Raw genomic sequence first — 288358 nt, 5'->3', positions numbered from 1 at the left:
GCGAAGCATTAAACACTACAGGAAATTGGTTATCAGGTAGTATCGCAATCGGCAGCCGAAAAAGATGTGGTCGATGTCGTCCTCCGCGCCAGAATTACATAGGGATGAGTCAATCAGTTGTAGATGACAGCAGTGCAGTCGGATCATAGCCAAAACAGAGGTGGACATAACGACCAAAAACTTTCTGTGTAGCATACCAGGAGAGTACCACGGTCGTGCAGAGATGCTTGGTAGTGTGATTAATAATGTCCTCCCCTTTGTTGGTACGATAGGCGCCACCCATTGTTCCACAAGGTTCTGATCTGCCACCGCACGTCTTGCAGAAGGTCCGTATATGGAACATATTCGTACGTCTTCGCCCCATGGTGGATGCTCTCTTAGGGTGCGAGTTGACGGTTTCATTTCCTCTGATAGTATTGTGCCCCTTTGCCCAAAACAAGGGATTTTCTTGCTACGATGCTGTACTTCAGCAATCTGGCCTATAATTTAGTACACCAAGTAAGTGTTGGTATTATTGACAATATGATTCCAGATGAACAGCAGTGCTAATGGCGAGTATGTCAGAATAATGAGTGTAGTGACTAAGCCGTCAGCATACATCCAAGAATATTGGTACATGACTTACATTACGATCCACACAAGTTGTAGATCGTCCAGGAACTGAAATCCAACGATCACTTAATGTGACGACAATTATATGAACGAATGTATTTGTTAAAGATCTTAATGGACTTGAAAATAAATAAAATTTTCGTTGCTGGGAACCGGAAAATCCTATCATCTACACCAACGTCCATTGGAGTGCTCTGTCATCGTATGACATAATAGGATACTATTTTTTTAAGCCACTAAGTAGTAGAACAAACCGCGCCTCACCCCACTCTCCATTGTTGCCAAATTTATTCAAGATGGCGGATCCAAGATGGTGGCAGTAGATATGGCAACATCGCAATGACGCCATGGCGGGAAGTTCAAATTTTGGCGAGAAAATAGGTCAGTTGGGCTACCTCCACCAACCTAAACCCCTCCCTTCCCCTCCTCCCTCCCCTACCCCAGAAAATGGCGGAAGTTCAAATTTTGGTGGAAAAAAGGGCACTTAAGCTACCTTCAATAACCTATGGAAATGATGGGAAAATAGGTCACTTGGGCTACCTCCACTAACCTAAGTCATCCAATCGCCACCTCTTCCTTGGAATTGGTGAGGAAAGGACTTAGCCTGTGCTGGGCTGCTGGATAGGATGGACGTAAATCTTTATTTTGCAGGCAGTCTTTATTTAAACAATGTGAGGCAGTAGCTCCATCCAGTGTGTCCACCATGAGGTCCAAGTCCAACTGACCTAGTACAGAGTACTGCCATCAGAGTGTGCTGTGGTTCCTCCCATGATGTAACCCAAGATGGCAGTCTGGGAGAAAAATGGAGGGAAGCAACAGGAGCTCATTATCCAGTCATGTGTTAGACTTCAGCCAATAGGATGGTGATATCTGGTAATGTCATTGGAGGGGATATAGGGCCAGCTTAGCAGGTCTGGGACCTCAGTCTCGCTCAGTCAGCCAGCAGCAGTAGAAGAACCAAGAAGCATCAACAGCAGTCGCAATCCGAGACAGCCCTGCAGAACAGGAAGAAACGGAAAAGTAAGTACCGCCTATCACATCTTTGTCTGTGGTTAGCATTATTATTGGTTGTTTTCGCGTCCTGGTCCATATATAATGCTTCCTCACCTTTGTTCAGCAGTAGCTCTCGACACATCCAAGCCCACAGGGTCGAGCGCCAACATGTTGGTCTCTGCTGCGGCCAGACCTGGAGCAACCTTGGCTGCTATCTTGTTGAGACCTGCACCGACCTCTGGAGCTGCGGCAGCAACAACCTCCAGTATGTCTGAACCTGTAGCGACCACGTGGTACGCTGTAGTGCACATAGCCCACTTGCTGGAGCAGGACAAGGAGCTGTTGTTGTCTGTCCCACTCATCGATTTGTGTGATGAGGATGTGCGATGTGCTCCCAACACATTGAATGCTGCTGGAGGTCCTAAACAACAGCAAGATGGAGGACAGTACTAGTCAACAACATACGACCCATCCCAGCAGAACATCCCTGTGGTAGTGCAGGCACAGAGTGCAGATGCTGTGAATAAGAAGGCATCGAGTGTACCCATGCTTTTCATTCCTACATATAATTTAACTCTCAGTGGCACGAAACATGTAAACGTTAGTATAGAAGCACATCGTATCTGGGGCTTGCATGCGAAAATAGAAATTGAAAATGCATCGAAGGGTGTTAAAGTGCCAATTTCTGAGTTCGACTGGGATGCACTACATCAATCAGCAGACGACTACAGAGTGTTATCCAACTTGTTTTGCCCCAGACATTCGCCTTACTGCTGTGACACTATTACAGCAGTGTATGACGACTGAGCATTAAGTGTGAAATCATGTGACAAGTGTGTTTATCTAAGGCATGCCTCAGTTATATGCTTATACGATCTGGATACTGCGCAATGTCTTGCATTGGAGAGATTGAACCGTTGGTTGCCGAGCATAGATTCTGCATACAATGATGTCGTGAAGTTCCTACATGTGCATAGTGAACATGTTGATGATTTGAAGCAGTACATTTGTTTTCACATGAACGCCGAACCAAAAGTGAAACAGATTAACTGTGTGTGTGAAAAACCCAAGTACTGTGAGGCATTCATTGGCTTGAGGGGGATACGCGCGGAATTTATTGTATATCAAAAAGTTTTGTTTGGAAAATACTGTAAAAGTGCGCAGAAGAAGATAAAGAAAGAGACTAATGATTTTTTTGAAATACTGCATCCTATATACGATATTTAAATAAATAATGTATGTAAATTTAATCTCAAACCGTGTTTGTGTTTTATTTCATACCTCTCTCATTATAGTCAAAGTATTACTCTTGTTAATATCATTATTTTTCAATGATGCAGCAGCAGACAATTACCCCAAACATCGCATCACCAAAATGAATGATAAAGTTACTCTTCATGGGTAAAATATATATAGCTGATTTCTCTGTGTAGCCAATATAGCTCAGTCGGTTAAGTTATGGAGTTATAGCGGCTACACACACTATTACTGTCCCTTCAAGTGTACCTTTCTACATATACCAGCTACTTGTCAGTACCTGGCGTAGTTAGTATCATGGCAGGATGGATGAAACATCCTCATCACAAGGACTTTGTTGTCGGTGACTGGTCCTGTGGAGATGGAAAAGAATACCTGAAGAAGAAGAAGAACGGAATTCTCTTTCCTGATAATATACGAGCAATTATTGTAGGTCCACCCAATTGTGGCAAGACTAGTGTCCTCACGACGCTGCTAACGCATGTAGATGGAGTCCGATTTGAACATGTTTGTGTATTCTCAAAAACACTGTTTCAGCCCAAGTATCAGCTATTACAGAAGATATTGGGCGGCGTAGATGGTGTTAAATACACGACATTCAGTGAAAGCGGTAATATCCCCCCCCCCCCCCAACTGAAAAAGCAAAGCCAAACACTGTCTTCATATTTGACGATGTTGCTGTGGAAAACCAAGACCAAATTCGAAAATATATCTGTTTCGGTCGTCATATGGGTACTGATGTATTTTATCTAAGCCAAACATATTTCAGAATCCCAAAACAGTTGGTTAGGGATAATTCAAATCTCATTATAGCCTTCAAACAAAACGATCTGAATTTAAAACACGTTTACCAGGCACATGCAGGAACTGACAAGTCGTTCAATGATTTTGTAAAGATATGTTCTGGTTTCTAGAATCATTCACAGTATGGGTTACTCGTTATTGATAAAACAAGAAAACTGAGTGATGGTAGGTACAGGCGAAACTTTCAAGAGTTTCTGCATATATAGCCTGGTAAGAGAGGTTAGTACATCAGTATTCGCTGCACCATGGACAAATTCGCGCTCATGTCTAGCTCTGAACCCGAGAGCACGGGTGTACGCAAACAGAACAACCGCCTGTACATGGATGCGAACATTCAGGCTGTTGTGCATAAAGTTGGAGATATGCGCAGGGAACTAGAGACGTATTACCAGACTCTTCTGAGAATGATCAATGCGTTAAATGAGTTAGTTAACGAAACCGGTAAGAAAGTAACCGACTTAACTGAAAAGGTCGAGTCTATTGATGGGAAATTAGATGTAGAGTTCTTTGTTACTGAGAACGGGGAGCAGGCACATAGCAAGGGGCAGAAGAAGGGCGGATATATAAAGCCTCACGCTGCGGAGACGTCTGATTAGAATACACCGAGATGTCAAGGAAGCAGAAAGTCATTCAAACGTGGAGAATGGTTCGAGAGAAATTAAGGTTGCTAAGGTTAGGGCATATGGATCGACAGCAAACGCTAAGAGAGACCTTTAAGCCAGTTACTGAACCTCTCAGGCAGCTTCCAGCAAAAAACAAAGCCACACGATAACGATGGTGTAGCCATTGACGACATCATTATCCCTCACGCTACTGGTCAGATAGATAGAACATTCGGCGTTAGCAGGGGGAGACCGTACATGTTAGGCATGCATCCTATAAATGTAACTGATGACATAATACAGATTGGTGAGAGAACATCTGGCTTAATGAACCTTATTTTCCTAAGACCTACCATAAAACCTATAAACTATTCAGTCAATGATAGGGAAATGTACCGTGAAATACTGTATTTAACTGATGTACATTAGACTGCAAAAAGCCTGAGCAACAAGAAATATAAAACCATTATAAAACCAATACTTGATGGAGAAAACAACAACATCAACGGCAGCAGCAGCGGTGAGGATCGTCTGAACAGAACAATAAAAGGTCGAATGTAGATGCGTTTCAACCTTCGTGGCCCATACAAACGGACAGATATCCTCTCAGAAATAATTACTCATTATAATCAAACCAAACATAGCACAATAAAAATGAGACCAATCGACGTTGGTGATAATGCACTCATGGAAACGGTGTACTGTCGCATTAAAATGCTGGATCCACGCAGACAGAAATTTAATGTAGGTGATTTGGTACGTATCTCAAAACACAAGACAGCATTTGAGAAATCGTACCTACCGAACTGGCAAACAGAGATATTTACAGTTTCTAAGGTGCAAAGAACGAATCCTAGAACTTATATATTGAAGGATAGTAAAGGTGAAGAAATTGCCTGCTGCTTCTACACCGAGGAGTTGCAGAAAAGCTTGGAACCAGATGTGTTTCTCGTGGAGAGAGTCATAAGACGTCAGGAAAATGGAGCACTAGTCAAGTAGCATGGTTTTCCTGCAGCACAAAACAGTTGGATTGATGCTAACGAGCCGGCCGCTGTGACCGATCGGTTATAGGAGCTTCAGCCCAGAACCGCGCTGCTGCTCCGGTCGCAGGTTCGTATCCTGCCTCGGGTATTGATGTGTGTGATGTCCTTAGGTTAGTTAGGTTTAAGTAGTTCTAAGTCTAGAGGACTGATGACCTCAGATGTTAAGTTCCATAGTGCTCAGAGCCATTTGAATTTGATGCTAACAATTTGCTATACAGGGTGTTACAAAAAGGTACGGCCAAACGTTCAGGAAACATTCCTCACACACAAAGAAAGAAAATATGTTATGTGGACATGTGTCCGGAAACGCTTACTTTCCATGTTAGAGCTCATTGTATTACTTCTCTTCAAATCACATTAATCATGGAATGGAAACACACAACAACAGAACGTACCAGCGTGACTTCAAACAGTTTGTTACAGGAAATGTTCAAAATGTCCTCCGTTAGCGAGGATACATGCATCCACCCTCCGTCGCATGGAATCCCTGATGCGCTGATGCAGCCCTGGAGAATGGCGTATTGTATCACAGCCGTCCACAATACGAGCACGAAGAGTCTCTACATTTGGTACTGGGGTTGCGTAGACAAGAGCTTTCAAATGTCCCCATAAATGAAACTCAAGGGGGTTGAGGTCAGGAGAGCGTGGAGGCCATGGAATTGGTCCGCCTCTACCAATCCATCGGTCACCGAATCTGTTGTTGAGAAGCGTACGAACACTTCGACTGAAATGTGCAGGAGCTTCATCGTGCATGAACCACATGTAGTGTCGTACTTGTAAAGGCACATGTTCTAGTAGCACAGGTAGAGTATCCCGTATGAGATCATGATAACGTGCTCCATTGAGCGTAGGTGGAAGACACACTGACGAAACTAAAATGAGCTCTAACATGGAAATTAAGCGTTTCCGGACACATGTCCACATAATATCTTTTCTTTATTTGTGTGTGAGGAATGTTCCCTGAAAGTTTGGCCATACCTTTTTGTAACACCCTGTATAATGGGGACGCACAGTCCACAACCACCGCAGTAGCATAACATGCGTGCTAGGAGACGCATTAGAGGAGGTGGTGGTATTCTAGACAAACTGCCAGTGGTATTACACATTGTGGGGTATAACTACTGTGAACCTGAAACAAAGCTTCAGAAACTCTTGGCACGAGGTGATAAGGGGGTTAATCTGCTTGACGAAGCATGTATGGAACATGGCATGGCATTGCATATGCTGCAAATAAAGATCTCCCAAGTTTTCACATTGCAGATTGGATTTTAGCTGATAAGGCTAACGCGATACGGAGAAGAAAGGATATTGGTATAGGTCAACGCATCCTCATGCGAGGAACAATTATGTTGGATTTAGGGATGATGAATTTCAAGGGAGTTATGAATGCTGCACGTTGTGCACTAAACAAGAAGGAGGACAAGGGCGGGAAGCAGAGCTGTTTGAAGAACTGTGTCCTGACAGCGATGTATGCAGCTAAAAACGCACTGAAGGAGAAAGGTACGGGAAGAAGAAGAAGAAAAGGATCGGTTAAAGCACCTCGTGTTCTACCAATACCCAAGACACCTGGTCGTTTTCTTCCATTTCTCATCACAGCGCTCTCCACGCCCTCGGTGGTAGGGTCCCTCGCAGCTATTGCTCGAACGGTCAAGAACGCATAAAAATCCCAAGTGCAGTTAGACGAGGCAAGAAGACATAACTACAGAATGGAAGCCGGAGCCATCGGAAAAGGACTATACTTGAAGCCATACAGGAAAGAGCTTGGTCTATTCATAAATTTTAAAAAAATTTCATTAGCTGTCCTACCAGATCGACCACTCACAAATACCGATCTTCTTAAGTTTGTCAGAAAAAAATTCAACATTCCAAGATTCCGTGGTGTGTTTGTGCGGGATACATTATCGCAGACTATGTGGAAAACTGGTGAATGTGGTCTTGTGAATTTAGATGTTGCTGGAGGTCCCGTCACCCACTGGGTATCATATGTTATGAAAAATACGGATGCCGTCTACTATTTCGAATCCTTTGATGAAATGCAACCGCCAGAAGAATTAAAACGATACTTCACTTAAAGAAGACGTGTGTTCTACAATTTTCGGTGCTATCAGGACTTTAATACACACCTCTGCGGACATCTATGCATCATGTTTCTCTTGACGTTTACAAAGAAGAAGAAGCAGACTATATAAGGAGGAATTTTAAACATTCCTTCATTAGTTGAGGTTCAGATGCAACGTCGTACACTTTGACGTTAAAAGAACGATCATCTGTAGTGCGTGCGAGTTACTTCCCGCTAATTGATTTGAGCATTGGTGAATGGAGTATTGCATTGATAGGACTGGACACGAACAACAGCATCCCAAATATCACCGAGACTAACAACAAACTGCACCTGGATATTAACGATGAAAAAGACATTGTGGGAATAGAACCGGGTGTATACGATATCGACGATTTAAAGTAAGTCTTAAAACAGTCAGGAAAAGGTATTGAGCTATGTGCAAACATCAATACACTTAAATCTGAAATAAGAACTGTAAATGCAACGATTGACTTTAACCAGAAAGGTTCAATAGGGCGCCTACTGGGTTTCACAAAAGGGCAGGTTTTGAAGAAGGATCCTATTAAATTTTACAAGTCAGATCACACTGTGGACATACTGCCCATCAGCACAATCCGAGTCGAGCGTAACATTGCAACGAACTCCTATCTCAATGACAGTCTGATTCACACTATTTAAGGATTCTTCCCCTCAGTTGCAACAATGCAATATAACTTCCAGTGACAGCTCAGACTTTGGACTATTTGGTGCTGTGAGTTGTGGACCAAAATAACCAACTTATTGACTTTCGTGGTGTACGATTACATGTAAGGAAGGATGGGCGTAAGGTATAAAACCAGTGTACGTAATCCACAGCACATCACTTCGCTGCCGAATCGCAAAGTGATAAAACGTGCGAACTACGAGTTTCTTAAATCAGTTGGCTTGAAGTCTTGCAATCACGTCCTCACTCAATATAACCAGTCCAGCGGACTATGAGGAGAGAATTACACGCCAGGAATACTCCTGGCATAAACCTTACGCTTTAACCACATCTAACAAGAACGATGGAATTAGGACTGTCATCCAGCACCAAGACGCACTGATGCTTCCATGCAAGAGTTCCATATACCTAGAGGGGTCATCCAGGAAAACCGGCGGCAGTGGTACAGTGGGATCTAAGCTTACACGTAACTCTTTAGCATTCCTGCTATAGCAAATGATTCCACCATGTTCGACAACTGCAAGTTAACTAATGCCAAAGTCTACCTGAATTCAGAATGCTACCCATATGACAAGTTACACCGGCAGCGGCATGAAAATGTGTACAGTCTATCATATGACATGTATGCAAGGTTTCGCGCTTCTTACTATGAAAGTGCTGAAGAAGAAGGAGGAGGGTGTCTACTCAGTCCACGGAAGTTCAAGGAGCTATCACCGATCATTGTAATAGACCACTCGAAACAGAACAAGATAATTAAGTCTGGGCCTATAGATGTGCGAATTGAATTTGAATCTTCAACAAATTTCCCAGAACACACTGCCATGCATGCTTTAGTTCTACATGGCCGTGTAATCAACTACTGCCCACTCACCAGTGTTGTGCAACGAGCTATATAAATGAAAAGGTACTGCGCCATACGTAGAGCATTCCACAATGGCATCTCAAGACGTGAACATCATTGCAGACGTTCAGGATTTCTATGATGGTGAGCATAAACAGTTCATATTTAAAGATGTTGCGTTCGTAGCGTACACGGAAGATGCAGGAATAATAGAGACATTCTCAGCAAACATAGCATCACCGAGGTCTTTCAAGTATGTGAAGTGTGCTAAGACATAGAAGAGTGCAAAATGGTTAACACATTTATACCATGGAATTCATTGGAATGATCCTGGCATACCCTATAAAGATATGGTGATGATGCTGAAATTATTCGACCACACGGATACCATCATCTACGTGAAGGGAAAGGAGAAGGTCTCATGGATGTGTCGCATCTTTAAGTTTGCTGCCAGAACCATTCTATATGTTTTGTTATCTTCCATCTTAAACTTCACCTCCTTGATAGCACTCATCTTCAGCAAAACTAATGTCTTTTATGACCTGCACAGCCTTTATATACATATACTTACATAATGCGATAGGGGATAGGGCTTTTGTAAATAACAACAAAGACGTATGGTTGTCTCTTCAACACCAGAATCGATTTTGGGTGGGTGTGAAAATTCGATGCAAAGCACCGCACTGCATTTAATGGCAGGATACTGCAGACATTGAATACCTTGAAGAGCTTCTTTTCCACGACAGGACGGCACCCCTTAGAATACCAACAGGGTCATGGTACCCTCCTGCCGCGTTCTCAATCCTTGTGAACTAGAATCACTCCTCAAAGGCGTCTGCAATCACCGAGTATTCTAAGTGCAGTATGGTATCACTGACCTGATGTTCTTGTCTAAAAGGACGGTAGAGAGAACTGTCACTAACCACAGGATCTTCTCTATTACTATTAATGCTATTCTGAGCCCACTCCATTGATGATAGTGTTGGGGAGGAGCAAATCAGTATGCGCCGAAGCACACATACCTTGTGTTTACACCAATTCTTACGAGGCTGATATGATGTTGATGATGACGGAGGGGGATGTTGTGGTGCTAACGGGTCAGAGCAATAGGAGCAGATGGGCTGCGGTGATGGTTTCTGACGCTGTTGTTGCTGCTGCTGCTGCTGCTGCTGCAAACCCGACCCGGTAACTTGAGGGATAGTGGTTCTTTGCTCAGCCCACGGACTCCAAGCGGCGGTGACAGTACGGCGGTGGCAGCAGCTTCCCGTGCAGCCACTAGCAGCGCCCTTATAGGCGATGCGTGCCTTACTAGGCGTCACATTAGGGAGGAAGAAGGTTTAGCCGCCACCGGTATGCGCATCACACTGTGTTGCGACTGCAGAGACTCGGCCGTTGTAGAAGAAGAGATAAAATAAATAGTAGTTAAGTACATTCCTTACTGCTGCTGGCGCAGTGAAAGAAAGAATTCTGATGATAACAAGGTTATAAGCAGAGTTAGTAATTACCTTTCTCGCTCTGGCTCCAAGGCATTAACACTTCATTGGGCTAATCCACCACACCCTCCAAAAAGTAATCATCATGATCATCTAATAGGGCCAGATCAAAGCGCCTTTCCTCCTCTAATTTAGTGGCCCTTTGTCTAACCCATTCAGGCATGTCATTGTCCCCGTCAGAATCGACATCTGGCAATTGGTCTGTGGCGACAATAACAACAACAACAGCAAACAAGATATATAAACTGAAAAACAGTATGAAATAAAAAACTTTTAAATCGCTACCATACAAGAACAAATTACAATGAAAATTATACTCACATGGCAATTCTGGCTGTCAACCCACTACAGGAGGTTGGGCTATGAGAGTCTGCCATGGTCCAGCCCCCTAATGTCTCTCCTCACACTCAAAGACTATATCCTGGAGTTGTACTACAACAAGGAGACGGAGTTAATAAGGCGAATTTAACATGCACACGAAAATTTACATTCAAAATAGAGATTATTTACTCACCTCGTAATCCTGTCTTTACACCTCTTGCTGATACACTCTGAAGTGTTGCTGCAGCGACCTCTCTTCATCTTGGGGAGAGAAAACAACAACTACACACGTAGATGACGGAACGCACAGCAAGGTGGACAGCAGCAGACTGAGGACAATGGAGGCTGGTTGTGGGCTTATATATAGACTGCGGCGACCAATGAGAGAGCTTCATTTGAATGAACAGCCTATGAGGAGCTTTTATGAAACATCACTCATTGTGGAAGGGCTTGATGCGAGCATCGTCTCTCTCACCAAATAACAAGAATGCATTTATGATGAACGGTTTTTTTCACAAGCATGCACATAGATGATGCAGACTTTTAGTGGTGAGAAGTTTACCATTTCTGAGACGTATGTTGAAAGTAGGACATTACGATTTCCAGGAAGCGTAACATGTGATGCCTCATTAGGAGCATCAGAAAGAATCCAGTAGGTGTTATTCTGGGCTATTTTCACGAACAGGTCCTGTTAGGACAACAATTTCCATGCAGACAAGCTAAGACATCATGAAAGCTCCAACAAAAGCGATGGTTAACTATTTCTGCAGCACTTTACTACTTCTGAGTGGTGGACTTGGCTCTTATTTAAATAGACTTGTGACATCAGTATTACATTGAGAACCTTTTAGCTACACCTGTGCAGGTGAGTTGCTACATGAACATTTTGCCGTGATGCATCAGCCACGCTGGGCAAGTAAACACATGCACATGGCTGATGCATCTCATGTGTCCCATTATGATCGCTAGAAACAATGTGCCCTGTGCTATTCTGGATAGCATTTGACAGATTTCTATAGCGTTTTCAGAGAGAGAGTTGGCTGTTATTCACATAAGCATATGAGGTCAGTATAACACCAAGAACCTTTTAGATGCATCTGCTAGGGTGGGCCGTTATGCAAACATCTCTCTCGGCTCTGGACACCTCAGCCACAGTGGTTAGGTGAACACATGCATGTCCAGAGGTCGACTTGGCTCTTATTTACATAGACTTGTGAAATCAGTATAGCACTCAAAGCATTCTAACTGTGTACCTGAAAATAGACGCGACTTTCATCTGCTGGCTGTAGGCAGTAGTGGCCTGAGAACAATGGCTTGCACCCCTTCGTTTGACTGTCTGGCGGTGGCTTGCGGCGACGTCGGCATGTGCGTAGGCTATAGCCTCTGTTATGTTGCGGTTGATGATACACTCCTGGAAATGGAAAAAAGAACACATTGACACCGGTGTGTCAGACCCACCATACTTGCTCCGGACACTGCGAGAGGGCTGTACAAGCAATGATCACACGCACGGCACAGCGGACACACCAGGAACCGCGGTGTTGGCCGTCGAATGGCGCTAGCTGCGCAGCATTTGTGCACCGCCGCCGTCAGTGTCAGCCAGTTTGCCGTGGCATACGGAGCTCCATCGCAGTCTTTAACACTGGTAGCATGCCGCGACAGCGTGGACGTGAACCGTATGTGCAGTTGACGGACTTTGAGCGAGGGCGTATAGTGGGCATGCGGGAGGCCGGGTGGACGTACCGCCGAATTGCTCAACACGTGGGGCGTGAGGTCTCCACAGTACATCGATGTTGTCGCCAGTGGTCGGCGGAAGGTGCACGTGCCCGTCGACCTAGGACCGGACCGCAGCGACGCACGGATGCACGCCAAGACCGTAGGATCCTACGCAGTGCCGTAGGGGACCGCACCGCCACTTCCCAGCAAATTAGGGACGCTGTTGCTCCTGGGGTATCGGCGAGGACCATTCGCAACCGTCTCCATGAAGCTGGGCTACGGTCCCGCACACCGTTAGGCCGTATTCCGCTCACGCCCCAACATCGTGCAGCCCGCCTCCAGTGGTGTCGCGACAGGCGTGAATGGAGGGACGAATGGAGACGTGTCGTCTTCAGCGATGAGAGTCGCTTCTGCCTTGGTGCCAATGATGGTCGTATGCGTGTTTGGCGCCGTGCAGGTGAGCGCCACAATCAGGACTGCATACGACCGAGGCACACAGGGCCAACACCTGGCATCATGATGTGGGGAGCAATCTCCTACACTGGCCGTACACCACTGGTGATCGTCGAGGGGACACTGAATAGTGCACGGTACATCCAAACCGTCATCGAACCCATCGTTCTATCATTCCTAGACCGGCAAGGGAACTTGCTGTTCCAACAGGACAATGCACGTCCGCATGTATCCCGTGCCACCCAACGTGCTCTAGAAGGTGTAAGTCAACTACCGTGGCCAGCAAGATCTCCGGATCTGTCCCCCATTGAGCATGTTTGGGACTGGATGAAGCGTCGTCTCACGCGGTCTGCACGTCCAGCACGAACGCTGGTCCAACTGAGGCGCCAGGTGGAAATGGCATGGCAAGCCGTTCCACAGGACTACATCCAGCATCTCTACGATCGTCTCCATGGGAGAATAGCAGCCTGCATTGCTGCGAAAGGTGGATATACACTGTACTAGTGCCGACATTGTGCATGCTCTGTTGCCTGTGTCTATGTGCCTGTGGTTCTGTCAGTGTGATCATGTGATGTATCTGACCCCAGGAATGTGTCAATAAAGTTTCCCCTTCCTGGGACAATGAATTCACGGTGTTCTTATTTCAATTTCCAGGAGTGTAGTTCGAAAGCTTTTTTTAAGTGCAATGAGTGTGTGTACATTGCATTATTTTTGGCTGATTAAGTGTTGTGAGCCTGTTTGCAGGACCTTTACATGCATTATTTTGTGAGCAGGTGTGTAGGCTGTGTATTGTGAGCCCCAAGAACGTCAGAGTCAGTGTTTTGTATCAGTGTAATAAATGAACTATGTGAAATCTGTGTCTAAATAAATTGCACCAAAATAAATAAAGTACACTCCTTCCTCTCTCCAGCAGTCCAGAACAGGCTGAGTCGTTTTCCCGCCATTTTCCCCCAGACCGTCACCTTCGATTACATCACAGGAGGGATGACAGAGCCCTCTGGTGGCAGTACTGTGTACCAGATCAGTTGGACTCCAGACCTCATGGTGGACACACTGGATAGAGCTACTGCCTCAAATTGTTTAAATAAAGACTGCCTGCAAAATAGTAACTTACATCCAGCCTGTGCAGCAGCCCAGCACAGGCTGAGTCCTTTCCCCACCAATTCCAAGGAAGAGATGGTGGTCGGATGTCTTAGGTTGTGGAGGTAGCCCAATTGACCTATTTCCCCACCAAAATTTGAACTTCCCACCATGGCGTCATTGCGACATTGCCATATCTACCGCGCCATCTCGGATCCGCCATCTTCAATAAATTTGGCAACAATGCCAAATGGGGTGACGTGCAGGTCGTCTTACTACTGCCATATATGGCCATGTGACTACAGTCACATCGAATCGGTACATCCTCATGCTCGAAACCTTTGTTGAGCAAAAACTAGAGGCATTTCCACAAATTACTTGACAACAGCTGGTTTCAACAGCACGAATATCAATGGCTGCCGTATGCCAGTGGTTTGCCAAGCGTATAATTTCGAGGAACAGTGACATCCAATGGCCTCCCAGATCATCTAATATGACAGCGCGCGATTTCTTCTTGTCTCGTTACCTTACAACGAAATTGCATCGTACTACATTGAATTGAAAGCTATGATCCGAGAAGCAATTGCCTAAATTGATGTGGAAATGTTATTTCAAACTATGAACAATTCATATAAGAGACTGCGGGGATGTTTGCGCTGAACTGGAGCTCACCGCGAGATGTCAAAAAATGGTTCAAATGGCTCTGAGCACTATGGGACTCAACATCTTAGGTCATAAGTCCCCTAGAACTTAGAACTACTTAAACCTAACTAACCTAAGGACATCACACACACCCATGCCCGAGGCAGGATTCGAACCTGCCACCGTAGCAGTCCCGCGGTTTCGGACTGCAGCGCCAGAACCGCACGGCCACCGCGGCCGGCCGCGAGATGTCATTTCCAAGAAATAAATCTACTTCATGTATTCATGAAGTGCAAATTTTTTAACTGTTAGATGGCATAAATAGATTTATTGACTACATTTTTTTCAAAACAGTGTTTTTTTTCAATTTCTCGTTTGTCTGAATCAGTTCGAACTTCATCAAAATTATACACTGCATTCAAGTACCCCATTTACACATTAGGGAACATGTTAACAGGTCAGAAGACTTGCTCCTCACATGTTTAACACTCAGCAAGAAGTGTTTCATGATTACAGTATCATACGCTCCTCAGATCAATTGAGAGAAAAAGTAAAACATGTCCCGCACGTGCAGTTATTGTAATATGAACGCTGTTAAATGTGTTAGCACATGAGTGCGAATATTGGTAGCCCATTTACGGAGAAACATCTTATCGTGTAGCATCAAGCTACACTGATATCATTGAGCTCTGAATAGCTCTTACAACTGGGCTGAAGCCCCGCAAACCATTCGACTAACCCTGATATAAATGTACCACGCTTTCGAGATAGATACAGTCATTCTTGTACAAATCAAGTAAGTTTACCGTTCATAATTGCCTCATTACTGACGCAATATTAAAAAATACAAATTTCACTGTTTCCTGAATGACCGCTTCACTTTGTTGAATTGTAATGAAATTTACTGAGAATACATACACACACACACACACACACACACACACACACACACACACACACACACACACAGTGTACGTGTTTTACGAGATCTCTAACCCAGCCTCTCGCTATAATTTGTCACTGTTATTGTTATAATACACACCAAGTAGCAGAACACAAGATTCATACTGGAAATAAAAACCACAGACGTGGCTGTGTCATTCTCTGATACATCTAAGCACCGATTCCTTAAAGAACGAAACTACACTGTATAAAACAGCTTCACAGGTCTGATCGCAAAAAAGTTAAAGTGTTAAATATCTGACAATAAGCAAGTAAGCGAGAAAAAGTTTAGAAAAAAGTTTGAAATTAGCTTAAAGTTTGTTGGAAGTCACTAAGTTCTCTAATTATGAAACACTGTCCTAGATGTACGTAGTGTGGGTAATTTGCGCTCAATTTCACACAAAAGGTAGTTTTTCACGCTTCTCAATGTTTATGACGTCATATCTCCCGAACGATGTGTCGTACAGTAATATAATTTTACAGACACGTTCAGGGACACATGCAGATACTGTCTTCTAAGTGTGTTGCTGGCCGAGTTAATCGTAAAGCCTATGCCTATTGCTGAAGTTCTATTGCACGCCATTTTAAGCAGAAGCTAGTTTTTCACACATTTACATGTCTATGACGTAATATTTCCTGAACCATGAGGCGAACAATGATATAATTTTGCAGAAACATTCAGTGGTATATGTGGAAAGTGTATGAAAACTGCATTGCGAATAGAGTCAATAGTAAAGAAGCAATAAGTTAAAACGTCAAGTCTGATGCTGAAGTTTTACTGGACGCACAGCGAAAACGTAGTAGGTAAAAAACTTTTTTCCTTTAATCATTTTGTGTGTTGCAGGGGGGGGGGGGTGTTCGAAATTACGTGTAAAGTTATTTGGAGGGCGATAAGTGCGGTCATTCTCAAATGTTGGATGGGTAAAGCCATGTATTTGCGCGCTGTCAGTTACGCTGTCCCAAGGCAAACACACAGCTCCTAACTGTAATATTTATCTTACTCTGTTAAACTTTTAGCGTAAGATTGTACCTATTAATGAGTAGATTATGACAGAATTTTAAAATTTTAAATTCGGTCAATAATTGAGCAAAACATTGAAAATAACATTTTTGTTGCCCCTTGAAGCCGTTAGATAAGCCGCGTCCACCGGGTTCCGGTTTCCGGAGTAGTCGCTTAGTAATTTCAGTGTGTCCCCGAAGAAATGGTCAGTATTCAGAGATATGACAGACACGATCATTTGAAGCAAAAAATTCTGTTAAACGCGGGCTCTAAAATGGATACGATAAGAGCTATGAGCACTTTTGGCAAGCACGCGGTCCGCTAAAGGTAAGTGACTTTGTCGAGTTCTGCTGTGGTACACAATTTTAATCTACCTGCAAGATTCACCGGTGTGTTACCTTCGAAAATTTACGGAGTAAAAGTATGATCAGATGCCTTGACGTTCGTCCTGCTAATTCGAGTAGCATACTGTACAACAGATGGAATGTCAAATGCTAACGTCACTTGGCCTTGCTAGAACAATGTTTCTTCTAGCTGCTGCAGGGGAGATGTCTCGTCTGCTAATTGCCGGCTGTTCTCTCCTCGCCACGGAAGCACCTCGCGTGCTGCAACGCTCTGCCTCCCCTGCTGGCCTGGTCACTGTCCTAAGCAGAAGCCGGTTGTGAATGTGGCTACCTAAGGGGTTCACTGCCTTCAGGTGAACTCTTAATCTTGAAAATAACCGTCAAAGAGAATTAAAAGAAAATAACATCCATCAGCCACAACTTAGTGTTTTACACTTTTATGTGCTGAAAAGCCACCGCCATGCCATTTATTTATGTTAACAGATTACACTAACTCATCCTTAGACAGTTTTCAAAGTATGTGACGAATTTACTCAGTTTTTCTATTGTTAGACTTCGAATAATTGTCGTGCGTATTTCAAGTTTATGCAAAAAAATTAAAGTGGTCTTTGGAGAAAAGAGAAGAATCTGTATGAGAATTAAGAACTCAGATCGGAGGAGTATAATAAAGGGTCTATGCAAGGGAAGCGAACTTGAAGACAATTTTATAGTAAGGGAAGAGGAGGAAGATGAAAACTGGACAGCGTATGCGACGGGAATTCAAAACGTAGATAACACATAATTCTGAAAAGCCAAGTAATTTTTACCGGATGCTGCACTACACTTCATATTCACACAGATACGTTACCCTATTATTCAAGATACTCATCAAGTCTCTGTAAGCAACGGCCGGAAAGTTCTATGAATCTTTTGTTCTTTGGGGCCCGCAGTGCAAAATATGTCTTCTAATGACATGATTATTATGAATGTCAGCCAGCTGCACTGCTCTTTAATGGTTTTTATTTTATAAGTCATTCACAATGAGCTCATTCCGGCATATTGCCATCATCAGGTGCTCTATAAATACCTCAGTAAGCTATGGTCTTAATATAATAGTCTGTAACTATGATCAGAAAAGTTATAATACATCGTTAAGTGTGTTATAACCTTTCTGATTATAGTTACAGACCATTATATGAAGACCATCGCCCACTTATGTATTTACGGAGCACCTCATGATGGCAATATGCCGAAATGGGTTCACTGTGAATGATTTATAAAACAAAAACCATTTAAAGAGCAGTGTAGCTGGGTGACATTCGTAATAAGATCTACCAATCATTCAATTCTTCGATGATAGAAATCCATTCCTTGGTCACGGAGCCATTCTAGCACCGCTGTGTAAACACCCTTTTCGCTGGAAAATCTCTCTCCCTCCAAATGTTTATGAAACCCCAGAGTTAACAGAAACAATCTGTGTCCGAGTTAACTGCGGGACAGATCCACCCTTAAGAATCAGCGCTGGATTAAATGTGCACAACGGATTAAATTAACTCTTTAGAAGGTTGCGGCCCTAGCAGTGAAACTTAAGTTCTAGTATTCAAAAATCTTTTATTCAGAAACACAGATCATGATAGAGTGTTTGCTAACTATGTTAATCATAAGCATGATTTGCATGACTCTGAATGTATAACGAAAGTTTAATTGAACAAAAAATGAAAAAAAAAATTACGTAAAATCACGTGGTGCACAATTAAACAGTGATTACTATGAAACTGAGATAATTTAAATAATAGTTAGCAAAAGTTAATTAGTGGGTAATTGGATTTACTACACACCATCTCCCTTTCCTGATGAATTTACCACAACCTGCCTGTGCATTAATAACAGATCCTCAAGTTATCCATATAACTGTCACAGGAGTGTCGAACGTGGGAAGGCTAAACCGAATATGATGTTAAATCCTCAAGTTCCGTTCATCGTAATGTGCTGCAAGTTACTCTCACCATACTTGTTGAAGTAACGTGAGCAGACCACTGATGGCGTGGCTGGCTGCCATCAAATGCACACCTGCTCTGAGCTTGAACTTGGAATCCTCCAGTCTCCACTGTGGAGGAGAGGTGTCATTGAAATTTGCTGTCCCAGTTAGCAGCGCCAATCGTCTACCACCGCCTTACAAGCCTATCTTGTTCTGCGACCCTCATTTTTAGAAGTTTGTACAAAGACTGTCTGCATTTCGCACCTAGAAAATTTCTTCTACCAGTCCTTACCAAGTTAAATTTTCTCCGCCAGTGGGGTAATTGTTTTGCTGTTAAAAACCTCCTACCAGAAACTGGCAAAAACGTCAAGTCCAATAAGGTCACCTTTCACCCCTCTATACTCAAAAAAATTAACTCAAACGCTAAGTCATACTGCTTTCACTCTACAGCCTTTAGTCAGTGGTCTTCTTAGTTGCTTCTGCAGTTTCCTCTAGACATGTGACAAAGGTAGGAGAAAAAAGTAGCTTCGTTTCCTTGTGACAGCTTGCCAGCCACCTGCAAGCTATTGTCTTTCGTAGAGTCCTGTTTCCAAGTATTTTAGAACGGCTAAGAGATGTCTTTCTCTTAGGCAGGCCAGACCGCCATACCTTCTTCGCCAAATACCACACCGCATAACCAATAATTTTGGGCATCTTTCTCTAGCCGCGCGGAGTGGCCGCGCGGTTTGGGGCGTGGTGTCACGGACTGCGCGGCGCCTCTCGCCGTAGGTTCGACTCCTCCCTCGGGCATGGGTGTATGTGTCGTTCTTAGCATAAGTTAGTTTAAGTAGTGTGTAAGACTAGGGACCGATGATCTCAGCAGTCTCGTCCCTTAGGAATTCACACACATTTGAACATTTTCGCACCTTTCTCTAACAGGTCACAGGCCGAAAAAAGCACCTTTCCCCAGCCGGACTTAGCCTTTTTAGAGTGGCACCTTGGCTGATATTGTTCTAGTCACCAGCTCCGCCACGTTGGCACCGCTGGACTTGTGACTGGTCTCCCAATTTCACACAGACAATGCAAGTGACTCCAGCCATCTTTACCTGAACTGACCACTTGACAATTCTCAGAACACATTGTACCTTATCTGCGAAGTTCCGTTTCACTATGAATGTCCTGTCCCACAAACTGCAGCACGCTACATCTTGAAAGTCCACCCAGACAAATCATTATAAGAGTATGCCCTATGTTAATTGTAGTACAGGAAGGAAAAGGGAATGAAATCGCCCCTTACAATCACTGTTATAGGTTTTATCCAAAACAAAAAAGTGTTTGCACCATCTCCACGCGTTTAATTGCGTTAAATCGAATCTACATATCAAGGTGAATGAAAAGTGTCTAGCCGAAACGACTTGACGCATTTCATGTTCACCTAGCTTGCCGAAAAGCCTAAAATCGCATGGTGCAAAATGTTGACTTTTTAATCAGCATTACCCACGTCTGTGCGACGTCGGTCAAATTTTTGGCACCATTTGACAACGGCTGTACGTGACATTCCATTTGATCCATACACCGACACTACTTCACAGTGAATATGTATGGAAATTAGATGCTCTGAACCGTACTGTCCCGTGTTTCATGGACGTTTCCAGCTGCCAATTCATTTCAACGCACGCTGTGAAGCGCCCGTTAGGCGTATCTGTACCACAGCAGAATTGTGTCTACAGAGAACCCGGAACATATACTCGTCTCTGACAATGTGCTACTGTTGTTGTGCAGTTTTCTTAGCACGGGACAACATACTTTTTCAAGTCCCTACGTATGATACTGCGACAAGAATTTGACAAAGCACTGAAAGACATCAGTTGAATCAGGGCCAGTGGAGTGGAACACAGGCCCTCAGAATTACTGAGGTCCTTGATGTGCAAGAGTTAAGAATTTAATAACTTCAACCCCAATGCACTATTCATCCAAAAGTTGAATGATTCATGGTTGCAAAATACTGACGCGAATTAACCAAGCTTGGGGAAGATCAATTTGGGTTCCTGAGAAATGTACAGTTGTTAAAAAGCGAAGGAGCACTGACTCTGCGACAAATCTCAGAAGATAGGCCGAAGAAAGGTAAGCGTACATTTATAGCGTTTGTAAATGTAGTGAAAGCTTTTGACAAAGTGGATAGGAATACACTCTTTTAAATTATGAAGAGGAGCGAAAGATTTTCTACACCTTGTACAGAAACCAGATTGAAGTTGTAAGAGCTGAAGGTCATGGAAGGGAAGCTGTAGTTAAGAAAGGAGTGAGATAAAGTGGTGGCTTATCCCCTATGTTATTCAGTTTGGACCTTATGTAATTGATGAAGGAACCAAAGAGAAATTTCGAAAGGGAATTAAAGTTCAGAAATAAAAACAAACATAAAAAAGGTTTGCCTATGCATTGTAATTCTATCAGAGGCTGCAAAGGACTTGGAAGAGCAGTTTTAACGGAGTGGATAGTGTCTTGAAAAGAAATTATAAGATGAACATCAATGAAAGTAAAACAAGCGTAATGGAACATAGTCAAAGTATGCTGAGGGTATTAGGTTAAGAAATGAGGCACTAAAAGTAATGGATGTCTTTTGCTATTTGGGCAACAAAATAACTGCTGATAGTCGAAGTAGGGAAGATGTTGACTGCAGAGTGGCAATATCGAGAAAGAATTTCTGAAAAAAAGGGAACATGGGAACTTTGGGTATAAATTTAAATGTTACGTAGTATTTTCTGAAGGTAGTTGTCTGAGTTATAGCCTTGTATGGAAGTGAAACATGGACGATGAACACTTCAGATACAAGGAGAATATGAACTTATGAAATATGGTGCTACAGAAGAATTCTAAAAATTGTTTTGATAGAATGGTTAAGTGATAAAGAGGCACTTATTTTAATTGTGGAGAAAAGATATTTATGACACAACTGGACTAAAAGAAGAGGGTCTGTTGGCAAGATATATCCTGAGGCAGCAAAGAATCATCAGCTTGATGATAGAGGAAAGGGTGTTCCTGGGGAGGGGGTTAAAGTAGTGCAGGTAAGCAGCAGGGCAACAAGGACGTGACCCCACTCTCCATTGTTGCTAGATGTATCCAAGATGGCAGCGATGACGTCATCCAAGATGGCTGCATGCAGACTTGGCAACAGTGCACGAGATCATCCAGGATGGCGGCCATGACGTTATCCAAGATGGCGGATTTTGGCGGGAACTTCGAATTTTGGCAGGAAGAAGGTCAATTGGGTTACCTTCACTAACCTAACCCCCTCTTCCCTAGAAAATGGCGGGAAGTTCAAATTCCAATGGGACACTGCAACACACCTCTACTAACATAACAAAATGATGGGAAAAAAGGACAATTGTGCTATGCTCACTAACCTAACCCCCTTCCCCTCCCGTCACCCACAAAAATGGTAGGAAGTTCAAATTTCAACAGGATAATGCATCACACTACGGTTATCTCTACTCACCTAAGAAAATCGTAGGAAGATCGGTCACTTGGGCAACCTCCACTAACCTGAGTCATCCAACCACCACCTCTTCCTGGGAACTGCAGCCAAGTTTGAATTTTGCTGGCAAAGAAAGGTAAATTGGGCTATCTCTACAAAGCTAAGAAAACGGCGCGAAAGAAAGCACATTTGGAGTAACTTAAGTCCCCCGACTGCCACCTCTTCCTAGGGATTGGTGGGAAAAGGACTCAGCCTGCACTGGGCTGCTGGAGAGAGGAAGGAGTGTATTTATTTTGGAACAATTTATCTAGGGGTGGATTTTCAAAGATAGTATATTTATCACAGTGATACAGAACACACGCTCTTACACACAGTGTACAGACATGCAAACTACTCCTAAATAACTCATGTATAATGCTCTACACATATATTTGCTAACTGTAAACTGTCAAAATAGTGCATTGCACAGCCTACAGACACGCAAACCACTCATAAATAATGCAAGACATTTATGTCCAGGGACCCAAACAACTCGTAAATTGTCAAAATAATAATCCTTCTAAACGACTCAGCGAACATGCTTGCTAATCATCAACTGTCGAAATCATACACCAGTCTTTATTTAAACAATTAGAGGCAGCACCACCATCCAGTGTGTTTGCCATGTGGTCCACACTCCAACTGACCTAGTACACAGTACCACCATGAGAGGGCACTGTCGTCCATTCCTTGACGTAATCCAAGATGGCAGCCATAACGTCAGCTGATGACGCAAGTACCATTATCCAAGATGGTGGCAAACAGTGTGTTCACCACGAGGTCTGGACCAAGTACACAGTACCACCTCCAGACAGCGCTGTCATCCATTTCGTGATGTAATCTAAGATGGTGGAGCGAAATGGCGGGAAAACGACTCTGCCTGTGCCGGACATAAGTTTTTATTTTGCATAAAATGTCTCCACCACGAGATCTAGACTCCAACTGACCTAATACGCAATACTGCCACCAGAGGATGCTGTCATCCATCCTGTGAGGTAATCCAAGATGGTGGTCTGGTGTGGACGAAAATGGTGCGAAAACGACTCAGGCTGCACTGGGCTGGTGGAGAGAGTAAGGAAGGAGTGTACTTTATTTATTTTGGAACAATTTATTTAGGGATGGAGTATATTTATTAAACAGATGCGCAGACACGAAATCAACTCGTGAACTGTCCAAATAGCCCATAGTTCTGCCAACAGGCTCGCTTGCAAAATAATGCAACAGACGCGCAATCAACATGCGCAGGCACCACCCCCAACCCCCTGTCCACTGGACCGCACAACAGGCTAGCAGCAGCCCCCGTGTAGTGACGCAGCCGTCAGCTGTCAAACTAAAAACAGGTGCCCTCAAGCATGAGGCGGTGACATCTCTTTCATACTTGATACCTGAGAAATTCCTCTCGAAATACGTATTGACCTAGGCACCGCTGCTGACGCGACTGAGCGGGAGTGCAGATGCTCCAGGGGCGTGTGTCCTGTCACAGCTGCAAGCTGCTGCCGGACGTAGGTGAAAGTTGTTTCTATTTTCGATTATACAGTCAGTGCTATACTGACGTCACAGAACTCCAAGGCACACTCACGTCAGTTTCATACACAAGACACCTCTGGGCAGCACGTGTCTTTGCCATTGATGACAGAGTAGCACAGGGCGCACAGTTCCTAGTGTGACATGAAAGCCGTGTCTACCCCTGCTTATCTGCCCAGCATGACTGACACAATGCCGCGAATAGTGAGTGTGTAGCTACAAACCATTGCAAGTGCATCTAACAAGGCTGTCAATCTTATACTGATGTCACATGACTATGTAAAAAATAAGAACTGAGTCGACCTCGACGAAATTGTATAGTGTCCCAGAAGTAGATAACGTTCGCTTTCTTGATGTCTCAGCTTGTATGCATGGAAATTCTTGCCCTAACAGAACCTGTTTACGAAAATAGCGCAGAAAAACGTCGAATGCAGTCTTCCTCATGGACCTAACGTGGTACCCAGTGCATCATGTGTTACCCTTCCTGCTTTCAACACACACAAACGTTCCCTCCGCTATGCAGAGACTCCTATATCCCAGCACAAAGAATGTGAATTAATCGAGCATTATGATTGGCTCTTATCGAATTTACCCGCCGAATTAATGTTGCTGCCGGTATCGAAGCACCTTCCACCTTTTTTCCTTCTGCAGACGAGGCTTTCAGTGGTTATTTTACACAGATCGCCATATTGTACTGACAATTAAATCTTACAAACTACTATAGAAATCGTCAAATACAGAAAGACTCTTACTCATTTACACTTCTCTCCCACTGAGGACAGGAGTTTGAATACTAGAACGTGAAACTGACCTGCGACCTATCAATATATCACCGAGTACCCTACATAACATCAAATATGGGAAGACTCCTTCCGGCCGGGGTGGCCGAGCGGTTCTAGGCGCTACAGTCTGGAACTACGCGACCGCTATGGTCGCAGCTTCGAATCCTGCCTCGGGCATGGATGTGTGTGATGTCCTTAGGTTAGTTAGGTTTAAGTAGTTCTCAGTTCTAGGAGACTGATGACCTCAGCAGTTAAGTCCCATAGTGCTCAGAGCCATTGCACCATTTTTGGAAGACTCCAACTCAATTAAATTGCTCTCCCACCAAGGACAGGAGCTTGAATATTAGTGAACGAAACCGATCTCCAAACCAGCAATATATCACCATGTACTGTGTCGATGTAGTAAACATACAATCAGCATCCTGTGCCAAACAAAATCATCCCCTTTACATCAGAAAGCCGTCAGTGGATCAAAGTCACTCTCAGAACTGTTGTGCAAAGACTAGATCGTCCCCCCCCCCCCCAGCCCCCTCAGAACAAATGTGTTACTGTTTCCGGTCAGAACCTGCTTCCTTGCTTGCTCACTTTTTTACATGAATCTCCAGACTTCTGGATTACAACAATACCCGTATTTTTGCATGGTTCACCATAACATTATACCATTTTCCCGATACTTCTCGACTTCAAGCACTAGGCAGCATCCTATCGATTGCTAGCACAACATAATTCCCAAGATATAGACTGGAAATTATTTCTCTACAAACCCGAAACTTTAGCTAGTTGGGGCGTGCTGTAAACCACTGACTAACTAGAAACTTGTCACGTATGCAAAGACATTTACTTGGCAACTCGAAACAAATAGAGGAAACTGATATTTCCACTCTCGAATACCAATGTTGGTGATGTAGTAGGTTACAAATCATCCCTATAATTTACAGGGCCATCTAAAGTGTTTCTCATGTCTAGCGAACCGGCAAACATGTCTTCCACACACCACAATCGATCTTCTCTCAATTAAATAAAGGCACAAAATGTGCAGACGCAGTCAACTGAGCAAATTACATTGGAGAAAACAACGATCTAGCACAAATGCACCTTCACATTCAGTCTTCTCAAATTTCCACGCAATCACGAAAGATAGTCAACACATACTAAGTATTAGTTCGCTATCCATCGTCTAGATGACAACATGGTTAATTCATCTACATTCCTACACTGCAAAAGGCATCTCCAGTCTGACAGCTCCTACCATTAACGGGAAACGTTAACCACCCCTGCATAGGTCACCGACGCTGCAGGCTGAGCACGCACAGGTAGACTGTCTATCCTAAGAAATCGGTCACATATATATTTTACCCCTGTACTTACCTCCCCCCATGAACCATGGACCTTGCCGTTGGTGGGGAGGATTGCGTGCCTCACCAATATAGATGGCCGTACCGGAGGTGCAACCACAACGGAGGGGTATCTGTTGAGAGGTCAGACAAATGTGTGGTTCCTGAAGAGGGGCAGCAGCCTTTTTAGTAGTTGGAGGGGCAACAGTCTGGATGATTGACTGATCTGGCCTTGTAACACTAACCAAAACGGCCTTGCTGTGCTGGTACTGTGAACGGCTGAAAGCAAGGGGAAACTACAGCCGTAATTTTTCCCGAGGGCATGCAGCTTTACTGTATGAGAGAGCTGCATCAAACCGGTCTCAGGACTGAAGACCACAACAACAACAAATAACAACTTGTAACTAAATGTTATGATCGCAGTCTCAGTTGAACGACGTTTGAGAATGAGTGAAGTATCAGAAACACACTCTGTTGATGGTTGTGACTCTGGAAATAGAAATATCAGTATCACTCTTGTGACTTGACATACTCTTACCATGCCATTACAGTACTTTGCGTGAAATCCATACCTTCCTTATGACTGGACATAGTCATTTCCTTTTCACAAACACATACTGGGTGATCAAAAAGTCAGTATAAATTTGAAAACTGAATAAATCATCGAATACTGTAGATAGAAAGGTAGAAATTGACACACATGCTTGGAATGACATGGGGTTTTATTAGAACCAAAAAAATACAAAGTTCAAAAAATGTCTGGCAGATGGCGCTTCATCTGATCACAATAGCAATAATGAGCATAACAAAGTAAGACAAAGCAAAGATGATGTTCTTTACAGGAAATGCTCAATATGTTCACCATCATTCCTCAACAATAGCTTAGCTGTAGTCAAGGAATAATGTTGTGGACAGCACCGTAAAGCATGTCCGGAGTTATGGTGAGGCATTGGCGTCAGATGTTGTCTTTCACCATCCCTAGAGATGTCGGTCGATTATGATACACTTGCGACTTCAGGTAACCCCAAAGCCAGTAATCGCACGGACTGAGGTCTAGCGACCTGGGAGGCCAAGCATGACGAAAGTGGTGGCTGAGCACACGATCATCACCAAACGACATGCGCAAGAGATCTTTCACACATCTAGCAATATGGGAGCGCCATCCTGCATAAACATCGTACATTCCAGCAGGTGTTTATCAGCCAGGCTGGGGATGATGCGATTCTGTAACATATCGTCGTACCTCTCACCCGTCATGGTAGAAGTTACAAAACCAGAATCACGCATTTCCTCGAAGAAGAAAGGCCCAATAATGGTAGATGTGGTAAATCCAACACATACCGTGACTTTCTCGTCGTGCAATGGATTTTCCACGACAGTTCTAGTATTTGGGTAGCCCAAATTCTGCAGTTGTGGGCGTTGACAGACCCTCGGAGCGTGAAATGAGCTTCATCGGTCCAGAACACGTTACTCAACCAATCGTCATTTTCCGCCATCTTTTGAAACGCCCACACCGCAAATGCCCTCCGATTCACTAAATCGCCAGGTATCAGTTCATGATGCCGATGGATTTTGTATGGATAACATCGGAGGGTACGCCTAAGTGCCAACCAAAGAGTAATGTATGGAATGCCGGTGCGACGTGCGACTGCACGAGCGCCGATTTCCCCATGCATAGACGAACCCGCTACAGTCTCCATTTCGTACTGAACTATCTCAGCAGCATTACGCCTTGTGCTCGGTCGGCCACTACGGGGTCTATCGTCCAAACAACCCGTGGCTTCGAACTTCGAAATCATTCTCGCCACAGCTGCATTTGTCAACGGACCTTTACCCATTCGAATCCCCTTCCTATGGTGATAGGATCGTAACGCTGAACTAGCACATTCCCCATTCTGATAATACAGCTTCACTAAAAGCGCCTTTTCAGGTAACGTCAACATGCTGCGACTGCTGGTGCATCTGATTCTCTCTCTTTTTTTTTTTTCTTTATTGTATTTCAATTCCCAATTGGGGCGGGCTGGCAGCAACATATGCGCTGCTCTTCAGCCGAAAGACATAGAACAATCAACAGAAGATATTTAGAAAGAACAAGGAGAGAATATGGTGAACATAGATATAAAAAAGGAGGAACATCATGGAAGGCAATAGACAAAAAACGGGGTGACTGTAAAATGGAGATTGAAAAAAACTGTTAAAACTGTTTAAAAGTAGCACACACAAAAGGCCACACACTGTGACAATTAAAAAAACACAAGGCACAGTATGACTGGAGCATAAAAGGTATCGACGGATGGTGTAGCACATAACAAACACCGACGGCGAACCTCAAGGCAGTACACAATTAAAATCACACTTCTTGACGCACAGGAGAAACAGCACTGAACACAACACTGATGTGGCACACTGACGATGATCAAAACAGAGGATCTGCCAGGCGCAAGGAGATGAGGGAGACTGGAAGAAGGGAGGGAGGGGAAAAGATGGGGGAGATGATCGGGGGGCGCACTGAAGAGGGCCAGGTAGGGAGGGATGTGGGAAGGAAAGGGGCAAGTATGGCGTGCAGGGTCTCAGGGGAGGGGGGGAGGTGAAGGAGGCAAATCCGCTCTGGGAGAAGGAGGGAAGAGGAAAAAAGGGGGCCCTGGGTAGGGGGTGGGAACAAGGCCAGGTTATAGTTGGAAGGAAGGGTAGATGTCACGGCGAAGTTCGTCATCCGGGAGGGGGAGGCGTTGGAAATTGCCCTGATGAAGGAGATGGAGGGTGTGGAGGTGGAGAGAGGGAGGGATACAGCAATAGAAGCGCGGCAACGGGTGGGGGGTGGAGAGGATGGAGGAAACCAGAGGGTGGGAGGGATCAAACCTGCGGACAATGAAAAGGATGCAGAGACGTTGGAGGAACAGGAGGAGGTGGGGGAAGAGGATCAGTTCATACAGGAGCCGTGTGGGGGAAGGAAGGCGGATACGGAAGGCAAGGCGGAGTGCATGGCGTTCAAGGATTTGGAGGGCCTTGTAAAAGCAGGTGGGGGCGGAGATCCAGGCAACGCTGGCATAACAGAGGATAGGACGGATGAGGGATTTGTAGGTGTGGAGGATGGTAGAAGGATGCAAACCCCATGTTCGGCCAGACAGGAGTTTCAGAAGGTGGAGGTGGGAATGGGCTTTCTGCTGTATGGTCTGGAGATGAGGGGTCCAGGTGAGGTGTCGGTCGAGGGTGAGGCCAAGGTATTTCAGGGTGGGGGTGAGCTGGATGGGATGACCATAAAGGGTGAGGTAGAAATCATGGAGGCGAAAGGAGCGACTGATTCTCTCTGTCATTACAGCTCCTTTTATACATGATTGTCATGTGCAGTCACTGACATTTTGATGTCCAGCGCCATCTGTCGGACATTTGTGACCTTTGTTTTTTTTTGGTTCTAATAAAATCCCATGTCATTCCAAGCATGTGTGTCAATTTTTACCTCTCTATCTACATTATTCTGTAGTTTATTAAGTTTTCAAATTTATACTGACTTTTTGATCACCCTGTACTTTATAAGCGTGATGCTCAACACGAACCTATCATACACTCCCTCCTACTAAGTATAATACTTCGTCAATAACTGATCGCTGGCGATACCAAATAATACTGAGAGAAAATCAACCACAGGTGGACATGTCTCATAAGTTTTTCTTGCGAGTGCCACCACCGTGGCCTAGAAAGAGAGATGTAATCGCCCAGATGTTAAAAAACTCGATCTCAACAACTACTGTGTGTTACTGTCGCAAGCGGTCATGGTTCTACAGGTGCACACAAGTATCCATGTTAAAAGCTATACTGACTTTATAAATCGAGGTGCGACATTACCTCTGAATGAGGTGGTGTTTCTATCTGGACAAATACTGAGACAGTGATCTCTGGAGTGTATATTATCAGACCAGCAGCGCGCTTACATGTAGCCCAGGACGCAACCTCGTGATAAAATCGCTGAATTTTCAAAGTTATTCGGCTAAGGAATGTAGTATGAAACAGGTATTTTCGACACCCTCTCGCCACTAGATATTTATCCAGTATGTGTAACGTATTCTGTCTCGATACCATGTCAGAGGCTGTTCCCATTTCTACAGATTTGCACATGTGATCATTCCATTTTAAGTCAGAACTGAGCAGAAGTTGGAGAAAACCATATCCACCACCTTCTGCAACCCGTGTAGAAACAGAGCGACCTGAGTTAGTGCGACAGGAGCATGTTTTGACCATTCAGTGGAAATGCGCGAATTGTGGTGCGTCCAAAACTACATACAAGTACTAAAGATCCGTGTCCATTCAAATCTATCAGCCCAACATGTAATCATCGTTATTCTCTATTCTTTAACAGAGAAAAATTAAGAACTATAGAAGCTCCACTAACTTCATCCGCTATAGAACTTACCTAGGCACCATTGCTTGCACAATGATGCAAAGCTGTGGTGGGGCTCCAGCGAGGAGAGGAAGATTTCGCAATGCTTCCCAGAATAGCACAGCGTGCAGCCCTCCAAGCATTCCTAATGGTCTACCCCGTCCCTCACCTCAAACTGCTGCCTGTGTGGCACGATCCTGTTAAACATACAGGCACTGCAGAGGCCACTTTAAAGTCTGATCACCTATACTCTAGGCGAATGATCGTACCCCACAGACTACTAAGTCACAAAAGACGCTCCCTCTGGTCCTGCTTAGTTGTTTGAAACACTGTTTTCTAACACGCTTTTGTACAATGCCAAACATTTCGTTTTTCTGCCACGACTTCGAGGCCTGTGGCAGGTTCTAAACTGCCATTAAGAAGTCCTGATCGACGGCCTTTCGCAGGAAACTACGTTGCACGGTGTAAATCATGTTCTTATGGTGGATACCATAACACACCACACATCGGCTGATTTTAAATAAAGGACAGTTACAACATAAGGAAACCACAAAGAGTTTGCTCACGTTGTTTAGAGTCTCCAAGCTACAGTCCGAAGGTGATTCACGGCCTCTACATTTAGACTCGTCTCTCACACTGATGGGATAGCTGACAACTCTATGTTCCATTTAGACTGATTCCTCATATTGCAGTCATGTATACGGTCACTGTTTCAGTACTATCCACCCCAGAAGGTATAGCCCAGTCGCCAAAATTCTCTCTTCAACTCAAACAAGCGATGTCAGTCAATCATTATGTGGTAACCAATAGCGCACCAATGCACAGAGGGGATGGAAAAGACAGCATCGATGTACTCAAATAATAAACATCACAGCTGATAGTGCGAACAATTTTAGCAATTTTGCACTAACTTCAACACCAAACAATGATGTGACAGCATGTTTCCTCAGTTTCAATATCATAGCTAAACCACCTCTTCTCTACTTTGCGAGTATCATTGCGAATGTAGATAGATGACTGCTCAGTACATCCATTCAGCATTAATTCTCGAACACATAAATCATCAAAGTATACCAGACAGCACTCTACATATTTCTAACACCTCGAGAATAGTGCTTAATTTACGATCTATCTCTCTGCGCATGAGGGTCACAGAGCATTCTCGCTGTCTTAGGGTAAAATTAGAGAGTGAAAGACCCTCTTCACACTGTCATTGACCAACCCGCCCTGCAACACCATTACCAAATTAATCTGCAACTGATCAGAAGTAGACCGCTACACTCCATGGCCCGTGAATGAATGGAGCTTTCCAAGTCCTAACCCATCCAAGTGCACGAGATTTCTCGAGATATGCCCATGGCGAGGAGCTTAGCACCCCTCATCGATGTATAGTAACAGATTTCAAAGTGTCGTGATGTAACAGCAGATGGTTAAGAAGAACAGGAAACGAATGATTTTTATGCATGATGGAGCTCCAAACGGATGGAGTTCGACGCATTAGTATGTAAACCAACCAAGCTATAAACTCTAAAGCATTGTTCTAGAGTCTAGGATCGATACCTGGAAGGTACTGGTAAGAGAGAACATAAACACATGCACTCCTAAGGCTACAACGTTCTGCACTTAAAACGGGCTACGATGTTAGATCGCCTGCGTTTCCAACCTATCAGCGGTATGGAATGGAGCGCTGTTAATATTCCAATGTAATAAATATATTCCAAGTGCATGGCCTACATCCGTCTTCCCAGTTTCTCTACGATAAACTATGTTATAAAACCGTAAAACGAAAAAACTACTTCCATAAAACATTTGCTCTGCGTGATAGGAGCACAATATAGCTTTCCGGAGACATATAGTGTCCACCATTCACATCCGATCATGGTTCAGAAAAAATACGATGCTTGCATCAGGCCTATATAAATTGATCATTAGTAGTGGGGGATACATCCTACAAGCAAACAGATAAACGCATAGCAGCAGCGTCAGACATATGAAAATTACAATGCATTCCGTCACTAACTCTGTAAACAGCACATCTGTCAGGCAGATGTGTACACAGGGATTGCAGGGCCTCACAAGCGCCTATCGCTAACTTAGTTATGACTCTGAAGTCTCGATTTTACATCCAAGATACGACAGGGGGGATGGAGTACATCGCATAAATCAAAGTTCGTTTAGAGGAATGTGTCAAGTTTCATCACACATGAGATGGAAGTCCTTTGATGACCGACAGGTTTACCGTTAACGATCGCAAGTAGACAGTGCTTTAAACCACATACAGAACACGTGGCTGTGTATGAGTCGAACGCAAGCTATATCACGCGACTGTTGCATCTCGACAGAACAGTGTAAAAATTGACCTGTAGCAACTTCCCCTTCTCTAGAATGCATCCATTGTGTGGTACAACAGTGGAGACAAATCATTAGTGGCCGTTTAAACACCCATCTTGACCCGACCCAGCAGGTCTGCCGCGGATTGCCCCACTACCTGCTCAGTCATCGCCTGTGCTGCCCGATGTCTTCGGGTAGCCATATTTGGAAAGGACTGCTGTTTCCCCACGTCCACAACATGGCTTTGGTTTAGCGACGGCGTCCCTTGCTTCCGCTATTCTCTGCAGCTGTACTGTTATCCTCCCGTTCCACCGGGTGAGGTGGCGCAGTGGTTAGCACACTGGACTCGCATTCAGGAGGACAACGGTTCAATCCCGTGTCCGGTCATGCTGATTTAGGTTTTCCGTGATTTTCGTAACTCGCTCCAAGCAAATGCTGGGATGGTTCCTTCGAAAGGACACGGCCGACTTCCTTGCCCATCCTTCCCTAATCCGATGAGACCGATGACCTTGCTATTTGGTCTCTTCCCCCAAACAACCCAACCCAACCCTCAAATTCCATCCGCACACATGTTGTTGCTTCCAGTGTGTCTCAAAAGAATTTCTTTTTGTGACATCTGTGCCCACTAATATATACAGTTATTTTCCGATTTACACAAATACTATACAACACATAACACAAAATCATTGACATGTTTCGGTTATTAAATATAAATTTTTAAGATGCATTCACTAGTGAGGTCGTTTATCTTTACATTTATTGTTGTTCTAGTCTTACAATCAGCCAAGATGGTCACTTATTTACTCTCATTACCCTGATCAAAACTTCATTTACAAAGTTAATGTTAATTATAAAAGAACATATTCCTTAACCTCTCTAATTTAATTATTAAATATCTGCCGGCATCTGTATATCTACAAAAAATACATGTTCATTAGTCATCCATACAACAGTAAAATTATAATCATCACCAGATTCCAATGTTAATAATTGCAAATACTACTTATCAAACTACTGGCCGCCGCGGGGGATTAGCCGAGCGGTCTGAGGCGCTGCAGTCATGGACTGTGCAGCTGGTCCCGGCAGAAGTTCGAGTCCTCCCTCGGGCATGGGTGTGTGTTGTCCTTAGGGTAATTTAGGTTAAGTAGTGTGTAAGCTTAGGGACTGATGACCTTAGCAGTTAAGTCCCATAAGATTACACACACATTTGAACATTTTTTGAACAAACTACAGGTCAGTAGAGTGTTTATACTAGTCTAACTACAACCCTATTCATAGTACTACACTGTCTTTGGGTATCACAAGATCGTCCAGTCTCATGGCTCTCGTTTCGTCGTGGAAGTTGTCCTGAACATCTGTGAACAAGAAAGTGCACATCTGCACAAACAAACACAAATAAATGATTAGGTGGGTCTTTCCTCCATTTCATGCTTCAGCTTGCTTCCTGTGGACAATCATAAACTACATACCAAGTTCAGAACAAAATTACTGATAGTTTCTTTAATCACACTGTCACGTTCTTTCTGTCATGTTTTTACTGACAAGGGAACCTCCCCATCGCACCTCCCCCAGATTTAGTTATAAGTTTGCACAGTGCATAGGCCGTGAAAAACTGAACACAGATCAATCGAGAAAACAGGAAGAAACTGAGTAGTCCAATGCGCAACATAGGTAACATAAAGGAGAGTCTGAGCTCAGGAGCGCCGTGGTCCCGTGGTTAGCGTGAGCAGCTGCGAAATGAGAGATACTTGGTTCAAGTCTTGCCTCGAGTGAGAAGTTTAACATTTTTATTTTCAGACAATTATTATCTGTCCATCCGTCCGTCCGATGCGACTGTGAAACTTTTGCATTCATTTGTTGCAGTTTATGTGACAAACTCTTATGTTTTAATCACCTTTTTGGGAGTGATTATGACATCCACAAGAAAACCTAAATCGGGTAAGGTAGAAGAATCTTTTTACCCATTCGCCAAGTGTACAAGTTAGGTTGATCGACAACATATTCGTGTCATGTGACGCACATGCCGTCACCAGTGTCGTATAGAATATATCAGACATGTTTTCCTGTGGAGGAATCGGTTGACCTTACGACCAAATGTTTTCGGTGTCCATTGGAGACACACGTCCTTTCGTCTACTAATCGCACGGTTTTGCGGTGCGGTCGCAAAACACAGACACTAAACTTATTACAGTGAACAGAGACGTCAATCAACGAACGGATAGATCATAACTTTGCGAAAATAAAGAAACAAAACTTTTCACTCGAGGGAAGACTTGAACCAAGGTCCTTTCGTTTCGTAACTGCACACGCTAACCACGGGACCACGGCGCTGCTGATCTCACACTCTCCCTGATGTTTCATATCATGCGCATGGACTACTCAGTTTGTATATTTTGCTTATTTTTTTCATAGTTCCACACAACTTCTTCCTGTTTTCTCGATTGATCTGTGTTCAGTTTTTCAAGGCCTATCCACTGTGCCAACTTATAACTAAATCTGAGGGGGCTGCGATGGGGAGGTTCCCTTGTGAGTGATACCTTCTCTGTCGCTGTTCTTCCTCCGGCGCTGCTGGTATTACCTTCATCTATCGTTAACTCTTCCTTTTAGGTTACTATAGATACATTTCACTTTACTAGTCGTACATGCAAATATAAAGATTTTAGTACATTATATAAAATCACTACTCATCGAAACGAGTGCCATGCCCTTATGTATTACCCATGATGTCACGTGCCTTGAACGAATAGAATTTCTTACTTACAGAGTTGGCAGACCTCACATCCTACAATTTCTTACTTTACTTTATTAATTTTTAAATGTCTATATTCTCTTGTTACACTTCCATTTACTGTCGCTTAACACTCAAACAATATTTCGATGCGTTCATATGTATTCCGCAGAGCTGGTCACCATGTACACAACTATTCCATCTCTCTGAACAGCATAAATACAACGTTTCCATATACAAATAATGGTGCTCTCTCGCGTAGCCACGTGGAGCAGGCCACCTAGTGAACTCTCGGTCCTCTGAATGGAGACAAATCATACCTGGACGATACACCTGCGTGTCACCGCCAATCACTACTAGCAAGTCACTCATTTGTTATCCCATTGCTGAACATGGAAAATAGACACTCATTTCATGAAGTATTTCAATTTTTTTTTCAGAATGTTGACGTTCTCTTCTAATACGTTCTACATCAATTGGGTAACAGACTTACCTATTCACACATCTTTACAACATTTTTGCAGTACCATACATTTCTCATTTTTACTTTATTCCTTCATGAACAAATAGCACATCTTAAAACCCAAACACCTTTTAAATTGTAGTATCATCTTGCTGTGCACATAGTTATAGCCTACAAAAAGAAACATACCCTAATTTTCTCACTCTCGGCATCATGCCCATTTTTATGCACTGTAGTACCTATTTTAACATGATAATAGCACAAAAAATATTGATAAATTTACATATCCCCTCAGTGTAATAACTTAACTTAATTGCTAACTATAGACATTATACTTTACTTTTGCCATACAAGTTCACTTCATTCTTCCTACTTATTCTATGTGATTTTGGCATACTCTTCCAGGGTTAGGTGGTCTAATTTAAATTCACTGTTTCCGATTCCTGTTGTTTTTCATTCCACCCCTTCCTTGGTCAGATCGTTAACGAGTTTCTCTATTGTCGCCCCATGATGCGCCATTATTTTGTGGCTCCCATCTGCGTTCATTTTACCTATATTCTCTGCCGTAGTTCTTCCACTGTACATTGTTCCCACTACTATATCTATGGTCCATGTTTTGGTGAGGCGGACGATTTACGTTGTTTTGCCAGTTATGGCCTCTGTTATTCCCTCCGTTGTTCTCCCTTCTTTCGCTTTGCACGTCTCTCTGCCTACGTTCTTCTCGCACCTGCTGCTCCTTGAAAGCGAACTCCAACTCTCTTAAGATACTCTTGAATCCTACATCACTTCCACATCGACCGACGAGTGTTTGCTGGTAGGAAATTGGCAACTTCATGTAGCACAATCTAATGATCTCAGATGGTGTGCATGGGTTTTCCAAATATTGATTTTTCTTGGTCAAGTTTTCGAAAGACTTCACCGGACTATGGAACCCTGAACTCTCTTAAGTCTCTGCTCATCATTATTTCCTGTCTGATACTATTCTGTGTCTCCTTGGACAAGTATTTGTTTAAAAATGCGTCACGAAACTCTTTGTATGATGTGCACGTTTTTGCATGTTCCGCATGCATTTGGCCGATGTTCCCTCGATATGTGAACATACGAAGTCCAGATTGTACATTAGAGACAAGTGAGGAGGTAATGATAAATCAAACTCTCCAATAAAAGTTTTTGGGTGTAAAATATTACCCTCGTCTTTGTAATGCTGAAATTTTCGTACAGAGATAAAATGCTTAAAATCGAAAATTTCATTAGAATTTCTTCCCTCTCGGCCTACACATTCTCACTTACCACTAACGTTCCCGATCTACCGTTACTTTTGGCATCCTCTCTTCTACTCCCTGTTACGTTTTTATCACTGGAAAAATGTCCCATGGTGCGCATTATCAGGTAACAACTATGCGTATGAAATACACTCCTGGAAATGGAAAAAAGAACACATTGACACCGGTGTGTCAGACCCACCATACTTGCTCCGGACACTGCGAGAGGGCTGTACAAGCAATGATCACACGCACGGCACAGCGGACACACCAGGAACCGCGGTGTTGGCCGTCGAATGGCGCTAGCTGCGCAGCATTTGTGCACCGCCGCCGTCAGTGTCAGCCAGTTTGCCGTGGCATACGGAGCTCCATCGCAGTCTTTAACACTGGTAGCATGCCGCGACAGCGTGGACGTGAACCGTATGTGCAGTTGACGGACTTTGAGCGAGGGCGTATAGTGGGCATGCGGGAGGCCGGGTGGACGTACCGCCGAATTGCTCAACACGTGGGGCGTGAGGTCTCCACAGTACATCGATGTTGTCGCCAGTGGTCGGCGGAAGGTGCACGTGCCCGTCGACCTGGGACCGGACCGCAGCGACGCACGGATGCACGCCAAGACCGTAGGATTCTACGCAGTGCCGTAGGGGACCGCACCGCCACTTCCCAGCAAATTAGGGACACTGTTGCTCCTGGGGTATCGGCGAGGACCATTCGCAACCGTCTCCATGAAGCTGGGCTACGGTCCCGCACACCGTTAGGCCATCTCCCGCTCACGCCCCAACATCGTGCAGCCCGCCTCCAGTGGTGTCGCGACAGGCGTGAATGGAGGGACGAATGGAGACGTGTCGTCTTCAGCGATGAGAGTCGCTTCTGCCTTGGTGCCAATGATGGTCGTATGCGTGTTTGGCGCCGTGCAGGTGAGTGCCACAATCAGGACTGCATACGACCGAGGCACACAGGGCCAACACCCGGCATCATGGTGTGGGGAGCGATCTCCTACACTGGCCGTACACCACTGGTGATCGTCGAGGGGACACTGAATAGTGCACGGTACATCCAAACCGTCATCGAACCCATCGTTCTACCATTCCTAGACCGGCAAGGTAACTCGCTGTTCCAACAGGACAATGCACGTCCGCATGTATCCCGTGCCACCCAACGTGCTCTAGAAGGTGTAAGTCAACTACCCTGGCCAGCAAGATCTCCGGATCTGTCCCCCATTGAGCATGTTTGGGACTGGATGAAGCGTCGTCTCACGCGGTCTGCACGTCCAGCACGAACGCTGGTCCAACTGAGGCGCCAGGTGGAAATGGCATGGCAAGCCGTTCCACAGGACTACATCCAGCATCTATACGATCGTCTCCATGGGAGAATAGCAGCCTGCATTGCTGCAAAAGGTGGATATACACTGTACTAGTGCCGACATTGTGCATGCTCTGTTGCCTGTGTCTATGTGCCTGTGGTTCTGTCAGTGTGATCATGTGATGTATCTGACCCCAGGAATGTGTCAATAAAGTTTCCCCTTCCTGGGACAATGAATTCACGGTGTTCTTATTTCAATTTCCAGGAGTGTATCTTATTGCCGTTCTCCTTATTCGCAATTTGCGACCCAGTCGTGCACTGTGTAGACGCGTGGGTCACCTCTCTAGCGATGTTGCTCTGCAGATACGCTTTCAGTCTGTAGTTGTCGAGCAACTCTTACATTCGAGCACATTCTAGTATCACCTGGGCTTGGACATGATTTTGCTGAGTTTGAACTGGCTTTTTCGGTTTCTGTTATTTAAAAATCGCCTAGTATTTCTTTTCTGAGATGTGATTTTTGACTAGGTTGCGACCTGACTTCCTGAGATAATTGTTTAATTTCGAATTCTATGTTTTGTTGAAATTGGGAGAGCTCCGCGGTCAATACCTTATTCGGTGCAATTTCTGTATTTTGCAGCTGCGTCGTGTTTTCTGTCTTCTCGAATGTTTCAAGAGCAATTCGCTTTGCGCCCCTCACTAGCAATCGCTCCTCGTTCGCAGTTCTTCTGACCTCCGCAATCTCTCGTTCTAGTTTTGTTCGGAGCGTCACTACCTCAAATTTCACTACCCTCGTTTCACGTTTTACTAACTGAATTTCGAATTTTGAATTTTACTTCCCATTTTGGCACTAACTTTTTGAATTTTACTTCCCATTTCAGAGCGTACTTCATCATTTCCCTTTTTTATTTTCTCTCCCAGTTCAGCGCTGACCTTTTGAATTTCATTTCCCATTTCTAAGCTGACCTTCTGAATTTTATTTCCCATTTCTGAGCTGACCTTCTGCATTTCAGCACTAACGTTTCGAATTTTACTTCCCATTTCACTTCCCATTGCTTTTAGGTATGCAAGGATGTCCAACACACTTGTCTTATCTAAATCTTCTCTCCTATTGTGACTTTCTCTTCCTCTACTCTTAGGTGATCTTCTCCCCTTTTCCTTTTCCATTTCTTGGTATTCAAGGAAGTCATCACCGCGCGCCCCTGATATGCTGCCTCGTGATGATGTTACTGACGGCGATCTTTAACGATTCTTAGTTGTTCTGCGTTCACTTGGACTCCCTACATTATAGTCCCGTATCTTTACGATTGCCTCAGTGTGTCTCTGTTTCTCATATTCGCTATCAGATTACCCAACACGGTCTTAACTGTGTCCATCATCTTGAAAAAATTCCCTTGGATTGGTATTCTCCACACCTGTGCCTTGTGCCCCTAACATAGCTAGCTCTTTTCATCCCATAGGCTTTCTTGACTACCCCGTGTCTCTGCCATTTCTGTATTGTTACAAGTAGTGATCTGTTGTGCTACTAAGTGCGCTTTTGCTCTAATTATCATGGATTGATCCCTGGTAACAGATGTCTTAAAAGTACACACAATTTACACTACGCACATTTATTATGCAACGGACATGTAACATAAAATATCTACAACAAACAAGATAAACTAATGGCAACGTGGTGAACGAGCAGTGTTGTTACAATAAAAACAAAATGCAACGACAATGATATAACATAAATATCAATAAATTGCAGCCAGTTGGCTGAAGCGCAACGTCTATGAAAAGAAATACAATAAAATACACAAATATAATTTTTAATGTTATCGCGTAACTTTACCAGTGATAAATATACACACAAGCGAGTGATCACTATCAATAACACTTAAATATTATAAATGGAAAAAATTTTTTTGAAAATTTCCGAGGTTTCAAACCACTTTATGGCTACTATCAGAAGGCTCTAAGTATGATCCTGGCAGGGTAAGCCATATCCAAGATGCTACTCCAGGCGGGAGTAAAATGAATGTACGCAACGGAAAAACTGAATTCTAAAATGAAGATTTGGCCCTGTCTGACTACCCCCTGAAGCAGATCTTAGAATCTCTTAATGGTGATATCTCCTCCTTCTTGCTATATAACATATAAATTACAACATAAATGAATGATTAAGGGAACTAGTAACTATAAGATGATACACGCTGCTTCTGCTTGTACATTTAATGTAGATTAAAACCACTTTATACATTACAAACGTTTACATATCAATGTCCAGTGGACATAAAGAGACAAAAATGAATTTCCTAACTAATATCAGTGAGGAATTGCCCAAATCTGCCCCTTTTTATTGCTACGTGATCTAATATAAATAACATGAGATGACTGTCATCATCTATTTACCAAACACTAGAAGACAGTACTTTCAAAGATGATCTACAGTGGCGTGCAACCTCAGTGGAAATAAAACCTACGTGATCACAGCTGTTTAGCCTTATAGCCCTAATAATCCGAAGCACTTAGCAATATCACTGTATGTACTGCGTCCGGTGCGTCGGAGTGACGGTTCTCGTACACGTCTGTGACGATGGAAGAATTCCAGCCACAAAATAAACTCTTTCGAACACTAGGACGGCAGAAGGCGGTACTCTGAGTAGTATACTCTAATACTGTCTTCTCCTCTCTGTATTCTACGGACGAGAAACGCGAACTCCCAGCCACAAGGACGGAGTTCAGGTAACGTCTCAATGTGAGTATAGGCAGAAGTGCTCTCAATCACTGAACGCTGCGTACTCAACGACGACTCCCTATCCGGAGGCGAAGTCCAGAATCGTAAGTTCACAACAGTACAGTGCCTAACTGTTGTAACTACAAAATCTCCTGAGAGCAAAGACAGCAAGTCCGTCTGTTCCAACAAAAGCTGATACTCAGCAACCGTCAACTTTGGGCGCTCAAAACGGAAGACCTGTAACCTCCCCCTCACTTATTGACCTTAATGACAGTGAAAAATTAAACCGCGTGCACCTAATGGAAATTTGGGAAAAGCAATCTTCACCGAAGTTAATTTGTCGGTAAAGAGGGAGGAAAGGGTTACATCTAAATGAAAGGAAAAATGCAAATGAAATTGGTGGAAATTAATTTTGAGATAAGGGTAAAATTAATAAAGAAAGTAAATGTGCGGTCGTTACGTTAACAATTAATTGGCGTTAATTAGATATTTGAGATTTGGGGAAAATTACGTTCGCCAGTCCTATGGACAACTACTACAGCAACTGAAAATGAAAGATTAATGCACATATAATTAGCACTAAAAGCGTGGCAACTGAAGGTTGACACGTGCTGTGTGAAAACTGAATGTTTGTCAGAAGTAATAAATTTCGCTACACTCTGACTTAATTTCGCAAAAGAATTAATAAAAGAGGAAAATTGAAAGTTAATTTAGTGACTGAAATTAATAGTGAACTTTGTTTCTGAAGCACTACGAAATTCAGTAAAATAAGGTTAGTCTTGGGCTACCTCAACAATCATTTCAAAAGCTACTTGAATCTACGCAATTTAGAAATAAGAGACTTAACTTTGAACTTGAATTAAATGATTCTGAACAATTACAATAGTAAAATTTAGAACGTACCAAGCTGAGCTGCAGTCACAGGTAAGCTAAAATATGGTAACAAAACTCGCACTATTAATTTCTGCTTGTATAATCTAAATATTGTAGCCAGCTATGAATACTTTAACTGAACTTTGAAATTAAAGCAGTGAAATGGAATGATATTACTTTAATGCTGGCGTATGAATTTCAACGACACTCGGGTTCATTCCAGAAAAGGAAGGGACCCTGCTTGGTAATGCAATTGGGACAATGAGCAACGAAGGTTCATGCTAAGTTGCTGTATTTTTGTGATGCAACAGTTTGAAAAGCTGAGGTCTGCCATACATTTCTAAAACTTTACGTGCTTTTAGTCTTCCTTGTTGGTTGATTGAAGGTTTGCAGTAGTCGATCGGGGAGGTGGCGACAGTCACTCATTGTCGGCCGTCGCTGTTGAAGAAGCTGGATGTTGGCGCGCCATCTTCTCGACACGCTCACCAGGCGAAACGGGCTCTTGATGAGCGCCAGCTAATGTTTCCCGTCCGCGACACCGTGTGAGAAACTATCATAGCAAGTCGAGCGCAATTACATGCTGCCAAACCCGAAAGTGCGGCAACTCGCGGGAGCGTCACACAACACACCTGCTCCACCGCCCTACTCCAGCCAGACCCCCTCTGCCCGCACTCCATGCGGCGGAGTTAACACTACCAAAGATCCTAAACACTTTGGTTCTCCACACGACCTATCGATGTTTTCGTTCGATAGCATAGTTTTCCCTAGGCCAGACTCAGCGTAAAAATACAAATAATATTTACAAAACAAACCAATTATACATCGACATAAATGTATATATATATATATATATATATATATATATATATATATATATATATATATATATATATATATATATATCCGTGTCTCTGCACTGCTGGCTTCCCAGCAAAGCTCGGCTCTCGGCTCCCCTCCCTCGTAACTCAGAAGGCAAATCATATTCTCGAAACCAAGGAATATTCTCCCTCTCTACAGATTCTTCCGAATGCCAACCAACCATATTTTAGTCTTTTGTCGTTAAGCGCGGAAAGTTCACGAGGAAATTCCTAATCTCATACAATGGTACGCTTCTCAGAGTAAAAATCCTCGGAAATAACCCAGCCTGCGTGATTTCCGAGGTGACGCTTCCTTGTTCCTCTCTGCTGTGTCCAAGATTTACAGAGTTTCCGAGGTATTATCCGGTTATCCTTCCGGCCCTACTACAACACCGACCGACCGCCGCTGTATTGTGTTTCCGCGATCAGGTGCCCAGACCGTCCGTCTTAGCACTTGCTTTGTGAGGCAGGACCAACACACCTGTGCGGGAATTTCCACCTAGGGCTTGAGTTACGCCTGCAGTTTCATTTCCACTGGCGTTCCAACCTCTACTAGTATAGGCAATCATTCATTACGCCATTTTGATAGTAAAGACACTTCGTCACCTTTCATTCAATAAGCGTTAACAACTATTTACATAGTGTACTTGACAATATCTGTCTTCTTTAAATATTCGTATATAAGATATACAACCTATCGAATGATACCTAATTGCAGTTGTAAGTAACGGCCAAGTATGTAGATGAGTGCAACTTCCTGGCAGATTAAAACTGTGTGCCGGACCGAGACTCGAACTCGGAACCTTTGCCTTTCGTGGGCAAGTGCTCTACCATCTGAGCTACACAAGCACGACTTACGCCCCGTCCTCACAGCTTCAGTTCTGCCTGTACCTCGTCTCCTACCTTCCAAACTTCACAGAAGCTCTTCTGCGAACCTTGAAGAAATAGCATCCTGGAAGAAAGGATATTGCGAAGACATGGCTTAGCCACAGCCTGGGGAATGTTTCCAGAATGAGATTTTCACTCTGCAGTGGAGGTGCGCTGTAGATGAGTGCTTGTAAGGTGCGAAATTATAGCCACCTTACAACAGTGCGAAAGACCAAGTGCCGGCATATGTTCACTTCCTTGATAATATACTAGTCTGCAGCGAAAATCCTGACAGTGTATAAAAGAGTATAAAATCATTTTTTCCCTAAATATCCTCAGGCAAACGGCTCGATGATTCTCTTTATAAGGTTATAACTGATTCCTCTCCTCCTTTAATGGCGTCACTGCAGATTGGCGACTTACACCAGTGCGCAAATGTGTTATCTAGAAACGAGAGTAAATTTCCTCAGCTGCATTTCGAAATGGTTACAGAATCAAGTAACTTCTAATAACAAAACATTTGGCACAGAAAAGTGTCCAAAAACTGTAGCTTGAAATGTCCTGAACTCAAAGAAACAAAATTCAGAAAAATGCGTGAAATTTGGACGTCTATGATTTTGCTGTGCGCATACACAAATTCTGAGTCTGAGATATTATTATCACGTGTAGTAGCGAGCGAACGGTTGTCGAGAGGAATGGGAAGTGGTCGGGAGCAGCGTGCGGTGGAGAGAGGTCGCTGCCTGCCGTGAGCGTGCTAGTAGCAGTGGATGAGACTTTGGTATTAAATGAGGATTTTTGGTAATATGCTTTTTTGCTGCACGTAGTTGTTGGTTGCTTGTGCACTGGAGGGATTTTGTAAGATTTGTGTATGCATACATTGAGAGTAGCCTAATATTCGTATCCTTGTTGTGGGCAGAAACATGTTTGTTGTGTACAGACATTTTGGAATAATTGAAATTTTATGTTAAGTTTGTCAGTGTTTAAATAATATATTGTAAACATAGGCTATGGACTTGACTGGTTTCTTTCATTTTTTTACACCGTTTAATTCTAGTTGACCAAACCACTCCTCATCATTCAATTTCTTTGTATACAAATATGCCAGTAATTGTTACAATCAGTACTTGCATGGCACTCCGCATGGATAGCAGTATTGCTTTTGAAGTATTTTAGCATGTTGCTGCTCATGCAGTTGCAGCGGCAAGACGAGGTAAGTTGTCTGTTGCGAGCAGAAGCATTGCAGAATAGTTTTTAGGAGACGTTAGAGAATATTTTTAAACTCGCAGTCAGATAGTTGGGAATTGATTTCTTTGTGATTTGCAGGGAGAGTAATTTTTTCAGTCTTTATTTTCGCTCTCATTCAGAATACTTTAATTGTCAGAGACGGAACATCACTCACATGTTTCCGTACGTCTTTCAAAATAATTACGAACGCGTGTCAAGCGAAACGGAAAGCATCTTCCACGGATATTTAAGTCTTAAACCTCACGCCTCCTCGTGTCAGATTCTCAGTGTCACCCCGTCAAAAGCGTCTAGCTGCAGTTGGCAAAATCATTACGACATTTAAAAGAAAGGTTAACGAATCGTGACAGTTTGAAATAGGTTCGATTCTGTCGAAAAGCGACTTCTCCCATACTTTATTTCACTCGAACCAGGCCCCACATAAGTTCAGAGGTTGTTTTCCTAACATCGAGGTCGCTCTGAGAATGTACACTATGTGATCAAAAGTATCCGGACACCTGGCTGAAAATGACTTCCAAGTTCGTGGCACCCTCCATCGGGAATGCTGGAATTCAATATGGTGCTGGCCCACCCTTAGCCTTGATGACAGCTTCTACTCTCGCAAGCATACTTTCAATCAGGCACTGGAAGGTTTCTTCGGGAATAGCAGCCCATTCTTCACGGAATGTTGCACTGAGGAGAGCATCGATGTCTGTCGGTGAGGCATGGCACGAAGTCCGCGTTCCAAAGCATCCCAAAGGTGTTCTATAGGATTCGGATCAGGACTCGGTGCAGGCCAGTCTATTACAGGGGTGTTATTGTCGTGTAACCACTCCGCCACAGGCCGTGCTTTATGAACAGGTGCTCGATCGCGTTGAAAGATGCAGTCACCATCCCCGAATTGCTCTCCAACAGCGGGAAGCAAGAAGATGCTTAAAACATCAATGTAGGTCTGTGCCGTAATAGTGTCACGCAAAACAACAAGGGGTGCAAGCCCCTTCCATGAAAAACACGGCCACACCATAACACCACTGCCTCCGAATTTTACTGTTGTCTCTACACACGCTGGCAGATGACGTTCACCCGGCATTCGCCATACCCACACCCGGCCATCGGATCGCCACATTGTGTACCGTGATTCGTCACTCCACACAACGTTTTTCCACTGTTCAATCGTCCAATGTTTACGCTCTATACACCAAGCGAGGTGTCGTTTGGCATTTACCGGTGTGATGTGTGGCTTATGACGAGCCTCTAGACAATGACATCCAATTTTACTCACCTCCCACCCAACTGTTATTGTACTTGCAGTGGATCCTTATGCAGTTTGGAATTCCTGTGTGATGGTCTGGATAGATGTCTGCCTATTACACATTACGACCCTTTTCAACTATCGGCGGTCTCTGTCAGTTAACAGACGAGGTCGGCCTGTACGCTTTTGTGCTGTACGTATCCCATCACGCTTCCACTTCACTATAATATCGGGAACAGTCGACCTAGGAATGTTTAGAAGTGTGGAAATCTCGCGTACAGCCGTATGACACAAGTGACACCCAATCACCTGACCGCGTTCGAAGTCCGTGAGTTCCGCGGAGCGCCCCATTCTGCTGTCTCACAATGTCTAATGACTAATGATGTCGCTGATATGGAGTAACTGGCAGTAGATGACAGCACAGTGCACATTATATGAAAAACGTATGTTTTTGGGGGTGTCCGGATACTTTTGATCACATAGTGTATCTATTGCCTACAATCGCAAACAGCAGTTGCAAAAGGTCATTTTCAGAACTGAAGAGGATCAAAAACGGGCTACGAGCCTTAGTGTTGGAAGACAAGCTCGACGATTCGGCATCATTCAGTATTGAAAGTGATATTTTAAAACAACTAAATTGGGAAGACAATAAAGTAGGCTCAGTAATATGAAGTGTAAATGCGAACTGGTTAGTCAATAAAATGATTTAAAACTTCCATATTAAGGCTATTATCTGGTAAAATATTGTACTTCAATTCAATGTAGGTGCTTCTTGATAAGTTTATTTTGCTGGTCTGAATTTGCCTAACAAACATGATTGATTACGGTTACAACTGGCGACCCGCCCCGGATTCGTCCAGGTAGGACTAAGTATCTACTATCGGACGACTTGTCTGACATAGCGCTAATAAATTATACGCACAAACCTTCCGCGTGAATCAGTCTATCTGTTAGGGAAAATCGTATCAAAATCCCTACAGTAATTCCTCAGATTATTCTTCACATACAGACAGAAAAACGTTGCGGGGGACTTTAGACATAATTCATCGTAGTTCAGCTAATTTGCACGAAATATTTATACTTTATATACAGAAACCTTAATTGGTAATCACTCTACTATTAGTGAAAGCCGTATCAAAATTCTGCAATAGTTTCTGAGATTAGCCATCACACAGAAACAGAAAAACGCAGCGGGGGACTTTTATAGTAAACAGTGATACATTATTTTTAAAATTGAAATACCGGTTTACATGGACGTGAATCCAATTTTTTTTCTTTTCTTAAGCGAAATTTAGGGTGTTTAAAAAAATGTGTCACATATTCCTACTGGAGGCGGTATTGGTCAAACTAGAAGAAAAGTTCCCATAATGATACGTTCGGAAACAAATACCTGTTCAGAGATGGACCATTGAAGATCCGCAGTTCACAGCCTTCATTTTATTTACATGTGAGACAGGATTCATAATGATAGTTTAGTAAATTACTAGAATATGCACATGTGGGTAGTTGCAAATCCTAGAGCAATCATGGAGGTGAGCCAGCAGGATCGCTTCAGTACCAGTGTATGGGCGGGAATTGTCGGTGACAGACTCACAGGGCCACAAACCTTACCAAACAGATTAACAGATGCTGTGTATCACGGATTTCTACGCGATACATTAGCAGCACTATTGCAGAACTTGACCCTTGCACAAAGACAACGACTCTGTTTTATGCACGAAGAGGCACCACTCAGATTTCTACGGATCGAGCGCCAGTACTTCACAGCCACGTTTCATTGGCGATCGATTGGCCGAAGAGTTCCGATAGCACGGCCTCTCTGTTCACCAGATCTGAATCCATTCGGTTTCTGGCTATGGGGATATTTAAAGGCATTTGTGTGTACGCTACCAATCGACAATGTGCAGACGTTACAAGAGCGTGCGAGTAATGCATGTTACGCGATCCGAATGGAGCCAGGTGCATTTGAAAGAGTACGTGATTCACTGCGAAGACGGGCCGAAAGATGTGTCAGGATATGTGGTAAACACATGCAGCACTACCTGTAGTGTCTTCTTCTACGTAACAAACAGACGGGAATGAGAGGACAGATTGATCCATGCCTCAATAGATATTGGCTTCCGGACATATCACTCTAGGAATTTTTTTCTAGTTTTGACCAGTAATACCTCCTGTAGGAACATGTGATACTTGTTCTAAACATCCTGTGCAGTTAGAATGATTTTCACTCTGCAGCGGAGTGTGCGCTGATATTAAACTTCCTGGCAGATTAAAACTGTGTGCCGGACCAAGCCACGAACTCGGGACTTTTGCCTTTCGCGGGCAAGTGCTCTACCAACTGAGCTACCCAAGCACGACTCACGCCCTGTCCTCACAGCTTTACTTCTGCCAGTACCTCGTCTCCTACCTTCCTGCGAGGTACTGGCAGAAGTAAAGCTTTGAGGACGGGGCGTGAGTCGTGCTTGGGTAGCTCAGTTGGTAGAGCACTTGCCCGCGAAAGGCCAAGGTTCCGAGTTAGAGTCACAGTTTTAATCCGCTAGGAAGTTTCATATCAGCGCACACTCCGCTGCAGAGTGAAAATTATTCTGGAAACATCCCCAGGCTGTGGCTAAGCCATGTCTCCGCAATATCCTTTCTTTCAGGAGTGCTAGTTCTGCAAGGTTCGCAGGAGAGCTTCTGTAAAGTTTGGAAGGTAGGAGACAAGGTACTGGCAGAAGTAAAGCTGTGAGGACGGGGCGTGAGTCGTGCTTGGGTAGCTCAGTTGGTAGAGCAAAGATCCCGAGTCCGAGTCTCCGTCCGGCACACAGTTTTAATCTGCCAGGAAATGTCATCCTGTGTAGTTGTTCATAACGATAAAGCGTGTTGTATATCTTAGTGATTCCAATTATTTCCATTTTCAATCTCATTGTAAATCGTATAGTAAAATTTTATACAATTAAAACATAAATCATAAATGCTACGATCTTGGCTTTAAATCCGAAAATCGCTCTAAAATGATTTCTTTAGGGCTTTTTTTCACGATATTGCCGCTAGAAGGATCCACACTACAGGTTCAGTTCTGTTGATGAGGATGGAATGGACAGAACCTGCTGCCAGCCGAACCTCACTTCTCTCGAGAGACACCAAGCTTGCTTCCGAGTTCTACGTTCCAGTTCGACGAATGGTCCACCATCAACAAGACCGTAAGCCTTCACTGCTTATGATGACGTCCATTTATCAATAAAATTCCCAAAACAACGATGAGTATGGTTCACAAAAATTGCTTATATCTGGGAACACAAATACCGTAGAAAACTTTTCAAGGATGTAGACGTTTATGGGAAACGTAAAGGATCATCTATTCCCAAGGAAGTGTGTTGTCTCTGACATCATCCAATAAAGTGAGGTGACAAAATTCATGGGATAGCGATACGCATATTTACAGATGGCGTCAGTATCGCGTACATAACGTATAAAAGGGCACTGCTTTAGCGAAATGGTTCAAATGGCTCTGAGCATCTATGGTCATCAGTCCCCTAGAACTTAGAACTACTTAAACCTAACTAACCTAAGGACAGCACACAACACCCAGCCATCACGAGGCAGAGAAAATCCCTGACCCCGCCGGGAATCGAACCCGGGAACCCGGGCGTGGGAAGCGAGAACGCTACCGCACGACCACGAGATGCAGGCAGTGCTTTAGCGGTGCTGTCATTTGTACTCAGGCGCTTCGTGTGAAAAGGTGTCCGACGTGATCGTGGCCGCACGACGGGAATCAATAGACTTTGAACGCGGAATGGGAGTTGGAACTAGAATCGTGGGGCATTCCATTTCGGAAATCGTTAAGGAATTCCATATTCTGCGATCCGCAGCGTCAAGAGTGTGGCGGGAATACGACATATAAGGTGTTACCTCTGACCACGAACAACGCAGTGGCCGACAGCCTTCACTTAACGAGAGCAGCGGCGTTTGCTTAGAGTTGTCAGTGGTTACAAACAAGCAACACTGCGTGAAATAACCGCAGAAATCGATGTGGGACGTACAGTGAACCATCCGTTAGGGCAATGAGGCGAAATTTTGCGTTAAAGGACTATGGCAGTAGGCGACCGACGCAAATGCATTTGCTAGCACCAAGACATCGTCTGCAGCGCATCTCCTGGGCTTGTAACCATATCGGATGGACCCTAGACGCCTGGGAAACCGTAGACTGGTCAGATGAGTCCCGATTTTAGTTGGTAAGAACTGTGGTAGGATTCGAGTGTGGCGCAGACCTCACGAAGCCATAGATCAGGGCTTAACAACTGGCCGGTTTTGAGCGCGAGTACTCGCGTCTGATCAGGCACGTGCTCGCGAGCAGCTGCAAGGTCGCTGAGTAGGGGGGAGGGAGGGAGGGGAAATGCGCGCGCACGTTTGAATAGGGCCGCAGCGTGCCTATTGAATTCGCGCCGACTGTGTAACGTTTAAAGTACTACGATCAGCTCTTAACAGTCACTTCGCTGGTTAAGAATCATGTGAAGTCGCCGTTGTGTAACCCCAACCATGCTTTCGCAGTTCAACCCCCATTGGGAGGAATTGTATCTGTTTACTGAAAAAGATGGCGTTGCAAAATGTTTAGTATGTCACAAAACGCTGAATTCTTTTACGAAATTTAATTTGCAGCGACATTATATGTCGTACCACGCGAAAGACTACGGACGTGGAAAATGTGATTGACCAGATCGTGCACAGGAAGTTATTAAACTTAAAAGGAAGCTATCCGAAGAAGATCAGGACAACGAATAAAAATCAAGTGAGGCAGGTCTCAGAGTGGGTTACCAAATTGCTTTGCTTTTAGGAAAATCCCTGCGCCCCTTAACTGATGGCGATTTAATAAAAGAATGTTTGGTAGTTGCAGCGGAACATTTGTGTCCATCTCAAGTTGAACAGTTTCGGATTGTGCCATTATCTAACATGGCCATTATGCGTCGCCTACAGGACATGGCAGACGACGTCCAGAGCCAGCTTGCAAATATCTGTAAAGATTTTATGGCGTATTCTCTAGCTCTGGACGAAAGTGTTGATATCACTGGAACAGCGTAGCTTTCCATATTGATTAGAGGTGTTAATAGAGATTTTCAGGTGAGGGAGGAGCTCCTCGATGTAGTAGCCATGAAGAACACTACAACCGGAGGTGATATTTTAAGTAGTGTTGAAGAAAGTGTTGAAAATATAGGATTGTCGTGGAATTCTTTAGTTTCAGTGTCTACAGATGGTAGAGGCATACACTAAGCTAATAAAATTATGTGGCACATGTACATTCTCCTTTATTTGTTTCATTTGTCGCAGTAATAATTCGTGAGTGATATCCCTGCAGGTGGCCGCGTATTTACATCGACTTGCGGCAGCTGTTGTGTACCCCACGTGTCTCTCCCCACTCTCCGCTCTGGTCCGGTAGTGGGGGTAGCGTGCTCGCGCTGCTCCGTGCTCGCGCCTTGCTGCTCACAGCTTGCTCCGGGAGCACGTATGTTGTGAAGCCCTCCCATAGATCCAAGCTGTCAACAAGGCATTGTGTAAGCTGGTGGTGGCTCCATAGTGATATGGGCTGTATTTACATGGATTTGACTGGGTCCTCTGGTCCAACTCAACCGATGACTAACTAGAAATGGTTATGTGCAGCTACTTGGAGACCATTTGCAGCCATTTTATGTTCCCAAACAACGGTGTAATTTTTATATATGATAATACACCATGTCACTGGGCCACAGTTGTTTGTGATTTGTTTGAAGAACATTCTTGACAATTCGAGATAATGATTTGGCCACCCAGACCTACCAACATGATTCTCATCGAACAATTATGGGACATAATCGAGGTCAGTTCGTGCACAAAACCCTGCACTGGCAACGCTTCCGCAATTATGGACGGCTATAGAGACAGCATTGCTCAATATTTCTGGAGGTGGCTTGCAACGACTTGTTGAGTCTATGCCACGTTGAGTTGCTGCACTATGCGGGGAAAAGGAGGTACGGCAGGATATTAGGAGATATCCCATGACTTTTGCCAACTCAGTGTGTTATCAGGAATGACTAGCACAGAACTGCAACATTTTGAATCATTTTGTATGCTGCTGATACTGAACTGGTACTCCAGAAAAACTGTTTTGAAGAATTATAAAGAGAACTTACCACAGTTTTGGATTCCAATCATTCTTCCAATTTAACAAGCTGCGACATTGTCGAGAATAAAACAGTGACCCATGTATACAATAAGTTTCCTTTAATTTACGTCCATGGTCACAAACTTTTTGTTAACAGATTACCGGTTCAAGTCTATAACGACCATCATCAGATCTGCATCAAAAATGGAAAAAAAACATAAATACACTCGCAGATTCTCTACAGCTTAGAATCAATAAAGAGACCATAATGAAAAGTACTACTGACAAACATATGCATTTGTGCGCATTAAGTATGAAGAGGCATGCCTGTTTATAAAATCAAAGTCCTAATGTACTGCAGCCATGGTGGCATCGTCGAATGTTAAAAGCAGAATCAACACCAGCATCGTCAAATATATATAAATAACATCATATGCACGAGTCATGTTGTCAGTAGCACTATGGTCTATTTATTGTTCTTAAGCTATGGACAATCTGCTAGTGTATTTATGTTTTTTCCCGTTTTTGCTGCAGATCTGATGATGGTTCAAATGGCTCTGAGCACTATGGGACTTAACTACTGAGGTCATCAGTCCCCTAGACCTTAGAACTACTTAAACCTAACTAACCTAAGGACATCACACACATCCATGCCCGGGGCAGGATTCGAACCTGCGACCGTAGCGGTCACGCAGTTCCAAACTGACGCGCTTAGAACCGCACGGCCACACCGGCCGGCGATCTGATGATGGTCATTCTAGACCGAAACCGGTAATCTGTTAACAAAAAGTTTGTGACCATAATCGTAAATTAAAGGAAACTTCCAATTTCGATCGCTCAATGCCAAAACCAAGAAAACTCCTAGTTTGGACTTTCGCTCCACGAAACTGACCGGCAAACCGGAAACTGGCAAGGCAGTGACTCGGATCAACGTTGTAAAGGAAAGTATATTTGCGTTAAATTAGCATTGTGCCTGCGCATATCAAACACCGTTCTCGGAGTATACTCGGGACTATGCTTGTCCTGCATGGTACATGTCGATTAATGCAGAGAATGTGGATGTGAACATTAATGTAATTTAATATCCCGGCAATGGATACCTTTCCTTAACACCTGTGGAAAAGCTGTATTTTCTGGTAGGCACTGCTCTTACGTGTACTTGCCAGAAGATAACTACAGCAGAATTTAAATAACAAAGACTGAAGGAAAAGAAGTGGAACTTCAACATAGCTATAAATCAGGAGCAAATAGATAACAGTCCAAATGTACTCACCTTATTTCATCGTCACAAATAAGTCAGCACACAATAAAAGAGAATAGCTTTGGACGGTGAGAACCACACATTGATGGCAGTGATTCAGACCTTCGGAGCTTCGAAGAATATATGTTGAAAATTAGTGGGGAGTCTCATTATGTGGGCACAGGCCAAAGAATAGTCACAGTGTGAATATGAAGACAAAGAGACCACGAAGCATCGGTGTTCTCCTGTGTCCAGCAGTAAGGACGAAGTGACCTGCACGAAAATTCTATGTGGAATGCATAACAGTGCAATATAAATTTGGGATGATAGAAGTTATCGAGGGGACATGACATAATTACTTTATTTGCGTTTTACGTTGTTTTCCCTGAATAATTCCAAACTTGTGTTGGAGTAGTTTACTAAAAACGTTGAAAATTCCTTAGTCAGTTAACAAAATTTTTCTTTTTTAATTTGGCCAATTCTCTAGGTGATACACAAGTTATCACAGGAGATTAAGGATAAAAAATACTTCCTTTTTTCTAATTTGTCTCAAATGCAAAAAGGACATGATATTCTATTAATGAAATGTGTTAGCTTTGCTGATTATAAATTGTATTTTCGAGAGCCAAAGTTGAAGCGATAGGCCAGACAAATTTAGGAAACAGCGTGACAACTTTTACTCCACGCCAACGTGCAATCGACTCTCGCAACTCAAATCGTATCGATCTTTGCTCTGTCGACAATAACCTTCAGTTCAATCCATACAAACAAATTTGATGGCCAAGTGGAGAATCTTGTAAGCAGCTGAACGGAAATACATATTTATTTTATAATATGATGAAGTTTATAGTGTGTGGAAAAAGATGATAGATGATTTAAGTCCCCGCTGAACTCGCAGAAACAATGAACGTACAGGAGAGTGGAGCGGCTCTCCTTCAGGCAGTCGAGATTTATATTTTTATGCCTTAGTTGTATGGTTCCTTTCAAAAAGACACGGCCCAATTCCTTCCCTACGTTTCCCCAAACTGAAGTTGAGCTCCATCTCTAAAGATTTCGTCGTCGACGGGATGGTAAACACTAAACTTCCTTCTATTTTTTCTCCTTCGGAAAGTGCAGTAATTCAGTGACTATGAAACCAAAAGGAAAGAAGTATGAGCTTCACTTGAAAGTAGTTTTAAAATTTCTTTTAACAGTACCACTAAGTAGAGTTACTAAACAAATTTTTCCGAAATTCCTTCACCAATGAAGATGAAGTAAATATTCCTGAATTCGAATCAAGAACAAGTGTCAACATGAGTAAATTGGAAGTAGAAATCCTTGGTGTAATGAAGCTGCTTAAATCACTTGCTAAAGGCAAGGCCTCCGGCCCAGATTGTGTACCAGTCGCGTTCCTTCCAGAATATACTGATACAATAGCCCCATACTTAGCAATCATATACAACCGCTCGCTCCTCGAAAGGTCCGTACCTAAAGACTGGGAAGCTACATATGTCACACCAATACCGAAGAAAGGAAATTGGAGTAATCCACTGAATTACAGACTCATATCGCTAGCGTCGATTTGCAGAAGGATTTCGGAACAGATACTGTGCTCGAACATTATGCGTTACCTCGGTTAGAACGATTTATTGACAAACAGCCAACACGGATTCAGAAAATATAGTTCTTGTGAAACTCAACTAGCTCTTTAATCAAACTGATGTCATAGTTTTAGATTTCTAGAAGGGTTTTGACACTGTTTCTCACAAGAAACTTGTAATCAGGTTGCTTGCCCATGGAGTATCGTCTCAGTTGTGCGACTGGGTTCATGAGTTCCTGTCAGAAAGGTTACAGATCGTAGTGACTGACGGAAAGTCATCGAGTAAAACCGAAGTAATATCTGACGTTCTCCGAGGAAGCGTTACAGGCCCTCTGCTTTTCCTGATCTACGTAAACGATTTAGGAGGTAATCTGAGCAGCCCTCTTAGGTTGTTTGCAGATGATAATTTCATTTACCGTCTTGCAAAGTCAACAGGTGTTCAAATCAAATTGCAAAACGATTTAGATAAGATATCTGTATGGTGCGGAAAAGTATGATGTAATCCACACGAGTACTAAAATGAATCCTCTAAATTTCGATTACACGATAAATCAGTCAAATTTAAAGGCTGTAAGTTCAACTAAATACTTAGGAATTACAATTACAAACACCTGAAACTGCAACGATCACATAGAAAATGTTGTGGGGAAAGCAATCCAAAGACTGCGATTTTTTGGCAGAGCACTTAGAAAATCCAACAGGTCTACTAATAAGACTGCTTACACTATGCTTGTCCGCCCTCTTCAGGGATATTACTGTGCGATGTGGAACCCACATCAGATAGAATCGACGGAGGATATCGGAAAGGTTCAGAGATCGGCAGCTAGTTTTGTATTGTCTTGAAACAGGGGAGAGAGTGCCACTGATATGATACACGAATTAGAGTGGCAATCTTTAGAGCACAGGCGATTTTCGCTGCAGGAGGATCTTCTCATGAAATTTCAGTCACCAGCTTTGTCCTCAGAGTGTGAAAATATTTTGTTAGCGCCCACGTACATTGGAAGGAATGATCATCATAATAAAATAAGAGGAATCATAGCTCGCAAAGAAAGATTAAAGTGTACGTTTTTCCCGCGCGCTGTTCGAGAGTGGAACGGTAAACAGGTAGCATGAAGGTGCTTCTATGAAACCTCTGCCACTCATTCAGTTATGAGTTGCAGACGGTCGCAGGTTCGAATCCTGCCTCGGGCATGGGTGTGTGTGATGTCCTTAGGTTAGTTAGGTTTAAGTAGTTCTAAGTTCTAGGGGACTTATGACCTAAGATGTTGAGTCCCATAATGCTCAGAGCCATTTGAACCATTTTTTTGAGTTGCAGAGTAATCATGTAGATATATATGTAGACGTAGAACTCCATCACTGACTGAAAGACTGTTGCCATTATTGTTAAAACGCAAAGAGAAAGCTATAGTTTATCAGCCTCTTCCTTACTGATCTGAAATTTCAATTCGAAAGACAGAAGAATGCGGCAGGGATACTATGAAGATATATCTGGAATCCAAACAGCCCTTGGGCATATTTTATGCATGTCACAAATAAGCATTTTTAGAAACCGATGGTCTGCTCCAACAAACCATTCTTTATCACAGTAAAGATTCTAGACAAGCATGAACGATAATAGTGCTCGTCAGGCTCGAAGAGTAAACGTCTTACATAATGAATGAACACGTATCAGCAAGCTCGTTGCTGACACAAGAACTCAGAGGTCATGGCCAAGGCTTCACAAGCAGCTGTGCGACGCTCAGTGGACAGGAGAGTCTGCCTGTCAGGCGAGTCTTAGGTGCTCGTCAAACGAAATATTATATTTACAAAGTCGTACAGTGGTTTTCTGGAGACGCAAGTTTCTGCATTCGGTTAATATGGTAAAGTATAAAGACGTCGTCTCGCGTTTGGGACTGTAAAATGCTGTTTCAGTCGAGGTGTAACACATTATTACTCGATTAGATGATTAATGGTAAGTTTCTTGTCTAGAAGGTTAATGCGCAGCCAGATTCACAGCACATTTCCGTCTCCGACCTTTCGCTTTCGTTACATGTAATTGCCCGAACAAAATGCAAACAGCAGATCAGTACTGCTGCACAAATATTCAGACCCACTTGGCACTTACGGATTTATGTCCCTTTCAAGGCCACCACTTTTAGGTTAGTTAAGGTGAAACTCCCACTAACTCTAATTTATTCACAGAAGGAACTACACTGTCTCTCTTTTTTTCCCTCCAACGGCGTACGTATGTCGTTGTCCGCTAGTATTGTCCGTTGCTGTGAACACAGTGGATGAATTGGTTTTGCTGTGGTAAAATGATCGCAAACGAATTCCTGGATCCTCGTTGATACATTGGCCACGGTGCCCTATTTCTAGGAAGTACGAGAATTGACTGAAAGTTACAAACGAAGGAATCTCAAACCATAAACATGTGGTAACCAGGGAATTACCGCTTCATGAATCACTTTTTCCCTGCCGTGCTATTCTTCTTGGCGCCAAACTCATACGGTCTGAGTGGGAAGCATGATGTAATGTTAACTGTGTAAATGATGATGTTCCCAACAATCAGGAGGTAAACGACGCAGTGCACGTACAATTGTGCCTCCTTATGCATGTAATAATTACCATAATTATAGTTACTTAACTGTGGCAGGGCATTGTATCTTGTCGACCCGGAATACTTGAAATTATGACATATCACAAATTCTGACGTGTCCCAGAAACCTTGTGTCGGGTAAATTTACGGATAGTTATAAACTTCTGTATACTTGTTAAATACTGAAGCGCCAAAGAAACTGGTATAGGCATGCGTATTCAAATACAAAGATATGTAAACAGGCAGAATACGGCGATGCGGTCGGCAACCCCTATATAAGACAAATGTCTGGCGCAGTTGTTAGATCGCTTACTGCTGCTACAGTGGAAGGTTATCAAAATTTAAGTGAATTAGAACGTGGTGTTATAGTCGGCGTACGAGCGATGGGACACAGCATATTCGATGCAGTGATGAAGTGGGGACTTTCCCGTACTACCATTTCACGAGTGTGCCGTGAATATCAGGAATCCGGTAAAACATCAAATCTCCGACATCGCTGCGGCCTGAAAAAGATCCTGCAAGAACGGGACTAACAACGGCTGAAGAAAATCGTTCGACGTGACAGAAGTGCTACCCTTCCGCAAATTGCTACGGATTTCAGTGCTGGGCTATCAGCAAATGTTAGCGTGCCAATCATTCAACGAAACATCATCGATATGGGCTTTCGGAGCCGAAGGCCCACTCGTGTACTCTTGATGACTGCACAACACAAAGCTTTACGTCCCGCCTGGGCCCGTCAATACCGACATTGGCCTGTTGATGACTGGAAACATGTTGACTGGTCGGACGAGTCTCGTTTCAAATTGTATCGAGCAGATGGACGTGTACGGGTATGGAGACAGCCTCGTGAATCCATGGACACTGCACGTCAGCAGGGAACTGTTCACGCTGGTGGAGCTTCTATAATGGTATGGGGCGTGTGCAGTTGGAGTGATATGGGACCTCTGATACGTCTACATACGACTCTGACAGGTGACAATTACGTAAGCATCCTGTCTGGTCACCTGCAGCCATTCATGTCCATTGTGCATTCCGACTGATTTGGGGTATTCCAGCAGGACAATGCGACACCCCATACGTCTAGAATTGCTACAGAGTGGCTACAGGAATACTCTTCTGAGTTTAAACACTTGCGCCTGAGCATATCTGGGATGCCTTGCAACGTGCTGTTCAGAAGAGATCTCCACCTCCTCGTACTCTTACGGATTTTTGGACCGTCTGCAGGATTCATGGTGTCAATTCTCTCCAACACTACTTCAGAGATTAGTCGAGTCCATGCCACGTCGTGCTGCGGCACTTCTGCGTACTCGCGAGGGCCCTAAACGATATTAGGCAAGTGTATCAGTTTCTTTGTCTTTCTGTTGCAGGTCTACTACAACATATTATGAATTACAATAAATTACCTAGATATAAAAAAAATTTCGTTCAGGAAACTAGCGTAGTCGCAGATATAAAGAAAAAGAGAGGATGTTCGGATCCCACGCCCCATCGATGACGACAAACGGAGCACAAGCTCCGATGCGTCAAGAATGGAGAAGGATATCCACCTTGGTCCTTTTGGGAGGAATAATATCACTATTCACCTTACGCGAGCTGCGGACATCACGTAAAGCCTAAATGTCAGTGGACGGACGGTTATTTACAGTCCACATTCTCGCGAGTACAGTGCCTTAATCATCACTCCTGGGCGTTCTGTGACAGAAAAAAAAGGTTCAAATGGCTCTGAGCACTATGGGACTTAACATCTTAGGTCATCAGTCCCCTAGAACTTAGAACTACTTAAACCTAACTAACCTAGGCACATCACACACATCCATGCCCGAGGCAGGATTCGAACCTGCGACCGTAGCAGTCACGCAGTTCCGGACTGAGCCATAAACATGAAGTGCGGTTTCCGCTTTTCCCACACGACATTACGCAAACCACACCCGGGTGGCTGACAGATCTCGTGCTCCTAATTTCCGATAACCACACAACACCGAATCCTAATACTGCTAGTACACGGAGTATCTACGGAAACATGTGATTAGAAAGACATACATCTAGATTTATATCCAACCGTATCAGCCAGTATGAAAATCTTTCAGAGATGTTCAGGTGGCTTATATGGATATTTTTGAAAGGAAGAAGACGTTATTTTCTCGAAACACTGTTGGGTATGTTTAATGAACCGTTATTTGAGATAGACGTAAAACGATTCTATTCCTTACACTGTATGTCCTGCGAAATGACCGTAAGACCAATATTAGCGAGCTTATAGAGAGTAAGGCAAACTGACCTGCTCGTACTACGTAACGCGCAGAGTGGTGGTTTGCGAAACAGGAAGGTGGGTCAGTCGAAACCGCGAGCCGGACTAACGATCGTGCTGATGCACCGTCCGGTTCAAATGGCTCTGAGCACTATGGGACTCAACATCTTAGGTCATAAGTCCCCTAGAACTTAGAACTACTTAAACCTAACTAACCTAAGGACATCACACACACCCATGCCCGAGGCAGGATTCGAACCTGCGACCGTAGCAGTCCCGCGGTTCCGGACTGCAGCGCCAGAACCGCACGGCCACCGCGGCCGCACCGTCCGGCCTGAGATTTGTTTTCAGGCGGTTACCAGCGCTCGTTCAGGCAAATGCTGGGCTCGTCCCCAATATCCGCTTCAGAAAGTAAGGTACACAAACAGTTAAAATGCGATCATGCACAGAGCAAAGTTCACACAATTCACGAACAGCTAGCGCACACGAGTTTAGTCTCTTAGGTAACTGACGACTATAGCGACAGGAAGGGCATATGGACACAGGTTTAACTAAAATAAATTTGCCAAATCATGAAGACAGTGGACCCCACGCTAAACGGTATTAACGCGACGAAGAAGAAATGACGTATATGGAAAAATACAGTAACTTTTCTCGCACTCCTTTTAAGTGTGTAACAGGAAAGGGAGTGACCAACAACAGTGATATTTTCCACCTTTTGTAAAACAGTGACTTATAGGCTATTTATATAGTTAATGGTCGGGTGATGCTGAGGGAATTAGATTAGGAAATGAGACACTTAAAGCAGTAAAGGAGTTCTGCTATTTGGGGAGCAAAATAACTGATGATGGTCGAAGTAGAGAGAATATGAAATGTAGACTGGCAATGGCAAGGAAAGCGTTTCTGAAGAAGAGAAATTTGTTAACATCGAGTATTGATTTAAGTGTCAGGAAGTCGTTTCTGAAAGTATTTGTATGGAGTGTAGCCATGTATGGAAGTGAAACATGGACGATAAATAGTTTAGACAAGAAGAGAATAGAAGCTTTCGAAATGTGGTGCTACAGAAGAATGCTGAAGATTAGATGGGTAGATCACATAACTAATGATGAGGTATTGAATAGAATTGGTGAGAAGAGAAGTTTGTGGCACAACTTGACTAGAAGAAGGGATCGGTTGGTAGGACATGTTCTGAGGCATCAAGGGATCACCTATTTAGTACTGGAGGGCAGTGTCGAGGGTAAAAATCGTAGAGGGAGACCAAGAGATGAATACACTAAGCAGATTCAGAAGGCTGCAGTAGGTACTGGGAGATGAAGAAGCTTGCACAGGATAAAGTAGCATGGAGAGCTGCATCAAACCAGTCTGCAGACTGAAGACCAAACATATAGTTAATGATAGAGGCATCGCTACGTTCGCAGGTTCGAATCCTGCCTCGGGCATGGATGTGTGTGACGTCCTTAGGTTAGTTAGGTTTAAGTAGTTCTAAGTTCTAGGGGACTGATGACCACAGCAGTTAAGTCCCATAGTGCTCAGAGCCATTTGAACAATTTATATATATATATAGAGTTGTTGGATGTTCTCCTGAGGGCTGTCGTGCGCAATTCTGTCCAGTTGGCGCTTCAGATGGTCAAACTCCCGACCTCGTTGGAGGCCCCTGCCCATAATGCTCCAAGCGTTCTCAGTTGGGGAGAGATCTAGCGACCTTGCTGGCCGAGGTGGGGTTTCGCAAGCACGAAGACAAGCGGTAGAAAATCTCCCGTGTGCGGGCGGCCATTATCTTGCTGTAATGTACGTCCTGGATGGCCTGCCATGAAGGCCAACAAAACGGGGCCTAGAATATCCCCGACGTCCCGCTGTACTGTAAGGATGCCGCCGATGACAACAAAAGTGGTCCTGCTATGAAATGAAATGCCGGCGCAGAACATTATTCCTGGTTGTCGCGCCGCATGGCGGGCAGTAGTCAAGGTGGTATACCACCACTGTCCTGGGTTTCTTCAGACACGTCTTCCTGGTCATCGGGGCTCACTTTGAAGTCGGACTCATCACTGAAGAAAATTCCAGTCAATGAAATTCCAGGCCGAATGTGCACGACGCCACTGCAAACAGGCTTGTTGGTGTACAGAGGTCAATGGTAGTCGTCACAAGGGGAGCCGTGAGATCAAACCCCTGTCTGTAAGTCACCCATTAATGGTCCTTGTGGTCACTGAAGCACCAGTTACACGTTGAATGAATCCGGTGCTCTGAATGCCTCTCTGACGATTGCTCGGTCCTCATGTTCTGTCGTCTTCCTTCTTGACGCCGTGTTCGACCATGGTTCACCTATCATCGTCGAATAGTGGCTTCGCTCCAATTCAAATGTCGAAAGATTCGCCGATTATTCCAGCTGGCTTCTTTGGTCCCAAATACGTGTCCTCTGTAAAATGTTAACAACCGCGTGTATTGTGCACGCGCCTGTCTGCGAATCTTAGTTACTGAGTACACCGAATGAAACTTGCAAGGAATTTACGCCCTGGTATCGACATGTGCAATGTTTACAATCTTTGCAATCTGCGTGGTGAAATTCACGCCACGCATTCATCCATCGGCAGCCAAAGTTTAGAATTTAGCATTTTACGTCGATACCTGTATGAATATCATTTTGTGACCGATTTGAACAACTCCTTCGTAGTTTTGCGTTCTTTTGTCTAAGAGTGTACGCATGCAAGGCCACATAACTTCCTAATTTTTTCCGGAATACTTCTAACAGTGTTACTATTGTAATTACCTCAGACAAAACATCATCTATGAGAATAAATTAAAGTGTTTTTGAGTAACAGCTGGTCACAAATCTGGAACACAAGCTTCTATCGTCAGAATATGCTCCAGGTAAAAATCTTTTCTTTTTTTCTTTTGACAGGTTGACATGCTTCGATTACAGTTGTCTTTCCAATCCTATACTTTCCACGAAAGCACTTATTTCTGTCACTCATACTTCTGCTTCCTCTGCCAAGTGGTCTAGATCAATTAGGCTTGCCATCTTCCACAGACAGTATCATCGTGTATCGTTCACATCCAAGTGGGCAGTTGACCATTCCTGATAATACATGGATAAGCATTGCCCTGCTATAATTCCAATTCAGTCCCTTCAGTTTTCCCAATGAGCCCTTCACTGAAGTGAATATCTGCAGTTAGGAGCTGTTGGGATCACCCGTAATACAGAGTGAAGCTCTCAGAAACTTGCACCAGCCATTCGTCTGGGGTGACACTGGATAACACACTTCGAGGAAATGCATTTGGATGTATTGTGAGTCATGTGTATTTGACATTTACTGTAGTCCAAAGTGAAGCAGCAAAACAGAAAAAAAGCCAATTGACAAGTACATCGTAGCTGGAGGCGTCCTTGATCTGGCTGGCGTCAGTCACATTGGGGCCAGGCAGTGGAACACCTCCTACCAATACTCCAAGGAGAAGATTGTGGTACAAGTCTCCATACGTCCATCCCACCGAGCGAGGTGGCGCAGTGGTTAGCATATTGGACTCGCATTCGGGAGGACGGCGGTTAAATCCCGCGTCCGGCCATCCTGATTTAGATTTTCCGCGATTTCTCTAAATCACTTCAGGCAAATACCGCGATGGTTCCTTTGAAAAACTGACTTGCACCCCCATCTTTCCCCTTTCTAACTTATACCTCGTCTCTAAAGTCCTCCTTGATGACAATACGTTAAATCCAGAATGAGATTTTCACTCTGCAGCGGAGTGTGCGCTGATATGAATACTCGGTCGGGCACACAGTTTTAATCTGCCAGGAAGTTTCAGTACGTTAAATCCTTAACTTCCCTGCTTACGTCTTATCACTTCCATGAGGACAAAGTGTCTTCGATCCTGTACAGCCATTAATTACATTTCATAGCCGACAGTCGAGATGAAGGCTTTTCCAGTTCTCTTGGAGACACAATTACGTACCCCGCCATTCCAAAAAGGTTCGAGGCTAGATTAACAAAAAACAGAAAATCGTTAAGGTGGTGAAATAGTGGTTTTAATGCTTCAGATATTCTACATTGTCTCCCCCCAATCGCGTACAGCGCACAGAACGCCCATACAATCATATGAAACTGTCAGAAAAATCCTTCTTGTGGATGTTGTTCAACTCGCGCGTCACATTGGCTTGAATGTCATTTATGTTGTCAAAGCGTTGGCCCTCCATGAGAATTTCTGTGCTTTGTTGTTCTATGGTAGGATGGTATTGATAGCGCCAAGTCTCGGCACCTATGACGATTTTCTTCCAGAAAAGAGTTATCTACGTTTATCATTTCAATCAAATCGTGGCAGAAACTTTTTCAAAACATTCTGGAAAATGCGTTGAACGCTTCATTTAGTGATGTCGCTTCATTGCGATTAGTGACACAACAAAATTCACACACTACGGCCGTGCGTCCAGTACTTAACACTGCCTAGTCACAACTGTTGTTTACAATTGTTAGTTTAAGCGTCCACTGTTGTTAGTGGGTTGACGTCGCTTGTACGCCAGGAATAAAATCAGTCTCGAAACCTTTTAGACGAACGGTGTACATTTGTGTAGTAGCAGTAGGCCCATAGAAGCTTTCACTTTAAAATGAGATACATCACATTCTGAAAGGTAGACTATTCATCACCATCGATGCTCCGTACTGTGGTTGCATGTGGTATTTTTTTAGCGAAATTATCTCGCCAGAACGTGTACTAATACAATTCTCTCGCTTTAAATCCATCCTCACGAACACAAAATAGCCCGGCAACACATTTCCAGTAAATATACGCCAACATACGGCCACTCTGTCTACTTACATCAGACTACATATTACAAGAAATTCATCGTTACGAGCGTTTTTGTGGCTTTCACTGCTATGTCCACACAAGATGTATGTTCGCTATCTGTAAATGTGGCATTAGTTTTTAAAGCAATATGCCCTTCCTACTACTACAGAGTTGTACTAACCAACTACATGCAAACTCTAATGACCCCGTCCTGTCTATTTACATATTTTAACAGGTTGTGGATTCAGGATGTGATGCGAAAATGGGACCCATACATCATTTTTGTGTGATGGTTGTGGAGAAGCGCTTAGAACACATATCCAGAACAGCAGATATGCACTGGTAAAAACCTTTAATCCTACCTCACAGCTCGACTTCGTCAATACATTCGGGAGTTTTTAGCCTCTAAATGTAGTTATCAATCGATACAATTCCCTTTTTTGGAAGAAACCTTTCAGTTGAAGAGTGTGTATGAGGAGAAATTTTGAAGGAACTGTCGATGCAATCTGTGAACAAGCCAGGAGAAATACGCATTTTCAGGCGTTACTGCTTCTTCAGCTCTCTGTAGTTTTTGAGAAGTTATAACAAAACTAAATTTTAATGCGTAGAAGCAATACCATAGAATTGTCCATAACTGTTTCTTCTGTCTTTTTCAGAACAAAATGGTCTTCCTGTAGTAATTCCTCAAGAATCTTCTTACTGAGCGTTAGCTACCCAAGGTACTTGGTTGTTTCTTTTTGTTTTATTGGTGTATATCTAGCCATTATTTTATATTTACAGTCGGATATTCTTCCTGTCGTCACGTTGATATCCTAACGGAAAACATAAGTGAAATTCGTTTTCCAGCTTTTTCGGATCTTAGCACATGTTTTTCTACGGTGATGCGACTGCGTTCCTCTTGGGTGAGGGATAGCATATTGGAAAAAAGGTAAGGTTCTTAGAATAAACACGTTCAAAATTTTGATGTGTTATTCAAAGATGGTTAACAAATATATATTATTAAAAATCAATATTATATAGAGATACCTGAGCTTGAAGCAAATCCCGCTGTTGACCGTCAGTTTCGTTTCTTTGTCAGTACATAGCTGAGTGCACTGAATGCTCTTTGGGCTAAATATGATGATACGAATGCAACGAATAACTTCTTTTCTGTAGGGCATAAAGCTGAATTAATAGTGAAATTTACCTTTGAAGCCAAAATTCTTGATATCCATTTTTTTTACTTCAATTTTACCTCTTCATTTGTCGAGAATTCTAAAAATTACTCGAGAAAGTGTTTGCGGTTTTGAAAAAGATTCTAGTATCATAATGGAATGAGCATGTTGAAGTGATCTTGAAATCTATGCCTGAAGTTAGCTTTTAGTGCTTCCTTGTGCTGGCAATATTTCAGAAACTCATCATAATTTGTTTCCCTAGAGGAAAAATTCGGGAAGTGATAGAATTCTCTCCAACTAAAATTTTGTTCGAACAAGGTAAGTTTTGCAGGAACGCATAAATAGCTGCTTTTGCTTTGATCAAATTCAAATCATCTCCTTGCAGCAGTAGGTTCATCTCCTTACATGTACTATATAAATCAGTTAAATGATCTATATCATTAAGAAATTTCAATAAATTCCTTCTTAACGAATCATTTTTGTTTTCAAAAAACTACACCTCCCAGTGAAAGAGATCATAACAGTCCCCGATGAGAATCGTTGGCCTAGAAAGATGTTGAAAATTGTGAAAAGCCACCCAAATGGACCCGTCTACGAGGTCCACAATACGGATGGCGGTTATCGCTGATACAATCGCTTTTCGGTTATGTAGATTTTTTCGACGGGCGTTTAACCTGACTGTTTAAACCACTGAAAACAGTCGGTTTCTGAAATAACCTATTTTCGGTTTTTTATTTCGTTTGTTTCGTATAATAAACGTAGAACACGAAAAATAATTGAAAAATTTTGACGCACACAGTTTCAAGATACATAGAATTAAAATATTAAATTGCATAGACAAATAAAAGAAAACTTAGTTTTTCCACCGTTCGCTGCTTTCTCGAAAAGTGATAAGTGGTTGAATACTACAAAAAATCATCAGTATCCCCCTACTGATCCTAATTTTTTGAAATGCTGCTCAAAAATCACGTTTTAATTGGATGTCATACCACTGTTTTAGTATTACGAATAGTCAGTGCTGAAGGGTGAAAACTGAGGTTGAAGAGCTCTATTTATCGTGTTAATTTTCTAAGAGCTACAAGCAAATAAAGGCATATTATGTAGACACACACAGCAGGTCAGTCACTTTCTATTTTCATTGTATACTATGAATGAACTGTTGTTAAGTTTTTAATTTATTTTTGTCGCCATAACTTCCTTCCTCTTTTCTTATTTCATAGAACTGGCAGACATATATTTAACCCGTTAAAGCAAATGAAGCATTGTACTTTATTGTTACGTAATATCATAAAAATATTTCCAGACTAGGATTGGTGCCATTATGCAATACAACAGACATCCGGCGACGACTGTGAGGAACTACCGCACAGACCAGGTGGGGGCGAGTGTTGCATACTACACATACTCACGTACCTTGAGCCACGACACACGGCAACGAGTCATTATTGTCTTAGCAATGATGTATTCAAATGGTTAAAATGGCCCTGAGGACTATGGGACTTAACTTCTGAGGCCATCAGTCCCCTAGAACTTAGAACTAGTTAAACCTAACTAATCTAAGGACATCACACACATCCATGCCCGAGGCAGGATTCGAACCTGCGACCGTAGCGGTCGCGCGGTTACAGTCTGTAGCGCATAGAACCTCTCGGCCACCCCGGCCGGCTCAGCAATGCTGTATGCCATATCTTTCTTACCTGTTTCGGTCGCAATGTTATTAAAATACCGCTGATCGCTTTTCTCATTTTCTATAATAAAGCAGTATCTCAAACTAACGCAGATTTTACGAATAAAATTTACTTTTCTTTAAAAAAAAAGATTTATTTAAAAATGAAAAAGTTTAGCACTGCTGCTATGGCTAATTAATATTTCGGTTTTTTCTCGCTTATTAGTAAAAAATAAAAATAAAAAACACTTGTTATAACCGAGACCAAACAGATATCGGTTATTCAGAATTAAAATACCGGTATTGATTTTTACTGGTTGGTTTTTCCCATCCCCAATCCGCAGTGTGCAGTGCACATATTCTATCCAAGACTGGTTTTTGCTGTCTCCAGTAGGTCAATGACGCTTCGGCTGCAGGATTTCACTTTCCGCGCTTTCCCACTGCTGTTGAGGCATAAAATGGAGTGCTCCACCAATTCTACATTTGCCACTGTCTTCACAAGCAGGGAAGATGAAGTCAACAGTGGTAAGTAATGCACACAATTTTCCCAACTTGAAGAATAAGTAGCTGAGTCTAAGTGTAGGTTGGGCTACAGATTAGTGACAGCTGAAGGTCTCGGGATTGTCAGCGCGTGCGCGACTACTAAGAGAGTATCAAAACAATAGGGAGAATGCGCTGACTTGTCAGTGGCCGGTGTGAAGGGTACTCTACGAAGGGGAACGCGCAAGAGGGTGCGACCCCATGCACTGCAGCTGGCAACCACCTGGCTCTCAGCGCCACCCCAGGCTACCCTCCCCACTACAGCCACGTCCCCTCTGTTTGCTCGCCTCTCCTGGGCCAGTCACCAAGCTCATCTGTGACGAGGAACGTCGCAACGCCGCTTTGAATTTTCTTATGCGTTTCATCAAAAGCAACCTTCCTAAGACATTTTTAATAAACTTCGCTCATGAATTCGTTTATAGTTGTATACCTCAACTGAATGTTTACCCAATAAACAACATTTTATGCGTATTTGTTGCAGATGAACTCTGTGACTGTTTTTACAAGTGAACGTTGTAAATTTATAGTAACTACTTATTTTTGCATACATTTAATGGTTGATACGAAAATAACAAAAGCTCCTGTAGACTGTGCCACCTGCTCTGCATGCTGCACATCGTGGCAGCATGTCAGTCTCCAAAATTCTGTGAGTTAGTGGCAAGAACACACACCATTAGAAAACGGTCGGTAGAGAGTAGAGAAGAGCACTGCATAGTCGTTTCTCAACACGGTCCTTGTCTCTAGGCTGTTCATTTCCGTTGCAAGAATCTTGGTCTACAATGACACTGACAAATGTTTCAGCATCTGACACTACTTGATAGCTCGCGTCATCACAATTGACCCACAATTGATCCAGTCTTAAATATTTTCCTGATCACATCCTTCAAATCCTGAAGATTCTTTAAACAGCCACGCAATTTCGGATACAAACTGTCTGTTTATTGACTCTTCACACACAGTCGTAAGTTCTTCTGGCTGAAGCAGCTTATTTCAAGATTTCTACAGTGTCTGAATCCAGGTGTTACTCGATTTTCATCTTTTTTTCTGTACAAGGTACCATCTTCACTGTCAAGTACACAAGCAAATTTTGTAATGACATCGGTGTTCTTTTAATCTCGGATATTGTTGCATTGCAAACTCCATATTCCCGAGCTAAGCATGATCCACTGGCACCTTCCTTCATCTGATGTATTATTTTAAGTGTGTGGAAAAAAATAAGAACAACGCGCTTTTGTATAGTCTCTACCGAAAACGGCACAACTACTCCGCGATGTGTGACATGCACAGGTTCAGATGTGAACACAGAACAACATCAATGACGGTTGACAGGGAGGATGTAATCATAGAAGTGACCAACCCACCGTCAGCTGAACTTCTGCTTGACGCAAACGCAAATTTGAATTTGCCGACTGGAACGTTTACGGATAACCGATGTTTCGGCTGAGCGGTATTCCAATAATCGATGCTCTTCCGTAATATTGCGTTCCTGGAAGAGTCAACCAATATATTGCGTCCTCCTACATATATCTCGTGAAAAGACCATGAAGATAAAATTAGAGAGATTCTAGCCAACACGGAAGCTTACCAGAAGACGTTTCTTCCGCGAACGATACGCGACTGTAACAGAAAAAGGGGGAAGTGAAAGTGGTTCACAGAGTACCCTCCGCCTTCGCCTGCGGCGAGGTTACAATCGATTCAGAAAAAATTTTTATATCAGAGTGTGTGCATCCTACTGAAAAAAAGAGGTAGCTTTGTGATACTTTGAGTACGAATTTGATGACTTTTTTTATTCTGCTATTACTAGACGAGGAAGGCTTATAGGCACTGTCTACTTAGCGTGAGCCAGTGGATCCCATGTTGAAGATGCCATCCCCTTAAGAGGACATCGTCTTCCAAGACAACATTTTCGCAGAAGACAAGCTCAGATTTGGGAAGGGTAGGGAAGGAAGTCGGCCCTGCCCTTTCTTATGTACCAGCCCAGCGTTCGCCTTAGTCTATTTAGAGAAATCATGGAAAACCTCAATCCGAATGGACAGATGGTGATTTAAACCGAAGTCCTCCAAAATATAAGTCTAACGCATTGACACTGCGCCACCTCTCACTGTCAGTGTTACAAAAGGTGATACTGCTAGTGCTGCACATGCGTAGTTTGACAAACAAGCAGATGAGCTACAGCACCACTATTGCGCAGCCGCATCATGTTTTCTCCTCCTTATTTTCGCAGTTTGTAGGGGTGTGCTTTTGACTGCACCTAGGACATCTGGTCTCGGAGATGTCCTCTGTGTAAATGCGAGAGGATATGTAGAGTGTAACGGTCCTCAACAGACTGCAGATAGAGTTTTCATGACTTGCTTCCCTGTCTACTTAGCCGGCCGGGGTGGCCAAGCGGTTCTAGGCGCTACAGTCTGGAACCGCGCGACCGCTACGGTCGCAGGTTTGAATCCTGCCTCGGGCATGGATGTGTGTGATGTCCTTAGGTTAGTTAGGTTTAAGTAGTTCTGAGTTCTAGGTGACTGATGACCTTAGAAGTTAAGTCCCATAGTGCTCAGAGCCATTTTTGAACCCTGTCTACTTCCATGTCGTCATTTGACGCGATACGAGATTTATAAAATCATTGCTTTGTGTTTTACCTGTTGACGACTTCTACGTTCTGTCATTCTATGCCCTCAATACAAATATAACCACCTCATAGATCGTCCCAACGGTCTAGTGTCTCCCATATCCATAGGTGTTTGGAAAGAGAAAGTTTCTGTGGAAGAGGAAGTAATTTAATTAAGAAATCATCTGCATAGCCAATCGATTCCATGTGTGTCCTGCTAATCATTGCTCACTCAACATCCTCCTACATCCTTAGGAACTCGTCCACAGAATACTAACATTAACCTATTCCCTCCCATCCTGTAACATCACATCTACCATCAGCACAACATCCTTATTTCCCCTGCACTTTAGCTATGCATCTGTGGTCCAACTTTTCTACTAAGAAGTTATCTTTTAGGAACACTATCAACCTTCATGCGAAATTGTTACAGCCTCAAGTCAAAAGCCAGCACGCCAGTCGGAAACAGGACAGCAGAGAGGGCTGTGAAGAAAACGTCAGCCATATGCACGCTGACTGACCCCTCTCCAGGACGACAACGCAACGGCAGCGGCATTTTTGTGAAGAGGACACAAGCACCGCGCCAACTGGTCGCTGCCGTGTTCTACAGAAACATCATGATTAGACACTTCAAGACCAGCGACTTAGGAAACGTATATACTGAAGAACATTGTTTATTTTGTCTGTCACACTTTGCTCGAGACACATCTGTTTAACACAAAGTTAAGTATTGTCATGACTTTTCGTAATAAATCATATTAATACGTTTTGCTTGAATTGTTGTCTAGCGATCCGAGAGAGCAGGTTTCCTAGACACCCTATATTCGATGACTAGGTATGGTTGAACAATAATACCCTCATTTTTCCTGCCCTATACTCATGTGTCTCTGGCATACTATTTCCGCTGAGAAGTCGTCTATGAGCAACGCTATCAACCTACTTTGTATCATTAATGATACTCATGGTGTCGGCAGTACTGACACCGATAAGAAGCCAGCTTCATTGTTAACTCATCCTATTTTACATTTTGCTATAAGATCGTCAAGTTTTAAATTTACAGGTATGTTTCGTTTATTCTTATTGTAAACATTTTACTATGAAATATTACCTTTGTAATTTCTCTTAGATAAAAAGACAAATTCGTAGCTCCCGACAACCCATTTCCAACTAGAGGAATGGACTAAAATCAAGGAAAAACTCTGACACAAAGTCTGAAAAGTCTCTGTTGGATTCCTTTCATGTTACTTTCTTAAAACTGTTATCATTTACGGCATACATTCCACTTCTAAATTTACTGTGGTGTTTCTGACTATCTGGGAGGAGACTGAGCAGTGGAACGTGTTACTTTCACACATAATCAAGAACGATCTGCCACACTACTACACTTCAAAACACAGTTTATATATAATTCATGTCACACAATTTCATACGGAACCTACATACGCTTCCTTTTATATACTGTTATCCCCCTTCCCTTCTGTGTAAAAGGATGAATCAGCAAATGTGTTTCTAGTTGCATGCTTGATGGTAGCAGACAAGCCTGTCTGCTAGAGAACAGTAGGACCAACGTCGGAACAGGTAGCTACGTTTTATAAAAGCAAAGAGGTTTCTATTCTTTGCATGGTCCTGTCCATCCCTTGTTATGTCAATATAGGAAGCTGCCTCTCTGGTCACTTCCGGTTGTATCTGTGAGGCACCCCTTAGAAGGGACCCACGCCAGTCAGTCCGCGGCGAGCGTCTGAAGTGGTAAGATCTCCGGCTAAGCGCGTCTCTGCGAAGTCCGTAGGACAATGGATTTCTTAAGTTCAGCCTAACTGAAAATTTAATCACCTTTATTTCAGGTTTATATCTAAAATATCTTATGTTGTCTTAAATTGCAACACAGTGTAATTCGAGTGTGAAGTTCACAATATCTTCCAGTAGTTGCTCTGTCACTACTTTGTGAGTAAAGTGGAACCACATGTTGAGGATCCGTAACTGTAACTAAGATCGTCTATCTTAAATGTGAATGTGTGTGAAATTATAACGTCTCGTCTTGACAATATTTTCCAATATAGCAACTTTTCTTTATGTTCAACCCACGTGGGGTGTACTTTGTGAGACCAGTACCACGTGCTTATACAATTGTTTGACCCATCAGGTTAATAGTAAGACGATGGTAACCAGTTCGAGGTTTTTCTATTGTAAATTGCGTTTCGATGTAATTTATTTTAATCATCAAAATTATTGTGGACTTACACTCTTTGTGTAAACCAAGTTGACCACGTGTAGCAGGTGGTGTAATCATCAAAGCAGCCCTCAGCTATTCTTTTCGGGAGGATTTCACAGAGAGTTAGTATGAATTTAGTATTCATGACGGACAGGATTGCGCTACAAACGTAACTTCTTTGGGTGAAAATTGAATCGATTGGTTGTGGTTAATTTCCTCTTGCATATGTTTCAACGTTCTTCGTGTGTTATTTTATGAATGCAGTGCTGTATGCAGTCTCCCAATCTTGGCTCCATATTTGATGTGTTCCCTAAGATTACAAACTCACATTTTCGCAGTCCTAAATAAGGTACCAGTTTAGTTATGAATCAAGTTTAGTATGCTGAAAATTTAACAGAACAATGATCAATGTTAAAACAAAAGTCTAAATATAAACTAATTTATTTATTTTTATTTAAATTCTATTTTTATATATATATCACTGGTTGTTTTATGATGACTATTAAAAGATTAAAATTAATGTTAGTCTGGTTGGCATTTTGGTAATCTAGACTGGATACCTGGTGAAACAGTGGCTCAGTAATGCAAGGTTAACTTCCCCAGATAGCTCACAGCTTGTAACCCGCTTTTATTGTCTTGAATATCAGCACTGCTTTCAGAAAATCTTAATGCATCAACATTACACATGGCGACCCTGTTCTGCGATTCCGCTAGACTCTGGAATCTCTGAAACGTTAGATTGCGAGCGTTGTATAATCTTAAATTTGTTCCCTGCAGCGCTTAAACAATTACTGCGTTGTTTCTGAGCAGACTTTCAAAAGAGTCACGGCGTTGTGTTGTTTCTCTTGTTGTTTTGTTTTCTATATTTGTGTATTTTATATGTGTGTGTTTTTTTTTTCTCGCTTGTAAATTGCACTGACTTCGATCAAAGATATAAATTTGTTTTGTGTGTGAAAAAGTGCATACTAGGTTGGGCACCTTTCGTGTAACTGTCGTAATTTTTGGGCGATACATTTATTGTGATTAGTGTGTTGCGTACCGGATATAAATTTGAACTAATGCAGACATGTAACCAAGCTAAAAGTAGGCGGTCCAACAACTTAAGCAAAATGGACCAAGGGGATAATTTGGTTTCGAATATTAACGAGTCCGACGGTTCAAAAATGCAATGGGGAATACTTCAGAGGAAATGCAAAACAGGATGAACGGTCTCACAGCAGAGCCAGAAATTAATTTGCCTCCAACTTACCAAATTGATTTGGCAGAACTCATAAAAGCCTTATTGCATCAAAATAAAGGAAACGCAGAGAAATCAGAAAAACCGTTCCGAGAACAAAAAGAATCATCCGAAAAGTCGATCCGAGAGCTAGGCGAACAAATGACGCGAAAATCTGAAAAATCAATCTGAGAGCTAGGCGAACAAATTATGCAGAAATCTGAAAACTCGATTCGCGAGCTAGGCGAACAAATGACGCAGAAATCTGAAAAATCAATCCGCGAGCTAGGCGAGCAAATGACGCAGAAATCTGAAAAATCGATCCGCGAGCTAGGTGAACAAATAGACGAAAAACTAATCCAGCAGACAAATAAAGTTGACAAGTTGATGCAGAGAGTGTCCGATGATATCTCACAAAGAATAAACAATCTGGCAAGTGAAATAAAAAGTGATATTATGAAAGAATTAGGCTGTACATTTGAACAAATCGATGATCGTCTGCAAGCCTTAGAACAGAGCAAGCGAGGTCGCGATGCGGAATCGAAAGAGAACGAGGAACAGCTACTTAGGAATTTCCAGGCGCTGACAGAAGAATGCCTAAGGGAACACGAGCATGTACTCTCCAGGGTCCAGGAGGCGGAAACGCATTGTCCCGTGTTCGTTAGCAACACAGTAGCGGACAACAGTCAAGCGATTCACGCACTCGAACAGCAAGTAGAAGAATTGAAGCAGACTGGGACGGAGGACAGCAGACAAATACATGATAAGATTGCGGCATTAGCGGACATCGTAGGCACGATGAAGGTGACGGAGAGCAATAACAATACCACACTGGTAGCGGTTGCAGAGACTGAAGAAGTGCGTTCGCTTCTTAGATTTCAGAAGGGACAGTTCAATGCGAACAGGCAGCACAGAACTGTAACAGGCGAATTACAAGATCGCGTGGCGCATCTGGAAGGCCGCATGGGGTGTGATTCCGAACTCGCCAATAGCACTAAAAAGAGCCGTACGAACAGTACAGAGAGGGACTCTGGCCACGATTTTGATGACAGGGAAGAATGTATTTTGAGGGGCAGACATGAGAAAAATAGAAACATTCAAGGGCCTCGCCGGGAGGAAATGCGGTGATTTGATTTCAAACATTTCCTTACGGTGAGAAAGTTTGAGATATTTCGAAATTCACAAAAAGGAATACATCCACGAGCATGGCTCGAGCAATTTGAATACTCTCTTCCCCCCGACTGGGCAAGTTCACATAAGATAGAATATATGTGTGGCTATTTGGAAGGCGAACCGGCGATTCGCATTAGATCGGCAGCGCGACACTGCAACTCCACTCGTGAGTTTCGTCAAGCCTTTCTGTCCGCCTATTGGTCGGAAGCGGCACAAGATAGGGTCAAGCATGGCATAATTATGCTGCCAAATTTGAACCAGTCTGGTTGGCAGCCCAGCACGCCAATTCGACCACATGCTGCAGGCGAATCAATTTCTATACGACCCATACAGGCCTGCAAAACTAATTAGGATATGCATCACCAAATTGCCGATGCACTTGCGCCACGACATTCTTGCGGGACGATGCAAAGAGGACGTGGAAACGTTTAAGACACTTCTCCAAGAGTTGGAATACAATACAGAAGACTGTCCGCCTAATCAGGCACAAAGTTATTGCGTGGCGCAGCAGCACGACCACAGTCGTGGCCGTAGTACTAATCAACGGGGTGACTGGTCGTCGCGACGCGAACGGAACAATAATCGGGACCGGCTGTATAGAAACTGGGGTAACAGTCACGAACACAGGTGGAACAACGGAAATGATCGAGGACGGGGACAAGATCGTGAAAGCAACAGGTACGGCAACCAGAATCGATACTACGATGAACACGGTGGGAATAGAATTGTAGGCGGAGCCCCACATGATGTTGAAATTAGGCCGGCCAACCCTAGACATAACCCAGCAAATGGAAATTAACAAAACAGGCAATGACAAATGATCACCGCAGAAGGCGCCCAATCGGAACAAATGAACAACATGGCAAATGAGTACATAGGGTATATAGAGAGGACAGTGAGGAGTAGAGAGGACGGTGAGGAGAAAGAATTGATTAGTTTACATTTGTGACATGTGCATTTTGAATAATATGTTGGTAAAAATAATGATAAAGATGTTTCTATGTGATTGATTGAAGTGATGCTTGTGGGTTTTTTTTTCCTTCCCTTGTGCAATTAGGATTTAGGTTGGTTCAAATGTGAAGATAAAGGGTTTCTTTGTGAACGAGAGAAATGCTGTTTATGTTTTTTTGTGTAAATTGAAAAGAGTCGCTCCTGAGAGAAGCAAGATCTTTGTTGAATTAATGCAAAACTCAGGGGAATATCCGATCTGTGGGTATTATGGGTCTGGATAACCCAGGTCCCCAGCTCTTGGTAGCCTTGTTTCCGGTTTTCTGCTTTCAGTGCTACTATCGATCTATTACTATTCTATATATGTCAGTATAAATGAGGATCTATTACTATAGTGTGCGTACTGTATGAATATTTTAAGATAGGAGAACTCTGAGAAAGGAATGAGTAAGTTTAGAATCTTGAAAACAGGATGCAATAATACGATTGTTTAACCATTGGCTTCCCAATATGCAATGATATGTTAATATTGATGATATATGTTTTTTTGTTCTTTGTAGCTGAGTATGTAAGGTGCTGTCTGTGGATTTCGTCAGTTTATTGATTCCCTTCGAGGTGAAAGAAGAATTGTGGTGTGTGATATACGTGGCCCTGAAATATTGTTGTGGTAGTCAAATACGAGCAGTTTTTCAGCAAATGGAGAGTGGAACAGAAATATGGATCCTTTCTGTAATCTTGATTGATGTTGAGCCAGAGCCTGAAAAATTATTCTGCATTAATACTTGTCCTAGAAAAGTGACGTTTATGTGTTTTGCTGATGCTGTGAGCATTACAGCTTACTGTTTTCGCTGGTGCGGGATGCACTGCAGCCTATATGAGCTGAACTGAAGAAATTTCCCTCTTGAAGGTAGAGGAAGATTAAATAATTTTGCTTATGGGACCGATGGAAAGCTTGGTTTAATGTAATAAGGATGAAGCAAAACATTTGTCATTTAAACTACGGGAGGATTCGGATCTTTTATGTCAGTTGTAAGTTCAATATGTTAAGATGAAACTGTTTTACAGAATAGAGGAGACCACAATTTTGCCATTCATGAGAAATGAATCCAGAATAACCACCACAGGCGAAATAACTGATTTGGAAGCGAAGGGTAACTTAAAGAAGGAACGAAATTGGAGCAAAATGGGTAAGAAAATGTAGTATAACCTGTATGATGAAAATATTTTTACCCTTCTCAGAGTCATCTGTGTGATTAATTCTTGTGATAACGTAGTTTTAGATGAAATTGTCTAGCTGTTTTATGTATAAACATATGAGTATGATAAATGTATAATTGCAAGTCTCTTATCAGGTGTGTCAACTGGTATAAATGTTTTGGCGTGTAAATAACCGTTGTTCTTTTTACTATGTATGTTTAAGGAAAGTTTCTCCATATTTATCATGTGACAAGACATATGCCGTGAGCGTCAAGAAGAGGACGAATTAGAACAATGTTGTCGTGGTATAATCACTGTGTTGAAGTAGCATTGAAGTAGCTTGTTGGATTAACTAGTAGTGGATTGAAGTAAAATTTTGAGTAATTCATGTTTATGGGTAGTTAGTTTGTAGAATAGACAACAGGTGTGCATGTGTGTGTAAATAACGTGAGCCCTATGCTGTCCTGATCTATACTTGCACAAGGCATAATCCTATTCATTTTAGTGAATTAATAGGTAGCGTTTGAATTGTTTAAATTTGAAGCATACCACATTAGTGATGTGGATTTAGATATTATATTGTCAGTTCATTTAACTTTTATTTTTATACTGTCAAGTCATGTCACTTTTTTTTATATTGACAAGTCATTTAACTTTTATTTTTATATTGTCGATTCATGTAACTTTTTTATTTAAAAAATTAAGTCTCACTTTTGTTCTTAAAAATTGTGAAAGACAATACTAAGTGGTATTATGTATGACATTTTGTAATCACATAACTATGATGAACAATTTCTGTGAATGCAGTTGAGAATGTGAAAGCGAACCAACTAAACTCTTACGAGACAGCGGGAGCAGCAAGGAGGGGGACTAATAAACAGGCGGGTTTCCCAGCAGGACACACCGTCAGTCGGGCCACTTCTGGAGCACACTCAACAACAAAAGAAGCGTGTGGGGCAAACACTTTCCCTTGCACCTGGAGCGAATGGGCGGCCGCACCAGTGCGACCCTTCGTGGAGGCGATGACCTGAGATGGCTGAGCAGTCCACCGCACGGAAATCTATGTGCTGGCAACGCACCACACACACGCAACTGTGACGAGACGGCTGCGGTGAAACGACAGAAGACAGGGGATAAAGAGGCGTGGAGCCTTTTGACAGGTACTGTCAATGACGCCTATCAACATTTCCTGGCGGAAGCCCATTGTCAAGGGACAGTAAATCATGGTTCGGTGTTCTTTGGTTGCTAAGGGTGGCACAAAGAAGAGCCACTAAGTATCATCCTTGCCCAGGAATATCAAACCAGCGAGTCAATTGAGGATAACTCAAGAATTTGACAACACAAGGGGTGTGGAGCCTTTTGACATATACTGTCCAGAGAAACTGGCAGACTTCAACGACGCCTATCAACATTTCCTGGCGGATGCCCACTGTCAAGCGACAGTAAATCATAGTTTGATGTTCTCTGGTCGCTAAGGGTGGCACAAAGAAGAGCCATTAAGTGTCATCCTTGCCCACGAATATCAACCTGGCGAGTCAAACGGGGATACCGCACGAATTTGACAACACAAACATGGAACCAAATCGAGATGTACGTGACACGGGCCACTAAGAGAAACTTCATGAGAGGGCAGAGACGGCGGGATTGCACACAACAGATGGACCAAAATCCCTACTGACAGCTGCGGCGACGAGCCCCCCCCCCCCCCTCTCTCTCTCTTATATTGTGCCACGGAACATTGGAACTACTGAGTGTGCCAGTGAACAGTGATTATACGGTTCTTAGTCCAATGCATATACGTGTGGTCTTTCAAAGAAACTTTGATCGTGTATTTTGCAGGGGTTCGATTTATTGGTGTTTTTTTTCATTAGACTGACTCATGTATTTTGCAGGTGTTCTATTTATTGTTTTCTTTTAGACTTTGACTCTTGTATTTTACAGGTGTTTTATTTATTGGTGTTTTTTTTAGACGTGACTATTGAACTTCCAGAGCTGTTTTATTTATCAATGTTTGTTTTTGTGTGATGTATTAGATTTGTGATATTTTGTTTCATAAATTCATTCCTGTGGCATTGCTTCGTTTATCAGTCAGATAGCTATTCATTCTCATTGGACTGTGGTTGATTAGCCTTTGCATGGGGCATATTTTATAGTGAGGAACCCCATAAGGGGAACAAACACGTAATTGATTGTAGTTTCAGTATAACAACACAGTGATCATTGTTTGCTAACTAACTGAAATATAGTAGAGTGATTAAATTAGTGCCACAAAGTTATTTTAATTCTACAATTTATTACTTTTATAAGATATAGAAATTTTTGCGATAACCACTTTGTAAAACATGTTTTTCCTCTTATTATTCTTTTTTGCTTTTGCGGATTATGCATTGTAATTTTCTGCTTTATAATACTGATATTATTTTCATGTTTTTTTTTAATTGCTTTGGCACCTTTGCTATTTTCATAAATTTTACTTGTTAATAAACAGTCATAAATTTTCCTGTGATCAGTTGGCTCTTGCAATGAGCAAATACTGGTGAACTCCATAAGGGTAACAACCAGAAATTGTTTTCATATCAATGACACAGGGACCATTGTTTTTGCTTGCTGACCTATCTTTTAAGTAGGTGTCACAGATTGTTTTTTTTTTCTCTTTGAAATTGGCAGATTCTAAAGATGTGTTGAAATTATTGTGTTTTAGCGAATAGCTGGTGACCTTTTGCTTTTTTTTTACATTTTTTTGGTTTAAGTTGGGTGTGAGAAACCTGCTTGGCAGTGTCCTAGGATGGCCAGAAAATTCCCTGCACAGCCTTTTCTCGGAGCGTTGGGGTTATGAAAGGATTCCTTTCATGTTAATTTCTTAAAACTGTTGTCATTTACGGCATACATTCCACTCCTAAATTTGCTGTGGTGTTTCTGACTATCTGGGAGGAGACTGAGCAGTGGAATGTGTTACTTTCACACATAATCAAGAATGATCTGCCACACTACCACACTTTAAAACACAGTTTATATGTAGTTCATGTCACACAATCTCATACGGAACCCACATCCGCTTCCTTTTATATACTGTTATCCCCCTTCCCTTCTGTGTGAAAGGATGAATCAGCAAATGTGTTTCCAGTTGCATGCTTGATGGTAGCAGACAAGCCTGTCTGCTAGGGAACAGTAGGACCAACGTCAGAACAGGTAGCTACGTTTTATAAAAGCAAAGAGGTTTCTATTTTTAGTATGTTCCTGTCCATCCCTTGTCATGTTGGTATAGGAAGCTGCCTATCTGGTCATTTCCGTTTGTATCTGTGAGGCACCCCTTAGGAGGGACCCACGCCAGTCAGTCCGCGGCGAGCGTCTGAAGTGGTAAGATCTCCGGCTAAGCGCGTCTCTGCGAAGTCCGTAGGACAATGGATTTCTTAAGTTCAGCCTAACTGAAAATTTAATCACCTTTATTTCAGGTTTATATCTAAAATATCTTATGTTATCTTAAATTGCAACACAGTGTAATTCGAGTGTGAAGTTCACAATATCTTCCAGTAGTTGCTCTGTCACTACTTTGTGAGTAAAGTGGAACCACATGTTGAGGATCCGTAACTGTAACTAAGATCGTCTATCTTAAATGTGAATGTGTGTGAGATTATAACGTCTCGTCTTGACAATATTTTCCAATATAGCAATTTTTCTTTATGTTCAACCCATGTGGGGTGTACTTTGTGAGACCAGTACCATGTGCTTATACAATTGTTTGACCCATCAGGTTAATAGTAAGACGATGGTAACCAGTTCGAGGTTTTTCTATTGTAAATTGCATTTCGATGTAATTTATTTTAATTATCAAAATTATTGTGGAGTTACGCTCTTTGTGTAAACCAAGTTGACCACTTGTAGCAGGTGGTGTAATCATCAAAGCAACCCTCAGCTATTCTTTTCGGGAGGATTTCACAGAGAGTTAGTATGAATTTAGTATTCATGACGGACAGGATTGCGCTACAAACGTAACTTCTTTGGGTGAAAATTGAATCGATTGGTTGTGGTTAATTTCCTCTTGCATATGTTTCAACGTTCTTCGTGTGTTATTTTATGAATGCAGTGCTGTATGCAGTCTCCCAATCTTGGCTCCATATTTGATGTGTTCCCTAAGATTACAAACTCACATTTTCACAATCCTAAATAAGGCACCAGTTTAGTTATGAATCAAGTTTAATATGCTGAAAATTTAACGGAACAATGATCAATGTTAAAATAAATGTCTAAATATAAACTAATTTATTTCTTTTTATTTAAATTCTACTTTTATGTATATATATATCACCGGTTATCGTAAGATGACTATTAAAAGATTATAATTAATGTTAGTCTGGTTGGCATTTTGGTAAACTAGACTGGATACCTGGTGAAACAGTGGCTCAGTAATGCAAGGTTAACTTCCCCAGATAGCTCACAGCTTGTAAACAGCTTTTATTGTCTTGAATATCAGCTGCACTTTCAGTTCAAATTAAAGCATCAACATTACAAGTACACGTTAATCATCTCGAACAGAACTGAGTCAAAGTCTTGTAGTTGGCTATGGCTGGATACAGATTCTTATGATGGAAACACTGAATGAATATGATTCAAAAATGGTTCAAATGGCTCTGAGCACTATGCGACTTAACTTCTGGGGTCATCAGTCGCCTAGAACTTAGAACTAATTAAACCTAACTAACCTAAGGACATCACACACATCCATGCCCGAGGCAGGATTCGAACCTGCGACTGTAGCGGTCACGCGGTTCCAGACTGAATCGCCTTTAACCGCACGGCCACACCGGCCGGCCGAATGAATATGAGTAATGTAGCACCTTCATCGTATTATCTCGGGTAGTGGTCTCAGGAATAATGTAAGAGAGATCAGGACAGGACAGAAGTTGCTGATATTGACAGAAAACGCACTCTGTCGCTTACAGTGGCCTGCAGAGTGCATATGTAGTTGTAGTGCACATCACCTACAGCCTTCCGTGGAGCTGTAAATGCTCGCGGTTTGGACGCATGCAACTAATAATTTGTTTCCAGATGGAGTTTATACCCGTAGTTAAACAACGCAACGTTGATACTGCTGGTCGGTAAAATTCTAACACCATGAGGCGGCATACAACAAAAGCAAAATTGGCAAGAAGTGTACTAGTTGCTCCTATATGCAAATGGTTATCATTTCAGTGCAATCGCACTTTATGTGTAAATCACTATGGTGCTCTATGGAAATCCTACTAATTAGTGGTGACGACAGAGAGGGGTAAATTTCCACTGTCGGTATTCGGCCAGCGACAAGGAAAGCTGGCGGCGAACTACTGCTAATCGCCAGGTAGCCTGGCAGCTTTCCGTGGCAAGGCTCACAAGTCTCTGGACTGTCTTACAAACCAAGAAGATAGAAAAATATCGAAGACCAGTTGCTCACCGGTAGGAATCGTTATAATTGGCGCGTCCTACTGTTGTTAGGAAAGAGTCGCCTGCAGTAATCAGTTACGTACGAAGGTCATTTAGTAATTAAAGAGACAAACTGGTCTGGAGAAAAAAACGTTTATTTTTACAGAACAATAGTTTTTCTACTTTTCAATCCCCTTGTTCCAACGGGCTACAAGCTTTTCTATTCCGGCTGTAAAGAACTCTTTATCTTGATCTTTGAACCCATTTCCCACAAACTTTTTCACGTCCTTGTTGTCCTATAACCTTTTCCCACGTAATGTCTCCTTCGGTGCACCAAACAAATGGAAATTACTACGTGCTAGATCAGGGCTGTAAGGGGGACGAGGCAGTACTTCCCAGCCCATTTTGTCGATGGTTTCATGGGTTAGTTGAGTAATATGAGGACGTGCGTTGTCTTGCTGGAGAATCACACCTCTCTCTGAGATCCACGACGTTTCTCTCTAACGCCTGGCTTCACCTTGTTTAAAAGCAAATCCAAGTAGTATTGTCTGTTCATTGTACGCTGCTCTTCGAGATAGTCACAAAAACTGGACCTTCAGCATGCCAAAACACTGTCAACGTGACTTTTGCTGCTGATACTTGGGTTTTGAATTTTTTCTTGACAGGTGAGTTGGTGGCTTCCACTCCATGCTTTTTCGTTTTGATTCTGGCTCATAATAGTGAACCCAAGTTTTATCACAAGTCAAAACTTTGTTGAAGTAGTGCTCACCTTCTCTTTCATAACGTTCCTTTAGCTCTGTGCACACTCTCAACCTTGATTCCTTGTGTAGCCGCATCAGCTCCTTTGGGACCCATCTTGCACATGTTTTGCGGTACTTCAGCTTGTTGCAGATAATGTTACGAACTGTACCAGTACTAACTTGAACCTTAGCAACTATCATTTCCACAGTCACACGGCGGTCGGCACGAATAATGTCATCATTTCGACTTTCAAGTGAGGGAGTTGAAACTGCAACTGCTCGACCGGAACCGCGCTGCTCTTACGGTCGCAGGTTCGAATCCTGCCTCGGGTATTTATGTGTGTGATGTTCTTAGGTTAGTTAGGTTTAAGTACTTCTAAGTCTAGGGGACTAATGACATCAGATGTTAAGTCCTATAGCGCTCAGAGCCATTTGAACCATTTGGTCGGCCAGAACGGTGTTCGTCACTCACTGAGTCGCGACAATTTTTGAACTGCTCTACCAGCTTGTAAAAATTTGCGCTATTCATACAACCTTCAACATAAACTTTAGACACTCTACAGTATATATTCACTGGTTTCTCGTCTTCAGCAAATAAAAATCGGATAATAGAACGTTGTTCAACTAATGTGGACGTTTCAAGTGGACTCGCCATCTTGAAATTTATTTTTGAGGTTATAAACAGAAAAATGTTAATACATCAGCTGATTAGGGGTCATCCCAGTGATGCCAACTTAAGGCCATAAAAGTACCAAATTTGCTCTACTAACAGTTTTTTCTCCAGACCAATTTGTCTCTTTACTTATTGAATGACCCTCGTACAAAGGCGGTCAAAAAGTTTCCGTTTGAGAACGATGCTGCACTGTGTATGCAACGCAGCGCTACTCCGATGCGGCTATAGAATCACCGACATCTAGGCAAGGGATTAGTGTGGCATTTGTGCCCTTCGTGCGTACTTTGAATCTGGAAAGTAGAAGTATGTATGCGTTATTACCAAATATCTCCGAACATGACCAACGTCCTGTTATTCTTTTCTTGGCCGCCGAAGGACAAACACCAGTAGACATCCATAGGAGAATGAAGACTGTGTCTAGGGCAGCATGTCCGTCGAAAACCACAGCCGAGGTGTGCTGCTGCATCATAATAACGCACGTCTCATTATCGCAAAGGCCGTAATGCATAAGTTACGCCAACAGAAGTGGGAGAAACTCTAGCACCCCCCATAGTCCTAATCTCTCACCAAGCGATTATCATTCCTTCAGTCCCTTGAAAATGCCTTGAAGGGTCGGCGAGGATGTGCAGCAGACAGTTACGGACTTTTTCAAGCAGCAGGACACTTGTTTTGCCAAACAATTATATTCAACCTGGTGCGCCGGTGGGATGACCGACTCAGTCCTCACGGAATTCCACCTGATGGGCATACCGATTCTGGACTGTACGCACTTCGAACGGAAACTTTTTAATGTCCCCTTGTATTAATATAATCACTTAACAGTTTTGAAGGATTATTTAAGTATAGAAGATTTTCTGGGTTACGAAGCTTAAAATGTAATCTACCATCAATGTCACGGTCTTTAGATGAGTACTTGCCGTACTGGAGACGCTGTTTGGTCACGATCGTGTATCAGTGTGCCTGTTTCTGTTGCCTAATTTCTGCCTGCATTTTCAAAAAAATTGTTCAAATGGCTCTGAGTACTATGGGACTTAACATCTATGGTCATCAGTCCCCTAGAACTCAGAACTACTTAATCCTAACTAACCTAAGGACATCACACAACACCCAGCCATCACGAGGCAGAGAAAATCCCTGACTCCGCCGGGAATCGAACCCGGGACCTGCATTTTCAGTCATATCAGAATTTCACCCATCTTCATTTCTGTGATGTCCTATGAACCAATGCGCCGATCTGCTCGATGTTCGAGCTGCAGTTCCTACGAAAGTAGCCATGTAGTGATGAGCGTTCTAGGACACATAAATGACGTAACTGTTTTCAGCTTGTTCAGAAGTCACTATCCATTTAACTCTAAGATGCAGCGTTCAGTCGCGTCTACTAGCGACCCCTTAAATAAACGCTTTAATACTACTCTTTTTATTTTTTATGACTCCAGATAATGACCAATAATTCAGAAAATATCCGAAAAAAGACATGGAACGTTTTTCGCCTTAACCACTCGTATTCTCACTTGCCTCACTCCTGTGACCACTAATTGATAATTAAATCAGTTTTCATCAGTTTAACAACTAGATATGGAACACAGTGGTGTCTATTATCGAGTGAATAGTAGGTTAATCATTGCTTTCCTGCTTAAAACTACGTTCTATACCCATTTATTTGCAAACTGTCTAGCTGTTTTGAAAGAGGTATTTTTAGTGTGAGAAATGTAGGCACATGATTAGTTTGTCAAAGCCATACACATATTTGCACCGACACACCATTTGAATGAAAAAGTAATTACTTCAACTGAAATTGTCAAAATGATCGAAAGTAGTATTTATTTATATACCAACGGACAACTATGTTAATAGAACTTTGTGTCGTAGGAGATGCCACTAAGTGTATTTCTACTCAGAAAGAATTTCCTGTTGTATTGAAACAAAATTACAGCTGAGATCGTAGTGAAACGGTGAGAGCCACGTACGAATGCAGAATAATCGTTACTATCTCACGTACTTTTACAAACAGTACTAATCATTTTTCATGGAATGAGATACCTTTGACATTTGAAGGAGAGCGGTGTTCTTGATTATCTAAACGAAACGTACAGTTTGCAGCCTTGGTCACATTTTAATTTATTTGAACAGATAAACGGTTTCTGCCTTACAACCAATGTCATAATTTAAAAAAAAACAGCGAGTAGAGAATACCTATCGTAAACTTATTACCAAGACCGTGAATCGTACAATTTGTATTACAATTTATTGAAATGGTACAAACATTATCCGTACTATGTTTACAATTTTTTTTAAAAAAAGCACAGCGTTGAGGGCAAATGCCTCAGATATACAGTATTAAATGAAACAGTCTAATTTAGAAATAGCGGATGGGAACAATATAAGACCTTTGAAAAGTTTCTAATTCCTTCGAGTTATGAAAGAAAAGGTGAAGGTAGCTCCAGGCAATGATCCCTAATTTGTAACGTAATGGATTCGCAGATTCTGTTATCTTAACAGTAGCTTAGAACTACATTTCTAATTTATGGGCTCAATTGAATAACATGGGTGAATCGTAAGTAGACATGAAAAGGGGGTACTCAAAGGAAATCATTGGATAAACATTACAGAAACGTCTGTCATGTGAATTCGCGATTGTAGGGTTGAACAAGTGTAGTCCTTTCTGAATGCAAGGACAGCGCCAACGTGACATTTTGTATCGACCAAGAAAATACACACACCTTTATCGATTAGAAAATCCCTATGGCAACGGTGCTACAGACGAACGGCAACACATTAGCAGTTGCGAACTAGGGCATCTACAAACACTGTTGTATTATGTTAATACAGATACTCATGTACGTTTACTAAGGCAGGTGGCACAGTGGTTAATATACTGCACTCGTATTCGGGAAGTGCTGGCTTCACATTCTAGACTAGGCGTTTTAAGTTCTTATTGGTGTTCTTAAACCGCTGTAAGAATCATTTCTTGAACAGATCTTTTCTTGTACAACTGGGGTATCGATCCGTCTTTAATGACCTCAGCATCGACAATACTTCAACCTTCCTTCCTCGCATTTCTTCTTCAGTTATGTCGGACATCATGTATTAAAATTCAACCTTTACTGAGCTTACAGTCGCTATTTCCATTTGTGAACTCACGTGACAAGCATAGGAAACCTGAAATAGGAACACAGTTTTAGAGAAGCCGTCATATCAGTGATAAACATTACCAAATCCGCTCAGGAGTTTGCCAGTAAAGTAATTTGATACTGTGACCGACTTGTTTCTCTCTTTTGTTCTTACACTCACTGTCGTTGTCTTTCTAACTTCTCGAGTAACAAAAAATGATTTTTCCTTCTTAGTTGGCAGACACAGAACTGAACAAAATAGGCAGGGTTGATAATAACTAATAACGAAAACCGTCACGGGTGTGGAAGTATACGACAACATAAGCAAAAACGTTCCATTAAATATGAATCCCCAAATGAATCATTTCTGAGGTACCCGCACATGTGACATCTGAGCTATCTCTGACTTCAATATGGAATTTTGTCCTAGTGGGTACAAATGTATTTCAAACGTAAGCTATCCGGTTAAGTACCCATCTAACTGAACTTCCAGGATCGCTTGTGAATGTTCCCCTGGTTGGGGAATGTCGTACATGCATGATGGGGCACCGGCAAAAATTGCTGCTCAAGTAAAACGAAAACCATATGTGGAGACGACACGAGGAGCCTCTCCTTCAGCAGGCGCGAATGCACAGTAAATTGTAAGACGCAGCGTACTCAGGCAGTATTTTATTTTTTGTTAAAGTAGGACATGACTGAAATTTGAGTGCAATTTGGGAGGGGGGGGGGGGGGAATGGGGGAGACTTAATCGAAAAGCTGGCGGCTCGTAAACACACATTTACTACGACAGTATCTCGTAAACGGCTTGCTTGCGGACCGATGTATACTAGAATGTTATTGATTCTGTTATCGTATACTTCTGCCCATCTCAGTTTTCACAATTATACAATCTGAAAAAGTATCCGGAAACACCTATGTAATGTGGAATTAATCATTAGCTGTGACAAGAGGCCGAGGCCAGTATAAAAGGCGACGGAGAGTATTGTGCTGCCAGCACAGAAGCAGTAACAGCAAATGGGTGCCCAGAAGAAGTATGTGACTTCGAACGTGGACTAGTAATTGGACGTCTCTTGAGTAATAAACCCATCAGAAAAATTTAAATCCCTCTAAAGCTGTCCTAGTCGACTGTTGGTGATATGATTGTGGAGTGGAAACGCGGAGTAACTACCACAGCTAAACCAAGGCCACGCAGACTTCATGTACTGACAGATAAGTGACGGTCGAGCATTGCAGAGGCTGGTTGTAAAAAATCGTGAGAAACGGAAGAAGGAACCACCCTTGATTTCTAAAATTCTACCAACAGTCCAGCTAGCAAAATGATGGAGAGCATGGAGTTAAAAGGAATGGGGTACAATGGTCGAGCAGCTCCTCATAAGCCACACATTTCTGTAGTCAATGCAAAGTGACGCTTGAGGTGGTGAAAAGAGCGATGTCAATGGGCAGCAGATGACCGGAAATGAGTGATTTGGTGTGACGAACCACGCTATACCCTAGGGCAATCCGATGGAAGGGACTGGGTTTGGTGAATGCCTGGAGAACATTACCTGCCACTGTGTGTAGTGCTAATCGTGTAGTACGGAGGAGATGGTGTTACGGTACGGGGTTGTTTTTCGTGGTTAGGGAGTGGTCCCCTTATTTCGCTTAAGAAAATGCTAAATACAGAAGGATAAGGGAACACTTTTGAGATGAGTTAAGAAGTCGATTTCGTTCGAGACCCCAGCACCCTATAGCACTACTTTATCGGTTTCGACTCCTGAGGAAGAATGGGCTGCCTGTCGTCTACACCCCGGACACCCCGTTGAAAGTGTTCCCAGCAGAGTTCCAGTCGTCATTAAGGTGAAGGCTGGACACACCCCATATTAATGTCCACTAATAGATGTCCAGATAATTTTGATCAGAAAGTGTAATTATGATACACTCTATATTTATTGGACTTATACTGGAAAAAGTATTCTTATTTTCCTTTCAGTAGACACGCGATATTTGCGATGGAGTGATATTATTAGCGGCAGTGAGTAAGAAAACCTGTGGCTCCGAGTGGGAACTGGTTCAGCGACGGGGTCCGGTGAGTGGAGGCGTCGGGCAACTCTCTCCGGCGTCTGGAGAAAGTGCTGCTTTTTCTGACGGCGGGCAGATTCGACCAGCAGCTTCATCTGATGAGTAGGCCAAATGCACGCCTCTCCCATTCTAACGGTTCGTATGCCCGTCTCGTCCATCTAAGTTGACGGATCACATCTCGCAGCTCTACGTTTGTCAGTTCCCGTTATAGCTAAAATATAACCTTATTTGTACGCAACTTAACGGCAGCTCGTTCGATAAGATGCTGCAAAAAACAAGCGAAGATATCAGGTGACCTGCTTAATCGTCCGAGTGAAACAGATCACAATTTCCGCAGCTATTTACAATACAGATTGCATTTACGATGAGTTCCTTGCTGTTTCAAAGACAATTACGCGATTTGTATTATAAATTTTCATTCGCCACAGTACACTGCATTGATTAACCAAACTGGATGGGCTGGTTGTTTAAACCTTTGAGGTGCAGTGACTTGTGCCTCAAACCACCGATGCGTTAATTATTTTTTGAATTTTGAAGTACCAGCGCCTTTCGTGTGAACCCACCGGTGGTATTGAATGAAGAGACTCCAAGCGGTACACTGAGGTACTTCTGAGAATGTAGTGCAATGCAACAGTCGCTTACCGCGTTCTGAGCAACTGTCGCCGTGGAATGTTTGCTACGTAACTGTAGTGGATTTTTGTCTGCCAATTTTTGTTATATAATTTGCTTGACATGAGGATTTTTGCTTAGTGTTCATACTGTGGAGCTCACTGACAGTGAAAGTAAGTATATTTAAAGTTATTGTTACGTAAATTTGAGTCTATACTGCAGCTTTTATGAGTAGCTTTGACAGGAAACCACGGGGCTGTATGCACTTTTATACACTGGAGTCCAAAACTGAATCAACAAACTGCTATTTCCCCGTCCTGTGTCTAGTTCACGATATAATCATACAAGCTGTCAACAGATGTCGCTACGGTCGTGTTCTGCGCGGAAGATGGCATTCCGATCAACGGACACCCACGACAGAAATGGCGTCAGGGCACCTATTTAGCGAGGTAGTGCTTGCAGGGTAGTCCCACATCCACAATCGCTGTGTACACAGTCACAGACGGTGCAGTAAGACACAGAGAAGACGCATACAGACTCTCTGCTGTGAAGGGTCATGGGAAGAATGGAAGCAGGAGAGTCGCAAACTAATGTGGCCCGATGGCTTAATGTGAATCGTTCTGTTGTTTCTCGGATGAGGCGACAGTTTATAGAGACCGAAACTGTATCCCGGAGACGAGGATAAGGTCGACCACGTGTGACACCAGAAAGAGTGGACCGTTATTTGGCTGTAAGCGAGGGGGGGTACGGTCTCACTACTGCACCACAACTGCCATCTGAGCTCGCAGCATCCCCTGAACGTGTTGTATCGAGGCAAAAGGTGTACAGAAGGCTTCAGCTGAGTGACCTTTATTGTTGGAGACCTGCTGTTTGTTTACCTCTGGCGTGTCTTCACAGAAGGGAACGTCTAGAGTGGAGCCGTCAACACGCCACCTGGGTTGTCTAATGGTGGGCCAATGTTCTTTTTACAGATGAGTCTCGATTTGGCCTGGAGAGTGTTTTCAACGTGTTCGAATCTGGAGGGTACGTGGAACACGATTTCTGGACCCAAACATTCTGGAAAGAGACCGATATCGAGGAGGATCCTTAATGGTGAGGGCAGGGATTATGTTGACCTCTCGAACACCTCTTCATGAAGTTGTATGGGTGAATCAGTAAGATTTAACTGCTGTCAGGGACAGTGAGGAGATATTGGGATCTCACGCGCTGTTGTTACGAGGTGCTGCGGGCCCAGACTTAGTATTGATGGACGATAATGCTCGAACTCATAGAGAACGGGTAGTTGACGTTTTGTTGGAAACGGAAGATACTGCACGAATGACGTGACCTGCTCGCTCTCCCGTTTTGAATCTCATAGAGCTTTTCTGGGATGCGCTAGAGAGACGGGTTGCATCACGTCAGCATACACCAACCACTCTCCAAGACTTGTGAGCAGCTCTATAGGAAGAACGGGCGTTATTACCTCGACATGAAATTGTTGACACCATTCACATCATTGACAGGCCTGTATTGGTGCCACAGTGGTCAAACCTCGTACTGAGCACATTAACCAGTTGTCAGAATGTGTATGCAAATCCGTTAAGATGAAAAAAAAAACGAAGAACATTTTTGTCTACCGTTATGCATGTTGCAGTTACTTACGTTCTGTATTCTTCACATTGTTTCTACTTTACTTTCACCAGTTTATATTGTTTTGTGGCAAAATAAATGCAACCTTGCAAAATTTCCATTTGTTGCTTTAAGTTTGGACACCAGTGAAGATAATTTTGAAATTAGATGTAAATAATTTAAATTTTAGGCCAGGTTTTTGCTTGTTATTTAGAACTATTAATTTGTTTTAGGCAATATAAGTTTATAGAAGTTTAGAGACGTCGTTCATGAACTAAATTTCCATCTTTTAGAAGAAAAAACTCCGTGCGATATGGATTCAGACGCATCTGAGGCAGAAATTGATCCTTAGGATGCTTCTGCGAATATTCTGTCAGGCAAGTCATCAGGAACTTCAACTCTTTTGCCCGAACCTGAATTGCTCACTGAAAATGCTGTTCACAATGTTGATGACGATGGTGAAGATGAGGCTGCCATGATAAACTCACAAATACGATGGTTTACATAGTACAAATTAGCCACTGTGCGTAAGTTGTCCATGTTAATGGAAGCTGTAAATCTCCCGTAGAAGTGTTTCTGAACTTGTTTACACATGAAATGATGGGAGGCTGATAAATTTATGTCCCAGTGATTCCAAAGTGAAACGATCTTCATAAAACAATCGATTGTTTACTGTTTAACAATTACTTATTGTTTACGTTGTTTATGATGAAAACAAAGGTTAATTTTGAGATAAATTTTAAAATTATATATCTTTTGTGTTGTTGAGACTCAAAGTGTTAAAAGAATTTCGTGGACCACATGTGATGAAGCAATATCTATATCTTCGTATATATTCAGCAAGTTACTTTACAGTCTCTTCGCAACAGTATTGGAAATATTGTCTGCTGCTCAGTATGATCAATCGTAATACGCACAGAATTCGAAGTAAAAAAGAAGAAGAATGTTTTGATTCCCTGGTGATTTCTCATATCTTAGCTGTTTCTGTAATGCTACAACAGTACATTTAACTGAACGAGACTGTGTATATCGGAAAATGTTCTCAGCTTCAGACAGAAGACGATCGGAAAATGGAAAAGCGTTGAGGAAGGAGCCTTTTTGCTTTGACGGTCATTTTTAAATAGATGCACTGGTAGATAAATATGATTTGCCCCAGCCTGTGTAGCTGATGCTTATAAAGCAAAAATCGTCTCACATACTCAATCAGAGGAAGTTGCAGGTGACTTGTCCGATATCAACTCTTTAGGCAACGTACTCTGGAGGCGAAATGTATAATTGCTCGATCATACGTTAGGATTTCTCGTGTGTAATCTACACGAATATGTACGAGTACGTCTTTGTTTCGACAGACAAAAATCAGTTTATTAATCACGATAATTTATTATGTATTTCGGGAATGTTCATTACCATTTATCTGACTTTCTATCAAGTGAACTGCTGTATATCAGAATAAACATCGTCATTTGTTCAAGTTCTAAGATAAAAGGAAGTTTACTTTTCCATCCAAAATGTCTTGTTCTTGTGAGATCTTTTTTAATTGCAGTGCTCCTTATTATCACCAAAACGAAGCTTTCAACCGAAAATGTGAAATTATTTTTTTAGATTGATAAACAGATGTTGTAATAAACATGACTAAAACGAGTTTCAACAATACTAGATGATACTTGTAAATGCTTATTCTTCAAGAAAACTGGTTGCTTATTCTTTTTCTGATTTCCAAGTAAGATAGTTGCATCAAACCAGTCTTTTGACTGAAGACCACAGCAACAACAACACAAAACTCTGTGACTGAGATACTACTTTGTGACAACAGCGCGCTCCAGCTTTTTATTCTTAAACAGTGGTGTAGCATGGATTTCTGCCATCCGGTGCGAGCCCTAAAACATAATTTCTTTAAGGGTCCAACATGCTACTCCAGGCGCGTCTAAAATGAACGTGCGCAACGGAAAATAATAAACGCTAAAATGAAGATTTTGCCCTGTCTGACTACCCCCTGAAACAGATCTTAGGATCTCTTAATTCTATAAATTACAATCTAAACATAAATGAATGATGAAGGCAACTAATCCTACTAAATGATAAACGTTGTTCCTACTTATATATTTATTGTAGATTAAAAAAACCTTTATATTACAAAGTTTACATTTCCCAAGTAAAATTACTTATCAATTGCCCAACTCTGCCCCTTACTATGACTGTGCGGTCTAATATCAATAACGCGAAATGACTGACATCATCTACGTACTAAACACTAGAAGATACTACTTTCAAACATGATCTACGATGGTGTGGAACCTCACTGGAAATAAACTAACGTGATCACAGCTGTTTAGCTTTTATAGCCCTAATAAGCCGAAGCAGTTTGTCATATCACCGAATATACTGCGTCTGGTGCGTCGGCGTGCTGGTTCTCGTACACGTTTGCGTCGATGGAAGAACTCCAGCCACAAATAAACTCTTTGAAACACTAGGACGGCAGAAGGTGGTCCTCTGACTAATATACTCTAATACTGTCTTCTTCTCTCTGTGTTCTGCAGACGAGAAACGGGAACTCCAAGCCACAAGGTCGGAGTTCTCAACGTAAGTATAAGCAGAGAAAGTGCTCTCAAGTATTGAACGTTGCGTACTCAACGACGACTTCCAACCCGGAAGTGAAGTTCAGAGTCCTATAGGTTCGCAAAAGTACAGTGTCTAACTGTTCTAACTATAAACTCTCGTGAGAGCAAAGACAGCAAGTCGTCTGTACCAACAAAGCTGATATTGAACGACCGTCACACACGGGCGCTCACAACGGAAGAACACGTCTCTCCACTGCTGTCTTCCCAGCGAGGCTCGGCTCCACACCCTCGTAATTCCGAAAACGAATCATATTCCCGAAACCACGGAATATTCTCCCCCTCTACAGATTCTTCCGAATGCCGACCAACCATATTTTAGTCTTTTGTCGTCCAGCACGGAAACTTTGTGAGCAAATATCTAGACTCGTACAATGGTACGTTTCTGAGTAAAAATCCTTGGAAATAACCCAGCCTGCGTGGTTTCCGAGGTGCCGCTTCTTCGTTCCTCTCACCTGCGTCTAATATTTGCAGAGTTCGGAAGTATTATCCGGTTATCCTTCCGGCCCTACTACAATAGCCGCCGGCCGTCACCCTACAGTGCTCCAGAGCTCAGGTGCCACGACGTCCGTCTAGCTACTTCCTGTTTTTAAGCAGGACCAACAAAAAAAAAAAAAAAAAAAAAAAAAAAAAAAGAAAAAAAAAAAAAAGGCTCACAGCACTCTGGGACTTAACTTCTGGTCATCAGTCCCCTAGAACTTACAACTACTTAAACCTAACTAACCTAAGGACATCACACACATCCATGCCCGAGGCAGGATTCGAACCTGCGACCGTAGCTGTCGCGCGGTTCCAGACTGTAGCGCCTAGAACCGCTCGGCCACCCCGGCCGGCCTCGAGTCTCAGATGGATGATATTGCTCCCCCCGCTACAGCGAAGAGTTGTTTGTTATGAATTGTTATGAATGAAAAGGAACTCAGTTACATTTCAGTCACTCTGAATAAGGACGCACAAGATAACATCACCCGTATGGTTTACTTCATCAGTCTTCAAAACAACAAATAATTTGGTCAAAAATTATTCTAGATACTCCTACATCTACTTTATGTACATTTATGTCCTAAACACTTTAGCCTAAACTTACTCCACAGGAATTCGCCAGCCTAACCTACTCTACAAATGGTTTAATGTGGAAGCTATGGTGGTGCCCAATTGATTTCTTGCTCTTCAATGATTCCAGTTCAAAGGCATTCTAATGACAGATCATCCTGATTCAGTATGATCCATTGTGCACTGGAACTAATTTTTGATATTCCTGCTTCAGTTGGTTTGGTAACGAAAACAACTTCACAAGGACGTTTTGCCGACTTGGAACACACTTTTATGTGCTTTCTTGTCGGCACTTTTCTTCCTGCTCCGAGCTGCAGACTGAATCTGCAGAGAGCAAGGTCTACAATCTTCTGATGTTGCAGTTGAGTTCGTGGAGGGAAGTCTACTACCTTCTTTGTTAAGTACTGAGGCTGTCGATTCTTTAAGACTGTTATCGGAGCTAGCTTCGTGATCCCGTGAGGTGCCTCACTGATGACATTTTGGAAATCCTTGAGGAAAACATCCTAGGAGGTGTGCTACTTGTGGCAATATAACCGACACGGGGTGCTTAACTCTTTTATACAAGTTAGGCCGAATACGAACTCGGGTGTATGGAGATAAATATTAGTTCTGTCCTGTTTCCTCTTAGTGTCTCTTTGCACCGTTTCTGAGTTTTCGGTAACGGTCCCATTAATTCTGTGGCCGCTAAGTGTTTTAATATATTGAGAACAGTCGGGAACAGAGGGGCTTGCACATTTACGGCCTTGTTTTTTCCCTTCTGTCAATCCTTGCACGCTGACAGCACACGCCAGATCCTTCGTTCCACGTTCCCGAAGTGACAGTGTGTCCTTAGCTACAGGAAGCACTTCCTCGGACCGAAATATTCGTAACTTAAATGGATGTGAGACGCCACTTTGTTGACCAAAGGTTTCGGTAGATATATACACCATTCCGATTCCCCCACATAACCCCCGTGAAAGAGTATACCTTCCCTTAGCAGGTAGAATTGTCTAATGACCGGATGATTCCGATATTTCCACTTCTCTTTGACCGTTTGAAGCTCTAGATTCTTGTCCTGTTGTCTCCTAATGTCTTTCATACTGCAGGTCACAAAGTTTTCGAACGCGATTCTTCTCATGTAGTGGAGACTGTAATTGTTCTCCTCAAGACCTTCTTTAACACTGGACTGTATTCCTAAGGCGACCGTGACAATGCGTCAGCTAGTACATTTTGTCTGTCCTCTATGTATTTTATTGGTGAAATTGTATTGCTGCAGCCCTCCCGGCCAATGGAGTATCATATTACACTGGATAAAATGACTTCAGAAATCAGCGACTGTATTACTCTAACAGATTCAATCATTTTTTTTTATAATTATGTAGCAATATAGGTTGCTATGCATTTCAAACACATTTTAACAAGAGAATAAGAGCGGCAAATAACTTACCATCTAAACCAATAAATATCATTTAACTTAAAACGGGCGTATTATTATTTATTAATCCATATTTTTTATCCTGAACTCCAAAACAGGTGCCAAAAACTACATTAAGCAAAACCAAATTTTACCAGTTTGTCAGTGGAGGACTCCAACTCTCCATTTCTTAAGCGATATTCCATACCCCCAAACCCCCTCCTCCTATTAGCCCCCCCCCCCGCCCTTGAGCGATTTCTAGAATCGCCCCTACAGACACATAGTATTTCAAACTGATATACGTGGTATTCTCAATGTCAGTTGCACAATCTTTTCTTAGAAGATACAATTGTACCACTTTAGGGAAGCCGACGGCTCATCGCGTTTAGCAATTTTTTTTTCTATAAAACAAAAGAGCGCGTAAACTGCGATGGCTGCTTTCCCTGCAGATTTCAGCAGGAACTTGTAAAATTCAAGAATGGCGTAGGTCGCCATGTAAGCTGAAACAATGGTTTGTTGTTACCATTGTATTGTTAGCGAAAATGGTGCATAAAATCAGTAACCAAATGAGACGATGAGGAAACATTACAATATGACATCCGTGGAGGTTGCTCAAAATCGATGACTCTCCTAATTCGACCTGACATCGGTGACGTAAATAAAGGAAAGCGGAAAGCTGCGAAACTACTGAAGCCTCGCTGAAAGAGCTAGTTCTAAGGCTGCACGCAAGATGGCTCTAGCAGTATGATATCTGACTTCCGTGACGTGTGTTCGTAAAGAGAGATAAAATACGTACTTTCCGAAGATGCGCACAACCGACACTGGGCAAAGATGTAGGGCTAGTAATGGAGGGCAATGACGTACTGTAAGAAATGAGGCTTTGTGAATGTTCAGGCTGTAGAATTAAGCAAATTTTGCTGTGAAATGCCATACAAGAATATATTCTGGTAGCTTCATGTTGAAGGCCCACAGATAGAGGAATAATCAACACAGCTGTCGAAATAGTAAGAACCTAAATAACAAACAGAAGTGCTCATTTGGTCTAAAAGCCCTCTTCAAGGATGAGTCAAGACAATGAATGATTTAGCTCCTTGTGATACAAGCATCATATTCAATCCCCTAAACACGTCATATTCTCTTAGGATTGCGGCGCTACCTCAGTTAGTAACTACATAACAAATTATGTGGCTGAAATGCCCCATATTCCAGGATAGACTCTCAAAGAAACTGGTTGCGCAAACTCATCAGGGTTTAAGTGAGAAACGAACAGAACTCTATCAAGATGATAACTGCTAACTAGCCATATGAAGACTGAACTGAGTGGTCCTTATTTACAATCCTATAGCATGATAATCGGAGCTGAAACTACTTGAATTGATCTTTTCCGAAAGCATACTCTTGTACAGATGTGTCACAGGGTTATCCAGGCGGAGCCCACTTATAAGTTTTTGTTATGTCCGCGGATTACAGGAAGATACCTGAACTCGTTCGTGCAGACCCGTCACAGGCACATTGCTGTCGGCAGGGAAGTTTATGGAAATAACTAATTTGGGCAATGAGCAATCCGCTCTGCTACTGGCGGGCACTGTAACGTCATCATGAACAACATTGTTTCTCCTACCTTTTTTAAATATAAAATGCTTTTCTACAGCAAAAATATTAATTTAAACATGTATCATTTTCTAAGATAGGGTCATGCCCCGTACATTTGTAACAGATCAAATCACGTATGTATTTTATCACTGGCTCACCATTTAATCCGAACCAGTGACTTAAAAATTCAGGATCTCTGAGTACAATAATGCGAGTTCACCTTCTTGTCAGCCACACTAACATACAGTGCGGTAAATATGCCAAACTCTGGCATTATCAGTCTTGTAATGCTGCGAAATAATTTCAAACAGTGTTATAAGGACAAGAAACATCGACCAGTACCACTTAAACATTTATTTTGCTCTTGATCGATTCCGGTTATTGAATATAACCGTTGACAAACGACAGTACTGTTAAGACGTGCACATTAAATGCATGTGATAATCAAGGACTGTATGCAGTAACATCAAAGTACAGCATTTCCAGTGGACAACGCCTTGAAATATGGTTGTATACACGTTATTAATGAATCTACACTGCCTGCATTACAGTTATGACGTAAAGTGAAATTCTCAACGGAAGTTATTTCTCCAAATTTTTATTCGGTTGTTCCCTTCTACCAGGATAAAAATACCACCTTCTTGTTTTTAGAGATGAGTTGTTTTCTTACTCGTTTTTGACGAAAGCATGATGTATTAATGTTCTCTTTCTGCATGAATTTTGATAATTTCTGGATGAATAGTGGGGAAGCATTCTGCAGGTATTGTACACAAGTTTCTAAAGACACTCCTTTCTCACAAGAAGTTGCTGCATCTATGTACAAGAGCAAACGTTAATTCAAAGCCATTTTTCCGAGGGTTCGAGTGCTACTTCATGGCAAAGTACTTTATGGAATGTATGTCTTCAACGGTTTTTCATAAAATAACTAATGAGCGAAAAACGTTTCTTACTTAATCAGATTCTTGGAAATGGTAAGAGCAAGTACGACCGTTCATACTGTCTTTTCTACATAATTTCGACAATAAAACTCCTTCTAACCTTGCACGCTACAGATATGTGAAGTAAAACTTCAGTTCCTTTGTGATCGTGGAAATTACAGTTTACAATAGCACAGCCGAGCACTGCGTAAGACTCTACGATTACCCTTACATACAAATTATGCGCTGAATCGAAGTACTTGAAATAACGCAAAACAAAACCGGCAACACTGGTAAACTCAGTACACTTCCCTGCATGACAACAGATGCACCAAGCGTTCCATAATATCGTCATACGAACAACAATCAAAACACATTTCCCTCTACACGCGAGTTAATGCGTCCCCGTGGACGGAAGCAAATATTCCAAACGCCGGCACCAAGAAAGACGTGCGCACCACAACAGCGTAAAAAGTAGTTCAGGCAGATCATTAGTTGTTCTTATGGGACAGTTGCAACTGTACAAGTCCAATTTGAAAAATGAAGAAACCGCAGAACAGTTGCTTAATCCATAATCTTTTATTGTGTACACGACCGGTTTCGGAACGCTATTACATAGTTTTCCAGTTTGTGTTTCTGGTCGCGCAACACGGGACACCAGTTGTTACGGAATTTTTGTCCCTTTAACACGGAATCTTTTGTTCCATGACAACACTGGTGTTTATTTTTTACACCAGATGATGGAACTTTAAGTGTTCCGAAACCGGTCGTGTGCACAATAAAAGATTGTGGATTAAGCAACTGTTCCGCGATTTCTACATTTTTCAAAACAGATAATTGGTTTCGGGAGCCAGTGCTTCTGAATATATATCAGTTACCAAGTTCTTGATTATTTCGTGAAGTTATTGTAATCATCAAACATATCAAATATTTTTTTTTTAAAGGTGAGTGTGTTTGCATTACCTACTACCTTGTTAATGTTTTTCAGAAGTCAGGATATTTAACTAAGTTCTTTGTGTGTAACTGAAACTGAATGTTATTTTATTATACTGTTATCTGTGAAGTAACAATAGCATTATTAATATTTTAATGTTCTTTATGTAAACTGACGTAGCATGCGATATAGTGCATAAACAAATTCTACACTTGCGTGCCTGACAGAACGTTCGTCGAATCACTTTCACTGACACTCCGACTCGTGCATCATATCTATGACATTCAGTAATATGAATTAAAAAGTAAACATTATACAGAGAAGATTCTCAAAGCAAAAGAACATTCTCTGAGAAAGTTCTCAATTTCTTATCAATAAAAAATTAGAAGCATATTCTCCCAGGATAGAGTTCTTTTTCACTACCTCCCATCCTTCTTGAAAAGGTTATCGGTGTGTGTCGTCTGCTGCTTCCGGCACAGAACACACGCGTTATCTTATATTTCATGAACTCTAAAACAGGCAAGCTATTCAATGTACAGATCGGAACTGGCATCGGTGTGTTCTAGAAGAGCCGCACTACGTTTCGGTTTTAGTTTTATGTGCAGCAACAAATTACTAAGTCAATATAGGGACTGTTCCCGAAAATGTATTTTCTGACGATGTTACAAAATTTTCGACACGAGGTAAACTTTTTTGTTGTTGAGGTTAGGTGAACACATATGCTAATGAAAGCTTAAAAATACAACACATTTTTATCTACGCCTAACACGAGATAATTGTGGTTAAATACGGTACATAATTGTCCGTTCGCGCAGTAAGTACGTAAGCGGTCGTCCGTGCCAAAATCACAAAAATCAGTGGGGGACATACGTGCATCTCTGCTTGCTCGTCGTAAATTGCCTCGTCAACAATACCGACCTTTCCTATCCTGTGTCGTTACTGGTGACAAGAAATACACTACTGGCCATTAAAATTGCTTCACCAAGAAGAAATGCAGATGATAAACGGGTATTCGTTGGACAAATACGAGGTGCATTCAAGTTCTAAGGCCTCCGATTTTTTTTCTAATTAACTACTCACACGAAATCGATGAAACTGGCATTACTTCTCGACGTAATCGCCCTGCAGACGTACACATTTTTCACAACGCTGACGCCATGATTCCATGGCAGCGGCGAAGGCTTCTTTAGGAGTCTGTTTTGACCACTGGAAAATCGCTGAGGCAATAGCAGCACGGCTGGTGAATGTGCGGCCACGGAGAGTGTCTTTCATTGTTGGAAAAAGCCAAAAGTCACTAGGAGCCAGGTCAGGTGAGTAGGGAGCATGACGAATCACTTCAAAGTTGTTATCACGAAGAAACTGTTGCGTAACGTTAGCTCAATGTGCGGGTGCGTTGTCTTGGTGAAACAGCACACGCGCAGCCCTTCCCGGACGTTTTTGTTGCAGTGCAGGAAGGAATTTGTTCTTCAAAACATTTTCGTAGGATGCACCTGTTACCGTAGTGCCCTTTGGAACGCAATGGGTAAGGATTACGCCCCCGCTGTCCCAGAACATGGACACCATCATTTTTTCAGCACTGGCGGTTACCCGAAATTTTTTTGGTGGTGGTAAATCTGTGTGCTTCCATTGAGCTGACTCGCGCTTTGTTTCTGGATTGAAAAATGGCATCCAAGTCTCATCCATTGTCACAACCGACGAAAAGAAAGTCCCATTCATGCTGTCGTAGCGCGTGAACATTGCTTGGTAACATGCCACACGGGCAGCCATGCGGTCGTCCGTCAGCATAAGTGGCACCCACTTGGATGACACTTTTCGAATTTTCAGGTCGTCATGCAGGATTGTGTGCACAGAACCCACAGAAATCCCAACTCTGGAGGCGATCTGTTTAACAGTCATTCGGCGATCCCCCAAAACAATTCTCTCCACTTTCTCGATCATGTCGTCAGACCGGCTTGTGCGAGCCCAAGGTTGTTTCAGTTTGTTGTCACACGATGTTCTGCCTTCATTAAACTGTCGCACCCACGAACGCACTTTCGACACATCCATAACTCCATCACCACATGTCTCCTTCAACTGTCGATGAATTTCAATTGGTTTCACACCACGCAAATTCAGAAAACGAATGATTGCACGCTGTTCAAGTAAGGAAAACGTCGCCATTTTAGGTATTTAAAATGATTCTCATTCTAGCCGTTGGCGGTAAAATTCCATCTGCCGTACGGTGCTGCCATCTCTGGGACGTATTGACAATGAACGTGGCCTCATTTTAAAACAATGCGCATGTTTCTATCTCTTTCCAGTCCGGAGAAAAAAAATCGGAGGCCTTAGAACTTGAATGCACCTCGTATATTATACTAGAACTGACATGTGATTACATTTTCACGCAATTTGGGTGCATAGATCCTGAGAAATCAGTACTCAGAACAACCACCTCTGGCTGTAATAACGGCCTTGATACGCCTGGGCATTGAGTCAAACAGAGCTTGAATGGCGTGTACAGGTACAATTGCCCATGCAGCTTCAACTCGATACCACGGTTCATCAAGAGTAGTGACTGGCGTATTGTGACGAGCCAGTTGCTCGGCCACCATTGACCAGACGTTTTCAATTGGTGAGAGATCTAGAGAATGCGCTGGCCAGGGCAGCAGTCGAACATTTTCTGTATCCAGAAAGGCCCGTACAGGACCTGCAACATGCGTACGTGCATTATCCTGCTGAAATGTAGGATTTCACAGGGATCGAATGAAGAGTAGAGCCACAGGTCATAACACATCTGAAATATAACGTCCACTGTTCAAAGTGCCGTCAATGCGAGCAAGAGGTGACCGTGACGTGTAACCAATGGCACCCCATACCATCACGCCGGGTGATACGCCAGTATGGCGATGACGAATACACGCTTCCAATGTGCGTTCACCGCGATGTCGCCAAACATGGATGCGACCATAATGATGCTGTAAGCAGAATCTGGATTCATCCGAAAAAATGACGTTTTGCCATTCGTGCACCCAGGTTCGTCGCTGAGTACACCATTGCAGGCGCTCCTGTCTGTGATGCAGCGTCAAGGGTAACCGCAGACATGGTCTCCGAGCTGATAGTCCGTGCTGCTGCAAACGTTGTCGAACTGTTCGTGCAGATGGTTGTTGTCTTGCAAACGTCCCCATTTGTTGACTCGGGGATCGAGACGTGGCTGCACGATCCCTTACAGCCATGCGGATAAGATGCCTGTCATCTCGACTGCTAGTGATACGAGGTCGTTGGGATCCAGCACGGCGTTCCGTATTACCCTCCTGAACCCACCGATACCATATTCTGCTAACTGTCATTGGATTTCGACCAACGCGAGCAGCAATGTCCCGACAGGATGAACCGCAATCGCGATAGGCTACAATCCGACCTTCATCAAAGTCGGAAACGTGATGGTACGCACTTCTCCTCCTTGCACGAGGCGTTACAACAACGTTTCACCAGGCAACGCCGGTCAACTGCTGTTTGTGTATGAGAAATCGGTTGCAAACTTTTCTCGTGTCAGCACGTTGTAGGTGTCGCCACCGGCGCCAACCTTGTGTGAATGCTCTGAAAAGCTAATCATTTGCATATCACAGCATCTTCTTTCTGTCGGTTAAATTTCGCGTCCGTAGCACGTCATCTTCGTGGTGTAGCGATTTTAATGGCCAGTAGTGTAGCATCTTTATAAGGAAATTAAAGGAATGGCTGAGCGCAGCTCCACGTACAAAGACCTGCGGCCATCCACAAAAGGTAATGTTATGCCCCTGATGGATCTACGACGGTGTGATGTACTACGAGTTGCTTCCCCGAAATGTAACCATCACTGCTGTCATTTATTGTCAACAACTGAGACATTTTGCAGACGCAGTCCAAAAACAACGACCAGGAAGACTGAATGAAGTGATGCTACTGCACGATAACGTCCATCTATATTCTGCTAGATTGGGAAAATACACTACACCGTAGTTGGGTTGGGAAGTCATTCCGAACCCATCTTATTCATCTGATCTTGCGCCCTCAATTTTCACCTTTTCCGTTCTTTGACTTCCCTTTCGGGATGAAAATGCGCTCCTAACATGGCTCGACGAGCTCTTCACCTCAAGACCACTTTATTTCTACAGTCGCAGCATCGAAAAATTACCCCAGCGTTGGCAGACTGTTGTAAATAGCGAAGGAGAATATCTTATTGACGACTAAAGTCTCTGTTATGTGTATCTGTGGTGTTTATTCAACTTGTGGAAAATGCTACGAACTTACGCACCAATCGAGTAACATTGCGTGTGTCACACACACACACACACACACACACACACACACAAAGAGAAAAAAAACAGAGAGGCTATTGTTGTCAACACCAATTGAAGAAAATACACAATGAAGAAGACAGCGAATTCTAGAGAGCTCGCTGACGTACCGGCCGCTGCTTGTGTAGAGAAAGAGCACTGATGGAGTATGTCTATGCACTGAGCTCATAGTAACCGTAACATTGCGTAGCGTTACTGTTAGCATTGGACAGAAAAGGGTACGAAACACCCGCTGGTACGCATCTATCCGCTTCTCCTTAATGAGTTTCAGTGGCTAAATCGAATATAAAAATATATTTTTAAATAAATCACTTAACTAGTTTGGGGCCTCCCAGAACTCGCGGCCTCCTTCTCAGGGGAGCCTCCTTCTCATAGGGACACGCCCCCTCCCCTCCCCCCCCCCCCCCCCCCCGCACTGCAGGGCTGTTATTTACGCCACTGAACCTGAAAATATTCTCCGAAATTTCGAGAATAAAGTAAATTCTCTATTTTATTCACATGCCTCAGTGTCTCCCCTATTTCGCTTTAATACAATACGAGCTGCCCTTCTTTGAACTTTTTCGATGTCCTCCGTCAGTCCTATCTGGTAGGGGTTCGCACCACACAGCTAGCGGAGGACTGACCAGTGTAGTATAGGCTGTCTTTTTAATAGATCTGCTGCACCTTCTAATTGTTGTGACAATAAATCGTAATTTTTGGTAAGGTTTCCACACAACATTATCTAAGTGTTCGTTCCAATTTAAGTAGTTCGTAGTTGTAATTCCTAGGTATTTAGTTGAATTGGCAGCCTTTAGATTTGTGTGATTTGTAGAGTAACCGAAATTTAACGGATTCTTTTTAATACTCGTGGTGACCTCACACTTTTAGTTGTTCAGAGCCAATTGCCACCTTTCGCACTATACAGATATTTTATTTAAATCACTTTGCAGTTGGTTTTGATCTTATGACGACTTAACTAGACGTTAAATGACAGCATCACCTACAAACAATCTAAGATGGCTGCTCGGATTGTTTCCTAAATCATTTATATAGATTAGGAACAGCTGAAGACTTATAATACTTCCTTATGACATTGATGCCATTTATAGTGGAATAGCTCTACTGAATTCTGCAACAGATAACGAGTAATGAAATGTGGTTGATATGTATTGACAGAGTTACAACAGAAAATTACTGTACTTCCAGATGTAAACTGATTGTTGCCTGAGTTACAAATCCTGTCTGATTTGAGCTGAATTTATCAAAAATCCTAGTAGTTTAAACGACATGGGTATATTAACAAGTTCACAAATTACAATAATAATTTCTTATGGCTCGTGTACTGGTGGAAGTAATTGTATAATTGGCACTTGAAATAAATTATATTTACGATAAATCTATCTGTCTTCCATTTACCTTAACTCTACTTTCATTCTATTGCTAAATAATAGGAAAGAAAACTTCATTTGTTAATTTTGTAAGTTCTGCGGATCATGAAAGCAGATGGAGTCGAAATAGTGGCAGCGGAAGTCATTACGATCATAACAAAAACGAAATGTCATGATCAACACCTAAAGGTGACCCTGAACAACAATCAAATCCGACAGCAATACCTGTGACTGTAGCAGTCCCTGTTCATAATTCTCGTTCCAGGTCCCAAATAGCTTGTATCTCCAAAGACGATTAGGAATTTGAAATTAAAAATGACTGTAATGAAAATGATCTGAGTCTTTATACTGGGCTAATTACCCAGATATCAGTGGAAAAGAAGAACGAGCTCTTACTAAATCCTTGGTTTATGGTTTTTAAAGTGATGTAAGCCATTTGCAAAGTAAATTTAGTCATAGATCATTATGCATCGTGGTTAGTGCATTCCAAGATACTAAAAGGTACCCTATGCAAGCACTTTGTTTAGTTCCCTCCTGTTACTGGCACTGTTAGAGGCATTTCGAGAGCATTTATCATTAGGCCATTGACAAAATTCAAGAATATACATGAAGACTGTCGGAAACATTTTAAAACCCAGCTTTACTTAACAGCGTTCACCTGCAGCAAAAACTTTTCTTGAACATGTACTTGTAGACGTCCAACTGCATAACGTGCATGAGAAAGTGATCGATGAAACAGGCAAATATTGACATCGAATTTTTCTTGTACATTTTTTTGCGATACACATGCTACACCTCTTAGAGGAAAACTGTCAGCTGAAGGTCTCTATTACATTTATTGAATTTAAGAATAGATTCTGGCGATGACAAGTTAAGGAGTCATCTGGAAAAGTGTCGCCGCAATGCTGTTTACACATCGCCGAAAATACAAAATGAATTGATAAGTTTGTGTGGCAATGTTACTAAGGAGAATGTAGCCACAAACATTAAAAAAGCAATGTTTTGCACAGTTTTGGCTGATGAAACATCAGAAATAGTCGGAAAGGAACAGTTATCAATAAGCGTGCGGTCCTACGATGAATGAAACTACGGTTTTTTAGAGGTAAAGTCACAAAAAGCCTCATCAATCGCCGAAGCAGTTGACAGTTTCTTGATTAGTAATAATCTTCCAGCAGAAAATTGTGTAGGATTTGACGTCGATGGCTGTTCTACAGTGGCAGACAGAGAGAGTGGTGTGCAAGCCATTTTAAGAAAGATATAGTGTCGAGCCTCGTATGTTCATTGCTCATGTCACGAACTCAGCCCTGTAGCGAGCGATGCAAATGCAGTGCCGGAAATTGGGAATCCTTTTGCCTCAGTAAAAGATAGTATAAGCTTTTTAAAAGATCGACTATACGTTGGAAATACGCTCCCAATTTATCAGGAATGTGTAAGACGAGATGGCCTGAAAAATATAAATCCATCACACCATTTCCTCAACATTTCCCAGAGGTTGTGAGAGCTCTTGAAAAATTGTCTACAGAGGGAAATTATGCACCGAGAAAATTTGCACATCAGTTGCATTCTGCCATTACATAACCAGTGTTCCTTTCAGCTTTACAAACTTGGTAGTATTGGAATCAGTAGCTAATGTCCTGCAATCTAAGTATATAGACATGATCTTGGCGAAGGAACATATTACAGGAATCCTTAACGTCCTCAGTACTGACCGAAACGAAGCAGACAAGAACAACTAGCGAATTACTTGGAAAGCCTCTGCAGAGGAACTGGAAATAGGAATTGCTGCTCCACATATTGCTTGTAAGCAAAAATTCAGAAGCCATCCGCCATTGGAAAGTGACATACTATATACTGAACCACTCATGTCATCGTTACTTATTCCATTTTCACCAGCTTTTTCTCTAAGTAAGCTATATCCCTTGAATATCAGCAAAACTAATATAAAAGCATTTCATAAAAATATAGAACAGTTTAAAAAAATTTACGGCTTCGATGACATTGCCTGAGAACCAGACGTATGGTACAATTTGTGGAGAGAAAAGAATATACCGGAAGCTAAATTAAGGGACATAGAAGTCGAAGATGATGTTTGATTTGTGGGGGCGCTCAACTGCGTGGTTATCAGCGCCCGTACAATTATCCAATCTTTGCTCAGTCCAATTTCGCCACTTTCCTGGATGATGATGAAATGATGAGGACAACACAAACACCCAGTCATCTCGAGGCAGGTGAAAATCCCTGACCCCGCCGGGAATCGAACCCGGGACCCCGTGCTCGGGAAGCGAGAACGCTACCGCGAGACCACGGCAGTGGACAGGACATAGAAGTCGTTGACCTGTTTATGAGACCAATATCTGTCTTCCTAGCATGAGAAAACCACTACGAGTTTTGAGCACTATTCGAAGCACAACGGTGACTTTGGAACGATCCTTCAGTACGCTTCGAAGAGTGAAAACGTGGCTTAGAAGCACTGTGGGAGAAGAAAGACTCACTGTGTCTTATGAGCGTGCACCGAAATTACGTAAAAGAGAACTGCAAGGTGTTATAAAAGAAAGTAATTGACAAATTTGCAAACAAATACGAGAAGATTAATACTAAATGTGTAGTTACGCAACTGCATTCTCATGTATAAAATGTTTATTGAAAGCAGTTTTTCACTGGTTTTCTGTTATATTTATTAAGAAACGCTGCTTCTTGTTCCTGCTCACTGTTCCTTGAGCCTAATACGATTGCCACCCCTCCCTCCCCCCATCTAGCCTAGGTCCTGGGTACGTCCTTGAGTCAGAGAGTAAGAATATTATTTCAAGAAGCGAGTCAATAAAAAACGATGGTGTTTTAAGGGGGGGTAGGACGTCAAACGGGCCGACTTGGAGCAGGAGATGCTCCACAGGATATTTTAATTTCCACTGTCTACACTTTTACAAATAAATTCATAAAACTTCGTCAGCATGACCAGGAAGGATTCAGGATTCACACTTATAGCAGTGGAAGTTCAAAAACATAACAAAATAAATATTTTTATGTGTGAAATTTCATCATTTTCTCACGTACTATTGGTTGCATTTGTTGCTATAGGTACAGTCATGCTCAAAAGTATCCGAACGACCTGAATTGCATTTCCCCTTATTCGCATGCAACCCGCATAACGCAGCTGTCTATCAGGTCCTCTAATCGCTCCTCTGTACAGTCATTTGACTATTGAAAATGGTTCCAACAAGTTGGCGTAGCCAGAAGAGAATAGAATCTGTCTCTCCCTATCAAAAATCATCAGCAGAAGTTGGAATCGAAGCCAGACCATAAGTATATGAACCTATCATCAATCCAACAGCCACCAAATCCTCTTCTCTGTGACTCATTACTCTATCAAAGCTCTGTTGCGCCACACTGGATGAGAATTCTGGCACACAGGCTCCCTGTAGTGGTTTGCAGCATGTTCAGTACATTCATTTACTTGGTTGACCGAATCGCCATGAACTAGCTGCCTCGGCTACCCAGTGCATACATTCGACTCTATTTTGTAATCACCGAAATAAAATAACGTAACTGCCACCTACACAGAACTTCCAGCACTGTAGAATGCAGAAGTTTAAATAGGAAGTGTTCCTTTCCACTTGAGCTATTCTATTGTGCTATCTGTTTGTTGAAAACGTCACGCAGTGCAAAAGAAAAGCTGTAACAGTCTGTCTCTCAGAAGTCTAGATCCGGCCATATGCATTATCTCACAGCACTGTGTAATGCAGAAGTTCTGGAGGAATTGTTGTTGACTTCTGGAGCTGCTAGTCAGCTAGTACCATAACGGAAAGCGTCGTGCACCATAGATGAGACGTCGGGAGTTCGAACACATTCACTGTTACATTTTTAAAAACGCAATTCTTCTGTCTGCTGAAGTTATGAGTCTAATGGAACTTTGAACAGAGTTCCCTTCACTTCGCAACCCAAAATAGTCGCATGTGGAAAAAGGGCTAATTTCTGCTACATTTTGTTCTTTTCAGGTTTAATAGACGGCCAGGCAGCAGATGCATCTCGAAACATTTGTATTATGTATGGGGAGTGCTGTGGGTTGGCAGGAGAGCCAACACCGTAATATTAGAGGAATCAGAAAGGCACGCGTTTTAGCTCACGCAGGCTGGCGTGTGGTCTGGAACAGGTCAAGGAAATTAAACTTTAGCAAAAAACGTACGTAGCTGCTGGAATACTTAACTTTAATCCATAAATGGTGAACATCGCTCTTGATGGTACATTATTCATAATCTCAATAGTAACTGGTAATGGCGCCTTGCTAGGTCGTAGCAAATGACGTAGCTGAAGGCTATGCTAACTATCGTCTCGGCAAATGAGAGCGAATTTTGTCAGTGAACCATCGCTAGCAAAGTCGGTTGTACCACTGGGGCGAGTGCTAGGAAGTCTCTCTAGACCTGCCGTGTGGCGGCGCTCGGTCTGCAATCACTGATAGTGGCGACACGCGGGTTCGACGTATACTAACGGACCGCGGCCGATTTAAAGGCTACCACCTAGCAAGTGTGTTGTCTGGCGGCGACACCACATTCCTCCCCCGCAAATCGGCGCACGGTTGTGGCATAAGGCTTCCGCCCGCCGTGGGGAGGACCCCATGTTGACGTATGCGACGAGGTGGGGAGACTAACAACAGGCGAGGCTGTGCCACCCGCATCCTGCCATTCGGACCGCGGGAAGCTAGGAAACGCCTGAAAACTTGCTCTAGGGTGCACGCCAACATGCGGTGTATGCGCCCGTAGAGAGACAGGAGGGGCCGAAGGGTCGACCTCCATCGGGCCGGGGCACCCGACGGGCGAAGACGACATATGGTCCGGAGCGGGAAAGAGTTCCATGGCGGAGGACAACTGGTCACGGGAAGCGATCGGTGGCGCGTGACCCAGGGAGGCGCCCGGTGGTTGCAGCGACGCGTCCACCGCGGGCGTCGCCGGCGGGAGAACAGGCGGCGGCGGCGGCGGCGGCGGTGGCGGCGGCGGCGGCGCGTCGCCATGGGGCAAAATGGAAGGCAGCGTCGGTAACACCTGGCGCTGAGGCGAGCCAGTAGATGGGTCCCCAGGTCGCTGACCGGACGGCACCGTCGCTGAAAGCAGACGGGGAGCGGCAGAACCCGTGCGACGACAGAGGCGCAGCTGATTGAGATGCCGACGCACCTCACCAGAGGCCCCCAAAACCAGATACATAGCGTGGCCGAGGCAGCGAAGAATGCGCCCTTCGAGCCAACGCCGTGAACCTCGATAGTTGCGGTAGTAGACAACGTCGCCTGGGGCAAAAGCAGGTGTCTGCCGCTGCACAGGAACCTGATGCGGCGGATGTAGCAAAGACATCAAGATGCGATGAGGGCGACCGTGGAGCAGCTCAGCCGGCGAGCGACCATCTCGGGGCTGAGAGCGATACGAGGACAAAAAGAGCAATAACGCGGCCTCCCGAGAATGCGACCCTTTCAACTTCAACATCTGTGACTTGAAAGTCCTGACCAATCGTTCAGCGGCGAAAACGGCGCGGACGTCAGATGTTGAATACCATTGGCCTTGCAGAATGACTGAAATTCTGCGGACATTAATTGTGGGCCATTGTCGGGAACAATAGTCTGTGGAAGACCTTCAATGCAAAAGATAGCAGATGGTGGTGGATGACGTCGTGGAAGACATCCGGACAACAAAAGGAAAATTACTGAATGAATCTACCACAACCAACCGTCGAGCATTCCAGAATGGACCAGCAAAATCGATGTGTAAGCGTTGCCAAGGGGAAGTGGCTTTTGGCCATGCAAAGAATTTCCGTGGTGGTGCTGATTGTTGTTCGGCACACACCATGCAAGAAGAGCACATATTCGTAATCGCGGCATCGATTCCGAACCAAGTACAGTGCTGACGAGCAAGTTGTTTCGTTCTCACTATACCCCAATGTCCTTGGTGGAGAATCTGTAAGACAGAGGACTGTAACGAACGTGGTACCACGACCCTGGACTGATCATTATCTGAACGCAACAGCAAAACACCACGTCGTACAAAAAGTCTCTCCTTGTGAGCAAAAAATCGGCGAACCAACGGATCCCCGATCCGTGACTGTGACAAGGGCCATTGAGTAGCAACGAAACGCAGAACGGTAGCAAGGACAGGGTCGGCAGCTGTGGCTGTAGCTACACGTTGAAAATCAATCGGAAACGATTCGACTATGTCATCGGTTTCCGAATCAATGAACATGCAAGCAAGTTCGGAGGAATCGAATGCTCTATCCTCAGCAACAGGCAAACGGGACAACGCATCGGCGTTTCCGTGCTTGGCAGTGGACCGATACAAGATATCGTAGCGGTACTGCGAGAGGAAAATAGACCAGGGAATGAATTTCTGCGCTGTACGTGGAGGTACAGACTTAGTCGGATGAAAAAGCGATGTCAAAGGTTTGTGGTCTGTGATGATGGTAAAGTGACGACCATACAAGAAATCGTGAAACTTTGTAACACCAAATACGAGAGCCAATGCTTCTTTCTCGATCTGTGAATTATTTCGTTGCGCAGACGAGAGCAATTTGGACGCAAAGGCAATAGGGCGATCGTGCGAACCATCTATGTGTGCAAGCACAGCACCGATCCCGAAATCCGATGCATCCACCATCAACAAAAGGGGCTTCTGGGGATCGAATGGCGTAAGGCAAGAATTGGAAAGCAACGCCGATTTCATCTGGCGAAAGGCGCGTTCGCATTCCGTCGTCCAGACGAACGGAACACCTTTACGACGTAAGCGATGAAGCGGAGCTGAAATGGAAGAGGCGTGTGGGATATATTTATGATAATAGTTGATTTTTCCCAGCATACTCTGTAGCTGCTTCAAATTCTGCGGCGGAGGCAAGTCTTGTATGGCACGGAGGTGCTCTGGACTGGGATGTATGCCTTGGGCATTGAGTACATGTCCCAGATAGGGTAAGTCACGAGCAAAAAGCACAAATTTGTCCTTCCGCAAGTGAAGACCTTTTGTCGCAAGACCTGAAATAATGTTCTGAGATTGGCTAAATGTTCTTCTTCCGTCTGTCCGGAGATCACAATATCGTCAAGATAGTTTGCTGCAGTAGGGACCGACGCACAAACAGTTTGTAGATATTGCTGAAACAAGGCAGGGGCGGATGCACACCCGAATGGCAGTCGTTTGAATCGATACAAACCAAGATGCGTGTTAACCACTAAAACGCGCTGGGATTCTTCGTCCACCGGTATTTGCAAGTACGCATCTGCTAGGTCCAACATCGAAAACTATTTACCCGGGCACAGTTTGTCAAAAAGATCTTCCGGCCGGGATAAAGGAAAAGTTGCAGTCACTAGTTGTGGATTCACTGTTGCCTTGAAATCCACACAAAGTCTCAATTTTCCGGAAGGTTTTTTGCAAAATTACTAAGGGTGATGCCCAGAGAGAAGCCTGCACACTTTCGATTACACCTTGTGATCCCAAATCGTGTAATGTTTTTGCGACCTCATCACGCAATGTGTGGGGAACATTGCGCGCTCTGAAAAATTTCAGTTCCATATGTGCTTTATAGTTCTTTGTGCAACCGAGGCCCGGTGCAAAAATGTCTGCAAATTCTTCACACAGACGAGAAACACTGTCTGAAGGCACAGTCTGGTTCACTGATAGGACCTGATTTACTATAGACAAGTTAAACAACTGAAATAAATCGAAACCAAACAAGTTCACTCCAGAAGAAGAACGAAGGACGTAAAATGACACAAGTTTTGTTTGTCCCTTGTATGTTGCAAGAAGGCTGCACTGTCCTAACACAGGGATCACTTGACCTAAATAGGTACTTAACTTAACATTTGCGGTACGCAACGGAGGTGTGCCCAGCAGTTTGTAAGTGTCTTGATTGAGCAGTGAAACTGCAGCCCCGGTATCGAGCTGGAATGGTATCACTTTGCCGTTAATGTCCAAGTCCACAAAAAGGTTATTGTTCTGCTGACGACAAGAGCGACTGTCTCATGCAACGTGAACTGACACTGGTACAAAATCACTTGCGACTTGACGGGAGTTCTGGCGATGTCGACGCACACTATTTGTGGGACAAACACAGTCACTGTTAGAGAGAGTGGCACTGGGCGGAGTGGCATGAACTACATGAATTTCCATCAGCGAAGTTTCGCGAGCCTGAGTATCCTTGGTTCAATTCCGATTCCGGCGCGAAGCAAAGGGCCTGGAATGGTTTTGGGCTTCCGAGCTGAGCTTTTTCTGGCAAACACTTTGAACATGTCCTTTTTTGTTACAGTAAAAGCAAATAGCTTGGCGTGACAGGCAATTCCCACGCGAAAGTCTAGTAGCACACCGCGGGCATGATACTAGCACTGCATTTGCTTGCCGGCACGGTACACGTGGCTGAGAGCCTGGCGGCTTTGGCGCGACCGGGCGCGAGGACTGTTGACTGTTCCGTGCAGCTTGCCCGGTGGGCCGGTTAACCTGACACACGGGTGGCGAAGTTTCAAATTATTCCTGAGCAAAGTCAAGTGTGCCCTGCCGATCCAATAGGTCCATAACTTGTTGAAGGGAGGGATTGACTAGTTTCAAAATCTGTTCAAGTATACGAACATCAGAAACGTTCTGTGCAATAGCATCATGCACCATAGTATCTGAATAAGGGAGTCCACATTGACACTCAAATGCACAATCCCTAGTAAGGCCTTGCAAGGTTGCAACCCACTCCCGATTAGTCGGGCCTGCCGTATGTTTTGTACGAAAGAAGGTATACCATTTGGCAACTACAGTGACTGAGTCTTTGAAATATGCATCTAATGCAGACAAAATTTCGTCGTAGGACATAGTTGTTACGTCGCGTCGGGGAAATAATTTGACTATCACTCGGTACGTGTGCACCCTGACGGAGGACAATAAAAAAGGCTGCCGCTCGTTACCTTGAACTCTGTAGGCGGCGAGATGGAATCCAAATTGGCGTGACCACTCTGTCCAGCTTTCCAGTGCAGCATCAAAAGGACGAAAAGTTGGTGCAACTGTGTGTTGTGGCTGCGTTAGCGGTGGAGCGGCGGCTGCCGCATCGTTTTCATTGCACGTTGACCCTGGACGAGCTGTCCAAGGGCATCCAGTAAGGCCTGAGCTGTTGGTTCTGTAAGCGATAAAATTCAGACAGTACATCTGGAGATGGTGGCGAAGCCATTACACAAGTAAATCAGGGCAGTATAGTTACGAACGCGGTGTGGTCTCGTCGCCAAATGTTGTGTGTTGGCATGAGAGCCAACACCGTAATATCAGAGGAAGCCGAAAGGCATGCGTTTTACCTCACGCAGGCTGGCGTGAGGTCTGGAACAGGTCAAGGAAATTAAACTTTAGCAAAAAACGTACGTAGCTGCTGGAATACTTAACTTTAATCCATAAATGGTGAACATTGCTCTTGACGGTACATCATTCATAATCTCAATAGTAACTGGTAATGGCGCCTTGCTAGGTAGTAGCAAATGACGTAGCTGAAGGCTATGCTAACTATCGTCTCGGCAAATGAGAGCGAATTTTGTCAGTGAACCATCGCTAGCAAAGTCGGTTGTACCACTGGGGCGAGTGCTAGGAAGTCTCTCTGGACCTGCCGTGTGGCGGCGCTCGGTCTGCAATCACTGATTGTGGCGACACGCGGGTCCGACGTATACTAACGGACCGCGGCCGATTTAAAGGCTACCACCTAGCAAGTGTGGTGTCTGGCGGTGACACCACAGGGAGAACGCATCGTACCAAAATAAGTCAGAAAAGTATTTTCTACATAAGTTGTCGTGTGGTAGTGGCGTTTTATTCTTCTTCAAACCTTTTTTGATAGCCTTTACTCAGAACAAGTTTTCTATATGCATGTAATCAATAAAATGCATGTGCATTGTCAGACTGTTGTAGATTACATCAGAGAATTCGCATATATTGTTGATGATTAATTTCTGTTTCATGTTTACTGTTGTTTTAACAACACTAAAAGAAACCTTACGAAAATTGTGCACTGTGTTATAAGAAATAACCTTATGACGAAAGTCTGTTTTAATAAAACTGAGTATCTGTACTCAAGTGTGCCTCTATCAGCACGAATTAGTAAAATACTACTCACTTAAATTCCAATTGGGTCTGTGTTTAATTGGTATGCTGTGTCATACTCAAGAGGTATGCAAATGTGGCATTTCAAAAACAGAGTTAAGTATTCCAAGAAACCCAAAATTTGCGTGTCAGCAGCGGAAAGAGGCGTTACCTGTTGTGCAGCATTGCAAGTTTTTCACCCTTGCACTATGAGCCGAAAGTATTTTCTTGCGATTTCCTTATCGATGTTTGATCTGACTGCTTGTAGCTCTTTCACAGAAGGGGTAAAAGCATTTCACTCAGCGAGACTGGAACTGCGAACCATAACAGACACTTTTTACAAGTCAGCACATTACCACAGAGCTAGCAAACTGGAATGTGTTCTGGTTTCCTCTTACGAGGTCAATAGTGGGTTGAACTCGTAAACCGCTATTTAAAGGACGAGATTAGTTGCGATTTCCACGTGCAACGACTTTCCTGGGCTGAAAACCGTAAATTTACAATCTTTTGTTACACTTCAAGTGATAATAACTCAGATTATTCAATGGAAATGACAGGAAAAATCAAGTGAACTTTGAGGCTTAATTCCGTGCACACCAGGAAGTAACTCGTCGATCACAGAGTTGCCGAACATACGTTGCCTTGTTGCCAAATCTCAGTTACAGTACCAGCAGGAAGAAGACGAACCGATGTGGTCCTACAACGGGCTTGGAAGTCACCATAGCTGGCATCTCAAAGACGCGGCTGCCACGGCCTGGAATACGTAATGCGTCTGATTCGCATTTCTGTAACTAGGTTTAGTGACTGGAGTGTAGTTACTAATAATACTCAGAACTGACTGCAAACTAAGCATCATAAAGCAGTAACTCTCATAGTTGTTTTTATATTTCTTTCGTAAGTGTACTCAAAACTAAGAAACTCATTCACAGACGTTTTCGTGCCTGGCCAATAGTCGAGCACAAAAAACAAATAAAAATAAAAAAGGAATGTGTGTGTGTGTGTGTGTGTGTGTGTGAGAGAGAGAGAGAGAGAGAGAGAGAGAGAGAGAGAGGAGAGAGAAAGGAAGAGAGAGATAAATATAAAAAAGAATGAGAGAGAGTAAAAAATTGTTGTAAAGAAATTGAATAACGGTACGTAAAGAAATCTTTCATTAAAATGACACGTTCCACATCATTATGAAATGTCGTATTCATTACAAGTATTAATCTAATCTAATCATATTGCTGACTAGCCATGAAGAATCATGAATTACTGAAATTTTCGCCACTATCAGTGACCAAATCTATACTTGAAAATAAAAGACGACAGTTTTTGTAATAAACCGGGACTCCTATCAAGATCCTTTCGTCCCTGTTAACTAACCACGAAAGATGTCTGATATACTTCCATTCAGAAGTAACAAAGTGTTCATGCATTTAAAGATGAAGCACATGATGTTAAGTTCTGTGACGGAGATACGAACCCAACACCTAATCGGATTGTTAACTAAGTAAAATCAAATGTTATGCATCGGTTTTTCTTACCAGCTGCTTGGTGTTTGAATCTAAAATAAGGATACAAATTTTTGTGCCTGAGCGACAATCGAACCGCACACCTACCGTCCTTCTTTATCATCCATGAATATAGTTTAAGTATCAGTTGCATACTCATCAACAGTAAGATGTGTGCGTGTTTGACCAGAAATAACAACACCTATTGCGATTGTTGGCAACACATGAACAGACATTAAAAATGCATGTTAATTTTCACTAGCAGACCAGTGTGCACGTGATAGGGCTTGAAATGAAATTATGAATATTTTTGCTCTGAATCAGGATTCAGACCCACATACTTACCTTTGGAGGAGACCTAGAGAAGACTGCCGTATTGGGAAAAGGATCGAACTGATTGAACTATACTGTTCAGAGAGATTCAGATCCTCGAAAGAGGAGACACGATTTCGAATCACAGTCCAGCACGAAATTTTTCATCTCTAGTTCAATCAAGTACAAGTAAAATAAGAGTTCCTTTAAATGGCTATCGGTTCATCAAATAAAATAAAATTTTCTAATGTAAGTAAGTTTATTGGCGACAGTATTTCTGTTTACCATGACTTCCGCCTATGTCATTTCCCATCGTCAACCGGCTCTGCCCAGTCGGTTATGAAGGAACGTGATGTTTAATGCGGAATTCGGATTATAACGTCTTTCTCTTGAGGTTACCAGAGGTAAAGTAAATCTATTTGTGCCTCTTATACGTAAGTGCCTGAACCCACGCGTTGCACCTGTGATAGTTCGTTCCACCGGACCATTGTGGCCACATTTCCCAGCCCCAGGAGTGTGCTTAACGGATGATGTGCTTAGCTTACAGAATTAGTCACGGTGGAAAAAAATGCGAGACTATTAACTGGTTAAGTAGAAGCAAACTTCTAACACGCAGATTATGCTATTCTCATGTCAGCAGGATGTCAAGACTCTTCAAGGCATCATAGCCTCGATGTAAAGCCATTTTGAAATTTTCACTAATTCAGCAAATTTCTTAGTTCGAGAAAATCCACTGTGAGGTGTGAAGTTACCGGATAATTCGATTATTACCGTCATTATTACTATCATTTTCTTCATACCGTTGCTGGAACACATGTGCTGTTCTGGTTGTTAGCAGAGAGAAAAGAAAGAACCCTGTAGCCATACATATCGCTAGTACAACGATATTTTACCTATCACCTATCCTTGCTTTACATCACGAGGCGAACATGGCGTCACTGAGCTGATATTTGAAATACATTTCTGTTTTCTCTCTCTGTCTCTTTCTCTCTCTCTCTTAATTTTTATTTTTATTTTTTGAGGTAAGCATCGAGAAGCGCGAGTAATAAGCAAGTAGGCATATAATCTATTAACAGTTATTTTAATCGGGATACATAATGCAAAAATACATCTTTTAAGCGTATTATTGCGTAATTCCAATTATTGACAGTCTATTCGTGAGCTTGCTCGCGTTCAGTGGGGTGAAACCTATCACAGACTTTTGTGTTCGTAGTCTTGCTCTTTACCACTTTGCTACCACGTAATGGCTGGAACGCATAACGTACTAATAAAACGTTATATTTGTAGACGCTCTTTCGGTGTAGAGCATTGAAAATACGATTGTCCATGCTCAACTTTGGCCTCGATTTTTTCAAAAGCTAGGGAGTGTCTAGCAGAAAGCTAGAACTTCCGTGCAATATTTGATCAAAATCGGTAGCGCACACGTCAGACCCTCTCCTTTAGAGACTTATTTACAAATCGGAAGTTTGTGGAGACTGTTTCCCCCTGCTCCCCACAGCGAGCGTTCTAAGTGACATACAGCAGTGTATGCAATACCTCGAGTACACTGAACGCAACAGTTTACTTTAGTCCTCCGAACTGAAACATGTTCGTTCCTTCGAAGTAATAGTTACGACTAAAACATACACTCCTGGAAATTGAAATAAGAACACCGTGAATTCATTGTCCCAGGAAGGGGAAACTTTATTGACACATTCCTGGGGTCAGATATATCACATGATCACACTGACAGAACCACAGGCACATAGACACAGGCAACAGAGCATGCACAATGTCGGCACTAGTACAGTGTATATCCACCTTTCGCAGCAATGCAGGCTGCTATTCTCCCATGGAGACGATCGTAGAGATGCTGGATGTAGTCCTGTGGAACGGCTTGCCATGCCATTTCCACTTGGCGCCTCAGTTGGACCAGCGTTCGTGCTGGACGTGCAGACCGCGTGAGACGACGCTTCATCCAGTCCCAAACATGCTCAATGGGGGACAGATCCGGAGATCTTGCTGGCCAGGGTAGTTGACTTACACCTCCTAGAGCACGTTGGGTGGCACGGGATACATGCGGACGTGCATTGTCCTGTTGGAACAGCAAGTTCCCTTGCCGGTCTAGGAATGGTAGAACGATGGGTTCGATGACGGTTTGGATGTACCGTGCACTATTCAGTGTCCCCTCGACGATCACCAGTGGTGTACGGCCAGTGTAGGAGATCGTTCCCCACACCATGATGCCGGGTGTTGGCCCTGTGTGCCTCGGTCGTATGCAGTCCTGATTGTGGCGCTCACCTGCACGGCGCCAAACACGCATACGACCATCATTGGCACCAAGGCAGAAGCGACTCTCATCGCTGAAGACGACACGTCTCCATTCGTCCCTCCATTCACGCCTGTCCCTCCATTCACTGGAGGCGGGCTGCACGATGTTGGGGCGTGAGCGGAAGACGGCCTAACGGTGTGCGGTACTGTAGCCCAGCTTCATGGAGACGGTTGCGAATGGTCCTCGCCGATACCCCAGGAGCAACAGTGTCCCTAATTTGCTGGGAAGTGGCGGTGCGGTCCCCTACGGCACTGCGTAGGATCCTACGGTCTTGGCGTGCATCCGTGCGTCACTGCGGTCCGGTCACAGGTCGACGGGCACGTGCACCTTCCGCCGACCACTGGCGACAACATCGATGTACTGTGGAGACCTCACGCCCCACGTGTTGAGCAATTCGGCGGTACGTCCACCCGGCCTCCCGCATGCCCACTCTACGCCCTCGCTCAAAGTCCGTCAACTGCACATACGGTTCACGTCCACGCTGTCGCGGCATGCTACCAGTGTTAAAGACTGCGATGGAGCTCCGTATGCCACGGCAAACTGGCTGACACTGACGGCGGCGGTGCACAAATGCTGCGCAGCTAGCGCCATTCGACGGCCAACACCGCGGTTCCTGGTGTGTCCGCTGTGCCGTGCGTGTGATCATTGCTTGTACAGCCCTCTCGCAGTGTCCGGAGCAAGTATGGTGGGTCTGACACACCGGTGTCAATGTGTTCTTTTTTCCATTTCCAGGAGTGTATTTCTGTTTAACCTGAATTTTGTTAAACAGATATAAATTGTCATCTAACACAGCTCCTTAAAAATAATTCTATCATGGTTCGAGCTCTTTTGTTTTAAGACATATGTGGTGAAATCAACAGCTACTTATTTCAGACAAGTGATTTTGGCAGATATACCCATAAACTGAACCCACCGATCTGTTATAACTGGATCGTCTCCAACAGAATTGATTTAATGATATTGCTCTAAACGTTCCAGTGAAATAGTGAATATAATCTGTGTGTCACAGCATTGAAAGCTTGAAATCGGGAATGAATTTGACTTCGGTGCTCGTGCGAGTGCTCTGCGTCGTGTGTGGCACTTCGTATCCCGTTGCCTTGTGAGTCGTTTCTTACCTGTGTCAAGGCGACACGTCACAGCTCAGTGAGGTCATATCCTCGCGCTTACTGAAGACGGGTACTGTATCAGTGCCATTTCCCGTGTTCTGGGATACAGAAAATCCACTATTCATCTTTGGGCGAAGAGGATGCAAGATGAAGGCCACGTGAACCGTCGTCTTCGCTCTGGACGCCCTCGGACTATCACAGGGGATGAAGACAAGAGTATACTCCGCTGCAGTGTTGAGAACCCTTTCAGGAGCAGCGGAGAAATTAAAAACATCCTGCAGCTAACAGTGAGCAGGTCGACCATACGTCGTCGGCTCAACGAGGAAGGAAGGTATGGACGGAAATTGGCTGTTAAGGAAATGCTGAAAGACCAACATAGGGCTGCCAGGTTAAATTTCACACTGGCCTACAGAAGGATGCCGCTTTCGTACTGGGGCCGAGTTTTATTTATCGACGAGAAGGTATTTTCAAGTGCTCCAAATAGCTCTGTCCATGTGTCTTGACCACGTGGAACGAGATACGACCGTAAATATGTCCAGCAGAGGCAAAGGTGTGGCCGGACGTCTGTCACAGTTTGGGGCTGGATATCAGCAAATGGTTTCCACGTGCTGGGGGAACTTGAGTGTCCGCTTTGTAGTGCTTATTACTGCGAAATACTGGAAGAAATCATGCTTCCTTCTGTTCGTCAGCGATTTCCTGGTGGTAGAATCATCCTCCATCATGACTGTTCCCCAATCCATACAACCAATCGTGTAAGACACTGGTTTCAGATGAAAGGAGACATTGAGCTGTTGGACTGGCCTCCAAAAGCTGCTGACCTCAATCCCATAGAGCACGTGATGGGGAAAAAAAATATTAGGAGCAAAAGACCTGCACCAACATCTAAGGCAGTGTTGTCGGAAGCAGTTCACTCTGCGTGGGAAGAGATGTCACAGTGACAGATTCATCAGAAAGCTTGTTGCCTCTGTTCGCCGGCGATTAAATGCAGTTGTAGAAGAGGACGGAAACTGGATGCGGTACTGAGTCTACTGTGTTAATAGGAAGAAGACTTTGTTTAAAGCACATATTGTTTAATTTCAGCTTAACTTCTCTTCAGCGATTAAGATGCTGTGAACAAAAGGAAAACTTCTCCTATTTTAATTTCGTTAGTAAAATTTTAATGTAAAATACATCGCAGATATTTGCATAACAAGACGAAGATTTTTATTTTAATGAAGAGTACGTTTTTTCTCATAAGACGCATAATGGCAATGAAGATTGAGGCATCAAAGAGAGGGCATTTATGTCGTTTATTTTTTCTCCTTTTCTGTTTATGCCAACTTGAAGACACTACATTCAATACAGTTCTCTTTATTGCAGGGACACGCAAGTACCAACGCAGTCATAAACGAGAGATCCTTAATTTTAATGCCAAGCAGAATGCACAGCGGTGGCTACATGATGGCAAAGTGGTAAAGAGCAAGATTACGATTACAAAGGTCTCGTGTTCGATCCCTGGTCAGTCCCATTTTCCACTTATTTCCCCTCAGGCAGTGTTTATTGATGTGAAAAATGCCGAGTTGCACTGTGGTCCGAAAGCCACGTTAAACTGTAGGTTCCCCTGTTAACTGGCTAGGTAAGTCAACTCAAAGGTCTGAGGAAAGCAACGGCATGCTACCTCCAACAGGACTGTGCCTATTAAAGCGCTGTGGTGTTCAAACAATCTTCCAACTGATGACTGCTATACTTTACTATGGGTTCCAAAGTTAATGATCTTCGGGTTATAAACATTTTTGTGTTTTCATGCTGTAGCTTTGATACTAGTAAACGTAAGTAACCGAACGTGCACTGTCACCGTTCGAGTTGTGGCTATGTTTTTTTTTTTTTTTTTTTCCCGCTTTGCTAACAGCACAGTTGACGCTGCCTACCTTGAGAACTGCATAGCGTAACATTCAGTCGATACGAAGATTCACACCCTCTATGAATCTAAACAATTCATATTAGTTATTATCCGATTTTGTTCAAATTTGGTACACAGCGTTTTGTTATTACTGGAATGATGCTGTCAAAATTTCAGATTTTTATATATTATGGTTCTGGAGATAAAGAGGATTACCTAAAAGTCCTAAAACCTACGCTTGTTTTTTTAAACCAAGTTAGGAACAATAACAGATGGACTTTTATTATCATTTAAAGCCATTCCAAAGTTATCAGTGCATAAAAATCAATTAATTGGAATTTTCTTTATAAAACTTTAGTCACTGTGCATTATGTAATACAAAAATCGGTCAAAATTATTATTTGATTATATTTTGCCCTGTGAGTGCGTGAGAATAATTGAGAGGGTGTATGTGGGACATACGTTAAAATTTAATATTTCATTTTTCATAAAACCTTGTACAAACGAACCGTGGGAAAGTTATGTTGCAACCACGATTCAGGTGACGTATGTCGTTGTCTGACTGCTTTCGTATAAAAGCAGCCAGAGTGGAAGTTAGAGGCGGAATAAGTTTATTTATCAATTTGAAGAATATTTCGTACTTCATTTATTTTGATTAAACAAAATACAGCCGATCGGTGTGGCCGTACGGTTCTAGGCGCTTCAGTCTGGAACCGCGTGACCGCTACGGTCGCAGGTTCGAATCCTGCCTCGGGCATGGGTGTGTGTGATGTCCTTAGGTTAGTTAGGTTTAAGTAGTTCTAAGTTCTAGGGGACTGATGACCACAGATGCTAAGTCCCATAGTGCTCAGAGCCATTTGAACCATTTTTGAACAAAATACAAGAATTTGAAGTTTTGCTGACATTAATTACTATCAAATTAGTGATTGGATAAGGTAAGATTTCCCGTGAAAATGATCTGGAAGGAACATTCTGATTGGTCGTTTAGATCAATAGCCAATCAGAATTACTCTGTTCCCATGCGAAAAGAGGAGTGGGCATATAGGCGAGGTACCTCGAGAAGGGCGCTTGCTAGCCGGTCTACGGATAACACGATGTCAGATCGCTCCTTAAAAATACTCTGTAAGATGAGGAAATAGTGAGCTAATTTCGGTTCGAACATATCGTGACTGAAGCGACTGGAGTTACGAACATTTTGATGAAAGTTTGGTGTTTCTAAATTAAATACACTCCTGGAAATGGAAAAAAGAACACATTGACACCGGTGTGTCAGACCCACCATACTTGCTCCGGACACTGCGAGTGGGCTTTGCAAGCAATGATCACACGCACGGCACAGCGGACACACCAGGAACCGCGGTGTTGGCCGTCGAATGGCGCTAGCTGCGCAGCATTTGTGCACCGCCGCCGTCAGTGTCAGCCAGTTTGCCGTGGCATACGGAGCTCCATCGCAGTCTTTAACACTGGTAGCATGCCGCGACAGCGTGGACGTGAACCGTATGTGCAGTTGACGGACTTTGAGCGAGGGCGTATAGTGCGCATGCGGGAGGCCGGGTGGACGTACCGCCGAATTGCTCAACACGTGGGGCGTGAGGTCTCCACAGTACATCGATGTTGTCGCCAGTGGTCGGCGGAAGGTGCACGTGCCCGTCGACCTGGGACCGGACTGCAGCGACGCACGGATGCACGCCAAGACCGTAGGATCCTACGCAGTGCCGTAGGGGACCGCACCGCCACTTCCCAGCAAATTAGGGACACTGTTGCTCCTGGGGTATCGGCGAGGACCATTCGCAACCGTCTCCATGAAGCTGGGCTACGGTCCCGCACACCGTTAGGCCGTCTTCCGCTCACGCCCCAACATCGTGCAGCCCGCCTCCAGTGGTGTCGCGACAGGCGTGAATGGAGGGACGAATGGAGACGTGTCGTCTTCAGCGATGAGAGTCGCTTCTGCCTTGGTGCCAATGATGGTCGTATGCGTGTTTGGCGCCGTGCAGGTGAGCGCCACAATCAGGACTGCATACGACCGAGGCACACAGGGCCAACACCCGGCATCATGGTGTGGGGAGCGATCTCCTACACTGGCCGTACACCACTGGTGATTCTCGAGGGGACACTGAATAGTGCACGGTACATCCAAACCGTCATCGAACCCATCGTTCTACCATTCCTAGACCGGCAAGGGAACTTGCTGTTCCAACAGGACAATGCACGTCCGCATGTATCCCGTGCCACCCAACGTGCTCTAGAAGGTGTAAGTCAACTACCCTGGCCAGCAAGATCTCCGGATCTGTCCCCCAATGAGCATGTTTGGGACTGGATGAAGCGTCGTCTCACGCGGTCTGCACGTCCAGCACGAACGCTGGTCCAACTGAGGCGCCAGGTGGAAATGGCATGGCAAGCCGTTCCACAGGACTACATCCAGCATCTCTACGATCGTCTCCATGGGAGAATAGCAGCCTGCATTGCTGCGAAAGGTGGATATACACTGTACTAGTGCCGACATTGTGCATGCTCTGTTGCCTGTGTCTATGTGCCTGTGGTTCTGTCAGTGTGATCATGTGATGTATCTGACCCTAGGAATGTGTCAATAAAGTTTCCCCTTCCTGGGACAATGAATTCACGGTGTTCTTATTTCAATTTCCAGGAGTGTAGTTTGAGAGATAGGAGCGTGTGAACTTTCTGGTCGTAGTAACAACTCTGCGTGTCGTGTTTCGTGCTCTGTACGGAATATTTTGGCTAGCACCTCTTACGAAGAAGACCACTGAAACAACCGCGTGTTTAACTCGCGAATAGTTGTGGTTCTGTGACTGGCAGAACGTGAAAATTAGTCGGATCGGACTTACTAAAATGTTGGCTGCTTTTTGAGTGAATATACAGACAGTGAACTTTGAATGATAACGTTTTACCATATTACATACGGACTTGATAGGCATTTCATGTGTTTCAATATGAATAATAAGCAGAGTTAGTCTAATTTCAAACGCTTTTCTGCAAGTAGACTGAAGATCCCGATCGCCCGATTTTTTGATCATGAACTTTCAGGAGTTGACTTTCAACTAAAGTTACTCGGCTTCTGTGTGGTAGGTATTAGGTGGTGGTTTCATCAACGCTGCTTTACACTGCCTAGCACGTATCTGCTACCACAGAGTGAAGGGACATCGGCAAGAAGCCTATCGAGGTAGGTGGACTGAACGATAGCATTAACAAAAACGTAGACGACCGACCCCTCCTCGTACACTGGCTAGAATCATGTGACCATTTTTGTTGATCAGTTCCATAACACAGTACAATATTTATTCCTCAGTGGTGATGCTCTGTGCAAAGACAGCAGGCCCGTGTTCACACAGCCTGCATTGTCCAAGATTGGTTTTGTGAGAACAAGGATGAATTGCTGCATCTCCATGGGCCACCAGTCACCAGATGTCAATATTATTGAGTCTCTAAAAAATGGCTCTGAGCACTATGGGACTTAACTTTTGAGCTCATCAGTCCCCTAGAACTTAGAACTACTTAAACGTAACTAACCTAAGGACATCACACACATCCATGCCTGAGGCAGGATTCGAACCTGAGGCCATACCGGTCACGCGGTTGCAGACTGTAGCGTCTAGAACCGCTTGGCCACTCCGGCCGGCTGATTGAGCCTCTGTGGTCTGGAGAGAAGGGTATGTGAATGCCATCCATCTCCATCATCATTACCTGAACGTTCCATTTTATTATACAAAGAATTGTATAAAATTTCCTTGAAAACCATACAGGAAACTGTTTTGTATGCCAGCAGTTTTCCTACACCTTTTCAGGCATTATGATCTATTGTGTTTTTGCTGTTTCCATATTTTTATCCAGCCCTTACATGAGGTTGCTATTAAAACTAGTATTGTTTGCCAGGTCATTAACGTCCAGCACAAATCTCAGTACACTTCCCTGGGGCATCCTGAAGTCACTTCTACTTCTATCAATATCTCTTCAGCCAAAGTAAAGTGACATATCCTCTCTACCAAGAAATCCTCAATACTGTTGCACCACTGAACCTCCTTCCTTGGCAGCTGAAACCTGTGGCCAAGTTAACAGGAAATGTCAGTGAAGGTGGGTGCAATATTCCATAGACAAATGAGACAGCCGGCCGGTGTGGCCATGCGGTTCTAGGCGCTTCAGTCTGGAACCGCGTGACCGCTACGGTCACAGGTTCGAATCCTGCCTCGGGCATGGATGTGTGTGATGTCCTTAGGTTAGTTAGGTTTAATTAGTTCTAAGTTCTAGGCGACTGATGACCTCAGAAGTTAAGTCGCGTAGTGCTCAGAGCCATTTTAACCATTTTTGAACAAATGAGACACATGGGAGTCAACAAGATGTTCTTTTGCAAGAAACTACATGCAAGCTGTGTTGACGCAGCAATAATCACTGTAGGATCATAGAGTAGCATAAGTTACCATACATTGAAGCCTCAACACTGGAGTCAGGACTGTAAAACCAATATTGCACCAAAAATACGGGAGCCAGTCTGCAACACTGGTGACCTGTTTACCACAAGACCAAGCCTCGGACCACAAGTCTGCTGTGGCCTACGTCATTCAGAATGATGTCCTGTCAAAATATGGGCAAGATGAGCCATAATAAATACCACCCATTTCAGCTATGCAGTATCCCTCTCTGCCCACAGCCAGCTATGAGAGGTACTCCTTGCTAGCGATTAACCTGAAGTGGGTCATCCAGTCTGCTATACTAGATGCCACTTCTGCTGGCTGCAAAGCTATGAGTTGCGCCTAAATCCAGGTGCTACCAGGAGCTGAAATAGTGCCTTCAAGCTGGTGGGCTACTTGCTGGTTCACTTCTATCGACTACAGAATGCCTACTTGGGCCTCCATGGTTCATACTACCCAGATGTATGTAGCTGTTGAGCAGCCACTTGCCAAGTGTATGCACACTATGCTGCTGCTGATTTGCATTGTGTGGGCACACACTATCTCTGCAGATCATTGTTGCAGCTACCTACACTGGGGTCTTTGCTTCATTACTGTGTAGTTTAGTGTTTTCTGAACTGACCTGTGTGTCTGTGACAGTCAATGTTCTGCAGAGGTCAGCACAGTTGCCTGCACCATGGCTCAAGTTCTGATGCTGTGCTCCTTCACTCATCAGGGTGCCTACTGCCTGACTCTGCCCTACTGCAGTTTGCTTGGTGCTATGAGCTGGCTGAGTCATCAAAGGCTGCGCACTGAGTTCAGCACCCTCTCCACAATCCATGACTGGAATGTTTCCAGAATGAGATTTTCACTCTGCAGCGGAGTGTGTGCTGATATGAAACTTCCTGGCAGGCTGTGGCTAAGCCATGTCTCCGCAATATCCTTTCTTTCAGGAGTGCTAGTTCTGCAAGGTTCGCAGGAGAGCTTCTGTAAAGTTTGGAAGGTAGGAGACGAGGTACTGGCAGAAATAAAGCTGTGAGTACCGGGCGTGAGTCGTGCTTCGGTAGCTCAGATGGTAGAGCACTTGCCCGCGAAAGGCAAAGGTCCCGAGTTCGAGTCTCGGTCGGGCACACAGTTTTAATCTGCCAGGAAGTTTCATATCAGCGCACACTCCGCTGCAGAGTGAAAATCTCATTCTGGAAACATCCCCCAGGCTGTGGCTAAGCCATGTCTCCGCAGTATCCTTTCTTTCAGGAGTGCTAGTTCTGCAAGGTTCGCAGGAGAGCTTCTGTAAAGTTTGTAAGGTAGGAGACGAGGTACTGGCAGAAGTAAAGCTGTGAGTACCGGGTGTGAGTCGTGCTTCGGTAGCTCAGATGGTAGAGCACTTGCCCGCGAAAGGCAAAGGTCCCGAGTTCGAGTCTCGGTCGGGCACACAGTTTTAATCTGCCAGGAAGTTTCATGTTTTTATATTACTGTAGGCTACTGCTACACTGGTTTTTGCTCCCACAACAATGATCCCACACAACAGTGCCCCATTTATCATCTAATTGGAAACATTTATCATTTTTAGCTGAAAAGAAGAAAATTTTTTAAAACTTATAAATAACAGTGCAAAATTGAAAAAACTGAAATGGTCAATGGAATTGATGGCCGGGTGTCCCCACGTGGAGAAGTTTGGCGAACGGAGTGCAAGTCTTTTCAATTGGTGCCACATTGGGCAACTTGCATGTCGATGATGATGAAATGGTGATGAGGACAACACAACACAGTCTCTGAGCAGAGAAAATCTCTGACCCAGCCAGGAACTGAAGCCAAGCTGGCTGTATGACAGTCATGCTGACTACCCAGCTAATGGGGTGGAATAATTATACAAAATGTTTGAAAGATGCAGGACATAAAACTAGCGACATTCCAAGAAGGTAGATACAGAGAAGCTGCATTGATTGTAAAGCTAAATTTTGGAAATATTGTTATTTTTAATGAAAATTTGGTTAGTATTAAACTAAACAAACTTAAAGTAGTGTTTGATAAGCTGATAGCAGTAGAAATGACTTATTTAAGTATTTAAAAGACCTATCTTATAGACTCTCATTATATATACATGGCTTCAACTGCTGCAGTGTTCTGCAGAGTCACAACTCGTTGTGCCTGACCTGGATGAGGAGCATCTTCCACTGAAGTTACACCATTTGCGAAGTTTCTACTCCATTTGTAGACTTGCGGCTGTGACAAACATGCACTGCCGTACTGAACCTTCATTCATAGATGAATTTCAATAGGTTTTGCACCTTCACTACGCAAAAACCGAATAACAGAATGCTGTTCTTCCCTGGTGCAAGTCACAAGTGGGGCGGCCATCTTTATACTGATACTGTGATGGTACGTGTGCATCTGCACTATTTTTTTTTTTTAGACAACGTACAACATAGTTGTATGGAGATAAACAGTGATTAATTTACTTATGATAAATTATTCAAAATGATAGTCACAATCGCATTATTTACTCTGCCGCCAACCGGTTTCAACTGGCGATGGGTCATCTTCAGGACAATTTACACTGTATAGTTATAATAGTAGTAAGTAATCATGTATGTAATCTACAAGCAATTAGTCAAAGTTATTTTATACCCATTTGGTCGCTCGCTGGAATCATCACCCTGCCTGTGCACAGTTGGTAACTATGCACGGTTGGCTCTCTGCATGAGCTTAAATAATGGCCAACAACACGTGGGCAGACAGTAACACCCCTCCACGGTGACCAATGGTAGTTACATGCTTAATCCTCCCATTACCAAGCTTTTTCACACCTCTGTTTTACCAAGCGGGGTATTTGGACTACCCCAAAAGAGTTTTGTGTTTTATTCTAATATTTGTTCTCAGATTTCGCAATTTCCATTGAATGGGTTTATTTAGCATTGAAAAACAGCTATTCAGGTTATTAGCAGTATTTAACCAGATCACAGATACAAAGTACAAAAAAATTTTTATATCTTTCACTAAATTCAGTACTCAATGAACAGAAAATTAATAATCTATCTGCCTCAACAGTCACTGCAGTAAAATAACACAAGACTTTTTTCAACTTTTCAGTCAAGTACATTTTTGCACTGCATGCACTTCATAGTAACAGTTTCTTCTCTGTATATATTACAAACAGGTTTCTTGCACTTTACACAACAAAATCTTGTTTTCTGGTCTTCGTTTCTCTTGCAATCTTGATGTCATTGTGGCGTTGGTAACTTTGAACACTGGGTCTGGATCACTGCTGTAGGAATTGCAATACCACAAGCTTTCAGTGCATCTTGTACATATTTATGAAGACCATTGATATTTTTGGTTCTTTCTTCCATGTTGCCTTTGCTGAGTCCAAATGCCAGTTCAGTCATGAAGAGTTTACGTCGGCTTCGGTTATTCTTCTCCCATTCAGGAAATCTTTGAATATACAGAATATATGCATTCAGTGCTGCAATATCTACCATTTCCATGAAGATTCTTAGTGGCCACTGCCTCGTTCCTCTAACGCAACTGTATTCTCTTGTCATTTTGTCCCCACTATCTACAGCACCTTTGGTTTTGTTGTAGTGTAGTTTGATTTCGGGTTTGTGTTCACTTTCTTCACCACTCAGTTGTCTCTCATTATGATGAGTAGAGAGTAGTATTACTGCCTTTCTCTTCTTTGGAACGTAGGAAACTAGGGTCAAGTCATTTGTGAAACCAAACATTGAAGAGTGAACTTCTCTCTTTCTGTTTGTTAAGAATTCCTTCAGAATCTCTTTCTTATTGGATAGCAAGATACCAACCAATGTTGTGTTTCGTTTTAGTAGTTCAGCAGCCAATGGAAAACTGGTGAAAAAATTATTAGTTGTTACACCATGACCGTTATTCAGAAATGGTTCCTTCCATCAGATCCAAAACAACTCTCTGTCCTTGATTCACTTCCCAAGTATTGTCCACGATTCCTGTGTAAATTTGGATCTGTAATAAGTAAGATGTCTTCAAATCAGCTCAAACCCAAATTTTAATGGCATACTTGCCAGGCTTGCTCTTCATATAAACCCTAAAAGGGCAGTTTCCTTGGTACGTTGCTAATTGTTCATCAATAGTCATGTATTCGTAAGGATAGAAGTTCTTGCACAAGTTAGATTGAATTTTGTAGAAGACTACCCTGATGGCTTGTAGTTAGTCCTTGGTTTCTTCAATTCTCTGTGCTCTTGTGTCTCTGCTGTCAAATCTCAAGAATTTCAGTATAGACAAAAATCGGTTTCTTGACATGGCAGTAGAAAAGAATGGTTGCCAAAAAGCAACATTACCTCCCCACAGATCAGAAGCATTAGTGTGATGTCCATGAGTTTGACCAGCACCTATTAGAATAGATAATACAGCGTACACTTCAGTTGCATTTATATCTCTCCATGTCGTTTTGTTCGAAGAATGAGCTGCATTCCACAAAGAGATTACTTGTTTGGCTTCCCTGTTCATTTCTTCTACAATGATGCTCATGATTTCTGGTGAGATAAATAATAAAAATGACTCTGTTATTGTTTTGATTGTTTTTCCACCATTCACTGGGCCAGGTGTTACATTCAAAATGTTGCGACGTCAACGCCACCCACCTTTTGGTGGTTCACCAGAAAATTGTAGTCCACTTCTAGAAACAAACAAATCTCCAGTATCTTTGTCTTCTTCTTCTTCTTATTCTTCATCTTCTTCTTATTCTTCTTCTTCTTCTTCTTGTTAATGTGAATGTGTAGAGTCTTCTGATATTTCATCAGCTTCATCTGATGTTATGATATGGTCTTTGGCAAGAGGTTCCATGTATTCATTCAGTTCATTATCAATGTCCCATTCATTTTCATCATCACTGACATCAGAATTGTATAGAATTTCCATGATCTCTTTGCTAGAAAGTCATTTAGACATCCTTAGTTGCAGATGAAATACTGACTTGTGTAATGTCAGCTCAACAGTGAACATCAAATTCAACTCAACAATAGTAACCAGCAACAATAACAAACATTGGATCTATGGTAAAACTCAACAAAGATGATGAATAACAGATATATTTCCCAAAATCTTCTTTTTCTACAAATAAGAAAATAAGACGTTTCATACCAAGCGGGATAGTCTCACAACCCCACCAATAAATGACTTGAATAACTATGATAAAGCCAAAAAAATTAGACAGTCGTGAGTGTGAATTCAACATCAATCATTTTAGTACAAAGTCATGAAGCCACAGGCATGTGGCCCTTCAGAAAACATTGCTATAGGGAAAAAACAACATAGGCTAGTCAGAATACCCCGCTTGGTAATGCGAGGGTTAAGCATGAAATTGCATATTCTAAAGTTTGCTCCAGTTGCAATATAAAACATAATAAATAATAAATAAGAAATATAACGAATTAAACCTTGAGAAATTTTCAATTATTTAAAATTCAGGTAACTGTTGTCCCATTCATTTGTCACATCATTTATGGATAGAGTAGAGCCCTCTATCTTTTGTGGTAGGGACACCGTTGCCATGGGCAATAGTATATATCAAGCACCCCCTAGCCTGTGTGGTTGGAATGCTGTCATCATGGTAGCCACTTCGTATAAGTCGTCTGCTGTAATACCATCTTTGCGCGGCACTCGTTGTTATGGTAATGGTGTACCATAACCATTCTTCCACCATGTTGTTGTCAATCCATGTGGTCTTCTGCTGCAGCATTATCTTTGCACAGCATGCATTGTCGTGATGTGTTTGCTAGTCCATAATACATATACAGTAGAAGAATATGCTTAATTTTACAGGCTTTAAAATGGGCAAGGAGAGGAGTAGGAGTTACATGTCTCCGTGTTATACCATCTCAGTTTAGTCTTTACAGAATCATTATGACATGATTTTTATGAATAATACTTACATACATGAGTGTGTGTTTCACAATCTTCAATTGATATCAATGGGATAGGTCCTATACCTATCCTGTGACTCTTCTTAAAGACTTGAATGGCATGTGCATTATTTCAGTCACATAGGATACTCCATTGTTTCAGAGACCTCCAATGACCTTATGTTAGAAAAGGATTAAGTTCTTCAGTGTTTCTGCTGTAGAACCTAATGCAGAATGTGGAGCTTTTTTTCAGTTCTGCACTCTTTTATTTCTTTATTTGTAATTTTTTGCACCCATGCAATGAGGTAAATAGAAACTGTGTTTTAATTTTCTTTGGTGAAACAATTAAAGAAGACTGATTCAGTATTTCTGCCAGCATTGCAGTCTTCTGTTAAACTCTGTTCTACACCTCTACAAAATTTCTGTCATATCAGTGAATATCATTTCTGTACTCTTCACTAACCATTTTCCCACTAGATGCAGCACCACAAGTATGTTATGAACTATTTTGTAAGAGTGCTTGACCTGAATGCAATAGCAGTTTACTGTTACAAAGTTTCTTTTATTACCATTATTATCTTCACAATAAATGAAATGCAAGCTCAGTAAGTTCATAAATGATGAATTTACTGCACAAAAATTGTGGCATGACAACCACTTACATGAATCCGACTGGTGGATGATGGATAGACACATTTAACAGTGCAGAGATGCCACTAACTCTTGAGCTTCCTATTTTTATCCCAGCTAAAGTATTGATTAAAAGAGTTTGTCACTCATGCAACAACATAAAACAGCAATGTTAATTTTCATAAAAAAAATACAAAATGACATCAAATGAGAATGAAGCTATGGATTATTAGTTCATCCCAAACGATCAAAATCAGCTAACAAGTATTCAGGACATCATTTTTTTTTCATTTTCGTGTTAGCCCAGTTTATGCTGAGAAAACCTGTTTCAACCTGTTGTCCTTGATCTTCAGATGGATCTTTATCCTCTGGAGGATTTTAATGTAGGTATTAATCTGAAACCCTTGTTTCTCACATGCATAGGGTATGCTTTTCCATTTAAACATTTTCTGTATTTCTTTTCAGTTATTAGTCACATTGCTAGTTCTTCCATTATGAGGTCATTTCTGATTATATCTTACTCATTGCAAACTCTTACTTACATAAGAATATCCATTTCAGACCTTTGATTCTTGGAGTCCAGGAATCTGACACTCAAGATACATGGTACTTATCAGTGGAATTTGCCTTGAAACCTATCAGCTTGAGTGTAATCTTGCCACATATTTCATGACCTTCTCCTGTTATCTGCAGTAAACATTTCAGCACAGAAATAGTAAATGACAGCTGTGGTGAAGCTTCACAACAGTAAGAAGCGTTACTGTGTCAATAATACATCAGTGAAGTAAAATGCTGATTTACTTGGTGTATTTTGTTGTGGTTATTGTGTTTCTGCTGCTTTTACATCAAGTTGTGCCATACAAATTCAATACTCTTAGGACTCACATATTAATTGATAAAATTCCTGGACCTAAAGGTATTCCAATTTTAGGAAATGCATTACAGTTCAATGTTCCAACAGAAGGTGAGTTAAAAAATAATTATCTGTGACTATAAATTGATAAATATGGAAGCTTAATTGTCATTTGGACATTCCACTGGAGGACATTAACAAACGTGTGCATTGCTGCTTGCTAGTAAGCTAATAGCCTATGGTGAAAATAGATATATCTGATTTTTAACATATTTCATTTATTTAATTTGTAATACTCTTACTTGGATGTATTGAATGATGACATTTTACTTTACCTGAAGTGTGGATCTGGTTGTATTTCATGATTACAATTACAAATTAAATATAGAACATTTTCAAGTTTGTTGTTTTGCTTTAAATTTTAGATCAGATAATAATGTATTGCAGATATAAACATGTACATGAGTCATACAACATTATAACATTTCTGACTGATATTTTCAATAATTAGAAAATATGCTCTTGTTTCTAAACTTTACCTCAGTATACATGACCATCAATAATGATTAGTATATAACTAGGGCAAACGTGGAAAATTGCAAGTATATCAATTATTTTTTAAAGAATGTGGAGTGAGTCTTTATCGCAATAAAACAACTTTTGGAAAAAAAATTAGACACAGGGTATGAAATAGATCAGTTTGCAGAAGCACATTGTCTTGTATAGGGTTTGTGTATTAGCAAAACATATGGTTTAAAACTATTTTAAGTACTGAGGCAAATACCTTACAGCTGTCAGCTCATCCAACAACATCTTGAGGAAGTCATTTTCCCAAACAACAGCATTTTGTAATTATCACTGAACTGTAAAGCATTTTACCCCCTATTCATAATGGATAAGAAAATGGAAGTTATGAGTAAGTTTAAAACTGACTTTGGTTAGAAGATACATGTATACACACTAGGCATGACCAGAATGTATTGACTGTGAGCAAAAAGCTAACTGCACTGAAATGATGTTGATTCCTTGACAAGTTTTTAGAGAAAAAATGAACCTTAACTGATTTAGCTAATGATGAATGTGAGTGTGAAACAAATATTTTTAGAAGGCCTATACCACCTGAACTTATTTAATCTTCCAGGTGCCTCATTCTATGCATATTTCTCAAAGTTCCCATATTTTCAACAAAGTCTATGATGGAATATTTGTGCTCTGCCATATCACTATTTCTTGATTTTACTTCTTAATCATCTGTTATTGCATCTTGTATATCTATATACATCATTTTGTTTGCAGAAGTCAGTATATATTCACTCACTGTTTTCCTTCCTTTTTTTAAATTCATATATGCTTATATACATAAATATAGCTATTTCATGTTTAATATTTCACACTTCTCCCATTTGCTTTATTTTTGCTCATGTGTTAGGACAGAAGATTCTAACTGACAATACTGTTAATCATCAAATTTATGCATACAATTACTTCAGGTACACAGATATTAATTTCTTAACTGTGGAAAAAATTCGATCAAAATTCAGAATGTTAAATGCAAACAACACATATTTTGGAGAATGAGATTCTATAGTTGAGTTGCTGTAATGAACATAATGGCAAAATGAAGTCAATACATGTTTGTGTTATTTACACAGCCAAATCAAAGAATTGTTTCTGCCTGTACCATGAATTTACTTTGGTGTTTATTTATCCTTATGTAGTTATCTTTATTCATCCAAGGATAATCTCACAGTGAATATGATTTGTCAAGTTAATACAATGCCAATAAATAGGCCAAATATAATACACAATGTACATAACATGCTTTAAGAGGGTGGGGCAGATAGCCTACGGGGACAGGACAGAAAAGTTTTACCATCTGATGTTCTCCCTTATGAAATAAAAAGAAATGGATAAAGTGCTCGATCTTCTGGATTTATTATATGACAGGCCTGAAAATGATGTGTGAAGAAGCAAACAGATATCATAGAATGTATATTAATCTCTGGTTGTGATCTAAAATTAAAATACTTCAAAATTGCACCAACATGTTATGAGAAATATTAGTTTCCAAGTCTTAAATATCAGACCTACTCTAAAACATCAGCTTAGAGTTTAAAAATTGGAAAAGACTTTGTTTATTTCCACAAAATGAATACTACTGCAGCATGTTTAATACTGGTTCAGATGTAAGTAAGTTCACATCGGGCTCTTCTGTAGCCTAATTACAGAAACTTAGAGATATGTAAATGGGTTTGTAATTAATGTGAAGCAAATAATTCAACTCCTAATCTAAAAAAAGTCATTCAGCTCATACTGCACATAAAAACAGTTCTTGCATTATTAATGTGCAAAAATAAATTCTAGGAAATGTTGAATATTCTCACTACCTGTTGTCTTATTTAGTGAGATTGTTGGATAATAAAATGATATTACAAATTAGAAGCATAACATACACCTGAGACTTAACACCTCCATGTGAGTTTCAGACTAGAATTCTGAATTCTGATCCAAATTTTGTGATCAAGTTGCCACAGAGATGAGATGGAAGATTATGGCTGTCCATAATTACAATATAAAATAAAAGATTTTCTTTTTAGCATTACCCATTAAATTGTCATAACATTTGTGTTCTGACATTATGTGTCCTTGTTAATACTTATGGGATAATGTAGATAGTTAAATTAACATTCACATTGAAAGTGCTCAGGTATGTATTTTCCAGAAATTTATCAGCATGTTAACATTAACATCAAGACTGCTGCATTAAGTAAAAAGAACTTGAACACTGTAAATGGAAAAGTAGCAGTATATCCAAATTATCATATTTCTGGATGACTGTAATATTTATTTGAAATAGTTGCACTATACTTGTACATTCACAACAAATAATATGTGTTAATGATTACATATGACACATGAAAAAAAAAATGGTTGTTGGCTGATAGTGTGTCGTAAAATTGATAGTTACTGTTTCTGTTTGCTAATGTATGTGAATCATTTCATATACTTTGAGTGTAAGAATAACGCACAAAAACAAGTGACACATGTCAGTGATAGGATGCCAGTTCATACCAGAAAGCTAGAATCCAAAAATAAATTAAAAGCAGAATTTGAAAAGTTCTGCACAAACAATGTTGATCAATAACATTTTTCTAATAATATTGCTACTAAACCAAAACTGAAAACATTATTTTCATGCTTTAACATTTCAGTTTATTTTCATATCAAGAGGACAGCTGTTATCTGATGTACAACCTTTGTGGAATCATTGTTGTGATTAAAGGGATTTGTTGGTTAGGGATGCAAAAATAAGGGCCTACAAAGATCCAAATATGACTTTATAATAACAGGAACTGACATAACAAGGTGGAGTCACTTTACTTGCTGTCATTCTACTCCTTAACATATTTTTTTTTCTTGTCTTTCAACTGATCTCTTAACTGCTGGCGTCATTGAACTATCTGCCGGTTGCTGGGCCTCGCCTATCCACTTCGTCACAAAAAGCGAGGCACCTGGCGTATGCTTGGCGACTGTACTAAGTTGAACTCTCGTACTATCATAGACAAGTACCCAGTTCCTAACATCGTGGATTTTAACCATGCTCTTGCAGGCACCAAATATTTCTCAGTAGTGGACTGTAGGAGCGCCTATCATCAAATTCCGATGGCACCAGAGGATATTGAAAAGACAGCTGTTACAACACCTTTCGGCCTTTTCCAGTACTGGTTCATGCCCTTTGGATTCCGCAACGCTGCACAAACTTGGCAGAGATTCATAAACAAGGTGTTGTTTCATCTGGATTTTTGTTTCGTTTACTTGGACGGCATTCTTATTTTCAGTCCTACTTTGCAAAAGAACAAGGAACATTTTCAGATTGTTAAAGACACTATTATCGCTGCCGGTGTTGAACTGAATAATACGAAGCTCCAGTTACACCATACTTCAGTAAGATTCTTAGGCTACATCGTGTCAGCTAAGGGCCTCACTCCTCCCGAGGATAAAATCAAACCTGTTTTGGATTTGCCATGCCCTCACTTGTTTAAGGTGCTGTGCAGGTTCATCAGAACAGTTAACAATTATAGGAAGCACTTGCCTGCTGCAGCTGAGGTTCAGGTTCCCCTAACAGACACCCTTGCTGGCAAAAATACGATCAGCATCCGCCCGGTTCCCTGGACCCCTGCCATGGAACAAGCTTTTGACAAACTGAAGCACCTACTAGCAAACACAGTGACTATTGCCCACCCGCATCCAAACGCTACATTTTTTATCACCACGGATGCCAGTGATACCGCAGTAGGTGCTGTCCTCAGCCAAAACGTCAGAGATACTACCTCTCCTTTGCAGTTCTTTTCTAAGAAGCTCAACGGCGCTAAAAAAAAGTACTCAGCCTTTGATAGGGAGTTCTTCGCAGTTTATGAGGCTGTGAAGCACTTTTGCGCTGAGGTTGAGGGTAGGGATATCTAGATTTTAACCGACCATAAACCTTTGGTTGCTGCTGTAAAGAACCCACCAACTGACCCTTCACCTAGACGCTTCCATCATTTGAACTTTATATTGCAATTTACCTCTGACATACGATACATCAAGGGTGCAGATAATGTGGTCGCAGATTTTTTGTCTTGTGTCGGCGCTCTCACAACTCTGATAGACCTCTCTAACTTGCCTCAGCTGCAGTCTGGCGATATGGACACTATGGACCTTATTTCTGGACACAGCTTGTCACTCAAACCTGTGTGATCCACCTTTCCCAGTGTCATAGGCGAGGTTTGGTTAGTGTGACGAATCAACTGGTACGCTGCGTCCCTTCATACCAAAACCTCTACAGAGACAAGTGTTCGACAGATTACACAACCTAGCTCATCCAGGTGTGAGAGCCTCTACCAGACTTATTTCAGGGCGCTTCATCTGGCATTACATGTGTTGCGACTGCCAAGCCTGGGCTCGTGCCTGCATTCTGTGCTAACAAAATAAAGTTTTGCGGCACACATCGCCCCACTAGGCAGCTTCACTGCTCCTCCCAGTCACTTCTAGCATGTTCACATCGACTTGGTGGACCCCCTCACCCCCTCCGAGGGTTACAGATATGTGCTATCTCTCGTTGGGTGGAAGCTGCCCCGCTACCCAATATTACATCCGAATCAGTGGCACAATCCTTCATAGACACTTGGATTTCATGCTTTGGCTGCCCTGTTTACTTGACGACTGACCAAGGCCGTCATTTTGAGTCTGTCTTGTTTTCTGAACTATGTAGGCGTGCGGCATCAAGAAAATTCATTGAACAGCATACCACCCCCAAAGCAACGGCCTCGTGTAACGTTGGCATAGGATGCTTAAGACGGCCCTACATTGCCATGGCCTCCTTTGGACGGAAGCCCTGTCATTCGTCTTACTCGGTTTGCGGACCACTTTCAAGGAAGACCTTAAATGCTCAGTGGCCAAGTTCGTCTACAGGCAGTCCCTTACACTGCCAGGTGAACGTGTTGCTCCTACTCCAGTCGCCAAACCATCTGAACTGCCATCCTTGGTAGAACGGGTGAGGTTACGCTGGAACAAGCTTCAATCCCCGCCCCCTTACAGCCACATTCCGCCGCACACATATGTTCCCAAGGCGCTCAACACTTGCGAATTTGTGTTCCTTCGCGACGATACTGTAAAAGCCCCATTACAGCCCCCTTACACAGGCCCGTACAGAGTTGTCAAACGAACCAGTAACACAATGGACATTGTAATTAAGTGCTCAGTAACTACTATCTCCCTTAACAGGATTAAACCTGCTCACGTCGATTTTTCCCCTACCTCACCCACCACTGAAGAGACCATGCTCTCTGGCTGCCCTCGGCCTTCTTCCTCTGCTCATGATTCGAGTAAACTCACGCCTACACCGGCCCTGTGAACGAGCCCACACTCATTCCAGGGTTTTCCGCCTCCCAGCTTCCATAGCAGAGGCCCCAGCTCCCAGGGCTCTAATATAACAGTTCCATCTTCATGCAACAGCACACCATGCCACTCTTCTAACCGGTGGAGCCTGCAGGTTCCTGCCACGCCCACTCAGACCTCACCGTCTGACACTCACCCCTCTACTCGCAGCACACCGCGCTCACCATGCTATGGTTTCCCCACCTCAGCATACCTCTCCGTTAGCAGGCGCCACGTACGAGCTCTCTACTCATGTTCATCCTAATGACATTTGTGGTTTATCTGTCATCGCTAGTGGTGATACCGCATTAGCGCTGCTTGCGTGTGACAATTTGGGTGACTTGTTAGGTGGTGGGTCACAACGTGTAGTGAAGTGTTTCAAAATCTCTTGAAGTGCTACGTGTGGCAACCTACGTGCTTATGTTAGGCCAAGTGGAAAGGTGATCATTAGGTTCCCTGCCGACGACACCCTTCCACACCAGCCCTCCCGCACCAGCCGATGACTACGACCGCCGATGTAGCTTCAAGACATCAGCATCAGCATTCCAGGATTTGCTCCACGCTCTCCTCCCACACGGCCCGTGCCGTTAGACGTGGAGGAACTCACTGTAACCCACTTAAACTCTCGCCAACCCCCCCCCCCCCCCCCACCTTCGGATACATACTCTGTACTGCGGGGGGGGGGGGGGGGGGGGCATGTGGCGTCGATCCACGGATCGATAGGCCAAAACATCATATGTGTATTATGTCTTCGAGTTGATCTTTGTTTTTGTATACTTCCAGAAACTCAGTTCCTGCCTAGTCTTCGACCTGTACGTTTGTCGTGTAATAAAAGTATTGATGGTCAATACCTTACCACCTTGATATCTCCTTCAAGATCATGTGGTGACATGTACTGCCACAACTTTGTTGGATTGTAACTGAAATGCACTGAAGATGGCTATTTATAGCCAAAATCTAGATATGCAAGAGCAATAGAAATTGATGAGACTGCAACTGATTGCTGTGTGCCTCTCCTTCCTTACAGTCTATGGTTGTTGTTCACAACAGTTCCTTATGGAATCAATGTACTGTTCTTAGTTCAACAGGTGAAAATTTGAAATTTTTATCTACACTAGTTGGTACCATACTTTCTCTAGCTTTAAAGAGTGTGCCACTTTTAATACACACATCAACAAAGGATTTGCATCACCCTTTTATTTCAAAATTCATGGCACAAGAAACAAACCTTATGTCTGAGGCATGCACATATATACATTTTAATTGTGTCAAAAAAGCAAATGTTTGTGTAATGGCACAATCATCTGTTTCCTATAGGAGTTTTCTCACAGCAATCCTGAGCAACATCAATATGTAGTTGAATGTCCCCTTGCTTGGATGTAGGCTTGACTCCATTGAGGCATATCATTGAGGAGATCATAAAACTAGCCCTGATCCAAATTGTTCCAATCTTGAATGGCAATTCTGCATAAGCTGTGCAGAGTATGTAGTCATTGTTGAGATTTGAAAATAGCTTGTTTCAGTAATGCCACACATGTTCAAATAAGTTCATATCTATGGAACAGACAGGTCAGCCCATTCTGGTGATCCCGGCATACTGAAGTAACATGTTCATGAGCACAACATAAAGAAAATGTTAGTTATCATCCATCAAGATGAAATTGTCACCAAAATGATAGCCAAACAATCCCACTATTGAAACTTCGAGTCTCGGTCGGGCTCACAGTTTTAATCTGTCAGGAAGTTTTATATCAGCGCACACTCTGCTGCAGAGTGAAAATCTCATTCTGAATCCCACTATTGGTTGCAGAATGTCTTCCCTTTACTGTAGAGCAGTGAGTCTGCCCTCAAAAGCCGCAAAAAAATGTATGGTGACCCCATGTAATGCCACCCAAGGAATACCACCCTACCATTACCTTGTTGCACAAGAGGCATTTGATGTTACTGGGTTGTCTCCAGACATGTTGCCTGGAATTATCAGAGTACAAAAAGATCAGAGTTTTGTCCAAAAACAAAACCCAAGCCAGTCATGGGGTATCCATTCTTCATGATTTTTCATCCATCCTTAACTGGGTCCATAGTATTGTGGTGTATGACATGCTGACTGTCATGGTCATCAGGAATTGAGAGCTGCATCATGCAATCACCTCACAACAGTTTGATAAATCACATTATGTCCCTTAGCCTCTTCAAATGCTGAATTAAATCCTGAAGCACTCAGCCCATGGTTCCTTTTTACTCAAAAGTCACAGATCTTGACAATTTTATGCACCTGTCGAATGTGGTGTCCTGTGCCATGAAGTCCTCAACACTACCTGTCAACAGGAACCAATTCCATGTCCACACGACTTCACTTTGCCTCTGGTGCACATGCCTAATATCTTTCCAGGTTGACCATCCTTCTGTGCATAATGTGATGGTTTCAGACATGATTGTTGGTCATGATTATTCTTCATGGCATAATGCACATTCACTCTACTGTTCCACAGATGTCTCCAATGCATGCCTACTAGTGTTTTACTTTCAAATGAAATGCTTAGATCCCTTTGAGTGCAGCATTCTATCCATAGGTAGTGCTCATGATAACTATGTATATGTTTACAAACTATGACAGGGATGACCTTCCAGTCAGTACAGGAACAGTCACAATAGCAACATACCTCTGTGACATATTTGGGTGATGCAGATCATTTTTGGATGTGTGCATAAATACATGATCCCACATCCTTTAAGGGAGGTATGATGTCAACCGGGCTGACTTGGAGCAGGAGAGACATCACATGACATTTTAATTTCCACTGTCTATACTTTTACAAATAAATTCATAAAACTTTCTCAGCATGACCAGGAAGGATTCAGAATTTACACTCACAGCAGTGGAAGTTCGAAAACATAAAATAATTTTTTTTAAATGTGAAATTTCATCATTTTTTTCACTTACTAATGGCAGCATTTGTTCCTATAGGTACACTTTTCTTCATAAGTAAGAGAGATTCTTCAATGAATTTTGCCCAGCATACAAACCATACTCAAAGGTGTATGAAACTCTAGAATTTTACAAATCTATTAAAAACTGTGGCAATAACTGATGTAACCAACTAGAAAATTTGTGTTTTTTTTCTAAACATGAAGTTTAAAATATAACAGCTCATTCATTTTCTTATAAATTAAATAAATTCTAGAGTTTCATACACCTGTAAGAATGGTTTGTATGCTGTGCAAAATTCATCGAAGAATCTTTCTAACTTATGAAGAAAAGTGTACCTATAGCAACAAATGCAGCCATTAGTAAGTGAAAGAATGATGAAATTTCACATGTAAAAAAAAAAAAAATGATTTTGTTATGTTTTCGATCTTCCACTGCAATGAGTGTGAATCCTGAATCCTTCCTGGTGATGCTGACAAAGTTTTATGAATTTATTTGTAAAAGTATAGACAGTGGAAATTAAAATCTCCTGTGATGCCTCTCTTGCTCCAAGTCGGCTTGTTTGACACCCTACCCCCCCTTAAGGTAATTGATGTTAATATGATGACAGGTCTGTATGTTGTATTTCAGTGTCTCTGCACCAGTGCTCTGTAATACATTTTATACATTAGTGTGTGAAATCATGTTATATTCCTGTTTATGTCAAACTCTTCACATTTTTTATCCTCTGCAAAAATAAAAATAGATGCTATCTAAGCAGGAAATGCAAATTACAGATATGTTTCGTGATATTTCATTAATTTTGTTCTTAGATCTAGCCATGTGGCAAATCCATCAGACATGTGTAAAGAGTCATTTTTTCATGTAGACAGTGACTTCTTAGAAAACAGAAATTGTTCTGTGTCCACTGGCAGAATGATTAAACTACATAGTTCAACATTAAAATGGCGTATTTCTTGTAAAAATAATAATACATTGTCATTTAATTTCCATCATTTGGATGCTATATTTGTATGTATTAAAGCATGAACTAACATTTTGCTTTGAAGAAAGTTCAGGACTCACATTACAAAGGAGTGAAGTTCAATCGTGTTGTATTCACTAAATCAAGTCTAGTGCCAAACATCCAAGGTAGCAGCAAGTGAATCTAATACCACAGAATGTTCATTGCTGTACAAGATTTCTGGCTTGCATGCTTTGCAACATATGTGATCACAAACAATTAATGTGTGCAACACAATATGAAACATGTCATAAACATTTATTAAAACAGTACATACATACAATACTCAACTTCTTGTGCTGATAGGTGCCTGACACTGAAGTTCCAAATTCTGTTCTCTAACTAGTCTAACACACTGAAAGTGAACTAACTAATACATGAAGTTCTGTTTTGACTGCTGTCTGTGGCAGATATTAAGTTCCATCTCTGAATCTGAATTTCATTACACATTTAGCATCAGATGAGCACTCATAAATAGTGACTGCAGACACAGAAAATCCTTAATTTTGTGAACTTGATTTAAGCTTCTTTAGATTCCATCACTTCACTAGCAAAATAAAATGCAAACTATGAACTTCTGCTCTCAGATATTTCTCGAAAAAGAAAAATGAAGGTACACTGTCTCTATTTCGTTATTGTACTAGTTTAAAATTAAAAAACAGGGGTCAGTATGAGGTGTTATTGAAAATACCAAAGGCTTAAATTTCATCAGCCTTAAAAACCTAATGTTTTATACAGATTAAAATGATCTTGAGTGGAACTGAGTTGTAAATAAAAAAATACTATTTAAATGTTTTGTAAATTATAGAATAAATAAGAAATAAAATATAACTTTAGAAAGCTGTTATTGGATGATTTATAGAAATTAATACCAACTGATCGTCATTTATTTTTGAAGAATGCTCTCTGTGCTACTCAGAACCCACAAGAGATTTCTACCCAGCATATGCATAAAATATGAGGGTGTAGAGAGAGAAGAGGTTGACAGCGCCAAATTGTTGGAATTATTAATTGACAATTATTTGTGTTGGAACATTAAAATAATTTTTTTTGTTTTGTGGTGTGAATATTGTCAAACATAAGGTAATGTACAACTAAGCAGGTGGAATATTTTGTCACTTTCATTGCAGTATGTCATGAAGTATGATATTTGGGACAACTTCCCCAAAACCAAGCTAAAATCATCAAAGTCCAAAAGCATGAAACACAAATTATTTGTAGCATATTTGGAAACAGTCTACAGAGGTCTGTTTGAAGAACTGAGATATATGCATTACTGTTTCTTATTTTATGTCTGAACACAACTTATTTCTATTTCAAATGAACCACTGGGTTCATGGAATCAATTCTGAGAACAAGAAAATCTACACAAAGACATTAAATCCACTTAATTTGTTTAAAAAAGTGCCAATTTTCTAGGAACCCGTATTTTCAGTAACTTGAAGGAACCCTGTAAAAAGTCTGCTTACTAATAAAGTATCATTTGAGAGGTTCTTAAAGGGTCTATTGGATATGAACAGCTTCTACATCAATGCTGGATTTCTTAGGGGCTATAGTAACTGATGTACATATGGTAAACTGCCAAACTCTTTCAGCTAAAGTAACTTTTGATTCATTAAAGATAATTATGTTATCTTTTCCTCTTGACAACTAGTGACTGACAGCTCAAGAAGCAAAGATTAATGCACCTTACAACTTCATTTATTATTGAGATATAAGAATTAACTCTATTTGATGGAACTATACTCCACTCTCCACAGAAACTTGCAATGAGCTGTTGTCATGCTAGAACATTAAATTTTACAAAGGTTTAAATATTTTTGTATCAAAGCTAACTTCATACTGCTCAAAATCATTCAGCCTGATTTATAGCATGATGATCTATCTCTCATGTATAAAACACAGGGTGATGTACAAATCACATTAACTTAGACTAATAATGCTAGTTTCCATGGAGAGTGGAGTAGACTTCCAGGCAGTGTATTATTCAAACAGCAGAGGAAACAGCACAAAACTCCCCATATTAAACAAATTTTTACTTTGTAATTTCTTGTCAGATGTACAAATGAGTTATATCATTAAATTTTCCTTATACTGATCTGCTATTGTGGTGCAAAAAGTACCATATACCCATTTAAGAAAACAAAGTTAACACCTATATGTCAATAAGAAATGTAGTTGCAAAATGTGTTGATCTTTATTTGATGACCTCCTGTCATTTCATCATGGTGAAAGGAGATCACAAATATCTTTAATGATCCATAAGTATTTTGAAGTGAAAAAGCTAGGCATCGCTCCATATGTATTTAGCAGGTATCTCTGCTAAGAGTCACCAGACTCAGTTTCTCAGATATTTCAGCAAATAGTTACATCATGATTTATCAATGTTTTGCTAAGTCAGCCCAAACAAATATTGCTCATTGTGTATTTCATGTGATGCCCAATGTCAACAGAAAAAATTGGTTTGTTTCTCATTTCAAGCAAAATGCTTTATGAAGGGGAATTTGATGTGCCCTTTGGACAGAGAATCTGCCTCCACAGCTCTGTGCTCAGTGTGGCTGGCTGCTATGTGTGGATCGAGATTCAGCTCTCAGTATGGCCAGAGATTTTACCTTGGTGGGAGTACTGGAACAGGATGTACTCAGCCTTGTGATACCAATTGAGAAGCTACTTGACTGAGTCATAGTGCCACTGGGTCTACTAAACTGACAATGGCTGGGAGTGTGGCCTGCTAATGGCCACCCCTTCATCCCACACTGAAATGATGCCATTGGCAGAAGATGACATGGCAGTCAGTTGGTCCCACCTGTGACGAGAATGATGGTGCTTATTATTATTATTATTTGATAGAGCAGTGACAAATTAATTTAGTGGTCTATTTGGTTTACTTATGTATGGTAATGGGAATAGTAAAATCTAAAAGGTAACCAGCAGTCCAGGAGTGACTGAGTAGTGCAGATGCACTGTGGCAGGAGGATGACTTTGCAGTATGAGGCAGTACACAAGATAGGGCAATTCCTGCAAGGAAGATTTGATGAATAAACATTTAGCTTTATAACAAGTGGTATTCATTAAACTGAGTATCATGCTAGACCAGTATGAGACTGTTGTGCCAAATGAGAACATTTTGTTTGTGTACTGTTTCAGTACAATAATATGATGTACATAAGAAAGAATAGTGCATAGTTTTCCTGAGAATGTTTGGCTGCAATAGCTCACTAGCTGTCTTACATGTTTAGATGTGTGTGGTAAAATCTGCATTAGTCTGTGACTGTAAATATTTTTAAAGTTTTTGACTTACTCCATATACTTAATGACCATTTCATTTAGGATCTGTGGAAATAATTGTGACTCACTAGTTCTCTTGTAAGTATTATTTTGTGTTTTTGTGTCTCTGATATGTTCCGACCTCCAAGCATTTCCTAGCTATGAGTTTATACAGAGAATGGTATACCTAATCTAAATCACATATATAATATGATAACAGTACAGAGCCCTACAACTGTCACACAGTAGTACTGACAAGGGGAATTCAGAAGAATCTCAGAAAACATTTTAATTAAAAAAAAATTGAAAAAAATCATTTTATTGGTAACAAGCAAGGGTTATCATAAAATATCTATACATATTATAAAAGTGGATATATCTATGTTTGTACCTGTATGTATGCATGTATATACTTCCCTCATCTCCTCCTAAAGCACTGTATCAATTTCAATCAAACTTGTTACACATATTACTTACTGTTGGGGTAAGAACCATCTACTTCTGAAAGAGAAGTATAGCTCACACTGCACAAACAACCAGATTATATTCATCCAGTATTTGAGAATGAGAGCATTTAGTGACTTGCAACCAACTTTACACATAACATCAAACCTTTAAAACACTTTTCTTGCTGCCTCCCTCCACAAAATGATGAAAGGAAAAAAAAAAAAATTGCCTACTACATTTTCTCTGTTTATGCAGCAAAACTGCCACATCAGGCATACCTTTTAATTTATTAATTCTTTACTAATAACTTTATTTGCAACACATTTTGCAGGCACTATTCACATATGCCACTGAGTGTGTACTTGCAAAAATATACCATTTTATGATACATAGTTCAGGAGATATGACGCCATAAAAATTGAGCTGTGTGAAAATAAAACTGCAGGGTTAAAGTCCCTGAGGATACAGGTGAAATATGTTTGCAAATATGTGTCAGATATGTTAAATATGTGTGAAATATATGAGAGATGTATGTACCTGTGCAAAGCCTTGGGTAAAAAAATCCTTATAAGTCCCTGGATCAATTTCAGCTGAACTTGGTACACATATTACTTACTGCATGGGAGAAAATAATGTGGGAGGTAGAACCAGCAACCTCCTGTTGCGGTGAGAATGCTGTCATTTAATAAACAATTTTATGATTTTTGTTTTAATTTCTATTGATAATTTGTAGGAAAATGTGGGGAGAGAAGGGTGGAGGAGGAGATATACAGACAGAGAGGGGGAAGGAGGATATGGACACACATAGGGGGATGTAGAGATGAACAGAGAGAGAGTGAGGGGAAATGGACAGAAAGGGAAGAGGAGGACATGGCCAGCGAGAGGGGAGACGAGGAGACAGGGATGATGATGATGATTATTATTATTAATATTATTATATTTGGTTTGTGGGGCACTCAACTGCATGGTCATGAGCACCCATACAAATTCCTAACCTTATCACAGTCCAGGCTTGCTACATGCTAAAGAAATGATGAGGACAACACAAAAACCCAGTCCCTGGGTGGAAAAAATCCCTGACCTGGCAGGGAATCAAACCCAGGGCTCCATGATTCAGAGGCAGCAACATTAGACACTAGGCCATGAACAGGAGATGGAGAGAAAGAGAGAGAGAGAGGAAAGGGGAGGAGATATACAGAGAGAGGGGGAGGAAGAAATGGACAGATAGAGAGGAAGGAGGAGATCAACAGAGATAGGGGGAAGAAGAAAAGGATAGTGAAAGGGAAGATGAGAAAATGGACAGAGAGAGGGGAAAAGAGGAAGTAGATGGAGAAAGGAAAGAGGTGAAGATGGACAGAGAGGGAGGAAGAGGAGATGGACAGAGAGAGGGGAGGAGGAGATGGACAGAGAAAGGAAAGCGGAGGAGATGGACCAGATTTTTGGAAGGGGGGGGGGGGGGGCAGGAGAATATGGATGGAAGGAGGGGGACAGTTGTTCACCGAATTTTGAAACCTTGAAGTTCAACACTAAAATGAAGCACACTGATGGAACTGCATGTTGCAGGATCAGTGAATGAGCTGATGATTTTCAGGAAATTCCATAAATTCAGAATGAGAGTGGTCACAGCATACTGAAACATGTAAGGCAAGATGGACAGTAATTTTATAGATCTGTCATTAGCAATAATACTTCTTTAATCTTTCTTGTTGAGAAGTTATATTTTTGAAGATATTAACTGTTCTCAAAAGAACAGATACCATTAATGACCATGCAGCTTCTCTAGAATAAATGATAATTAATTGAAACCCTTAGCTGCTGACAGGTGTTGTTGATATACCTCAATGGGGACAGCTGAAAATGTGTGCCCCAACTGGGATTCGAACCCGAGATCTCCTGCTTACATGGCAGACACTCTATCCATCTGAGCCACCGATGACACAGATGAATAGTTCTACTGCAGGGACTTATCCCTTGCACACTTCCCATGAGACCCTCATTCCCGACTGTCTATTAGGAACATTATGTATGTAGATTGTGAACAGTTGGGAATGTGGGTCTCACGGGAAGTGTGCAAGGGATAAGTCCCTGCAGTCATGCTATTCATCTGTGTCCTCAGTGGCTCAGATGGATAGAGCATCTGCCATGTAAGCAGGAGATCCCGGGTTCGAGTCCCAGTTGGGGCACACATTTTCAGCTGTCCCCATCGAGCTATATCAACAACACCTGTTGACAGCTGAGGGTTTCAAGTAATTATCAGCTATATTTTTGTTACTTTAAATAAGTCAGGTATATTAAATACCTTCATTAAATGAGCTGTGGTAGATTGGAGGCATAGGCACACTGATAAAGTAAGATCATTTTCAAAGTGAAAAATGGGAAAGCATGCCTAGCAAATTTTATTTCCTAACATCTTATATGAATAATATTCTCAAATTCTCAGGGTCCTGGTAGGATACCAATAGTGTATTTGTAGGGCTATTGTTGAGAGGATGCTGTCATTCAATAAGACATTTTATGGGTTTTGTCTTATTACCTAGTGGTAATGTGTAGGAAAATATTCTAACACTTTCAACATCATTGTTTCAGAATTCATACCAGTCCTGAAGAAAATATATGATGATTATTATCCTATATACAAAATATGGTTCCTGGGTGTCACCATAGTGTTTATCGGTGATCCAGATGGTGTTGAGGTATGGCATTTTAGCTTATCAGTTATCTCTGTTTATAAGAATTGTTATGTAAATTCTCTTAGAATTTGTTCATATTTACCATGTGATTGGCTGAGAAAATTTATGAGCAAATTCATTGTCACTATAAAGTTTACTCCAGCCAATGCTCAATAATTTATATTTTAATCAAAATTGTCTTTGTTTGGGTAGTAATTAATGACAGCCCTCCAAAAATAAATAAACCAAAATTCAAGTACATATGTGATGACACTGCATTAACAAACCAAAAAATACCTAATTTCAGTACATATTTAATAGCTTTCACAGCCACACCAGCCTATATAAGGACTTACAGTGGCAAGTCACCTCAATTGTCTAATAGGACTCTCAATGAAATGTTGAGCCGAAACATATTTTAGGGCAGCGAGCAGCCAGCAATTTTTATGCTATAACTTTTAAATTTTATGTAGTTGGGTACTTTTAATTAGTTAATGTAATGCCATCATATATTTACTTGGTTATTTTTTGATTTTTGTAGGGCTATTGACAATTTTCTTAGAAGTCTATTCAGTTCATTTGATTTTAAATCTTACAGTGAATTAAACTGAAATTGTGCACATCAGTTTTTAGTTACAAGTTAGAAATGGTTTTCTGTTCAGTATTACTGTTCTCTAAGGAATATTCTGTGAAGTAAGTTGTCCAAAAACTCATGTCACTTCTGATTCAAGTGTCACTGATGCTATAGAAATATGAGAGTTAGTGAACATCTTGGATTTTAATTTTCTGCATTAACCAACTTTAACATTGATATATACACAAAAAAACTAAAAACAGTGAGAATATGTCCAAAACATGAATTTCCTTCTTCTGCTGTAAAAGAAACTTACACAAACTGCATGGCTTTTATACTACATCTTACACAAGTAAACTGATTTCATGAACTGGCATATGATGTCAAGCACATAAAATAAACTAAAATTTTTAGGGAAACACATTTACCAGCTTGGACACTGAATTCCATATCAATTATTCATCACATATGAATCATTGTAGTGTCTGAAAAATAGTATAAATTTCCTCAAGTATACCTTTCTTCTGCAGAAAATCCTAAGTAGCCAGCAGCATATTACAAAAAGTGATGATTACATGATTCTGGAGCCATGGTTGTGCAAAGGACTGTTAACCAGCACAGGCAAGTTTTCTATACCTTCATGTATTTTGACATACTGATACAAATATTTCTTGAAATTAACTGACAAAATACTGTGTTAATTATTGTTATTAATATGCATTAAACTGTTTTGGAACTCTCTAATTCCTCTGGTAATACAGATTATCAATTAGTGACCATATTAATTCTGTTCCTCCATCACCTGTATGAAGTCAGGAACCTACATCTACATCTACATAAATATTTCACAAGCCTTCTGATGGTGTTGTATTGTATTGTATTGTATTTTTTATTGGTCCTGTTGTCTACATAGCAGCTTATGCATAAGACATAGGACACGTCAAGTTATAAATATACAGACAGGCTGAAAGTCATTTCAAGGCATACATATTTAAGGTTACAATAATACACTTTACACGTAAGTATTTACATAACACATTTCATAAATTTAAATATTCTTCAATGGAGTAAAAGCAGTGATGCTATAAATATGACTTTAGAGATTTTCCAAATGGATTGACCTCAGTGATAGCTTTTATGTTTTCAGGAAGTTTGTTATAAAGCTTAACTCCCATGTGAAAAGGTCCTTTTTGGCACAGTGCTGTGCTGATTTGAGTCATATCTAAGTTTCTGTTTTGTCTGGTAAAGTGATCATGTATATCGCAGTTTTTTTGCAGTCTCCAGTCCTTGCCTATTACATTTAATTTAAAGAACAAAAGGGTTTCCATAATGTATACACATGGTAATGGAGGAATACCAGATTTCTTAAACAGGGGTTTACAAGAGTCTCTAGGCTTGCACCCAAACAAGATTCTAATGGCTCTTTTTTGTAGTTTAAAAGTGGTATTAGCTGTTTTAGAGTTTCCCCAGAAGGTGACCCCATATCTAAGACAAGAATGAAAGTACGCATGATATGCATTCAATACTGTTTTCTCACTACAGCATGATTTTAATGAACAAAGAAGGTAACATATTTTGCTCAGTTCTGCATTGAGATATTCAATATGCCTATTCCATATGATGTTACTCTGCAGCCAAAGTCCTAAGAATTTGGTTTCAGTATTGTTACCAACTGGTTCGTCATTGATAGAGACTGATGGGATAAATATGTGCTTGTTAGTAACATTGTGGAATTTTAGAGCAATGGTTTTCTTACTGTTTATTACAAGCTGATTACTCTGTGCCCAGCTGCTAAGTTGTTTCGTGGCCGTGTTTACTGTCTGCTGTAACTGTTCATCGTCGTCATCTGTTAGTACAATCGTGGTATCATCTGCAAATATGATTGTTTTGTGTGCATCTACATTTAAGCTTAGATCATTTATGTACAGAAGAAACAGAAGGAGTCCCATTACTGATCCTTGGGGTACACAACATTTAATTTGTTGATAGTCAGATAAGTGATTAGATACAGTTTTTAGTTCAATATTAGTGTGCTTGATGCTCACTGCCTGCTTACAATTAGTCAGGAAGGAAGTGATCCACTTGTTGGACAGACCTCGAATACCATATCTTTCAAGCTTTGATAGCAGAATTTTATGGTCCACCATGTCAAAAGCTTTTGACAAGTCAATAAATACTCCTATTGTTTCCTGTTTTCTGTCCATCAGGCTTAGGAAAGAATTGATGCACTCATAGACAGCGGTTGTTGTTGACCTCTTATTTCTGAATCCATGTTGTTCATTACATAGGATGCTGTTTTTATTTATCAATTTCATAAGTTTCTCATACATAACTTTTTCCAGTACTTTAGAGATGCAGGAGGAAATTGTGGTGAGTCTGTAGTTATTTTCATTGTCTTTATCCCCTTTTTTATATACAGGAATAACTTTTGATGTTTTCAACACGTCGGGGAAAGTGCCTGCCTGAAGTGAGCAGTCACATAAGTGTGTGAGTACTTCAATTAGGTTTGATGCACTCTTCTTTAACATTGTTGCCGGTATACTGTCAATACCTGCCGATTTGGAATTTTTTAGTCCTTTTGTTGCTTTAGCTACTTCATCTTGTGAAACAGAACTGTTAATAATACTGCCTTGTACTTTTATGCTTAATATTTGAGCAAGATGGTCACTAAAGCCTGCATTGAAAATTTTTAGTGAGGTGTTGTGTAAACTCTTCTTGACTAGAAACTGATCAAGAGCTGTTTGGCAAGTTTCTGTTACTCGAGTAGCTGCTTTTACTTCAGCCTTTAAATTGTAGGACATTGCAAGGTTCAAAATGGTCTCCCTATTTCCGCTATTCATGAGGAAATTATGGAGGCTACTTCTAGTATCACTAACTGATACCTCCTTCCTATTCCACTCATGTATGGTGTATGGGAAAAATGATTGTTGGTAGGTCTCCGTATTAGCTCTAATTTCTCAAATTTTTGCATTGTGATCATTTCACAATGTTTATTTGGGAGGAGGTAATATGTTGTCTGACTCTTCCTGGAAGGGACTCTCTAGAAATTTCCGTAGTAAGCCTCTCTGTGATGCACAACCCTTCTCTTGTAACATCTGCCACTGGAGTTTGTTGAGTAAATCTGTAATACTGCCACACTGACTAAATGATCCTGTGATGAAAGACACCAATCTTTGTTAGATACTCTCTAGTCCTTCTATCAGTTATACATGGTAATGTGGGCAAATAACATTTTTCTTGAAAATCTTAGTGCTCTTGTTTGTACCTCCTCAATGCCTCAAATAAGATATGATTAACATAAGCCTCACACGAAACTCAAATACTCCAGCTGAGACCTAGTCAAAGAACAGTGTATCCCTTGCTGCACCTTACTCCAAATTAGTCTCATTTTTTGGAAAAGGGCATTGTTTATTTCATATATTCTTAACCATTCAGACATGTTTGATCATGCAGGAAGTGTCTATGTCAGCTAAGCACTGTATATTGTGATGGTATACTGTTGCTGTTCACTTCCACAAACTCAGAACAGATTTTTGCAATTTTGTTCCCCTTAAAAAGCTTGCAATGAATTACTGCACACCACCCCACTTTATCAATGAGCTGCATCATGTTTCTAGACAAACAAAAAATTAATTAGAAAACTTTTTTCAGCAAATAATTAAAACTTTATGACTATCCCATGCAAATATCAGAGGCTGCTACCCATGCAGATGACTGTCTGTGGATGAACAGAAGGTCTTTTTGGATTAGGTGACTCTCCATCCAGTGCAGATAATGGTAGCAATAAGACACCTTCAAAGTATTAGTGAAAGATCTACATAAATGCTCCAATCAGATTAAACTATTAAAATTGTATTGATGAGTGGCCAAAGCCTTCACAAGAAAGAAAAACACAACAGAGTTTGAAGTGCCCTTAAAGAATAATGGTGATCACGTAATACTAGGTACAGACAGATAGCTAAAACTTGAAATTTATGGTGGTGAAATTTTTTAGGTAAAATCAAAGTGTGTATTGAAATTATGGGCTAATGGGTGATGAAGGTAGTGTATTTGTTGCAGTAGAAATTGAAATCTACCAAGACTGAGATTGAAGCAGCAAACAGGATTGTTTGAGGAAGGCTCAGTATCAAGGGTGGGCATAAACTTTTAATTAGATCCCTATCAACCACCAGATACACACCCAGATGTATACAAAAACCTTGTGGAAAACTGCAGCTTGTTAGTAATGTCATCATCGGAGGAAACTTTAACCATCCAACAATCAGCTGCAAAAATTACAGTTTTGCAAGTGGTCGAAAAGGCAAGACATCATGCAAAATATATTAGATGCAATAGCAATGAATAGTTCAAAAATGGTTCAAATGGCTCTGAGCACTATGGGACTTAACCTCTTTGGTCATCAGTCCCCTAGAACTTAGAACTACTTAAACCTAACTAACCAAAGGACATCACACACATCCATGGCCGAGGCAGGATTTGAACCTGCGATCGTAGCGGTCGCGCAGTTCCACGCTATAGTGCTTAGAACTGCTCAGACACTCAGGCCGGCAGCAATGAATAGACATGATCTTCTTCAGGATGTCAATGTTGAAAGTGGTATCAGCAACCACGAGTAAACTGTAGCAACAACAATTACCAGATTACAAGGCATGGTTAAAACAAGTGGAAATATGGACATGCTCAGTAAGCTAGATGAAAAGGTAATATATCAAATCTCAAGGAGGAACTCAAAACATTTAGTTCTGGTAGGAACATGTACAGGAACTGTGGCTAAAGTTTAGAAGAAAAATTGACCAAGCACTGGGTTTACATTTGCCTAGTAGAAGAGTTTGTGATGGGAGGGCTATGCTGTACAGTCTCTGTAAGGAAGCTTCTAAAGAAACAATGACTGCAGCACAGGAGGTGTAAAACAAAGCATGGGAGAATAGCTAGGTGGATTCCAAAGGAAGAATTTTTGGGTACAAAAAGGCAATAAGTGAAAATTAACACAGTAGAATCGTATTAAAAGACCTCCCATAAAGCCCTAAAATTGCTGACCATATGTAAAGGCTTTCACTGGTATCAAAGACACCCATGGATGACTAAAGAACTGAAATTTTTGGTATCAAAGCAAAAGAAGAAAAGCCGAACTCTGTTTTGAAATGTTCCTTACAAAGGAAAATCCAGTATTACATGACCATTTTAATTCTGACAACACTTGTTGTGAATGTTGTAACTGAAAGCTACTATTAACTCTGCCCAAACATCCACAGTAGCAAAAAAGCGTTTTACTGCTATAGTTCATTAAAGGTGACTGTTTGCACCTTTACTAATTAAACACTTGTTTGACAGTGCAGCACTGCAACAGAAACATGGCAACACAATAAGAAATCATCAGTAACATTTATTAAGAGTGTGTCACAAAATGGTGCTGAACTTTCGTTCAGTGTGATGCGTGGTAGTTGATATCCTAAGCCTAATACAGTGATATACAAATAAAAATGCTGTCTCTTGGCAGTCTTTTTATATTGTCACTAACTGATAGAAATGATGCAGATACTCATTGGGTTGTCTTTATTACTCCATAAACAGCAACTGCTAAGTTGGAATATTGTCTGTAGAGAACTGTACTGAACTGGCTACAGGCACTGAAATGAACTGTCTAGCTGCTGGTTCTGAACTGTGAGAGTCTCCACAGTGTGCTATGTTTTGGCCTGTTGGCAGAAGAGTTTTCATGTCTGCCAGTACAAGGTGGTAGCAATGTAGTCCACAGTTGACAGTGCTCCCTTTAGTGGCTGTCCACACTATCAGTGGATGAGTACAATGCTCTGAAGGGCAAGGTACAGAAACTGGAAGAGGTATGGGTTTGTGAGCGCCATCTAGAAGCTGCTGCACAGAACTGAGAGCCACTGGGAAATTATGACTGTGTGGTGACAGACTCTTGTGGTATCTGTTGTGTATCTCATGGGAAAGGGGGGGGGGGGGGGAAGTTGTTGGAACTGGCTGACTTTCTTAGTATCCTGCTTTCTTGTTTGTTGGCATCCACATTTGGTGGGTGTACATACAATAATTCATACATACAATAATTCATTTATTTTATGAACATAAAAAAGGACCTGCAACTGCAGGGCCCAGATTTTAATGGCCTAAAATACCTTGAAAATTATCACCAAAATGACATAAAATATTGATATAGTGACATGGAAATGATATAAAACATATGTAAAGTGAATTATAAAACAATCTAGAGTAACAACAAACTTTATAAGTAGTCAGAACTGAAATTACCAAAAGGATAATTAATTTAAAATCAGTAAAGACTGAAAGATGAAGCTATAAAGACTAAATGTCAACTGCAACTTAACAAACATTTCAAAGCACTTAGTGAATGAGATGGCAGTGAAGACCCTGAACAAATATGGAGGGACATCAGGAACTTAACGACTGATGCCACAAAGGAAACAATGAAGAGAAACTCAGTTGATAAGATGGTCTGGTTTGGAAAGATATGCACTGATGATTTGGAAGAGAGAAAGAAAGCCAGGAGAAAACGGCTGCATGAGACAGATCTGGTGCAGGGTAAAGCACAATTTGAGGAGGTTCGAATAGCTACCCAAGCAACTCTGAGAGGAGCAAAGAGAAAGTATGTTAGAACCTCATTGTTGAGTTGGAAGCAGATTTTAAAGAAAACAAGATGAGGGAAATATTCCAAAATGTGAAATTTTTTATTAGAGTGTACTAGGTCAGACAGAAATTTGTCAGACTCAGATGATAAAATTCTGATCAACAACAGTGAAATGGCTGACAAGTGGAAGGAGTACTTCAACCAGCATCTCAACTGTAATAAATGCAAAATATGGCTATATTTACAGTCTCTAATCACAACTGACACAGGCTGACCCCCACCCACATTGGATGAGTTCAAAATGAAAATCAAATGACTTAAGAATAGGAAGATGGAATACAGGCTGGAATGAGCCAGAGACAAGGTGAGAAACTTGCAGAAAGACTACACCACCAGATACAAATAATCAAGGCCAGAGAAGAATTATCAACAGAATGGAAATGGCTCTGATCTATCCAGTCCATAAGACATGTGACAAATGGAAATATGATGACTGCTTAGTGTATGCTACAAGATCCTGTATAACTGCCTTGTACATAGAACTAACCCTTGCAGAGTCAATAATTGGTGAATATCAAGGGGATTTTTGGCTCGGAAGGTCACCACTCAATCACATCTTCATTCTCTGAATGCTCACTGAAAAACTGAGAGAATAGAGTACAGAATTACACTTTTTGTTTGTAGATTTCAAGAAGGCCTACACTCCAAGAGCCTATTAAGTTGTCTAAAAGAGTTTGGGATGCCACAGAAGCTCATCAGCACAGTAGAGATCTGCCTGAGAGAAACAAATGGTAAGGTGAAGATGGAAAACTGAGTATCAGGTGAGTTTGAAGTTGTGAGAGGTCTGAGACAAGGAGATGGTTTGTCTTATACTCTCTTCAGGTTTGTCCTTGAGAAGATCATACATGACACTTTGAAGCAGAACTTTGAAGTGATCTGAGTTGAAGGGAAGAACTTGTAATATCTAGCATATGCAGATGACATCTGCTTAAACAACATCTCTGAAGAGGAACCAAAACAAATGACCAGGGTACTAGAGATGGCTGCCAGCAAATTTGGGCTACTCATGAATGAAACCAAGATGGATTACCTCGTTATGACTCACCAATCACATCAGGATATGGAATAACAACAGTCACTGCATGTAGGGGTCTGGTCCTATGAGAGGCTCCATGAATTTAATTAGCTAGGAGAACTTTCCACAGAGAAGTTGTCATAGAAAGTAGAGATCAGTGCCAGGATATAGGCAGGAAGCCAATAACACAACTGCTTCAGCCCAGGTCTCTGTTCCAGTTCAAGATTCAGCTATATAAAACCCTGCTCTAACTTGTAATACCACATGGCTGTCAGACATGGAGTATCTGACTGAAAACTGGACTTTCACAAATTCCTCATATTTGAGAAAAAACTGCTGCAGATGAGCTTTGGTCTGGTGTTTGACACAAACACCAATGAATGGACAATCAGACACAACCAAGAGCCAGATGAACTGTATCAAGATACCAATGTAGCAGGAATCATGAGATGCAAGCAACTATTGTGCGATGGACATGTTGCCCGAATGGAAGATTACAGGTGGACATTTAAGCTCCTGGATTTCAACCCTACAGGTTCGAGAGCCCTGTGAAGGCCAAGAAAGAGGTGGGGAGATGGCCTCCATGAAGACGTGCAACAGCCAATGGTAGATGTGAATGGATGCTGGATGGCAGAGATGGATAGAAGACTATGGACAAGGAAACTTGTAGCAGCACATGGTCCGTTGGGTCTGATAATGGAAAAGTAAAATGTTTTTCTTTGAGAAATCTCATTCTTTGAAGATATATGAAATTTTTTTTATAACAATTGAAGACCCATTGCATTGTATGACAGTCACCATGCAGATGTTCTCAAAAGTCAGAGAATTTCTGTTGTCAGAAGCACAAGCTATTAGTTACAAAAGCTTTCAATATTTGTGGAAACAACTGGAAGATGCACTTTGATATTTTGCTTTAATTTCGGAAAATAGTCTGAAAAACTAATGCATGAATATTGATATTTCACAAATGAACATTATATTTGGTACAATACCAATATTTTTGTGTTGGTACATATACCTGGTACATGTCAACAACAGTAAGTGACATGACAATGGCAATAAGCAGACAAACCATTGATTTACACTACCATGCAAAACTTAAGAATGAAAGTAAATTTTGCATCCTGTGTCACTGAAAAGTAACTTTTTTTCCATCAGTCGTCTAACTGGTTTCATTGGACATATTCCAGTCTCTATCTCCCTCTACAGTTTTTACCCTAAAGAACTCCCTCCAGTACCACAGAAGCTATTTCCTGAAGTCATACTGTCCCTTCTTCTTGTCAGTGTTTCCCTTATGGTCCTTTCTTCACTGATTCTGCAGAGGTCTTCCCCATTCCTTACCTGATTAGTCCACCTAATCTTCTGTAGCACCACATCTTAAACACTATCATTCTCTCCTGTTCCCATTGCCCAAAAATCCATGATATAATACCATACAATGCTGTGTTTCAAATTTACATTCTCATTAATTTCTTAGTCAGAATAATGCCTGTGTTTGATAGTAACAGAAATATTATGACCAGAAAGACCCTCTTTGCCTGTGATAGTCTGCTTTTACTGTCCTCCATGCTTCATCTGTCATGGGTTGTTGTGCTACCAAGGTAGCAGAATTCCTTAACTTCGTCTAGTTCATGATCACCAGTTTTGATGTTCAGCTTCTTGCTATTCTCATTTCTGCTTCTTCTCATTACTTCCAGTTTTCTTCATCTCATTATTTCCATTTTTCTTCAATTTACTCTCTGTCACAGTTCTATACTCATTAGACTGTTCACTCTATTCAACAGATTCTATAATTCTACTTCTCCTTAACTGAGGATAGCTACATTGTCTGTGAATATTATCACTGAAATATTTTCACTCTGGATTTTAATCCCCTTCTTGAATCTTTTTATTTTATTTCCATCATTGCTTCATCTATGTGTAGATTGAACAATAGGGGCAAAAGATTTCATTCCTGTCATACACCCCTTTTAATCTCTCTTTGGTTCTTGTACATATTGTATATTACCCATTGCTTCCTATAGCCTGCTCTTATTTTTCTCAGAATTTCATACATTTAGCACCATTTTACAATGCTGAGCTGTTTTTCCAAGTCAACAAATTATAAAAATGTGTCATGATTTTTCGTCAGTCTTGCTTCCATTATCAAGCACAACATCAGGACTGCCTCTATGATGCCTTTACCTTCCCTAAGCCAAGCTGATTATTATCAAATAGATCTTCAATTTTCTTTTCCATTCTTCTGTATATTATTCTTGTCAGTAACTTGGATACATGAGCTGTTAAGCTGATTGTGTGATAGGTCTCACACTTGTCTTCTCTTGCTATCTCTGAAACTGTGTGGATGATATTTTTCTGTTAGTATGTCACCTGTCTTAGAGATTCTACACATCAATTTGAATGGTCATATGGTTGCCACATCCATTAGCGATTTTAGAAATTCCAATTGAATATTATCTACCTCTTGTGCCTCATTTGATCTCAAGTCTTCCATAGCTCTTTTAAATTGTGTTTTTAATATAGGATCCCCTATCTATTTCATAACAACTCCAACACCTTCTTCTTCTATCATGTCATCAGGCAATTCCTTCCCCTCACATAGGTCTTCAATGTACTCTTTTCACCTGTTTGCTCTCTCCGCTGTGTTTAACAGTGGGATTCTCATTGCACTCTTGATTTGCCACCCTTGCTTTTAATTTCACAGAAGGTTGTTCTGACTTTTCCATATGCTAAAATAATCCTTCCCATGATCAAGAAATATAGCTCAATGAAACTTGGACCAAAGACGGAACTGCTGCAGTATAGTACAGCATGTAACTGAATGAAGTGCACAATGGGAGAGACAGAAAGGACACTTTTTCAAAGAGAATAATTACACTGAAGTCACCACAATTCATAATGGTGCCTCGGATGTTGCTAAAGGTGGGACATGGTTTTTAATAGAGTGTGTAATCACCCCAAACAGCAATGCATGCTCTGGGCTGCTGGCCACAGGGTCGGTAAGGAATTTTTGTAGTAGAGCACTCTATTCCTCCACCAACACAGTTGAAAACTGTTGGATGATCACTGGAGCATGTGGACATGCTGCAACATATCTCTTCAATGTATCCCACATGTGCTAGTGGGATTTAAACTTGGGCTATGAGCAGGGCAGTCCATTTGCTGAATATCCTCTCATTCCCAGAGCTCCTCTATCTGCACTGCTCAATGCAGTTGCACATTGTCGATCATAAAAATGAAGTCAGTGGGCAAATGCACCCCTGAAAAGAAGCACAGGGGGAAGGAGTACAGTGTCACAATAATGCTGACTAGTGAGTGTACCATTTTCAAAGATTTAGATGTCAGCACATTCACACAACATTGTGCCTTCTCACACCATAACACGTGAATCACCAAAACTACCAGTATTATGTTCGACAATATTTGTGGGTGCATTACATTCTCCCACCTCTCACCATATGGAGGTATGTCAAGAATCACTACTGAGACTGAATCTACTCTCATTCAAGAAGAGCACATGACCTCACTGCTTGTTGGTCCAGTCACTATGTTCTTTGTACCGTCAAAAATTTCACTGCATATTTCTTTCATTTACCTTCTATACTATACTACACTGCAGCAGTTATTTCTACATATGGCCAAAGTTTCATTGAGCTGTGTTACTTGGCAGTGACACATCACTGGAAAGTTACTTTTATCTTTGAGTTTTGCACACTATTGTGTTTTCAACTTATAAATATATTCCTCACCAACATGGTTCGATTTTTTGTAGACGTATATGCATTGTATATGACCTTACCAACATTAAAAGGAAGTTGTGTATAAATGGTCATTAAACAAAAACATGTAAAAATGAAGTAGTATCTTAAAAATAACATTATTCTTGAAAAATGAAATACAGACAGCACCTACATGAGGAAAAATTTGAAAGTAAATTTACATTCATACAGCCTGATTATTTGGGATTTTATTACTTGTGAACAATGAGTAGTTCATAAAGATGGAAAGACTACATGCACAACAAACTCAAGGCATTACTAATAAACTACAATAAAATGAAATAAAGCTGCTGGTTGATTGGGTGATGAAACTACCATGTGTATTCATGGTCCCATTAAGAAAGATATCCACAGTGAGAGTTCTGTCTTGGAACTGTTTCCTTCTTAGGGAATGAAAGTCATCCTTCCAGTTCCGATGTCACTAGGTTTCCACATCTTCATAAAGCTCAAGTGGCTTTTGTCACTTACCATTTATTTTAGTATTGCACCCAAAGACATGACATTAATTTTCCTGGCACTGATCAATATGGCATGATTGTAATGGATTAGTGACTGATGCTTATCAAGATAGAATGAGGTGACAGAAGTCATGGGGTAGCAATATGCACATATACAGGTGGCAGTGGTATTATGTACACAAGGTATAAAAGGGCAGTGCACTGGCAGGGATGTCAGGTGACTTATGTGAAAACATTTACAATCTGATTATGGACACATGACAGGAATTAACAGACTATTCACGACTGGTTTGAAGAACATTCTGGACAGTTGTAGCAAATGATTTGGCCACCCAGATCACCCTACAGGAATCCCATCAAACATTTATGGGACATAATTGAGAGACCAGTTCATGCACAAAATCCTGGACCAGCAACACTTTTGCAGTTATGGACAGCTATTAAGGCAGCCTGGCTCAGTATTTCTGCAGTGGCTCCTGATGATTTGTTGAGTCCATGCCATATCAAATTGCTGCAGTATGCCAGGCAGCAGGAAGTCTGGCATGATATTAGGAGGTATCTCATGAATTTTATCACCTCAGTATAATGATGGCTTGGCTGTGATAGGTTGAAAGGATAATGACTTGGAAATGACTGGTCTCAATTCTTAGCAGCCACAAATAGCACTTGAGCTCCGGGGCTTCATTACCATCATACATAACATGTTCCAGATGTGCCAGTTTCAAGATGCATGATTATAAAGATAGAAATTGGTTGCTAGTGTCTTGTATCATTGGAGGAAGGGTGGGATGCTCACTTCGAGGCCATTTTAGCAACTCCAGTGAATTGAAATGAGTACCGCATAATTAGGTTTAAAAAAAAATTGTTTCAACTGTTGTTGAAGCTCAGCTTATGGAGGTATGGTTGGCTTTAAAATTGACATTAATGTTTGAAACAGTCATCCAAGTAGTTTCTCTGCTGGAGATTGTGCATCATGTGTAGTTGCCCTATACTGAGGGAGGAAGATCATTGTCTTTACTGTACCATCGAAACAGATTCATCATGTGTGACTCGAAAGTTAATATGAATCTTTCAGTAAGTCTATTGCCTCAAGATGACACTGTGCAGTTCTGAAGTGTTAAATGCCATTGGTTTCAGAAAATAGTTTAAGTCCCTGAGAAGAAAATTGTGTATGATTATCGACAATAGATTTTGGCAACCCTTCAATAAAGATATTTGATAAAGCCTGAGTAGCTGTTGTTGAAGATATCAATGACATCAGTATCACAATTGGAAATATGGAGGAAGCCTTGATGAGAATGAGCCAGTACCTTCTGAGAAATGGTCCTGCAAAATCAATATGCAGACATGAAGAGGGTTTTGATGCCTGTGGTCATGGAACATATTGTCAAGGTGGAGATGAGTGGTATTTTTAACAAAAGCGGCATTCTGCTGACATCATTTCAGTGTCTTTGTCAATTTTTTCTGGTAGCAGTGCTCTCTGGGAATGTGTTTGGTATGAATTATGCCCCAAAGCCATTGATGATACATCTGCCAGATTTGATGCACCCAACATAAATCATGATTCACAACACAGTGTGCATACCACAACACAGAACGCAGTTCAAAAAGGAAATCAATCTATGGGTTCAGCAATGAAAATGCAAACCTTTGCTCCTGAGAGTCAGTCAGTGAATAGGAGACCCAAAATATTCGTTGCCTCAGATATTCATGGCAGAGACTGTGCAAGAAACATTTTAAACTTAGCTTCAAATAAATATGATGTTGAAGGGAAGGTGATACCAGGTGCCCCCACTAGTGTAATACTAAAAAAATGCAATGACCTCCATAAGTTGACAAGTGAAGATTTTGCAGTTACCTGGGCAGGGGCTAACGATGTAGCAAAGAATGAAACCAAGTTGGCAATTCGTTCACTACATAAAGCCTTGTCAGCATTACAAAATACAAATACAAAAGTGATTGTAGTTGGTGTACCACATAGACATGACCTGCCTGAATGGTCTTGTGTAAACCAAGAAATTCAATCTGCAAACAGAAAACTAAAAAAAAAACAGCGAAAGGCTTCCATAACACTTGTTTTATTGATACTCCTAGTAACAAGGAGCTTTATACAGCACATGGACAACACCTTAATGCAACTGGTAAAGAACTAATTGCCACAAGGATTTATGAATCAGTGGAAACAAACAGGAAAGTGTACAAAACAGCAATAGAACTTAAATGGAAGGATACTGAAGTCTCAGATAAAGAGTCAGTGAGAATTGTTATTGACACAACTCCAGCACAAATAACAACAGAATCCTTAAAAGTGAACTCTGTTTGTGGGGAGAGGACAATTACTCAAGCAATAAACTTACCCAAGAGGACAGTGCAAAAGTTTGAAGAAGCAGCAAATAAGGTGGCAGGAAAGAAGGCACCATATAAGAAGAGAGACCTACTTGCAAAAAGAAGAACAACAAATCAAGCTCAAGGGATGAGAATACCAACACGTGGAGTACGGCAGTCAATCCGAAAAAAGAAACCACAACTGAGGGACCAGGATTTTTGGTGGGATCAGCAGTGGTTTCACAGATGAAAGCAGTTAACAAAGTGAGTCATCAAGTGGATGAACAGGTATGTGACTATCATAACACACATGATCACAGTGCATCAAGATTAAAGACATTAACTGAACCTACAACTTCAAATATAAAGTCAAATTGCTCTCAGAGGAATACAGACAGAGACAAACTACTTACTTTTCTACAAGTTAACATACGTTGTATTAGAAATAAAATTTTAGAATTAGAACATTTATGTAACACTGAGCATGTAGATGTTATATGTGTATCTGAGCACTGCTTAACACAAGAACAAGTAAATATGTTCATTCCCCAAGGGTATGTTGTGGGAGACATGATATGTAGAAAACAGAGAAAGAATGGTGGGGCGGGAATTTTTGTCAAAGAAGGAATAATGTTTTCCAGAATTGATGTATCTGCATACTCCTCAGAGCTAGATGGGGAGTTTAGTTGTGTAAAACTAATGAATGAAAATATAGTGGTAGTTAGTCTATATAGGTCGCCAGATGGTGATGTAAATTTGTTTATTGAAAAATGTGAATTAATAATTAAAAAAATATTGAAGAGTAAAATGAGAATTGCTATATGTGGTGATTTCAACATAGAAATGGTAAACACACAGAGACCAGTTGCTAGGACATTTTTGAATATGCTAAGATCATTAGACCTCTATTGTACAAATAATTGTGCCACACGTAAGAATGCCTGTATAGACAATATTATTGTGAATTTCCATAGGGAGGATTTTACAGTTAGACTTGCAGGAAGTGGACTTGCAGATCATGAGCCACTACTCCTTACCCTCTGTAAGAGGCAGTCAGTTAAAACTGAAGAATCTAAAGTAGTAGTGGTACGAAGACAGAAGGAAGAGTACATAAATATGTTTGTTGATAGATTAGGAAGTGCAGATTGGGACTTTATATATAATTGTCAATCTGGAAAAAGGGAAGCTGAAATTAGCTTTGGTAACTTCTTTAAAAAGTAGACAGATTTATGGTATTCTTGCTCACCAGTAAAAAAAATTAGATATCCAAATGAAATGAAAAAGTAAAGTCTGAACTGGTTCACACAAGAGCTAGTAGAAATTAGAGGAAACTTGCATATGCTGTACCAGATGCATAAACAAGCCTCTGACCAAGGGGCAGAACAGAGTGTGAACATTCATAGGTCATATCTGAAATGCAAAAAATACTATAAAGCTAAACTTCTTCTGACAAAAAAGCAAGCAGTGGAGAACTATATAGAAAGAGCTCCCAATAAATGCAAGGCAGCCTGGCAAATAATAAAACAAGAGAATACACCGAAACACACAGAAACAGCTCTGCTTGATCCTGAAGAATTAAACGAGTACTTTTTAAACTCAGTTAAAGAAATAACAGTATCAAAGCAACAAATTCATCGGCAATGAACCTTGTTGGAACACCACTGCCTGTTAACCTGGCATTTCAATGGAGGGCTGTCATGCCTGCTGATGTTATAAAAGCTGTATCCAAATTTTCAGGTTCTAAAAGTATGGACTGTTATTGGTTATCAAATAACATAATTAAAAAGACAATACACTCAATCGCCAAACCATTAGCTTATATTTTTAATAAATGTGTAGAATTTGGAGTTTTTCTGGATGCACTCAAGGTATCAAAAGTTGTCCCAGTTTTCAAAAAAGGAGACAAACATCTCCCCCAAAGCTACAGACCAGTCTCCATTGTTCCAATATTCTCAAAGATATTTGAGGCACTGATACACACACAAATAAGCAACTTCTTTGAAAAACACAATATCCTATGTAACAATCAGTTTGGCTTTCGAAAAGGGAAGAACACAACAGGGGCCATCTTGGAAATCATTGACCAAACCTTAACAGCTTTTGAAAATAATAACATGGTATCACTGGTATTAAGTGACCTAAGCAAAGCTTTCGATTGCATTCCTGTTGACATACTACTGGGGAAACTAGAGTTTTATGGGGTGAGAGGGAGCACTTTATCTGTGATAAATTCTTATTTAAGTAACCGAAAACAATTCATTTCAGTCAGAAATTTAAATTCTTCCATCATGGAAATCAGCACAGGTGTACCACAAGGGTCTATCCTTGGGCCCTTCTTCTTCATTGTCGCTATTAATGATTTACCTAAAAATATAGCTCACCCTGTTGTGTGTTATGCTGATGATACAACACTACTTACCACACATCAGAACATTTCAGATCTGAATAACCTAACAAAAGAAACACTAGATAAGGCCCTGGACTGGTTTGCAGCCAATAAGCTCCTATGCAACCCTGACAAAACACAACAACTTTTAATGGGAACATCAAATGAAGTAGGCAATAAGTCGGTAAAACTCTTAGGTATTCACATTGACTCAAAACTATATTGGGAGGAACATGTCAATCATGTATGTGAAAAAATATCTCGGGTGGCATACCTTCTCTTGAAACTAAGGGAGGTAGTGAGCTTGGAGTACCTTAGGGTGTCATACTTTGGGCTATTCCAGTCACATGTTTCATATGGTCTTATTATATGGGGGCACTCCCCTCACATCAAAAACGTATTGAAATTACAAAAAAAAGTCATACGTATAATATGTAAAAGAGGTCATAAGGAGCACTGTCGTCCTCTTTTCTCCAGACTCAGAATACTTACAATTATAAATTTATACATCTATGTGTCTGTACTCTATATTAAAAATAATATTTCAGAATTTATTGCCAGAAAGGAAATACATGAACACAACACCAGGGCGAATGGTAATTTAGACATACCGCGCCACAGATTAGCGAGAACAGGAAATTCCCACAAAGTTAACCCACTCAAAATGTTCAATAAACTGCCAATTCATGTTCAGTCCACGGATACAAATTCTTTTAAAATTAAGTGGTACGGCTGGCTGTCAGATCATCCATTCTATGACATTAAAGAATTCTTTGAGATGCCTGAGGAGAATATAAGCATGTAAAAGTTGTCTGTAGTTAAACATATTATTTTGTGCTGTGGTTAATCGTGTGTAATTACTAAGTTTATACTATAAACAATAAAATACCATATTATATTAGATTATAAGATAGCTTGTTGTGTTAGCTTTTAAAAGCTATCCTTTGTAATTTGGTACACTGCCATGCTTCAAATGTATTTATAATGTATTGACAGAAGTTTATTTTGTTATTCTGTATGTACTAGTACATCTTGTATGACGAAGCCAATATCATTGTAAAATGATCTATGGTGAATAAAATTCTTAAAATTCTTAAATTCTTAAAATCTGTGGTACCTTAGATTTAAGCACTGTGGCATTAATGATTCCTGTCTTTTTGGATTCTGAATCAACAGTACCAGAATGACACCTTTGTTCACTGTAAGAACATGCCTCATATTCTAATACAAGTTAATTTTTGGTTGATTAGGTAACTTCTTATCATTAGGCCACTTTTTTTGATTGTACTGTGTGATGTCAGACAAAACAGCAAGTTTGGCATTTAAATTAGAGTTTACTGGGAAATTTTCCACAGTGTCTTGATTACTGATAGCTATTGAAAAAGAAACATCAGTTGATGAGCCAAATTTTTTGTCTTGCCCTGTTGCCAGATTTTAAAGCAGATCTATATTTGTGTGCTTTGAGACCTGAATATAGTCTTAATTTGATAAAAGTAGTGCCCAGTGCTGCAAATGTTGAGCTGACTATGTAGGAACAACTTTTATGACCTCATTTTTATAAACATAATCATGAAATTTCTTCATTGCAAATATAACTACAAGAGCATCCTTCTTGATCTGATAGTAATTTATTTGTGCTACTGACAGAGTCTTGGAAGAAAATGCAATTAGTAATTCAGAACCATGATGTCGATGGAACAGAACAGCACTTATGCCACAATCTGAAGCACCTACAGCTACTGTGAGCATTTTGCTCAGATACTATGTCATAAGACATTTGGTATCAAGCAAACATTGTTTTAATTTGTTAAATGTGTGTTAGTGTTCAATGGTCCAGTTCCATTTGGTGCCTCTTCATAGCAAGATGTTCAGTGGTTCACTGATGGAAGCTACATGAGTGAGAAACTTCTGATTATAATTTATTTGTCCTTGGGAGACAGAAGATTTTTAATTGCATCACTATGTTGTAGTGTCAGCTTGATGTGGTGTGCAGACAGTATTTGTCCTGAGTTCCACACTTCGTGCTGACAGAAGATGCACTTATCTTTGCTGTCTGTGGGATTTTGAAAACAGATTTGAAATTCTGTAATGCCTTCTATGATGTTGTGCCTGAGACAGTTGTGTCATCAAGGTAATTCACAACATTTGGAATTTTCCAAGTCAATTGTTCAAACCTGGTGCACTGGCTATGCTGAAGAGTAAACTTTTGTAATGGTAGAGACTAAATGAGAGACTAAATGAAGTATTTATTACCATAAATCTCTGTGTGCCTTAGTCCAAAGGGATTTGCAAATATGCTTGTTTAAGTTGCAGTTTGACAAAGCACACACCACCAGCTAATTTTGACAACAGCTCTTCTGCCTTGGGAATAGGACACGAATCAACAATAGATTGAAAATTAACAGTCATTTAGAAATCTTCACAGATGCAAAGTGAGCCACTCAGTTTCTGTACAACTTTGATCAACATTGCCCAATGTCTGTTGGTTATGGCTTCAGTAACCTCACTCTGTTCAAGATGGTAAAGTTCCTGTTTTACTTTATCTTTGACCACAAAATAAATGCTGCAAGCTTTGCAAAATTTCAGCACCATATTTGGCTTCAGCATAATGTGTGCCTTGTAACCTTCAGTGCTGCTTGTTGCTTGGGGAAAAATATTCATCACATTTTTGCAACAGCTGATTTAACTTTCCATTTGGAGTATCACTTTGAATTTGAATCACTTCTTCATAATGGCAAAGCCCAAAGCACTGAAGAGATCCAGTACTAGCAAATTTGTTGCTTTGTTTGAATTTACAATCACAAATGTAGTGTGTTTCTTAATGTGTCTATACAAAACACCTGTTGAAAATTGTACTTTCACTGGAATCTCCTGATTGCTGTAACTGAACAGTGAAGTTTGAAACTATGTTAACTCTGACATTCCTAATTTTAGGTATGCCTGCCAGTTAACAATTGAAATTGACAACCCTATGTCATTTTGAAAATTTGATTGGTGCTTTGTTAACTCAAAGAGTCACAGATAACAGACTGTTGTTGTGAGAAAAGATGGCATTGACAAGACATTTCTTCTGTGACAATTTTCAAATTTGCACATGTTTGTTGTGAACATTACTTGGCTGTTTATTATTACCCACTGCAGTGTGTTTGAGTGTCTTTTTTTGTTTGCTGTGATTCATTTTGCACACCTCAACCCTTTATCCAATCTTTTTACAATAATCACTGTTTGTGTTACAATAGAAACAGTCATCTCTTCTGTGGTTTACACCACAGTGTGAACAACTCAAATATATGCTGAGAACAGTTTACAAAATTCACAAAAATTTACCTGAAAAGGAAGCAATTTAGCACTCTGAGAGGCTATTACGTGTAAAAATAGCTAAGCCATACAGTGTTGCCACAAAAATGAAAGTAAGGAACCATGCACTCTAAATCATGGAAAAGTAAAAAGTGTCCTGCTTCATTATTTTTCCCTTCACTCCAGTCCTGTTTCTTTCTACCCATTGCCCAATTCTGACAAAAATGCTGTGGGTTTGCTCCAACAAAATTCATTATTATCAAGTTCCTGTTTTTCTCATTACCAAAGTATTGGCAAAAAAATCATCAACAATTTTTAAAGTTTTATCCTTGCTGCCAAAATGTTGATACTTGGGAAAAAATCGTGAACAGTGTTGAAAGTTTTTCCTCATTGCCAAAATGTTGTGAATGCTGTCACTGAACGCTACTATCAATTCAGTCTGAACATCTACAGTAGCAGAAAAGTATTTGACTGCTATAGTTCAGTAATGTTGACTGATTACATGTTTGCTAATCAAACACTTGTTTGACAGCGCAACACCATAACACAAATGTGGAAACACAGTAAGAAATCACCAATAATGTTAATTAAGAACATGCTACAACAGGATACTTAACTTTGCTACAGTTTGGTGCATGATACTTTGTTTCCTAAGCCGAAAACACTCAGCTGGCGGCTTCACGGGTAGCGGAGGCTGTGTGGCATGGACTGGGCGGTTTTTTAGGTTAGAAGGCCTCGGGAAAGTATGGGGTGGGCTGCAATCTCAAAGGGACATGCTTGGATAAAGGAACAGTCAGAATTGTAGTTGTAAATTGTTGTAGTTGTGCTGGGAAAGTCCCTAAGCGTCAAGCGCTAATAGAAAGCACAGAAGCTGAAATCGTTATAGGTACAGAAAGCTGGCTAAAGCCTGAAATAAGTTCTGTAGAAATTTTTATGAAGTCTCAGATGATGTTCAGGAAAGATAGATTAGGCATAATTGGTGGTGGAGTGTTTCTGTCTGTCAGTAGTGGTTTATCTTGTAGTGAAGTCGAAGTAGATACTCCGTGCGAATTGGTATGTGTGGAGGTTATACTTAACAGCCGAAGTAAGTTAATAATTGGCTCCTTCTACCGACCCCCAGACTCCAATGATATAGTTGCTGAACAGTTCAGAGAAAATTTGAGTGTCATAATAAATAAATACCCCACTCATATGGTTATAGATGGTGGGGACTTCAACCTTCCCTCGATATGTTGGCAAAAATACTTGTTCAGAACCGGTGGTAGGCAGAAAACATCTTCCGAGATTGTTCTAAATGCTTTCTCCAAAAATTATTTCAAGCAGTTAGCCCAAAAACCTACGCAAATTGTAAATGGTTGTGAAAACACACTTGACCTCTTTGCCAAAAACAATCCAGAGCTAATAGAGAGCATCATGACTGATACAGGGATTAGTGATCACGAGGTAGTTGTAGCTAGGCTCAATACCATTTCTTCCAAATCCACTAGAAACAAACGCAAAATAATTTTATTTAAAAAAGCGGATAAAGTGTCACTAGAAGCCTTCCTAAGAGACAATCTCCATTCCTTCCGAACTGACTATGCAAATGTAGACGAGATGTGGCTCAAATTCAAAGATATAGTAGCAACAGCAATTGAGAGATTCATACCTCATAAATTGGTAAGAGATGGAACTGATCCCCCATGGTACACAAAACAGGTCCGAACGTTGTTGCAGAGGCAACGGAATAAGTATGCGAAGTTCAGAAGAACGCGAAATTCCGAAGATTGGCTAAAATATACAAACGTGCGAAATTTGGCAAGGACTTCAATGCGAGATGCCTTTAATAGGTTCTACAACGAAACATTGTCTTGAAATTTGGTAGAAAATCTGAAGAAATTCTGGTCGTATGTAAAGTACACAAGCGGCAAGACGCAGTCAGTACCCTCGCTGCGCAGTGCCGATGGTACTGTTAGCGATGACTGTGCCGCTAAAGCAGAATTATTGAATGCAGTTTTCCGAAATTCCTTCACCAGAGAAGACGAATGGAATATTCCAGAATTTGAAACACGAACAGGTGCTAGCATGAGTTTCTTAGAAGTAGATACCTTAGGGGTTGCGAAGCAACTTAAATCGCTTGATACGGGCAAGTCTTCAGGTCCAGATTTTATACCAATTAGGTTCCTTTCAGATTACGCTGATACAATAGCTTCCAACTTAGCAATCATATACAACCGCTTGATCACCGATAGATTTGTACCTACAGATTGGAAAATTGCGCAGGTCGCACCAGTGTTTAAGAAGGGTAGTAGGAGTAATCCATCAAACTACAGACCTATATCATTGATGTCAGTTTGCAGTAGGGTTTTGGAGCATATATTGTATTCAAACATTATGAATCACCTGGAAGGGAACGATCTATTGATACATAATCAGCATGGTTTCAGAAAACATCGTTCTTGTGCAACGCAGCTAGATCTTTATTCACACGAAGTAATGGCTGCTATCGACAGGGGATCTCAAGTTGATTCCATATTTCTAGATTTCTGGAATGCTTTTGACACCATACCTCACAAGTGACTTCTAATCAAGCTGCGGGCCTATGGGGTATCGTCTCAGTTCTGCAACTGGATTCGTGATTTCCTGTCAGGAAGGTCGCAGTTCATAGTAATAGATGGCAAATCATCGAGTGAAACTGAAGTGATATCAGGTGTTCCCCAGGGAAGAGTCCTGGGGCCTCTGCTGTTCCTGATCTATATAAATGACCTGGGTGACAATCTGAGCAGTTCTCTTAGGTTGTACGCAGATGATGCTGTAATTTACCATCTAGTAAGGTCATCTGAAGACCAGTATCAGTTTCAAAGTGATTTAGAAAAGATTGCTGTATGGTGAGGCAGGTGGCAGTTGATGCTAAATAACGAAAAGTGTGAGGTGATCCACATGAGTTCCAAAAGAAATCCATTGGAATTCGATTACTCGATAAATAGTACAATTCTCAAGGCTGTCAATTCAACTAAGTACCTGGGTGTTAAAATTACGAACAACTTCAATTGGAAAGACCACATAGATAATATTGTGGGGAAGGCGAGCCAAAGGTTGCATTTCATTGGCAGGACACTTAGAAGATGCAAAAAGTCCACTAAAGAGACAGCTTACACTACACTCGTTCGTCCTCTGTTAGAATATTGCTGTGCGGTGCGGGATCCTTACCAGGTGAGATTGACGGAGGACATCGAAAGAGTGCAAAAAAGGGCAGCTTGTTTTGTATTATCATGTAATAGGGGAGAGAGTGTGGCAGATATGATACACGAGTTGGGATGGAAGTCATTAAAGTAAAGACGTTTTTTGTCGCGGCGAGATCTATTTACAGAATTTCAGTCACCAACTTTCTCTTCCATATGCGAAAATATTTTTTTTTTTTTTGAGCCCAACCTACATAGGTAGGAATGATCATCAAAATAAAATAAGAGAAATCAAAGCTCAAACAGAAAGGTTTAGGTGTTCATTTTCCCCCCGCATGCTGTTCGGGAGTGGAATGGTAGAGAGATAGTATGATTGTGGTTCGATGAACCCTCTGCCAAGCACTTAAATGTGAACTGCAGAGTAATCATGTAGATGTAGATGTAGAAAACAATGATTTCTAAATAACTTTGCTGTCTCTTGGCAGTCTATGATATTGTCATTACATTTTAACTGATGGTAATGATGCAAACACTCTGGGGTTGTCCTATTACTCAGTTAATAGCGAATGCAAAATCATAATATAGTCTTCAGAGAGCTGTATTGTGCTGACAGCAGGCAGATGCTTGGGAACTGCGAGAATGTTTGCAGTGCATCATGTTTTGTGCCTATTGGCGGAAGAATTTCCATGTCTGCCAGTAAAAAGTGGAAAAAGTGCAGTCCCCAGTCAACAGTGTTACCTTTGGAGGCTGTCAAAACCATCAGTGAATGAGTACATTGTGCTGAATGTCGTGGTGTGGAGGCATAAAGAGGTCTGGGTTTCTGAGTGCCATCTGGAGGCTGGTGCACAGAACTGAGAGGCACCAGGTGAGTGGTTGTTCCTTTGTGGTGGTAACCTCTCATGGTATCTGTTGTGTACCTCTTGCTTGGTACACAATGTATATCTTCTTTTCCCTGCCCTTATCTCTTGACTTCGTGGGGTTGGCTTGTTGATCTGGAGTTGGCCATGTTAATGTTAGAGGGTGGCCAGATGCCCCTCCTGTCACCACCTTTTTCCTCCAGGATGGAATTCATGTTCCCATCTGGCTCTAGTGTTATCACATGTGACAGTGTAAAATGTTTTCGTAATGCATATGAGTTGTATAACTGAGGTAGGGTGTAGGTGCCACCTGAGTTTTCAGCTAGTGAGATGCGGCAAACTGCCTAAGAATCACATTCAGGCTGGCAGGCACACCGGACCCCATCATTATGTAACTTTGTACATGTACACACCATAGGTAGAATTGTAAATGATTGAAAATTCAATTCTGTGTGACAACTAGAATCATAACTAGGGTGCATTAGTATTGTTTATGTTTAGTTCTGTTAACAGGTCTGATAGGTTCTATAAGGGTCATGGACAACATCAGATGTTGAGGGGTCACTGTGAAGGACACAGAGATGAGAGACAGCATTATCAGCACCTGACAGAGTTTGAAAGTGGCCCCATTGTGGGTCTCAATTTGGCTGGCTTATTGAATCATGTAATATCCAGATCTGTGGGTCATTTGGATGTGACAGTGGCCAGATGTTGGACTGCACATAGAATGAGAGGTCAGTCACACTTGTCTTTAAGGTTCCAGTTGACCATGTCTGCCCACCACAAGGGAAGATTGCCAAATTATATACCAAGTACATTGTAACCTCCAACTATGCAACTGACATCCAAGAATAAGTAATGGATTGCCTGTAACATTTTGAGTCATCTTGCACCAGTGATTGGAGACTAGTAGCAGCCAAAGTAGGAAATTTTTGTGTCATGTATAGGCTGCCATTAACACCACCCACAAATAGATGCACTTAGATTGGTACCATGACTGGAAAGCATGGACTTCTGGTGAATGGCATTGCTTTTTGTTAAGAGTTCTGCATTACCCCAGATGGCCACCTTCGGCAAGTATGATGGTGACTGGAGGAGAGATTCAATTATTCCAATGTTTTGGAGAGGAAAAAGGGGATTACTCCTGCTGTCATGGTGTGGGGATCTTCAGGTCATGTCTGGTAATGACTGAGGGATCTCTGACAGCACAATGGTACGTTATGGTATCCTGCGTCCTCATGTGTTACCTCTCATGCGACAGCCGATGATGCTCATCTGCATATGACACACTTCTCTATGAACTGTCTGAATTATGTTGAGGTAATCCTATGGCCAATAAGATCCCCAGATCTGTCAACAATAGAACATGTTTGGACCAGCTTGGATGTTGAGTCCCTCCCAGTGCTAGTATCCAGGGCATCAAGGACCAGCTACAACAGTGAGGAGCAGCCTGCCTCAGGAAAGGGTACAACAACTTTATGACACTCTTCCCAGCCAAATCAGTGCAAGCATTCAGGCCAGAGGAGTTGCAGCATCATACTGATAAATGGGCACATACTGCCAAGTTCTTTGTAAATTGGTCTGAATTTTGTAATCATTGAAATAACATCACATACCATCTCAACCCATGACATTTCATTTCATTTCCTCCTTTTTTCTTTTTTGGTTAGGCAGTATATTTACCATTGAGAAATAGTTGAAATTGTTAAAATCGAACAAAGCTCCAGGACCCAGAGGAATCCAGTCAGACCTTGAAAAGATTTCCAAGTTGTAAAAGATTGGCAAGTTGCCTTAGAAGTTCAAAAATCTTAATTTTTGCACTTCAGAAAATCTACAGTTTTAATATACTATAACTACAGCATCAGTAAATCATGGTTGTAATCTATCAACTTATACAAATACTTGGGTGTAACAGTTTGTAGGGACGTGAAATGGGATGATCACATATGCTCAGTGGTAGGTAAAGCAGAATTCGGTAAGTCTACATGATTGCTTTCAAAGACTCATGTGATACATCCTAAAATATTGGTGAACTGTGTGAGACTTACACCAGATAGGACTATCGGGGATACTGAAAGTATACAAAGAAAGACAGCAGGAATGGTTTCAGGTTTTTTTGACCCAGGGGAGAGAATCTTAGAGATGCTGAAAAACCTGAACTGGCAGACATATAAAAATAAATTCCAAGTATCCCATAAGAGCCTACTCACAAAGGTTCATGAATCTAGGAATATATTTCAGTCCCCCAAGTGCTGCTCCGGCAGGGACCACAAAGACAATATTAGACTAATTACAGAGTACCCAATGGCATTTAAGCAATCATCCTTCCCAAAGTTCATACACAAATGAAATACAAAGGATCCTAATACTTGGTATAACAGGAAGTACACTCTACTTTGCATTTCATAATGGCTTGCAGAGTATACATGTAGATGTAGACACAGACACACATGATTTCACTTTTGCTCAGTTGAAATGCCGGAAGTCAGATTATATATGTAAAGAAACATATGAAATGCACAGATTTTGCATTTTGCTAGTTTTGTGGCAGCTACTACACTACCGTATCAATGATGAATAGTGTAGTTTCAGATGCCACAGAAACAGTGGAAACTGTTGAGGAGAACAAAGTGTGTTTCCTACATAAGACCAGTAGCAATATTGTGTAAATAAATACTTCAGGAGCCTAGACTGAAGCTGCAACAGATAATTGACATATAAATATAAACACTGAAATACATACTGAACTCAAATATTACCTCTACCCACTACTGCACAGGCACTCAGCAAAATTGTGTGTAACAACAGAAAAACGGCCCTATCAGAATTTAGATGAAGTGCCGGTATGCCTGCTGCAAGACTATACAAACACTATAAAAACTCATATGATACTTCCAAGTAATGTTGTTTTTAGAGCTGGCCAGAGTGGCCAAGCAGTTCTTGGTGTTACAGTCTGGAACCGCGCGACCGATATGGTCGCAGGTTCGAATCCTGCCTCGGGCATGGATGTGTGTGATGTCCTTAGGTTAGTTAGGTTTAAGTAGTTCTAAGTTCTAGGAGACTGATGACCTCAGCAGTTAAGTCCCATAGTGCTCAGAGCCATTTGAATCGTTTTTTGTTTTGTTTTTAGAGATCCTGCCTGTCCAGAGGGAAGGTGTCCCAATGAATACATAAAATTATAAACCCATCTCATTACTTCCATTATTTTACAAAGGAACATAAATTATGAAGAAAAATAGTCACAGAGTATATTAAGATGTACATCTCATGAGTGAAGGTCAGTATGGTGAAAGATCTGGAATAAAACACATCACCAACAGTTCAAATCAAAAATCTTTTATGGAAGAGTTGAAAAAATGTGAATGTAATGATGATGATGATAATGTATTTTGGGCACTCAACAGTAAGAACTCCAGTGCCCATACTAAAATTCTATGAGAGAAGTGTGTAGATAAATGTGGTCAAATAATAAAGAGAGAGAAATACAAAAATCATACATTTTGTCAGCAATAAACAAAAGTTAAAAAAAAAGTTATAGTAGAAAGGGAAATTGATTGAAAAGATTTAAAATGGTATAGCAGACAGCTGATTGCGCGAATAAAAAGGATGAGTCAGCCACTGTGCAACACACTGAAATCTCCAGCCCAAAAGCTTAGGCATACTACACTTGTATTTTCATCATCTAAAATAGGTCAGATCATCATCTAAATTTGCTTCTGCCCTTGCATAACAATATCAAATGCATTCAGTTAAAATGTGCCATATAGTGATTTGTACACCATAGACTTTATGGAGAGGTGAGGAGGTGGAGGGTTCTCTTGCTCTTAGTGGAGTGTGAAGCCAGGTGTTAGCGGAAAGTGCCCTATTCGCAAGTGGGTCAGGGTTACTTCATCTCGTTGATGTGACTGGTATACAGAATACCATGGTCAGATAAATGGCTTTATTGACCATAGCTTATTGTCCATCATGGAGAGCGAGTCTTCCTCCTGCAGTAGTATGGCTTCGTGACTCAACAATGAAATGACAATGTGCTGTGGATTGTCACATTGTGTTCCGTACAGGTGTCCTTGGCTATCTTGTCTGCTTATTCATTTTTCCAGATTTCCATGTGCCCTGGTAACCAGCACAATTATTGCCACTTCTTCTGCTTTTGAAGACAGAGCAATTTCTCTTGCACTAACTGAATCATTTTCTCAGCTGGATACATTGGCCCCAATGCTTATAGGGCACTAAAGGGAATTGAGATAGGTGAGAAACTCTTTGCTCAGAAGACATCTTACCTGCTCCATTGCTGTCAGGATTTCATTAAAATCTGTAGTAAGTGTAGTATATTCATTGGAAAGGTGAATCCTGGAAACATGACCGCACAGTCAAGGGATCCACCTCATTTTGAACCACCAGCATACACTGTTTTAAAACCGTGATACCTGTCTATAATGGTATAAGACAAAGATTGGCAGGTAAAAATTTGGAATGCAGTCTTTTTTAGTATTTGTCAAATCTATAGTAATTCTGGACCTCTTTAGCAGCCAAGGTGAAGACCTGCTTCAATTTTCAAGATCAGCTACACTCATTTCTAAAAAGCAAATCCTATATGGCCTCACTGCTCACTGTGGATCATTAAAAATTTTTCCATTGGTGGTAAGCAACAAGGCATGCAGGTATGTTTGGTGTGGATGTTGTATATAGGCCATTGCACCACAATGAGTTGTCGACAGATGCTAAGCAGAAGCTCACCAGCAGGATCTAATGGCAGCAGTGGCCAGCTTAATTTCTTCATGATGCACCATGTCCAACATTTTTATAAAGGAAGATCTTGGAGACCCAAATACCATTCACCATTAATCAAGTGCAAATTTCACAAATACTCTGTAAAACTGTTTTTTTAAACCTGAATATCCCTCAACCTCAACTCAAGAAAGTTAAAAACAGAATAAGAATGGTTAAAAAGGAGACACATAGACTTCTTCTTTGAGAAACTGAAACTTCTCTTCTCCACCCATTCCACCAACCTTACAGCAGTCAGCAGCAACTGAAAAGTTATTATTGCAAAACTGGAGGAGGAGATGAAGATGGAGAAGTTTCCACAAATAAATCTGGACAGGATTTATAATTGTCAATGTTACTCTGTTAATAACTATGTGACAGAGAGCCACACTTAAAGTTGTATCTTGAGTAAGAAATTTAAAATTACCTAGCCAAAGGAAGGACTCTATAAAAATCTGAAGAAATCCTCAAAAGCCCCATTCATGGAGTTGTCTGAGGATATTGTGCCTCCAAGTAGTTCAATAGGCCTTTTTGATATATGCAGAGTGTCCCATTTGTCTTGACCACCCTAAATAGCTGTTTGTCCAAATGCAAATTATAAAATGTTTCAAGCAAATGTTCTTTAGTCGTCAGGGGGACATCAATCAGCATGATTACCTTTGTTGTAGCTTTGTTTTTTTACAAAGATATGAACAGCTGTTTGACTTTTTAAAATGGTATCCTGTATTTTTTATTCAGTAATTCATTTCCTCTCCTAAAGACCTATTCAAAAATGTATCACAGTGTACCATCCACTGAAACACAACATTATTAATTACATAACACAACACTGACTTTGATCCTGGGGTCACAGACTCACCCACTTGCTGGAGTTGTCAGAAAACAAATGAAAACCAAGTAAAAACATAACACAAAATTGACTGTGACTCTCCTGTAACATTGCCCAGGGGTAGAACATTCAAAGGTGCTCAGAGTGGTGACTGTGGACACCAGTATACTGGTGCACTCATTAAGTGAAAGAATTATTTACTGCTTCCATTGTTGCCTGCTGAAGAGAATTACAACCAAGTACAATACGTTCCTGCATGTCCTCTGGAGTTGCTGGAATATTATGATAGACAATGTCTTTAATGTATCCCCAAAGAAAAAAGTCCAGAGGATTTAAATCAGGAGACCTAGCAGGCCAGGTAACTGTTCCTCCTCAACCAGTCCATTTAGCAGGATACCTTTGGTTCAGAACATGATGTGCACGCAAGGAATTATGTGCTGGACATGCACCATGTTGATACCACATAAGCATTCTGGTTCTTAGGGGCACTTCATCCAGAAGAGGAGGAAGAATTCATCTGAGGAAGTTGGCATATGCTGTGCTGTTTAGACTACCATTGATGAAATATGGGCCAATAATTGTAGTACCAAGCATCCCACACCAGACGTTAACTCTCCATTGATGCTGATGTTCCACCTGTCTAAGCCATTGTGGGTTGTCACTGGACCAATAATGCATGTTCCTTGTATTTACCTGTCCTTTGTTTGAGAAGGAACATTCATTGATAAGTAGAACATTGGAGAAGAAGTTCAAGTTGGTGAGAATTTGCTACTGTGCCCACTGACAGAACTGTATGCGATTCTGGAAATCATTCCTATGCAATTCTTGAAGCAGGTGTACATGGTAAAGATGGAACTGGTGACATGTAAAAATACGATGTACACTGGTTTCAGGAATGCCAATCTCGTGTTCAAGCTGTATTGTGCTCACATGTGGATTCATAGCAATGGAAGCAAGAACAGTAACTTTGGCAGCTTTGTCAGTGTGAGTGCGTTGTCATGGGTTGAAACTTCCTGTTACCTGAAGTGTCACAACAAGATGAGAAAACATCCATCAGGAAGGTGGGTTCTTGCTAGAATATCACTTTCTGTACAGTTCCTCTGCCTGCATAGCATTTTGCTTACCTTCAACAACAACCACAATAAAAGAGACATTTGCCAATGCTACTTGTAGGAAGGTCAGCCTTTACTGTATGCCTACCCTGCACAACAGTATTTAAAAGGACTACACCACTGTACTAAATGTACCTGTACATAAGAAGACAGTATTGAAATTACTGTTCTGCTAACTTACATTCCCAATAGATGAGCAGCATTTCTACCTTCTCTTTGTTAGAGTACATTCGACTGACACAACTCTTCAACTGATGATGGTTGATGGAATGATAGGTGTGCATTCTACTTATGTTTACATCTGTCCTCTGTCAATGTCAGCATGTGGATTTTTTCCATTACTCCGAGTACCTGCACTAAGCACTGGAGCATCAATGTCAATGTTGTGTTATGTAATTAATAACGTTGTGTTTCAGTGAATGGTACACTGTGATACATTTTTAATAGGTCTTTAGGAGAGGAAATGAATTACTGAATAAAAAATACTGGGTGCCATTTAAAAAAGTCATACCACTGTTCATATCTTTGTAAAAAATAAAGCTACAATGAAGGCAATCATGCTGATTGATGTCCATTTCCAGATCCTGCAGGTGGGTCTGGAGTCTTCATTTCACATTAAGGCAGCCATTGGGTACCTTCCACCTCTCCCAGAAATACTGCTAATGATCTCCCATATGACTTAACTTTAGTGAAACAGTTTATGATGTTCAGGAACTGTGGAACCATCGCGAATAATTTAGTGACACTTTACCCTCACTACCTGAAAATCTGCGAGGTTCTCTGCAGTTGGTGAACACATGATGCTATGCAGAGATGCACTCCTACATGTGATTGTTGAGCAGTGTTTGTTACCCCACCTACGGGAGCGCAGTGTTTTTGGCTGTCCTGAGGATTTTGGAATTACTGCTTCAGAGGCACAGTCCACATGTCTGATCTTTTGCGCTGAACTGCATCACGGAGTCACCGGAGGACATCTTCACAGTAGTCCTCTGTCACTGTTTGTTCTTCAGGTGCGTTTTTGTGATGCACAATTCCACGGACATCAAAGAAGACAGTCAGCATCACTGTGATTTTGCTCCACACCTGCCACACTTTCTTCAGCCTTGGAAACTTGGGATGCTTCCATTGTGACAACTGTCTTTTTGTTTCTGGGTCATACCCACACACCAATGACTCATCTCCAGTTATCATGGTATTCAGAAACCCAGGATCAGTGTTGGTGGTGTCCAGAAGGTCCTGTGCAATGTCAAAACTGAGGTCTTTTTGTTCCAGCAACAACAACTTGGGCAAGAATTTTGCAGCCACTCAGGACGTGTTCAGATCATCACACAAAATTGCATGTGCAGTATCTTTACTCACTCCAACCTCTTGGGCAATTTCCTGTATGGTCAAACAATGATCTGCCATCATCAAATTTTGCACCCTCTCAACAACAGCTGCACTGCGAGCAGTTTGGGGCCTGCCAGTAAGCTGGTCACACTCTGCTGATGTGCAACCATTTTTCAATTGGTTGAACCACTCCTTAATTTGTGTTACACCCATCACATCTTCTCGAACCACCTGCTGAATCTTAAAAATTGTTTCACTTTGAGAATCACCAAGCTTCTGACAAAATTTGATGCAGTATCTTTGTTCAATATGTTCAGTCATCTCGAGGGAATCGGTAGTCCAATGAACATGTTGTCTATTACCTCACTCAGTGACCGACAGGCAGTGACTGATGCGCTGGAAGGTGGGAACAAAATTCACACATGCGCGTAAAGGTCTTCCTTGACAGTGTACGGTGGTGCTGTGCTATTGTCTCTATTCTGCACAGGAAAATCAAAGTTCGGATCCTTTTTAGACAGTCCTTGTATACAGTAACACAGTATGACACCTTTCCAGTCCAGTGTACAGCAACATAGAACTCTGTCAGCAGAGTGTTCTCAATATATATCTGTGATTTTCCCACAGAATTCAAGCATGGTTTTCATTCCCCTGCATAAATGTCTGAAATACTGAGTGCTCCTTCAGCTTTGTCCATTAGTATATGTGATGATTCAACACTTATCTAAATGTTACTGTCATCAGCAAATAAAAATATTTTTCCATGCCTTAAATTCTATTGAATACAATTGCTTTACAGGGTGTACCATTTACGTTAATCCCCCAAATAACATTTTGTGCAGAAGCAAAATGAAAATATATCAATAAGATGTTGTTTAACTACCAGTGGGACATTAACCAGCAAGATTGTGGCTAACTTGTAAATTGTTCATTAGAAAATATGAACAGCAGTATGTCCCTTTTAAATAGCTCCTTATACTGTTTATTTGGTAATCAAGTTTCTCTTCGCAAGACTTGTTGAAAAATGTATCACAGTATAGCATTCACATAAACAGTAGCTTTCACATAAACATTATGTTATTGGCCATGTAACACAAAACTAACTTTAAATCTCCTGTACTAGGACACATTCACTTACTGGAGTTGATAGTTAACAAATGGAATCACAAGGAAAATGCATACTGACATTCCCTACAGATGAATAGCTTTTCCACCTTCTCTTTGAATACGCTGTACACACACAAACTTTCAACTGAAGATGATTAACTGAATGACCAGTGTGCATTTTCATTGTGTACCCAGAGTAACATAACTCATACATTGGCTGGAATTGACATTTGTTTACTCTCAACTGCAGCCAAGTACAAGTTACGTTACTCTAGGTACAAAGATATACTGCTGTTTGTGTCTCTGTAATGAAAGAAGTTAAAAGAAAGACACAATTATTCTGGTTAATGTCCCACTAGTAATTAAACAACATTTGCTCTATTTTTTACTTTGCTTCTCGACAAAAAGTTATTTCAGGTTGTCAAGACAAATGGGATACCACAAGTATTAGGAAAGTATTTGTTTCCAGATATTCAGGAAGCTGCAATAATATCAATTACATGGTGATAAATGTTGTTATGGAACACATAACAAGCACAAAATTTTTAGATTTCTTGCTGTCTCATATCTGCAGTGGGACAAGTAGGGCCTATATTACAGTACTGGTACTTGAAATGTGAATCACTGTAATATGATACACTCTCTGAGAAATAACCTCAGAATGTTCAAATGATCTTTAAACTCCCAAAAAGGTAACAAAAAATAGCAAGACAGCTCAGTGCAGTGAGAATTTTGATAGTTCCATGTGAATATACCTGTCAAATAGTGATCTAACAAATTAATAAAATATGTGGGGAGAAGGTACAACCAGCATTTACATCTCAATAAGTAGAACAGACTTAAAGTCCAAACCATTGTACTCTAAAATGCAGGGAAATTGTATAACAAGGGAAACTGTGAAAAATTATTTATTACAGATATGTTACCTTACTGTCAATGATTACTTAAAATGGCATGCAAATTAATGACAAAAATGTTCGTCATAGATGTGTAATTGTCATAAACAAAAGGCATTTTATAATATGCTCTGTGGAATAGTTACAAAACTCATATGAAAGTGCAACATAACATAATGAGCATCTGTAGTTAAACTAAATGTATTTGTTGATGATATCCATATCACACATATTGTCAACACATGGATAAATGAGTAAAAAATAAACTATTTATTATAAACAGTATGGTCTCAGCACACTACAGCATGATACTCCTGACAATATTTATTTATTTATTATATTTACATTTTCTCTGTTATTTTCTTTATTATCCCTATCATATAGGCTTTGTAGTTTAGCAATGCTTTTACCCAAATGACCACTCAATTGTGATTTGTGTACTGAAATCCAGTTACAAAATCTATAAATTGCTCTTTTGATGGGTCCAGAATGAGAATGAATCAATCAATGATGAATGAACAAATCAGACCAGTTGGGATTTATGTGACTGTTGTTCCTTGAAGCTATGACGAACTTCTTTAAGCATATTGGATGTTTACCTACCACATATTTAACTTACACAGTCTTTCTATTGTCTGACTGACTCCCAATGTGAGGTCACGTGGTCTGTGTGATGTGTCCAATATGATGTAGATTATTTAGCAGCCACAGATCACAGTGGGCAGCTCCTGCAAAGCAGGAGACATTGTCAAGTTCACCCATGTACTAAGTGCTACTGCCTCCAAGTAGCTGTCCATATTTATCCATAAGGGAAGCTGTGTTCATTTGTAATTGCAATGAAATGTCTCTCCTGCTACCATAGAATCTTTACTGGTCTCATATTTTCTTTCACCCTTCATGTAAAGCCATCGTCCCATACTGATGTGTTTAATATCTCTTATGATTAATGACCATCCAGCATCATTCAACACACAAGAGATGGTGACATCTCTGTCAAGAACACTCAGAAATAAAAACTGACTTTAAAATATTTTAAACATTGATTTATTGTTACAGAACTACAAATAAAATAAAAAAATGGTGGAAATGAGATTAGTTAACACAAATAGGAAGACAATGCGTGGAAAGAAAAACATTTACCCAGAAAGTAAACTGGTGATACAAGTTATAACTCTATTTACAGAAATGAAGTCCCATGCTTCTTGACAGAGCATAGGGGAACGATGCGGGAGACCTGCACTGCCATACTAGGCAAGGTCCTAATGAAGTGTTTTGCCATTGCCTTCATCTGACCATAATGGGAATGAATGATGATGATGATGATGATGATGATGACACAACAACACCCAGTCATCTCAGGGCAGGTGAAAATCCCTGACCCCACCGGGAATCGACCCTGGGACCCTATGCTCGGGAAGCGAGAACACTACCATGAGATCATGAGTGGTGGACCACTCTATTTATAATAAAAGTAATTTAAATGATCAGCTGAGACTGAAGGCAATGGCTGAAATTGAAAGCAAAGAAATATGTAAGAGCAAGGAGTAGTAGTTAATGGGCAATCTAATAATGATGGTTTTAGACAGTTTCTACTTAGGAAATGAGGTAATGAAACAGCAGCTCACAACTGGAGCTTTAAAGACACTGAGAATTATCTATGTAATGGAATGTATTCTCAGGCTGTTCAGTTTTCCTTGTGCCTGCCAATATTAACGTACCTCATACTTACCCATATCGATTTACAGAAATGAGAACGGAATCGGAATTGGATTCCTCAATCCCCCCCCTGCTCTGTTCCCATCTTCCACCAAGAGCTGCACCAGAAACAAACAGAATGGATTGTAGAGGCTCCCACAGTCATCAGTATGGGGACTATTTCTTTTGAACCTTCAGTCAGTCATGAAATCAAAACAAAAGTGAAAATCTAATGAATCTTGGCACAGATATATTGCACAGTGTCTCAAGTGCACCCATCATTAATTTCAAGCTTTTAAGTTATGAGAACACAATAAGCATGTAAAGATGCTTAGAACAACAGACTCTTGCACAAAGTGTGAAGTGCCTGCTGAGGGGTTCCACTTGATTTTATGCAACTCTCATAAAGTAACAGTCACATGTTTCCTTCTACGTGACAATGCTCAGACACACAGACACACACTGCAGGTGCAATAATGATGCTTCTGCAGCTATTTCAATGGGAACTGTCTGATAACCCACCATATTGCCCAGATTTGGCCCCCTCTAATATTCATCTCTTTGCTCCATTGAACAGCTGGGCATGAGGACAGCATTTTGGCACACACACACACACACACACACACACACACAGTGATTTACAGACCAGCATAGGGAATGGCAGAAAGCACAGACAGCTGTGTTCTACGATGAGGGTGTTGAATAGTTTGTACGATTCTATGACAAATGTCTAAGTCAGAGCAGCAACTATGTAGTGAAGTAGCTGAAAGATGTGAATAAAAGTAGCAAATAAAACGTTTTTGATAATCACGGTGGTTTCGGTTTTGTGACTGATCAGATGTTGAAAAAAACATCCTCCTAATAATGAAATACGTCAACAAACTGCTAGAGTAGAATTATAGGCAGGAAACATGAATGCCCAGCAAACAGAGGAATCACAGAGGCTGTAATTATCTACACCAATTGTTAATTAATCAAAGAGGAGTTTCAGGAAATGTGATAGTAAGTAAAAGATGCTCTCCATCAGGAGAACCACAGGCTGTACATTTTCTGTGTTTCAGTGATATTCTAGCTGAAAACCTGTGGCATTGTAATGAAGTGTCTTCCTTGTTACCGTAAAAACTTTACTGGTTTCACTGGACAGAGAAAATGTGAAGTGATGGAAACATACAGCTGCCATTAATGAAATCATTGACTGATAACCTACTAATTTAAAGTTAAGGAATTTAACACTTTACAGTAGAAGAGTTGCTCTGTTATTTCAGACAAAAAGTTTACTCAGACAGTTACAGCAGAGGTGCATAGTGGCTGCAGCACAACATCAGTTGGCACTGCATGTATGAATCTGTCCTCGCATTATTGGATAATAAATCTCTGACTGTTATGAGTGATGGCAGTCTAACAATGGTTATAGCTCCCGGGAGAAAAAAATCTACATTAGACCTAACACTATTCTCCCCTTGAATTGCAGTAATGGCTAGGTGACAAGTACTGGAGGACTCTCTAAGATTGCATCATTACCCTATGCTAGTGGGAATGCCATCAGGACCCAGATAGTTGACAATGGCCTCCCTCAGGGAGCCATATTGAGTCCCTGCCTGTACATAGTGTATACACAAGATGTTGAAAATTCACTGGTGATCTTTCCTTGTATTTGACCACTTATTACATTGAGACAGCAAAAGAAATTATGGATCATGCCATATAAAACCTCAAAATTAGATGGAAAGAGAATAATACTGGAAAAATCATTGATGATTATTTTTGCACAAAGAGGAGTTCTGCACTGCCCAAATAGCATAAGGCATAGTGGAATAAACATCCCATTCAGGAATCAAGTTAAGTTATAGTTCTGAGATTTGACTTTAGATTAGTGTGGAGACCTCAAATAAAGATTATTTCTTCCCCATGTACTGGCCACACATCTCAATGTGTAAATTTTTCTGAAAGCATCATTTGGCTTTAATGTATGTTATATATAGCTAATGTATTCACTGTTTTTTTAAGTAGTTACTTTAAGATACATAACCATATCTTTTGAATATTTACACTAATGAGTCAAAACATTATGACCACCTGGCTAATAGCATATTGGTTCACCTTTGGAATGCAACACAGCTGCTATTCTTTATGGCATGGTTTCAATAAGTTCTTGGTAGTTTTTCAGAAGTATTTGGAACCAGGTGTTTGGTGGCAGTGAGCCTCACTGTGAGATGTGACCATTATATATATAGACACACACACAAACACACACACACACACACACACACACACACACACACACACACACACACACACACACACAGTAAAACTCCACTAATGCAAAAGTTTGGAGAATCTGAACAAGATATTGGATGAAGGAAAAAATAAATATAAAGCTGATTTGTAGGTAAAGAAAGGATTTCATTCCACTTTAGGACTGAACAACTCATTATTGAAACAAAATTTATTGGAATGAACCATTTATTGCACTGGTAACTACAGTACTGTATCACATGTTTGTGAAGCAGTACTCAAATATTCACTTAAAGGAACTTGAGAAATCAGTAACAGACTTTTGCCACAAAAAATGAAGCTGCCTGATGATGCGATATTGTTCCGGCATTAAATGAACATCATGTCAGTTGGTGTGGCCACAGTGTGCTATTCCATGTAGCATAATGCCCATACAAGAGCATCTGCAGAGTTATAATGTGGGACAATAGGTTTAGGAGTTTCTTCTCCTTCCACTATCTACATCTTCAGATTTCTCATCAGGTAGATTCTGCATTATAGAGACAATGTCTTCACCACCGATTTCTTGATGACCATTGTCACTGACTGATATACTTCTTTGAAGACAATTTTCCCCTGTGTCTTTGCACCCTAGGATTTCTTGAGCAAGCTGAAGGATATAATTATTCTATGATGTCAGAATGTATGGGGTTTCTTTAAATGTGAGACTTGATGATAGTTTCTTAGGCAATGTTTGTATTAAATTTTTGCTCAAATTGTCTCTAGCCTCAGCTAGCTACATCCTTTATTGTTATGTTTTTCATTTTTTCTCTGATGAAACAGTCCTCTCTTTCAATTAGAAATCGTCGAAGCTTTTTTTCTGTTATTCCTCTTTAGATTTTGTAGCACACCTTGATCCATTTGTTACTAGATAGAAGTGACATTTCATGGGGTGTAGGGAACAGTTTTCATGTCTCCATTGACTAGCTTCATTTCTGAAGCCTGAGATGGAACATTGTCAGTCACAAGTAGAGCTTGAGGTGGCAAACAATTTTCTGTTTGAATCTTCTGACAGAGGAAACAAATTGTTCCTCAAAGCACTCATTAAACAGAGCACTGGTCATTGAATCTTTACTTTGATTTTCATAATAAACAGGGAGAGTGTTCATATTCATGTCTTTTATGGCATGTGGTATTGCAGACTTTCTAATTACTATGAGCAGTAATTTGTTTTTTGGCACAGCATTGCTACAGGCTAAAAGAGTAAAATGTTGTTTATTCATTTTAAAACCTGGCGCAGATGAATTTTCTTTCAAAGCAAGAATTTTTGTTGGGAATACTTTGCAGTTCAGTCCAGTTTTGTCAGCGCTATACACTAGCTGTGGTGAGTAGTTTTCTGACAACACTAAGTCTGGAAATTCATCTAAGAATGCATCTGGGTGGTAACACTGGCTGATAATTTTTGTTCACTTATCATTAATTGTCGTATCCCATGTTTTTTTTTCCAATGATATAACCAATACAGGTAGCAGTAAATGTTAGATCACCATTCATAAATTTGTTCAGCTGCAATGCCTTTCTTGACTAAACCACAAGAAAGTTGCTTCATCAGTTCTGTCATACAGTGACATGGTGGAGTTGTGGCATTGTTTCAAAGTTTTTTCACTCGCTGTGTTGCAGAAGCTTTCAATTTTCCTCCAATTATTTTGCAGTCACTGATAGTGGCTTTTCCAGCACCAAATTCAATAGCCAATTTTGTAGCACTTCCCCTATTGCCAAGCCACTTAAGCACATTCAGTTTTTCCTTCAATATACAAGAAATATGTTTTCATTTGCTTCACATTGTACTATACACTATAGCATCTGCTTTATATGTACAGTATTGACCTAATTTATGAATAAAAAGCATGAACGCAGTACTGTATAAGTCAACCTAATTTATTCATTGTACTGTACGTATGGTATTTATTAACAGCAGCCAAACAAACTGTGCTTTAACTCCTCTGAACACTCCTGTAGCAATCAGATACATAGTTGTATTGTTGTAAAGTGTTATGCATTGTATTTGCAATATTGTCACTTCCTCACATTGCAACATTGCCAGTTTCTCACAATGGCGAACTATGTTGCCTAGTGGCTGGTAATCCAATACAGCAGCTGTATTTGTATATGTACAGTATATTTTCTTTGGATAAGCTGAACATTTTTGTTTCCAAACATACCACACTCTCAATTAGTTTGGAATACTGGGGTTCTATTTGCATGCAGTGATAGTATCAAACACTGTTGAAATATTTATTTCTAGATTATGAGTAGAAGACAAAAAAATATGCAATAAAAATTAAACTTATCTATTCCATAAGTATCAGTATTCAGTACAGTATGAGTAAACCAAAGACAACTTAGAATGAATGTTTAATACTGATAATGAGAAATTTTTATTACAGGTACCAAATGGCATGAAAGACGGAAGTTACTGACACCAGCATTTCATTTCAAAATTTTGGAAGATTACGTACATGTATTCAATAAAAACAGTAGAATACTGGTGAATAAATTATCTGAAAGTACTCCAGGTTCAACAGTGAATATTTTCAAATACATGACAACCTGCACACTGGATATTATATGTGGTGAGCTTACAACTTATGTTCAGATTACTGACAAGTCACATATTTTGAGAAACTAAGGTTGATATACATGTTGCAACCAATGAGGAGACCCAGATTTTTATATTGTTCTTAAAAGCCAGTTTCACCAAAATTACTCTTGGTGAACCTGGTTTTTAAGAATAATACAAGTTAAAGTTGACTTACATTTCCAATTTCTTTCAGTATTTTGAAAACCTACACTCCTGGAAATTGAAATAAGAACACCGTGAATTCATTGTCCCAGGAAGGGGAAACTTTATTGACACATTCCTGGGGTCAGATACATCACATGATCACACTGACAGAACCACAGGCACATAGACACAGGCAACAGAGCATGCACAATGTCGGCACTAGTACAGTGTATATCCACCTTTCGCAGCAATGCAGGCTGCTATTCTCCCATGGAGACGATCGTAGAGATGCGGGATGTAGTCCTGTGGAACGGCTTGCCATGCCATTTCCACCTGGCACCTCAGTTGGACCAGTGTTCGTGCTGGACGTGCAGACCGCGTGAGACGACGCTTCATCCAGTCCCAAACATGCTCAATGGGGGACAGATCCGGAGATCTTGCTGGCCAGGGTAGTTGACTTACACCTTCTAGAGCACGTTGGGTGGCACGGGATACATGCGGATGTGCATTGTCCTGTTGGAACAGCAAGTTCCCTTGCCGGTCTAGGAATGGTAGAACGATGGGTTCGATGACGGTTTGGATGTACCGTGCACTATTCAGTGTCCCCTCGACGATCACCAGTGGTGTACGGCCAGTGTAGGAGATCGCTCCCCACACCATGATGCCGGGTGTTGGCCCTGTGTGCCTCAGTCGTATGCAGTCCTGATTGTGGCGCTCACCTGCACGGCGCCAAACACGCATATGACCATCATTGGCAGCAAGGCAGAAGCGACTCTCATCGCTGAAGACGACACGTCTCCATTCGTCCCTCCATTCACGCCTGTCGCGACACCACTGGAGGCGGGATGCACGATGTTGGGGCGTGAGCGGAAGACGGCCTAACGATGTGCGGGACCGTAGCCCAGCTTCATGGAGACAGTTGCGAATGGTCCTCACCGATACCCCAGGAGCAACAGTGTCCCTAATTTGCTGGGAAGTGGCGGTGCGGTCCCCTACAGCACTGCGTAGGATCCTACGGTCTTGGCGTGCATCCGTGCGTCGCTGTGGTCCGGTCCCAGGTCGACGGGCACGTGCACCTTCCGCCGACCACTGGCGACAACATCGATGTACTGTGGAGACCTCACGCCCCACGTGTTGAGCAATTCGGCGGTACGTCCACCCGGCCTCCCGCATGCCCACTATACGCCCTCGCTCAAAGTCCGTCAACTGCACATACGGTTCACGTCCACGCTGTCGCGGCATGCTACCAGTGTTAAAGACTGCGATGGAGCTCCGTATGCCACGGCAAACTGGCTGACACTGACGGCGGCGGTGCACAAATGCTGCGCAGCTAGCGCCATTCGACGGCCAACACCGCGGTTCCTGGTGTGTCCGCTGTGCCGTGCGTGTGATCATTGCTTGTACAGCCCTCTCGCAGTGTCCGGAGCAAGTATGGTGGGTCTGACACACCGGTGTCAATGTGTTCTTTTTTCCATTTCCAGGAGTGTATTTACTCATGGGTAATGATAACTTCTTGATCACTTGTTGCTCAGTTTCATTGTATTTTTAAATTATTAAAACTCTGCTGAAGTATATCGTTTTGTGCAAAATAAAATCTTTCAAAGTTTTTGACCTGTAATTAAAAAATAGGAGCTAAATAGAGTTAAATGAGAAGTAACAGATAGTACATAATATTTTGAACTGGACTGGTATAACTGACTCACATTGTCTGCTGTACAAAGAAATGTAATGGACAACTTTCACAATAGATTATTATGTGAGAAACATGAAGGACAGTGAATGTAAGCTGTGGGATTATAGCCACTCATTATCACTGACTTAATATTATCTGCTAGCCATTATTCAATGTTTTACCAAGTCATATTTTTCTTATATGTTCATTCTGTTAATTCATGTGCACTTTGCATGTGGTTATAACATTTCTATGTTTTGTCATTGTCTGCTTGTGATACTTTCCCAGTATTGTGCCCAAATTAAATAGTTAGTTTGGATCACAAAATTAATGTGCTATATTTTACTTCAGTTTTCAAATTTTACTTGAAACCCTATATTTGAGAGGTAAAGGAGCATAAATTCAATTTCAGCATTTTTTGTTTAAGAACATATTTGTAACACTGACATACTGCATCATTTGTCAAGAAGGATGGTGATCAGTGGCAGCCCATTGCCAATTTAAGCTATCTTAATAGAATATGCAGCCTCTTAACAAATCCTGAATCAGCCAGGGGCTGGTGCAGAATCAATAGTGTATTCAGGATCTGAGATGGAAGGGAGGATCTTTGTGATGCAAGTGATGAAATAGTTTTGAAAGCACACCATCAAGTTGCTCGGGGTGCATACAAAGTTGCTCTGGGTGTATGCACTACTAGCCAGTATCCATTACATGTTCTGGCTGTCTTCAAACAGATAATAAAATGATGTGTATGTTTGTGTTGTGGGGCAAGATGTGAGTTTGGGTTTTGAAGATTTTTTCTGGTGGAGGGGAGGGGGCTGGACTATTGCCCTCTGTTGCCACTTGCTGGGTACATTCTTGAGCAGAACTACTACTCTTCTTCCACAAATCAAGTAGTGTGTGGGCATTATAAACATCGTCTTAAGGTTAAACTGCTGAAATTAGATTTATGCCCCTTTCCCTCTCAGGCACAGAATTTATGACAATATTTCAATAGTGTACAGTAATGTTTGAGAAATATTCTCATCAGTAAGTCAGGAACTTCTGTATTAATTTTGTGCCTCAGTACATACCATCACAGCTTACAGCTATATCAGGAGTTAATGGCTAAAATTAGAGTTACTATTTGTTTTATTCTAGTGCAGTCAGTGAGCTGTCTCATTTATTTACACACACAGAATTTGTGTTCAGAAATATGTGTGGATTGTGATACTACTTCCCTGAAATGCTAAAATCTTGCACAAAACTTTAATATGTATTTGTTGTTAAGCAAGCTGTATCTTTTCATGAACCTCCATTGATATTTTGTGCAAAAGAGGAATGCAAGAAAATATTACATTTCATAAAATATTTTTTTATGTCCACAAGTATTACCAGTGCTCATGTTGGCTGATCATCATTGTGAAAATTCTAAAATAACATCTTTAATGTTTACTCAATATTATTTGTGAATAACTTCACAAATGAGACCATTCAATTATACATTTTACTTAAATGTAGGAACAGCTGGGTTGATAGGCCACTCAGGACATACCGATATAGATTGATCATAGTTTTCCTAAGCCATTATATTCATACAAGTAATACATTCCTCTGCAGAGCCTTTGTGTAATGGAAACAGATTTTGCCATACAATAGTACATGAAATTTAGCTACGTTATGTTGCAATTTACATAATTCATCATGGCCATGGAAATGAAATGGATAAATATTTCTCAGTTTTATTGCTGCATCAGATTTTTTTGCATACACATGCTTTCAATGACTTCCTCTGTCATCATTGTCAGGAGTTAAATGACATACTAATATGACATTGGGTACTTTTATAAATAATCAGCCAAATACTGTCATGAGGATGTCACAAAGTCATGGAACTTCCATATGCTATGTGATGGACATTAATAGTGGCATTGATTCTGTGAGATGGTGGATAACTTTGCTTATTTTCTTATTTCTCTGCAGCCTTTCATCATGTTCTTCTAAAAGAGGCATCAACATAACTTCTGGTAACATATGGAACTTTCATGACTTAGTCTGACTTCAGTGACATAAGTGTGCCAACTACATATGGAAGTACCGCTCTGAAATCACCTATTTGTCTTTAATTTACCACTTATGTGTGCATCACAGTAGTTCCATCATACTAATGTAAAAGCAATGGTTGAATATAAAATATTCCTTAATGCAGGTTATTTTATCATTCTTGTTTTAATCTAGCAGCTTGCTTACTTGACACACATCTCTGCCAATTTAATGTTACTCTTTTTTAATTTCATTGTGTAATATATTTTGTCAATGGTTATATTTAAATATTGTCTTAGTATATAAAATATTTAGAGGTGCATTGAGCATTCTGGACTTTGAAATGACTTTCATACGCATGGACAGTTTTGAATTTGCATGAGAACCCTATGTACCTTTAATGCAAAGGAGCAACCACAGCTAAACCAAGACCAGGCAGATGTCATGTACTGACAGACAGGGTGGTTGTAAAAAATTGCATGAACCAGCAGAAGGAATCACTCATGACTTCCAAGGTGTTACCAGCAGTTCAGCTAGTACAGTGAATGGGTGTACAGAGTTAAAGGAAATGCAGTACAATGGTTGAGCAGCTCCTCATAAGCCACACGTTTCTCTAGTCAGTACTTGAAAACACTTGATGTGGTATAAAGAGTGATGCCATTGGATAGTTGATAGCTAGAAAAAAGTGATTTGTAGTGATGAATCATACTAAATCCTATGTCAATCCAAAGGAAGAGTTTGGGTTTGACAAATTTCCAGTGAACAGTACCTGCTGTCATGAGTATTGCCAACACTGAAGCACTGAGGAGGTGGTGTTATACTATGTGGATTTTTTTAATGGTTAGGGTGTGGTCCCCTTATTATACATATAAAATACTACGTAAAAAAGAATATGGAGACATTTTACAGCTGCGTGGTCTGAGGCATCTTGTCAAGGTCCCCACAGCTCCCCCCCCCCCCCTCCCTCCCCCCATCAGAGATTCAAGTCCTCCCTCGGGCATGCGTGTGTGTGTCGTCCTTAGTGTAAGTTAGTTTAAGTTAGATTAAGTAGTGTGTAAACTTAGTAGGGACCGATGACTTGAGCAGTTTGGTCCATAAGACCTTACCACAAACTTCCAACATTTTACAGCATAGTGTACTGCCTACAGTTGGGAGGTGATGACTGTATCAGCATGCACTATGTCCTAAAACAGCATCTGTGAGGCAATGATCCATGAAAAATATATTCTTGAAATGTACTATGACTGAACATAATGGAACATATCTGGGATGAGTTAGGACATCAATTTCACTCCAAACCCCAGGTTCCAGCATCACTACCTTCTCCAGTTTTGGCCCTTGAGGAAGAATGCGCTGCCATTCCTCCACAGACTCCATTCAAAGTGTCCCCAGTAGAGTTCAATATGTCCTTAAGCTGAAGTCTGGATATACCTCACATTGATGTCCACTAATAGGCATCCAGGTACTTTTGATCAGATAGTTTATATGATCATTCTGCTTTGTGTAAGAACACAGTCACTCCCAAGTATTTGTTACTTGATTGACTTTGGTTGTAAGTTAACAATCCTGTGGTTAAAGACTGCTGCATTTTTGCATTTCATGAAATGAGTGAGTTTGTTTTCTTACAGTAAGATGTAGTTGCCATATTTCCACTAGGCTGATGTTTTTCAAATATGAGAGAAAATAATATTATCTTGTAGGTAACTAAATACATGGTTCACTGAAAGTTTTGTGACATTTTGGGTGAATGTTGATTCCTCCATTTCCAAGAAGGTGATTGGTATTAACACCAGTTGTTAGTAAGTAATGAAAGTTTGACCTTGTTTGGCCTAATTGACAGGGTGCTAACTAACTCTGTCTGAACATGCCTCAGAAGGCCCAATGATACTGATTGACCGTCAAGTCATCCTCTGTTGAAAGGCATCACTGGATGGAGATATGGAGGGGCATGTGGTTAGCACACTGCTCTGCTGGTCATTGTCAGTTTTTATTACTGGAGCTGCTACTTTTCAATCTAGTAGCTCCTCAATTGGCCTCACAAGAGCTGAGTGCACCTCACTTGTCAACAGAACTTCAAAGACCTCAATGGTCACCCATCCAAGTGGTAGCCAAGCCCAACAGTGTTTAACTTTGTTGATATGACGGGAACTGGTTTTACCACTGTGTCAAGGCCATTGGCAATTAATAGTCTGTGAGTCCTTCATTTCTTTAGCTAAGCATGTTAGTTAGACAGAGGCATCAATGAAACTCACATAGGAGTAATACTGTTATTAAGTTTTATGAACCTGAGGTAGGACTTATTACAAATCAATGTTTGGAAGATATGCAGCAGGCTATTGGCGATTCTCCATCTTCCAAAGAAATGCTCTATCATGTGTTAATTCATTCAATCAAGTGTGATACTCTCTCGAGTCGGTTTGGATGAATCGGTAAGAGCTGAAGAGTGTTGCTGCACTTAGCATCAAACTGAATACATGTTTGAAAGCAGATCAGTAGCTGTTTATGACATCCTGAATGACAATATTTGCATTAAAAAGAACTTTATTTGCTGCTTATCACATTTTCCAATGCCACACAAAAAAATTCACAAGTCCAGATAATTCTTCAACTAAGCAATAACTCTGATCTAGCTTTGCATGATTTCTTCCTGTTTCCCAAAGCAAAAGAAATGATTTATGGCAGTCAACTTGTGCCTTCTGAAGCAGCAATACCTAGAAGGAACGTACCTAAGGAACCTCCAAAAGAAATTTAGTGTGAAGATTTTCCCAATTAGTTTGGATGGATGCAGCAGTGCACAGGACAGCAGAGACAGTGCTTCAAAAATTTTGTAAAAGTATAACTAAGTGTAAACATCTGCACTTTGATAACAGTTTCAGAATTTTCAGAGTAATTTGATACTTCACATGCGTAAAGTCTGAGACTGTATCTCAGAATAACCACAAAGTCTTTAAATAAATCATGAACAATAGTGGTCTTATAATGCTTCCAGTAGGCAAACAAAAAATCATTTCTGTGTCTGCTGATGAGTATCTAACATACATTCTTCCTGTTAAGAAGTTCTAAATTTCCAGAAGGCATTCAATACTGCACCACACATCAATTACTAAGTAATATACAATCATATAACATAAATATGTGACTTTCTCATTGAATATTTGACTAATATACTGGATGGCAAATATTCTACAGAAATGAAAATAATACCTCTTGTGGCTGAAGGAGGTGTAATAGGATCTCTAATGTTCTCAATATACATAAAAAATATCAGATAGGATCAGCAGTGCTATAAAAGTCTTTATTGCTATGATGCAGCTGTCTGCAAGAAATTATCACTGTTGGACAAATACAAGGGAATACAGAAAGCTTTGATCAAAATTTCAATTTGTTGTAATGAATGACAGTTTTCTTTAACTGTGAATAAAAGTAAGATACTGCCAATAATAAAGAGAAAGAACCCAATGGTTTCAGTTACAAGATTAGTGGTGGAAAATTAGAGTAAGTCACATTGTATAAATATTTAGGGATAATAGTAAGAAGTGATATGAAATGGATCTACCATTTATAATGAAAGGCAAATGGAAAACTTCAGTTTCTTGTAAGGGTTCTAGGATAATACAATAATCCTGTAAAGGAAATCACATACAAGATACTAGTGTATCCTTATCTAGAACACCATTCCAATGTTGGGAATCCTTATCAAGCAGGCATGACAGTAAACATCTAACGGGTTCAGAGATGCAGTGTCAGGAATATAATAGGGCAGTATAGCCCATACAGAAGTGTAACACTAGTGCTCAGAGAACCACCATAATTGCATGTCTTGCATAGGGATCATGAGTATAGTATAAGGGAGTTTAGAGAACATTCACATAAATATAGACAGTTCTGTTTCCCTTGCTCACTACAGGAATGCACAGGACAAAAATTAATATTGGTATAATGTACCCTCCAGTACCCTGTACAATAACATACCAGATATCTATACAGGGTTATTACAAATGATTGAAGCGATTTCACAGCTCTACAATAACTTTATTATTTGAGATATTTTCACAATGCTTTGCACACACATACAAAAACTCAAAAAGTTTTTTTTAGGCATTCACAAATGTTCGATATGTGCCCCTTTAGTGATTCGGCAGACATCAAGCCGATAATCAAGTTCCTCTCACACCCTGCGCAGCGTGTCCCCATCAATGAGTTCGAAAGCATTGTTGATACGAGCTCGCAGTTCTGGCACGTTTCTTGGTAGAGGAGGTTTAAACACTGAATCTTTCACATCACTATGTGTGAAACTTGCCCGCACGCGTTCAACCGTTTCTTCGCTCACTGCAGGCCGACCCGTTGATTTCCCCTTACAGAGGCATCCAGAAGCTTTAAACTGTGCATACCATCGCCGAATGGAGTTAGCAGTTGGTTAATCTTTGTTGAACTTCGTCCTGAAGTGTCGTTGCACTGTTATGACTGACTGATGTGAGTGCATTTCAAGCACGACATACGCTTTCTCGGCTCCCGTCGGCATTTTGTCTCACTGCGCTCTCGAGCGCTCTGGCGGCAGAAACCTGAAGTGCGGCTTCATTCGAACAAAACTTTATGAGTTTTTCTACGTATCTGTAGTGTGTCGTGACCATATGTCAATGAATGGAGCTACAGTGAATTTATGAAATCGCTTGAATCATTTGTAATAGCCCTGTATATAGATGTAGATATTGAGTCACAAATATTGCTAGATATGTATACCTTCTGTTTTTCTGACACAATGACTGCTCCATAAAATTTCCAGCATACAGCCTTTAATGCAGCAGGCTAGATATGTTTTATAAACATTTGTCTTTAATATGTTTTGGTCCCATAGTGAAACTGAAGCTTTTTAAATATCCAGAAATGTCCACATTTACATATACACTCAGAAAGCCAATATGCACTACATGATAGAGACGACTTTGTACCAGTATCATCCAGTTCCTGTCCTGTCCATTCATGAAGGGAATGTGAGATATTTTAATGCCTTTTTTCACCCCACAATCTTTCTTATTTTACCCTCATGATTCCTATGTGAGACATAATATGGAGCCAATGTAAGTGTGGTACTGTCTACCATGAAAACCAGTTCTCTAAACTGACCAAAAGTATTTTGTGACTGCATCACTTTTATTGGAGAAATCTCATTTAAGTGTTGTTTGAGGCCTCCCGAGATGTTAATTGCTTGAATAGTTCATGGATGTTGTGTTAGATAGCAGCTGCCTCATGGAGATATTATGCAGTTTCACACAACACTATCCAATGCAACACATTTTTACCATTTAAACAATCCTGTTGAAGTTTCCTAGGCATTTCTGTTACACTTTTGAATAGACTGTGTCATATGTATGGACCAGTTCAGGAGTTTTTCTTTTTTTTTCTTTTTTTTAAAAAAATAGCTAAATTGTTTTCCGTGCTCTCTTACAACCATGGGAATCATTTCTTTGTCCAAGAAATCTGTAAAAAAAAACTAAGATTAAGAGTGATGTTAATTTGTATGAAATTTGTATTGAGCCTTACAGAGACAGAGTGTACATCAAGCACAGAGGCAGTCTTGCAATTTAATCACAATGTGGTCTGTATGTTATGCCATTTCTGCTCAGTAAACACTTAGTGTCTCATCATTAATTTTAAAGTCTGGCACACCCATCTCTTAACAGAGTAGACAAATGTTTTGACTGGAATTCACATTTACCTGGTTGGAGGGAAGCACTGAGTCACAGACAGACACTATTAAAAGACTTCTAAAGTTTTAGCTTGTAAACAAAAAAGTCCTTCAGACATGAAAACACACACAGACAGACACACACACACACACACACACACACACACACACACACACACACACACACACACACACAGAGAGAGAGAGAGAGAGAGAGAGAGAGATACACACTTGGCTGCTGTCTGTGGCTGATTGGGCCCAACTGTGGGCTGCACCTCACCTGAGTGGCCATAGACAGTAGCCAAGTGTGTGTGAACCATACTTGTGTGTGTGTGTGTGTGTGTGTGTGTTTTCTGCTTCTAAAGAAAGAGTTTTTTTTTTTTTTTTTTTTTTTTTTTTTTGTCTGGAAAGTAAAAGTTTATGAGTCTTTTCATTGTGTCTGTCTGCAGGTCATGCTTCCTTCATGTGGTGAAGAGCAATCTATCCTTTTCATGTTGTTGTTCCATCCTGCCATGGTTTTATTTGATGGTTTACACTGTACTCACATGATACTGGCTACACAGCCAAAACTGTGCAGTCTAAAATCCAAACTAAATGCATACTTAAATTTGACAGTCAATGAAGAAGATGTTGCCTTTTTTGCCTTTGTGTGTTATTGTACTTTTAGCTTCCTTTCGTTGTTGCAGATATGCACAGTATTTTTAGTTGTTTGCCAACTGAATGCAACAATAGTCTGTGTTTTCCCTTATTCATATGTCTTTTTCATTTTGCTTTATCCAATAGCTCTTTCATAACATTCCAGTTTTCATCAAAATGTCTATATTTACGAGTGCAATGAAGACTAGCTCGAAGCTGCAATGTGATCTATTTTGAGTGTGTTTATGAGAACAGTATTTTTAAAATCTGAAATTTGTATCAGAAGTTTTGCCATGATTGTGATACCATGAATCTGAATTTTTTTTTTAATTTAGTGTGATGCAACTTAAACATGGATTAAATCATAAATTAACAGTTGTAGTCTTCTCAGTGGAAGAAATCCTTACAGGACTGGAGGCCCAGCATATTTAATATGCCTGGATGAAACACCATCTCTCTATATCTTCCTTATTTCTCCATATTCCTTTTCCCAACTTTTCATAATGTTTCTCCATGTTCTCTTTGCAGTCTGTTGATAATTTATGGTCAGCAGTATGAATGCAGACTTATTTAGTCAGTCAGCTAAGCCTTACAAAACTGGAAAACATTCATGCCATACTGGCACAAATCAGCCTATATTTTAAAACAAAGATGGCATCTTATTTTACACTTATCAGTTTTCACTCTCGTTAATCACTAGATGGTGTGTTACCTGAGTTCATTAAACAATGAGGAAGGAAAGCGTCACAATGGCTACTACAGTTTTACAATAAAACTGAGCCGAAAAATTTCTCAGCATTTTAAAACTGCAAAAACTATAGTTATTTCAAGCCAGGAAAACCTAAAGAAGACCTAATGAACTATCGTCTAATCACACTACCAAGTATCTGTAACAGGATGCTGGAAACATTCTGTATAATGGAATATATATATGGGCATGGGATCGGTAATTGGGATATAGAAAACTTAATTCCATATATGTTGTAGCTTGTATATATTTACACTTGATACTGCACCCGTACAAAATGAAGTATAACAAAGAACTGACTAAAGTAAAGTTAAGATGGAGGCTTGGCAGAGCACTTAGAGTTCACAGATATTACGTTTCTGATCGATACAAACTATCGATGCCACACAGCCCCTCCCCCCCCCCTCCCCCCAACCACCCCCCCTCCCGCAGCATGGAGTACTACAGATGTCCAAGGGTGAGGGCGTGGGGGCGTCGACGTCGATAGAAATCGTGCGCGTAGGCAGGTGCACCACAGGTACTTCCATCTCGAACAACGTGGGTTGTGCTGGCGGAGCAGCGAGAGGCAGGTCCAATTCATAGTCAGTAAGCCACCATGGCCGGATGAGATGGCGGCCGGCCCGGGAGTAAGCAGGTGGGTCAGTCGACGGCGAGGTGGAGGCATGTGTGGCCCTTAAGTGGATTGAGCCGTCCATAGAAATGAAAGCACGTAGAGATGCTCGGTCACACTCGCCCGGGAGTGTGAGGTTGTGTGCAATGTTGATGTGTAAGGGACCGTCCGATGGCAGGACCTCAGTATCTGTCAAAAGAATGAGCACTATAGAAACGTTGTTCCCTCAGTGCGGCAGCACGCTACAGGACAAACTGATAGTAGGTTTGTGTGTCTTCAATATTGGAGGTGAGGGCGCGAAAATTGCACAAAGTGAAACAGGGGGCGAGGTCGGGAAACCAGTGAACAGTGGTGAACAATCTTCAGTGGAAGAGGTGTGCGGTGATGTTGATATGATCACATCTTCATTCTCGATCAAGGATGGATCATCTGTAGAGTCCTACTGCAGCAGTGTGAGACCATCATGGTAGACGAAAGCCGGTGTGCGCTCTTTAATCATGATACCAAAAGTCATGTCCCCCCGTCACAGGACCTTGTAGGGGCCAAGATAAGGAGGTTGAAGAGGCTGCCTAACTGCGTCATCATGCAGCATGACGTCGGAGCAGTCGGAGAGTGTGGTGAGAACATAAGTCTCAGGCGGTGAGAGACTGATGGGCGGGTGCAACTGTGTTTGTTGAAAATGCATGCGCATCTGGGTAATGAAATCTGGTGGTGGTGGGGGGGGGGGGGGGTAGATCCTCGCTAACCTGGGAAGAATAACTTCCCCCGGTAGGACCGGATTCTCGCCAAAAACAAATCGAAAACAAATTCGGATATAGTCCCCTGTAGGTCAGGTTTATAGGTCGAGCGTAGACCAAGTAGCACCCACGGGAGAGCTTCCAACCAGAGACAATCATGGCAGCGAAGGGCCGTCTTGAGGGTGTGGTGCCATCTCTCCACCAACCCATTGCTTTGTGGGTGATAGGTGGTAGTGTGTATTTTTTTAATATCGCAGATATTGCAGAGGATGGTGACAAGGGAGGATTCGAGCTGTCGATCCTGATTGGTGGTGATAGTGGTCGGGCACCCGAAACGAGCAATCCACGAGCCAACAAAAGCCTTGGCTACTGTCTCGGCAGTAATGTTAGGGAGAGGGACAGCTTTGACACAGCGAGACAAACGGTCGATAGTTGATAAGATATATCTATGGCCCTCCGAAGGAGGAAATGGCCCAATCAGATCAATATGTACATGGCACAATCGTCCTGCGCGGGGATGTCGAACGTGCTCAGAGGCGGGGAGGTGTGGCGGCTGATCTTGTTGCGCTGGCAAGCGATGCAGCTGCGTGCCCAGGTTTGACAGTCCCGTTTGATATTCTTCCAAACAAAACATTCTGACACGAGACATGTGGTGGCTCGAACGCCCAGGTAGGTTAGTTTATGCAGGGCATCGAAAACCTGTCGGCGCAGCTCGGGTGGGAGCAAAGGACGTAAGGTGCCGGTCGAAGAATCACACACACCTCGTCGGAAACGCCAGGAAATTTAGCCTTTGTGAAAACAAGTGATGTTTGTGGGTCTCGTAGGAGAGCCTGAGAATCTTCGTCAGAAGCTTGGAGGGGGGCCAGATCGGAAAGATCAACGATGTGGGAAACAGCAAGAAATGCGCAGCGACGTTATCTGCACCCCTGATGTAATGGACGTCGGTTGTGAAGTGGCGGTAACGTCGAGGGGGTGGGTCCTCAGGTGGGTTGCAGAACGCTTCTGCCAGTGGTTTTTGATAGGTGAGGACGACAAACGAACGTCTCTCGGCGTCGGGGCGGAAATGTTTGATTGCCTCGTAAACAGCAAGGAGCTTTCTATCGAATGCGGAATATTTTCTATGAGCTGTAGATAGTTTCTTGGAGAAGAAATGAAGCGGAGAAATCATGTCACCCTTGCGTTGTTGCAACACTGCCCCCACCGCGATGTCGCTGGCGTCAGTAGTGATGAATAACTCAGCCGAGGGGTCGGGGTAGGCGAGCGTCACAACGTGAGCTAAAGAAGTCTTCAGAGCTTTGAAGGCCTCTAGCATCGGAGCAGTCCAAGAGACGGGTTTTATACCGGAAGTTTGTTTGCCTGATAGCGAGTCCATCAGGGGTGCCTGAACAGCGGAGGCGGAAGGCAGATGGCGACGGTAGTAATTGATGGTGCCGTGGAAACGGCGTAGCTCTTTGTAAGTAGCTGGGGGCGGCAGAGACGTGATGGACTGCACACGAGATTTGAGAGGCTTTATTTCGTCAGCGGAGACGGTGTAACCTAGGAAGGAGACTGACGTCTGGGGCAACTGAAACTAGTCTTTGTTGACCTCGACACCGTTGGAGTTCAAGGTCTGGAGGACCATAGACAGATGATTTTCATGTTCCTCCGCTGAGCTGCTGAAAACGGCTATGTCGTCCAGATAAGCAAAGCAAAACTCGAACTGTCACAAGATAGAGTCAATGAAATGTTGCCACGTTTGCGCCGCATTCTTTAGGCCGAACGGCATGAAGTGATATTGGAATAAACTGAGTGGCGTGATAATAGCCGTCTTAGGAATGTCTTCTGGCGCCACGGGAATCTGGTGGTAGACGTGTTTACAGTCAATAACACGGAATATTGTGGCGTCCGATAACATATGAGTGAAGTCATTGATGTTCGGCACTGGGTAATTGTCCATGATGGTACGAGCGTTTAAGCATCTGTAATCGCCGCACATGCGAAAAGCTCCGTCGTGTTTAGGGACGAGGTGGATTGGTGAAAACCAGTTGTTGTGTGAAGGTTGCAGAACATCTGCCGCCAAAAGTTCATTAATCTGCTGCCGGGCCGCGCGCAACTTGATAGGGTGGAGGCGTCGGACCTTATGCCTAATAGGAGGGCCGGCAGTGGTAACTATCTTATGTGTCATTCCATCAGTGACGGAAGAAACTGAGAACTGCACATGACATTGGTTAACGTCCTAGAGCTGAGTCTTCGGACGAGTAGGGCACGACGAGGTGTTGTCGTTAGCACGAGTGGGGAAAGATAGCACGAAAGTCACATGTCTCTTATGCAAGCGTGGCGTGCACTTGTGTGGAGGGGGAGGATGCACGCGCAGCGCGACTGTCCACTGTTAACCTTGCACTGGACAGTGGCGCAGGCGAGAGCAGCGCTGGCGTCGCACATGGGGCCACAATGGCCACTGGGTCATGTGGCCGGTGAGTGAGAGAGGGGGAATGCTTATCAACATGCGCGGTAGCTGTCTGAGAGGTGGGTGTGGTCGAAACGCGCATGCAACTGTCATTAGCACCACTGTTTGAAACACACGGCACTGGATGAGGCGAGCGCGATGGGGGGGGGGGGGGGGGGGTTGGAACGACACATGCAAGTAAAGTTTGTGGACTAACCTGGTGAGCCGGCCGGTGTGGCCGAGCAGTTCTAGGCGCCTCAGTCTGGAACCGCGCGACCGCTACGGCCACAGGTTCGAATCCTGCCTCGGGCATGGATGTGTGTGATGTCCTTAGGTTAGTTAGGTTTAAGTAGTTCTGAGTCTAGGGGACTGATGACCTGAGATGTTAAGTGCCATAGTGCTCAGAGACATTTGAACCAACTAACCAGGTGAGAGTTTGAGCTACACTCGGCCGAGCAATCTTGTTTAGGTGGCGGCGCCATGGATTGCAGTTGCAGAAGCGAGGTACGAGCCGCAACAACCTCGTTATACGTGGATACGACGCATTGTTTCAGCTTCTCGTTGCCCTGCCGGAGTTGCGTCACTGAGTCGTATTCTGAGAGTAGGTCGGTAATGCAGGTCACAATGTTGTGGTGGAAACAGAGTGTTGGACGTAGATGCGGGTGCACAGTATGAGAGTGTTCGTAGGATGGTGGAGCACTGAACCCTGTACAGCGTTCGGAGATAGTTCATAATGAGACAGAAAATCCATACCAAGGATCAGTTCATCAATGTCGGCAATGGAGAACATCCACGGAAAATGTAGAGAAGGAGATGGAGTCACCGTAACCTTTATTGAGCCTGATGTAGGTAACGTTGACATGTTGACAGCTCGTAGAAGTGACTTCATCTGTGAAGGAGTGGGTGGAGCCATCGAAGTAGGTATGATCGACACGTCAGCACCAGTGTCGACCAGATGCAATGTCAGTCACATAGAGACGACCACTGGGCCTGGCGGACGAGTGAACAGAGTGTTATGTAGAGGACACCTGTTAGGTTCTCCACAGAACTCGGCGACTCTTAGTTCCTGTGGTTGGCGTTTGGGTGTTACAATGGCAACCTGCACTTCTTGGCGTCATTGCCGAACACTTTGTGGTATCAGCAGAAAGGGTGAGCAGGGTGAGGAGGAGGTGGGGACTGCGACAGTGGGGGCAGCTTGTCTTTGTTGATATGTTCCGGTAAATAGACCAGTACATAAGGTGCGTGGGCGATCCTGAAGTGCTCGGACAGCGGAGAGAGTGAGCAGACACTGCCAGGAGAAGTAGATGAGGTGATGGTGGAGCACACCCTGCCTCTGTCAGCTGAAGGTCGGTATGCGGGGGTGGCTGTGCTGACGAATGGTGTGGAATGAACCAACTGATGTTGCCGCAGCAGTGAATACAACTGGTCAGCGATGCATAAGCGAGAGCCGATGGACTCGAGCGAGTGTGGTAACAGATGGATCTGTAGATTGGTAGGTAGTCTGGCAGACCACACAGCCTGTAGCGTGGCGTCAGGCATGGTATGCTCATTCACGAGCGATCGAAGGCGGCGCCAGAGTTGTGAGGGGGTGTGTTCCCCCAGGTGCTCCTCGTAGAGAATCTTCATTATTAATTCTTGTGGCGAGCAGGCAAGTCTTCTTTGCAATTCGTATTTTGATGCAGGCGGCGGCGAAAGGAGCAGGTCACAAATCAAATCCGACTGGTCGTGGAGGTGTGTGACGAGGCAGAGAAACTTTGAGTTGTCGTCAGACACATGATGTAACTCGAACAGATGCTCGGCGAGCGCGAACCACGATGCTGGGTTGTCTTTGTATAAGGGCGCTAGCTTCGGCAGGCTGCCAGGAGGGGGTGACGATGGTGGCTACGGTGTCTCCTGGGGTAGTGGCTGAACTGAGGTTAAGTCAGAGGCCGGCGCGATAGGCCCGGGTTTAAACCAGGCAAGCGAATCCGTAGGAGCGGCAGCTGGCATAGTTGACTGTGTGTCACGAAAACACGGCGCGGCAGGCACGGACGGAACCGTGGAAACAGGAGGATGGACGACACATGAGGGGGGCCCAGAAACTGGACCGTGAGCATGATGCATAACATGCCCGTAGTGCATGTGGAAGGGCCCTGAGGCGAGGTAAGGGGTCCATGTTACGCAAAACACTGAATTGTGCATGTAAATTAGACACAACTGGAACACCACGTGTGTGGAACAGATCCGGCGTGGCTTGTAGTAATGGTGGCGTAGCACACGGCCCGACAGTAACTGATGTAGCATGATGGTGGGTGGCCAAACACATGTTCGAATAGAGATCACTTTGTTGTTGAAACACTCGATTAGAAGAGACACAAGTCGAAACATTTTTCAGTTCACATTTCACTGTCGGGTGGGCATAATCCGGTGACATGAAGCCTGAGTCCATTGTTTGCTCTAACAGTGTAGTTGTCGACCGTTGAAAATTAATGAGGTTAGCACACAGCATTGGTTGAGAACGCGAATTTCTGTGCGTAAATAATGAATACGCTGTTGGCGAAGAAACGACGAAACTCGGTGAGCGGAGTTGTGCTTCCACATTTTCGAGTAAGGCATTGTTTGGCATGGTCATTGTGTAGTGCATATAACCTTTTGCATAAACACTGGCGTGGAAGACGAGAAACACGAACGAACTGCGGGGTTACCACTATGGGAATGGGATTGGTAATCGGGATATAGAAAACTTAATTCCCATATATGTCGTAGCTCGTATATATTTACACTTGATGCTGCATCCATACAGAATGAAGTATAACAAAGAACTGACTAAAGTAAAGATGGATGCTCGATAGAGCACTTAAAGTTTACAGATATTAAGTTGCTGGTCGATACGACCTATTGATGACACATATACAGCAACTGATGCCATAACCAACATACACCAAGTAGGATTTCATGCGAATCAAAGCTGCTGTGAGTAAGTTCTCACATTAACATCATACATGGAAGCAGGATTTCAAAAGAAAAAGAAAACCTCAGTGGCATTTATTAACTTCGCAACAGCATATGACACCATGTGGTTGGATGGAGTAATGTATAATCTAAATCACACCCTTTCAAGCTCCAAGATCACAGCACTAATGCAAAACCTGTTTAAAAACTGCACTTTTAAAGTTAAAAATGGATAAACTACAAGTGAATCCTATTCCATAAAGAATAGTTTCCCATAGGATTCAGATTTGGTCCCACTTTTATTTAATTTGTACACCAACAAGATAGTCACCACTAAGCCTGTAAAGTTTAGCTACGCTGATGATGTAGTAATAGCAACTCAGAGCAACCTATTCAAAGAAGATGAACAAATACTTACCAGTGATCTACAAAAGCTTGACCAATATTACAAAAATCAAAGACTTTGCCAGAAGCATAATAAACCAGAAGTCAGCTCATTACAAATAACCGAAAAAGGACTGAATGTAATCTTCAACAACAAAAAGTTACAGCATAGTTGACAACCTGAATATTTGGGTGTGCCTCTGACATTTAGAAAACATCTGAAATTAACAGGACAAAAGCTAAAATCAGAAAATAATATGTTTAAGAAACTGGCTGGTGCTAGCTGGGGGTCTACTGCTGACACCTTGAGAACTACAGCTCAAGCACCCATTTATGCTATACTGGTATCCTGTTCTCATGTATGGAATAGAAATAGCTATATCAGTAAAATGTATATCCAATTAAACAACAAAATGAGGACCATGACAGGAACTCTTAAATCCACACCAATAACCAAATTTCTGGTGACTTCGAGGAATACCACATGAATGGACAAAACTCAAGAGATCCACAGATCAGTTCATGAAACAGAGAACAATTTACTTGAGATTGACAAAAATCTAGAAACCAGTCTGGGTCAAAAATGGCCAAATCACCCCACAAAGCTTTGTTCCAAGAAAAGAATGGAGAAATCACTGGACATCATTTCGTTGTCATAAGAAGTTAAATAAAACAGATTCAACCTTTAAACCCTCATGAGTGAACCAACTGAGGAAGATACAGAGCACCCTCAACCACGTCAGAACTGGTCATACAGTGACCAAAGCAACACAATGTAAGTGGGGAATGATTGACTATGAACAATGCAACTGTGGAACAACAGAACAAACATTGGACCACGACCATCTGTGAGCACCTGGAAAGTGTGCAGATGAAACACCTGCAATAGTCACTGTTTTGAACTGACTTCTTGTACCTTGCATCAACTTGTGAGGATTTTTCCCTACCTAATTCACTAAAACTGAATATAATGTAGCACAGTGTGGCACGATAGATGCTGTATAAAGAACTATTCCACATGTGCTTGGAAAAAAGTGACATTTTTATTTAAAACTGAATTTCTACATGAAAGGAACATGAATTAGTGGATTAGACTCACGGATTAATGGATTCACTACGCAAAGTTACCACCTTGACCCAGCATATCCACCAGTGCCACACGGAATTCCTACCAACACGAGATGCAGGATCAATCATCTCTCACAGGAAATATCAGTGGCAAGGTCAAGAACGGAGTCTATATGGCTATCACACATGAATTGACAGCGATGATGGGCAGACTTTTATGGTACACATGTAGGCGCAAAATGCTGGCTTTTGGAATGTTTTGCAGCGTGAACTTTCAGTTACTCACTGGGTTCCATAGCAGCTGTAGAGATTGCATGCAAAGGAGGAACATTAAGCATGATGGTAAGTGTCTCAATCTCAAACATGTTATCATGTGGCATGTCTGTTGAGCCTTGGGTGTCTGACTGAATTGATGCTGACAGCACAAGGAGAAGAGCCAAACTGAGGGAAGCTAAGATAGCGGACACCTCACCAGATCCCAAGCTACCTCCTTCAAACTGGTAGCCAGCGACCATAGTATCTAGTCACTTGGCAGAAATGACAGCTTGTGGCGGAAGTTGGTGTGCAAAAAAAATTTGCTGCGTTAGCAGATGGCCACAGCAGTCTAGGAATGTGTGCAGATGCTAGGGGCGATGAGTGGCTAAGGGCCACCACAAAGTCCCCCCCCCCCCCCCAACCCTCTCCTCCTCGCCATGAGAGCGGAACTCAGACAATGGGTGAGGTGACGATGATGAAAGCTGGTAATAGTTAAATGATGTTGTCCAGTGGTTAGGCAGTGGTTGGTGGTGTCGACACTCCAGATACCAGTCATGCAACAGAAGCAAGCACCAGACGTTGCAGTGCTACATGTGAGGTGAGTGGAGCGGCCAGCTGTCAGTAGTGTCAGCCAGCTGTGAGACAGTATGCTCCAGTGTAGTGCCAATAATGAGCACAAGTGATGAGTAAGCTGGTGGTATGGGGAGGAGGGACAGGAGAGATCAGACCTGTTCAGCCTAGTGCTGTATCCTGTGCTGTGCACACAGGTTTGAGGAGGCGCTGGGCATGGTTTGAGCATGGGTGGAGGAGGCAGGGTCATGGTGGCATTGCTGTGGGGCTACGAGTAGGGGCTGACGATTGGTTGACCAATTTTGAGAGGTGAGGACATACATGCCATATGCTGTGGGCATACACAGCTGTTGTCTCCACAGTGAGGATGGGTGGTTGCAAGTCTGGGGCATGGCATTGCTGGCATGTGAACTAATGCTGCTGTGGGACAGAAAGGGTTGGCAATGTGACATTAGGGGTGCAATTGGCTGCTGGCGATGGCAGAGGGTTCTCGGCTCAATTTCGGTGGAAGCAGTATTGGTGGCAGTGGTGCTGGCCCCATTGGTGGGTCTAGTGTCATCAGCAGCACTGGCTTTGGCTGTGGCATGCACCTGCATGGTTCCGATGAACATGGTAGGTGGGCTGCGCGGTGTGAGATCTGAGAGTATATAGGCAAGCTTCAGCCTATTGATTGAAATGCTCTTAGTGGTGCTGCAGATATGTCTTGGAGTTTCGCTTCAGGACCTGGTGGAGACAGGAGTAGTGCAGACAATGCAGGAGCTGGTGAACATCAATACACAGCACAAAATGAGTGCATCAGGTGAGGTCGCCATGAATCAATGTCCAGCATTTTCCGTGGCACTGGGGATGGGTGGGCCGCAGGTGGGTCATATGGTCCTGCAAGATGGCGATGAATTAAGGCTGGATGTTGTCTGTGGACAGGTCAGCGGGCTCTAGGATGTCACTCAGCATGACGAGCAGCATGCCATAAACAAGGTCAGAGGCTGATATCCCAAATGGATCTTGCGAGCGATGTGGTGCCTTGGAAGTACTAGCAGTAGGGCAGTGGTCCACCTGCTGTTGTGGCAGGTGAGAGCAGACTTCAAGGTATGGTGGAGCCATTCCACTATGCCATTGGCAGCAGGGTGTAGCTCGATGTCAGATGCAGGTCGGCACTGCAAAGGTCTGTCAGTGCCCAAAAAGGGCTGCTTTAAATTGGTATCTGCAGTCCATTGTGATATGGTGGTGGCAGCAGAAATGGGCAATCCTGGGAAGACGGAAGCAGTGGCTACCATGGCAGCGGTGACATTGGGTATCGGCGTTGCCTGAGGCCAGTGGGTGAATCTGTTCACTATGGTAAGGAGGTAGTTAGCCAATTATATCCATGTGAGCATGAGTGAAGCGATGCCTGACGTCTGGGAAGGCGGAGATTGGTGCGTGTATGTGGTGGCTGACCTTAATGCACTGACAAGAGAGGCAGGTGCGGAGCCAGGTCCTGCAGTCCCTCTGAATACCTGACCATAGGAAACGTTGCATTACCAGAGGAGTTGATGTGCACATGCCAGAGTGTGTCAAGCTGTGCAACAGGTCAAATGTGACCTTACAGAAGGCAGTGGGCCAGAATAGGCATGGTGAGCTGGTGGACACATCACACGAGATACTGCAGTTTGAGCTGACATATGTTGATGGTGGAGCCTGGAAGCAGCACCCAGCGGTTGCTGGGGGAGTTCCAGACCATGTTCCTGGGCGGTGCTAAGTGTGTCGTAATCCAAAGAAAATGCAATGGCGGAAGTGTGGATGAGGCGGCTGGTGACAATGTTGTCAATTCTAGCGACATGACATATGCCAGTAGTAAATTCAGAGATGAACGACAGCTGCTGGAATTGACGTGGGGAGCACTGGTCATAGTCTTTTGTGAGGGCAAACGTGATAGACTTGTGGTCAGTGAAGACTGTGAAATGATGAGTCTCCACCAATGGCTGAAAGTATTTGATTGCCTCATAGATGGTGATGAGCTCTCTGTTGTATGTGCTCCAGGGTTGCTGAATGGCAGAGAGGTTGCTGGAGAAAAAGGTGAGCAGCTGCCATGTGTCGCTGAAATGTTGCTGCAGGAAAGCGTTAATCACTGTCTGGCTTACACTGATGCCAAACGGGGCGATGGAGAGAGGGTGGGTGAGCAAGGTAGCATCCGCCAAGGCACAACAGGCACCAGAGAAACTGCTTTCCATTTGTGGCGTCCACAGCACTGACTTGTTGCCCTTTGTTTTGATGGCATGAAGGGCAGTGGTGAGTGGCTCCTGCATAGCAGCTGCATTCCTCAGATGCTGGTAGAAAAAGTTTAGCGTGCCAAGGAAGCAGCAGAGATCCTTGAATGTCTCTGGTCGCGATATTTCGAGGATGGCTTGCACCTTGTCGGGCAGGGGATGTGAACTGGTGGAGAAGATGATGTGGTTCAGGAATACCACCTCGCTGGCACCAAGAGTGCAATTTCCTGTGTTGATGATGAAGCCAGCGTTCTGGAGGCGTTAAAAATATTTTGGTTATTGTGGACATGCTCACAGTGTTCCTTAGGCATAACGGAAAAAAGAGTACATGGTTCATGTAGGCGACACAGCAGGGCAAGCCTCGCCAAACACTGTCCAAGAAACGCTGCCATGTTTGGACAGCATTATGGAGGTGGAAGGTCATGAAGGTGCTCTCTTAGAGACCAAATGGTGCGATGATGGCGGTCTTCTGGATGTCCTTGGATGCGACTGGAATCTGTATGACAGCCTTGGTGGAGTCAATTGTGCTGAAAATTGTACCCCAGCCAGTGAGTTGTTGCAGCTGTGTAATAGTGGCATCGAATACCAGTCAGCGGTGCTATGGGCCTCTAACTTCCGGTAATCACTGCATGGGCGCCAGGGGCCATGCTTCTTCTTGGAAAGTTGAAGAGTGGGCACCCACAGGTTCTTCAAAGGATGCAGCATGCCAGTGGCAAGCAGCTCGCTAAACGTGGCCTAGGTGGTCTTGAGTTTGTGCGGTGCAAGAGACCATGGCTGGTAGAAGATGTATAGTCCAGGGGTGGTGTCAGTGTAGTGGACACTTGAATGACAGACCTTCTGAGGCGAGCTTGACGGGATTGCGAGTGCAGGAAATTGCGCCAGGAGGTGAGCGTATGGGCTGGATTTATGCCACCTGTTTCACTTCGAAGAAAACAGTAAAAAAATGGTGCACTTTATTAACCTCATCTCCCTGTATTGCTGTAAGCGCCAGCTGACAACATCCAGAAGCAGATGGCGGCGCCTGATGAAGCCCACTCTGATAATAGTGTCATGACTTCGGTGGCTTCTGAGACAAGTTACTCACAACTTTCTTACTACCCGTAACAAACCTGTATTTACTCTGCAACATAATTTTAATGGCGACCTCTTATCATCTGTATAGTGACTACATATGAGCTCAATAAAATTTTGCACCTAAAATCAGTGTAATAACAATATCAATAAAAATAATAATAACAAATGTTGCCATAATCTTTATTCTTTGTTGCTTTCCTTTATTTTTTTTCATGGACCAAACCAGTTATATTTCACGAAAAATGTATTGAAATATGGGCTATATTAGGAGAATTATGCTATGAAAATATATTAAGTATGAAAAACTGTAGTATTGTGGATAACAGTAGATACTTCATACTGATCTGAAAGTACCATTCATTTAAGAACTTAAGTTGACATAGTTTACATAGCCTGTTTTTCTGTTATACTTTAAAAAGAAAAAAAAATAGCATATGAAATCTGTAGTACTCATTTAACTTCTTTTACAGAGACTGCTATGGGAACATCAGTTAATGCACAAAATGGAGGCGAGGCTGAATATGTTGCAGCTGTCAAAAGGTGAGTTAAGACAAGAAAATATCTGACATGCCAGTCTTTGAAAAGTAATCATTATTCCATTCATTTACAGGACACTATTTCATTTCAGGAACTGTAATGCTAGAACCTAATATCTTTCCTGCGCCATTTTAAAATACCATTATTACAAAGACCTTTTCTCGAATGCACCAGATTCTGATGAAATGAGTTATATGTGCAATAGAAACCTCACCAGCAGACTTTATGTTATGCATATATCCTGCAGAAAATGACATACACAATGCCTGATTAAAAGTATCTGGACATCTGGCTGAAAATGACTTACACGTTCGTGGCCCCCTCCATTGATAATGCTGGAATTCAATATGGTTTTGGCCCACCCGTAGCCTTGATGACAGCTTCCACTCTCGTAAGCATACGTTCAATCAGGCGCTGGAAAGTTTCTTGGGGAATGGCAGCTCATTCTTCACTGAGCGCTGCACAGAGGAGAGGTAAAGATGTCGGTCGGTGAGGCCTGGCACGAAGTTGGCGTTGAAAAACATCCCAAAAGTGTTCTATAAGATTTAGGTCAGGACTCTGTGCAGGCCAGTCCATTACAGGGATGTTATTGTCGTGTAACCACTGCGCCACAGGCCGCGTATTATGAACAGGTGCTCAATTGTGTTGAAAGTGTAATCACCATCCCTGAATTGCTCTTCAACAGTAGAAAGCAAGAAGGTGCTTAAAACATCAATGTGAGTTTGCCTGTGCTGTGATAGTGCCACGCAAAACAACAAGGGATGCAACCCCTCCATGAAAAACACGACCACACCATAACACCACCGCCTCCAAATTTTACTGTTGGCACTACACACGCTGGCAGACGACGTTCACAGGGCATTTGCAATACCCACACCCTCCTATCGGATCGCCACATTGTGTACCGTGATTCGTCACTCCACTCAACGTTTTTCCATTGTTCAATCGTCCAATGTTTACGCTCCTTACACCAAGTGAGGTGTCGTTTGTCATTTATGGCCGTGATGTGTGGCTTATGATCAGCCGCTCAACCATGAAATCCAAGTTTTCCCACCTCCCGCCTAACTGTCGTAGTAGTTGCAGTGGATCCTGATGAAGTTTGGAATTTCTGTGTACTGGTTTAGATAGATGTCTACCTGTTACACATTACGACGCTCTTCAACTGTCGGCGGTCTCTGTCAGTCAACAGACGAGGTCGACCTGTACACTTTTGTGCTGTACGTGTCCCTTATCGTTTCCACTTCACTATCACATCGGAAACTGTGGACCTAGGGATGTTTAGGAGTGTGGAAATCACGTGACACCCTATCACCTGACCATGTTCGGAGTCTGTGAGTCCCATGGAGCGCCGCATTGTGCTCTCTCACGATGTCTAATGACTACTGAGATCACTGGAGATCAATGATATGGAGTTCCTGGGAGTAGGTGGCATCACAATGCACCTAATATGAAAAACGTATGTTTTTAGGGGTGTCTGGATACTTTTGACCACATAGTTAACAGAAAAGGACAAACAGTGACTTCTGAGCCACATGTGATTGAAGTACCTACTGTAAGATTAATAGCATATCCTATCTAATCTCTCCAGATGTGATGGGAACCCAACACAACTCTCTGTTTGCCAAACGTTAAAAAATTATAAAATATATGCTCTGCAGACGCTTGTCTTTATTTTCCTTCCGTCTTTGAGAAAGCATAACATATCTCAGCAACATTTAACGTCTGTTCAAGCCCTGTCTGAACTTATCTTATTCAATGTATGATTTTATAAAGATTCCCTTCATAGACGTTTCCTTATGGTTTTCTTATTCCTCCATTTTTGAAGGTTAATTATGATCATCTAAAGTTGTGATAATAGGAAGTTCTCAGATCGGTATACATCTATAAAGTAACAGAATTTACAAAATACTATGTACTGAGTGCTTGCTGAATACAGGGATACGTTGTGAGATCTTTGGAACAGAATGTATAATGAATAACTTGGTTAAGTAAAAATATGTGTGATATGTATAAAGATCATCAATCTTCTACCACAGGCAGTGGATCTATGCTCTGTGAGTGTGATATAATATGAATAAATGAAGTCAACTCTTGTAGGTTATGAGGCTACGCTATTGTTTTCTTCTTCTTATTTTTCATCTCAACATTTTGGTACTACTTCTGGGATCTTCTTCAGGAGGATGATCTTTGCATTACAAGAATGTTCAGTCTTTTGAAGAAATCTGATCATCTGGACTGTAATGTTGAGTCAAAGACGAAAAAGACAAGCAAAATTATGTGGCCCAAAACTTAAAAAAATTATTTATTCATAATGGCCACAAAGGCATGTAGGCAGCTGTTTTTTTGACGGAGTACCTCAAAAAAGTGTTGTCTGGACCTAGGTTGAAGGTTTTTCAGAATGTAACATGGAAGAGATTGCTGTGAAATTTGTGATACTTATACTGCGCCTTTCCAGGAGAGCCTCTGTTAATACCGAGATGTAGTATGCTTATCTGGTTGAAGTCGTCAGCCACATCTTGACATTGATCTAGGAAAATTATTAAACCTAATCAATTGGGCCATCTTATCTAGCAGTTCCTGCATTTAATTCATAGGGTGGGGATAGGTGACACTGTTGATAGGTCCAAGTCATCATCATCATCATCATCAACATCAACAACTCAAATATCACAGTACATTACACACACACTCGTCACTTTCACCAATGGTAAACGGTTAAATTTATGATATTTGACATTCTAGTAAGCAGAAAGGGTTGTAATCATCAGAAACATAAATAAATAAGCATTCTTCTCCCACTAATTACAGTTAAATGTGTGGTAGAGGACGCTGAAGAGACCATGTGTGAAGCATCTACGAACTATTGTTAAGTGCATGGCCAGCTGTACATCCCACATCCCATTGTACCAATTATTAGCGGTTTTTCCCATTCCATTCACGTATGGACCATGGGAAAAATGATTGTTTAAATGCGTCTGTGCATGCTGTAATCAATCTAATCTCGTCTTCAGGATTCCTATGTGCCGGCCGCGGTGGCCGTGCGGTTCTAAGCGCTGCAGTCCGGAACCGCGGGACTGCTACGTTCGCAGGTTCGAATCCTGCCTCGGGCATGGATGTGTGTGATGTCCTTAGGTTAGTTAGGTTTAAGTAGTTCTAAGTTCTAGGGGAATGATGACCTACGATGTTAAGTCCCATAGTGCTCAGAGCCATTTGAACCATTTTTTTGATTCCTATGTGAGTGAGACACAGGGGTAACATTATATTCCTAGAGTCGTCATTTAAAGCCGGTTCTTGAAACTTTGTATGTAAGCTGTCGTGGAATAGTTTACATCTCTCTTCAAGAGTCTTACAGTTCAGTTCTTTCAACGTCTCTGTGACACTCCCCGTGGGTCAAACAAACCTGTCACTATTTGTGTTGCCCTTCTCTGTACACGTGTCGTATTCCTGTTAGTTTTATTTGGTATGGGTCCCACCCATTTGAGCAAAATTCTAGGGTGGCTCGCTCGAGTGAGGTTTTAGCAGTCTCTTTTGTACACTGATTGCATTTTCGTAATATTTTACCAACAAATAAAGTCTGTCATCTACTTCACCCACAACTGAGCCTATGTGATCTATCCGTTTCAAGCCCCTATGAAGTATTACACCCACATATTTGTATGAGTTTTCCGACTCTAGCTGTGATTCACTGATTTTATAGTCATACGATACAACGATTTTTGGTCTTGTGAAGCTCACAGTTTTACATTTCTGAACATTTAAAGACAGTTGCCAATTATTGCACAATTAAATATTGTCAAGATCTGACTGAATATTTGCACAGCTTCTTTCCGACTGTACTTTCTTGTAGATGTCTGCATCATCTACAAAAAGTCTGAGGTTACTGTTAATATTACCTGAAAGGTCATTATTATACAACATGAACAGCAAGGAACCCATCACACGTCTCTGGGGTACCGATACTCCCTAAGTTACTAGTACGTCTGTCAATGATTCTGTATCCAAGATAACTCTCTGCTTTCTCCTTACCAAAAAATCCTTAGCCAAGTCACAGATTGCACTTGTTACCACATACGATCGTACTTTTGATAATAAAGCATGACACCTGTTATAATTCTGCAGAGTAATTTATTTAATTATTTTCTATATAAATCTCTTTTTCAGTACATATATTGTACACAGGATATTGGGCAGAAAAACTTTTTAGCTATTGGTTTTACAAAAATATAACATACATGATACAAATTTTTATAAAAAAATGGATCTATACAGTTAATAATTTTAAATTTTATTAAATACTGTATATTTTTAACTTATTTCTACAATTATTGACATGAGTTACATTTTTTCTTGCATAGGAGCACAGAATGATCAATCACATCAAAAGCTGCGTTTAAGATAAGGTATATCAGATTGAAAGTGGCTGTTTCAGTTGATCACTGTGATCTGAGGCCACGCTGACACCCAGAAAGAATATTATTCTTGTTGAAGAATGTAGTCATTTGTGAAAGGAACACTTTTTCAGTAATTTTTGAAAACTCTGACAGTAGTGACACAGGCATATAGTTACCCATACATTGCTGATCACCTTTTTTATGTACTGGTATTAATTTTGCCATTTTCAATTGCTGTGGGAAGACACCGTATGATGAACTGCATACGTATAATGAAGGAGAGAGTACGTGTCTTGCTGTTATTTTTATAATATAACTGGAATATCATCAATACCAGATGATTAATTACTCTTCAGTGAATTAATGGTATTTAGGAGTCCTGTTGAGTCTATTGGGCTGAGTAACATTAATATATTATTTATTTCAACAAATGAAAGCCCTTTCAATGTTGTATTAGCTGGGTTACCAAATTTTTCCTTCACTAATTTTCCAGCAACAGTTGCACAATAAGAATTGAAGTTGTTTGCAAGTGACCTAGGATCAGTGACATTCTTGCCATCATGCAATATCACAATATTTTTGTAAGTTGTCTTCTTCTCCATTGATCCTGAACAGCTTTCCACATGGACTCAGTTTTATTGGATGACTTCAAAATATGTTTGTCATTTTCCAAAATTTTTGCATCTCTTATGTATTTTTTGAAATAATTAAGAAAATTTGGACTGCTGTCAGAAAAAGTTCCTGATGGCTTTTACAAGATACTGTAATGTCTGATATAATCCAGTTTTTTTAAATCTGTCTGTGCTTCTGGAAATCACTTTCCTTTTGTGGAAAAGCTATGTCAAAGTTATGCTTCAAAACGTTAAACAATTTCCATTTTTTCATTGGTAACAGAGGTATCATATACTTCTGTCCAAGATTGTTCGCTGATACTGGAAGTCATAATCTGCCCTCTCCTTACTACTTTCGTATATTGTCCCCATTAAACAAAGTCCAGTCTAAGTAATTAATAAACTAAGTCTTGTATGAAGATTTGAGAGGAGCATAGATTACAATAAACTTTCTAGCTAACTTGGCTTGTCATGTTGAGATGGTTCCAGTTCTTCTTCTTTAGGGATCTGATTCTTGAAGGTGAAAATCTCATATCAGGTCCTCATGGTTGGTTTGAACTAAATAAATCTAAAGATCGTTGTTGCAGCATTATTTTGTACGTAAATATGTTTTCTCACATTTTATTATATCATACAGTACTTTGATTTTTCACATTAACAAAGCCGAAACTACATTGCTTGCACATAAATGCAAAAATACGTCTGATCACATCAGAAACAAGCTTACGACTCCCACAGTTATACCACATTTTTATTTTATTTTATTTTTGTTTGTTTCCTAAGGAACCTGAGAGGTATATGAGGTATACACCATCATGTTGTCATGTTGTTAAACTGCATCGTCAGGATTCGCTTGCAAATTACGTGTAAATTGATGATTAATGTTTCGTTTTAGGAGTAGAAAACGGCTAGTGAATGGCAGACGAGAATATCTTATGAGAAAAGACCCTGGTTACCTTTATCACAATGCTAAGTTTTGTTCGCTACATGTCGAACAAAACCAGTTCATGAATGCAGGCATAATAAACTCGTGTGGAGTGCAGTTAATCACATTGTTTGACATTCCAAATACGTCACCTCAACTGACGATGAAGAGGAGACAGCCACAAACGTTCGACAATCCGTCTAAAGGTGTAAAACACTCCTATGGCACAAAAGCAGCCAGTTCAACTCTTCACGTATCAGTGCCAGATTCATTAGAATCGTCAACACAGACCTGCTTTGACGATGAAGTGGTAAAATTAAGTGTAGATATTCATGTTTAGAAGAAGTGCCTGTAGTATCAGAATGTGCAGATCGCTATACTAAGTGCAAAACTGTTATGGGACAAGGAAAATGCCCAGAATTTGAAGTACAGACAGCAACAGAATCTATATCAGGAGGGTCAAGTGAAGATTGACAAACAAATTTTGAAGATTATGGGATCCCAATATTTAAAAAAAAAGATGTGCTTGGGTTGTTGTTAAACCAGATTAGCATGCCATCTGTAAGATGGAAAGACATAACTAAACTGCTTGCTCTAAATTTATTATATTACAGCACTCAGGCATACATGTTTTGTCAGAATGTTTTATGTTTCCATCAGTGTGTACATTACAGAGGTATGTAGAAGGCACAAGAATGAAATGTGAGATAAGTGACAATTTGTTCCACCTTTTAAAGGAGAAGGTACGGTACAGCATTTCTCCAATACCGATAAACTAGTGCATATGTCACTGGATGAAAAGTCTCTAATGCCAAATTTAACGTATGACAGCATTTCTAACAGAGTTATTGGCTTTGAGGACTTGGGTTTACACTCACAGTATATTTCTCCCACTATTTGGCAGTTGCTTGTCCACTTAGAATAATATAAAGATGAAGGTCTAACTTGCGGCAACAGGCGACAATGACTAAAACACAGTAGGCGACAAATGGGTTGTAGATCCCTTTTGCATGTAGAGGTACATGTCTGTGCTGCTTATGTGGGAATCTATGAATCTATGTGTTTATATTCCGTTGATATCAACGTGGTAAGCTGCAGTTCTATCCCAACGCCACAAGTGTTTCTTCGCGAATGTATTGTAACTTGCCACTGGATTCATGAGTTTTATCCCTACTTCCGCTCATTTTAGAATCATTTTTAGAAACATCTATGTCTTCTGATATTACACAAACTCCTGGAGGCAAAAAAATAATTCAAATATTTCATAAATCACGTAGGAAAGGGACGCAAAACAAACACTACGCTTACGACGCATCTGAAGTTCTCCTTTCTCGACGCGTGGAGCGCTAGTGTCGCTCCAGCTGTCAAACGGTAACAACTTTTGCATCAGTAAGTGTCGCGACTGTTATGTTAGACTGTGCCCACACTCAGCGGGAATAACAATATTCCAAAGGGTTTACAATTTTTCTTAACAAATGGGTTTCTACTAGTTTCGATTATTATTTCTTAAATGAATCCAGAAATAGTAAAAAGTATAAAATTGCGTAATTAATAATAGAAATTTTAAGTGTGCCAGTAATTCGTAATTTTAAATGTTTCTAAAAAAGACAATTTTAACTATAGGCCCTATATTCAAAACTAGTACTTATCGATTATAACATCGAAACTAAAATATTTTAAAAGTAATTCTTTTTCATAAATTTTAGCATGAAATATAACGTACTGTGTACAAAATTATATGCTGTAGTATATCGAGAGGTTGTAACAATGGAAAATTGTACTGAAATGCAGGAGGGTCTGCAACGAATTGACGCTTGGTGCAGGGAATGACAATTGAATCTCAATGTAGACAAGTGTAATGTGCAGCGAATACATAGAAAGAAAGATCCTTTATCATTTAGCTACAATATAGCAGGCCAGCAACTGGAAGCAGTTAATTCCATAAATTATCTGGGAGTACGCATTAGGAGTGATTTAAAATAGAATGACCATATAAAATTAATCGTCGGTAAAGCTGATGCCAGACTGAGATTCATTGGAAGAGTCCTAAGGAAATGTAGTCCGAAAACAAAGGAAATAGGTTACAGTACACTTGTTCGCCCACTGCTTGAATACTGCTCACCAGTGTGGATCCGTACCAGATAGGGTTGATAGAAGAGATAAAGAAGATCCAACGGAGAGCAGCGCGCTTCGTTACAGGATCATTTAGTAATCCCGAAAGTGTTACGGAGATGATAGATAAACTCCAGTGGCAGACTCTGCGAGAGAGACGCTTAGTAGCTCAGTACGGGCTTTTGTTGAAGTTTCGAGAACATATCTTCACCGAGGGGTTAAGTAGTATATTGCTCCCTCCTACGTATATCTCGAGAAGAGACCATGAGGACAAAATGAGAGAGATTAGAGCCCACACAGAGGCATACCGACAATCTTATCTTTCTTGCCACGATCAGTATGAGACTGGACTAGAAGGGAGAACCGATAGGGGTACTCAAGGTACCCCGCGCCACACACCGTCAGGTGGCTTGCGGAGTATATATGTAGATGTAGATGTAGAAAATTTTAAAGAAAAGCAGCTGAGATAATACTGACCTGTTCAAAATTCGAAAAATAATATTGGTATCGAAAACTACTGTTGAGGAAAAGTAATGCTAGAGGAAGAATACCCATTGCAAAGTGTTCAGCATTGTTCTGACTATAACTCCTTTTATGATTAATATTTTTTACATTGGTCGAAATGTGATTTACAGATATGGTTAGTAATTGCGAAAAGTTGGTCACTATAGGCGGTATCAAAGTATTCTGATGTACACTTGTACATTTTGACACATACCTGATCCAGGAGAGTGACATTAGTTTTTGTTACATGTGTTGGAAAGCTAACACTCAGACATAGATTGTAAGCTTTTATAATATTTAAGATCTTCCCCTGTAAAAGCTATGGCTCAGAAAATCAGTATTAAAAACTCCACACACTACCACTGTTTTTCCAGTTGTCTTGAGTTTACCTAATGCAAGGTCAAATTTTTGGGAAAAAATCACTTATTTTGCTAACAGAGATCTATACACACACAAAATAACGTTTTTTTTTTTTTTTTTAGATATAACTCAACAGTTGAGATTTGAAAGTCTCTTTCACAATCTAGTTTGCATACATAGGCTACCATTAACTAGGGCTAATTTGTAGTGGATTTTAGTATTTTCCTCGTTTTCTGAAAAGCCTTAGTGCATTAAATAACTAAATGTAAGTAAATTTGATAGATTTGACCTTCCTCTTTTTTAATATGAAAGGCATTTTTTTCTGTAACCATTCCTTGCTAAGGGATCCCCCATTGATTTTGTCCCAGTTTTACCCCATCGGTTGGGGTAAGACTGGGAGAAGTTTTTTTCAAGCTAAAATCAATAAATAAAGATAACTATCCAAATGTTAGATTTGGTTTCAATAAAATTGACTGTAGGAAAAGCAGATGCCAGGCTGTGATTCACTGGAGAAATCTTACGGAAATACAAGGTGAATCATCTAAAACTTGCACCGCAAATACTGCGAAACTGGAAAGTGTTATTGAAGTGCAGTTTTCACAGAATGGATTGGTAATCGAGGGCTCCTATTGTTAGACAATAAAATGATTGTAGTAATAACACCTAGAAAGTGTATTTTTTGTGCAAACATACACTTTTTGACGGAACAATGCCTGTTGACATCAACAGATTAAAAGTAGGGTATATTAGAATGTCAAGATTCTAGTGCAAGACGTTCACGAGATATCGTATTCTAAAAAGTTTCCACAACGACACTTGTTTCTGCCATTACACCTTCGTTGTTGCTAGGTACGACGTTATTATGTTTGCTTACAGTGTGCTTGTGTGTTCCTTTAGGGCACTGTGACTTGATGGTCAGTCAGTGTGTGCCAGTCCAAACGATAGATCGTGAGCGGACGATGAATTCACCAACACACAATAAGTCGACCTGGTCATGGCGTACAAAATGTGTAGAAAGTATGGAGTTAGTTCTCCTACAGTGTGTGCGGCAAGATATCCCAAAAGATGTCAACAATCTCGGCAATTATTTATCAGCCTCTTCAACCAGTTACCTAGACAATGACACAGAAGGAAACAAGTGACGACAGAAGAGGGGGAAATTGATGTTCTTGCTGGTAGTGCAATTGATCGGCACCTTAGGTCCCTCGCAGTCGCACGAGGAAGTGGCATTAGTTAGGCAAGAGTCCAACACATTCTCCATCGACATAGATTCCATCCCTATCGCATCTCCCTCAATCAAGAGCTGCACGGAAAAGGTTATGAAAAACGTGTTTCTGCCATCATCAGTGGAGGGCGACGGGAAACCACCACTGGAATCACTTCCCTAGACGCTCATGCGGTGGACCAGCACCTGAAGTCAGTCCATCTGAGAGTTAAAAAAAAAAAAAAAAAAAAAAAAACGAAGAAGATCTCCAGGAATACTAATAAACTCTCCAATGAAAGATGCGTGACAATGCAAACAAGAAGCCTTCACAGACAGAAAAGAAAACACTGTTAAGGAGAAATATGGATGGTCTGCGTAAAGACCTATTTCCTAAGGTCAAGCTAAGTCACACGATAAAACAAAGAAAGGAAGGGCCATTCGTAAGAAGGTTCTTCAGTATGAAGAAAAGAGGATGCCGTGTGTCTTGTGTCTTAGATCTACATCTACATCTACATGGCTACTCTGCAATTCACACTTCAGTTCCTGGCAGAGGGTTCATAGGACCATTTTCATACTACTTCTCTACCATTCCACTCTCGAATGGCGCGTTAGAAAAAGGAACACTAAATCTTTCCGTTCGAGCTCTGATTTCTCTTATTTTATTGTGATGGTTATTTCTCCCTACGCCGGCCGCAGTGGCCATGCGGTTCTAGGCTCTACAGTCTGGAACCGCGCGACCGCTACGGTCGCAGGTTCGAATCCTGCCTCGGGCATGGATGTGTGTGATGTCCTTAGGTTAGTTAGGTTTAATTAGTTCTAAGTTCTAGGCGACCGATGACCTCAGAAGTTAAGTCGCATAGTGCTCAGAGCCATTTGAACCATTTCTCCCTACATAGGTGGGTGACAACAAAATATTTTAGTATTCGGAAGAGAAAGTTGGTGTTTGAAATTTCGTAAATAGATCTCGCCGCAAAGAAAACCGCGTTGTTTCAGTGACTGCCGCCCCAACTCGCGTATCATATCACTGACACTCTCACGCCTATTGCGCGATAACACGAAACGAGCTGCCCTTCTTTGCACTTTTTCGATGTCCTCCGTCAATCCCACCTGGCGAGGATCCCACACCTCGCAGTAATATTTCAGCAGAGGACGGACAAGCGTAATGTAGGCTGTCTCTTTAGTGTGTTTGTCGCATCTTCTAAGTGTTCTGCTAACAAAGCGCAGTCTTTGTTTCGCCTTCCCCACAATATTATCTATGTAGTCTTTCCTATTTACGTTGCTCGTAATTGTAATTCCTAGGTATTTAGTCGAACTGACAGCCCTTAACCATTTTCTCACAGCAATCCATGTGAGAAATGGATTCAGTGTACATGTTGTAAGCGGTGGGTACATCTGTGAGGTGTTCAGAATTACGTGACATCACGGTTTTGATGAATTCTGGAACTGCGAAGAGTCTGTCGGGTATTCGAACAAAAACTGATACATACGATATTGCAGTGCATGTGTTATTCTGATTACGATGTATAGTTCCTTTGGACATACCTGCATGACCAAAGGAACAGGCACTGCGGCCACTACAGTCGTTATGAAATACATTAAATGAATTCGCAATTGCGAATAAGGGCAACCATCAGCTGTAGAATGGAATGATAATAAAAATTTCTACCGGACCGGGACTCGAACTCGGATATCCAGCTTATCGCGAGCGGTCGCTTTAAGGAATAAAAAAAAGTTGGTAGGTGGCCCGGGATAGATTCCTGGGCAATGCATTTGTTTTTAACTTACTGTTCCGTTTCCTTGTACAAGAGTTAGAAAAATATAAAAGAACGAAATAAAAAAAGGTAAGGCGATAGCTCGCGTCAAGCGGTCCGTCACAAATTTTCATTGTCGTCATTCCATTCTACAGCTGATGGTTGTCCTTATTCTCAATTGGGTATTCATTTAATGTAAAACTGATACAAGTTTTGGGAATAATTTTCTGACAAACTGTTATTATAACAACGATAACACAGTTTATGATTGTAGCTTTATCATAAAACTTTATGAATTTGTATTAAAATAAACTGTATTTTAGTCTATATGGTTCAGTTAAATATCCAACGAAATGGTGACTTACGGGGCAACTTGCCCTAACTGCTGGGCCAACTTGCCTCATGGTTGGGTACGTTGGCCCAGATGGTATTACTTTACTAATTTTTTATGAATAGACGAGCGCTGAGAGGCCTGTAGTTGACGTACTAACTGCAGCGGTGGTTGGGGGGGGGGGGGGAGGGAGGGACTGTGAGATTTATAGGTGGGGAGGGCGAGGAGGGCGCAGACAGCTCAGAAGAAAGCAGAAACGTGCGGTGTCAAAAATTTTATATTCTTATTACAGTCAGCGAGTTCTTGACTTGCCGGCATCAGTTTTGCGTCGCGCGTCACAGAGTTCCTGCTGACCCAAAACATTTGTTAGTCTGCGCTCAGCGTTCTTAGCTCAGTATTACGCCTGCTGTGCTCTGTGGAAGTAAACTGTATTTTTATTGATTTTGTACGATGAGTAAAATTGTCGGCTAAAAGAAGATTTTGTAATGAAGAATATGTTAGTATGGGTTCACGTTTATTGAAAAAAACAATGTCCAACTGCCACAGCGTGTTGTGTATCATAACGTCATCAGTAACAACGTATGGCAGTCTGTGTGTCTGGAAGGTCATCTAACAACAGTTCACCCGGCGTTGGAAAATAAGCCAAAAGAATTTTTAGTTGGAAAATGAAATTCTTTAAATCGAATGAAACTGGACTCCACTGGGATCTCTCACCAGGAAAATGAGAAAGTTATTGTATTGTAATTTTTCCTCCTATCTACGTAATTCTGTAGCTCTCAATTCGTTCGAGCAATCAATCATTCATGATAGGAAACACAGTCATAGCTCAGTCACTCAAAATGATTCTGAAACTTTACTTGTTAGAATGAAATCAGGCGATGATTCTTCTTCTCTGCAGGCTCGTGCTTTGCGGCAGTCTGCTAATCTGTACAAATAAAATGCCTCGTAATTTTGGGAGCGTTGTATAATCAGTCGGGAAACCTCAGATCAAGCGGATATTTGGCTTTGATGAAGTTTAACCTTCCGAAGAAGTAATGGAGCTCTTGGATTATAAAATGTAGGTTCGTATCCAGTCTTTCGGAAGTCCCTTCTGATTAACAACTACGCAATATATCGATAAATATCATTAATTCTCAAATTTCAAATACACACCTTTTATTTGAAGGAGCCATCTATATATATTTCCTTTTAATCGTACAGTTCGTATCAGTTATCTTCTGTGATAAATCTCAATAATCAGATTACAGTTCTTCTAAACCAAGCTCAGGCTAATCGGCACGAAGAAAATCTCGGAAGCCACCTTTCTTTTTTTTCTAACAACCACCAGAGAGAGTACTACAAAGAATACTTATGCGCTCATGGCATAGCTATTGTATGAAACTATTTTGCGCGTGGATTCTGCGAGTATGAAGATAGAAAATTTGTAAACGTCATTTAAGGGTAGAATTGTATCAGAATAATTCATCGAATGTAAAGAGATATTACAGTATCATTATATGAAATCTCTCTCTTAATATATAAAAAAAAGCAAACCCCCATACTACTGGTGAAATGTTAATCAGATTTGTTTTTGGAGAAGATAGTCAGCAAAAAATGGACAAGATATCTCTGTCAAACAATAGAGTGCAACATAGGATCGAGGAAATAGTCCCGAATAGGAAAGACCAGGTAGTTAAAAGACTGAAAATGTTTTTATTTTTTGCGTTGGAATGTGTCGATCCTCTTGATGCAGCTCTACAATGTCGATTAATAGTATATTGCTGATTTATGACGAGAAGAAAATAATGGAAGAACTATTGTTCGCTATAAACATGAAAGCAACGTTAAAAGATTATGATGTATTTCCTGCCGTAAATGAATGTTTGTTTAACAATGATTTGTCTTGGGACAGACTTATGGCAATTTGTACTGACGGAGCACCAGCTACACTACTGGCCATTAAAATTGCTACTCCGCGAAGATGACGTGCTACAGACGCGAAATTTAACCGATAGAAATGAAGATGCTGTGATATGTAAATGATTATCTTTTCAGAGCATTCACACAAGGTTAGCGCCGGTGGCGAGACCCACAACGTGCTGACATGAGGAGAGTTTCCAACCGATTTCTCATATACAAACAGCAGTTGACTGGCGTTGCCTGGTGAAACGTTGTTGTGATGCCTCGTGTAAGGAGGAGAAACGCGTACCATCAGGTTTCCGACTTTGATGAAGGTCGGATTGTAGCCTATCGCGATTGCGGTTTGTCGTATCGCGACATTGCTGCTCGCGTTGGTCGAGATCCAATGACTGTTAGCAGAATATGGAATCGGTGGGTTCAGGAGGGTAATACGGAACGCCGTGCTAGATCCCAACGGCCTCGTATCACTAGCAGTCGAGACGACAGGTATCTTATCCGTATGGCAGTAACGGATCGTGCAGCCACGTCTCGATCCCCGAGTCAACAAATGGGGACGTTTGCAAGAGAACAACCATCTGCATGAACAGTTCGACGACGTTTGCAGCAGCATGGACTATCAGCTCGGAGACCATGCCTGCGGTTACCCTTGACGCCGCATCACAGACAGGAGCGTCTGCGATGGTGTACTCAAGGACGAACCTGGGTGCACGAATGGCAAAACGTCATTTTTTTCTGATGAATCCAGGTTCTGTTTACAGCATCATGATGGTCGCATCCGTGTTTTCGTCATACGCCATACTGGCGTATCACCTGGCGTGATGGTATGGGGTGCCATTGGTTACACGTCTCGGTCACCTCTTGTTCGCATTGACGGCACTTTGAACAGTGGACGTTACCCTTCATTCGATCCCTGCGAAACCCCACATTTCAGCTGGATAATGCACGACCGCATGTTGCAGGTCCTGTACGGGCCTTTCTGGATACAGAAAATGTTCGACTGCTGCCCTGGCCAGCACATTCTCCAGATCTTTCCCCAATTGAAAACGTCTGGTCAATGGTGGCCGAGCAACCGGCTCGTCACAATACGCCAGTCACTACTCTTGATGAACTGTGGTATGCGTTGAAGCTGCATGGGCAGCTGTACCTGTACACGCCATCCAAGCTCTGTTTGACTCAATGTCCAGACGTATCAAGGCCGTTATTACGGCCAGAGGTGGTTGTTCTGGGTACTGATTTCTCAGGATCTATGCACCCAAATTGCGTGAAAATGTAATCACATGTCAGTTATAGTATAATATAGTTGTGAAATGAATATTCGTTTATCATCTGCATTTCTTCTTGGTGTAGCAATTTTAATGGCCAGTAGTATATGTTAGTTTCACGTTCTGACTTTCTAAGTCTTGCCAGAGAAAAGAATCATAATCAGATTAGCTCTCACTGTATGATCTGCAGACAAGCCCTAGCGTCTAAAGCTTTACCTCAGAAACTGAACACTGCATTGAAAGTGGCTATCAGTGTAGTTAATAAAATTAAGTCAAGTGTTACGAACACACGTTTTGTCCGTGTCCTATGCAGTGATCTAATTGCTCAACACTAATCTTTACTCTTTCATAGACAAGTCCGGTAGCTATCGAACGGCAACATACCTAGCAGGCTATATGAAATAAAATCAAAGGTAGAACTATTTCTTTTGATTGAAGAGATAGCTGAGCTCAATCATTCATTCAACTTTATATCTTCCCTAGCATACCCTGCAGGTTTCTTTGAAACCCCAAATAATATAAATTCGAAACCACAAGACAGAAACACCACTATAATGGATGCCATTGATGCCATAAGGGCCTTTCTGGAAAAGACACAATCATGGAAGCGTCACTTGGGTGTTCCCATCACTAACTTTTCATCACTCGCTCGATTCAGTGAATTTCCGGATAGGCAACAGTGCAATGTCAACGAGTGAAGAGTTACCATCAGTAAACACCTGGGACTCGTATACTCGCACAGATACTGTTGTGTCCTGTACAGGGAGAGACTCAGAGTATCTATGCGAATATAGAGTATAGATGAACGGCGTGACATACGGAATTTTGGGTGGATCCAGGTAGCGTACTCTGGTGGCCGAGGCACAATACAATTCACATGACGGATACGCCACTGTGTTCACAGTGCAGTGTTATAGACACAGACGAACATCGCCTGATATGCGGGCTTTCGACGGCAGTGTGGTGTTTGGTCCATAAAATGATCAACTTCCTCCTTCGGATGGTGCCGCATGCAGTAGCACCACGGATACTATTTCTCCCAGATATGACATGTTTTCCCCGAACGAAGACCAATGCAGTGACTTGGATTCGGGGTCTGACTGCACTTTACCTTTTCCGAGAGGTAGTAAGAATATGCTATACTTTTGGGCCTTGCGACAAGAACGTCACTCATTGATTATGCAAAATCCGACATATCGAACATATTACGCTAATCTTTTAGGGAGAGTCTTGCTTGATTCCCCACCCAGTTGGGGCGTGGAGAGTGTAATTATTGCATATAATTATACTGAGCAAGAAACGACCAGGACATTGGAGAGGATCCACCACCATACGTGAAAACGTAACCGGCACCAACACGAGGTGCAACGGAATCGGCGAGGAACGTGCCCACGGAGACGGACGTGGTCCATTATTGTTTTGTACTGATCGAAGCATATTATGTTTATTATTTTTACACCATTTATGTAAAAAAAGTGACGTTGAAAAAAAGTCCACTTATGTGCGCTTTTCCACAAATATTTTACACCATTTATGTAAAAAAAGTGATGTTGAAAAAGTCCACTTATGTACGGTTTTCCACAAATATTTTATTTTGTAAAGAACATCGTCTTGTTTTCACAAAAAAAGGCGGTGAAAGCTACCTCTCGTGTCAAGTGGAAGACCGACGTTCGCGTCCCGGCAGGTGAACAAATTTTTGTCACCAGTGCATAGTGCAGCCAAAGTTTAGCAATATTAACAAATGTGAATATGGTTCTCGAACTGAAACGAGATTTGAGTGCTAAAGAACAGTGTCAATAAACTGGGCTGAAAGAATTTTGGGCCAGTTTCCTTCCTCTTTATCCAAGAGAGGCAAAGGAAGCCTTCAAAGTCCTCGTATAGCTCTCATCTACATATCTATGTGAGACCGAATTCTCGACACAAGCCGTCGTGAAAACAAAACGCCGCAGTCGCCTGAACGTGTGCTTTACCTACTTTGAAACAAAAAATTCAGGATCTGCTTAAATAAAAGCTATTTCAACCTTCTCATAGATGTTCTGAATTTTTCTTGTGCCTTTGATAGCATAAAAAATTCTAAATATGGTTGTTCAGGTGAAAACAATATCATTAGGTATTCAGGTAAGACGAAAAGACATTTATATTTCGTCTACCAAGTCCTTTGAAACAGTATAGTTCTATGTTGCTCTACATTTGAAAACTCTCTTCTACTAAAGTGAGTATTGCAGATTATTGTAAAATATTTTTTTTCGAAATAAACGAACAATAAATAAATAAAATAAACATAGTGGGGCTAAGACATTCAGGGATTGCAAAGGGGAGCACCGATCTACACCTTTAGAGTGATATTTTGTCAAAGGATGTACACCGCGTGGAGCACTGATTGTATATACGTTGTTGCAAACATGTCCCACAGCTCAATGAATTTTCATACGTCGTGTTTCACTCACTTACTCGTGGTTTCTATCTCACACACGACACAATTCCTACTTTCTTTAACTTTTTCTCTCTCCTACAGACACACACACAGACTGTAGAACGATTGTCACGAAAAATTTACGAACACGGTCGTCGGGAACTGCAGCACCTAGATGTTCGAAGAACTATCTCATTTTTACATTGTTTGCACATGCACAATATGTAAATTTGTACAGGATGCGTACAATGCAGTAGTTCGGAGTTGCCCCTACCGAACGTTGCTGGGTGACATCCATTTCTCAGGCACAAGCTAACTCGGCTATAATATTTCTGTGATAGGAAATGGTCCTTCAGCGTGTTTGGAAGCTCTGCAATCTCACAGGAATGTGAGGGAGAGTGAAGTATTGAATCTAGAGGTGGTTCTGATGAGAACGAGAACGTTAAGTACTGTTAAGTTTTTAAAACAAAATTGTTTAAGTCAGTGACAAATAAGGAGAGCCAGTGTAGTCGATCAGACCAAAAAAAGTAATAGTATTTACCGCTTTTCCGTAGGTAGCCAAACTAACTGTTCATCGCAAGTGTACCACCCACGAGCGTGCATCACCAACTCCAGCAAGCATGAGTTGGTGTGAAAAATCTCCTAGAATTACGCAATAATAACCAAGAATTTAAAATATTTGGCACTAAGCCTAAGGTCGAGTAGGTTTTGGCGTTTCTTTAAACGCACGCTGAGATGGTGATATTCTTTTACGAATTGTTATTTCTTTGAGCGTACGCTGAGATGGTGATATTTTACGAATTGCAGCTGAGAAAGTCACATAAGCCGTGATTTACATATTTGATGGCTGTTCTCAGTTTTATTTGGCTGGTTGGTTGATTCGGGGAAGGGAACCAAACAGCGACGTTATCGGCCCCATCGGGTATCGAAGGATGGGGAAGGAAGTTGGCCGTGCTCTTTCAAAGGAAAAGCAACCATCCCGGAATTTGCCAGAAGCGATTTAGGAAAATCACGCGAAAATTAAATCAGGATGGCCGGGCGTGGGTTTGAATCGTCGTCCTCCCGAATGCGAGCCTAGTGAACTAACCACTGCGCCACCTCGCTCGGCAGTTTTATTTGTGTTGCATCTAGGTGCCGAGGAATGTCACCAATGTATAAGTAATCTGACAATGGAGCAGAATAGTTGACACGTTGTTAACGTACAACTTCATCAAAATTGGAGCGTATACTTATACTTGCGATACCACTGACATTAAGTTTCTCCATGGCGGAATATAGGCTATGAACAAAAGAATTTTATAACAACTGGAGAATAACTGAATCTTAAGAGTTAGGGAAACAGAATGTCAAAGTCAGAAACATCGCATGCTTTTAAAATTTTAGAAAGCATTCTGTGATTGGAGGACATCGATCGGTTTGAAATGCTAAAAATCAAATAAAACCGTCTCGATCACGTTTTCAGATTTTTTATTTACTAGCAACCGATTTCGGCCTTTTCCTCAGACCATCTTCAGGCTTTTTACCGCCATTATGGTTGCTGGTGGTGGCAGACGGAGCGAGATCTGTAGAAGTACGGTTGTCACTCAGTGACAGCCCTACTTTTACAGATCTCGCTCCGTCTCTAACCACCAGCAGCCATAATGGCGATGAAAAGCCTGAAGATGGCCTGTTTTTATTTGATTTGTATCATAAGCTTTCCTGATATCTACAAGTAAAACGCCCAGAATTGTGTAGCTAATTTCAAATTGTCCGTCATTTTATCACTGATCGATATACAGGGCGGTTATAATTAAACTTTCGTTACTTGAGCCAGTGCAGACGGAAAATTATTTACCGTATTGGTACCCAACTTTATAGGAATGATGTTCAAACTGTGGGCTGCAGGAATTGCGTTATTAGTTTTCTTAGTGTCATGACTAACCGTTAGGTGCAGGTGCTGGTGCGGTGACGTAGTGCTGAAACACATGCATTAGTGTGCAATAGAGTTGTAGACAGTCAGCATGGGTCTGGACAAGGTGAGCAGGGCTTTACTCGTAAAACTGTTTTATCAAAACAATAGCAGTAGCTTTGCTACTCTTCACAAGTATCGGCGCAGCGAAGGAATACAGACAGATCCTATTTCCGCATCGAGGTTGAAGAACATGATTTGGAAGTTCGAATTACCTGGCAATTTGGGAATTGCTCGTGGGAGAGGCGGACGGCTAGTTGCGCCACAAATTGTTGACGCAGTTACTGTTGCCATGTCTGAGAATCCTGGGCGCAATGTGCTATCTTCAAGCAGTGCACGAGCTGCGTCACGACATTTGAACATTCCAAGGTCCACTGTTCGAAAAGTGCTGCGAACAGCTGTGAAATGATGTCTCTAATGCAGTTCCAGGGTATCGTTGGTGCAGTTGACCGTCACACTGAGCAACGTTTGTAGCCTGGAACGTAAACAAGGTACGCAATTAACAAATGTACCCTCTCATGTGGAAATTAAAATGGGTTTCTTTCAATGATGTATTCATTACTTCTCTTCTGCATGTTCTTCCAAATGTTTCTGCACAGTTTAATCGTCCTACGATCTTGGTGGCTCTCTCACGTAGCGAAAGTTAAATTATAGCCATTGTGTATATCATCATTTCTTACCACTTCGTCTGTGAAAAGAATGAGGAGAAACTCCTATTGCTAGCGCTGCACTTCACACTGATTTGTTTGACGTAAATTGCTGTAGATATGAATAAATATAACTAAGAGAAGATACATCTTATTTCCAATTCTATATGTGTCTTCTAGAAAATCAATGTTTAGGGCACACATGTGCTTCCCATATGACATTGCCTGTAATTGAACGTAGTCTTTTATCTTTAGTCACTTAAAACCAAATAATAAATAATATTACAGAGTATACAACGCGTTTATCTCTGATATTCCTCTTCCACAGAATGAGTGAGCTCTTCCTGTACCGTCAGCTTCGATTCTGGGTGCACAGGCCTCTGACGTTCAGACTCTGTCCCGTATATCACGAACAGAATCACGTGTTAAACATATTACACGGTTTCACAGAACGGGTAAGCAAAGCTTGTTACTTGACTTAGTAGCGTACACTGACAAGTAAAGTGTCGAAATATTTTATTTTGCTTTGATCTATGTGTGGTGTAGGTGTAAGTTTGCGTTTCATGGCTCTTGCATTTGTTAGTGAGTTAAATATTCCAAATATGATACTGTGTTTAACGAGTCGTTTCTACAACAGTTAGACACCTCTCACTTACGTTTTTCACAGCCTGGCTCATGATAGGACGCTATATACGTAATCATTTAGTACGGTTAAGGACCCATCTATCGTAAAAAAGAACCGACTTCAATCTCAGTTTAAATATATTTGCGTTATTCACCAAATATTTTGTTTCGCTCGGTAGGTGGTAAGAGCCAGATTCATTAGAGAACAATTAAGATCTTTTTTCATTTAATAATAACAGATGTTTCAACTTCATACTTTCATGTGTAAAAGAATTTTATTGTAATTAGTTTGCGGAGAATAAAATAAATATCCATTAGCATAGCATAGTGGAAAATTGCAACATCTGTAGCTTTATCGCATAAATAATAATAATAATAATAATAATAAGAAGAAGAAGAAGAAGAAGAAGAATAGGCCTCCGGTATGTTCTGCCAGTCGTAAAAGGCGACGAAAAGAACAAACCACTAATAGGGCTAACCCGCCTTTTAGTGTGATTAGTTGGTTCAGGACAGAACTAATGAAGCCTCGGACAAGCGCTATCATGGTCGGGGACGACGCTTGAACGCTATGCCCGTCCACAATGGTAACGACACTACTAGCCACACGGAAAATGATTTAAATCCAAATGGAGGTGTTTTGCAGGCTATGCTTCCTGCAACCACTCTAGAAGGAAAACAAAGACAGAGGATGAGATGGTCAGATGAAGTTAACCGACACCTCATGTTCTATTATTACCAAGCAACAAATTTAGGAACCAACACAACTGGATACAGATCACAAGTATACACAACATTTATTACCAGAGACCCAGAATTAAAATTTTTAACAGAACAACGACTATCTGATCAGATTCGTGTAATAATGAAAAATAACAGGATACCCCAGTCAGGATTAGAAAACATCAAACAACAAGTACAACAAATAGTGGAACAAAATAATGTGCAATCAGAAGAAGAAGAAAATACACTAATGGATTCAAACATCCCAGAGCAAACAAACAAAGAACAACACGCATCAATTAAACAATCCGAGGAAAACGAAATCTTAAGACAGCCACCAGAACAAGCACAAATAGAACACGAAGTGACACACATGTTAGATACAGAAGAAAAATTTCAGCTGACATATATAGAATAAAAAGACACAAATACAGACATTAGACCATTCTTGCATAGACCACCAAATAACACACAAGTCGAAACAACAATAACAACTATCAACACAATCATACACAACAAAATAAATGAAAATACAACTATGGAAGAGTTACAACTACTGGTTTATATAGGAGCACTCACTACACTAAATATACACACAAGGCAGAGATCAGAACCAACCAACACACAGAAGAAACCCACAAAACCAGCATGGCAACACAGGATACAGATCAGAATAGAAAAACTGAGAAAATACATCGGACAGCTAACACAATTTATAAGAAATGAAATATCAGACAAAAAACGAAAAGAAGCGATAGAGAAATTAGATGAAAAGAAGCAGAAATTACAAGCATTGGCCAAACGATTTAGAATAAAAAAAAGTGAAATAGAAGGAAACAAAACCAAACATTCAACACAAACCAAAAGAAATTTTATCACACAATAGATAACACTCACATTAAAATAGACAATCCACCAAACATAACAGACATGGAATACTTCTAGAGCAACATATGGTCAAACCCAGTACAACATAACAGACATGCACGGTGGATACAAGCAGAAACAGACACATACAAGATGATACCACAAATGCCTGCAGTGATAATTTTGCAACATGAAGCCACCCGAGCAATTAATTCTACGCACAATTGGAAAGCCCCTGGAAAAGATAAAATAGTAAATTTCTGGCTAAAGAAGTTCACCTCAACACTTTCACATGTAACTAAATTATTTAACAGTTACATTGCAGACCCATACACAGCCCCTGATACACTTACACAAGGAATAACTTATCTGAAACCTAAAGATCAAGCAGACCCAGCAAACCCAGCAAAATATCGCCCCATAACATGCCTACCAACAATATATAAAATATTAACTTCAGTCATTACACAGAAATTGAGTGACACATACAACACAGAACAAAATTATAAATGAAGAACAAAAAGGCTGCTGCAAAGGAGCACGAGGATGTGAAGAGCAACTGATAATAGATGCAGAGGTGACATATCAAGCTAAAAGTAAACGAAGGTTGCTATACTACATATACATTGAGTACCAAAAAGCTTTTGATGGTGTACCCCCTCATGGTTACTACAGATATTGGAAATATACAAAGTAGATCCTAAATTGGTACAGTTCCTAAACATAGTAATGAAAAATTGGAAAACCACACTTAATATCCAAACAAATTCAAATAATATCACATCGCAGCCAATACAGATTAAGCGTGGAATATACCAAGGAGATTCATTAAGTCCTTTCTGGTTCTGCCTTGCTCTGAACCCACTATCCAACATGCTAAATAATACAAATTATGGATATAATATTACTGGAACATACCAACACAAAATCACACATTTTCTATACATGGATAATCTAAAACTACTGGCAGCAACAAATCAACAACTCAACCTATTACTAAAGATAACAGAAGTATTCAGCAATGATATAAATATGGCTTTCGGAACAGACAAATGTAAGAAAAGTAGCATAGTCAAGGGAAAACACACTAAACAAGAAGATTACATATTGGATAACCACAGCGACTGCATAGAAGCGATGGAAAAAACAGATGCCTATAAATATCTAGGATACAGGCAAGAAATAGGAATAGATAATACAAATATTAAAGAAGAACTAAAAGAAAAATATAGAGAAAAACAAACAAAAATACTGAAAAAAGAACTGACAGCAAGAAACAAGACAAAAGCTATAAATACTTATGCTATACCAATATTGACCTATTCATTTGGAGTAGTGAAATGGAGTAACACAGAACTAGAAGCACTCAATACACTTACACGATCACAATGCCACAAATATAGAATACATCACATACATTCAGCAACAGAAAGATTCACATTAAGCAGAAAGGAAGGAGGAAGGGGATTTATCGACATAAAAAAACCTACATTACGGACAGGTAGACAATTTAAGAAAATTCTTTATAGAACGAGCAGAAACTAGCAAAATACACAAAGAAATCACTCATATAAATACATGGGCTACACCATTGCAATTTCATAACCACTTCTACAACCCTTTAGATCACATAACATCAACAAATACAAAGAAAGTAAATTGTAAAAAGAAAACACTATATGGCAAGTACCCGTGTCATTTAACACAGCCACACATCGATCAAGACGCATCCAACACATGGCTAAGAAAAGGCAATATATACAGTGAGACGGAAGGATTCATGATTGCAATACAGGATCAAACAATAAACACCAGATATTACAGCAAGCATATTATTAAAGATCCCAATACCACAACAGATAAATGCAGACTTTGCAAACAGCAAATAGAAACAGTAGATCACATCACAAGCGGATGTACAATACTAGCAAATACTGAATATACCAGAAGACATGACAATGTAGCAAAAATAATACATCAACAACTTGCCATACAACATAAACTAATAAAACTACAGGTTCCCACACACAAGTATGCACCACAAAATGTACTGGAGAATGATGAATACAAATTATACTGGAACAGAACCATTATAACAGATAAAACAACACCACGTAACAAACCTGACATCATACTCACAAATAAAAAGAAGAAATTAACATAACTAATCGAAATATCCATACCCAATACAACAAATGTACAGAAGAAAACAGGAGAAAAAATTGAAAAATACATCCAACTGGTTGAGGAGGTCAAGGACATGTGGCATCAGCATAAAGTTGACATTATACCTATTATACTATCAAGTACAGGAGTCATACCACACAATATCCACCAGTACATCAACGCAATACAGCTACATCCAAACGTATACATACAACTACAGAAATCTGTAATTATTGGTACATGTTCAATTACCCGAAAGTTCCTAAATGCAGTGACCTTTCTTCCCGATCAGAATCACCTACGGCTGTGCGGCCTTGGTCAGACTGATGGCACCATATCACTACGGCTGGAGGCGACATTGCATTTGGTCCATATATTACCAAAATTTCACGGTGAAACTGAATGTAATTTAGGCGTTTTGTTCACAAGAACTATCGCGGGTACTTCAATTTTGGAGTTACGTTACCAGTTGCTACGCCATTTCGCTGCCACACTGTGATGTAGGTCTGTGTCTGCAGGAAACCTACAACATGTTCTCTCTTCTGGCAACGTGCCACTCTAGTTGTGCAATGGTCCTAGCGTGGGAAGATACGTGCATCTTACTTTTTAAACTCTCCTCGTATTTTCATTCAAATCTGGTGAATGTAGCTTTAGAAACTTTCGTTTCTTTATGAACTGCACGTAAGTGTCAACGGTAATTATCTAATAACTTTGCAGTCCATTCGGTTTACTTCGATATTCAGCTTCTTTCTGCTAACTGGCTGAAAGAAAACCACTAAGATGATGAAAATATACTGTCTTCTGCATTTTCCATTAAGATTTTTCAGTGGTATTGGAAAATAATAAGTAATTCCTTTCTGTCTCCTACTGCAGAACGAAATAGGAGGTAGATACCTAAGCCAAAATTTCATTTTTCATCGCTAAGCTTTTCTGTTGTTCAGCACAGTAACTGGTGTGTTTGCAGTTAATTTGATGCATTAGAAAACATTTTGAATTATAATGCAATTTTATTGTTCTTTCCAGATAATAAAAGAGCGTAAAGAGGAATTTAGGTCAAGAAATGCTAATGAAAGGAAAAATCTGAAATGTAAGTTATTTTTATTATTAGTTTATTGTTATTATATTTTTCTTGGTCCATTTGTCATAACTGGATACCTCATACTGTAAATAGCATGCACGTATCGATAAAACTATTTCGACTTTTAGAGCGCGTCATATTATAAAGAGGACGAACGTTTCAGTCATTATGAAAGTGAGATTCGTTAGGGACTGCAATAAAGAACTTTATAGAAACTGACTCTGACTGTGAAAGCCTGCACACATGAAACATAGAAGTAATCAAATAAAGAACAAAAAATGTAAAAAATGCTTGGTCTTCGTGCGAAATAAGTAAGATCAGAAAACTTTCATATTAGGTTTCATGCGTCAGTCATAATTTATTTGTAAAGTGAGTTTTCTGCCACAGAGACTCACATTTCTAGCTGAAACGTAGTAAATCCATTAATTCATAACCCATATACGTATATTGCAGGCGCAGTTTTGACAACACTAACTTTGAAAGACTATGTCCAAAAACTTTGTATACATCATCGCTATACTGGCAACACAAGTACTATCCAGAAGTTAACACGTCGGTACATAAGACAACATTACATTTTATTTAAATCCGAACCATAAGTTTTCATGATGCATGACTTCGACCTGTTACAGTGTTGTCATAAAATACATTTACTATTGATCGAAATAGTACTAGCAAAAGTTAGAGGACAGTTTCTACCGAAAGTGTGGAGTGCAGTTGCCCTGCCCTTTACCTGTGACGACTCTTCTCAAGATGTTGGGAGGGGGGGTGGGGGACCGAGGTTTCACGGAAGACGAATTACAGTGACGTGGAAAACTTAAAGAAGAAAGTAACTTTCGCATGAAAGTAACAAAGCTCGATGTAACTTGGGCCGTACGCAGAAAGAACATTTATGGTATAGAGCGGAAGATAAGTGAATGAAATGCGCAAGGAGACAAACAGAAATGCCCCTTTAGTTCAAAGACAGTAATTACACTGAAGTCAGCACGATTTATGATGGTTCCCAGGACAGTATAAAAGTGGAGACATGGTTCTTTATATAGTGTGTGATCACCACGGACAATAGTACACGCTCTGAAACGTACTCCCATGCCTCAGGGTTGGGTGGGAGTTCATGTGGTAGGGCATTCCATTCCTCCACCAGCGAGATAGACAACTGCTGGTTGATCGTTGGTGCATTTGGATGTGCTGCAGTACGTCTAACCACCGCATCCCTCACGTGCTCGATGCGATTTAAGTCGGGGGAACGGGCAGGCCAGTCAATTCGCCGAATGTCCTCTTGTTGAAAGAGCTCCCCCACATGCGCTGTTCGATGCGGTCGCGCACTGTCATCCATAACAATGAAATCAGGTCTGAATGCACCCACGAAACGACACACATCGGAAATGAGTATAGCACCACAATAACGTTGACTGGTGAGTGTACCGTATTCAAAGATGTCGAGATCCGTACGCCCATGTAACCGTATGCCTCCCCATGCCATATTACCTGGACCACCAAACCAACCATGTTCGGCGATACTGAACGTATTCTCATGTGGGGAGAGGCGGGAACAAGTAATGCACCCAGGAACAGTGTCGTCGTAACTGCTGACTGCTTCACGTCTGCTGTGCAGCGAGCTACCTTAATTTAAGTATTAACTGTATTTTTCTTACTTGTCACTTCTTCTTCCGTGTGTATTTGCTTTTAGGAAGCTTTATTTTTTGAGTGCTCTTAATAGTGTTCCATAGATTTCGTGTTTGTTTTGAATACAGTCAGAGAGAGTCCCTGTAGTCAACCATAGTGCCAGTAGTGCTAGTGTTTGTTTTCAATACAGTCCAGAGACAGGTCTACAAGAAGTGGCTAGCAACCACAGTTTAGTGAATAAGCAGCCGCCTTTAGTGAATTAGCAGTCTAGTTAAAGGTTGATTAACTCTCTTCAGTAAATTGTTTCCTTAGGATGGATAGGATGTGTGACTGCTGTGTACGGACGCAGGAGGAGCTGGCCACTGTTCGCGAACAGCTGAGCGTGTTGATGGCCGCGGTCAGCCGTCTTCAGGCTGCTGCCTCGGAGTGTAGCGGCAGTGGGGAGTCTGGTGCGTCGCAAGGTACATGCTTCACCCACTGTCCCTGCTGTCGAGACATCTTCGCGGGTACCGGGCGCGGTTGGGCCACCTTCTCCCCAAGGGGAGTGGCGGGTTCAGCGGCGTTCGCGGCGCACGAGGCGGAAGGTCAATGTGGAGGCTGGCCGTGTGGCATCGCCCGCTCTGCCTGTGAGGGGACATGTGGCTGCTCCTTCAGCAAGGTCCGAGCAGGCACACGGGGGGAGGGGTTTATTAGTTATTGGGAGCTCCAACGTTAGGCGGGTGATGGAGCCCCTTAGGGAAATAGCGAGAAGGTCGGGGAAGAAGACCAGTGTTCACTCTGTCTGCTTGCCGGGGGGTCTCATCCGAGATGTGGAGGAGGCCCTACCGGCGGCGATAGAGAGCACTGGGTGCACCCGACTGCAAATTGTTGCTCATGTCGGCACCAATGACTCCTGCCGTCTGGGTTCAGAGGTCATCCTCAGTTCGTACAGGCGGTTGGCGGAATTGGTGAAGGCGGAAAGCCTCGCTCGCGGGGTGGAATCAGAGCTAACTATTTGTAGTATCGTTCCCAGAACCGATCGCGGTCCTCTGGTTTGGAGCCGAGTGGAAGGCTTAAACCAGAGACTCAGACGATTCTGCGGAGATCTGGGGTGCAAATTTCTCGACCTCCGCTATCGGGTGGAGAAATGTAGGGTCCCCCTGAGTAGGTCAGGCGTGCACTACACGCCGGAAGCGGCTACAAGGGTAGCGGAGTACGTGTGGAGTGCACATGGGGGTTTTTTAGGTTAGAGAATCCCCTCCCTAGGCCCGACAAGACGCCTCCTGAGACGCGGCAAGATAGGAGTAGGCAAAATGCAACAGGGAATAACAATATTAATGTGCTAATAGTAAACTGCAGGAGCGTCTATAGTAAGGTCCCAGAACTGCTCTCATTAATAAACGATCACAACGCCCATATAGTACTAGGGACAGAAAGTTGGCTGAAACCAGACGTAAACAGTAACGAAATCCTAAACTCAGATTGGAATGTATACCGCAGAGACAGGCTGAACAGTGAAGGGGGAGGCGTGTTTATAGCGATAAGAAGTGCAATAGTATCGAAGGAAATTGACGGAGATCCGAAATGTGAAATGATTTGGGTGAAGGTCGCGGTTAAAACAGGCTCAGACATGGTAATTGGATGTCTCTATAGGCCCCCTGGCTCAGCAGCTGTTGTGGCTGAGCACCTGAAGGATAATTTGGAAAATATTTCGAGTAGATTTCCCCACCATGTTATAGTTCTGGGTGGAGATTTTAATTTGCCGGATATAGACTGGGAGACTCAGACGTTCATAACGGGTGGCAGGGACAAAGAATCCAGTGAAATTTTTTTTAAGTGCTTTATCTGAAAACTACCTTGAGCAGTTAAACAGAGAACCGACTCGTGGCGATAACATATTAGACCTTCTGGTGACAAACAGACCCGAACTATTTGAAAAAGTTAACGCAGAACAGGGAATCAGCGATCATAAAGCGGTTACGGCATCGATGATTTCAGCCGTAAATAGGAATATTAAAAAGGGTAGGAAGATTTTTCTGTTTAGAAAAAGTGACAAAAAGCAGATTTCAGAGTACCTGTTGGCTCAACACAAAAGTTTTGTCTCAAGTACTGATAGTGTTGAGGATCAGTGGACAAAGTTCAAAACCATCGTACAATATGCGTTAGATGAGTATGTGCCAAGCAAGATCGTAAGAGATGGAAAAGAGCCACCGTGGTTCAACAACCGAGTTAGAAAACTGCTGCGGAAGCAAAGGGAACTTCACAGCAACATAAACATAGCCAAAGCCTTGCAGACAAACGAAAATTACGCGAAGCGAAATGTAGTGTGAAGAGAGCTATGCGAGAGGCGTTCAATGAATTCGAAAGTAAAGTTCTATGTACTGACTTGGCAGAAAATCCTAAGAAATTTTGGTCTTATGTCAAAGCGGTAGGTGGATCAAAACAAAATGTCCAGACACTCTGTGACCAAAATGGTACTGAAACAGAGGATGACAGACTAAAGGCCGAAATACTAAATGTCTTTTTCCAAAGTTGTTTCACAGAGGAAGACTGCACTGTAGTTCCTTCTCTAGATTGTCGCACAGATGACAAAATGGTAGATATCGAAATATACGACAGAGGGATAGAGAAACAATTAAAATCGCTCAAAAGAGGAAAGGCCTCTGGACCTGATGGGATACCAGTTCAATTTTACTCAGAGAACGCGAATGAACTTGCCCCCCTTCTTGCAGCGGTGTACCGTAGGTCTCTAGAAGAGCGTAGCGTTCCAAACGATTGGAAAAGGGCACAGGTCATCCCCGTTTTCGAGAAGGGACGTCGAACAGATGTGCAGAACTATAGACCTATATCTCTAACGTCGATCAGTTGTAGAATTTTGGAACACGTATTGTGTTCGAGTATAATGACTTTTCTGGAGACTAGAAATCTACTCTGTAGGAATCAGCATGGGTTTCGAAAAAGACGGTCATGTGAAACCCAGCTCGCGCTATTCGTCCACGAGACTCAGAGGGCCATAGACACGGGTTCACAGGTAGATGCCGTGTTTCTTGACTTCCGCAAGGCGTTCGATACAGTTCCCCACAGTCGTTTATTGAACAAAGTAAGAGCATATGGACTATGAGACCAATTGTGTGATTGGATTGAGGACGCAGCATGTTATTCTCAATGGAGAGAAGTCTTCCGAAGTAAGAGTAATTTCAGGTGTGCTGCAGGGGAGTGTCATAGGACCGTTGCTATTCACAATATACATAAATGACCTGGTGGATGACATCGGAAGTTCACTGAGGCTTTTTGCAGATGATGCTGTGGTGTATCGAGAGGTTGTAACAATGGAAAATTGTACTGAAATGCAGGAGGATCTGCAGCGAATTGACGCATGGTGCAGGGAATGGCAACTGAATCTCAATGTAGACAAGTGTAATGTGCTGCGAATACACAGAAAGATAGATCCTTTATCATTTAGCTACAAAATAGCAGGTCAGCAACTGGAAGCAGTTAATACCATAAATTATCTGGGAGTACGCATTAGGAGTGATTTGAAATGGAATGATCATATAATGTTGATTGTCGGTAAAGCAGATGCCAGACTGAGATTCATTGGAAGAATCCTAAGGAAATGCAATCCGAAAACAAAGGAAGTAGGTTACAGTACGCTTGTTCGCCCACTGCTTGAATACTGCTCAGCAGTGTGGGATCCGTACCAGATAGGGTTGATACAAGACATAGAGAAGATCCAACGGAGAGCAGCGCGCTTCGTTACAGGATCATTTAGTAATTGCGAAAGCGTTACGGAGATGATAGATAAACTCCAGTGGAAGACTCTGCAGGAGAGACGCTCAGTAGCTCGGTACGGGCTTTTGTCAAAGTTTCGAGAACATACCTTCACCGAAGAGTGAAGCAGTATATTGCTCCCTCCTACGTATATCTCGCGAAGAGACCATGAGGATAAAATCAGAGAGATTAGAGCCCACACAGAGGCATACCGACAATCCTTCTTTCCACGAACAATACGAGACTGGAATAGAAGGGAGAACCGATAGAGGTACTGAAGGTACCCTCCGCCACACACCGTCAGGTGGCTTGCGGAGTATGGATGTAGATGTAGATGTAGATAGAACATTGCGAACATGGTCGTTTTGGTGGTCCAGGTGTTATGGTGTGGGGAGGCATAATACTGCATGGACGTACTGACCTCCAAATCTTTGAACACGGTACACGTCTAAGTCAATGTTATTGTGACACTGTACTCATTCCCCAGGTGATACTTTTCCGTTGTGCATTCGGAACTGATTTCATCGTTATGGACGGCAATGCGAGACCACATAGAGCAGGGCAGGTGGAGGAGCTCTTGGAGAGAGAGGATGTTCGGTGAATTAACTGGCCTGGCAGTTCCCCACTTAAATCCCATCGAGCACTTGTAGTGCGCGCTGTGGAGACGTATTTCAGCACTTTCACATCCACCGTCATCCATCCAGCAGCTATCAACCGTGCTGGTGGAGGAATGGAACGCCCTACAACAGGAAATCCATACGAACCCTGTGGCCAGCATGGGTGCACGTTGCTGAGTATGAACTGTTATCCGTGGTGATTACACACCGCTTTTGTAATGTTCAGGGGACCATCGTAAATTGCGGAAACTTCATTGTACGAGGGTCACTCCAAAAGAAATGCACACTATTTTTGTGAAAATACAGTTTTCATTCTGCATGTGTGAAAGTTTTACAGTGTGTAGATACATCCTTCCCGCTTGTTTTCAAGCTTAGTTCAACCTGTTCCCGTGAGTGGCGCCGTCACAGCATGTCTTCGAGATGGCTGCTACACTTGATGTTCGTCAGGAGCAAAGTGCTCTCATAGAATTCATGTGCTTTGAAAACGAGACAGTGGGAAACATCCACAACAGGTTGAAAAAGGTGTATGGAGATGTTGCTGTCGATCGCAGTACAGTTAGTCGGTGGGCAAGCAGGTTACGTGATGAAAGCGGGCACACACTCCAGACAATGTGCAGAGAGTAACGAATTGGTGACTGCTGACAGACGCGTCACAGTGAACGAATTGTCACGCTACGTTGGGATGGGGGAAGGAAGTGTTTGCAGAATACTAAAAGTGTTGGCGTTAAAGAAGGTTTGTGCCAGGTGAGTTCCCAGGATGTTGACAGTGGCTCACAAAGAAACAAGAAAAACGGTATGCAGCGAACTTTTGGAGCAGTACGAGAATGGTGGAGATGAATTTCTTGGAAGAATTGTGACAGGTGATGAAACATGGCTCCATCATTTTTCACCAGAGTCGAAGAGGCAATGAATGGAGTGGCACCATGCAAATTCATCCAAGAAAAACAAATTCAAAACCACACCTTCTGCTGGAAAAGTTATGGCTATGGTGTTTTTCGATTCCGAAGGACTCTTGCTTGTCGACATCATGCCAAGTGGAACCACCATAAATTCTGATACATATGTGACGACACTTAAGAAACTTCAAGCTCGACTGAGTCGTGTTCGACCACATCGGCAAAAGCAGGATGTTTTGCTGTTGCACGACAATGCGCGGCCACATGTCAGTCAAAAAACCATGGAAGCGATCACAAAACTCGGATGGACACCACTGAAACATCCAACTTACAGTCCTGACCTGGCTCCATGTGACTATCATCTCTTTGGGAAACTGAAATACTCTCTTCGTGGAACAAGGTTTGAAGGTGATGACTCCCTTGTGCATGCTGCCAAACAGTGTCTCCTACAGGTTGGTCCAGGTTTTTACCGTGCGGGTATACAGGCGCTGGTTCAAAGATGGCGTAAGGCAGTTGAGAGGGATGGAAATTATGTGGAGAAATGAAAATATTGTTCCTAAAGGATGTATCTACACACTGTAAAACTTTCAAACATTTAGAATAAAAGATGTGCATTTATTTTGGAGTGACCCTCGTAGTTATTGTCTTTGAATAAAAGTGTCATTTCTGTTCGTCTTATTGCGTATGTGTTCCAGTGACCATCTGAACTGTACAGTAGTAGTTCTTTCTATGTATGGTCCAAGTTTCATCGAGCTTTGTTAATCTGCAGTAACACGTCACGCAAAAGTTGCTTTCCTCCTTAAGTTTTGCACACCAATGTGTTTCGCCATTTTACAAACAGTGTGCAACCTTTGTGACGAAACGTAAAACAAGTATTGCAAAAAAGAGGAAATCTCTTTCAGTCGTGTGGCACCAGAATAAGTTTTAGTCACTTGGCTGATTTAAACTGGCGACCGCTGATAATTTTTCCACGTTTCTCCAACTTTATTAAAAACCATATAAACTCACGAGTATCTGATTTACTGATAATCACACCTTACAAAAATTAATCGTCCCGTGGATACTTCACGCTAATACAGTGCGTTCACCGCCTCTAGCATTGATAGCATTGATAACGGACTAAATTTAGTGAGGAAGACCGTCCGCATGTTTCTTCAGGTATGCCATATCCAGATGCAGCCACTTATTGATGAGTAGATCTCATAGAGCTATCACATTTCGGGGAAGCTGATTGCTGCACTTCACCCATTATTCCAAATAGTCCTGGACGTTTTCTGTGAGATTAAGATCGGGTGATTAAGCGGGGCAGTCGAGGTGCAGTAGGATGCCTGAGTGTACGTCGAAACAGGAACGTATGAGTGCAGCCCTGTGAACACTATTGTTGTCATTTTGGAAGACGGGAATGTCCACAGCAGACTCATTATGAAGACGAAGAAGAAATGGCATCACTCGGTCACCAAGAATATTATTGTAACATAACACGGATTCAGTGATCATAAGGCCGTTATAGCAGAGGCTGTAAATAGAAATGAAAAGAAACGTAGGAAAATATTACTGTTTAGCAAGTATCAAACAGATTTCAGATTAACTGAGTGGTCAACATGAAATATTCACCTCTGAGACTGAAAATGTTCAGAATAAATGGACAAAGTTTACGAGCATTGTCAATAAACCTTAGGCAGGTATGTGGCGAGCGAAGTTGTGAGGTATGAGAAAGACCCATCGTGGTTTAACAGCCGTGTTAGGAAGCTGTTCTGAAAGCAAACTAGGCTTCATTGTCGATTTATACGTAACCAAAGCCTCACAGACGAACTAAACTCGAATGAAGCTAAGCTTCCCTTCCGTGAAACGTTTCAACGAATTCGGAAGTCAAATTCTATCTATCTATCTGACAGAAAATCCTCTGTAGCTTTAGCCTCATGTTAAATTAGCAAACAGATCAAAAACATCTGTCCAGACATTCTGTGTCCATAAAGTGTCAACAATGGCACTGAAATGGAGGACGACGGAGAGAAGACGAAATACTAAATTTCTTTTTCCAAAGTAGTTTCACTGAGAAAGCTGTACTGTGGTTCCCCCTTAAAATAGTTGAACGACGTCAAAACGCAAGGTCTCTAATTGATGGCGGTATAGGAAATCACCTGAAATAGTTTAACAGAAGAAAAGCGAATGAACCTCATGGGAAACCTACACGATTGTACGTAGGGTATGTGAAACAACTTGCTCCTTTTCTAGCGCTAATGCTCCTTAGTGAAGCATTGCCAGTGACTGGAAAAATGCGCAGGTCATTCCCGCTTTTTGAAAGCCTACGTCGCAGACGTCAGTCTGCCGCCCCGAGGGAGGGGGTTCAGTGGTTAACACAATGGGCTCGCATCCCGGAGGATGACACATTGCATTCGAGTCTGACTATCCTGATTTAGAGTTTCCGTGATTGCTCTCAATCACTCCAGGCGAATGCCGAGATGATTCCTTTGAAAAGGGCACGGCCGATTTCCTTCCCCATCCTTGAACAATATCATAATGTTGAGTTCTACTAAAAAATCTAAAATTTTATGTTCAAATATTATATGTTATTTTCATATGCACCAATTCATTTTCGACGCTGTACCTAAATAACAGACTAAAAGAAAATAAGAAATAAAGAAATAGTCCTAAACACTTTGCCAGAGGAATTCATGAGCAAGCAGGGCCGTTATCTTTAATGCCGTGCCTCGCGAGACTAATGACTAGAACATAACAGCAACTGGCTTGATGTTTCGCTGTCGTTGGATTTATAGCGCTCTGGTGGGTATCTGCAACGAACGTGTCACATGTTTGCGGCGTCGTTCTCGCGTCGCCAGAGTATTGAATCTCTTCGACAGGAGGATGGTCTTTGACCTGCTGTAAAAGAAGATAAGTAGCGACACTAAACATATACCAAAATAATCGAGGGAGGAATTCCTTGTGTTTCAAACAAGGAAGTTCAGAGGTACAGTTTTAACTTTTGTCACAACGTGCAAATTTTGACGGATAATCGTAAGCCAACGGAAACTTAGACGCACATACAAAGGGGCACATGTGCCGTGACGTATTTCAGCAGCGAATCTAAAGCTAGACTGGACAGTTTTTCTGTGATTTGCACAATACAGCACTACTTGCGAATTATTACTGCTCGACTTTTCTAACGGTAATGGTTATCATTTTGCAATCAAGTACACAAAATTTGTAATTTGTCAGAGGCACATGACACATGATCTTACCACTCTTAAAGGTGCGTTGTTTTGCTCAAGTCGCTGAAGACGTTTGGACGAAATATATCCCAAGTCTTTCCTCAGAACGCGGGTACAGCCACTAAGACCACGACTGCAAAAATTTATCATCCAGATCGCTGAAGTCAAATCATACCGGAGAAAACAAAAACAACAACAATTATTTAGTCCTTTTGCTAGATATAGTGTGCACAGAAACAAAAGGAAAACGTCGACAACGCTTGGGACTACAAACCGATCATTTTTCATGAGGGAACACATGTCCAAAAATACATAGTTTAGGATCTGCGGATCATCGACGTTTGAGAATGGTGGTGTCCAAGATTCTTCTGATTATACTTGGTATCTGAATTAGCCCGCCCATGAACCATGGACCTTGCCGCTGGTGGGGAGGCTTGCGTGCCTCAACGATACAGATAGCCGTACCGTAGGTGCAACCACAATGGAGGGGTATCTGTTGAGAGGCCAGACAAACGTGTGGTTCCTGAAGAGGGGCAGCAGCCTTTTCAGTAGTTGCAGGAGCAACAGTCTGGATGATTGACTGATCTGGCCCTGTAACACTAACCAAAACGGCCTTGCTGTTTTGGTACTGCGAACGGCTGAAAGCAAGGGGAAACTACAGCCGTAATTTTTTTCCGAGGGCATGCAGCTTTACTGTATGATTAAATGATGATGGCGTCCTCTTGGGTAAAATATTCGAGAGGTAAAATAGTCCCCCATTAGGATCTCCGGGCGGGGACTACTCAAGAGGACATCGTTATCAGGAGAAAGAAAACTGGCGTTCTACGGACCGAAGCGTGGAATGTTAGATCTCTTAATCGGGCAGGTAGGTTAGAAAATTTAAAAACGGAAATGGATAGGTTAAACTTAGGTATAGTGGGAATTAGTGAAGTTCGGTGGCAGGAGGAACAAGACTTTTGGTCAGGTGAGTACAGGGTTATAAATACAAAATCAAATAGGGGTAATGCAGGAGTAGGTTTAATAATGAATAAAAAAGTAGGAGTGTGGGTAAGCTACTACAAACAGCATAGTGAACGCATTATTGTGGCCAAGATAGACACGAAGCCCACGCCTACTACAGTAGTACAAGTTTATAGGCCAACTAGCTCTGCAGATGATGAAGAAATTGATGAAATGTATGACGAGATAAAAGAAATTATTCAGGTAGTGAAGGGAGACGAAAACTTAATAGTCATGGGTGACTGGAATTCGGCAGTAGGAAAAGGAAGAGAAGGAAACGTAGCAGGTGAATACGGACTGGTGCTAAGAAATGAAAGAGGAAGCCACCTGGTAGAATTTTGCACAGAGCATAACTTAATTATAGCTAACACTTGGTTAAAAAATCATGAAAGAAGGTTGTATACATGGAAGAACCCTGGAGATACTAAAAGGTTTCAGATAGATTATATAATGGTAAGACAGAGATCTAGGAACCAGATTTTAAATTCTAAGACATTTCCAGGGGCAGATGTGGACTCTGACCACAATCTATTGGTTATGAACTGCAGATTAAAACTGAAGAAACTGCAAAAAGGTGGGAATTTAAGGAGATGGGACCTGGATAAACTGAAAGAACCAGAGGTTGTACAGAGTTTCACGTAGAGCATAAGGGAACAATTGACAGGAATGGGGGAAAGAAATACAGTACAAGAAGAATGAGTAGCTTTGAGGAATGAAATAGTGAAGGCAGCAGAGGATCAAGTAGGTAAAAAGACGAGGGCTAGTAGAAATCCTTGGGTAACAGAAGAGATACTGAATTTAATTGATGAAAGGAGAAAATACAAAAATGCAGCAAGTGAAGCAGGCAAAAAGGAATATAAACGTCTCAAAAATGAGATCGACAGGAAGCGCAGAATGGCTAAGCAGGGATGGCTAGAGGGCAAATGTAAGGATGTAGAGGCTTATCACATGAGGGGTAAGATAGATACTGCCTACAGGAAAATTAAAGAGAGCTTTGGAGAAAAAGAACCACTTGCGTTAATATCAAGAGCTCAGATGGAAACCCAGTTCTAATCAAAGAAGGGAAAGCAGAAAGGTGGAAGGAGTATATAGAGAGCCTATACAGGGGCCGGCCGGAGTGGCCGAGCGGTTAAAGGCGCTACAGTCTGGAACCGCACGACCGCAACGGTCGCAGGTTCGAATCCTGCCTCGGGCATGGATGTGTGTGATGTCCTTAGGTTAGTTAGGTTTAAGTAGTTCTGAGTTCTAGGGGACTTATGACCACAGCAGTTGAGTCCCTTAGTGCTCAGAGCCATTTGAACCATTTGTCTACACAGGGGCGATGTTCTTGAGGACAATATTATGGAAATAGAAGAGGAGGTAGATGAAGATGAAATGGGAGATATGATACTGCGTGAAGAGTTTGACAGAGCACTGAAAGACCTAAGTCAAAACAAGGCCCCGGGAGTAGACAACATTCCATTAGAACTACTGACAGGCTTGGGAGAGCCAGTCCTGACAAAACTCTACCATCCGGTGAGCAAGATGTATGAGACAGGCGAAATTCCCTCAGACTTCAAGAAGAATATAATAATGCCAATCCCAAAGAAAGCAGGTGTTGACAGATGTGAAAATTACCGAACTATCAGTTTAATAAGGCACAGCTGCAAAATACTAACGCGAATTCTTTACAGCCGAATGGAAAAACTGGTAGAAGCCGACCTCGGGGAAGATCAGTTTGGATTCCGTAGAAATGTTGGAACACGTGAAGCAATACTGACCCTACGACTTATCTTAGAAGAAAGATAAAGGAAAGGCAAACATACGTTTCTAGCATTTGTAGACTTCGAGAAAGCTTTTGACAATGTTGACTGGAATACTTTCTTTCAAATTCTGAAGGTGGCAGGGGTAAAATACAGGGTGCGAAAGGCTATTTACAATTTGTACAGAAAGCAGATGGCAGTTATAAGAGTCGAGGGACATGAAAGGGAAGCAGTGGTTGGGAAGGGAGTGAGACAGGTTTGTAGCCTCTCCCCGATGCTATTCAATCTGTATATTGAGCAAGCAGTAAAGGAAACGAAAGAAAAGTTCGGAGTAGGTATTAAAATCCAGTGGCGTAGAGTGAGGGGAGACTTTGAGACTTAGTCTCCCCCGTATTCGTGCTGAAAAAAGATGCAATAGTAATTCAAAACAAAAATATAAACAACTTTCTACTAAGAGCACTAAATGTGCGAAGACATCGCCGCACCCTGAGTATTGGTATGTCTGCCTGCTTGAGACTCGACTGCACTGTCTGTGCCTCCCTTCCCTTACCTGGCTGTGTGCGCTTGAGCGTTCTCGGCTCCCTTCCACTTCCCCTCTTCCACGTAGGCCGGTGCGCTGCAGTTGCTAGCAGATATCGAGACTAGTCTCTGCCGCTTCTATGCTGGCTTTTAACACGTAAGTGAACAGTCGCGCGGTTTGTGTTCATAGTCATTCTAGTTTGATTTTAGTGCATATTTTCGTTGTGTCGCCAACATGAGTGAGCCAGCAACTGAACACCTTATAGAATTTTTATTAAAAACTCCTTTTTCTACATTAACGAACGAAAATAGTGGGAACTGAAGGCCGAACGACCTACTTCTATACTCAGTGTAGTTTTAAGTGAAGTCAAACAAAAACGCACTTTTCAGACAGCCTGGTACGAAAAGTATGCTAGGCTGACTGCGAATGCTGTTAATAACAGATTGTATTGTTATATATGTCTTCTGTTTGATGGTGAAAAGGAATGATGCAATGAGGACATTTGTACAATAAATAACTTTGACAGGAAAGCACAAAAGCATCAGATATCAAAACGTCACCTGCAGAACAAAGAATCATTTCAGTTTTTGGCAAATCTGAATTGAGCACGCCCTTTCTGAAGCCGCTCGTCTGACAGCAATATAATACAACAAACAAGTTGCATCCAGCAGAAGAGTATTGGCTCGTCTTATTCACGCAACTGTATGTCTTTGTTAACAAGAACTAGTCTTTCGCGGCCATCGAGAAGACGAATCCTCCAGCAACAAAGGTAACTATCTGGAATTGTTGGATTTACCAGCTCAAGGAGAGCAGTTAATCCGAGACCATCTGTCATCATCTTCAATTTTTAAAGGAACTTCTCCAGATATACAGAATGATGTAATAGAAATGATAACTCTGGCAGTTAACGAGAAAATAAAATCTGAAATTCAGAACTGCAATTTCATTTCGATTCAGGCCGATGAAACATTAGACGCGTCATGTAAGAGTCAAATGAGTATAATATTTAGGTACTGTATTGCAGACAAAATTGAGGAAAGATTCGTTGGATTTTACGATATTTGTGGAGATAAAACTGCTGAAGGTTTGTCAAACATTATTCACGCAGTATTGGAAGAATGGAATGTGGAAGGAAAAGTGGTTAGTCAAACATATGAAGGCGCTTCAGTAACGCTTCAGTAACGGCGAGCATAGAAAGAGGATTACAACAATTGGTGAAGCAGTTCTGTCACTATGTGCTGTTTATTCATTGTTACGCACACCAACTGAATTTGGTACTGTTACATGCCTCCAAAATCATACGACAAGTACGCATGTTAGTAAATGATCTTACTGCATTCCATTCGTTTTTTTAGCAAATCATCAAAACGAACTATATTGCTGACCGAGAAAGGATTTAAACTGACACATGCAAGCAACACTCGCTGGTACTTTCGTTCCAGGGCAGTTTCAAAAACATCTAGTCATTTCTCAGGGTTATATAGTGTTTTTAATTATATATTTCATGATACAGACTCTCAGTGGGATCCAGAATCTTTGAGCTGTGCTGTGGGAATGTAACAACGGATGGATGATCCTACGTTTGTCTACTTCCTTTGCTTCTACCGACGGTGCTTTGTTTATGTTGATCATCTCTTTAGTGTTCTTCAGTCAAAATCTGCCAGTATAACTGCTTGCTACGACGGAATAAGAAATGTTTTGAGAAACTTACAACAGTTAAGAACGGAAACATTCGTTGATGAATGCATTAAATACAGCTTGTGTTTGAATGGCAACTTATCATTCTGTGACAGTCAAAAGACATCTCTCAGGGCATTAACTTAGGAGATATTGGATTTGCAAATTGTTCAGATGGAAATAAGGTTTCAAGACTTTCCCCAAATTCAGTATGTTGAACCTTTGAACGAAAAGTATTTCCCGAACTATCAAAAAGAATTCCCAAAGTTGAAACTACTTCAATTATTAGAACAGTACCCTTTTTCAAACAAGAACAACTTGAAAATGAACTGTTAAAGCCCGCATCTCGTGGTCGTGCGGTAGCGTTCTCGCTTCCCACGCCCGGGTTCCCGGGTTCGATTCTCGGCGGGGTTAGGGATTTTCTCTGCCTCGTGATGGCTGGGTGTTGTGTGATGTCCTTAGGTTAGTTAGGTTTAAGTAGTTCTAGGGGACTTACGACCACAGCAGTTGAGTCCCATAGTACTCAGAGCCATTTGAACCATTTTGAACTGTTTAACATAAATGCTGATGAGGAAAAACACTAAACTATAAGAATCCTCTTAAAGTACATTGTCAACAATGATTTAGACTCCGTTTATAAAGAAACAACGAAGTTCCTGCGTTTGGTTTTGACCCTACCCACAACTACAGCAAGCAGTGAACGAAGCGGTCTCTTGAACGAGTGAAGAATTATTTAAGAAATTCAATGTCCAACATCTGGCTGTCGTGTTTGAGCACGTTAGCAACAGAAAAGACACTACTTGGAGATCTATCCAGTGATCAGATCTTTGTAGACCGAGTTATAGACTTATTCGTGGAAAGGAAAGACAGGCGCATTGCACTTGTGTAAAAGAAAATATAAGTGCTTCTTCTCTTGCTGCTGGAGTTCTACAAATTTGTCATCGTTTCTTGAACAAGTTAGTTATTATTACTATTAGTGGCGGTGGTAGTTGTAATATAAGAGGATATAAAATGTAGACTGGCAATGGCAAGGAAAGCATTTCTGAAGAAGAGAAATTTCTTACCATCGAGTATTGATTTAAGTGTCAGGAAGTCGTTTCTGAAAGTATTTGTATGGAGTGTAGCCTTGTATGGAAGTGAAACATGGACGATAAATAGTTGAGACAAGTAGCAGTAGTAGTAGTAGTAGTGGCTGTTGTTGTTTTATTTGATGCATTTTGTTTCATTTGTTTAAATTATTGTTTATTGTACTATTTTGTCTTCATATAATAACTACAGTCTCCCCAACCTTTACAACCACGCTATGCCACTGTTAAAATCCATGGAGAAGAAATAAAAACTTTGAGGTTCGCCGATGACATTGTAATTCTGTCAGAGACAGCAAAGGACTTGGAAGAGCAGTTGAACGGAATGGACAGTGTCTTGAAAGGAGGGTATAAGATGAACATCAACAAAAGCAAAACGAGGATATGGAATGTAGTCGAATTAAGTCGGGTGATGCTGCGGGAATTAGATTAGGAAATGAGACACTTAAATTACTAAAGGAGTTTTGCTATTTAGGGAGCAAAATAACTGATGGTGGTCGAAGTAGAGAGGATATAAAATGTAGACTGGCAATGGCAAGGAAAGCATTTCTGAAGAAGAGAAATTTCTTACCATCGAGTATTGATTTAAGTGTCAGGAAGTCGTTTCTGAAAGTATTTGTATGGAGTGTAGCCTTGTATGGAAGTGAAACATGGACGATAAATAGTTGAGACAAGAAGTGAATAGAAACTTTTGAAATGTGGTGCTACAGAAGAATGCTGAAGATTAGATGGGTAGATCACATAACTAATGAGGAGGTACTGAATAGAATTGGGGAAAAGAGGAGTTTGTAGCACAACTTGACAAGAAGAAGGGATCGGTTGGTAGGACATGTTCTGAGGCATCAAGGGATCACCAATTTTGTATTGGAGGACACCGTGGAGGATAAAAATCATAGAGGGAGGCCAAGCGATGAATACACTAAGCAGATTCAGAAGGATGTAGGCTGCAGTAGCTTCTGGGAGATGAAGAAGCTTGCACAGGATAGAGTAGCATGGAGAGCTGCATCAAACCAGTCTCAGGACTGAAGACCACAAGAACAGCAACAACATCTGAATTAGCTATACAAACCATTAGCCATCAGTGTAAGATGGAGTCACAGACCGGCCGTAGAGCGTTCCCGTACGTGCGCTGAATCTTTTCGCAGTCTTTTGCTCTCATTATAATTGTGTAACTGTGTTGTGTACCAGTGCAGTGATGTCCTAGACGCATTCTGACGGGCACCAGTATCGAAATGGCTAATACATTGTTTGTATATGCCAAGCCGCGCAGCGGTGGAGCTGCTGCAGATTGTATGTGGAAAGATCTCAAAACAGAAATATTCCTCACAATTTGGTGTTTGAAGCAGTTGTTGAAAGAGGACTAAAAGAGATCAAAAAGTTACAAGAGGGTACTGTGTTTTCTGCCTGGGTTGTTTCCAAAAAGTTATAATGTACATACAGCAAAGTGCGTTTTCTGTATTAGATTTTATTGTACATACTATAGTACTGTGTCGTATTGAGATACTTTCTAAATACCGTAACAAATTTTCCACATTTAAGTATAATATTATTTCTCAAAAACGGATGCCGAATGTCCACCCTAAGTTCGGACAGTTGCCGTTGAAGAGGACGTTTCCAAACACTTCATAAGAACCATCTACCAGCATCTCCCAGTGTACCCACTTCATATTAACATTTAGAGTGTTGTCTATAACCAACAGCTGCATTCATACCATTTACAGAATGTCCAGGCAACAGTAGTGAGGAACTACATAATTATGACAAGTACATTTTGTGAAGTGGTATTTACGTCACTGCATACTCCAGCTATAAATCAAGACTTGAGGGCTGTTCAGTGACTAATGCACGCTCGCTCGAGACCACGTTATGAACTCGCACAACACTGATTTGGGCTGCCGAACATGGTCAAAAGTAACCACCACAGGTTCATTGTTAGCATATGGGCTGGAATAATCTGTGATCCTTTCATTGTGCCGTATCTAATGTTAACAAGAGTAAGAGGACCGAGCTACCTCAGTTTACTCAGAGTTGTTCTTCCTGTTTCACTGGATGAATGCCAGTGTGGGTTTGTCAGGTAACTTGGTAGCAAAAATACTATGGTACAATTGGCGCGATGTGAATGTGCGGAGACATCTGGACGTCACATACCCACATGTTAGGATTAGTGGAGGGGAAGCTCTTCTACGACCATCCCGGCCACCAAGTATTACACCTTTTCATTATTTTCTGTGAGGTAGCATGAAGTCTATGGTGTATGCTATTGCTGTAAAACTACAGGAGGATTTTATCAAACAAATCCACGTAGCGACGGAATAGTGCGCATAGCTGGACTTATTTCACTAAGTGCGTCAGTCTCTATAAAACGGATCTTCAGTCTGAAATCGAGATACAATCTAAATTTTGATCCCTTTTTGTACTTTACTGCGTTATATGAAGCTCTTGTTGAGTTTCCGAATGAAATGTTGAACGCACACCCATCGCTATGTACCAAACATTCTCAGACACTATCAATTTCAAAATGCTGCCAACAAGTAACACGAAGAAATGAAGTTTTCTGTACGAATTTATCACGTTCATACTTTGTTCCAGCCAAACGAATATCACTTCTGGATCTCCTTGTTGAGGTAGCGGAGCAAACGGGAGAACTAACAGACCTCGATATTAGGGAAGAAGTGGACACCTTCATGTTTGAGGTCAGTATATAACAATAGGGTGTCTAATTTACTCAAGAAAGTGTGAATCATGCGGTTCCATTAAAAAAAAGTAGCTTAATGTTAGCATATAAGGTTAAAATTGATTATATGACTGCAGGGACATGATACCACGGCAGCGTCCCTCACCTGGACTATCTTCTTAATTGGATTGCATCCTCATGTACAGGTAAGTAAAAATACGTTGCTTCACGAAACTTCTTAATTCAATAAATAAAAATACAGTTCTCATCTAAAAATTCATAGGAAGGAGGATACATTATTCTAAATATATTTCGCTGTAGCTTTAGGTGTTATTTGCAACGCTGTTCGGTGTGAAAATAACTGTATCAAAATATTTTTCTTCACTTTTTTCGCATTTTAGCCACACATGAAAGCTATTTGTTACAAGAAATACGCATTTGTTCTTTGCCAACTGGTATGACACCTTCAAAGATAGTAACAATCCCGCGAAAACTGTACTCGATTCCACTATATGCTCAATGCAATCTGTTCAATAAGGAAACTGGTTTCCTAATTTCACTGCTGGGCAGCATTAGTTTAAATTCCTATATGAGAGGCGGGAAATAGGCCGGACTCGCCGACGGAGACAACAACCACTTTCATCCTTAGACTTACGTCAGCAACAACTTTTGGTAAGTAGCGCGCAATGGGTGAAATGTGTAAAAAAATTCTATTTAAAGGCTTATCTCTACTGTCAAACCCAGAGGTGTTTGTTAACCTGACCATGCTTGCCTGTTAGCCAGGCAGACAAGCTGCTGCACGTTTTCAGCAGAACGGGCAGGCTGCTTTGCTGCCATTGAAGCCAAGCTATGCCCAAACAAAGCACGCTACGGGAGTCTTGCTTGCCTGCCCGTCTTCCCGCTGTGCTACGCAACGTAGTAGTCTATTCTGTACGCTTTGGTTCAAATGGCTCTGAGCATTATGGGACTTAACATCTGAAGTCATCAGTCCCGTAGAACTTAGAACTATTTAAACCTAACTAACCTAAGGACATCACACACATCCATATTCGAGGCAGGATTCGAACCTGCGACCGTAGCAGTCGCGCGGTTCCGGACTGAAGCGCCTAGAACCGCTCGGCCAACGAGGTCGGCTCTGTACGCTTTCATTGTAGTGTTATGTGTAGGGTTTGGTAGCTGATAAAAATACACGAATGTCACAAGATGAGACTCAATGAAATTTGTATTCGTTCTAGGTCATTACAGGCCAGCAAATGGAACATTTTATTTGTCCTTTTTTTTCTTTTTCGGCGAATTTCGGGCTTATTTATTTCGATATGAACGGTTTTCTCTGCAACTTCATCCTTTTTCCAACCATCATAAAGTCACCTCTCATATATTTTTTCTGTAGTAATGAGAACCTTTTCTGAAATTTGAGATTCTTTGCACGTAAGAGCCTGAAATTTATATTATGCTGCAACGCCAACCATAGTATGGTTTTGGAGACTAGTTTCTGTAATTTTAGTGTATTCCAGCCAAATATGATGCCTGTTACACTAATTTTAAATATTTTCTTCCAGGGTTTATGTTGCAGAATGGCTGAATTCATTCTAAGCAACGGAAATATTTCATTTTGAATCATCCAAATGCTTTTTAGCGCGCATAAAGTTCGTTTTTCTTAATATGTTAGTCTAAAAAGTACATGTCTGAAAGAAAAAGTTTTTCTTTCATACTAAGCTTTCTTCGCAATACGCTGCATACTACCAGAATGTGGTTTTTAATTTCCACTGCGCCATATTTTTTGTTTCTATTACAGTCAACGTTTACCCTAAATTTAAAAAGCCTATATACTGCTAAATGGTCTCAAGTCCTTATTGCACACACTTTCACACAAGTATCAGCTACTAAGAGTTTGTCCTCCTTCAAAATATTTATAGAGTGACGAAACTGCTGGTAAAATTTACAGACAAGTCGTAAAATAGTCGAGGCTGGCGAATGAGGGTTTAGCAACTTCTTACACTACTTGCATTGCGAGGCACCAACCGATTTATTTGAAGCTGCCTCGCAACCATACGACAACTTTCCCCTGTTTAATGACTGGTATATATTCCTCAATTCTTAATTTATCATGAATTTCCTTTAAGTGTAGTTTGTTCATTTTGCTGCTTCCATCGTTATGATAAATGAGCTGCAACAAAACTTGCGTAAACATATACCTGGCGCGTCAAGTTGGATTGACAGCGCAACCCAACCCGTTTCAGGTGCAGCATGCTGAGCAGGTCTCGTCAAGCTTGCCAAGCTAGCGGAAACCCAAGCCGGTCTACTTTAACCGCTGTGCTTTAGTAACATGTACTCTTGCGTCAAGTTTGAGTTGCTTTAATGGTTGCGGCAGAGATAGGGACAGGCAGGCTGGAAGGATAATTCGTACACATCTCGTTAAACCTGAATAGGAATGCACCACCTAGTGTTACTAACCCATATTTTCAAGTGAGTTTCACACATCAGAAATGTGATTAATATGTAAATGGTTGAATTCACTTTACAGTATAATGTTAAACTCGCACCTTGTGGGATGAAAACCGCAAACAGCTGTATGTAAAATCTTTTATTTGGGGCCACAAACGGTTTCGTAGCTTAGAGTCACATCTTCCAATGATTATATAAATTACGTCATATGATACCCAAATGTGAGTATGGATAGAAGTCCCAGCATTCAGTGTCCAGATAATAGTAATCCTCCAAGTGAGCGTACAGACAAATTGCTCAAAATGGTTCAAATGGCTTTGAGCACTATGGGACTTAACTTCTGAGGTCATGAGTCCCCTAGAACTTAGAAGTACTTAAACCTAACTAACCTAAGCACTTCACACACATCCATGCCCGAGGCAGGCTTCGAACCTGCGACCGTAGCGGTCTCGCGGTTCCAGAATGGAGATCCTAGAACCGCTCGGCCACCCCTGCCGGCAGACAAATTGTAAATAGCCTGAATGATTCCATCAACATTCCCCGAAAATTGAGCCGGATCAATAATTCAGGATCGAGATCTCTTTGCACCATATGATCACCAGCTCAGAGGGTGTTGACGGCAACATGTTAGTACTAACATGTTGCTGGATGTCATATGGTGCGGCTAAATCTTGTTCCTGAATTTTGTTTCCGGCTCGATTTTTGGGGAATGTTGATGGCAACATTTAGCCCATTTACAATTTGACATTACGATCACTTGGCGAATTAATATAGTTTGTACAGTGAATGATGGGTCTTCCATCCATCCCGACATTTGGTTATCATATAATTTATATATCCACCTGAAGGTGTGGCTCTAAGCTACGTAACCGTTTGTTTTCCTTATAAAATATCTTACATACAACTGGTTGCGGTTTTCATTCCACAAGGAATATATTCACAGCTGCGATTGCACTCAACACAAAGTTGTTTGTAAAATTCGCAATGTCATATACAGGGTGAACAGTAATAAAACCGACAAACAGCAGGGACGGATTCCTAACTGGAACTGGAAGAAAGAAGTTCCTATGAACATGTGTCTCGAAATGGAGGGTTGCGTGCAACGATAGCAAATCGTCCCGGAACGCAGTATAGAGCTTCGTCGCATCCACGTCACAATAGATGGGCAAGTGCTCTCTGGGATGCAGTACACGCGTTCACATGTCGTATCGTAGATTGCCGCACTCTTTCGCACGTTCCGGCCTCTCTCCGAATTGCGTCACTGGCATCGTGACACGCTGTTGAAGGATCTGCACGTCAGGAGCTGGTTCAGCATGCGCAACGCTTTCCAGATGCCCCCAGAGGTAAAAGTCCAGGGGGTTTAAGTCCGGAGATATAGCAGGCCATGCTACGCGGCCTCCGTGTCCTATCCAACATCCGGGGAAGAAGTTGTTGAGGTGTCGGCGAACTGTAATGCGGAAGTGGGGTGGTGGTCCGTCATGCAGGAACCACATAACTTACCGTATTGCTAAAGGCGCGGTCTAAAGCAACCGAAGCAGTGTGTTCCGCAGCAAATCCAGGTGACTCCCTGTCCACACATTGATTCTGAGCCGATGCTGATGAGATGCCTCAACATTCCTCGAGGATTTTCTGTAGCCCCTAGATGACGATTATGCCGATTGATGATGCCAGTTCCGGTGAAGGTTGCTTCGTCGGTACAGAGGACTGATGACAAAAATTCTACAACTGTTGCAAAAACGGAACCGCGCGACTGCTACGGTCGCAGGTTCGAATCCTGCCTCGGGCGTGGATGTGTGTGGTGTCCTTAGGTTAGTTAGGTTTAAGTAGTTCTAAGTTCTATGGGACTGATGACCTCAGCAGTTAAGTCCCATAGTGCTCAGAGCCATTTTTTTGTTGCAAAAACCATCGACAAAATCTTTCCCGTCGAGGGAAATTCGCTGCTGATAATCTCTGCACTCGTTGCAGGTGATAGGGATAGTAGCGGTTGTCATGTAGGATACACATAATCGTACTTTGTCTTACACCATGTTGGCGGATCGCTTTCCTAGAGCTTGTTCTAGGACTCGACTTAATATTCTGTAGAACCCGGTCCTCCAAATCTGGTGTACGCACAGTCCTCTATCTCTCTCCACGTTCGTCTGTCTGGAAGGACCCATGATCACACAAAGAGCTGATCACACAAAGAGCTTGAAATGTTGTGTGATGCGGCTGGTGTCTGTGAATGTGTTTTAATATAGTCGTGCTGCCTCTCGACCGTTTCCATCCGCCAGGTCGTACTCAAACACCATCTCCGCTTGTTCCCGACGTGAATACCAGACAGTTCTGCTACTTACAGTGCACTGCGTCAATTACACAGCCTACAACACAGAAAGAACACACAGAACGTTGTCAGAGGAACTTTCATTCGTCAGCGCTATCTACCATCGCAACGATGCATTTCCTGACACATGTTTATAACTTACAGTTATAAATCATATGTCAAATGGAAGAGGAACTAAAACAGTTTTACCAAGAACCTTATAAATGTTCAATGCGAGCACCATTTGTCACACGGCACACATCAAGTCTATAGCCGAGTTCTTCCCAAACATTGATTGGGCTTGCTTTGCATGGCCTCCACGTTCACCCGACCTAACACCATGCGATTTTTTCCTTTGGGGCTTCATCAGGGATCGTGTGTACGTGCCTCCGCTATCAGAAGACCTCCCTGAATTAAGAAACCGGATTGAAGTAGCTGTTGCTACAATCACTGAAGAGACACTTATCAACGTTTGGGAAGAACTCGGCTATAAACTTTACGTGTGCCGTGTGACAGATGGTGCCCACATTGAACATTTATAAGGTTCTTGGTAAAACTGTTTGAGTTGCTCTCTCAATTGATATATCATTTGTAGCTGTAAGTTTAATATAATAAATATTATAAAGCGTTAAAACCCCGAAATTCATTTACAAAGACCCTGTATAATGCTTGCCATGGCAGGTGCTTATGTGGCATCCTTTTGATGTGATCATATAATTTTTGAAGGTAGTGCCTAGTCTTTCCCGTCGTCGCCATTTTTACGTCTATTTGCTGTCTTATGTCTTCACTTCACACTCTGTATCTTAATGTTAACTCAAGAAGTGATCTCAGGGACCTCATCTCAGCTGGTTCAACTCTTTGTTCTTATCCTTTTCTTACAATCCAGTTTTCACTATTATGGATAGCTTAGCCATCACGTTGTGCAATCTTAGTGTTATCGGCTTTTTCTTAGTTCTGCCAAGAACTCTTCTTATACAGTCATTTATAGCGTTACATTTCTGTGTACTTTGAACCCTATCCGAAGTAGTTTTGTACACTGATATACTTGTCTGGAGATATTTAAACGAAGTTAACTGTTCTATTGCTTTCCATTGCCATTACTTTTGTTTTATTCACAGTTATAACAATTCGATAAGTTTGTAAAACGTATTTCAATTTAACCACATTCTCTTGTACAGCGCTTACACTGCCTGCTTGGAGAACCTAGTCGTCTACAAATAAAATAGTGTTAGTAAATTTGTTCGTTCCCAGGTCAATTCTCTCGGCGATTTTAGAATTTCATTCTTCTAAAACTTTGTTGATATATTAGGTGGTTGTAATTAAAATGAAACTACTCACTGAGGTCCGATCTGGGACCGAGGGAGGTGGCGCAGTGATTAGCACAATGGACTCGCATTCGTCAGGACTACAGTTCAAATCCGCGTACGACCATTCTGATTTAGGTTTCCCGTGATTGTCCCAAATTGCTTCAGGCAAATGCCTAGATGATCCCTTTGAAAGGGCACGGCCGATTACCTTCCCCAACCTTCCCTAATCCGAGCTTATGCTCTGTCTCTAATGATCTCTCCTCCTTCTCCTCCTCCTCATCCTCCTCCACCGGTGAGGGCTGTAACTATCACATGGCAGCGAAACTTGGTAGAAATGTTAATCCGTTAATGCAGAACCGATTTATTCCGAAAAAAAAAATAGTTCAAGTTTTGTCCACCAGGTGCATATCTGCCGCTGTACACTGTTTGTATGATGGTATGACATCCATGCTACGATTTCAGAAGGCATAACATGAGTGAACAGTATGGGTATCGAGAAGAGACGGTTCAATCCCGCGTCCGGCCATCCTGATTTAGGTTTTCCGTGATTTCCCTAAATCGCTCCAGGCAAATGCCGGGATGGTTCCTTTCAAAGGGCACGGCCGACTTCCTTCCCCGTCCTTCCCTAATGCGATGAGACCGATGACCTCGCTGTCTGGTCTCCTTCCCCAAAACAACCAACAATCGAGAAGAGAGACTGGGTGCTGTTAGTGAAACTGTTTTATGTGAACGGCAGCAGTTACAGTGCTGCATCGAGGGAGTCCCGTTGTTATTAAATGGTTTAAAGATGATGATGGTGAAATTTGAAAACAGGGGTGAACTTGGTTGGCGCCTAGAAGAGGAAGGCGTCCGATCCCAAGTTACTGATGGGGTTGCAGAGGTCGCTATTGTTGTAACTGATCACGCAGCACATACCCTGGGTGGTATCTCATGCGGTGTCACGAGTATTATCTATCCCATGGTCAACAGTACAGTTTAGTCTGAACTGGTACCTGTACAAAATCCAGACGGTGAAACAACTGAAATCTCAACTGCGGCAACGTTCTGAATTGGCTCTTCGAATTCTGGCATGGAAGGATGTTGGTGACATGTGGTTGGGCAATATTCTATGGAGTGACGAGGCACATTTTGCGCTACAGAGTGCAGAACTGTCGAATCTGGGGTACTGTTAGACAACGTGTTGTGCACGAAGAGCTGTTGACCTCGCCGTATGTGACTGTGTGGTGTGGATTCAGCAAGCAATTTTATACTCGGTCCGTTCTTCTTTGAAGAGAATACACCCAGACGGCCCGTCAGCCGCATCATGACGTCTTCACGTTACCGATACCTCCTTGTACAGCATGTGATTCCTGCTTTGAAAGAGTGCAAGCGCGTGGAAACCGCTGTTTTCATGCAAGATAGGGCAACACCCCATTTCGCTGGCCCAGTGAAAGATCTGCTTAAAGCAATCTTCCACTAACGTGTTATCTGCAGATGCATGGCTTGCAAGATCATCTGATCTGAATCTGAGGTAACTTCTGGCTCTGGGACCGTCTAAAAAAAAAAAAAGCGTTTACCAGGGACACGTTCGGTCTCTACCCGATCTGAAAGCCAGTACATAGGAACACGATGCTCAGATTCCACCAGAAGTGCTGTGAGCTACTGTAGATCTCGTCATTTTACGGATGCAGCATCTTGTCGACGTCTCTGATGGTCATATTGGACGAATATTCTTAGTGGCAGTTAATAATAAAATCAACATTGTACCTTTGACTTTAGATGCTCAAGTCCCGTTCTTAATCCATTACAAACGGAAATATTTCTATACGTCATTCCAGCATTCACAGCGCCTGATTTGCACCGGGTAGCCAAAACAGGAACTAATATTTTTACAGCTGAAGAGCCAAAGAAACCTGTACACCTGCGTCATATCGTGTAGGGCCCCTGCGAGCACGCAGAACTGCTGCAACTTGACGTGCTTTGTACTCGCTAATGTGTGAAGTAGTGTTGGAGGGAACATACACCATGAATCCTGCAGGGCTGTCCATAAATCAGTAAGAGTACGTGAGGGCGGAGATCTCGTCTGAGCACGTTTCAAGGCATCCCAGATATGCTCAACAATGTTCGTGTCTGGGGAGTCTGGTGGTCAGCGGAATCGTTTAAACTTAGAAGAGTGTTAATGGAGCCACTCTGTATCAATTCTGGACGTGTGGGGTGTCGCATTGTCCTGCTGGAATTGCTCAATTACGCATTGGGATTGCACATGAATGGATGCTGGTATCAGACAGGATGCTTACGTACGTGTCACCTGTCTGAGTCGTATGTAGACGTATCAGGACTCCCATATCACTCCTACTGCGCACTCCCCACATCATTACAGAGCCTCCACCAGCTAGGACATGCAGGGTCCATGGATTCATGATGTTGTCTCCATACCTGTATACGTCAATCCGCTCGATACAATTTGAAACGAGACTCGTCCGACCAGGCAACATGTTTCCAGTCATCAGTGTCGGTGTTAACGGGCCCAGGCGAGGTTGGTTGGTTGGTTTGGGGAAGGAGACCAGACAGCGTGGTCATCGATCTCATCGGATTAGGGAAGGATGGGGAAGGAAGTCGGCCGTGCCCTTTCAGAGGAACCATCCCGGCATTGGCCTGGAGCGATTTAGGGAAATCACGGAAAACCTAAATCAGGATGGCCGGACGCGGGATTGAACCGTCGTCCTCCCGAATGCGAGTCCAGTGTCTAACCACTGCGCCATCTCGCTCGGTTGGCCCAGGCGTGGCGTAAAGCTTTGTGTCGTGCAGTCATCAGGGGTACACGAGGGGGCCTTCGGCTCCGAAAGCCCATATCGATGATGTTTCGTTGAATGGCTCGAACGCTGACGCTTGTTGATGTCCCAGTACTGAAATATGCAGCAATTTGCAGAACGGTTGCTTTACTGTCACGTTGAACGATTCTTCTCGGTCGTCGTTGGTAAGCGATGTGGGAGATTAGATGTTTCACTGGGTTCCTGATATTCACAGTACACTAGTGAAATTGTCGTACGGGAAAATCCCCATTCCATCGCTACCTCGGAGATGTTGTGTCCCATCGCTTGTGCGCCGACTATAACACCACGTTCAAACTCATTTAAATCTTGATAACTTGCCACTGTAACGGCAGTAACCGATATAACAAGTGCGCCAGACACTCGTTGCCTAATATAGGAGCTGCCGACCGCAGCGCCGTATTCTGCTTGTTTACGTATCTCTGTATTTGAACACTCATGCCTATACCAGTTTCTTTAGTGCTTCAGCATAATTATACGTATGGTTTCACTATAATATGTCCCTATTGTAAATTGCTCTAAGGATAACCTGTCCTCTGGGATACATCATGAACGAAGATCATCGGGAGATTCAAATTAACTTGTCCTGTTTTGTCTCTAGTACAATAATATTTTATCTTTGTTTTCAGGAAAAGATAGAAGAAGAGTTAGAGGAGATCTTCGGAGAGTCTGACCGTGAGGTAAAGATGGAGGATCTTAATGCAATGAAATATCTGGAACAAGTTATCAAGGAAAGCCTTCGTCTTTATCCTAGTGTTCCCCAATTCGGTAGGAAACTTGATGTGGACCACGAAATACGTACGTACTTGAACAACAATACTGGTATTCCACTGATTATAGATTTACATTAATTCACGGGTACTGAAAGAAAAGACAGCGACAGAAACGAGTATTGAATACGGAGAGTTACATCTACCCAGTACATCACTTACATTTAATGAACTTTTTATCCGATTCTAGCCAAATTCTACGCACCTTTGCTTTTTTTTCCAATTCTACACTTGAAAACTAAATCGCTATTTCCAGTAACATGGCTCATGCACATAATCGTTGACTATGTTGCTTGTTAGCTTTAGTTTGAAACCTTCAGAAACAAAGCAATCCAAATAAAACAAGAAATGTGAAAAGTATTCCTTTCACAATGAAGAAATTTCCACTTCATTGCAAGAAAGCCGTAAACGTATTATAATAAGAGAAATAATTTAATAAAAAGGTAATAGTTATCAACTACTAAAACAATAAGAGTCTAATAAGTCTGATGTAACAGTCTTTGCATTCGACGTCATCGTTATATTCATTATTTTCTTCCACATGTTCCATCTAGTGTTAGGCTTCCATCGTATTATAGTTTCATAATTCTCTCTGTCCCTTGCGTGGTTCTCAGCACTTCTCTTTTTCTATCTTCATTAAAAAGATGTTAGTAGGAGGGCTGAGTGCATACGAGGACGGTTTGTGTTGTTGCTAGATTTCCCTCTCCCCCTACCTCCTCCGCTTTGACATCATCTATCAGTTTTGCATTGTTGCTATATTTCTTCCCCACTCCTTTCCCTTTCATATGGCGTCACAGTGAAGTTAGGCCAATTGTACTGTTACAAAACGGCGGAAAATTCGAAATAGCCCAGTTGTGGTAAGTGGCGGATATAGTCCAATTGGCCTAAGCATAAAATCCAAGAAGGTAGACCTGAGGACAACCTCTATAATGTCAGAATCCAAGATGGAGATCTGAGAATGCAGACCTAGGCATATGAGGACAGCCTCTACGACATCAGAATCATAGATGGCGATCCTGGGCGTATGAGGACAGCCTCTATAACGTCATAATCCGAGATGGTAGATATGGACCTACAGGATAGTCTGCATAGTTGCGAGTTTAGTTGTTCTAAGAACAGAATCCAAGATTGCATGCCTGAGGAATGCATTCATAGTTCCAACGCCGCATGTTATAACATCGAAGAAGGTCACTTGTAAAAATCCAAGAAGGCCACTGGATTTTCCCTTATGTCATACTGGAACTAGGCCGCTTGTCATAAGTATAAAATCCAACAGCTCAGTTTAAAATAATGGTAACCCAGTTGTCATAATTTTAAACAATGTTCGCCACACCTCTGACATCAAAGTTCACTGACACAGCTTGCATGTTTAAACAATTTATGCCTATCCCAGCTGTAAGTTCAACCTATGCGCTGTTGAAACATTTATGGTGTGTGTAGAAGTTATGATGGGAACCACTACACTTTTTTATTTACGTAAATGCCGCAGCAGGAGAGACTGTTACGTGCTGCCTTCACAGCCCCTATGCCACCCCTGCTGCCACTCACAGTGTCAGTCAGCATACTGTTCGGGCCTCTGCCATAGCACCACGCTGTCTAGGGTCGAGCTGGGTGTCAACACACACCGCCAGGGTAGACACAATGCATCAACAGTTTGACACTTTGTACAGCGCAGTGCCACATCTGTGTGGCATCAAACGGGCTGCGTCAACACAGTGCCACCGTACCTCAGTTGTCCCCACATTACTGTAGGTACCTAAGCTGCTCTCACGTAGCCACAGACCGCAGGCAGCGCCTCCCAAGTTTTCAATCCAAGAGCCTCCGCATCCTAAATTAAAAATTGTGGGAAATTAAAGACCTAAGATGGTGAAACTAGTGCAGATGTCCTCCACTTCCGTGCCACACTCTGCACTCTCCCTGCAGACCGCTGACACCAAGTATCAAGTTTCGAATCCCAAAGTCCTCTTACCGTAAGTTAAAAATTGTGTGAAAATAGCCGGCCGGAATGGCCGAGCGGTTCTAGGCGCTTCAGTCTGGAACCGCGCGATCGCTACGGTCGCAGGTTCGAATCCTGCCTCGGGCATGGATGTGTGTGCTGTCCATAGGTTACTTAGGTTTAAGTAGTTCTAAGTTCTAGGGGACTGATGATCTCAGATGTTAAGTCCCATAGTGCTCAGAGCCATTTGAACCATTTTTTTGTGTGAAAATAAAAAATCCAATATCGTAGTTCCGATTAACACTAATAGTATATTCTTTGTGATGGTACTACAGTCACCCCCACCGCCCCTGTGATATCACAGCCCATATGACATAAGTTGAAATTGCATGACAATTTCAAATTACAAGAAGAACCCCCTTATGCTTTAGAACATATTCTCACCATTTCACCCAACAGTTAACCATTATTAGGCATCTTCCCATGACATTTCTGCATTTGAAGTAGGAGTCTACGTCACACATGAGGGAAGATTTTCTGACAAGGTCGCGAGTAAATTTTTGAGATTCTAAGAAAAATAAGCATAGGCTACAGGGAAAGGTTGGAATAAACACCCTGTAGAAGAACCTATATGGAATCATAAGAATGTAAGTATAGGAAAGAAGTGTTCCAATTGAAAATGGGTAAGACAAGGATGCAGTACGACTACCCTATATCTGAACCTGTATATCGGAGAAATAAATGCTACTGTCACATTCCAGGCACTTGTTCCATCAGAACACCAACTTTAACGTCAGTCAGTTCCATTTTATATGATATAGTCACAGGATTTTTAGATGCTCTCTTGCCAGTTTTACGCAGTGTTAGTTACTCTTGGTATCACATTGTCATTCCTGTGTAGGAGAAATGGTATTTCTGCTAGCATCCCGTCTTCCACGTAGATGCCCTTGGGGAACTTATCATGTAGATAACTGTTAAATGGACCACATAAATTTGCTTTTTTAATATCATAGACAATTCCTTCTCTAATTTTTGATGACAGTCCACTTTAGAAAATGTTTTAACCTCCATAATATCGTCACAAAACATATGCACATTTACATTTTGCTAAGCAACACACAGTTTAAGCGTCACTTATGCTGTTAATGTCAGTAACAAGACTGCCCATGTTCTCCATCAACAAACACAAATCAAACCGTTTATTAGTTCGTCTCATCTTCACTCAAGAAGTTGAATGATGTTAAACACTTTAGGGCAGGATATAGTGGTACTTTGGACTACCACACAGTTAAAGCTGTCTCTGAATTAGGCAGACAGAAATAATGTGACTGCTCAAAAATTTAAGTGTGTATGGATGAAGTTCTCTGTTGGACAGAGACTGCCCCCTGAGAGTACTGCTCTTATATGTGTTTAGTGTGACACGTTATCTGACACACTATGTGTATTATACAGTGTATGGCACGATAGTTCGAATGTTTTACGTGGACTATAGGGCACGCGGCATGGTACCTGAGCGCAATGCGCAGACTACCTGGGATGGTATGACATTCTATCCTACAGACATGATGTATGCTTCACCCACAATGCTTAAATTTAGAGCAGACACACACATTCTTGCAGTGAGTGCAGGCTGGCTTTTCTGCTGCAATGTGGTACGGGAAATCACTTAGAAAAGACTGGAATAACAAAAGGGTCTAGCACACAGCCTTGAGGTACTCTGTAATTAAACTTTGTGTGTCATGAAAAGAAATCTCCATTATTGCGACATATTTCTACCTTGTGTTGCCCCCCAAAAAGATGCAACTTATACCAGATATAGTGAACTCTATGAATAACATTTTGTATGACTAGCTATGGCAAGGAAAGCGTTTCTAAAGAAAAGAAATTTGTTATCATCGATTATAGATTTAAGTGTCAGGAAGTCCTTTCCGAAATCATTCGTATGAAGTGTAGCTGTGCAAGGAAGTGAAACACGGACGATAAATAGTTCAGACAAGAAGAGAATAGAAGCTTTAGAAACGTGGTGCTACAGAAGAATGCTGGAGATTAGATGGGTAGATCACGTAACTAATGAGGAGATACTGAAAAGAATTGGGGAAATGAGGAATTTGTGGCACAATTTGACCAGAAGAAGGATCGGTTGGTAGGACGCGTTGTGAGGCATCAAGGGATCACCAGGTTGATATTTGAGGGAAGCATGGAGGGTAAAAATCATAGACGGAGACCAAGAGATGAATACACTAAGCAGATTGAGAAGGATGTAGGTTGCAGTAGTTACTCGGAGATGAAAAGGCTTGAAAAGGATAGAGTAGCGTGGAGAGCTGCATCAAACCAGTCTCCGGACTAAAGACCATAACAACAAACAACAACATGACTGATTAAGAAGCAGATCATGATTGATCATATCAAAGGCTTTGCATAGGTCTAGAAACAGCTGACAGTTTTACTCATATTCGTCTAAGCCGTTCAGGACTTTGTGTCTCTTTTCTGATATATGTCTTGTACGTTCTGATGAACAGCAGCAACTCTGAAATAGATGCTGGGTGAATGGGGTGGTAGTCAGATGTTCAATAATGCTGCATTGGCTGAACAGCCGACATGCAGGTGAGGTGGGCACTACTGTTTACCACGATAGTGCCGGGAGCACCCTCAGTTGCAAAGGTTGCCATAGGGACACTCAGATGGTAGCATCTACAGTTGTTGTAGACATCCATGCCACGTAAAGGAAATTCTAGAGTGCATCTACTACCAGCAACTGCATTGCTGCCTAAAATGATCTGGCAAAATCCACATGCACACACTTCAAAGGGTTTTCAATCATTGGCCATGGGGAGAATCAGTGAGCTGGGAACACCTGATTTTTTGAGAGACAAAGTGTCAGCGTTCGCAGGTTGGGCAGTGGAACGATAACACATTTAATAATTGTAATTGCTTACAAATAGTGCCCACCACAGCAGTTGCAGCGCCGTTTTATCTGGGAGTTTGTTATGAGGACCAAAAAGTGAAATCAGCGACTAACACTCCATTAGCGGATGGAATTTTCTGCCGTACTGGGATATAAGAAACTTTTTGTACTAAATTATTGCTAACGACCTCTTTCTGTTCTAAGAACAGTTCGTCTGTGCTACTGTTAATGTTTTAGGCACAAACACGTTTGTATGTTCGTGCCATCAGAAAGCTTGGACAGCGCAACACCAGTATCATATTGAGACGAGCCAGTAGCTGAAGTTAGTCACATACCTGGTGATAAGGTTTCCCGGAAGGGGATAAATTTAACACTTTTCTTTAGTTTATTCAAAATTTACACCCTTTTTTCATAGTCTGGTTAAAGTTTATATAATTTGAGACGCTTTAGCTATAAATTTATGAAAATAGTTTACTTTTCCCAAAAAAGATTGAAGCTCTTCTAGGTACAGATAATTGAATTACAGCTTTCTTGTCGTTTAACACAAGCATAAGACGTCTCTCGCTCAAAAAGTGACCTAGATACTTAACCCTGGACTCACAAAGTACTGCATTTCTTGAGCCAGCAATGCAAACCATTGTTCTGTAAGCAGCTAAACTTCATGTGAACAGCCTCCATGTACTGCTTCCATGTGGCTCCTTTACAATAATGTCAACCAGGTAGTGTCCACAGTTAGAAATATCTTGTATTAACCGCTGTAAATGATGCAGGAATATGGCTGGCACACTAGCAAGCTTGCCCAACCGTCCACTGACTGCGCTGCGTGTGGCCTCAGGTTATCCGTTCGTAGCGTAAGCCTACACTGGGGAGCCAAAACAAGATGATCATTGCCATGACGAGAATGAATGTCGCCTGGTGGCGATACGGGCATGTGATGCGGTAAGGAAAGTATATAAGTTAGGCATAGACGAATGGGGATCCTTTCACAAAGAGCACATTTTCTTTTTTCCCACTGATGCCTGCATATATGTCCGACGGAGCATTGCATTGTACTTCTTCACAGCACAGGCGCAGCAATTCCATATCTATGGAAAGCGATTGAATAATGGTGAAATAACGAGCAAGTGAGAAGGAACTTGACGTTCAAGCCTCATCAAATCACACAAAGCTGGGATAGGAGGCTCTCATGCTGTGTAAGGCAGGATAGAAGGCGATATGTGTACATTGTTGAACACAGGGTTCTACAGCAGTCGACTCAGATGTGCACCCATATTGAGCCAATTAGGAATGCAATGGGCACGGAAACTGTCACCTGGACGGGTAAATCACGTTTGTTGATACACCAGGTTGGTGGTCGTCTCTGGATACACCATCATCCAAGCAAAGAGCTGCTCAAAACATGCACGCCATGGAGGGACGGTAGGGACAATTATTACGCTGTGGTGGACATTCAGCAGGACTTTCAAGGAACCCTTCGTAATACTCGAAGGCATGATGGCAGCTATGGAACATTTTTCCATACGTGAACATTTTTGCAGACCACCTGCATCCATTTATGTTTGATGTCTTCTCCAACAGCTATGGCATCTTCCATCAGCATAACAGTCCGTGTATTTCTCTGCAGTGATGTGAGGAGTATAATAGTGAACTCATGTTGATATCTTGGCCACCAGATTCGCCTGATCTGAACTCCGTCGAACTCATATGGGATGCAACTGGGTGCTAACTCTGCGCTCACAAACCACCAGCCCGTAATTTACGGTAACTGAGCAACCTGTGCATACATATCTGATACTATACAACTCTGGAAACATACCAACGACTAGACTAGTGCATGCCACGCAGGATCCTCGTTGTATTGAAATCCAAAGGTATACAAAAGCGCCATGAAGCACCTGGTCATAATGTTTTGGCTCAACAATATAAACAAAGGTGTAAGCAAAAAACTGTTGGACTCCGCTGTGTTATGTTACTTGACAACAGTGATAACTAAAGGAATAATTGATTGGTACTAGATTTAGAAAGCGTTTACAACGACGAATTGGGTTAATTAGAGTTATTCGAGTAAAATTTAGGACTATAGCCAAGCCTTTCGTAGTTACAGTTCAGACGAAATATTTCTCGTATTTTCCTCGCAAAAAGCACATTCGTTGTGCTAAATGTACAGATACTAATACTTGTATACACAACGAATAATTGAAGTAGTAGGCAATTGCCGCTATTAAAATAATTCATTTCTGTACGTGAAATAGTCTTATATTTTACACGTTGGCCATTTTATAATGCTACTTATAGCTGATTAAACCACAATGTAGAGCGATATCAGCATTCACTAGGTTTGTTTCTACTATTAACGAGCATTGTATTACGTGGATATTATCCCAGTCTCAGTGATAGTGTAAAACTGAGTATATTTTCCCCTCCCTCAGCAAGCACAAGCAGTCTCGCCGCTAAGGATATAGTTGTATCAGATGAGTGATAATGATAACGAATCAGCACAATGAGCAAGCAGTTGGAATAAGACCACACAACGGGTGGGATGACTCATAAAAGTGGAGCAGAATGGAAACCTTATCGTGCGTGGACTGTCACGACGAAGATTATTTCCTTGCTTTATTTTAATAATTTATTTTACGCAGAAGGCAACTTTGCCATTTATTTCACAGGAGGTTCGGGAGTCAAGAAGAAACAGTTTACTTACCAGCATTCATGTGTCTCCACACCACATCATCACTTCTTTTACAAACAGCCAGAAAAACACAAACTCAATCTATATCTCGTCACTTCTATGCATGGGCTTACACACTCACAGACACCAACATAAAAATCCACACAAGACAGACACCCAACGTACAATCTCATGCGGTCGTACATGGCAGGCACACTCAAGCTCTCTCTTTCTCTCTCTCTCTCTCTCTCCCTCTCTCACTATCTCACTCTATCTCTGGTCCACGCACGCACTCCTCCCCCCCCCCCCCCTCCGGCCGCCACCCCCTCCCCCCACCCACACACACACACTAACGTGCACTAAAGCAAACACACTGAAATACACACCACCAAGAAATCATGCATAAACGAGAACATACACACAAAGTCTACCAAAACATCGCTCTCACGAAAACGCAATCCTATACCCACATGCAACCACGAACACACAATCTCAGTACGCAAGTTGTTAAGATAGTAACAGGTCGTCATAGTGGAAACGAGCAATCGAACGGGAATTCACCACACCTATGGTCTCTCCAGCCACGTGCAATGGGCAGCTGTTGAACACTTCTAGGCAGAAAGAATACAGAATTTATAGGTTTCAAATCGTATAACACGGAAGGAAATATCCTTTATATCGCAACTTACAAGGCGTGATCAAGAAGTTTCCGTTCGAAGGCCCTGGAGTCCAGAATCGGTATGCAAATCAGACAAAATTTTCATGAGCATTGAGGTAATCATAACACCGACGCACCAGGTTCAAGATACCCGTTCGGTATAACACCGTGTCCTGCTGCCTGTAGAAGCCCGTAACTGCCTGCTGCACATCCTCATCCGACAGGAATCGTCGAACCTTCAAGGTTGGGGCACCATCCCACAATCGTGATTTTCGGCAGACATGCTGCCCCGTACACATTCTTCATTCTCCGACGGATGTCTGCCAGTGTTTGTCCTCCGGTAGCCAAGAAAAGAGTAACAGGACATTGGCCCTGTTTGGATGCATTTGGTACTAACGTCGGTGCAGTTCACGTTTCCGCATTTACCGCACACTCGTTGAAAAGACACATATGCCACACGAATCCTTTTCCTACATGTCGGTGCTTATACACTCGCATCCTAGTCACGTTACGTTGTATGCTGCAGCATCACTCTCAAACGAAATCTTTTCGCTCGTCCTTCATAGTTCTGCCTTGACTGACGGCATTTTCTAAAAACATTCCTACTTTCATCTTTCTCTACCTGTTGAAATGACCAAGCGATTTAATTTGCACTTCTGACCAATGGTATCAGAGAATAAACAGCACGAAAAAGCAATAGAAAATGGCTCTGAGCACTATGGGACTTAACTGCTGAGGTCATCAGTCCCCTAGAACTTAGAACTACTTAAACCTAACTAACCTAGGGACATCACACACATCCATGCCCGAGGCAGGATTCGAACCTGCGACCGTAGCGGTCGCGCGGTTCCAGACTGAAGCGCCTAGAACCGCTCGGCTACTCCGGCCGGCGAAAAAGCAATAGAATTTCAACTCGTCTTCAGCAGGTCCACCCAACAGAAGTTACAGCAGCGTCCGCTGCTACTCAATGCAAAACATATTTAGCTGTTCACACACATTTTTCAATCTTCAAAATGGTTCAAATGGCTCTGAGCACTATGGGACTCAACATCTTAGGTCATAAGTCCCCTAGAACTTAGAACTACTTAAACCTAACTAACCTAAGGACACCACACACACCCATGCCCGGGGCAGGATTCGAACCTGCGACCGTAGCAGTCCCGCGGTTCCGGACTGCAGCGCCAGAACCGCTAGACCACCGCGGCCGGCTTTCAATCTTCGCTTGACTTGTTGCGAGACTTACAGACGATACCGTTGAACATTTCTGTACGTCTCATGCCATTGCATTCCATTTTATCTCATCTGTTTTAGACCTGTTATTGCGTTTTTAAGCATCCATCTCATTGTGTTTTGGAGGCGTGCGTGAATACCGCAGCGGAAGTGAGGCATTTCCAACAGTTCCCAGCGCATTTTCTCTAGTTCAGATTCAGATGTTTTATGCAAGCATACAAGTGTATTCCACAGTACTGAATGACTGGAGAGGCAACATCAAGACAACGCACCAGCACTGCAGCACTAACATCCGTGCTATGCACTCCGATTCCCTACTAGCAAACGAGACGTATGGAAATGTTAGTTCCATGTGTCATACCCTTCTACCATCACGCACAATGTGACAGATTTGTTATTGACTCCTCCTAAACTCCATATTTAGCCAAGTATTTCACATCTCAGTCCAATGCTGTTTTCAACTGAGACTTCCAGCAATTCAGACTCACTACAGGGACATACAACAATTGGTAGAAACTTCACAGTTCCGTGTACCATAAAACTACAGGTAGACACAATGTTCAGAGTTCTTCTGCATTCAGTGTTATCCTCAGAATACTAGCCCCTGCACATAGGTGACACATAAAGTGTGACTAAAAATATCGGTGGTAGGAACCAGGCATTCAATATTCATCACATACGTAACATATACAGGCCTGACAAAAAAGTGAAGCACCCAGAACGTGTGGTCGGATATCAGTGTAACATCTTACACATACACCCCATCGGCTGGTATGTATATAATTAGAGTTGCATTAGTGTTGGTCTCTTTTGTGTAGTCATCAGTCTTCAAGCTTCCGGTAAACCACGTCTGACCTCCACAAGGAAGGATCGTCATACTGTGCACCAAGCACATGTTAACCCCTTTACAGCTGCACCTGCCATCCGAGAACAAGTAACGGACTTCCTGCAACATTCTCTGTCATTCCTCACCATTGGTCAGAGACTAGCAGCACACGGACTTGGGAATTACTGTCCCATGCGTTGGTTGCCGTCAACGCTACAGTGCAAATGACTGTGTGTGGAAATGGTTCAAATGGCTCCGAGCACTATGCGACTTAACTTCTGAGGTCATCAGTCGCCTAGGACTTAGAACTAATTAAACCGAACTAACTTAAGGACATCACACACATCCATGCCCGAGGCAGGATTCGAACCTGCGACCGTAGCGGTCGCTCGGCTCCAGACGGTAGCGCCTAGAACCGCACGGCCACTCCGGCCGGCACTGTGTGTGGAGTGGTGCCATGATCGGGATAGATGACTGTTGATGAAAGACATCACCGATGAATCACGTTCTGCACTACCCTATACGACCATCGTCAGCGGAAACGATGGAGTGTTTCGGAGAGGCACAGCGGTGTTACTCCTAGAGTAGGTGTGAGGAGCCATTGGTTATGATTTCGAGTCGCGGTTTGTAGTAACTGAGGGGACGACGGTACATCGTGGATATCCTACGTCCTCAAGTGTTACCTCTCGTGGGACAGTATTGCGGTGCATTTTCTTTTACAAGACATTGTTCTTTTACACATAGCACATGCCTCTATGAACTGTCTGCGTAATGTTGAGGTGCCCCATTGGCCTGCAAGATTCTCAGATCTGTCTCTGACAGAACATGTGTGGGGCCAGCTTTGACGTCAGCTCCATCCCAGTGACAGTATCCAGGACATCAATGACCAGTTACAACAGTTGTGAGCCAGTTTGCCTCAGGAGAGGATACAACGGCTTTATGACACGCTTCCGAACCGAATCAGTACGTGCATCAAGGCCGTAGGAAATGCAGCATCATAGCGATAAGTGGGCGCGTAAATACGCTCAGTTTTGTAATCACTGAAGTAACATCACTTACCCTCTTAACTCGTGAAGTTTTATTTCGTTTCCTCCTCTCCTTGTAGGTGTTGCTGTTGCATTGCGTTCTCATCATAGTTCTGAGTATAGTTGCAAAACTACCATAGGCTACTAAAGATTATCGTTAGTTAGCGTAGACTACGGTAGTTTTCGTAGTAGCCTTCGTTAATTAAGATCCTAACCAAGTTACTTGTACGTTAGGTTTGCTGCACACCTACCCGGCGTTACCTCATTTCGATCCCTTTGTTCGCGTATGCGATAAATGTCTTACTGGATTCCTCTAGAAACCAGAAACGGTGAACAGTCTAGAAACTGACTGAGGATGTATAAAGGACCGCTTAACTTACGGAACATTTCTTTTCTACAAAGTTATCATCCTGTCTGTTACTTAAAAATATACAGCACTTATAGCAAAATTGAAACTGTCAATGTTAAATTCAAGTTTTATGGGGAAAAATTGTTGATTTGTAATGTGTAACAGAGGAATGTTGTAGTAAAAATAAGAAAACGAAACCAGACTAGTTATACGGCGCTAAAAACGCAATTTCCTCAAAAAAAGGTAATATAATAGAGCCAAAAAAGAGAAACATGTCAAACTTCGCTTCATTGCTTTGCCGAGCTTACATAAAACACGTTCACGTTACTTATAAACAATTTTCGCACTTATCAATAATACGAGGAAACTCTTGTCTTTGATCATGATGGAGAACTTTCTGTTGAGTACAAAGTAACAACAGCAATTATATAAATTTTTTAATGTTCGTGCACGTAAATTTTTCTTGCATCAGAAGTAATTGCTTCCCTTACACGAAAGCGCAGAAGGTACACCATCAACTGATTGTTGTTACCTATAAACTACAGCTTATATTTTGTAAGGATACAAAATACATAATCGGCTAAAACTGTACGATGTGCGGCTCTAATTATGTGCAAAACAAACAAACAAGAAACAAGGAGAAGTGGTTGACTCCCAGTTTCTCTCTCACACATTTGTTTATGTTTCTTTCCCTACCAGTGCTACCAATACTTCTGGTAATCCTTCCATTTACTACGTCATTGATGTACTGTGCCAAAACTACCGAACAATAGTTTTGGTTGACTGCAACTCTAGTTCTGAGTATGAAGTTCATACTTGGTCAGTGATAAATGTTTATTATCTCTAGAAAGTTCCTTGGATGGCAAGCTACTTAAATTTTGTTGGGTGGATCATGGGATGTTAGGTAATGAATGAAAGGTTTTTTTCTTTAATTCGGAACAACTGCGTATGAAAAACTACAGAATGTGTAGAGGAGAAACAGGAAACATTTTCCTACATGACAAAAATGTAATAAGTGCACCGTTTCCCCGGTAGAGGTTCACGAAGGTGTTGCCGTGGGTGGTGTTCAAAGACGGCGTTGAAACTACCGTGTGATGACTATTGTTTTAGAAGTATTGCTGAAAATGTCCTCTGATTCATCCGTTTAAATTAATGCACAACTGGCATCTGCGTGATAATGATTGTCTAACACACTTAGTGATTCACAAATAATGGCTGCAGCTTCAGGAAAACGGGAGGACAGCTCTTCTGCAGTATCAATCGGGGTCTTGTACACCAAATGTTTCATCACTCCCACAAAAAGAAATCCGTAGAAGTGAGGCCGAAAGAACGTGATGATCACCGCATTGGCCCACCTCTAACGATCCAACAACTGGTGAAACCATTGTCTAAATGTTCTCTGACGTCCACGACAAAGTGTGGTGGGGCCCGGTCATGCTGGAACTGTAAAGGTTTTTTATACTAAACCGCAGAGAAAGACAAGGTAAATCCCTTCACAAACAGCGTAAGTTAGTAGATAAAGCCCAATCAGATGGTCGTGAACAATACCAGACCACAATTTTATGGTAAATCTTTGTTGAAGCGGGAACATACGAACTGCCTCAGGATTTTCTAACTCAAAGACATTTCACCGTCATGTCTGACCTTTTCTGAAGATCATTTGTTTGAAGACCTGCATAGATCTCTAGCGCGGAAGCGGTGCACGTGCGACATTCCTGGCAGAAATGGAATTGTTTCTTTTTATCTTTTCTAAATACTGCAATTTTTTTATTAATAATTGTTTTGCAACCCGTGTACAACCATCATCTTATAGTTTAATTACACGTTGGAGAACACCATTCAGCAGTTTGGCAATGTATTCCTTCAAAATAGCATTTGCAGGTTTCGTTTCTGTGCCGGTGCCCGTAATTTAACGGTTAGACTTTTTCCTAGACTCGCTCTGGAAAACAGATGATTGTTTCTGGAACCATCATCAGCAGCTAGCCGATGACGTGGCATACAACCAAACCTCTCAGTGGTATACTTAATAATTATTTAATTGCTAATTTATATTTTGTACTTATATGCAAATCATTAAATTTAGAGCTCTGGTATATCTTAGCATATGTGAAGAAATTTGGCGAAACCTCTTCTGTACCTGTCCTCTGTCAAATGTGTATCGTCAAGATGTGGGAAGCCATAATTCTTTGGTTTTCGATGCTCAAACAACAAGCGTGTTAGGAGAACAAATTATAGGATTGACATCCTCCTGTTATTGCAAATCAGACATTTTTCTTAAGCTAATTTTGTTACCCGACTATGTTTCAGCATATCTGTGCTATCGGCAACTGTGTATAATAATTTATTGAAATCTGAAAATACAAAATTTTCATTCTAACACTTGTGAGTGAAAATAAAGCCTAAATATTGTTTTGCATTTTGTGGTCTTTTGCATTAATTAATGGTTAGGCTTGGAATTTCATTAATTGCTGGGATAAAATGCCATTTCCTACAACATGATTTCTTTTGGTGTAGATAATTGGAAAAGTTAACTAAACCTAAATTCCCGCTGTAATTTTGTTGCGTAAAAATATTTCGTGAGTAATTACGATTTGTGCCGACATTCTTATCTATATGTTCATGGTCCGCCTATGAAGGTGGATTTGTAAAAACACTCAACAAGCGTTTTTTAGTAATAGCACTTACGTTTCTTATGTACGAACTTCAAATGCAATGTTTATACTCGTTCTTATCCGCAGCTACGGTCGATTTTCGATATTTTCCTGCTACGTCTTGATTTTAGATATTTTCCTGCTACGACCATCACCAGTTATTTTACTCCCCAAATAGCAAAACTCCTTTAAAACTCACATGATACTTCCAAATAATGTTGTTTTTAGAGCTGGTCGGTGTGGCCGTGCGGTTCTAGGCGCTTCAGTCCGGAACCGCGGGACTGCTAGGGTCGGAGGTTCGAATCCTGCCTCGGGCATGGATGTATGTGATGTCCTTAGGTTAGTTAGGTTTAAGTAGTTCTAAGTTCTAGGGGACTGATGACCTGAGATGTTATGTCCCATAGTGCTCAGAGCCATTTGAACCATTTTTTGAACTTCAGTCTTCCTCTTGTTTCCTTAAACGTTCTCTCCATCCCTCTCTCTCTCTCTCTCTCTCTCTCTCTCTCTCTCTCTCTCTGTATGTGTGTATGAGTGTGTGTCTGTGTGTGTGTTTGTAAACGTCTCCAAATGGGGCGACATCGAGATGTCACGCGTCTTCGTACACACCGCACAGAAACGCCAAACAACAAACAAGATCGCCTTTCGACATCGTTTATAAATATTACAACCTCTGCTCGCTCTCCTAAACAGTCAGCAAACAAGCAATTTATTTTAACACAACGATCGTCATCATCGCTCTTAACGTTTAGTTGAGCTTTGTACGATAATGAAACATCTTTGGTATTTGAACACAGCAGATACATGGCCGTGAACAATACCCGACCACAATGTTCTGGCAAATCTTTGTTGAAGGGGGAATATATTCCGTCGCCGTCCTCGTCACACTGTTTCTGAAATTATAATAGTCACAAGCACACACACGGGAACTCATGTACTCGCACACTCAAATCAATCTAACCTCAAAACAAATATATATGTATATATATGAAAGACTGATTAACGATGAAGTCATTGTAGGTGTAAGTACTTGATGTGAATCAGCTACCTTCGTTATGAGCTTAAATCGTTTTGAGTGTGTGAGTACATAAGTGCCCGTGAGTATGCTTGTGACTGTTATAATTTCAGAATCTGTGTGAAAAGTGGGACGAGGACGGTGACGGAATATGCATCAAGCAAATGGGTCTGCAGTGTTCAAATACTGCATCATCGTGGAAAGCTCAAATGAACGTTACAAGCGATGATGACGATATTGCTACAGGTGTTTAATCGTCAGCGGTCGGTATATTATGCAATACTTTCAGTATAATGTACAACAAAGAATATTCTGCAATAAAAGTCTGTAATGCTATGACTGGGCTACTAGGAAATAGATTAATGCGTTTAGTCCATGCACTTGATTTACCTCAGTGCTTCACAAAACTTTTGAGCTATTAACTGTCCATTTTAAACAAATTAGTGAGTTAATCAGTGTTTTTCACTTCTTTTCAGATGGATATAAACTTCCGGCCGGCACACACTGTATCGTGATGCCTTTATTCATGCACTTGAATCCAGAACTATATCCAGAACCATACAAGTTTGATCCGGACCGTTTTACTCCTGACAAAATTCAGGGACGCCATCCATTTGCTTACTTGCCATTTAGTGCAGGTCCTAGAAATTGCATAGGTAAGAAATTAATAGTGTTCACTTCAGTACTGTCAACCGTTTTTAATTATTCGTATATAACTGTTTTACTTCTCCCATTCCAGGTCAGAAATTTGCAATAATGGAGGAGAAGATTGTGCTATCAACTGTTTTAAGATCTTTCAGAATAGAGTCTCTTGAGAAACCTGAGGACATTAAGCTTACAGGGGAACTTATTCTACGGCCGAAAGATGGAATCCGTGTAAAACTTACTAGGAAGCAAAGAAACAGTTCCTGAAAGAGCATGTCCATGATTTATTCATAAAAAGTATTTTTTCATAGAACTCATTTTTACACTTATCCGCTGTGGATATATTTAATCACTGACGGTGGATGTGTATGTAATCTGGCTGAAGTATAAGTATGTTCTGTTAACCTATTTAAAAAAAGGTGGAAAGTATATACTGTGTTTATTTGTTAAAAGTATTACATCTTGAAAGACTAACATACAAACTCCCATACTTGCAGTCATATCTAAACTTGTTCTAATGTTGTCAGGTGTTTTTTGCACTCATACCATTGACACAATCTTCATAGTTTTAACAGAATATTATTCAGTAATGATCTGTTTACACAAGAAAAATACGAAGAGTAGTTAAATCCTTTTGAAAACTTTTACTTGCCCGCTACTGAATGTGTTTACAACCACAAATTTTGCTCAGGTACATGCTGATGAATATTAGTGTCGTAATACAGGATTCACAAGCAGAACTATAAACAGAGTGAGACGAGTCTCAGATATTCCTTCAGCCTGCTCTTTGTGTTGATTTTATAAAAGCAGCTAAGAATACTGGCACACTAACGTTTAGAAGCTCTTTGCTTCTCAATTTTTCGAACAATCACGTCTCATCCAGTAATTTTAGTGTTTATAAGTCTTAGTTTGTTGAAGCACCCTTTTATCCTAGATTTAGCGACACCATAAAGGCTATCTACGATTCCCATAATCTTACACTCGAAACAGAGATATCATAACTCAAGACATTATGTTTTTGAAAAACTGTGACAGCCGTAACTATTCTGACTCAGAGAGATGGCGCAGCGCTTAGCACACTACTCTCTCATTTGGGAAAACGACAGTTCAAATCCCGTCCAGCCATCTGGATCTACGTTTACCCTGATTTTTCGTTTTCACTGATTTCTCAGAATCGCTCTAGGAAAATGCCTGGATGGTCCTTTGAGAACAACGATGCCAATTTCCATCCCAGACACTTACATAATCCGAGTTTGAGTTTCGTCTCTAATAACCGCATTATTGGTGGGACATAAACTCAAATCTACTTTCCTTCTTCCTTTTTGTAACTGTTTGTTCCACAGCATAGTAGTATATTTGATCCATCCAGATAATATACAAAGATCTACCCTGGCAATAACAGAGGCAGAGCAGAATGAGTCAGTAACGAGGCAGAATTCCAGCGAGAAATAACTGTCGATGATGCAGCTACAAATACGAAAGCCATTGCGACACCCTGAATGACCTAAGGGCTCTAACCAACAACGTAGCAGAATGACATTATGGCGATGGAGGCATATCATCATATTAGTGAGTGCACGAAGTGTCACAAGAAAGCTTAAGGTGGATGCAAGAGTAACTCTTCGTTATTCTGACATGGCAGAAAGAGCGTCCGAAAGGTGAAGGTATGAAATTCTGAAGCGTCCAATACAGCTGAGCGAACGAGAAGAGCGGGGCGAATGATGTAATAGCCACCTCATTGTAGCAGAGCACATGAGCCCATCCTGCATAAATACTGCGTCTGTTCTGGAGACGTTCTGTTCAATTTGCAGCCATTCTGTCGAGAGGCGAGGCCTACGTCGGTTGACCCTCTCGTTGTATAGTCGCTTTTGATCTACCATGGAGCAGCAAATCCTGTCTGGATCGACACGTTCACTGTGAGCTGCAGCGCCAACTACAAGGTCAAGAGTGATGGGGAGCTGTGGCCATCACCATCTGGCAAGTCTTCTGGAAGTCTAACTAGCAGGATTTGGGAGCAGATCATGACCTGTCATCATGTGACACTGCCTCGGTTCCTGTGGCGGACTTGGATGGTGACAGTCTCTCTCTGTTGACAGGACTCTTCTGCATGGCTTCAGGTACTCTGAGCAGAGCTGGTAGATGCCTTTCCTGTTTGCACTCTACAGAAACCCTGACCATCTTCTCTGGGAAGCTTTTGACCACCTTGGGCAGTGGGCAGGCTAACGTAGTGGGGAACGGCCTCGTGACAACATTGGTGCTGACAGCACCAGCTCTGCCACCACTGCTATCGCTATGGGCCACACTCTAGTCAGCACATACTGGTCGGGTGCTTACACCTTGTGTTCCCACCAGCGCGGCTGCGTGAAAATTGGTACATTAACTA

General features: G+C 41.7%; 1 protein-coding gene across 1 annotated transcript; it reads left to right on the top strand.

Moving 5' to 3' along the window:
• The first annotated feature begins 134514 nt into the window (after positions 1–134514).
• Positions 134515–286404, top strand: LOC126184708 (cytochrome P450 4c3-like). Its single transcript, XM_049927228.1, has 12 exons — positions 134515–134869; positions 150904–151010; positions 152091–152181; positions 191896–192081; positions 215765–215834; positions 236518–236644; positions 241590–241653; positions 260355–260458; positions 260577–260645; positions 269930–270098; positions 285807–285986; positions 286070–286404. The coding sequence occupies exons 1-12, from the start codon at positions 134695–134697 to the stop codon at positions 286240–286242; spliced, it is 1515 nt and encodes a 504-aa protein (XP_049783185.1). The 5' UTR covers positions 134515–134694; the 3' UTR covers positions 286243–286404.
• The last annotated feature ends 1954 nt before the right edge of the window (positions 286405–288358 follow it).

This window comes from Schistocerca cancellata, chromosome 4 (genome assembly GCF_023864275.1).
Source record: "Schistocerca cancellata isolate TAMUIC-IGC-003103 chromosome 4, iqSchCanc2.1, whole genome shotgun sequence".
Lineage (NCBI taxonomy): Eukaryota > Metazoa > Arthropoda > Insecta > Orthoptera > Acrididae > Schistocerca > Schistocerca cancellata.
This window is presented reverse-complemented; position numbering and strand designations above follow the sequence as displayed.

What these genes read in the sequence shown, in the direction of transcription:
- LOC126184708 (XM_049927228.1), top strand. Translation starts at nt 134,695, where the DNA reads ATGCTGATTTACTTGGTGTATTTTGTTGTGGTTATTGTGTTTCTGCTG. An exon ending in AGGACTGTTAACCAGCACAG is followed by an intron (nt 152,182 to 191,895) that starts GCAAGTTTTCTA and finishes TTTTTATTACAG; the next exon opens with GTACCAAATGGCATGAAAGA. An exon ending in TGAAAGGAAAAATCTGAAAT is followed by an intron (nt 241,654 to 260,354) that starts GTAAGTTATTTT and finishes ACTTTGTTCCAG; the next exon opens with CCAAACGAATATCACTTCTG.